The 288,358-nt window shown below is 35.6% G+C and overlaps 1 protein-coding gene across 2 annotated transcripts; it reads right to left on the bottom strand.

Annotated features, from left to right (window-relative positions):
• Positions 1-69,883: 69,883 nt before the first annotated feature.
• On the bottom strand, positions 69,884-255,661 carry EMB2773 (PHD finger family protein). Of its 2 annotated transcripts, none has more exons than XM_089832698.1 (28): positions 254,928-255,661; positions 231,594-231,706; positions 210,661-210,794; positions 210,109-210,208; positions 209,755-210,011; positions 205,561-205,668; positions 205,219-205,321; positions 192,254-192,353; positions 191,945-192,134; positions 191,402-191,824; positions 190,778-191,310; positions 190,474-190,684; positions 190,305-190,355; positions 190,053-190,211; positions 189,767-189,934; positions 168,196-168,495; positions 167,909-168,061; positions 167,355-167,524; positions 148,066-148,186; positions 97,585-97,740; positions 97,355-97,459; positions 97,032-97,268; positions 96,743-96,876; positions 96,358-96,642; positions 95,939-96,242; positions 91,679-91,771; positions 91,343-91,468; positions 69,884-70,866 (listed from the first exon to the last, which is right to left on the bottom strand). In XM_089832698.1, the coding sequence occupies exons 1-28, from the start codon at positions 255,137-255,139 to the stop codon at positions 70,555-70,557; spliced, it is 5,358 nt and encodes a 1,785-aa protein (XP_089688824.1). In that variant the 5' UTR covers positions 255,140-255,661; the 3' UTR covers positions 69,884-70,554. The 2 variants fall into 2 exon arrangements, with proteins under 2 accessions (XP_089688824.1, XP_089688825.1); XM_089832699.1 differs by having other exon boundaries at positions 210,661-210,801; positions 254,928-255,066.
• Between the last annotated feature and the right edge of the window lie 32,697 nt (positions 255,662-288,358).

Below are 288,358 nucleotides of genomic sequence, written 5' to 3'. Positions count from 1 at the left end.
AATATCAAGGAGACACGAAACACAATACACACCCCCACCCCCTTTTTACTCAATCAAAAAACCCTCCCAAATGAATGATTTTGGCACTTTATACTTAGTATGTTTACAATAGGCCACTTGTCAAAATAAAAAAAGTGGGCTTCTAATTTTGTTGTTACAACCTCATTTTGGAGTTCAAATCTGGAACTTTACAATGTAGCTCACAAATACAATAATTTTGAAGCAATAAAAAGCAAAATAGGACCTATTTTTGAAAGTGGTTTTTTTGTCCACACAAGCCTATAATTTGATTGCAGATCTAGAAAGTAGACAAAAAAAATGCACTTTCAAAAAAAAGAAACCTATTTTGGAGTCCAAATGAGCCCGTATGGAGCATTTGCAGTTGTAAAATGTAGGATTGAATAGGTATAGGTGCCAAAAAAAATGTTATTTCTGACAAATCCATGCACCAAAATTAGAAAAGAATAGCACCACTAAAAAATTCAAAAATTTTACCCAAAGTCAAAAAAATCACACCGAAGTTGGAGTCTAGATGACTGAGTTATGGCCTCTCAAAGTCAAACTATCAAATCAAAATTGAATCTAGAGAGAGGTCTAGAGAGGAAAACATGTAGTTAAATTTGACAGTCAAATGACCATCGTAGCAGTTTAATTTTGTCACTAGCTGACGATCAGATGATCATCAATTTTAACATAGAGAACTGCTAATGTCAGCAAAAAATTGCCTCCTTGGGATGACGTGGTAGCTAACTAGCTGTATCAGCCATATGGATAGAACACATGGATTGTAAAATGATTTTAAGTTGTCAATATGGTCTCTTACATGGCATAGGGGTGACTTCCAACTCAGTCAGTCCATGTGGAGGGGTGGCTTGCTGACTAGATAGTCTAAGCTAGCATAGATCACTATTAGAGTGTATATGATGAGTACGCGTGGCTAGGTGTTGTGTATGCCACTCCAGTCCTACATGGACATCTTGTGTGACTAAGGACTAGGTGTGATCAAGTCACATGTCACCAATGGATTATGAAATAGTGAGCCAAAAAACCTAAAAAGCTAGTGAATCTTTAGAAAAAATTGTTGCCAAAGTTCTGGTTTTACAAGAGACGGTATTCAACAGGCAGTGTCGGAGAAGACTGTGATGTTGGTGAAGATATTTTTGGTGTGTATATGATGTGGGAATTAATCCCACATGCAGCATGGAGTGGATGTCACAAGCCTTTATAAGGCACTATCAAAGATGTTTTAAGCAGCTTAAGGGACACCGTATTATAAGAAGCTGGTGTGATGTGTGCCTACCAATATCCGATGAGGTCTGTTAGAATTGTAATTTGGTTTTCGATAAATGTTTGAAGGAATATTTTGAGAATATTTTTTGTGGAGCTGGGGTTTCACTACCCAGTTCCTGCAAAAAAAATTCTCTACAGGTCGAATAGGTCTTTAAAAAATTCAAAAATATGTAGACAAAGTGCAGAGAAAATTAAAATGATAGATTTGAAACTCAAATGAATAGATCAATAATGACCATACCAAATTTGCAAATCGGGCCTTCAAGTGCCAATTTGCAAAGAAAAATTGCCTCAAATTTGACTATAGCCTAAGGTACGCATATTTTTAGTCAAATTTCATTGAATCGATGCTTTGGACATAATGGCAAGGTCCACTTTGGCTCTAGATGCTCCCAATGACTACAGATGCCCCAAATTTGAATCGAGTCCCTTCGAGAGATGAAGCAACAAGGTTGCCAATGGCTATGTGAAGAAAATCTTCCTTAGCTCTGATACCATGTAAGAATTTTCCTTAGGGAAAAATTACCCAAGATCAAGGAACTCAAGCATAAGCACAAAATAGACCAGAGTATGATCAAAATAATAATATAGTATTCAATTGATGTACAAGTACACTAGGAGTGTCTGTATATAAATGCCTTTGGAATGCTTCTAGAATGTCTAGGAGTCAACACACTGATAAGTCTTAAAACCAAGCACATGTCCACTAGGAGTAGATTATCCTCCATTAAGCATAAGAGTAAGTGCGATGATAAGAGGATAAGCCTACAAAGGTGTAGCACGAAAAATAATACTGTAGACACCTTGTGCTTATTTAAGAGTGCAAATAATTGTGTTGTCTACATGACAACTCAATTAATTACAAAAACTCCAGTGTTGTAGACACCATTTGCTGAATTAGAGTTGCTTACTTCTGTGTTGTCAACATGACAACTCATAAAAGTGTTTAAACTCCTAAGTGTCAACCTAATGAATAATAAAATAATGCATTGACCTAAGTAAACTTAAGTAAAGTGTAAATAGTGAATACTTATTTACACCAACACTAAGGATCAACTAAATCATATATTTAGCAAGGCTAAATCTTAGTTTTGGGCCAACATTAAAAGAGTCATCGATACTCACTTCGCTTTAGGCTCTATAGGGCCAAGGCGAGCAAACCTTAGGGATTGATCTTGCTAATTTGATACTCTTTTCTTTAAAACTTTACCCTATAGCAGAAATGGTCAATCTTCTTCTATGATTTTCTTATAAACTTCCAAATTAAAGTACCTAACTATAAATGAAGGGAAAGTAGATGCAAATAAGTAATGACCAACACTTCTAGTTCATCATTACATAAAATGGTCAATTGGTATTCAATTGATGATTGAATCAAAATAAGCCATGTATACAACATCAAAAAAATGTAACCTCTAAACTAACCAGTAATTTATCCATTGGACATTTAATAAGTCAAAAACACACACATGTGGATACCCAAAATATACTTGTATACTCAGATATCTTATCTATCTATCTACCTTGCAACTAGACATCAATCTTCAAACAAAGTTTGCAGTTATCAAATCCTCCTATGATTCCTACAATTCTATCAATGCAATATCAAGCAAATTACTTAGGTCCTTGACCCAACAGCAAGACACATAGCAACATACAACTTCAACACAAGTTGCAACTAGACAGTATGCACTTTGGGCATAGTCAATAGAAAACTACAAACCCACAGAAAAGGAGATAAACTTTAGCATGAAATTTCCAATAAAAATTTGTATTTATTCCTTGAAATCAATACATCATGTATATGCATAACTCAAAGAATATACAAGGGATGATTGTATAAGTTAAAATGCTTCAAACAACACTACACTACTGCTAATGATAATAGAGAAAATGTTGAGAAAAGGTATCATAGTCATGAGAAAATTCTCCATAATTGGAACAAATAATTTTGGTATCACAGCAATGACAAAAAGTTGAAGCAATACTGGAACCCTTACAAAGACAAAAAAAAAAAAGAGAAATATAGGCAAGAAGAAGAATCCTGGATTGGATATGCTACTACCAAGTGTACATCTAAAACTCTTCCTTCATCTACCGGAAATCAAAACTCATCAATTGTTGTTGAAATATCTTCTTTAGAAAAATCAAAGAAACTCTCCCCTAAAAGAAAAAAATCTTATATGCATCAAAGCTACGGTAGCTTCAATCAGATTTGGCTTGACTTCATCTGCCCTTGAAGTGAATTCCCAATTGCCTCTACCAACAAAACATGTCTTACTTGCAACTACCCATGAAATATTCATTTCTACCATTTTGGTCATGAATGAATCAAATCATATCATAAACTATTCATAACTTGATCTTATCTCATTCTGAAAACATCAAATCTACATTCATGTTCAGAATCCCCCGAAATCAAAAAAATCCCTATACCCTGTACCAGTGAACACTTGTGCAAATTTTGATTGTAGATTTGGAAATTTCATCTTCTACCAAGTCTGAAGGTATATCATACTACATATTTTTAACAAAAATTGCCCCTCCATCATGCATTTGAAAATAAGGCCCCCATTCCAAGTTTAGATATTGAAAATGAAAAATTTAAAAATTCTATACTTAAAACTATAGAAAAAACTTTTAAATCACAAAATTTTCCATTCTGGACTTTGAACGCTCAAAATTTGCATACATATAATAAAATATTGATTTTTCCATTTTTGTAATTTTTGACTTTTCCTTTCATCTGGGTCAACCCTCTATTGACCACATGAGTGCCATGTGGAAATTTCCTATTGGTCAGCTCCACACCATCATTGTTTCCACCTCAGTGACCATTGCCACATTTCACATCGGCGTGCACTTGCAGGCTTAACCCTAGGTTCCACCTTAACTCCTATGACTAGGCTTTGCACCTCAGAGGCTTTAGGCCTTAACCATGATTAAGCCATGTGAAACTACAAAATGGGCATTTTCGTATAGTTGGGGCCTTGAACTAGACTTAGCCTTTTTTATTGACAATCATGCAGTAGTGGTCATCTTCACAGTTTCACATTGTCATAGCCATTTTCGCTAACTGCAAGATCATCCTCATGAACTCACACTTGCATGACACCTATTCATTACTAACATCATCCTCTATTTGTGGTTGGTGGTTCAAAATTTTCCTCTAGTCATGAATTTGTGTCAATTGTCTACGATATGCAAGACCCCAACATAGGCCTTTTTCTTTAAAAGCACTTGTCTTAAAGACATTACATGAAGTGTGTGTTCATACTTTTAAACACTTTTAAAACCTCCTCACAAAGAATGTGGGATATTTCCAAATCCTTTTATTTTAGAAAATTGAACCATGGTGATCTGTATTTCACAGGCAAAAATCATCTAAAACAAAGGAAGTCGTATATACAAGGACATGGATCCTCCATCCACATGGTTTCATCTATACATCAATCGGTACTCCAAATTTATAGCATCATTTTATGTTAAAAACTTAAGTAGAAATGTTTTTAAAGATGTCTTCCTACTTTGGTCAAATTGAAGGAGTTCCTATTGCATGCATCAGATCACTCCAATGGGACTAGAGAAGACCTCTATGTTCAACCTAGCCTATTGCTCATACAATGCTAGCATCATTTCATAGCTCATGGCCTCCACACATGACTCTCTTGTTGCCACACTACCCCCAAGACTTCTTCGAATGCATCCTCTATTCACAGTTGGGGAACTGACTTTTCTTTGGGGATGAAAACTTTTACACTCATCAAAACATTTCTAACTGACACCTCAAGTTTCTAATGAACAATACTAGAAGTATCCTCACTGTTTCATGTGTGATCTATTGATGCCTTCATGAATTGCCAAATGTTCCCTCTGATGGCTTGCACAAACAAGGGTGGATACCATGAGGATCATAAAACATGCATTGTCTTCTTATTGGAGTTTCTTCCTCTATTTCTATCACTACTTGAAAGAAAGAGTAATAGCCTCCCTTTGTTGGGATTAATCGCATGTGGAAGGTTGGAAGCTCTATGTTAAAGGTGGTTCAATCATTCGCACATTTTCCTTTGCCTAGATAAGCTCCATCTGACTGATAAAGAATTCATTTGATGTTCATATTTCAATTGTGTGTCTCCATAATTATATCATGTTTATTTGTGTCTACCTCTTTAAAACCATGTGTACAATCTCCCATTAATCTACATGATTTACTCAAACGCTTTTCTCTTTACCGTGGATACACAAGCTTATTTTCTCTCAGATGACGATATTTTCCCATTCATATTGGACACCCATACATTCAATTCCATACTTTATTTCTCAATATATATGGAGAAACACAAGCTCAATCAATCTTAAAAGAGGTTATGTTTATAACAATTAATTTGAAAATGATGTTAAAAATCACCTTTGAAACATTGAAACCCATATTGACCAATTCCAGCTTTAAAGATGATCACAATGTTTTATGAAAATGGTATCTTTGATGATAAGTGCATATTCTAATGGCATCCATCAGACTCAAAAGATTCTTCCCCTTTAAGTAATTTGATGAATTTAATCGGGCCCCAAAGCAGGTTCGGCTAAAAAAAAATTGAACCGAAACACTTGATTCCTCAATTTGACCTTCTTGAATTCATTTCAATGATTGAAAACAATAGAAATAATTAATTGAAATTTTAAAACTCATTTTTACTTCTTTCTATAACTTGTGAACTTCGTGCCAAGGGGTCCACTAACTAGCCTTAAAAATTGACAAAAACACCTGACTAGCCTTATAAATTGACAAAAACACCTAACTAGCCTCTATGCTCTAACATATTGATTCTTTGGTCAAAAATCTATTACCCTATCAGATCTTGTGTCATGATGACACCTGGGTCAAAAGATATTATCCATCAAAGTTTCCTTCTTAGAACTATCTGCAAACAAACAAGTCAGAAAATGATAAAACACATTGAATTTTGGCTTTGAAAATAGGTTAAATTGATACTTGAAGGCTTGAAAACTGGGGTGCTAGTTCATTTCCATAAGGGGAATATAATTTTGTGATTTGAGCTCATGACAAATAATAGACACCTTTGGTGAGCAGGCAAGGTGGGGTACTTAGAGTTTACAAAACAATGAACATCAACAAAATTGTGGTTTTCGCAAATGGAATGGATCTAGGAAAGTATGTTGATTGATTGGTCAAGACTTGAAAACTAGCACACTTGAAGAATTTTTAGACTAGAAAATAATGGTATAATCCATTCAATCTCACCTATCATGGATTCAAAGATATGACATCCTAAATAGGGGAACTAATCAATTTGCATTTTATCACACTAATAAAAAGTTATAAATTGCATTTGGAATCTTGTTTGAAAACTGATCAAATGGATTCATCATAGGCTCAAATATAAAACATAGAAAGTGGCTGACCTCTAGAGTGCAATGCAAAAGTAACTTTCTTAGTATGGTCAACTAGCTCAAATTTATAATTGGTCAAATAGGGCCTCCAAGAATTGAGAGCAATTTGCATCAACATAACAATAGTAAATAGCCAACTTTGAGGGATTCAAAACCCAGTCAAACACATCAAAATGACATGAAAAATGAAGCATAGGTTCTCTAATATACATACTAAATATTCCCATAGAAGAAAGTCATGAAACATAACTAGGTGCAAGATATTCAAATGCAAATTGGGCCTTCTATTGTTGTTTGACACTAAGGCAAAAATGCAGATTTGGACATTGCTCTAAACGAAACTTCACGGAATGACTCAAAATGAAAATTTATCATTATGGAATGCATGAACATACTGAATGCAAGGTGTTAGAAATATTAAACAATGCTTAGGCCTCACAAGGATAATTGGGTACATATGCAAGAAATGTGTTTATAAGGCTCAAAATCAGGGATGTAATTTTGAGTCCCAACAGCAGCTCTATCTAGGGATGCATGCCCCTTGTAGGCATGGAAAAGATTTAGATCTCTAGAGGAAGCAGACTAACCTCAAAATTTTCTCAAACAACTTACAAAAAAGAAGGAAACTACTCTAACTGTACAATACAATGGCCATCAAAACTTCTCAAAGCTTATTATCTTTGTCAAACACTTGATTCTCATTTACATCTTCCTGAGGTAAGTTGGAAAAACTTTTCCATCAATTTCACCAAACACATATAATTCTCAGTTACCTTAGTCAGAAAAACAAAATAACTTTCCTGACTTTCATAGTGCATTCTAAGAACATCCTTAACATAATGCTCACTATGAAAATAGGGGTAAACATGCTCAAATATATTAGGGTCAAATAGATACTTCTCTTTGTTAGATAAATTATGTACGCTATCAACTTTGAATGTGAAAAAATCATACTCAACTTGGGGAAGAGGATTAGACACACCTTGAAATTGTGTATCTTTATGTATAACTGGTTTGTATTCAAATGAGTATTTAGATTTATACTCACAAATGTCATCTATGTCAATGATTGAAACTAATTTAGGGCTCTCCAGTGATTCTTCACAATCAAAAAATGGATTAGTTATCATATTAGAGCATTCATCATAAAATTCCTTGCAAGGTGTAGGCAAATCTTCAATAACAACTTCATCCAACACCTCATTGTCATCATCAAAGAATGTAACATCATAATTACAATCACTGTCATACCTAGAAGAAGAATAATCTGATCTATAACAGCAATAACACAATGCATCACCATCAAGCTTGGCCTTAACCAAATCTAAACATTACCTAAGCTCTTCAAAAAGTGGGTTGATAATTCCATGCAGAGCTCCCTTATAAACATTACAACAAGTGATGTGTTGATCAACATTAAACTCTTCACCATACAACAGATTAGTGAAAACCTTGAAACCATTTCCACCATCATTTTCATGAAAAAATTTAGCATGTGAAGAGGAAAAATCAGAATCATCAACATCATTACTTGAAGACACAATATCCACTTCATCAACTAAGCATGTGGAATATAAATCAATATTACTCACATTGTCTTCACTAAGATGATTCATATGACTTTCCCACCAATCATCTCTTATCCTATCACTAGGTGTTGATGTAGTAATCCTAGAATTACTTTTATGTTGTTGATTAGAACTACATATAGTCCCATGGCATTCATCTACGCAACTAGGTAGTTTATCTTTGTAAATAATTAATTTGTCCTCATATTGTGTAAATAATTCCTCTCTAAACATTTCAACTACATGTTGATTCATACAACTTAGAGATGGAATTTCATTTCCATTTTCAAATCTAGAAGAAAAAGCCATACCTTTACTTGAATAAGGATACTCACTTTCCTCATTGCCCTCTTCTTCTCAATTTGCATCGAACTCGTATATAGATGAACATGTAATATCATTGTCCCCACTTTGATTTGAGTAACCACTCTCATCATATTCTTCATATGACGCCTCTTCATAATACATTGGATCAGCAACATTGTTCACATCACTTGAAATAGAACTTTCAACCTCGTCACCCACATAAAACTAAGATGAATGCCTTGCAAACTCTTGATTTGTTACATTCTCAAAAAAAAGAAAATCATCAATAGGAGAATCAGCAACTAAAATTAAGTCTTACATATATAACTTATCAAGTGAATCAACCTTATCATCTACTACTGAAATACTACAAGCAAGTGCACTCTGTTTAGCAAGAATAGGATCATCTCTCCTTTGAAACAAAGAGACTTCAACTTCAACTTCACATTTTTTTTGTTATAAAATTTTAACAGATTATCTACAATAGTGGGGGAACCTATACGCTGATCTGTATTTGAAATATTGGTCTTTATTTTTAACTTCATTGCGTAGGAAAACATCCTTAGAGAAATGACTCCTAGTTAGTCTATACCTTTCATTTTTTTCAATCTCTATAGTTTTCATGAATGCCTAATACAAAGTCTTGGGCTCTTTATCCCTCAACCAATAACTCATTCTTTTATCAAATGCATCAAGATAAACTATTAGACACACTTGATCATCTGGTCTAAAGTTATCATGAATCTCATTCAAGGCTCTTGCAAATCTGATATAGAATGCAAAATAAGTTCACCATTCCTTACTTAAATTTTCAAAAACTTCTCAAATGAATTAGATTTGCTTACCCTTTCCCTAAATTTTTGCATGAAGGATGAACGTAACTCATCCCAAAATGAGATATAACATGCTAGCACAAAGGAAAACCAATCTCTAGCATCACCTTCTAAAGTTTGAACAAATAACTTTATATGTGCATCTTCATGAGCAATCTCAAAATCACCAACCAAATCATTGAACATCTAAATATGTTGATTATCTTAATCCAAATGGTTCCTAGTGAACTTAGGAAAATATTTTCTAAGATCATATGGAATGGCATTTGGGAAACCATGAATTGTTACAAGCTAGAGTTGACATTGCACCAAATAATTGACTTGTCAATGCCTGATACAACCACTAGACTTATAGAACATAGGAGGCAGTTAAGCCATGTCAAGAATCTCAAAGGGGAAAGTTGGCAGTTAGTCCAACATGAATACCATCAAAAATTAATGGCATGTACCTTTTGGCAGAGATAGATCTATGATTTTTTTCAATGGACTACATACTAGGCTAAATGAAATCTATCATCTCTTACAAACTTACAACTCACCAAAATAACTTTCAAAATTTAGAACATATAGTAGATCTGAGAACTCATCTACAAACTTATTCTCTAACATACTCCAAAGTGTAAACATTTGTGAAACTATCTTTCATAGAATATGGAGATGCATTAAACACTTCTCCTACTTAGTGCTGAAAATATCACTTGATGGAGAAACTTTTTGTATAACTTATCTTCATGGAAAAGAAATATCATGAAAGTGGAAAAAACCTTAAATGTGATGCTTGCAAACCTCTTCAATGTTGTGAACAACATTAGATTCAAATCTTTTCTTGATTTAGAAACACTTGCATAACATCCCACATTATCTTTACAACCATTGCCAAGGGCCTGAGATGACTTCTTTAAACCTACATTCCAACTGGTGTAACCTTCACAATACCCTCAATTTCACAATACATTGGTACAGAGATATAAATTTGAGTCACCATTCGCTAATGTGAGAAAAGATTTACCTAGCTTGACAAGACAACAAGCTAGTCCTAAATTTACAACAAGTACTTGAAAACTTACACAACAACCTTGGAATTTCACACCCTTAACAAAGTGAAAGAAATTCATATTCTTCACTCTTAAATTCATGGTAGCACTTCATGCTCACTTATCTATTTCTAATCTTCAAAGATACTACTATTAAGAATAAGGCACAGCTAAGAGACGCAAAATCCAACATGGATATGAGATACAACTTATAATTCCTTATTGTTGTAATCATTTCCTTGTGTCTCTCCCCAGAAGAGTTGTCATTTTGTTGGAGCTCTTACTAGTAAGGAACATATCAGGTGGGTTTAAAACCTAATACCTAGAAGCATAAGACAAGGACAAGCCTAAGGATCAACTAAATCCTATATTTAGTGGGGCTAAATCTTAGTTCTAGGACAACATTAATAGAGTCATCAAGACTCACTTCACTTTAGGCTCCGCAAGGCCAAGGTGGGCAAACCTTAGGGATTGATCTTGCTAATTTGATACTCTTTTCTTCAAAACTATCCCCTGTAGTAGAAATGGTCAATATTCTTGTATGATTTACTTATAAACTTCCAGAATATATTAGCTAACTATAACCAAAAGGAAAGTAGGTGAAAATAAGTAATTACGAACACTTCTAGTTCATCATTAGATAAAATGGTAAATTTATATTCAATTGATGATTAAATCAGCATAACCTAGATATGCAATAGCAAAAACATGTAACCTCTAAATTCAGAAGTCCCTAATCCATTGGGCATTCAATAAGTCAGAAAAACACACATGTGGATACCCAAAATATTCTCATTTAATCAGATATCTAATCTATCTATCTACCTTGCAAATAGACATCAATCTTCAAATGAAGGTCATACTCATCAAATCCTCCTATGATTCCCATAGTTTTTTCAATGCAATATCAAGAAAATTACTTAGGTCCTTGACCTAATAGCAAGACACATAGCAACATACAACTTCAACACAAGCTGCAACTGGATGGTATGCACTTTGGGTATAGTTAACAGAAAACTAAAAAACCATGGAAAAGGAGATAAACTTCAGCATGAAATTTCCAATAAAAAGATGTATTCATTCCTTGAAATCAATACATCATGTCTATGCACAATTTAGAGAATATACAAGGGATGACTATATAAGTTAAAATTCTTCAAAAAACACTACACTACTACTATTGATAATATAGAAAATACTAAGAAATGGTATCAAAATCATGAGAAAATTCTCCAAAACTAGAACCAACAATTTTGGTACCATAGCAATGAAAAAAATTTCAAACAATATTGGAACCCTTAAAAAGAGGAAGAGAGATAGAGACAGAGAGAGATATGTAAGAAGAAGAATCTCAGATTGGATCTCCTACTACCAAGTGTACAGCTGAAACTCTTCCTTCATCTAAGGCAATCAAAATTCATCAATTGCTATTGAAATATCTTCTTTATAAAAATCAAAGAAACTTTCCCCTAAAAGAAAAAATTTGGTATGCATCAAAGGTACAGGAACTTCAATTAGATTTGGCTTGATTTCATTTGCCCTTGCCATGAATTCCCAACTACCTCTGCTTAAAAAATACTTATTACTTGCAACTGCTCATAAAACACTCCATTCTTCCATTATGGTTGTGAATGAATCAAATCATATAAAAAATTGGTCATAATTTGATCTTATCTCATTCTAAAAACATCAATTCTACATTCATGCTAAGAATCCCTTCAAATCACAAAACTGCCTATAGCCTGTACTAGTGAATATCTATTCAAATTATGATTGTAGATTTAGAAAGTTCATCTTCTCTTAGTTTTGATGGTATATTGCACTGCATGTTTTTGACAAAATTGCCCCTCCATCATACATTTGAAAATCAAGCCCCCATTCTAAGTTTAGATATTAAAAATGAAAATTTTAAAATTTCTATAGTTAAAACTATAGAAAAAACTTTAAAATCATTAAATTTTCCATTGGGGACTTCGAATGCCCAAAATTTATAAAAATGTAATAAAATATTGATTTTTCTATTTTTATATTTTTTGCCTTTTCTTTTCATCTGGGTCAACCCTCTATTGACTACATAGGTGCCACATGGTGACTTCTTATTAGTTGGCTCTGCATTGTCACTATTGCCACCTCACTAACCCTCGCCACATGTCACATTAGTGCACAGTCATGGGTTTAACATCGGGTTCCACCTTAACTCCTATGATTGGGTGCCTAACTAGGCTTAGCACCCTCAGAGCCTTCAAGCCTTAACCACAGTTAAGCTATGTGAAACTGTGAAATGGGCATTTTTGCATGGTCAAGGCCTTGAACTAGACTTAGCATTTCTTTTTGGTGATCATACATTGGCATTCCTCTTCATGATTTCATGTCATCAGAGGCATTTCTGCTAACCGTGTAGTCATCCTCACAAGCTCACACCTACATGACACCTATATGTTGCTAGTAGCATCCTTTGTTTGCAGTTTGCGGTTAAAAATTTTCCTTTAGTCACAAATTTGTGCTAGTTGTCCACACCATGTGGACCCCCAACATAGGCCTTGTGCTTCAAAAGCACTTATCTTCAAGACATTACATGGAATGTGCATTCGTACTTTTAAACACTTTTAAAACCTCCTTACAAAGAATGTGGAATATTTCCAAATCCTTTTATTTTAGAAAACCGAGCCATGGTGATCTGTATTTCACAAGAAAAAATCCTCTAAAATAAAGGAATCCCTATATACAAGGACATGGATCCTCCATCCACACAATTTCATCTATCCATCAATCAGTACTCTAAATTTACAGCGTCATTTTATGTTAAAAACTTATGTGGAAATGTTTTAAAAAATCGTCTTCTTGCTTTGGTCAAATTGAAGGAGTTCCTGTTGCACATATTTGATCACTCTAATGGGACTAGAGAAGACCTCTATGTTCAATCTGACCTATTTCTCATACAATTCTAGCATCATTTCATAGCTCATGGCCTCCACACATGACTCTTTTGCTACCGCTCTACCCTTAAGGCTTCTTTGAATGCACACTATGTTCGCAACTGGGGATCCCTCTTTTCTTTGGGGATGTAAACTTTCACACTCATCAAAACATTTGTGACTGGCACCTCAAGTTTCTAATGGTCAATACTAGAATTATCCCCATCATTTCATGTGTGATCTATCAATGCCTTCCTAAATTGCCAAATGCTCCCTCTAATGGCTTGCACAAATAGGGGTGGATACCATGATGATCATAAAACATGCATTGCCTTCTCAATTGACTTTATGCCTCTATCATTGTCACTTCTTGATGTAATCACCTAAAAATGGTCATCTAGACTATTAGCCCCCTTTTCAACATTTTGGCTAAATTAATTTAATCATTTACCTAGACCAAATTGTTAATAATCAATTTATTTGATTATAACCTATAGTTTGACTATGCTATCCTAAGTTCATTATTTGATTAAAAGAACATGTCCCCTTTTAATTAAATAAAAGACCCCATTCTTCTAACCCACTTAAAGTGCACACATAAAGTCCTTTTTCTATTTTGCAATTAAAAGAAAAGGCTTTGTGACTTTTTTCTTATATGACAAGTCAACTTATATTCTATTGGTTGACTTGTGTGTGCACATGGATCACTCCTCTTTTTGAATTCCACCGTTGATCATCCACCATCTTCATCTTGATCTCTACCGTCCATACATCTTTAAAAGGGAGAGAGCTTTCCTCCTCAATCCAATCCTCATTTGAATATTGTCATGCTGCAGGTTTTCTAACAGGTTTCTTGAGAGCTTTGTGGAGAACTTCTCATTTCTTGTCTCATTCTCTCATTCCATCATATTAGCATAAGATCATATGGCATTCTTAGCATAGTTGCATGTTAGTTTAGCTTTCATTCTTGCAAATAATCTCACATAGCTTAATAATGGTATTGTAACATTCTCATACATTTTTTAGCATAGCTCCACTTTGCATCTCATTCTAGCTTAATCTTCATTTGCATTGCATTCTTGAGGAACTCCTTGGGATATTTGCATTCTTGCATCTTGTCTTTGGAACCTCTCATTGCATGGTTTACTAGCAAGAAGAGTATCTCTAAGGCTCATATGAGAGCCTTCTTATTCTTGAAATATACTCTCTTGCACTCCGTGCATAGGGAGCTCTAAGCCAGCATCCAAGCATTCCAAACTCATGAAATCATTTGGGTAGAAGGGTAAATTTAGAGTGGGACACTTTTCGAGTGTACATTTTTGGCGCCCACCGTGGGGCTTGAATCAAGTTTCTAGCTCCATTTGCTTTCATTTCTTATCTCTAGTTTTTTACAGCAGCATATTGGATCTAATCAAGTGCTTTTTTTAGAATTATCACTTTGGTTTTAAGGCCAACCCATAAGTAGATTGGTTTGAAGGCCAAAAATCTAGTTGGTTTAAAGATTTGATCATATCTTTTAAACTAGTTGGATTTTAGTTTTGAAATTTTTTTTTTAGGTTTAGTATGTTTCCAACATGTTGCAGACCGATTTTCAGAGCATTTTGATGTGATTTGCGCAATTTATGACTTTTTCTTTTTTTTTCATAAAAAGCCATTTTTGATCGCAAATCAGCGCATTTTTCAGAAAAAATTACATTTTAAAAAAAAAAATTGAATTCTAAGAGGGGTACTTTCTTTTTTTTTTGACTTTTGAGGTCGTATTAGGGATCAAAAACTAAATTTGATAAATATAGCCTGTTTTGACAAAATCGATCTCTAAGGAGCAAATGAAGAGATTTTTTTGAATTTCTTAAATTTTTGGAAAGCTCTTTGATTTTTAGTAGGGGTCTTTTCTTTTCATTTCTATTTTTGGATCTAAAATCATAGCAAACAAGTCCAATCTTGTTGACTAGGCCAAAATCAAAGAGTAAAAATGAGAGCATTTGTGATTAACTTGCACTTTCTTTGCATGCACTTAGTTGGAAGATAAATTGAATTTTTGAGGCAACTAACCACTTTTTATTGCATATTTTTATGTTATTTCACACTAACTTTTGGTGCTAACAAGTTGTGATTACAGGTTGCCATCCTTATTTAAAAAATTGAAACATTGCATAAAAAGAACGCATGTCAAAGCTTCAAATGCACAAGGGCTACTAACGATTGTTTGCAGGGCTGCCCAATGCATAAAAACCCAATTTTGTTTATTCTTTACTTTTACATGTGCGGCACATACTAGTTGTTCATCTTTTATAGGCACATAAAACTTGTGATTGGAGTCTTTTGGTAATAGGAGAGTATGCTCTTTACCCTTGTGGTGAATCAAAAATCTTGACTTGCCATTTGGTTTCAAGAGTAAGAGGCAACTAAATCTTCTTGACATTTTTTGGAGAAAATAATTGGAATAGGAGAGTGTGCTCTTCACCCTTGTGGTGAATCAAAAATCTTAACTTCCAAAAGTTGATCCACTCTTTGTGTAGTTTAGAATCCTTTAGAGGGCCTGTTCTCAGACAACCTGAGAGGAACGACCCAAGTGGGGACAAGCAAATTACCCGACTCTTCCAACCCACTATAAACTCAAGGCTATCAAGGACACAAAACTTTGGTAGACGTAGTGTTTATTTTCACCTAGTGTGATCACTTATGGGATTTTGAACATAGGGAGATCACTAGGCAAGAATGCTTAAGGTACTCTTGTGATCACGAGATCGATTACTCATCGCAAGGTGAGGTGTCCTGTAATTGGAAGCAAGAGGAACACTATGAACAAAAGCCCTATCTAAACACCCTAAGTTAGTAACTACCCTTTTTAGCTGCTCAACTTCTTGGTGCAAGGACCGATCCTAGTGGATTACCCAGATCACCTCAAGATTTACACTCACCATCTGTGTTCCCTTGGTTATGCTTATGGCATTTCCATGACAAAGCCAATATCTCTTGTGGGCAACCACTTGGTGTGAGGTGAAGGAGCATCAAGCATGGGCCAAGTTGTTGAGTAATGAACCATGTCCTTTAGGTAGATATTGCTTGATGTGTTCTCAAATGTGGTATACCAGTGAAAATCTTTTGAACATACACATTACGATAATTCTAGAGAATTCTTTTGAGACATCACATATGCTTGTATCATGCAAGGTTTCTTTGTCCCTTGCTTTATTGTTTGAAGAATACTCCATGTGTCACTATCTTTCTTGGAAAGAAATTGTTTTTGAACATCAAACTTGCTATGCTATCAACTATTGTCAAACTTTGTCAACCAAGTCAAAACATCAAATGCAAACATTTTCTTGTGTTGCTTGCTAAGGGGAGTCTCATCATTTGATTTTTATTTTTTATGTCTCTAGTTCTTGAACATGCTTAAAGTAACTCTTTGGTCTTGGTACTCTTGGTCTTTCTATCTTCATGGTCTATGTCCACTTGCTAGTTATATTTTTGCTGAAATGGTTGCCTTGATTTCTTGACTACACTCTTGGGTTGGAGAGTTGTTCACTTGTCACCCCGCTTGCTCTATTTATTTGGCTATTTGGGCATCTTGCCTAGCTATTGACTTGAGTCATTCATGTCATAAGTTTCTTGGACATATTGTTTGAAAAGTCGCTTTAATCTCTCTCTACTATCTTGGCAAGGGAACACTCTACCTCCTATAGTTTCAACATCAAGTTATCTTCTAGGCTCTTTTATGCTTGGCTTTGCATCTAAAACTATGGGATCTAAACCTTGTACTATCAAACCTTGGCCAAATCTAGATGATCATGATATCCTCCATGTCACTAAAGAGTTTCAAGATCTATATGCACAATACAAAGAACTAGAAGAGACAAATGATCTTTCTTACCTTCGTCTCTCTAAGCGCATGATGGAAATGAAGTATAAACTTGAGAAAAGGTTAGAGGAGAAGATTGTATAATTAAATGAATCTTCCTTAAGGTCTTTACATGCATGTGAGTCACCTTATTTGAGGTCATCCTCTTCTTTTAGGTCTACATGCTCTACTTCAAGACATCAAATGTCTTCATCTTCTAGATTTAAAGACCTTTGTAGAGAACAAGCACTTGAGGCTATGCCAAAATTTTATGATGGACCTATCTTTGACGAAGATAATGATGAAGACATGAACGCATGCTATTCACTTGAGAAACAACAAGAAGATCCTAGACATATTTTTGATAGAAATTTTGCTCCCTTGGAAGATTCTTATGATGACACTTTGCAAAAACTTCTTGGCAATAAGATCATCATGTTACCTAAGTCTAGCTCTTATGGAAACCCATTCTTGGATATCTATTGTGCTTATCATCAACATAATGAGCATAGTACTTCAGATTGCATTGAGCTAAAACATAAAATCCAAGATCTTATGGATAATGGAATTATTGGAACCTCTAGTGACTCATGTGCTGAGGATACTTCTCTTGAGCAAGATTACGTTGATGAACCTATGTCTAGTAGTGGCTCCATTACATCCTCCACTTCAACCAACACTCGTGCATCTCCCAACACTTCAAATCCTTCCAACATGCCTCCATCAAACAAAAAACCTAGTGCTTTCCATATGCAATATGCGTACCCTCAAGGGCTACCTCTAAAAGAAACTCAAGCTAACCTTCACTTGGCTGCAAACCTTTTCCATGTTACTAATCCTAAATATCCTCAACCTTCATGCACTACTATGCCTAATCCATGCACTACTCCATTCACTCTTCATTCTCCCTTGTCCTTAGAAGTGGTTCCATGTCAAGAGGACTCTCAAAAAAAAAAAGATATAAATTTCAAGAAAGATCAAGATCAAGCACCCTTTCATCTCTTTCAAGATTTTTCCCCTCCATATCCTATATCTTGTCCACCTCCTAAGTATGATGAAGATACCACTTCCATTATCTCCCTTGAGCTTACTGAAAATTATGAGAAAAGTTCTCTTCATATGCTATCCAAAGCTACTTGTCAAGATCAAATCATCCCCTCATGTTCTACTTCTCCACATCCACTTCAAAATTGTGCTCAAGCTTCAAGTGCTTCTATTAAAAATGCTGTTCCTATCAAAGGTACTTATGATTCTATTGATGGCTTTGACTATGTTTCTCAATCTAAAGATGTTGATATCCCTTCCCACTATCCCTTTGCATCTTCTAAATCTATCCTTGGTCCTTATCCATCTAAGCTAAAGCATTCAAACCTTTCATCCATATTGGGGCCTTATGTTCCTCCATCTCCTACATTCACTCCTAGCTCATTCCCTAACTCTCCTATAATACCTCAAGTTCAACAAAGACACTCATCCTTGATGACTTTTCACCCATCTATACATCTAAACCAGTCATATCATCCTTATTCCTCAAAAAATCCCAATTCCTTTGGAAGTGAGAATAAACATAAGAATCCATTGAAAAATGAAGATCACTATGTCCCATCTAATCGACATGTGAATGCTAAGAAGGAAAATGCACAAAAGAGACTACAAAGGTCCACTATTAAGAGAGCTAAATCAAAGAAAATGTGGGTTCCTAAATCCATCATTGAAGAAATGCACTCTCAAGCACCCAAAGAACAAGGAAAATCTAAAGCTATGTGGATTCCCAAGTCTCTTTTAAAAGACTTGAATATTGAAAATACTTCAAAGTTGACATTCAAGCTTCCAAAGGCTTCCATTCCATCTTCTTCCAAAAATCTTCCTAAAAATATTCCAAAGCTTTCCACTCCACTTTTTTCCAAATCTCTTCTACCACCTCATACATTTAAACCTCAAGCTACTTCATCCATGATTCCTCCATCATTATAATACCCTTCAAGGTGTGTGTCAATGTTGATCTTGTACAATATTTCAACTACCCTCATGAAATCCTCTAAAGCTTACACTAACTTTCTACACATGAACTATTATCCTCCATATATTCTTCCTACTACCATTTCCCTTTCATCACCCTATCAACATCTTTGAGCATACCTTTCTATGGTCTTGGATTATCATGACTTATCTTTCCTATAGGAACACTATCTACATTCAAAAAGCTTGAGCTCTTTCTAAAAATTCAAAAAAAGAAAAAAAAATAGAAAAAAAAAAAAAAGTGCCTTGGTGAAAACTACTTCTTGTGGCACCTTGGATAAGTACCATGATGAAAACTTGGCAAACAGGCGTCATGCGTAATTCTTCCATCATCCATCTATCCCCTCTTCTCTCTTTGATCTTGACAATGTTGAGCTATCTTTACATATTGGCTATCTTATCCACAAGATTTTCTATTGTGCTCTCCCATTCACTCATAGCCTCTATCTTGAACTTTATTCTTATTGCTCTATCCGATTGCTATACTATCTAGTTGACCCCTTGGTCTTGATCATAATAAATGAAACATGGTTCTCATAGGTCTCTTGACATGGCTACTCTTTTGGACTACACACTTCATGCTATCTCTCTCATTGGCTTCCACTGCTTATCCTACATGCTATCTTACTCATTGGCTTCCATCGCTTATCTTATATGCTATCTCACTTGTTGGCTTCACTGCTTATTCTACATGCTATCTTGCTCATTACTTCCATTGCTTATCCAAAACATGCTTCATATGACTATTTCACCTCTTTCCCTAGCTTGGGTACTCTTGAGGAGTCAGTCCTTGAGGATCACTTTCACTTGCTTTGTACTCTTTTTTCATCTATCTTTGCTTATCCACTGGCTCGTTGCTCCATCATATCCTATACCTTGCTAGACATTGGGAGAAAATGATATGATCTTGCTTGAGAACTAGTAATCTCTAAAACCTTCTAAAAAATTCCAAAAAAATCATATATGATCCTGAAAAAAAATCCAAAAAATCTTAAAAATTAGAAAATGTCCTGAAAAAAAAATCATCTTAGTGAAAACCTAGCAATAGGGGCTTTGATGTATCACCAAAAAAATTGAAAAAAGCCCTAAAAAAAAAATTTTTTTAAATATTTGTCAAGTGGTGAAAACCTAGAAACAGGCACTACTTGAAACCCTTGCACCTATGTCTATCAGTCTCAATCACCTACTTCGCTACACATTTCTTGGCTTGGAATTGTTTCTTGTCCTCATCTCGAGGGCATAGTTACTTAGCCTATTGAGGTATTCTTGTGCATTAGGGTTTCTTTGACAACTCACAAAATTGTGTTTCTCAACACTTCCCCCACTTTGACATCAAGTTTTTTTCAACACTTTTTAGATAGTTTACCTACGGTCTCGGATGTCGTGATATTTCTCAGTATCAAAATCAAGTCTTAAAGAAATGGCCAAGTGACTTACACACATGCACTTTAACACTTAAACGACTGAGCTATGCTGATCTTTATCTACTTTATGTGATGTCTATGATGATTTCTTTGCCATGTGTTCCCTCCCTAATAGTCTTTCGAGGATGTCATTGACTAGAAGACTGGGGGCATGGGACATATTTTCTTGATTTCTGCCTGTGGGTATACTTCTGTTTTTCTATAGTGTTGTAAGCATTTATGCTGGTCCTATTCAACACGTTAACTTACAAATGTATCATCCTTGACTGTTTTGCAAGACCGTACTCAGGGTTTATCCTAGCACTTATGCCTTGATACAGGTGTAATCTTGCTAAATTAAACTTAGGGAATCTCATCGCGTAGTTATCTTGACTTACATGTCTCTGATGCTTAGATTGGATTTCCACATACCTATCTAATATCGATCATATTCATATCCTCATAGTTATACTAGTGATGGTTGTATGATCTCATGATGTCCCTAATAAATGCTCAATGATGAATTAAGAGTCTAAATGCTATGCGCTTCTTGCTGGTAAACCACTTTTCATATTAGCTTGCATTTTAGGTTCATTTTCTAGCTTAGTCTTGCATTCTTGCATATGGAGAGAGCTCTCTCTTCATCTTTTCGTAGACATATTGGCTAACTCCTTTCATATATTTCTTTACTTTCTTCTTGTTCATGTCTTTTCACCTTCTTAATCTATCGCTTCATCTCTTTTCTATCTTATCATCACATTATATAAAGTTTTGACCTCTTAAATAATTTCAACATCCTAGATTCATTTTCAAGATCGAAATCCAAATTCGAGTTCATCTTGATGGTCAAAATTGTCTTTTAAAATTCTACTTTCTTCTGAGCAGTTAGCTGACCTTTTGAGGTCTAATCTCTGAATCATCACTGGGGCATCTTCATTTCTTCATGTCTTCATCATTTCCATACTTCATATCTACTTCAATTCACTATTTCATGTCTAAAATCACCTTTCTACTCATTTCAACCTAATTTTTATGCTATATCCTTCAAGGTCAACTCTAGTCAAACTGGGGCATTTTATCAATTTTTTTTATAGTCATTCTTGGGTTCTAATCATCTATCTGTCATCTTGGACATTGCTATATTCTAATTTTCTCATGTCTAGCCAATTTTTGCATCCCCTTACCTCATTTTAATTTTGATCCCGAGGGGGCAGAAATACTCTATTGCTGATTGTTACAACTATCTATTTCTTAGGAGCATTTGTTTGACCTTATCACTTGCTCTCGATCTATTTGCTTTGCTAGGTGTTAGAATTCTTTTCAGATCCTAACATCATCTTCCTAGTGTTCAGTACTACTGCTATCAGGCTGTACATTTAGGACTTGCTATCTTTTTCTACATTTCGCTCTTCAAAATCAGATATCTATATCTATCACCGCCTACTTGGCTTTCTATTTTCTTTGACATAATGTGTTCCCAAATCGATCACGCATTAGTCAAAGAGGGACAAATGTAATCACCTAAAAATGGTCATCTAGACTATTAGCCCCCTTCTCAACATTTTGGCTAAATTAATTTAATCATTTACCTAGACCAAATTGTTAATAATCAATTTATTTGATTATAACCTATAGTTTGACTATGCTATCCTAAGTTCATTATTTGATTAAAAGAACATGTACCCTTTTAATTAAATAAAATACCCCATTCTTCTAACCCACTTAAAGTGCACACATAAAGTCCTTTTTCTATTTTGCAATTAAAAGAAAAGGCTTTGTCACTTTTGTCTTATATGATAAGTCAACTTATATTCTATTGGTTGACTTGTGTGTGCACATGGATCACTCCTCTTTTTGAATTCCACCGTTGATCATCCACCATCTTCATCTTGATCTCTACCATCCATACATCTTTAAAAGGGAGAGAGCTTTCCCCCTCAATCCAATCCTCATTTGAATATTGTCATGATGCAGGTTTTCTAACATGTTTCTTGGGAGCTTTGTGGAGAACTTCTCATTTCTTGTCTCATTCTCTCATTCCATCATATTAGCATAAGATCATATGGCATTCTTAGCATAGTTGCATGTTAGTTTAGCTTTCATTCTTGCAAATAATCTCACATAGCTTAATAATGGTATTGTAACATTCTCATACTTGTTTTAGCATAGCTCCACTTTGCATCTCATTCTAGCTTAATCTTCATTTGCATTGCATTCTTGAGGAACTCCTTGGGAAATTTGCATTCTTGCATCTTGTCTTTGGAACCTCCCATTGCATGGTTTACTAGCAAGAAGAGTATCTCTAAGGCTCATCTGAGAGCCTTCTTATTCTTGAAATATACTCTCTTGCACTTCGTGGATAGGGAGCTCTAAGCCAGCATCCAAGCATTCCAAACTCATGGAATCATTTGGATAGAAGGGTTTAGAGTGGGACACTTTTCGAGTGTACACTTGAAAGATGGAGTAAGAGCCCCCCTTTCTTGGGATCAATCACATGTGTAGGGTTGGGAGCTCTGTGTTAAAGGTGGTCCAATCATTTACACATTTTTCCTTTGCCTGGATAAGCTCCATCTGACTAATAAAGAATTCATCTAATTCTCATCTTTTAGTTGTGTGTCTCCATAATTATATCAAGTTTATTTGTGTCTACCTCTTTAAAACTATGTGTATATTCTCCCATTAATCTACATGATTTACTCAAATGCTTTTCTCTTTTCCATGGATCTGCAAGCTTATGTTCTCTCAAATGATGATATTTTCCCATTCATATTGGACCCCCATATGTTCAACTCCATACTTTATTTCTCAATATATATGGAGAAACACAAGCGTGGTCAATCTTAAAAGAGGTTATGTATATAACAGTTAATTCCAAAATGATGTTAAAAATCACTTTTGAAACATTGGAGCCCATATTGACCTATTCAAGCTTTAAAGAAGACCACAATGTTTTACGAAAATAGTATCTTTGATGATAAGTGCATATTCTGATGACATCCATTAGACTCAAAAGATTCTTCCCCTTTAAGTAATTGGATGAATTTAGTCAGGCCCCAAAGCGAGTTCGGTTTTAAAAAAATCAAATTGAAACACCTGATTCCTCAATCTAGCCTTCTTGAATTCATTACAATGATTGAAAACAAAATAGGTCATTAATTGAACATTTAAAACTCATTTTTCACCTCTTTCTGCAACTTGTCAACTTAGTGCAAAGGGGTCTAGTGACTAGCCTTAAAAATTGACAAAAACACCTAACTAGCCTCTATGCTCTGACATATTGATTCTTTGCTCAATAATATCTTACCCTGTCAAATCTCGTGTCGTGATGACACTTCGATCAAAAGATATCGATCATCAAAGTTACCTTCTTAAAACTGCTAGCAAACAAAAAAAGTCAGAAAATGATAAAACACATTCAGTTTTTGCTATGAAAATAGGTTAAATTGATACTTAAAGGCTTGAAAAATTGGGGTGCTAGTTCATTGCCATGAGGGGAATATAATTTTGTGATTTGGGCTCATGAAAAATAACAGGACACATTTGGCAAGCGGGCCACGTGGGGTACTCAAAATTAGCAGAATAGTGAACATCAACAGAACTATGGTTTTCGCAAATTGAATGGACCTAGGAAAGTGTGTTGATGGATTGGTTAAGACTTGAAAAATAGCACACTTAAAGAATTTTCAGAGTAGAACACAATAGTACAATCTATTTGATCTCACCTATCATGGATTCAAAGATATGGCATCCCAAACAAGGGTACTAATCAATCTAGATTTTATGACACCAGTAAAAAGTTATAAATTGCATTTGGAATCTTGTTTGAAAACTGATCAAATGGATTCGTCATAGGCTCAAATATGAAGCATAGAAAGTGTCTGACCTCTAGAATGCAATGCAAAGAGAATTTTCTTAGTATGGTCAACTAGGTCAAAGTTATAATTGGTCAAATATGGCCTCCCAGAATTTAGGGCAATTTGCATCAACATGACAATAGTAAATAGTCAACTTTGAGGGATTCGAAACCCAGTCAAAACATATCAAAATGATATGAAAATTGAAAAATAGGTTCTATGATATGCATGCTAAATATTCTCAAATAAATGAGTCATGAAACATAACCAAGTGCAAGATATTAAAATTCAAACTAGGCCTTTTGTTGTTGTTTGACACTTAGACAAAAATGCAGATTTGGACATTGCTCAAAATGGAACTTCATAGAATGACTCAAAATGAAAATTTATCATTATGGAATGCATGAACATATATTGAATGCAAGGTGTTAGAAACATTAAACACCTCTTAGGCCTCACAAGGACAATCGAGTACATATGCAAGCTATGTGTTTATAGGGCTCAAAATTCAAGATGGTACTCAAAATTAGGGATACAATTTTGAGTCCCAATAGGAAGTACATAAATTTTTAGTAGAAATTTTTAGAAAATATATGTACCACCACGTAGAATAGGTGTGCATCTTTGCAAGATAGATGTGTAGAAAGACTGCCAAACACTAGTAAAAAAAAAATACAGGAATAATGGATGTATGTGTGTAATTAAAGGGTGTATAAGCTGAATAAACTTGTAGAATGAATTGCACACATAAAACTCAAAATGAAAATTAAACTTTGGGGGTTATGCCCCATGGAGGGTGCCAAAAATGTATGCAGAATTAGTTGTAAACATGGAATAGAATATTAAACATGTACTTCTAATCTAATCAAGCACAAATAAGGAAGAATTGCAAATGAAATAAACTAAAAGATGAAACTTTACCTTAACTTACCCAATGCTACATGCCTCCATTTGTAGTGTCCCCACTAATAAGGTTAGTTGGGGATATGCAATACCTGTAAACAAATATCAAAATTGAAACAATAATAAATCTAACTATACTATTCTACCCTCTATCCTAACCCCAACCTTAAAGACATCTATAGATTGGGGTTCATGTTCCATATTAATTTAGTCATCTTCTCTAGAGTTCATCCCTTAAGGTTCACATATGCATATGTTGACATCATCAAAATATTTTGTACATTATGTCAATCTCAAGAATGTCGGTCAGATGGATATTATATTAATCTCACATGCCAACAGTATAGAGATTACATCCATTTAAATAGTGTCAGCCAAATGGAAATCATTCCCATCTCTGATACCAAGATTACTTATCCATCTCTCTTTGTTAGCCAAATGGGTAATTTCACCCATCTTTGATACTAACACTAAGACTTTGTATTCCACCTTGGTTGTGTTAGCCAAATGACCATCACTTTCGTGTTGGCATAATTAAATTAGTTATGTTGTTTGTACACACACACACACACACACACACACACACACACACACACACACACACACACACACACACACACACACACACATACATACATGTATATATATACACATATGTGTACATATACATATAATATACATCCACATATAGATAAGCACACACACACATACATAGATATCTATGTATACGTATATGTTTATGTGTGTGTCTATATGTGTGTGTGTGTATTATCTAATAGTCAAACAATTTGTTATAGATGGAAAATATTGCAATTAATTTATATTCAAGAATCATTTCACTCTTTAATCAACTAGTTAGGGATATTGACTACTATGATTTAATATCAAGTTTCATTATTAGAGGGGGGGTATTACACCATTTCTCTCCTAGCATTGAGTGCTTGATGAATTGAGCTCTCAAATTCTTCAAAGATTTTCCTTCTTCAAGGTATGCTTCAAAGTGTTGGAGATTGATGAAACCAATACAATTCTATTAATATGCTCCTAGAATTCTTCTACAAAATAAATAAAATGATGGAAAGTGATGGATGAACTATGATAATAATGAGGTCATGATAACCTTGTTATTCAAATGATATGTTAAGGGATGCTCAAATATTGCTCAAGATTACTAGAATGCCAAAATACCCAAATGCTCAAGAATGCTTATGATTATTAATTAGTTGTTGAGCAGACATGATGGTTCCTTTTATAGAGTTTAGGGAGGCCCTAGCCTAGGTGGCACCATCCAATGGTGGAGAGAAAAAGGAAGACAAGTGCAAGAGTAAGATTGACTTGGTTAGGAGAGTTAAGATAAAGGAGATATGGTTGGGAAGTGAGAGGAAGAATAGGGACCATGTTCTTCTCACCTTGACATCAAGGTGTTTGATAGGGAGATGGAAGACACATGTCACTCATCTCACAAAGACCATTGAGAGAAGGGTAGTGAGACCATGCTCTCAATGAGAACTCTTTGGACAAGTGTCTTATGAGTCACATTTTACCTAGTGAAGTGGCTTGACCAACTACTAGAATGTAAGGGATGTGGCAATGACTTTTTCACAAAGAGGAAAGTGTCCCCAAGACCAAGTCATGTACGGGAAAATTTCCCTATGACTCACTCTTTGGAGGATAAATAGCCCTTTTTTACCCCTTAGGAATAGGACAGATTGGTGATGACAAATATGCTCAAATAATAATTAATTACTTGTACAAATGTGAGGTGTCATGTGACATGGCATAATGTGTGGATTAGGAGACTTGGTCACCTAAATGAGTATGTAAATTAGTCATTTAATAAATCACTACTTAGGATAGTGAAGATAGCCTAGGTGAATTAAGTTAATAAATTTAAAAAAATATTAAAGATTATAGAACAAGAATACTACTAAAATATTAAATTTTTTAATTAATTGACTTGACCACTTTTAAGTGTATACGTTAGGAAATGTGTTTGAGGAATATTCTTCAAGAAGTTTCTAGTTGGTCAAAATGGCTTATGGAGTTTTAAAAAAATTCCAATGTTTTAGAACAATTTTCAATGTACAGATTGAATGTGATCCAATGCAGTTAGGAGAAAAGAAATAATGAATGGTTATATGTGATTCATGATAAAATAATTAATTGGATGGTTAGATTTAGGTCTTTTTAAGTTTTTGTAATGGATTTTTACTTAAGGGAAAAATGGAGAAGAACCTAATTGTTCTTCGCAAGTAGGATGCAAAGCTGGAGAAGGTTGTGGTTGATTAGTGAGTGTTTGAATCAAGTGCAATCAAGCCATTTTTTTGGGCTTAATTAGATCTGATCAAGCATAAGTAGTGTAAATTATAGATCATTTTATATTTTCTACTCTAACAATTATGATAGTGAAATTCCCAATCAAGTGGGTTCTAAAATGTCCTATTGTAATGTACACTTACCCACCCCCCCTCTCGGTAATCATTCCTATATTAATGGATCCTAAGTCATGTATGCCAACTATGAATAAATTGATGATACCACTATGCTAACAAACAATATTCTCGCTATTGTTCACAGTCTCTCTTCTCACTCTTCTTATGATGAAGATGAAACCTTACGAGTTCCTCCTATGCAACTTCAAAAACTCTCCCATGATTTTGAAATATTTGAGCAATGGTTAGGTAAAGGGCATTCTAATGTGGTATTTATTTCCTTTGTGGAAGGAATGAGAATTTTATTCACAATGATGAGAATGGTGTTGATTTGTTGCAATCTATTATGCATCTTATTCATGACGATGTTAAACGTATCAAAGATTGTGCTCAAGATCTTGGTTTATCCTAGCCTAACACTATTGTTTGAGACATATTCCTATTTCTACTTAGTCACCTATTGCTTCTACATATACTCCACCTCTCATGACTACATCTATCATAAACACTAATCCTACACATATTAATCCTATATATGTTTCCATTTCTTAGCATTCCTTATCCTACAAGTGTTCTTGATGTAGGAGCATCCCTGGTTGGCTTGCAATCCTATAGGATGGTGTGGTTTAGATGTGGAGTTTGGGAACTCGGTCAAAGAATGAAGTATGATTCGATCAATATTGAGTTAGTTTGGTTGTTTTGTTAACTGAGTGACTCGGTTAATGAAGATGTTTGGAAAAGCTTGGGGCACTCAGTAAATATTGGCGGCTTGGTTTGCACTAGGAGCTCATCAATAGTGTAGCCCAAGTCAACTCGGTCATTGAAGGGAGCTCAAAAGATACTAGGAGCTTAGCATATACTATGGTGCTTGGCATGCACTAGGAGCTTAGTAAACACTGTCATGCTTGGCATGCACTGGGAGCTCAACAATGCTTGGGAATTTACTGATGCTCAACTTGGTCTTTCTGACACTTGGCTTGGTCGTGGTTCCTATTGGTGTTGATTTTTCTGTGAGCCAACTTTTGGTATTTAATTTGTGTTGTAGCTGACTTGTGGCTCAACATATATTTAATGTGAGGGATTTAATTTAATTTGTAATGAATTGGGCTGATGTGTGGCTTAGTTTGGTATAAGTAGGGGGTTTTGTGGAGTCTTTAGGCAATCATTATTATCATCTATTTTGGAGAAGAGGATCAAGGCTAGATGTAAACTTTGAAGAGCTAGTAGTTGTGGGTTGAGAACCAAAGGATTGCTTGGTGGACCTGAGTGTACAAGTGTGGATTCTTCTTGGAGTTCTTATCCAATTGTGGACCTAGACTAGCTAGGATTGGGTTTATAAGTTGGATTTTGCAGAACTACTATTGTAATTATTGTTGTATTTGGCCCTAATGTGGAAGGCCTTACAGCTAGGCATACTGCATGTAAACAGTTATATCTATGAATAAAGAGTGGTGATTTGGTATCAAATCTTGCATTTGTGTTGTTTTTGTGTTTCTATTATGTATTTATTTATTGGGGGCTAGGACATCTCCTTTGTGGATTCTCCTACCTTGCATTGCATCAAGTGGTATTAGAGTGAAGGTTTTCTAGAGCGTGTAGATAGATTGTCAAAGTTGAGGCAATTTGCACCAAGATCTTGGGTTGGATAAGGTTGATCATGTGGAGTTGATTGGGCTTCTGGATTGGTGGATCTATTGCTTTGGGTTTGCAAAAAAATTGGAAGATGTCTCCAAGAATATTGGACCCTAGGGAAATTGATGATCTTACTAATGTTGTGGAAGAAAGGATCTTAGAGAAGATTAGCACAGAATTCAAATCTAAGATTGCATTGATGAAGAGTGACATGATTGTTGAAATTGTGAGTGCTTTAGCTGGAGATACCTATTGGAACTAGGGTTGGTCATTTTTCTAGACATGGCTCTCAGGTACATTGACTCCTGAAGACCTAATTGATTGGATTGGCGAATTGGAAAAATACTTTGAGCTTGACGATATTGAGGATCCTCTCAAAGTGAGGTTGGCACAAACTAAGTTGAAAAGGCATGCTGCTCTTTGGTGGAAACAACTACAAAGAGATAGAGAGGAGGAAGTGAGACCAAAATCACTAGATGGAGGTTGATGGTGAGTGAATTGAAAGATAAGTTCACTCTTTTTGATTATGAACTTGATTTTTTTAAGAGATTTCAGAATCTAAAGCAAAAAGATATGACTATGAAGGATTATACCTAAGAGTTCTACAAGTTGACTATTCAGTTTGGGCACAGAGAATTGTCAAAGGAGAAGGTAGCTCGGTACATTAATGGTTTGAGATTCAATATTAAGGATGAGGTTGGTATGATGAATATTGAATCAGTTGAGGATGCTTATTAGTATGCTCTAAAGGAAGAAGGTAAGTTCAAGAGGAAAAGCTAAGGTAATTCTAAAGGGAAGGAGAGGCAGCATAACTTGGCAAAGGCTAAACCAAGTGTTGAAGGTGAACCAAAACCTATTGATCATAAGAGAAGCACAAGTGGAAGTGGATTTAGTGGTAATTGTTTTTGATGTGGTGAAGAAGGGCATAGATCTTTTGAATTTCCTCATGGTAGGAAAGATGTTGTTATGAATGTGGTTGCAGTCGAAGATAGTCAACCTAAGCAAGGGGAGAGTTTTCTAGTTTGGCAAGTACTGGTTGGTCAAAGGACATAAGATTCTTCTCAGAGGACTAGTTTGTTCAAGACTCATTGTAATTCTAGTGGTAAAGTCTGCAACATGATTGTGGATGGTGGTAGTATTGATAACAATGTTGCTAAAGAGGTGGCTTAGAAGCTTGGTTTGAAGAAAGTGAGACATCCTTACCTTATAGGATTGGCTAGTTGCAAGGTTAGCATGCTTTGGAAGTGAGTGAGAAATGCCTTGTTCATTTCTAGTTTGGGTAGTATAAGGATCGAGTGTCATGTGATATTGTGGACATGAATAGTTGTCATGTCACTAGTACATTAGGGCTCATTTTTTGACCTTTATTGGTCAAAATTTTGACCCATTTTTTGACCAAATTCGACCAATGAATTGGTCAATAATTTTTTGGTCAAAAATTTGATGAACCTACTGGATGGTCAAAATTTTGACCAATACATTGGTCAAAAAATGTTGAAGTTGTTAGGTCATTTTCTACCATTCATTGGTTGAACTTTCGACCAATGCTTGGTAGAAATTTGTAGGACATTGGTCGAAATTTTGACCAATGCATGGTAGAAAACTAGATGGCATTGGTTGAAAATTTTTTGGTGAAAATTTTGACCATCCAGTAGGTTGGTCAAAATTTTGACCAATACGGTGGTCAAAAAATGTTGGAATTGTCAGCACATTTTCTGCCATTCATTGGTCAAACTTTTGACCAATGCTTGGTAGAAATTTGCAGGGCCCATATCATGGACAGTGATATCATGGACCCACTTCCTGTGTACTAGGTATGAAGATTTCTAATCGTGAGATGAAGCCGAGGTCAAAGGGTGGCATTGAATCGCTATGAAGAAGTGCTTGAAAGTTAAGTATAGCGAGTTAGCGAGTGTGGCCCACCATTGTTGAAGTAAAATTGTTGTCCACAAGATCAAGTCTGGATCGACGACGCTCGTTGAGTCACTATAAAGAGATGTGCAAAAATTAAGTATAGAAAGTTAACGAGCAATGGACCCACCAACGTGTTCTTAAAGGTTGTTTCAATTGTCTACCACACGATTAAAGTAAGATCAATGATCATCGCTAGCTCGTTGTGGAAAGGTGCTCAAGAATTATGTATAACGAGTTAGCAAGTTGATGACACGTGTTCGTAGTCATCCATGGGCCTGGTTTGAAGCACCAAACTTGAAGGAAAGGTACAGGTGGAGGTGTTTTATTGGCTTGACTGCCAATGTGTTAAGAAGAAAGTTGAGTCAGCTTAGTTGTCATTCCCAAATCTTAGGATTTTTCGAGGATCAACGACACAAGTTTAAAAAAGAAAGTGTGACGACACTCTATTTTTTTGTTTGGCACATTTATGATAAGTGAAAGCTTCGCGTGTGGGAGAAACAGAGTATAACACAAAGATTTTCATTAATTATAGTCCCATGCGAACAGAGATTGCAAATTTTTTGAGCATAAGAGCCTGATTGATTATGTCGTGTTAAGCCTAGTAAAGACATGAAACTATTCTTCTATCATTCGAGAGATATTTTAGAAGTTCAGAGAAGAACAAGTTTAGCAAGTCAAGTAAGTACTCATATTATAACCTCTCTAGCATTCCAATTCTCTCAATACTGTTAGCCTCTTAAGAAACCATTCTCTGGGCAAATTAATTATATGGATAGGAATTTCCACGATGATTTATTGGAATTACTCCCAGAATCTACTGTACAACCTGCACAAGTTAAAAAGTTAATTTCCTTAAACCCTAGGCTTAAAATTGGTGATGGCCTATATGATAAGGGGAACTGGGTTAGGGATGCAACAACTACTCAAACTGGCCTTATCTTGTTTGAAAAGTGGTTTTCGAAAAGAAAGTTGTTTGCCCCGCATGCTAATGTCTGGAATTTTGATTTGGGAAAGTTAGTAGTCCCAAGTGTTTTCATGGATTATGGTTTTCTTGAAGCCATTGCTAAGAATTATGACCAAGCCATTAGGGTTGTAAGAAGAAAGGATGGTGTGCCTCTGGTCTCGATTACTCCTGAAGAAATTAGAGAGGTTTTTCACCTGGAACCATTATCAGACTACCATGTGCAAATCAATCTACTAGAATTAGAGAATGAATATAAAGAAAAGAAGTATGTAATTAGGGGAGGTGCACTAAGGGCACATATTGGTACATTAGTAACTTTACCAGTAATTATTGCAGCCTCTAGAGAGCCTTTTAAGAAGAGTCTTGTCACTTCTCGGGCTGTAGAGATATACAGGACCTTATGCCAAGTTTTTGGTGAAGATGAGCAAGAATTTATGCCTATTGGTTTCATGTACATGATGGTTCAGATTGCTTCCTTTGGTGTAGATGTTATTTTTGATTTTACTTCCTTTTTGGCTAAAGAAATTCACATTGCTTTAGTTGGGATTGCGAAGGGCAAGGTGGAAAAAACTTTTGGTCACTACTCTCTATTAATGCATATGTTTTTGTTCAAAGGAGTGATATATTTTGGTAATGAGATGGAACTAAATAGAGAGGAGAATGGGGAAATACTACCAGTCCAGTTGTGGAGTGCAGATATGACCTGGGATGCAAGTAGTGCTAGTTTTGTCAGATTTGATAGATATTTTGCTGCTAAATTGAGATGCTTCATATTGAGTGACAATCCCAGAATCCCTAGGGTACTAATGAGTCTCAACAGGCCTATGGATAACCCCCATGACTTGAAAGTTTCACATAATTGGGGAGATGTCATCCCCTACCCTGTTTCTACTATTTTTAGAAACTATGGTTTCAAGGGGAACCCTCATGTTTTGTCTTACCAAGTTCCTTTGAAGGTGGGAATGGCTAAAGTATTATGGAAGTTAGGGGGAGTGGAAGAAATTTTTTAAGGCAATTAGGGTCAATTTTCCCTACCCGCACAGTGGCCCATCAGTTTGTGATTACAAAAGGGGGATGGATCTTTTTGCATAAAATTTTGGAGCAGTATATGATGGTTGTCTCTCATCCCCATTTTTGTGATTATAAGGGATTTTTCAATTAGATGTTGAGGCATAGAATCAAGTTGGGACCGATCAAGCACGATTCTTATTATCCAAAGGATATTATAAGGAATGAATTCTCATTGTAGGAGCAGAAAACTAAAAAGGAAAAATGGAGAGTTTATTGCTGGGTCTTAGAATTCATTCATTGTTTTGATAATAAATATGATCCTTTGGATAATGCTATTACAGAGGCTGACAAAATAAGTAAGCTCATGAATACCTTCCCTAAAATAATGGAGGTCATGAATGAAAAGAAACATTTTTTATTCATTCATATCCTGATAAGGCCAGAGAGGTCACGAGGAGGTTGGCTTTCACTCCAAATGTGAGAACTAATAAAATAATTGTACAAAAGAGGCCCAAATATACTATAATTCAGAATAAAAGGGTTCCTATAGACGAGGGAAAACAAATAATAGGATCTACCAGTATAGCCCAAGAGGAGAGACTTGAAGAGCCTAGTCTTAAGAGGCAAAAGGTAATGACAAAAGAAATGCCTCAAGATGAGGAATATTCACCCACCCAGTCCCCTTTGAGGATTGGAGAAGAGCAGCTCACTGATGAATAGGTTGAACAAATGGGATCACAGGGAGATATTTTTATTACTCAAGCAAAATTAGATGAGGATAACCCTCCAGAACTTCCTCTCCCAAGTTTGGATCTAACAATAGCTAATTATAGAGGTAGGGAGTTGGACGCTATATTAGAGCAAGAAAGTCATCAATTTTTGACTGATGACAGTTTTGTGAAATCAAGGGATTTTTAGCAGTTTGCATGGAGGACAAACATGAACATTTTCAAGGAGAAATGTAAAAAGATGAAAACAGAGCATCCAAAAATGGATGAAACTTCCATGCAAAACCAAATTAAAAAGAAATGATGAAGGAATTGCAGAATATAAGCCCTGAGAAGGGGAGGAAAATGATAAAGGCATCTAACATTTTATTATTGCCCAATTGGGATATTGCAGATGCATTAATTTTCAATTTTGTTTTAAGTAGATTGGAGTTACAAGACCCAAATAGAAGAGACTTCCAAGGCACTTCATTCATTGAAGATCAAGCTGCATTGGTTAGTTGGTCATTGAGAAAGGGATCTAGAGCCACACCATCACAATCAGATGAGTCTGGGTTGATGGGAAATATACTTGTAAGAAGGGTTGTTGACACTTCACATGTACAGACAGCATATTGGAATGTGGATTCTTCTAAGTTTGTGTTGGCCACTGCTAAGAAGGAGGAACAGGTTATGTCTGAGTTATAGAATAAATATGAAACACTTCTTGAGGCCTATAATAGGGAGGTAAAAAGGAGAATTGAACTTGAAAACAAGGAAATGGGGAAATCCACAAGGCCAAGAATAACATACCCTCGTCCTCTAGTGGAACCTTTTGAATCCACCCCCCTTGTAGAGATACCAGACACACCTCAAAGGCCTGAATATTATACACCTGAGGAATTTGAAGAAGAGAAGAGCAAACTATGGGCCTTACATGTAGAGTTAAATACACAATATGAGGATAAGCTTAGAAAGGCTCTACTGTATTTAGTGGACAAAATTGAGTGGCCCTTATTGTTTGATCAGTTGGTAAAAGTAATAGATATATGGAAGGAATTGAAACTCATGGTGATACCCTAAAGCCTATTGTTAATAAATGGGGAAGAAGGGAAAAGGAAATCACCCTTCTATGTTATTCAGTTATAAAGTCTTCCAATGACCATGTTGAAAAATTGTATGATATTGCTAATGACCTATTAGATTTTGATAACAAGAGAGTTGCTCTGCAACTGAAAAATTGTTTGTTATTTGAATAATTACAAGAATAAAAATTTTGATCTATTTCCTTGTGCCTTGGAGAGTGGAGCAAAGAATTGGATGACCTTTTCTGCACAAGGATAAATAAAGTTATTAATGAAAAGGGGCATGCCTGGGGGGCCACCACGATAGACGAATTGGTTAAAGTCCAATTGTTTTTTTATTCTTTAAAGCAATAATTTGTTGGTTTTGAAAAGGAGTCTGGTTATATTTTAAAAAAACAAAATGATATCCTACAGTTCAGCTAGCGGGATGATATACAATTTGACACTTGGATGGTAGATCTTCTGTTGGACAAGCAGTTAGAGGAGGACAGTTCAGATGATGATGAGAAACAAGAAGGTGAGGTGTAGGTTATTGACACCTCTGCACCAGAGCTGAAAAAGAAGAAGGGGAAAGGGTAATAATGCCTGCTCAGGGTAAAAGCAATGAGAACTCGTAGGAGAAAACCAATTTGGAGGTATCACAAGATCATCCTTCTTTGGCTAGCTTGGTAGCCACATATTCTAAGGAGTCAGAATAACAAGAGACAAATTAGAAGTTGATGATTCACAACAGAAACTGGAAGGGGCCTAACTGAATGAATATTTGATACGCCTGGCATTCTGTTGTGATTGTTTTTGTCTTTTGTATGATGATTTGTTCCTTGGACACTTGTCAAATCACAATTTCCCTTTGCTTGTTGCAACTCATGCTATATAAATGAGTTTTCAAGGCATTGTCATGGTCCGAGACTTGTGCAATTTTTTGTTTCTTTCAAGAAGAGTACATATTCAGTCGGTCCAATAGTATGTAGAGTTTTTGAGTTTGCTTCCATTGTATTTTCTGATAAGCAAATTGAAATGACAAAAATGGCAATCTATTCTGGGCATTCAATTGGTTTTCTATTGCTTATTGTATTAGTCATATGAAAAGGATAATACAAAGGGGTATTTACACTATATATGTGTCATCAATTTATGTCTCCAGTTTATGGGTTTGTTTACTTTAAAGTCATTTAAATAAGGTTTATTTGGCTGAATGCAGTCTGGATGGGTTGTATGCTAGTTTTATTGTTGCTTTTAATTCAAGCAATTATATAAATGCTTCAGTAAATCAGTAGGGTTTATGAGTTCATAAAAGGGACATTGCATAAGAATGGAGATGGGTGATTGCATTTGATTAATTCTTATACAAGTTATTTGAATTAGATCTCAAGCCAATAGTCAATTTCTTGCCCAATGGATAAGGCACTGGTCCTATAAATCAGAAGTAAACAAGGATGAATTCTGTTGCCGCACATCAAATCATCTTACAAAATCAAAATTATTTTCAATCCTGTTCAAGAATTATAAATGCTGGTCTCAACTCATTTATATCTAATTCTTGAGTCTTAGGTAGCTGCTATTTCCAGGAATATTTGTAAATTTTAGGAGAATTATGACCAAATTTGCTAATAAGGGATGTGTATAAGTTTGAGAGCATTGAAGAATTGAAGTGAGTTGTGTATGTATGTGAGGGTAACAGATGAGAATCAGAATGAAACTAAGATAATTTCATTTTTGAATTCTACTACACCATGCACTTGTACAGATCCTTTCTTGTTCCTCTTTGTGCCCACCACTTAGCCCACATTATTGAGTGTCCTATACAAGAAAGCCTTATAGAAAGAAATTTACCCAAGATTCTTGGAGTTGTTCCACTATAAGATATGATGAAATCATGAACTAATTTCCTATTATTTAAGAAAATGAGAAACACTATAAGACACTTTGTAGTGCTGCAATAATAGCCAAATCACCAAAGTAAGCATGCTTTTTGGATCATATTCTCTCGCAGACACAGATGTAACATGCATGTTGGTTGCAAGTGATTTCTAGGAGCTTGGGGTTCACTATCAATTCCAACACCTTCGACTAAAATTTTTGAACAAGTCAAAAGTTGTTCCACTATAACAATTACTAATAAACTTTATCATTATTCAAGTCAAAAATTTATCATTAGCAAAAATGGTAGATAATTTTGTTCATGGTCTCAAGGAAAACGAAGACTGCTTGACAATACCAAGAAACAACACAGATGACTTAGAAATAGTCTATCACAATGAAAGACATATTTTGCCCATCATAACACTAGCACTGCTCTACTGTCTCATTTTTGGTAATAGAGACACCCCCCAAACATGAAGGATTCACCCCCAAAACATCTTCAAACATGAAATGATCCACTGTCTATTAGACTGGTGTCTAATCCAGGCTAAACCTCCATCAACAATTACCATCCAACACTGCACTTGCACCAAGTTTTCCCACTCTCCTGAATTTGGTTAATATAGTACAAATAAATTATCACCTCATTGTCTCCCACCAATAACAGTGACTACAGGTGGTAGGAGAGAATCTACATTGGAAACTTCAGAATAAGTATAGTTGACTGTGCCTAACCAGTCACTGGTTTGAATGCACCAGTCTATTATTCCTTACTCAACCTGCAATGAAAATTAAAGGAATGTGTGGACAAGATAACAAAAATAATAAAATTTTCTCACATTAAATATTAGTCAAAATGCATTTGATACATCATAGGAACTCACTGTTCCATGGGATAGAGACTGAATTGTAGACAACAGGATTATTTTATTGATTATAATTTTTTCACAATGCCTTGTCTCACCACCCCAACTCTACTTCTCCCCCAAACACTCGACAAATCCCTTCTAAATAACCAAACAACAGTAAACAACCACTGTTGTCTAACTATCTGACTGTTACTAGTTAGTTATAAACTAAAATTTATTGTCAAAGTTGACACAAAGTGTCAACTTCGACAACTTACAATCATATATGCCTTTAATATATTTCACTAACCTTTTTAAAGGTTTTATAACTTCACTAACCCTTCCAAAGACACCTAAAACCCTTACTAGTTGTACTAGGCCTAAAGACACCTAAAACCCTTACAAGCTTTTCTTTGCATTTTTTCTACATTTGATACTTTTCTTATAGGTGGACATGCCTATCACAAACATCCAACATGTTTGTCCTTAGACTTCATGGAAAAAACCCTACAAACAACACACAAAAAATAAGGACATGAACCATCCAAACATCTCTAATAGCTTGTGGATATCCCAAAGATGCATAAGTGCATGACTTGTGAAAACCAAAAAGATAAGACTAACTTATATAAAAAGCGAATAACCAAAATGATTTTATGTCTGTGTTATGTTTGACAATGAAAATGATATTTGGATTCAAGTATGAGGAAATTTGTATCAATCAATTCATTAAATATCATTTGAATACAAAGAAGATTTTAAGAGATTCAAGAGCATAATTATAAGCCAAATTTGTGGAAGACCTAAATTAGACCTAAGTGAACAAACATGTGAAGGCTTATTTTGAATATGATGAGCAGATATAAGGCAAAAAATTTATGAAGGTATATTCCAAGTTTAGAGCATTTATTGAAAAACACTATTTCAAATCTTGGTGGATTATTCATAAGTACAAGGCAGATTTTTTGAGGACCTCGAAGGAGATCTAAGGAAAATCTACCTACATTATAAACACTTTGCATTTCAAAGGTTAGTTCCTTCTGCATTGCATGATTTGAGGTTGGTGTCTCTTGCTAATTGAGTCTACACATTTGTTTGAAGTTATATACATACATACATATATATGTGTGTGTGTGTGTGTGTGTACATACACACATAATTCACCTACAAGAATTTCCATGCTAAATAGTATATGCATCTTGTCTTCTTTTGTTAGACATCAACTATGTGAATGCTTTCTGCATTGCTTTCAGTTGACTAAATATATATAATAAAATATGTAGGTTTCTATGCCAAACTAACTCCAATGTGGACAAATATCTAATAATTGAGATTTAAACTAAGCAAGAACTGTATGTTCAAGGAACCAAAAGATGACTGCAATGAGACTATTACAAGGGAAAAAACTTTAGTCTCGTTAAAGAGAATTGGGATGTGTGTTTGAAGACTTAACAAATTTGAGCTTCACTTGGTTTCAAGAATACTATAATATTCTCTACTTAACAAGGCCAACCACATGAAGGTGGAAGCTCATCTGGCCTCACCCCCCTCCCCCTAACATCAATCTAAAGTACCCATTCTCATCTTATTACATACTTCATTCATTCATTCATCCATTTATGAACTATAACATTCAATCAACACAATCACATAACATTCATTAATATGATATAAAATTCATTAATACACAATACTAATCAAAACTTCATTAACACATAACAATATTCATTAACATAAAATAAAAAAATTTATTAATACGCATCATTCATACATAATTACTTAAAACAAAGTTCTTTCATTATCCAACAAGGTTTATCAAAGAAGATTTTTAAAACATCATTTCTTTTTTTTGTTTTTATGAGCTCTCTTAAGAAAAGCACTCATAGGGACATCCAATAGAAAATTAATACCTCCACCACTATAATGCACATTATGGCCTTCATCAGGAGCAGGTTCTGTGGTAGGATATGAAGGCTGCAATAAAATGTTATGCACATTGTTATGTAGTCAATTTACGTTTAAAACTAATACCAAAAAAGAATTTTCTCAACCATTTAATTTCATTTACTTTTCATCTGACCAATTTACCTGTGAGATATCATTTGGTGCACTGGATTCTTGGGCAAGGCTTACAGATTCTTCATGTAGGCATGCAACCACAACTTTATAGCCTTCCTTCAAGGCAATTTTTCTATCTTCATCTGTGACCTCCACATTGAAATCTGTGCCCTGTGGTTTTTGCTTGATAATGTCAGTTTTCCATGTATGGTTTCATTAAACAAAATTGTTTGCAACATTATATTTAAAATATAAAAAAAATTCATTGCTCTACTTACAAGTCAAGACTGCAGATTCATATAGCCACCAGAGCCAAGTTTGTGCTGGCCAACCTTTTCTATTCTCACTTTTGTAGCCATGGATGTGTCCTGCAATCTATGAATAATTTCAAACATCTTAGATTATATATTTAAAAATATCAATAATTAGTGCATGATTACAATGTACTTAATACTATAATGACATACCCCTTTTTGCCATGTGTTGCTTCATTATCTCTATCTTCACATAGCCTTTTCTCCTTTGCATCTTCTATTATTTCATTCCACTCCATCGGTGGAATCATCGGAGAACAGTCATACTTTGGGTTATCCTTAAGAGCCCTTCTATATTGATCCCTCACAGTCTTTATATGCTTTGCTGCTCTTTCCAAAAGTAGGCCAGTGTCAAAAATGTTTTTCCCAAATTTCTCCTCAATGGATGCAATCAGCTAATTTTCTAATTCCCCAACTTGTAAATTCCACCTTTTTAAAAACAAATAAATTGTTAAATCAATAACTTTAATATATTAAAATAAATAGAAGAAAAGAAAAATTATGTCGCAATGATATGAAACTACGTACCTTTTATGTATGGTGGGTCCAAACAGTCTCAATGTCATATGAAAAAGATGTTCAAAGAAAGCATTATTACCTACAAAAACATAAAGGATTTATCAGTCCAAAATGAGTAATGTAAAAGTAAACTAAATTTACACTTTAAATAATATCAATTTTAAACCACCTGGAAGCTTTCGTTCTCTTAGTGGAAACATAGTTTTCTTATTCAGCAACAATGTCCCTTCATATGAACCAGTACTAATCACACGAACTGCTCCACGAAATGGATCAGTTTCAGTAGTACTACTCTCTATTGCTTTATCAACTGAAACATCATAATAATTAAATGACAATTTTAGTATTGCTCTCTGTTAGTCTACCTCCCTACCTATGTCCATGTCTCTCTATGTGTGACTATATGTGTGTGTGTGTGTGTGTGTGTGTGTGTGTGTGTGTGTGTGTGTGTGTGTGTGTGTGTGTGTGTGTTTGTATGTCTGAATGTATGTATGTATGTATGTATGTATGGGTGGGGTGTGTATGCATGTGTTTGTGCGTATGCAAGCTTCTGTAGACATCATTTAAGCACTAATGTGCTACTTCGTTGTTCATCAACTTGTAGAAAGACATTAAAAAATATAGCAAATCAAGGTTTTACCAGTGCTACTGGGCATAGACGACGATGTTTGCATGGTCCTTGTTGCCGACAATGCAGTAGACAATAGTGGATTTCCAACCAAAGGAGGAGTCTGCACTTCATCATGAGTTGAAGAATAGAATATTGTTAGCAAAGACATTTTCAATGGATAAAGATCAAATGGGATACTAGCAAGAAATTTTGACAAAAAAAAAAGGTAAGTGTTATAATGTTGATCAAAACAAACAAAGTGTTACTTACACGAAGGTACTATGAAACAACCCTGACCATGTTTAGCATGTGATGTCGCAACTAGCACATATGTCTATACAAGAACACATAAAATCAGAGATCATGATCCATAAGATACTATAAAATATTAATATCTATTGAACTTCTATTACTGCTTTAGTAGAATTACTGCTTACTTTCAAAGATTGGATTCTATGGTCCAATTCTATTCTCGATGCCTCTTTCTCCTCACTTCTGTCACCCTTGATGATAATTTGAACAAGCTCATAGTGTATCTTTGTGTAATTTTTTGGGTGATGAATACAGGGTCAGTACTAAGGCCAATGTCATGTAGATATGATGCTCGTATTTCAGATTGCATTTGATTAGCGATCATTGTAGCTTTTTCCTATCATTTGTGACATCAAATATTCGTATACTTTCATCAAAATAACTCCAAAGCCATAAAGAAGAGAACATAATAATAGGACATTCGTTTCTATATTAACATTAATATTTATAATAATTAATGTTTACCTCTATTGAAGGTGTCTGACATGGTGCATCCATATCGCCCTATGAAAAAAATTAGTAAGTCTTAGAAATCAGCAGCAAAATTAAAGTAATAGACTTACCAAAAAAAATATTAATAATAAAGTAGATTGTATATGTAAATCATTTGTCTTAAGTTAAAAATTTAGCGTAACTAATGTTTATATCTAAAAAAATATTTGACATGTTCTACTTAATGTTTATATGTGCACATATTGTTTGGAAAGAAATATTTGGTCATACAAGACCCCATCATAGTTGACATTGATCGTACCTAAAGATTTCATTGATCATCATGATTTTCATCCATTTCATCATCATCATCATCATCATCATCATCGTACTCATCACTTTGATCATCATCGTCACCGCCACCATCTTCATCACCATCATCATCCTCTTGATCACTATCATCATCATGACCATCATCCTCATGATCATCACCATCTTCGTCACCATGATCATGATCGTCATCAACATCATCATCATCATTATCACCATTATTGTTAGCATGACCAAAATCATCACCCTATTCTTCTTCTTCATCACTAGGCAACTGTCGTTCCTGATAATCATTTACTTCCTCTTGTGCTTCTTCAATATCTTCTTCTTCGATCACATTATACTTTACTGGCCTTCCTCTTGGGTCATGTCTAACAAAAAATGACCAACCTAGTTTGTCTGGAACACCAAAGTAAAACACTTGCTCGCATTGACTTGGAAGAACATAGGGCTCATCTCTGACTGGCTCAAATGACCTTGTATTAATCATAGTAAATCCACTGTCGTGTTCAATAATAGTCCAATCGAGATTATTTCGATTCAGTCATAACCTAAACCATTTGATGACAAATAGAACTATTTTGAATGAATTAAAGTCGCATTCAAGTATATCATCCAAAATGCCATAGGATCAATTTTCAGATTGTTGAGGATGTATGTCAGTTCTAGATGAAATATTGGTGACCACGAAGACAACACTTATCTCAGAATCACATGTTTTCTTCGTTTCATCTAACTTTTTGGGCAGAATTTATAGCCATGGTAGTACATAGCTTTGTGGTGTTTGACTTACAATTATTCAAACATGTCAAGAATCTTCTCATTGATTTGTGAGTTGATATTAAACTTATGTCTCATGATTAGTAATCTTATGCATACCTTTGTATCTTTTAAGCCATATATTGGATCAAGTACCATTAGCGTAACATTGGGATCTCCATTATGATGAGCTTCTTTAACCAATGATGCAACACCATCCCATGTTAATGAGCGACCATTTTCTTGAGACTGTTCAATCCACACTGTCATCCAATCAAGATTGTTTGCAATATACAAGTGTAGTGCATCCCACCCAAGACCAACTATAAAGAAGACAATTACACCCGTTAGAAACAACTTATATATATTGATGATGGATAAGAATTGTTAAATTACAAAAAACAACTTATAATTACATCTCACCCTCCTCAATCTACCTTTCCCCATCAAGTACTCCCCTTTGAATTTGTCATTACAGTTGGGATCCCAAATGCGATCTAGATGAATACATGTTGCAAACTTTGGAAGATATTCACTAATATACACCATGGTGTGGTATATCATATATCCCTCTATCATAGAACCCTCAAGATGTGCTCTTTGTCGAACCAAGCCCTTCATAAATTTCAAATGCCTCTCAACCATCCACATTGATCTAGCTTGTACAGGTCCACACAATTCAATCTCCTCAACTTGATGTATGAGGTAGTTTTCTTGAGCATTGAAAAACCTTGGAGGTAAACACTTTTACATTTCACACATAAGCTGTGGAATTTTTCTCTTCCAATATTTTATATCTTTTTTATCAGTTTCTTTAGATGATAACCACCTAAATGAGATTCAACATGCAAAAAGACATAGAGGAGATTTCAAATAAAATTATACAATAGATTTCAGATAAAAAGCTACAAATCTAAGAAAAAACACTCTTCTAACCTCATGTATTTTCCAAGATCATATATAACTTGTTTAATACTATTGTCAAACTGTTGTGGAAAGGATAGAGGTAAGACGAACTGCAATCATTAAAGAATGATCATTTCAATATATTATTAAATAATGCAACTAGTACTACATTCAATCTTACAAATATACTATAAATAGAAAACATGACTTACCTTGACGAAGGTATGCCAATCATGTGTCTTCAACCCTAGCACAAAATCACCTTTCTTTGATAGAAGAGTGCTTATATTTGTAGCAAATCTTGTTGGAAATTTTGTTTTTTTTATGACTTCTTTTAATGCATCACTTTGTTGCTCCATTAATAACCAAGGAAGGGCACTTGTATTTATGCGATCTCCATTCCTATTTGATTCAATGAAAACTTTTAGTGCATGATTAGATTCGTGAATTTTAGTACAAATTTTAGCAATTTGTTCTCTATCATGCCTTCCATCCAACATTTTCCATAGTGTCTCTATTACATTCTTTCCAATATGCATAGCATCAAACAAATGTGTGATTGGGAGATCCTTGTAGTATGGTAACCTACTAAATTGAGTAGGATAACTTTTCATTCCTCTAGGAAGTTGGTCATTAATTCCTTGACGACCTTAATGAGCATTAGTTATAGCATTAGTAAATATAAGACAATGTCAAAATACAAATTGTAAACTTCAGATGACATATTCGACATTACCTTGATGATTTAATCGATCGTATTCCAACTTCCATAAATGAGGTGTCATTCTTCGTGGCCTTGATGATGTCTCTTCTTTCCCATTGAAAAGATTTTTTTCGACAATTCAATACCTATGATTATTGTGGAGAAAGTGTCTAAACTCATCAAACACCTTCTTTCCTAAACTTCTCAAATGATGACATTTCATCTTCGCACCACAAACTGGACATGCAAATTTTCCCTTTGTCTGAAGACCTAAAAGATCATGTATAATTGGATCATGTACAATTATCATGCGCAACTTAAGCATTCGGTAGTAATGTGTAAGCACTATAACATATCAAAATATGTGATCTTAACAATATAACAATTAAAGTTGATGAGTATGGGTTTTTATGAACCACAACTCATGAAATATGCATTAAGTCCATACCTGTTGTTTACAATGAGTATGGGTTTTTTTTTCTAAGAACATACCTATTGTTTACGGTCAGTAAGTTTCTATATCCTCTAACAAATTTGAAGCAATGAGCCAAAGTCACACGGATGAAGATGATCATTGTCCCCTCAAAGCACCATCGTTTGATAAATTTTTGCATTGAAATATGATCTAGAAAGGGCCTTTCCACATAGTATGTTGGCACTATTTGGCAATCATCGATCATGTGGTTATTGCAAAGAGGCTAAGGACCAAACATGGAATCATGGAGATAGTGCACGGATGTACAAGGAAAATTTGTTGCTCTTTAGCTACTAATCTTGCTTTGTGCTTGTCAATTAAAACATTATTTTTAAACTTGATCTTAATACTTTTTATAATCAATTTTTCTTGCAGGTTTGCATATATAGTTTGACTGCTAGAACTGTAAGTATCTTCTTGAAATCACTTTCAATATTGTTTTCTGCATTTTCCAATCGGCAACGATCTTGATAGTATATATAAGATGCTATGTGGGTGAAGCCATGTAGGGACATGGCCCTACATGGGGCATGTCAAAAAGATATGATTATATTCTACTAAAATTTTGCAGTAAAAGAAGTCTTTAATGTCATGGAGTTTAAAGCACATCTGCAACATGAAGATTATGGTAAAGATGATTATGACAGAGAAATATCTCCATGTGTGAAATGAGTCTTACGTTGAAGGCAATATGTGGTGCATCAGATATGGATGAATGGAATCTGCTTGCCACATTCACGTGGAAGAGGAGTAAAGATTCTACACAGCAATGAAGACATCAAATATAAATATACAACATAGATATAAGATGGTTTTTAATCTGAGAAATGACATGGATTGAAAAGTAGGGTCCACTATTAGAGATGAAATATGCGGTGATAAAATAAGACAAATTGGTAAGCTAGAGATAAAATAATCATGTTGTACTATGATAGCATTTTTCATATAGCACAAGTTTATTAATAAGAAAATGATGCACCAAAATAGCAAGTCCTTCATGTCATAACATCACTAATAGTTATGTCATTAAAATTCTAGATCATACCTGAAGCGAAGTCGCAAGAAAAACTAACAAAATGCACTAATTTATTGGCACTATAATCTAGCTTTGTCAATGCCATTATTATCTCTTTCAAAGGTTTCAAAATTTTTGAATATCTTTAAGAAAAAGGACCCATGCCAGACCGTGAAACTCTAAGAGTCCCTGTATAATCCCTGTCTCTTACAAGTTTAAGAAACTCAACCTGTATATCATAACTAGTAGTCTAAAAATATCATGATTGTGAACATAGAAATAATTGACCATCCTTTTATATCAAATATACTAAAAATTATAATCAATGAGAACATCTCAATACTTTCTTTAGTTGAAATAGAAACACAAGATTTTCCTCAAAGAAGTTTGAATTCCACTGCTTGATATTTTTAACAACCATAACAAATATGCCTTTATTTACCAATTCTTGCATCTCCAATACAAATTCAATTTTATTAGCATAATTTTAATTCAAAATACCATAAATAAAAGATCAAAAAGAATTGAGGGTAAGTATCTAAGAAAACATGATCTCCTTAAGGGAAAATTGATCTTTTTTTGCTCACATGTACATGATAAAGAGTCTTACTACTCATTCTAGAATGAAGTTGATTATGATCTCTATTTGTTTGGTAGAATCCACCATTAAATTCCCTTGTGATTCACTCTCATTATGTCTCCCTTTCCACCTAGGATGATTTTCTAGATGTACTTCTAATTTATCAGTATGACAAGTCTTGTTGGAGCTGCAAGGTTCACTACCATGAACATGTTCGATTGGAGATCTCAATTCAACATCTTAATCATGATTATGTGAGAAATTTAATGGGAGTTCATACATCACCACGTCATTTGAAATGGTTTTAATAACTACCTACTCTTATCCACTCCTAATGTTAATAGTAGAAAATTCCTTTGAGCATGTATTATCTGGATTGGTATCATCTGTAATTAGCTTCAATGATCTACTTGTGAGAGAGATGTCTAAACTTGTCAACAAAAGTCACAAATTATGAAAATTTGAAGTAATATCTTGCTGAGGATAAATTATTTATTTCAATAATTATTGGTGTCTCAAAACTAACAAAAGACACCCTTTGAAAATGCATCTTGCATTTTCATGAATCCATAAGTGACCTTATATGAGGGAGAAATTATACTAGAACGTACAAGGCCTCTATATACACAATATTCTTGAATCGGGTCATCAAGCATTCACATGTTCAGCTTCATTCGGCTAAGTTCATTCTATGAGAAGAAATACACATAAGAAAATGAATTCATTCAAAAAACCTGTGACAACTTATCATGACAGACAAAATGGAGATGATACCTTCTATTTGGAAAATAAGTAAATATCTCCAAGGAAATACCAAATTCAAACTCATGCTCAGGTTGCATGTGTCAACATTCCCCATTGACCTTAGTCACAAGGCTAACTAACTTATCAAGACTATGTATCCCACAAATGAAATTGGTATAAATGTTACAACCACCAAATTTGGAGGGCATGGAAATTCAGTCATCACTATCCTATGTAGTACACTTAATTTCATATGTTGGAATCATTTTGTGACTTGTACACATGATAGTCCAATAGTTTTTAATGTCATCTTCATCACAATTTTTCTATGATAGTCTAATAGTTGCAGGTGGCATCTTTGTCACAATTTTTCCATGATAGTTTTGTTGGTCTGAATTTTTGCATAATCAAATTCCTTTGTCCAAGGTATAGAAGAATTAAAATTGGGATCCACCTATGGTGAATAGGGTTTCTAGCCAAGTCATATTTTTTAGGTCTTTGAATCAATTTTTTGTCGAAACCCTAGGTCTTGTTTTCTTTTAAATTTTTCAGGCGTGAAACTAAAAATATGCGAAGATTCCCATCCTTTTCAAACTATCTGCACCTTGAGTCGCATCTTTTCTTTTGTGTTTTTGATCACTCGATCCCTAAAAGATCTACGGCAATCGCTATCTCGCTATGAAAAGATACAAGTATTTTACCCTTAGTGACATAGTGACCACCACTAAGTTGAAAAGTGGTACCATCAAGTGGAAATATAGTGACTGGAGATTGTATTGTTTCAGAGATATTTCATCACATTTATAACAGACATGTCAGAACCTAAAAAGGAATTAAAACATTGAGGTACAAAAGGCATCAACAAAAATCTTAGCTTTTTCGATTAGTCTCTTTGTCGCTATCAGAGAAATTAGGCACTTTTCCGTTAGCGACATGACACCTTCACCAAAAATAATGGTTGGCAGTCACTTTTAAATTTTTCGATGATTGTAAGTTTTTTCAAGCTGCATGGTGCATGTGTTGTTTTATTATGTGTCAGATGCATTAATGAGGGTAGTTATGACTTCACTCGCCTTTATCTTTCTAACCCTAAATTTTGATGAGTCACCAGAAATCGCTATGTCGCTATCGGATAATTGGTGTCTCTTGCTGTTAGCGACATAGCGCCCAGACAGAAAGTTGTACTACAAAAACTTTTCAGAGTAAGTGGGTCCCAAAAATTACTCCATCAGATATCAATTATAAAGCTTTGGAACACACTAGCATCTAATGGGCTACACGTATATGCCGGGAAAAGCAAAGACACCGAGATTCGCTATGTCACTATCAGGAACTTGTTCTTCTCGTCGTTAGCGACATAGTGCTCGGTCGAGAAATAAATAAATATGGGCCTCAAGCAGCATGGTAATATAGCCAGGTCTTCAAAAATTTGAATCCAAATGCCAGTGGGGCAGGATTTCATCACGTCATCAATGATTGGACCCACACCCTATTCACAAAATATATGAAAGACTCTGATCTTCAGATCTATCTCAGATCCATGATTGTTGCTATTTTGCTATGGCGAGTTGCACGAAGGTTACAAGTAGCGACATGGTGACAAGGGGCCCACCATATTTCTTTTGACCAATGCATCAAATGTCATCCGTATGATCAAATCAGGATCAATGACGGGCGCTATCTCGCTATGGAAAGGTGCTCACTCTTTATGTATAGCGAGATAGTGCCTAAGTGACACATGTTCTTAGAGTTTTGTGGGTCCAGTTTAGAGGCACCAACAATGAAGGAAAGGTACACATGGAAAATTTTCATTGGGTTGACTACCATCTTGTCAAGAGGAGCATGAGTCGTCTTTGCTTGCATCCCTAGATTGTAGGATTTTTCGTAAATCCACGGTGTAAATTTGAATATAGAAGGTGATGCCACCCTATGCATTTATGAGAGATGAAAGCTTAATGTGTGAAGAAAAATAGAGTATAATAGAGAAGATTTTCTTAATTCCACCGTACTCGAACAAAGATTTAGAGCATTTCTAAGCAGAAATAGTTGTTGAGAAGATCGTGTTGGATTCGGTAAGATTGTGAAGCAATTTGTTCACAAAAATATTGCAGTAACACTGAGAAGAACTAGAGCGAAATTCAAAGTACTTGCATTATAATCCTTCAAGAGTTAATTAAAATGGCTCCAAAATAGAAAGCATTTTCTGATCAAGAGAACTATTTGGATAGGAATGTCCACAATGATTTGCTTGAACTGCTCCCTTCTTCCACTGTTGAAACTGTAGAAGTTAAGAGGCTAACTTCATTAAACCCTAGGCTGAAAATAGAAGATGGGTTGTATGACAAAGGAAACTGGGTTAGGGATGCAACAACTTCACAGACTGGTCTTGTTTTATTCAAAAAATGGTTTTCAGAGAGGAACCTTTTTGCCCCACATGCCAACATCTAGAATTTTGGTCTAGGGAAATCGGTGGTTCCCAGTGTTTTCATGGATTATGATCTTTTGGAAGCTGTAGCTAAGAATTACAACCAAGCCCTTAGGGTAGTGAGAAGAACTGATGGTGAAATCTTGATTACAATCAGCGCAGAGGAGATTAGGGAAGTTTTTAGTTTAGGGCATGTCACTGATTATCATGTGCCCATTGATTTGAAAGGGTTAGAAAATGAGTATATGTCTAAGAGAGATGCAGTTAGGCAAGGAGCGTTGAGCGCACACATAGGTAGAACTAGAACACTGCCAGCAATAATAGCATCCTCCAGGGAGCCTTTCAAAAGGGCATACTTCAATTCTAGGGCTATAGAAATATATAGGTCCTTGTGTAAATTTTTTGGGAGAGATGAAGAAGAGTTCATGCCTATGGATTTTATGTATATGATTACTCAGATTTCCTCTTTTGGTGTGGATATAATTTTTGATTTTGCTTCTTACTTAGCTGAGGAGATTCACATTGGACTGATTGGAATTGCTAAGGGTAAGGTGGAACAAACTTTTGGCCATTATTCTCTGTTAATGCACATGTTCTTATTCAAGGGAGTAACATATTTTAGTAAAGAAATGGAATTAGACAAAGAAGAGACTGGGGAAGCATTACCAGTTCAATTGTGGAGTGCAGATATGACTTGGGATGTAGAGAATGCCATTTTTTTCAAGTTTGATAGGTATTTCGCTTCAAAGCTGAGATGCCTCCTATTAAAGGACAATCCCAAAATCCCCAAAGCATTAATGAATCTCATTAGGCCTATGGACAACCCAAGTGGTTTGAAAGTATCACATAATTGGGGAGATGTCATTCCATATTCTGTTTCTACTGTATTTAGAATATATGGTTTTAAAGGAAGCCCTCATGTCCTACCCTACCAAGTGCCTTTGAAGGTAGGAGTTGCTGAGATATTGTGGCAGCTGGGAGGAGTGGAGGAAACCCTTCTATTGAAAAGACAAAAGGGGTCAATTTTTCCTACTTGCACAGTGGCTCATCATTTTGTAATCACAAAAGGAGGTTGGCTTTCTCTACACAAGATTTTGAATCCTTATAAGATGGCCACTTCCCATCCTCGTTTTTGTGATTCTAAAGGATTTTATCATTTGGCTCTGAGGCAGAGAATTAAGCTTGGTAAAATTGAGCATGAATTTTATTTTCCTGAAGACTTAATAAGGAATGAGTACTCCTTGCAGGAGCAAGAGACTAGGAAAGAAAAGTGGAAAGTCTTTTCTAAAATTTTGGATTTCATTCATTGTTTTGATCCAGATTATAGTCCTTTGGGTGATGCAGTTACAAATGTAGATAAGATGAGAAAAATTATGAATAATGTTCCTAAAATAATAGAGGCAATGAATGAAAAGAAGCAATTCTTTATCAGGTTCTACCCGGATAAGGCCAGGGAAGTAATGGGAAGATTGGGTTTTACTCCCAATATAAGGGCAGGTCAATTAATTGTCCAAAAAAGGTTGGGATATACTATTGTTCAAAATAAAAAGAATACAGTGCACAAAGGCAAACAAATAATTGAGTCCACTAGTAGGGTTTTGGAAGAGAGGCCTACTGAGCCCTCCCCTAAGAGGAGGAAAATAATAAGAGAGGAGGATTCTCATGTTGAGGAGTATTCACCTTCGCAAACCCCTTTGAGAATCGGGGAGGAGCAGCTCACTAATGAGAAAATTGAACAAATTGGATCACAAGGGGGAGTTTTTGTCACTCAAGCAGAGATCGATGAAGGGAACCCCCAGGAACCTCCTGTGCCAAGCCTCGAGTTGACTGTAGATGATTTTAAGGGAAGGGAATTGGACCCTATTTTGGAACAAGCCAGCTAGCAATTTTTGTCAGATGACAGTTTTGTAAGGTCTACGGCTTTCCATCAATTTGCTTGGAGGGAAAACATCCACAATTTTGAGGAAAGATGTAAGGACATGAAAACAGAGCATCTAGAAATGGATGAAGCCTCCATCCAAAACCAAATAAAGGAGAAAATGATGCAAGAATTCCATAACATTACCCCTGAGGATGGAAGGCAAATGGTAAAAACTTCTAACATACTATTGTTGCCTAATTGGGATATTGCAGATGCATTGATTTTCAACTCTGTTTCCAATAGACTGGAGTTACAAGACCCAAATAAAAAGGAATTTGCAAGAATTGCTTTTAGTGATGATCAAGCTGCTCTTGTTATGTGGTCATTAAGAAGAGGATCCAGGATTGTATCAGCATAGCCTGATGGTTCAGGACTGATAGGGAATATTATTGTGAGGAGAGTTGATGATACCTCACACGTAGAGGCAGCCCACATGAATGTGGATTATTCTCAATTTTCCTTCGCTACTGCTAAAAGGGAGGAAAAGGAAATGTTTGAATTACAAAGTAAATATGAGGCAGTTGTGGATGCCTACAATAAAGAGGTAAAAAGGAGAGTTGAGCTTGAAAACAAGCTACTGGGAAAATCCACCAGGCCTAATATAACATACCCTCACCCCCCTATTGAACCTTTCAAATCTACCCCCCTCATTGAAATACCAGACACACCCCAAGGGCCACAGTATTACACAGCTGAGGATTTTGAAGAAGAAAAGAGTAAATTGTGGGCCTTACATGTAGAGCTGGAATATAAATATGAAGATAGACTAAGAACAACTCTTACATATCTACGAGACAAGGTTGAATGGCCACTAATCCATGATCAATTGGTCAGGGTGATTAACATTTGGGAGGAGTTAAAGGCAAATGATGAGGCTCTAAAGCCTATTGTGAACGAATGGGTGAGAACGGAGAAAGAAATAACCTTCTTATGTCTATCTATTATAAATAATTCTCGTGATCAGATTGATAAAACCTTTGACATTGTTTCTGATCTTGCTGATTTTGATAGCAAAAGGATACATTTACAGAAGATAATAATAGGCTACTTAGACAAATATAAGAGCCAAAAATTCAATTTATTTCCTCATGCCCTAAATAAGAAAAATAGTTTGAAAAGTAAAGAGGAATTGGCAAAGGAACTTGATGATTTATTCTATTTAAGAATGAATCAATTCATAAATGAAATAGGGCATGCATGGTGGGCTACCACAACAGAAGAAATGGTGAAAGCCAAAATATTCTTTGATTCTTTAAAATAGGAATTTGTTGATATTGATAATGAGGTTGATTATATAATAAAGAAACCGAAGGATATTTTGTAATTCAATTGGCTAGATGACACATTATTTGATAGGTAGATGGTAGAAATGGCTTCTAGTGAACAGTTTGATGTAGATGAAAGTGACAGTGATGAGGTGCAGGCTGAGGAAGTCCAAATCATTAATACCATCACTACTCAAACCCAATCAGAAGAAGACGACAAGAAAAACCTGTCACTTTTAGTTGTAGAACCGGGACCAAAAGATGCCAATACAATTAAAGAAAAGGAAAAGGTAGAAGTTGTCCTTACCATGCAAAGTGAAGGTGGTGGAAGCCTACAGGTGGAGGTTAATGTGCCCTTGTCAGAACAAGCTTCATCGTTGGCTAATTTAATAGTTACATATGAAGATAAATCAGATCAATAGCCAACTCAGCAACATCAAAACATGTAACAGAAGTTGACCCACCAAAAGGAATGATTTGATTTCGATATTTTCTGTTACCCATAGTTTTGTCATTTTGTGATAGGTGTATGTAGATATTCCTTGTAAAAGACACCTGTCAGTTTCTCTTAGCATGAAGCTTGTTGCATTTCACACTATATAAGTGAAAGTCTAGGGCAAGAGAAAAGGTTTGAATTCTATTTGCTAAGTGATACACTTAGTATGTTTTTGGTCCACCATTTTTGAGCAAAAATTCGTGATGTATTTTCTCTGTCAGATCTTGAGAATACATGAATATAGAATGATCTATGTTTCTTTCTGAAGGTCATTCTGAGTCTATTGTAAATTGTATACAATTTTCAAGGAAAATGAGTACAAATTATGAACTATCCCCATATCAGTTCTTTCTGAACTTTGTCTCCTTTTGATTACTTGGTTATCTTGATGTTGTATAAGTAAAGGCTTGTGAAATTGAATGTAGTTCAATTAGGTTGTATATCTGTTTATCATGGCTATTAATTCAATGGATTAAGTAAAAGCTTTGATGAATTTGATAAGGTTGTTGCAGTAGTGGAAAGGATTTTGAATGACAATTTCTGATAAGAATTGCTGATAAAATTTGTTGTAAGGCAACAAATTAGATCTAGAGATTTGTAGTAGACTTTGAACCCCAATGGATTAGGCACTGATCAAATTTAATCCAATTGAAAGAGAAATGTGTCACACATGATTGTCAAAATGCAAAATTATAATCAACTTTACTTTTATTTCCTATAGATCTTCAAAGTGGGCCTCTGCTTGTTTGCATGGAATGTTTTAGCTTTAGTTAGCCATTGTTGTTGAGAACATCTGCAAACCTATAGAAGATTTTTGGCCATATCTATTGTATGGGATGTGTTTATTAAAGTATCAAGAATTGTACATGTATTGGAGAATTTGAGATGAGAATCAGAATGAAACTAAGATAATTCTCATACAGTTTTCCCAGTCTTGTATCATCCCTAGGTACACCCACCCTAGTTTTGCAGAGCCAAAAGAGTAGAAAACCACCCTTGGTTTTGTACAAGTTGGGCCCAAATGGTGTGCACATACAAATGATAATAAGAATTGGCTAGTCTTTAGACTGTGTGAGTATTGTCATCTTGGTATTAAGCATTTTGTTGCTTAGTAGTTTTAAAACACCAACAAGTTTGTTATTCATCCAAATGGAAACCCTTGTAGGAAGACCTAGTTGCAATGCAACAATTAAATGTAATGTTGAAATATAGGAGAGAGATTCTTTTGGTTGAACTACAAGATAAATCATCTTCTAACAAAATGACAAAGACTTTCGGTGAAGGATCCAAAGTACATCAATTCAATTATAGTCTATTAAATTTAGGTGCCATCTTCATCATAAGTTTTTGAAGATAGTTCAGTATTTGTAGGTGTCATCTTCATCAAAAAATTTCCATGATAGTCTATTAGTTTGAGGAGTCATCTCCATCACAAGTTTTCCATGGCATACTTGTAGTTAGAGGTGCATTGAAGACCTTTTATCACTACATGAGCTAGTAGTAGATGGTGATTATTCATTATCATCATCATCATCTAACATATAATCATATGAATATCATGTTTTATAGCCCACATGGCCTAGGTATTGAGGGTACAACTCCAAGCACTAAACACACCAAATTTCAAATTATTATCTTTATGTGTTGATGTTTAAGTTGAATGTTCTAGAGTTGAAGAGAGAAACACACTCAATTTTTTTTTCTTTTTGTTCTTTTTTTGAATATGAAACTGTTGTCTAAATGATACAATATAATTATGTATTATTAAAACAAAAATACAACAAAAATATGATACCAACACAACTATATTTATAAAACAAAAAATTTGTCATTATTATTTCTTCTAAGCTTTTACAACTACAGCTTCTACATATACATTTCCTTTATTTTCTTTCATTACTATAACAAAAAGTATAATAGTTGTTACAATAGACCAACATTCCAAATGATAAATCTGCATCTACACACTTTCAATAAAATGAAACAACAAGTGCATTACATTCTTTTTGCAACTAGACTCTTTTTAACACTTATCATCAAAACATCACTGAGAAAAAACACTTGAGCGGAGACTCTCCCATTTATATTACACAACAATGGCTAAACTTTGGCATAAAAAATAATAATGATAGTAATAGTATTCACTTCCATCTTCAATATTATCATAAAAACCTACAACAAAAATACACATGTACCTATGGAAATATGCTCGAAGAGAAATCTCTCTCCTCAACCACCGGAGATGCAGGTGTGATTGGAGGTCATGAATGGAAGAGCTTTTGAAGTCGAGCACATCAGAAAGAATGAAAGGAAGACAATATCAAGAGTTTCGAACTACTATTCCACCCCTCCTATATTGATGCAAATGTAGGGCCCCATTTCATATTATTCCCAAGGCTATCAGGCGTCATTAATCAAGTGGGTGGAGAAAACCTGAAACGAAACTGGGCTCAAAGAAAACCATGCAAAAATGCAAAGATAACCATGCGAAAATGCTCCAAAAACGTCAAATGAAATCGGGCGTGAAAGACGTAATGGGGAAAATGTTTTTTTAACATTCTGGATGTATAAACCCTGTGTTGGTCAAAATCTCGACCAACACAGGTCTTATATGTAAAAAAATGAAATTTTTGCCTTTACATTTTGACCACCCTAAATTTATTTAGTTGATGGTCAAAATTTTTGGTCGAAAAATGATGTTAAATGTAGTAGTGTGTGTTGCTTGGTAGACCTTAGCAGTATGATTATAGGATTGTACATGATTGTGTCAAGAATGTGTTTACTATTGAGAAAGGTGGTAGGAAGCATTCCTTGATTCATTTGTAGAATGAAGAGGTTGGTAGAAGGAACCTAAGTATTGGTAGCCGAGTCGAGTTGACAAATTTTGAAAGGGTTAGTTATCAGCATGAAAAGCAGACCTATAGCACATAGAGGATGGACATGAAGAAGTAGAAGAAGAACAAGGGAAAGAGTATAGAAGTTGAAGACTTGAAGGATATGTATGTAAAGAATCAGTTTGGGATTTATGTGTTGAATCCCATAAGATGTTCTTCCAGCTATTAAGAACATCTTTTTGAACCTGGGGTGTTTGATGAAGGAGCATCCCTGGTTGGCTTGCAATCCTACAAGATGGTGTGGTTTGGCTTTGGAGTTTGGGAACTTGTTCGAAGAATGAAGTATGACTCTATTGATACTGAGTTGGTTTGGTTGTTGTGTTAACCAAGTGACTCGGTTAATGAAGACATTTGGAAAAGCTTGGGGCGCTCGTTAGATACTGGGAACTCAGTTTGCACTATGAGCTCGTCAGTAGTATTGACCAAGTTAACTTAGTCATTGAAGGGAGCTCAAAAGATACTATGAGCTCACATACACTTTCGTGCTCAACATGCACTAGGAGCTTGGAAATGCTTGGGAATTTACTGATGCTCGGCTTGGTCTTTTCGACACTTGGCTTGGTATAGGTTGATGTTGGTGTCGAGTTTCTGTGAGCCAACTTTTGGTATTTAATTTGTGTTGTAGCCGACTTGTGGCTCAACATATATTTAATGGCAAGAATTTAATTTAGTTTGTAATGAACTAGGTCAACTTATGGCTTAGTTGGATATAAGTAGGGGGTTTTGTGGAGTCTTTAGGCAATCATTATTATCATCCAGTTTGGAGAAGAGGATCAAGGCTACATGCAAACTTTGAAGAGCTAGTAGTTATGGCTTGATAACCAAAGGATTGTTTGGGGGCCCTGAGGGTACAAGTGTGGATTCTTCTTGGTGTTCTTATCCAGTTGTGGACCTAGACTAGGTGGGATTGGGTTTGTAAGTTGGATCTTGTTGGATTTTGTAGAATTGTTATTGTAATTGTTGTTGTATTTGGCCTTAACTCGGAAGGCCTTACAGTTGGGCATATTTCATGTAAACAATTATATTTATGAATAAAGAGTAGTGATTTGGTATCAAATCTTGTATTTTTGTTGTTGTTGTTGTGTTTCCGTTGTGTGGTTATTTGTTGGGGGCTAGGACATCTCCTTTAGGGATTCTCTTGTCTTGCACTGCATCAGTTCCATGTATTTCCCAACCATCATCCATGCTTACTTACAATAATGTGTCATTTTTGTATTCTAATGCTCCTTCCACTTTCAAAAATGTTCCAAATAATTCACATGTTTCTAATACTTATCTTTTCATTGAATCTACTGTCAATAGTCTTGCCCAAACCATGTCTTACTTACAAAAAAAATCTTCATGATCAAAATTCAACATTTCCTCTCGTGATGATTCTAGCCCTCCATCTTTAGACATCATTTGCATTGTTATCACCCCACACCTGTAAATATCTCACTTGGAGACTATAAGAGGTGATTTGTTGACTCATTTGGAAATATTTCAAATGTTATGTAGTATTCTCTCATAATAATAAACTCATGGCTAAATTATTTACTAGAAAATTTAGATTTAAGGTCATACAATGGTATTGTTCTTTGCCTTCTTATTCTATTGACTCCTTTCAAAACTTGCTAATATTTTCATTCAACAATTTCAAATTAATATTGATCTTTTTTTTGTTTTAACTAATTTGATGCATTATAGAAAATGTGAATTGGCCTAGATTTAAGAATTTGCATGCTTAAACTTCTTATCATGTGTGTGACATTAATGTGCAACATAATTTTCATTTGTAATTTTCAAAAATACTTTAGAGATAAGATATTTAGTTTATGAACTTACTTTATTTACCTAATTGTGTGCAACGCTTCTTAATTATCGTCATCAAATGAGTCAATTTAAGAGCTCAACTCCATTGGCTCTAATTGATAACAATGATGTTGGCTCCCAACCATTTCAAAAGTTTTCAAAATCTAAATGCTTCATAAAGATCATACAACATTGATGTGTAAGTGGGAGTAGTATCCAAAGATATGCTTCCTTTGTCATCTATTTTCAATCCTTCTCATAATTTTATATATGTTTTGAATCCTTGATAGTGTGATGTTGAAGTTGATTAAATCTAATGTCTTAACAACCCCTCTCATTAAACAACTTTTTTTCCAAACAAACATCTAAATCATTTGATCCTAAATTGTTTTGAGAGTACCATCACCAATCTAGTTATTATACTAAATTTTTTTCATTTGAAGATCATCTTCTAAGACCTTATCTATTCTAATGCTATAACTATTGAGGGTGTAAGTGATATAGAAAACAAATTTGATTTTCCTCCCAATTAAAATTTGCAAATTTATACCAATCCCTTACATCCAATTATCCCAATACTATTAAATTTGTACATTATTTACCTTCCTCTTCAATCAATAGTGTTGAGTCTCCTAAACCCATGAATATTATAAATTTTGATCATGTGTACAAAGCTTAACAATATTGTCAACCTTAACAATGAATCTGAACCAAACCAAATCCAAAAACCTTGCACTATGTTATTTGTAATAAAACTCTTAGGGAACCTAATGATTCCTTTTACATTGTTGTGAATATTAATGCTCTCCCCTCTTGTGGGCTCCTTATTAATCCCTCTTGCATGGTGAGTCTTATAAGTGAAGAACATATTTTCATGAAACGCTTCCATCAAGGCTCTAATAGAAATCATAAATAATGATTAAGAAATTCAATGGTTTTACTTTTCCTACCCATGGTTTCATCACCTTTCTTATCGACGCTGGTAAGAAATTCTTAGATGTTACATTTTTTGTCATCGTGTCTTCTAATCAATTTTAAGTTGGACTTCCTTGGCTTACTTCCATGAAATTTATTCTCTTTTGTCCATAAGTGCTCAAACATTCCCCATCATGGATAAATCATTGCCATTAACCGTAGTTTATATTAGCCTTTAGCAATTTGTAGGAACAATCATCGAGACTTCTTTTGGTCTAATACGTCTCAACCGATTCAACCTTGCCAAGATCATTTATTATTATCCTATCAAACATTCAAAGCCTAAAAGACTTGTGAACTTAGAAGCGTCTAAGGATGGGCCATTTCATTGTCTTGAAACTAGTTACCTTCCCACATCTTTAACTCCTATTATTTATGCTTCAATGCCAGCTCCTATATGTTATAAATGTCCTACATCTCTTATCTCTCAACGTAGTATGGCTCCTCCTCTTCTTTCTTCTAAGAGATAAAAGGACCCAATGTTTATTAATCCTAAACTAATCCAAATTTTAAACAAAACCAATTGTATTTGTTGTGCTTGTAATCATGGTTGTAGACATCTTGCTAGGGCTTGTGAGCCTGCTTCCTAAATCATTTCCTCCCCTCGGATATCTTTTAAATTCTTGATTCCCTTTGAACAACCTATGGATAGCCCAATGGAGGAAGATAAATTAAAGAAAATCAAATTAAATAAACTTGATGATTTTTCTAATTTTATTTTAATTATTGATCCTCAACCAATCCAAATTTCAAACAAAACCAAATGTAACTATTGTGCTTGTAATCATAGTTGTAGACATCGTGCTAGAGCTTGTGAGCCTTCTTCCTAAATCATTTCCTCCCCTCAAATATCTTTTAAATTCTTGATTCCCTTTGAACAACCTATGCATAGCCTAATGGAGGAAATTAAAGAAAATCAAATTAAATAAACATGATGATTTTTCTAATTTTATTAGATATTATGTTGCAACTAATTTGGATACAGAAGATACTCTTGATGGTGATGATATTTCTAATGCAAATGATGTTAATGCTAATGATTTGATGATATGCATGAGCTTATTTATGTTTATCGTGATTTACTTGCTTCATTTGCACAAATTTTATCCTTGGCACCTAATGACCAATAAAGTGGCTCATCATTAGAGCATGGTCCTTGTTTCGGATTTGTGATGGCTTCATTTGTCATATTTGATGTTGCATCTCTCATGTGTTTTAGTGTTTGTTATATTCTACGGTTAGATTTATTTAGACAACCCTTGTTTCTATGTGGGTGTAAGTTGATAAAAGAATTGACTTACCATGGCATTCTTATATTTGTATCTCATTTTTTATATATGACATATAAATGTTATGTTGTGCATTTTCTTTTTTAGTAAATGTGTCTTGTGGTGTCTTTGGAGACATCGGAAATAGTAGCCACTATCTATTCTTTTTTGGTGTCTACAATGTCAACCCAAAAATAATTTTGTTTGTATCTTTTATGTGATCTTCCATTTGTCTTGTACTTTTTCTACCTTTGGGGGATATTTTAAATTCGTTTTCTTAATAATTCTTGAGATATTGAGTTATCATATGATCATACTAACCCCAAAGCTAGTGGATCCCTTTGTGTTCTCTTGTCTTTTGTCCTTTATTTTCCTTAGTGTGTCCCTTCTTAGGAGTATATCATAATGAAAACATTATGTGGGTAGATTATGCTCCATCAACTCTGCTCCTTGTTTCACATTTTGCACATATAATAATAATTCATTTCATTTCATTGGAGGAATATTTTCCTTGAGTTTATGATTTCGTTTCATTACATTATATTATATTATCATGTTTGCACATTATTCATTGAATTCCTTTGTAGTCATTGTTTGTTTAGGCTTGATCCTACTTTTGGCATTATGATATTTCTTTGCATGACCCATAGTAAGTCAAAATCTTACTAGGCCAGTTGGTCATGACTATTTTCTCTCTCCTTCAAGTGTCACTTATTTTTGTCTTGGTTTTGGGTTTTGAATTTCATAAGGATCGCCTAAGTCACTTGGGGGCTTGGTGTCTCCTTGTCATCTAATTTACCATAAGCATGATGTAGTCTCATGCTCCCACTAAAGTAGGCACAAAATGCATCATCCTAAATTGAAATCACTTATGATTAGATGTTCAAATAGGCCCCATTTTAGTGTTCTTGATCCTTCTTGTCTATTATGCTTGATCCATCTTTGTACCACTTCTCATTTCAATATTATCTCCACCTTCCCATGGACTAGATTTCAATGCATTTTGGGAGGAAGAAGTCGGCCCAACCAATCTCTTCCCCTTGATTTTTCCCAAAATTCAAATCAAGGGTCCATCTCATTGATTAAGTGAGAAATATAAAGTCATGTTAGCTTCCTTTGAATTTTCATATCTAAAATTTTGTGAGACGCAAACAACCTATATATCCACATTTTCAAATGAGACAAGTTGGAATTCAAGTGCTCTCCTAAAATTTTGCAACCAATCATTCTCAAAAAAAAAAATGATGTAAGATGTCCTTGGAAGGCAATCTAGTCCATTGTAGCACGCTTCTCCCCCTCATAAAGGTCGAGGGTACCTCAATAAATAAATAAACATTCTTCAAGGCAAGAGTCACTCAAGCATGACAACATTAAAGATTCAAGTACTTGCAGATCTATGCATTTATGAATGGAGTCCTTGATTCTTCTCTGCATTCCAAGATCCAACAACTACATGCAACAATGTACAATCAATTACAAACATCTTCATACTGCATTATAACCTCAAAGTCCATGTATAAAGGTACAACAATTACATTGTAGATCTAATATCCAAGGCAACTTTGTCCGTCCAAAACATCTTCAAACTAGTTTTACAAGTTAGTTACATCCTCTGGACTTTATTTTTAGCATTTTTATTGAGTTTGTCTAATTTATGTAAATTTGTGCATCCCAAAACTTGTATTTTATATTACAAGGTAATTGGTACATACTTGCTTATTAATAACAGAGAACGAAAGGTCAATTTATACAAAAGGAAGAGACGATGTTTCCTTAGGAAACGATCGTAAAGAATAGAAACATTCTATTTCAGAGAAAGCAAAAAACGAAAGCAAACTAAAGCTAAAGATATTTACAAGATAACCATTAACTAATAATAGACATCTTATCTATTATTGTAATACCCTCCCTTAATGGTTAATCTATCTAACACACCAAGCTGTCCTCTGAATTTGACAAACTTATCAGGACCAAGAGGCTTGGTGAGAATGTCTGCAGTCTGATTTGAGGTAGGAACATACTGCAGATCTATAGTCCCGTCTTCAACCAGCTGTCGTATGTAATGACATTGAACATCCACATGCTTGGTTCGTTCATGGAAGACTGGATTCCGTGCTAACTTGATAACGCCTTCGTTATCAACAAACAGAGTAGTCGGTCCTGCTGGTGACATCTGCATATCCCCAAGCATCCGAAGAAGCCAGACAGCTTCACATCCTGCCTTAACAGTCCCTCTATATTCAGCCTCTGTAGAAGAGAGAGAAACTGCCTGCTGCTTCTTGCTGGTCCATGTGACTGCACCGGATCCCAAACTGAACACATATCCAGATGTTGACTTTTTATCATCAACAGAGCCTGCCCAATCTGAATCTGTGAACCCACTGAGTTTAGGATTAGAACTTCGAGAATACAGAAGTCCATAATCAGAAGTGCCTTTCACATAACGAAGCACACGCTTTGCTGCCATCCAATGATCAGCCTTAGGAACTGTCATAAAGCGTGAAATATAGCTGACTGCGAAGCTGATATCAGGCCTAGTAGCAAATAGGTAGATGAGGTTGCCTACTAGTTGCCTATACGTAGTATCATCAACGGAAGGAGAATCAGACTTGGCTGATAACTTGAGACCTTTCTCCATAGGTGTAGATGCAGGTTTGCAATCCTGCATTCGGAATTTGTCTAACAAGGCTCTGGCATATTTGGACTGAGAGATGAATATACCAGAAGACTGTTGCCAAACTTCAACACCTAAGCAATAATGCATGAGCCCAAGGTCAGTCATATCAAAAGACTGGCATAAGTGTTGTTTGATTCCCTGAATCAAAGATGTCGAACTACCAGTGATGATCAGATCATCCACATAGATAATCAGAAGGATGATGTCACTGTCAGTAGTCTTGATGTACAGATTTGAGTCTGAAGAACTCCTCTTGAAGCCTTGATCACTGAGGTACGTATCAATCTTGATGTACCATGCCCGAGGGGCCTGCTTCAAACCATAGAGAGCTTTTACCAATCTGAGAACCTGATGGTCTTTACCAGCAACCTTGAAACCAGGAGGCTGCGTCATGTAGACCTCTTCATGGAGATCACCATTCAAGAAAGCACTCTTTACGTCCATCTGATGGACCTTCCAGCCAAACTGTGCTGCCATGGCTAGGACTAATCTGATGGTGCTCATCTTTGCAGTAGGAGCAAAGGTCTCCTCATAATCAATGCCCTGACGCTGAGAAAAGCCCTTTGCCAATAAACGAGCTTTGTACTTATCCAAAGTACCATCTGATTTGTATTTGATTTTGTAGACCCATTTGCAGCTAATGGGTTTCTTCCCTGGGGGAAGATCAGAAAGGACCCAAGTGTTGTTCTTCAGCAGGCTCTGGTGTTCAGATTGCATGGCATGTTCCCACTCTGGAATTACTTTAGCCTCGGAATATGTTTGAGGTTCAAACACACTGTGAATGTTGGCCATAAGAGCAAAGTTAACAGAATCTATAGTTTTGCTCTTTTTCCGAGTAGTTCTCCCATCAATGAGCTCATCATCATGAAGATCAGCAAGTGTCTTAGACCACCACTTAGGCCGGAGAGGAGAATGACCAACAGTGGTACTAGGAGATGCTTGATCAGCAGGATCCTGATCAGAAGAATCTGGATCAAACTCAGGTGAAGCATCTTCAAAACGAGGTGATCCTGCAAGAGAAGCCAGAGGTGGCTGTACAGGTATCACTGGTAGGACTGGAGCTGTAGGAGCTACTGGAGCCCTCCCATCAGGTGGACCTAATGGAAGCCGAACTCCCAAATCATGAACCTGCATAGGCTGGTCTGCTGGATCAGGAACAGGAGAAACAGGCATGAATGGTCCTCGCTGCTCATCAAAGACTACATCGCGGCTGTATATGAGACGAGATGTCTCAACATCAATAAGGCAGTAGGCTTTGTGAAGACTGCTATATCCAGCAAGCATCAGTTTCTGACTCTTGGCATCCAACTTGGTGCGTGAAGCATCAAGGATCCAAACAAAAGCAAGAGAGCCAAAAACCTTCAGGTGACTGATTCTGGGCTTGCGACCTAACCAGGCCTCTTCCGGAGTTTTACCTTTGACCGCCACTGTGGGTGACCGGTTCAACAGATAAACTGCAGTGTTAACTGCTTCTGCCCAAAAACGCTTCGGAACATGTCTGTGTTCGAGCATGGAACGAGCCATCTCAGTGATTGTCCTATTCCGACGTTCAACTATACTGTTCTGTTGTGGCGTGTGGGGTGTGGTGAACTGGCGTTGGATGCCATGTGTATCCAAGAAGCTGGAGAAAACATTAGAACAAAATTCCCCCCCATTGTCTGATCTAAGAGTAATAATAGATTTCCCAGACTCTTTTTCAACTAAGGGTTTAAACTTCTGAAATACAATAAATGCATCGAATTTCTTTTTAAGGAAATACACCCACATTTTTCTACTGAAATCATCTACAAACAACAGAAAATACCTGTACCCAAGAACAGAAGGAGTGGCCATAGGACCGCAGATATCAGCATGAACAAGCTGAAGTACTTGAGAAGCTCGCCAAGAATCGCCACTGGGGAAAGGTGTGCGATGTTGCTTCCCAGCCTGACATGCGTCACAAACTCCAAGGTGTTGGGTTTGAATCTCTGGCAAACCAAGAACAAGCTCATCCCGAGCAAGTTGTGAGAGATAATGCACATTTAAGTGCCCATATTGCTGATGCCAAAGTGAGCTGATGGAAGATCACCGAGCAGCCATAGCTAAGTCCTAAGAATCACCAGAATCAGTAAGTCTGAAAAGACCATGATCCTCAAGACCAACTGCAATAGTAGACTTAGTCGCCCGATCAGTGATGGTGCACTGATGTGAACTGAAGGTGACTGCCAAGTGTGGAGAATGTCGCAGCAACTGATTGACCGAGAGTAGATTTAGTTCCATCCCTGGAACGTAGTACACATCAAGGAATATGAGCTTCCTCCCAATAGACTGAATTTGAATGTTGCCTTTACCAACAACCGTGTACTCTTCTCCACCACCAAAGATAACAGAATCTGAATAAGGCTGGTAGTCAGTAAACCAGTCTCTGTGGTGAGTGAAATGTCGAGAGGCACCTGAATCAATGTACCAGGCAGATGATTGTACATGATCTGCGGGTCTTTTAGCCATAAAGGCATAAAAGGCAGATTCCACCTGCTCAGTGTGCTCTGCACTGTTCGCTTTGGGTTGCGAACCTGATTGCTTAGACTGGGCAGCTAAGCGTTTCCGACATGCAACCTTCATGTGACCATACTTGTAGCAATAGTTGCATTGAATGTTCTTCTTTTTGGTACCATCGGATGCTGGAGCAGAAGACTTCTGCTAAGATGGTTGCTGAAACTTGCCCTTATCCTTCTGAAAGGATTTCGCAGCAAAGGCTTGCTCAGTGGAGGTGGAACTGGAGCTGCTACCGAACTGTTGTTTCCACCGATCTTGCTGAAGTAGCAGGGTGCAGAGATCAGTGAACTTTAGATCAACACCAGTAGATGTGATGTTGAGAGTCTCGATAAAATGCTCATAGGAATTTGGTAAACTCCGAAGAGTGATTACCACAATATCCTCTTCCTCCATCTTGCGACCGATGGTGAGTAACTGATCACGGATTTCCTGAATCCGATTCAGGTGTGCCTGGAGCGAGGTGCGCTCATCCATGACAAGAAAACAGAGTGTTTTTTTAGAAAGAAGGCTCTACTCTTGTCAGAAGTCTCATGAAGACCTTTTAGATGTGTCCAGATTTCGGCCGCTGTCTTGCCGGATGGAATCTGAGAAAGCTGGTCATCAGCTACGGATAGTTTGAGAAGCATTACTACCTCTCGATTATTCAGATCTCATGTATCTTGATCAGGACCCGGAGAAGTCGGACGCTGCGTAACACCCAGAACAAGTTGATCAGTGTTTCGATATTCGAAGATTGCAATGATGCGTTGCTTCCAGGTTCCATAATTGCGACCATTGAATTTGGAATTATGCTCGAGCAGAATATTTGTCAGAGATGCCATGGCACGTTTTTCAATGAAAAACTATGAAAATTTGTGAAGGCACGTTCTTCGAGGCAAAAATACGGAAGACCCAGAGAATCAGAGAATGACCCAAAAGAGAGCTCGAAAAACCCAGAAGGAATCTGCTGTCATTTTTTGAATCCGCTAGCTCGAAAATCGAGGCACAAAAATCGAGGCACCCTGAAAAAATAGACAACAACCCAGTTGAGCTCTTGAAAAACCCACCAAGAATCTGCAAACAAAAAAAAATTTCGACCCCAAAAATTAGGGTTTCGAAAAAAAGCGGCCCTAGCTGAAAAATCTTTAAAAAACTTCAGATTTCTTGATGAAAAATGGTCGAATCTGCTTCCTAGAGCACGATGACAGACTGAGACGGCTAAGAGCATGAAGATTTGATATAGAAACATGCAAATTTTCACCCCAAAAATGCAAGTCTCCAAAAAATGGCCACGATTTCCATGCGATTTGCAGACCCGTAATTCGGGAATTTCTCCAAGCAGAAAAACCCTAGGTGGGTTTTGGAGAAATTAGCTGAAATAATTTTGGAAAAATTTAAACAAATAATTTCAAGAAGAAATTATAAATTTTTTCGAAAAAATTTAATTATTTAGCTCTGATACCATATTACAAGGTAATTGGTAAATACTTGCTTATTAATAACAGAGACCGAAAGGTCAATTTATACAAAAGGAAGAGACGATGTTTCCTTAAGAAACGATCGTAAAGAATAGAAACATTCTATTCCAGAGAAAGCAAAAAACGAAAGCAAACTAAAGCTAACGATATTTACAAGATAACCATTAACTAATAATAGACGTCTTATCTATTATTGTAATATTTTCCTCCTTTTTAGCCCTCTATCTTAAATCATTCGATTACATCCTCCTAATCAATTGCACATGTTTTTTATAGACAAAGGATCATTACACATCTTGTTCTTAAGTCAAAGTTGCAAGAGTGACATCATCTTACACCAAGTCTTGGGCTATTTGTTGAAGATAAATAGGATATTTATATATTAATATAAATCATTTCCCCTAGCCATATGTGTATGAATGGCAGGTGCAGTAACTAATGAGATGAACTTTGACTAGGTCATGTGATGACATGATACATAAACAATTTTAAGAAACTACTTAATTGTGTCTTAGAAGAAAAAAACAAGCTGAGATAATTAAATAAATTTAAAAAACTCGTGGAATAATAAAGGAATGACTAATAATTAAATAATTCATATTTAATTAATTTTTCCAAACCATTTTAAGATTTATACAAGAATTGTCAGTGTGTTTCCACAATCCGTAGTAGTAGTAGTAGTAGTAGTTTTGTTGCCTGATTAAGATTGTGTTCCTTTTGAGCCAATGTTTCAGGTCACACTCAGTCAACCATCATCAAGGCAAGAGAGCAACAAGGAGATGAAAAAACGTCATGTGCTAGCTTTAGGTGTGCTTTGCTTAGAACTAGTATCATTTGAGCAATGTGTTTAATGTAATAAGGAACGGGACAAAAAAGCAAAAGTCTATCATTCAAGAGGAGAATTTGTTGATCTTTGTTAGCTCTAGATCTCATGTGCAATTGGATTATTCTTCTGAAGAACTTTATCCTCTTAATGTGGGTTGATGTTGCATCTAAGATGCAATTTGAACAATCAAAAGAGGTTTAGAGTTCATGGCATTAATAAATTGCAATGTAACGATTTGGGTAATTGTCTCAAAAAAGTAAGCTAAGCAAAAGCCTGGAATTTCATTGTTAGTGGATTGTTGTTAGGAGTAATGTCAAACATGTAGAAGTCAAACTCAAATCCAACAATATAAAACTACTATTTATAATATCATGCTTTTGGATGTTCAACGATTAATCAGTCAAGGATACTCTAGTGAATCTTGCAACACTAAATAGTACTAACATGCAGAATTTGAATTGTCCCTTTTAGGCTAAATGCTTTGAACAAAAAGATCAATTTGACGACCCTTTTGGCTATTAATGCCAACATGGAGGATTTGGTAATCACTCCTAAGAAATGGCATGCCCCTCAGTGACATTATAAGCCTTGAAAAACACGTCCACCATTGCATGTCTTAAATATAAAGGTTAGGTCTTTTGTCGCAATTTTTTTGCAAATTATGATGATACATTTTAATGAAGGCTAAAGTAGCCTATGGGACCCACACGATCAGCCCCCTAAGGTAGGAGGGGAACTAATATAGCTGCAGAGTTTTGATTAACTAGTCTCTCCTTTACTAAAGTTTGATAATCAGATCTGATGTTCTCTTCACTTGATCCTCCTCGAAAAAGTAGTTCAAGTCCCTGTTCTGTAATATCTTTGTATAACCAGATCTGATGTCATTGTATACTAGGCAATATCTGACAAAGTGCTGCTCTGTCTCTACCACTCCCATATCACAGAATAAACACGTTCTATCTATCCACTCTTCCGAACTTGTCATCTACCAGTTTCACATCGCAGCCGGTGTTACCTAGTTATGATACAAAGTTCAGACATTTTCAAACAGTTGCTACTTTTTTTTAAATTAACATTTTTTTTAAATTAACTTTATATATCACAAAAGATGCTTCAATTTCACATAAACCAGGGGTATCATAGATTCATGTTGGTATTTAGATTTAACTTTTGGAACAAGTGTCACAAAGGGTAATTTTTTAAAAGAGATCACACGTGAAATTACAAGACTTCAATGTTGGAGCCGCGATTCAGAATAGAATTATCACGTGGACCGCTCAAAGATCCCACAAAAAAGGCAAAGAGAAAAACGTTGAAAGGTCGCATATCCAGCACTGAGTACACTACAACATGACTTTAATAATTTATCAGTTCAATAAAAAGTTAAAACCTTTCTAAATGTAATTTTCTAAGATTAAAATGTTCCGTCACAGTATTAAAGGTTCCTGTTCACCTAACATAACCAAAAATTGACGGTAATGACATTTTAGATCTAAGTTTGACTTATCTTCGAGCTCCTTTTATTTAAAATCATAAATAAATAAATATACAGCAAACATAAAACAAAAGCCTCTTGAATCCAGCGCATTATATTGGTCCATTTTATTGAATACCCAACCAAAATGGTCAGAGTCCAAAACGGCCAATTTAAAGAAATGATGAGAAATTTGCAAATTCGCCCATCATATGACCACAAATCCTTCCACAAAAGGCGAATGACCATCTTGCCCAAGAATTCTCAACCATACAAAAGCTCACTTGGTATTATGAATGGACTTTTATATTCATCAATATCCTCAGAAAATATATGATCAGATTACATGCACAACTGTCTGGAACAAATCAAGTAGTTATAGGCTGTCCATTTGAACTTCCATCAAGGACGTGGAAGTTGAAATAATATACATGCTTGAATCAACTTTGTAACGTGGCAAACTACATGGTTTGTTGTCCGTAAAGAATTGCTTTAGTTGACCTAAATTTCTTACACTAAGACAATCAAAGGAGAGCTTCCAATTGTAAGAACCGATGAGGATAGCTGGACAAGAAAGCCTCACATATCAGTTAACTGCTGCATTCATTTTAATGGCAATGGCAATAAAACGACTGCCTCTTATGGGAGACTATAAGTCATGCCTCTCTGAATTCTGAATGATACAGAGAAACAAGTAAAAGAGATGGTAACCAATATCATAAATGTATTTACACAAATCAGTGGTCCCCTACTGAAGTTGGGGACAGTCCCTGCAATCACTAACCTACGAATCCTTTCTAAAGATGGATTTGGTTAATTTTGAGACATTATACATGAGCCATAATGGTAACTACCATGAGAATAGTTGACTTGTGGCTCCTATATAGTATACAAGAGTCAAAATTGTGTTAGTTGCTCCATGTTGTTCAGAAGCAATATCTACGACAATTTGGACTATGTTACAAGGATTGCTTCCTCCCTTTTCCCCTTCCACCATTGCTAAATCTCCGGTGTTTCTGTCCTCGAGCATCCCAGTCTTCATCATCAAAGTCATCGTCCTCATTCTCACTTTCACCGGCACCAGCTTTGCTAATTCTACGTGAAGGGGTAACAATCTTTGCTCTGAGACTTCTTGCAGTTAGATGACCATTTGGCTGAACTCCTTTAGTAGTGTCTGTCTGTGAAGCTACAGCACGAGGACGTTTTTTGGGTATATGAGCTGTGTATGTAGAATAGTCTATAGAATCTTCCTTCAGCAGCCTTTTAAATTCCTGGTAAGACGGGCATCATACATGTAATCAATAATGAATTAGCTCAGTTTTAAACCCAATATAGAGAAGCTAGAGAAAATATACTTGTGAAAATAAATAATAATAAAATAATGTAAAGAAAGAAATCCAAAACAAGCAGATATATTTTCCGGTTTACTGTGAAAAAATAGATATAGACAAGCTGAAAATTTGCAATAATAGAACTACCGTCACATGACAAACCTTACTATAATAATATTCTCGCAGGTCTACCTTCCACACACACAAGGATACTGGTAGGTTAAATTTGATTTTGCAGTTATAATATAAATGACAGCTACAGATTTAGCTATAAAGTTTAAACATATATTCATGAAAGTATCATTTGCAAAGACAACGGGAAAATTTTAAGTATGAAAAAACACCTTGAATGCAAAATCTCTACTTATAAAGACACTTTATGCAAAAGCCTACACAGCATATTAAACAACTTTAGCAAAATAATGACATGATATATCCAGCCCATGATTATGAAATGTAATGCCCCTAGTGGAAAACAGTAAACACACTAGATTTTTAATCAACACTTTGGATCACTCCATTATCCATCATCAGGAAGAGGAGAATAAAATCAATTGCCCAGCTAAGTTCTTGAAAAGAAAGATAGGAAAGCCAGATAAAACAAAAGTTAATTTGGGAGAGGCATCAGAAATCAAAAGAAAACAGTAACACAAGTTATAACTTTGGAAGCTTATTACAGTTACAGCTATGATCATTACCATGAGTGTAATAAGAGTTTTTGAGATCTATTTCCTATCAATTATTAGAATTATTATTTATATAAAATTAAAATTAAAAAATTAATTCAAAAGACTACACAGTTTTCTATCAGAAGCTTTACAGTTCATTAACCAAAATAACTATAAAACTACAAAATGTGCAAATTATTTAAGTTTTAACCATAAACTTTATAATATAAGTCTCACGAAATAAAACCTTCAAAAACATTGAGAAAAAAAGCAGCAAAGGCTTAAGGTACAGCATTTCAAACAAACTCAAAGACAAAACTTTGGGTGCATGTTTGTACATCTACGCAAGAAGGAAACCAGAAACTTGAAACATCAGAAAATAATTCAGGTCCTGGAAATAAATATATTAAAAACTATTAACGGTACATGTAATAAATCATAAATAAGATTTATTACATCCATAATCCATAACACTAAATTAGGCAGATCCGTCAAAACCAAAGTTAATCGTGCAACTGTTTCATTTTGTTAAAGCATGAAACAAAAACTTAATTAAAATAGATACCTTAAGTACATCTGTCTAACAGATGCTGACGGATCAGTGTAAAGTGCCTACTTATAATATATTTATCTAAAAGACACCAAGAGATATGATATAATAACTCCATCCAAAAGATGTCAAGAGATATGAAAGCTGCCTTAAGACTGGCCACTAAATCAATAAAACCATATGACAATTCAAATGCTATGATTTTATTATCAAAAATATTTAATCGCTCTTGCTTTTTATTTTCACTTTGTTGTCCTTCGAATTTACATGATTTATATTTTCAGTAGTACTTTTCTTTGTAAAGAGTAGTGAATCTTATTTTGGATGAAAACCAAAAAGCACTTACTTGAAAAGCTACCATTCATTTATTCAGTTGTTGAGTGCCAAAGGTAATTTTGTTTTGTTTACTTGTTATTTTGTTGTCCGTGAGGAGTTTTAACTTTTTCTGAGCATTCCCATGCCATTATATCCTATACCATACTCCCACTCCTGGTTACACCTATGCAGTAGCACCAAGCACTCATGCAGTTAAGTCGATAAAGAAAAATATTCTCTTCTACTGTGCTTTAAGTTTGTTTCCACATCCACTCATTTTAGGGATCTCCAACATGGCATAAAATAAAGTTAACGAGACAGATTTGTGTTATGGTAAATCAATACTATATTGTTATATTAAACAAAGAAGGCAAAGGCTCCTTGAATAAATTTACACAGACAATGTTTCTAGTTCTAAATGAAACAATTGTGAACTGAAGACAGAAAAGGAGAGTTCTTAAACTAGCTAAGACAACTAAGATAGTCATTAAAGAAACATTTACAATTTTTTAATACTACCATAATGGTCATCATTCTAAATTTCTACCAAACCTACAAAAGACAATCTACAGGTTTTTTGGTCACAAATGCATAGAAGGCTACCCCCTTTTGGTCACGGATGCATAGAGAAGGTTGCACCCTTTGTGTCAAAACACTATAAAATAAGCTTGCTGCTGAGGCCCTCCCTGAATCTGCAGAACTTTTGGTAATGATCGTGATAACTTGCCAACTTGCCAGCCTGATGTTAGGAAACAAAGTTATCACTCCTTGTAGCCAAAGACATTGAGATAAAACTAAAAACAGGATTCGGAGAAAAAATCATCAAATCCATGTGCAGATCGTTGCCCTAGCAATTCTAGGTGCAAACCAAAACAGCTGGATTATAGAACAATTTTTGTGGAAAAAATCGCCAAAACCCTCCAATGATGTTTTAGAAAAACAATTAAAGAACCCAGAGACCAGCAACACCAATCATGATTTTTTTGAAAAAAATCAGAAATCCCAAAAATAGTTCTTGAAGATAAAATCGAGAAAACCAAACACAATTATTGACAAGAAAAATCAATCAAAACCAGACACTCAAACATCAGCAAGTAGCTGGCACAAAATTTGAGGCACAAATCAACATACAAAACGTTGTTAGGAAAAATGGTAAAACCCTTGTACAAAAGTATTATGAAGAAAAAAATTGTGCAAAACCACTATTTATTTATGAACAAAAATTATAGAGCCCTCCCAGAAATTTTTTGAAGGGAAAGACCTATAAAAACCCTACCAGAATGTTTAAAGGAAATTATGAAAATCCAACCAGAATTTTTAAGTGGAAAATAATATGGAAACCTATCCAGATTTTTTTTAATGGAAAAACCCATCCAAGTTTTTTGAAGGAAACAATTTTATATAAGCCATCACTGATGTTTATGGAGAAAAATTAGAAAACCAATCACTATATTTTTTCGAAAAAATGGACAACAAAATGCTAGTTCACATGGGTAAAAGATTACCAAAAAAGAGTGGAAAATTGAAACCCTAGGATGCATCATAGAAGTGCTAAACCAACCGCAACGTAAAACAAGCCCTTGACAGAATGACCTAAATCCTCCTGCAAAGAAAACTCGTCACTGATATGAAGAAAAAACGGTGCATCAAAATCATGGATAAGAGGATGTGAACAGTAGTCAAACACAGAAGAAAACCAAATGTGGCTTGACCAAAAAGAAGATACAAGCAAAAATGGACAAAAACAGAGCCCAAACAGATGAAAAGTAAAACAGTTCACAAACACAGTTCCCAAGTTTGAACGATGTCCTTTTTTAACAGGATTTAATAATAAATAGTAATTATAAATAGATAATAATATTGAAACATAAAAATAAATAAATATAACAGTAATAAATATAACCAGAAGTATAAATAAATAGGAATTGAACCGGAATAATAAATGAATAAATAATTACCAAAGGGCAAATATGAGGAGGACTTGAAGTCGCATTCTTATTCTCTATCAAATAAAATTATATAAGGATAGATGGATATTTCCAAAGGAAAGCACCTGCGATAGAATATGGATGTTGAGTATACTCCTAGGACACTTAGTGATTAATATATATGTCAAGGAGTAAGGACTAAACCAGATAAACAATCGTATATTCTAGCATATACAGAACTCGTATCCATAGAGATGCATTGCAAGGAAAGAATCTACAATAGACTTTGCATGGAATCATCCAGAATACAGATGCAGAGGGTTTGCACAATTCACAATTCACATACTCAAACGAAAATCTTTGTATCACAAACACACAAATATACCATGGGATCTATCCATCTATTGGGGGAGTATAAAGAAAGTTGAATGTAGACTGGAGAAGACAGGAAGAAGAAATAGAAATATCATTGATACATCATAATAGTTGATCCAGGCCTTCAGTCCATTGTTGTGGCTTACCGTGACAAGCAAAGATCAGAGCCTTCGATAATTCCACAGCATAATCTCACCAATTTGAGCATTTAAGTGTATCGTCAAAAGTCTATGTGCAAATCATATTCACAACACTAAACAGAAATAGGCAAGTGGAGGTCGCAAACTCCACCATCTTGGTAAATGACATAGAAGATTATACTCAAATTGTAAGACGATATGCTATAAGTGATTCAATAAATAAATATGATTCCACACTCATACACTTGATGGGAAGTCAACAAATTGTATATGGCTGTAGAAAAATTGAAGATGGTCCTTACAGGATCTCTAACAAATTGGTACAGCACCATTACCTTAACCTGTATTTTTATAGTGTGCATTCCTATTTTCTATTTCTCTGCCTTGGAGAAAGAATTTCAGTAGAAACTAATTTTGGTGGGCCAGAGATGACATAAGGAAATAAGGAGTTGAGCGATAGCGTCTAGATTTTCATCTTGCATGGCCCTGCATTGAACATGATCAATTTGACAAGCTAATAATTATAATATATAGAATTGGAGAATTAGAAAAGCTAAAGGAGTCATGAAATCACCAAAAGAGCTATATAGATGCAAGGAGAAGTTCAAGAGAATTTTGAGTATGAGACAAGGTGTTTTCCCCTAAATCAAAAGAGTTTGAAGTAGTAAGATATTTGTAACTACATATTATTGTATATAATCGATATCATTGTTCAAGACAACCTTCATATTGTGGCGAGGAATTCTAGCAGTGAATTAAAAGTCATTTTCAAATCATTGGCAATGCTATCCTCACATAACATCAAAATAGGCCCACATTTGCATTGATATGTCTTCTTTTTTAAACATTATCATCATATAAGATATTTGTTTGTGGCAAAATAAAGACTTTAGATAAGATATATGTAGAAGGAAGTCCCTTACAACTGGAATTATAAGAAATTAGTAAAAACCCCAAGGAACTTATAAGGAGGACATTACAGTTTCCCCCTCTCTCACCCCACCATAAAATCAAAATGCCAGTGAATGAAAAAAAACACAAATGCAGAAGTAAAACAGCCTTCGAGAAGGAGGCAAACCCCTCAAAAAAGTCCCTACAATCTGCAAATCAAAGAAACCCTCAAGACAAATTGCATCAAAAAGACCCAACAAAAACTTTAATAAAAAAATTGTCAAATTCTGAAAAACACCATTGATTAGCTCTAATACCGTGTTATAGTAAATCAATGTTGTGTTGTTATATTATATAGAGGAGACAAAGGCTCCTTAAATAGATTCACAAAGACTATGTTTCTGAACGGAATCATGAACTAAAAGACAGTAAAGGAAACATCCTAAACTAAGACATCTAAGATGACCATTAAAGAAATATTGTAATATTTTAATAATCTAACTATTTCTTAATGTGTGCTTTATGACCTTTTTCTATATAATTCTTGATAATATTATTGAAAAATTAGCTCAATCAGAGTAGCCAGATACTTTGTCCCTTTCTAGGTGCACAAATTCCCATATCCAAAACAGATACATATATGATACATCCCATATACACCAGTTATTGTACCTTTGTGTGCCCAAAAAACCTTGATTTCCCAACCATGCCAAATACATGCATTTAAAAACACTTTTTATTTTAATTACATTAATATTATTAAGTCAAAGACTCAAAACTAAGGTTAGAAATTACTAGGCCCAACTTAAAATATTTATTAATATTATTTATTATTCTAATACATAAAAAAGGACCTGCAACTAAACTGACATTTTGACAGCTTCACATAACACAGTTGCTCATGTAAAGTGCCAATACCTCTCAAGATGACAAAGGTAACCTTCCCATGATCAATGTATATCAAAATATCATCAGAAAAAACTCAAATCAATCTTTAAAGACGTTCCCAAAACACCCAACTCACAAAACAATGAAGACTAAACTGGCGTTAAAGCATCTGGGAGAAAAAATGAAATCACCAAAATGTCAAAATGCCCACATATACAATAGAAAACAATCTTACTCACCTCCTTGGGCCATACTTTGATTTGATGACCCCTCAATCTCAATCAATCTTCAAAAACTAGTTACCTCTCTGAAACTCGTCCAACAACTCATCTAAACAAAGAAGATTACATAATTTAAATATTTTTCTTGTTGAGTGCACAATAATATATGCACATCCTTATAATCCTGTCCTCGTCTACCAAAAAAACTAACAAAGCTAAAGAACTAGTACTTGTGCCCACCAACAATTGTATGACCCTCCAAATTTCCTCTTGTATACCCACGCATGCCTATGAAAAGAACTAATCACTCATTTTGAACATAGTTCCCAATCTATCACATTGTATAAATCCCTATCAAATGGCAAACCTATGGAACAGTCCCTAAATGGTAACTAATGTTGATTTCCAAACCCTCCATACAACTAGTTGATCACCTCTATCACTCAATGAAGGTGTCATAGGGCATTTAACTGCCCAACACTGTCTCCTACCATCTCAAATAGTTGTGATATTACACTCCTCATCATGGTGCTGGACCTAATGCCACTAATCACCCTGTCTTGTCCATCAAGCGTGTATTTGTAGATTCATGCTCTAAAAGTTCTATAAATTACCACTTAGAGCATGACCATTGAGCCACCAATATTATATCCACTACTCTTGTGGCAAGATATAGATATTTATGGCCACTAACAATTCTCCTATGAAACAATACATTGTCTAATCCTCTTCTCACTAAGGAGAAACCATCATCAACTATCATACCAAATCCACTAAAATCTGCCTATAACCAAAGTATTTACAAAAGAATACCATCTGTAAAATTAGAGACACCGCCACTTGCAATCAAGATGACAAACTTGTGACTTCGAATTCATCCTCTAGCCCAAAAATACAAGAATCCTTATAGACTGAAAGTGTTATCAATGATACCTACAAAAATGTATGAGTTGGAGTCTCAAAAGTTGCTTCATATGTCTCCTCTAAAAACTCATCACCATCTCCTACCTCCTATACATAGGTGTGAACAATATCACCATCTACATCAATCAATATAGTGCACATGCCCACACCATGGACTTTATGAGTTCCAACCCAAGGTAGCTTGTAAGTGAAATAATACTAGCATCCCCTCATCTCATTCCAAGTCCTAATCGAAAAACCACATTAATCTCCACCTACAACTCCAATGTCTCTCAAAACCTAAAAAGCTATTGTGCCTAAAACCATAGACCTCTTAATTCCATGCTATGGTTGAGAAACTAATGAATGTTAAATGATGGGTCATGATGGTGGTCCAACTTTTCCAATTTATATGGCAATCTACCAAGGTGTTGTTGGTAGTAGGTAAGGCCTAGCACCCTCCTATTCCCCCCAATGGCTACTCTTCAGTGCCTTGTCACAATTGAGATTCATTTAATGAACAACATTAGCCATCATATGCTCCCTCAATCCACAAGCAAATATTTAAACTAAATTCATGCGACATATTTGGAATTTTAAATGACATATCCTGACATATCCTATAATGTCCCCATTTTTGGCAGGTCTACGCAGTTGATGGAGTTAGCTCATCATAGCAACCCTCGTGAGCTGACAAGGAGTTTTGGGGGTCCTAGCTGTAGATTTACTATTTTTATTAGGTCTATTTTTGGCAGTTGCTAATTTTGGCAATGCAGTGGGTGGCTTTGGTAGTTGGTCATCACCTTCGGTAAATTAAGTTAATAATTGCATTAGCTCTTATTTATTATTAAGTTGCATTATTATAATAATGTATATATTATTATAACAATGACATTAAGTGATATTTCTAAAAAATGTGTTGGAAAGTTTCTAGTGTTGAGTTCTTTTGGGAAACTTCCACAATTTCTGAAATGGAGTTTTTTAGGAAACTTTGGGCCAATGTAAGATTATAAATGAGAGCTCATTTCATGGGGAAAAGCACGCTTGATTATATATTTGATTTTGTGTCTTTGTGGCTTTTTCCTGGGTTCTTAACTGTATGCCCTTGCTGATGTATAAGGGTGGAAAATCTTTTTTGCAATTTAGCTGCTGAGGTATCGCTAAGTTTACCCAACTTCTCTACTATTCATCACTGTATCTGAGAATTGTTTTCATTCCACTGCTGAAGTATAGTGGATTTGATATTTGTTTGGATTCTCCTATTGTGCTCACTATGGCTAAGGAGACGAACATCATAGAGGTTAATTAATTGTTGTTGTTTGACAATTAAGGAGGGATCGAGCTGGTTATTGTGATAGCTGGAACTGTTGTTTTGGAAATATGTGTGGTATTGGCGAATTTCAGTTTGGACATTACTGAGGTTTTGCAGGTGATTGGCAACATTGAAATATGGCTAGCAAGTGGCCAAGTAAATCTTCTGCAATCCCGTGGGTAACTCGTGAAGTGACATTGACATCAGACGTCCTTTATAATTTTGCTGCTGTTGTAATTGGGATCTGAATTCACCATTCAGGTATTGGGCGTGAAGTCTGGTTGCATTTGAAATTGGAGGTGGCAAACACCAAATATTGAAGCCACGTGAATGCACTCTAGACGTCCTTGCTAATTGGAGGCAATTGCAAACATATTCAGCAAACAGGTTCTTGCAAAATATTGTAATTTGATAATAAGTTTGCTCATAAAAACTTGTCTTTTCATTTCAATAAATTTAAATAATTCTGGAGTTGTTTTTAAGGTCATTGTGTTCTCCACTATGTTAATATGCAAACTGAAGAATTCAAAGAAAGAGTTTAAATAAAATAAAATAGTGGAATTAGTTCATTGGCTGCCTAAGATTTGTAGAGGAAAAGCCAAGGGTTTTTTTTACGATGGTATCAGACCGGTTTCCTACCAGCCTATAGGAATTGAGCTTAGTTATTATTGATGCTGACTTTGAAAAGTTTCAGATTGATTTTGTGATTTGGTTACCAGCATTATGGATGGCGACAAAAGATCCATTCCAAGTAGATATTACACACGCAGGGGGCACACTTCTTCACCTAGGGATGCAATGGTAATGGGGGTTAAGTGTGTGCGATGATATATCTACAACTACTTATGTGATAAATGAGTCATCTAGTGAGGCACTTAGCAGTAGTACCTTGGATGTTTAGGTGTGTGTTGTTGATAGTACGCATGTTATTGATTTTGAGGTTGACAATGGTTAGTAACCTAAGTGGAGTTGGGCTCAATTTACACCATCTTCAGATACAATTTAGTTTCCTATAGTGGTAATTGGTGGTGTTTCTATATTTGTCGTTTCTGATGATGTGGGTACAATGGAGGTGACAGCATTTGCGGAGAGCAACAAAGAACCACATATTGCACCTAGTTCTCTCGTGGCTTCATCTTTTGTAAGGGTTACTAGAGATTATCAGAATTCTAGTGAGGTTTGTAGTGAGGTATATTTTATGGGGAGTTCATACTACTTCAGATTTGTACAGTGTCGTCGGTAGAAATTGTCACCCGACTGGATTGTCGTCAGTGTTTCTGTAGCCGACGGAGTGATTGTCGTCGGTGTTTCTGTAGCCAACGGGATGATTGTCGTCAGTATTCTGTAGCCGACGGGTAAATAGTTTGTAGCAGACATAATGTTTGTGGCCAACGGACTCCTTCGGGAAGGTTCGGCAGATAGTATTTATATCCCATTTGGGATCATTGTAATTGATCTATAATTCATCATATGAAGCATAATGTATGTCTGGCATATGCAAATATAGTAAGGAGTTCTGCTATTCTTATCTACTATTCATATCTATTGTTTATATGCGTTGGTTTCTTTACCCAGTACGAAACATTTGGCACCATTGCCCGATGGACCTGGTACGATGACAAGCAAATGAAGATTAAATGCCAAATCAATTGAACAAGAATAAGAATAAGTTGAAGGAAAAGGATGAATTACGCGCAGCACAGGAAAATTTAATTTTGGCACAACAGGTTGAACGCAAACAGAGATTTCCGCAAGTTACCGACGGACACAAAAGCACTGAAAAATTATTGGAATAGACTCGACAACGGCTCAATTTGGTGGAAGAAGCAAGGGAGGAGTTTCTGAACCTGCATACGCCACGGGAAGAGAATCCTAACGAAAGGAGATCGACTCGCACGGCTCGAAGTGCCGAAGGAGCGCGAACGTGGAGTGACCTCTTCGTCCAAGGTATACTTCCGAAACGAACAGCTTCGGTTGACAAAACCTCTTCTTCACCAAACAGCGCAGAAGTCGAAAACAGTGCGGGTGTTGAAAACAACGCAAAAGTCAAAAATAGCGCGAGTGTAGAAAACAGCACAGGTGTGCAGAACAGCGCGGGTGTGCAGAACAGCGCAGGTGTTCAAAACAGCGCGAGAGCTCAGAACAGCGCGGGTGTTCAAAACAACACAGGTACACAACAAAACCCTCACTCTACAGTGATAATGGCAGGTCGAAAAGAAAAGTTGCCTAAATTTGATGGTGAAGGAGCCGCCGATCAGATTCGACATTATAAAACATGTGAAATGATCTAGAGAGCAAATGGCATAACGAATACGAACGAATGGGTCCGACAGTTTCCAGCCACCCTACAGGGTGTTGCGATTGATTGGTTTACTGATACAGATCCGCAGAAGTTAAACACTTGGGATAATATTAAGGAGTTTTGCGCAGAATTTCAAATATTGCACGACGATAATGAAATCGTCGCCGAGATATTCAATACCAAGCAAAAGAAGAATGAAACAATACGGGTCTTCACTAGGAGGTCGAAAGACTTAATCAGTAAAATGGAGAATAAGCCGGCAGATGGGCTCCAAAAACAATGGTTCATTGAAGGCCTTCACCCGAAGCTACGGAAAAAGATGAAGATCGTGCCACCATCAACATATACTGAAGCATACAATCCGGCATTGAACCTCGAAAGTGAACAGAAGACAAAGAAGAAGAAGAAGACCAGCTCATCCGATTCAAATGACAATGAGCCTTCACGAGAAGATAGCAGCAACAATGAAGGCAACAACAAGAAAGTCTGTTCTCTTCAGAAGGACATGCTTCAGATGATGAAAGAGTTCAAAAACATGAACAAGGAGACTAAGGGCAATGACCTATGGTGTACATAGTGCAAGAAAGAAGGCCATACGAAGGGATCCTGCCCAAAAGATCAATTTTGTGAGATTTGCCAAATTATGGGACACTCGGTAAAGGAATGCCCTTTCAATTCGAAAACAAGAACACCACAGCAAGTGTTCCTGACACAGGAGGCATCCCTGTCAAGAGGGAACGGGAACGCCAGTACGAAAAGTGCCACATCGGGAGGATATAGAAACAATCAGCGCAGTCAAAACAACAATAATGGCGGCAAGAGTTGAATCCAGTACGATGCCAATGGCCAGCCGATAGTTCAATGTCGCACATGCAATCTGTGGGGTCACTTTGCCCGAGAGTGCACAACAGCGAACACACCGAAGTTGCTATGTCGATGGTGTGGACCTAGAGATCATGACGATGCTAAGTGCCCGAAGTCCGGAGTAAACTTGATTACTGTCGAGATGGATGAGGAAGAAGTTTTGGCAATCACTCGAAAACAGGCGAAGCTCTACCCTGATCCGAAGGAGGAAAAGAAGAGACTGGAGGAAGCCCGCGCAGAGATCCAGAGAGCAACTCAGGTAGAAACGGCACACCTGAAGGACATGCCGAGTACCCCCGTATGGAACTGCGCAGAACACAACATTGTACGACAAATATTGCAAGTCGAGATACCCGTCAAAATAAATGATTTATTGCTCACTATGCCTCAACTCCGTACGGCACTCACGAATATAGTTCCGATTGCTAAGCAACCAGTAGAGCACGAAAAGGAGAAATAAGGGGGCCCAAGTGCAGAAGACCCAATGCTGTTAGCTCTTTCATCCAGACGCTATCTGGCAGTTGTCGAAATGGGCATTCTAGGGACTATACTAACAGACACGATCGTGGACGGAGGGTCTAGTGTCAATGTGCTGCCAGAGGATACTTGGAAAAAGTTGGGACAGCCCACATTGTGGCCACCTACCTTCCAGTTCTTAACAATTGATCAACATGGAATCAAGCCATTGGGAATACTCATAGCGCAACCAGTAATGATTGGAACACAACCATTCCTATTGGACTTCGTCGTGATCCCACTGAAGCAGAGGGGATATGATGCCATTCTAGGCTGAGGGTGGCTGATACAAGCCAAGGCAAAACACGATTGGAAGAAAAATACTTTCACTTGAAAGCAAAGGCCGAAAGTATGTCATCGATCTACACACTCAGATGGTTGGAGACGAAGCTCTATCGTCGGATTCCGAAGGAGAAGAGGATGAGAGGCAGAGTATGGAACCCGATCAGGGGGGAGTCCTACAGTTGGAAGGAGGATCGACAAACGACGATCTGGATTCGGTGAACGGTCTTTATCACTGGCAGATAGAGGATTACGAGCTCTTTCCGAGTTGTAATATGCTAAGGATCGACGAAGGTAAGAAAGAAGGAAATGAATGTCCGAAGGAACACAGAGAAGCCGAAAAAGGAAATGAATGTCCGAAGGAACACAGAGAAGTCAATGAAGGAAATGAATGTCCAAAGGAACAAACAGAAGCCGAAGAAGGAAATGAATGTCTAAAGCAACACAGACAAGCCAAAGAAGGAAAGGCGGGTATGACTAAAGCTAAAGGAAAGAACATACAGTACAAACGCAAAAGAAGGAAAGATTCCACTGTACGACCGAGCAGGAAGAAAGTATTATGTCGAACCACAGATATAGCGGAAAGGTACCGGCAACAAGGAAGACACACGATACGGTCTGCACAGGCAACAAAGAGGAAGGGTTCAATAAAAGTTGTAGCAGTACAGAGTGAATGTGTTAGTGACGGGCAGAAGGGGTAGCTGACGGAGTCCATGGTAGCAAGCTTCGGGAACAAACTGGGCAACGAAGGTGACATAGAACAGACGTAAGGCCTGGCATGACAAACATCTCAAACTCAACAGGTTTTTGCCGGGGCAGTTGGTACTCAAGTACGATAGTCGGAATGAAGTCAAATCGAAAAAGTTTAAGGCCAAATGGGTTGGACCGTATCAAATCCAGAAGGTCGGTGACAATGGAGCGATAAAGTTTGTGACGTTGGACGGGCAAGAGGTACCTCACGCAATGAATGGATCTAATTTGAAAAAAACGGTGCCAGGAAGACTGTGTTACTGTCGCAGAATGGCCAGCTGACTCCCTCGTCGTTGCAGAATGGCGATGCCTAGAGGCAACATTGAGGTGTTGTTTATTTGTTTTATTTTTGGCAAAAAAAAAAGTGGGCCGCGGGAGATGCCCCATGGGCACATGTCCACGGGAGATTGTTCCGCAGATAACTCTCCGCGGGAGATTGCTCCGCGGCCAACTCTCTGTCGCATCTGTCCGCGGTAGATGACCGCGAGCGCTTGTCCGCGGATTGGGTCCGGCGGGCAGACTGTCCGCAGGGTCTCCCTTCTTGCCTTCCCACGGAGTTCTTTTAGTCTGCGGAGTCTTATTTTCCCCAAGGTCTTCTACGTTTCTGCGGAGTTTTCCCACACTTCCGCAGACCCTTTTTTCTACTTGTCTGGGCCGCGGATTGTTTTGTTCGCTAGAGTTATCAAATTCGCACTTTCCCACGGACTCTCTTTTCCACGCGTGGAAATCATTTCCGACTGCTGAGCGTGTGATTTGTAGGGAAGTTGAGTCGCCTTCATTTGTGCTTCGCCCGCGGCCTGTAGCTGGTGGAATATTGAAGAACTCGGACAAGATTTCGGGAGCCAGTCATGAGAGCAGTCCATGAATTTGCGAGGTTAACTTGGAAGCTGCATCACATATCGAAGATGTGGGATTTGTACCTATCGCGCCTGTGTGATTGAAAAGTAGATTTGGGGAAGCTTTTGATTTGTGACCCAATTGGTTGTAGTCGTGAGATTGGATGGGATTCTGAGGAGCTTCTTATTGTAGTTGGGAACTCTGTGGATTTTTGTTTTGGATCGATTGGAGGCAGACAGGCATCTGGATATCTCATGCGGATTGGTTTTTCTATCGTTGCCATTCTCAGTCAGAAGTGAAGGAGTTAAAAATAAATAAATAAATAAATTTTAAAAAAAACGACGATAGATTAAGGCAGTTCAAAATGAGTAGCAGATGATGCCAAAGGGAAGGGGAAGTCTCAGTGATTGCCAGAAAGAGTGTAGAATCGGCAAAAAATGATAGAAATAGTGTGTTTCATGCATTTTTGTATGAGGTTCGGAGTGCAGATTTGGTCTTCGCAGCGACCCCACCCTATACTGTGATAGGCAGCGCACCTACGGCAGCACCCCAGGACCCCACGAGGGCGCTGCCCCTCGACCCCGCCGGGGGCGTTGCCCCCTAGACCCCCAGTCGTTGCGGATATCAGTCATGAAGTGTGACCAATTGCGAAGACTTGAAGCTGTTGCAGGCATGGAGTGTCTGTGTACCAGAAGCACTGGGAGTAGGTGTTGGCCGAGAGGCTGTCTTGGTGGATGCATAGAGAGCTCGGGAGGAGTGGGTCATCCAAAAGGCAGTACAACGACACTTAGCTCAGTGGACCTAGTGTTAGAAGCAGAGAAAGCAGCACGGGTGGCTATCAAGGTTAGCTTGAGGAGACAGTATTGTGTTAGCAAAGGCTACAGATGTAACGGGATGAATGTGGAAGTGATGTGACAAGAAAATTTTTTGTTGTGGTCACTCTGTTAATGTATTTTGTTTGTTAATTTATCTCAAATATTTTGTAATTGTCATCCGAAGACAATTTTTTCTTTTGGGGGGGATGATGTCATCGGTAGAAATTGTCACCCGACTGGATTGTCGTCGGTGTTTCTATAGCCGACGGAGTGATTGTCGTCGATGTTTCTGTAGCCGACGGGATGATTGTCGTCAGTATTCTGTAGCCGACGGGTAAATAGTTTGTAGCAGACATAATGTTTGTGGCCGACGGACTCCTTCGGGAAGGTTCGGCGGATAGTATTTATATCCCGTCTGGGATCATTGTAATTGATCTTCTATCATTCATCTTATGAAGCATAATGTATGTCTGGCATATGCGAATATAATTCGGCTATTCTGTTCCATTGTACAACGACACTTGGTTCAGTGTACTCGAAATTGGAAGCAGAGAAAGCGGCACAAGTGGCTATCAGGGTCAGATGTTAGATTGGCTAAGGTGACAGTGTTGAAGACCAGTCAGTCAGTCAATGTATTTTGGTTGTTGATTTGTCTCAGATATTTTGTAATAGTCATCAGGAGACAACTTTTCTTTTTGGGGGGGATGATGTCGTCAGTAGAAATTGTATATCAGTCGACGGGTCCCTTCGGAAAGGTTCTTGTTATGTAGCCGACAGGTCCCTTCGGGAAAGTTCTTGTATGTAGCCGACAGGTCCCTTCGGGAAAGTTCTTGTATGTAGCCGACGGGTCCCTTCGAAAAGGTTCTTGTTATGTAGCCGACGGACCCCTTCGAGAAGGTTCTTCGAAAAGTATTTATACACCCTTCGGATTATTGTAAATCATATGAGAGCACAATGTAATATCTTGGCATATGCGAATATAATAAGGAGTTCTACTATTCTTATCTGCTATTCATATCTATTGTCTGTATGCGTTGGTTTCTTTACCCAGTACGATAAAAAATACAGGATTCGTATGTTGTGCAGAGATTGTTTACACCTAAGTCCGATGATTGGTGAAATGATTGGGTTAGTGCAGAGGACATACTAGGACCTTCTATGGATCTAACTACAAGTGACGCTTGGGCACAAGTGTTCGGTGTTATATTGCAGGCCATGTTATTGGTTCTGTTCATGGTATTGGCATTCTGTTGGTTCAGTGAGAACAAGGACATCACTTGCTTCTTATGGGATCCCGATGGAAGTTTTTGTATGATGTCAAATTGCTCGAGGACAAGCAATCTTGGGGAGGGAGGATTGTAATGTCCCCATTTTTGGCAGGTCTATGCAGTTGGAGTTAGCTCATCATAGCAACCCTTGTGCGCTAACAAAATGTTTTGGGGGTCCCAGCTGTAGATTTGCTATTTTTAGTTGGTCTATTTTTGGCAGTGTAGTGGGTGGCTTCGATAGTTGGTCATCACCTACGGTAAATTAAGTTAATAATTGCATGAGCTCTTATTTATTATTAAGTTGCATTATTATAATAATGTTTATATTATTATAATAATGACATTAAGTGATATTTCTAAAAAGTGTGTTGGAAAGTTTCTAGTGTTGAGTTCTTTTCGGAAACTTCCACAATTTATGAAGTGGAGTTTTTTAGGAAACTTTGGGCCAACAGAAGATTATAAATGAGAGCTCATTTCATGGGGAAAAGCACGCTTGATTATATATTTGATTATGTGCCTTTGTGGCTTTTTCCTAGGTTCATAACTGTATGCCCTTGTAGATGTATAAGGATGGAAAATCTTTTCTGCACTTTAGCTGCTCAGGTATACCTAAGTTTGCCCAACTTCTCTACTATTCATCACTGTATCTGAGAAGTGTTTTCATTCCACTGCTGAAGTATAGTGGATTTGATATTTGTTAGATTCTCCTGTTGTGTTCATTGTGGCTAAGAAGACGAACATCCTGGAGGTTAAGTAATTGCTGCTGTTTGGCAAATAAGGAGGGATCAAGCTGGTTATTGTGATAGCGGGAAGTGTCATTCTAGAAATATGTGAGGGGGTTTCAGTTTGGACATTGCTGAGGTATTGCAAGTGACTGGCGACATTGAAATATGGCTAGCAAGTGGCCAAGTAAATCTTCTGCAATCACGTGGGTACCCCGTGAAGTGACATTGACATCAGACGTCCTTTATAATTTTGCTGCTGTTGTAATTGGGATCTGAATTCACCATTCGGATATTGGGCGTGAAGTCTAGTTGCATTTGAAATTGGAGGTGGCAGACACCAAATATTGAAGCCACGTGAATGCATCCTGGACGTCCTTGCTAATTGAAGCCAATTGCAAACATATTCAGCAAACAGGTTCTTGCAAAATATTATAATATGATAATAAAATTGCTCAAAAAAACTTGACTTTCCAATTTCAATAAATTTAAATAATTCTGGAGTTGTTTTTATGGTCATTGTGTTAATATGCAATCTGAAAAATTCAAAGAGATATAGTTTAAATAAAATAAAACAGTGGAATTAGTTCATTGGCTGTAAGATTTGCTGAGGAAAAACCAAGGGTTTTTACATATCCTTAACATTTTGTCACTCAAACAAAGGACAAAGATAGATTGTTTGGTGTTTGTGATGAGCATTACTTGCTATGCCAATCGAGGTCTTTAGCACTTCCCAATAGCCACATTTTTCCTTTTTGTCTAATGCAACAAAACCCAAGGGTAAATGTAGGGTGACACACTTTTTTCCCAACCCAGTGAGAAAGATGTTGATGTTTCAAATGAAAGATGAGGAAAATAATGTTACTAGTGAATTTTTTCCACCAATGGCATTCCATTGCACCTTAATATAAGAAGATTGCAGTAAAGAGTATAAGAGTGAGCTCTTCATATCTGCCACTAGAGGAGATGAAAGTGAGGACCATTATCTTGGATAATAATTGTTCTAGAAAAAAATGAAGGCAACACAGGTCACGAGCAAATACAAAACTGGCATAAAGTAATGAAGAGGGCCTTAATTTCTTAGGACAATTGATTGTTCAAGGCACCACAAGGATGTAGAGTTGCAATATCACATCCTTGGATATATTATTCAGGAGATTCACCTTGAGAATGTGGTGTCAGTTGGGAAAAATGCATCCTATCTAAAGTAATGCAGAAATTGGTCAAAGCAGCCTACATATGTACATGGGGGCCTCCTTGTGTGGATGCCATACACAACGCACTCAAGCACATTGCGAAAATAGAACAAGCCAGACAAATAGTTCTTGATGCTGGAGATGTGTAGATGTTTATCTACAATCGCCACATATCACATGCACTTTTATGGACATTCTTCAAGAAAAAAAATTCAAATCTACAGAGAATAAATTTGTGTAGTACGTAATAAAGTAATGTCGTAATTAGAACGAGTTAGGCTTTTTTGGGTTTGAGTAGTTAGGAAGAGAGGGGATGAATTGCAATTTGCCTCATACTTCATTCTCATGGAAAAGATAATTGAGTTGCAAAAGCCATTGCAACAAGAAGTCATGAAACAAAGAATTGGTAATAATCATTAGAGGAATGGAATTGATGACCCTGTATATTTTCTGCTAATTCTGTACCTTTTAGTTCAGACTTGTATTCTATCCTTGGTTGCTGAAAGTGAACTTCTTAATAATCTGAAGTATGAAGGAGTTGTTTGCTTTTATCTTGAACTGAAAGTTATTTATCTCTGCAATAAGTTCGACTGGGTATTATTGCTTGAGGGAGCAGACGAGTTGTACTTGTGTGTCCTCAAACTACAATAACACCCTCCCTAAATATCATGACTAAAGGGCATGTCCCTCAAAGGAATATGACCCTTCCTAAGTCGGTTCAAACCCCTCTCCCAGAAATCAGCGACTTAGCAAGGATGGATTACAATAATCAGTAACTAACACCACGTGTTAACATTAATATTAAACTATCTCAAAAACCACCGCCTATCACAAGAGGTGTTTGTTGTATATTTAATGTCTTCAAATGATATTAAGGAGGAGGAAGATTAGGTGCAGTCTGCACTCTCAGACCAGTAGATTATCATAGTTATAAACTTAACAGGCCTAACTTGAGCCCATCATTGGGGATATGTTAAAAAGCCAGAGGAAGTAGTAAAGAGCAACATCTTTTTTTATTCCAAACACATTGCCTCCATCATATATCCAATTTTCACAATAATCAAATATGGGAACGCTAATGCCCCAAACCTTCATGTAAGAACCCCTGCTGGATCTACTTTATATTTTTAGATTTGTGTTAAATGCATTTCGTCAAATAGTTGGTCTGCAACATTAAAAGTGAATTTTCTAATCTTTCTTGTGCCAAATCTTGTTATAAAACATGAACCCTTTGCAAAGTGATTTTGTCAAACACTGTCACTCTAAATAAAGGACATTACTTCATTATGCTGTCATTAAAAGAAACATACTGACAACATTTATATAGGGTAAATTGTTAAACATGATTCATACACATTAAACCAGGTAGATGACACGCAAAACTTTATTAAATCAAAGTATTCATAATGCATACAAATACCAATTTTGATATTCTGAAATTTTAGTACAAAATTAGAGAGAGGCTGGTAATGTAATATAGCGCATGTGTTATGCCACAAAACTCTCCAATGTATACGTCACAGATCTCTGTAAACCCTCAAGTTGGTTGTATGAAGAAAACATGGCTGCTAGAGACTCCAACACAGCCTATAAAGCGCTGTGAATAGTGTGTACAAATAACATCCAGCTGAGACCAATCTGCAGTACATAAAAATGGATGCCTAGCGCTAGCAATTTACAGCTTCAAACAAGATCGATCACTCAGAAATTTTCCTCCAATATCTTCAGTTTCAGCAGTGTATCAGAACACAACTCATGGGCAGATATTAACCCACTCAATGTGCATTGAATCTGAGAGAAATTCACAATTTCTCCAGCTATGAAACCTTCAAACCCTTAAACTCACAATTCACCAAATATCAAATGCAATTGGAATGAATTGATCAATGTCTACAGGCTTTCTTTTATAACAAATTGAGCAAAGAGGCTTCTTCCTTACACCAACAGCTAGTAGCTTCTTCCATACGCGTTTCACTTAAATGCAAACTTTCCTTCTGGTTGCATATTTGAATTTGAAATGATATAAAACAATAATCATTTAGTCAAATACTCTACTTAATTCCTTGGCACAGAAATAAATGGCCCCTTCCAATGATGACTCAACCCTCAACTTCAGTAAAATTATAACTTATCCAGGTAACTTCCACCATTACCAAAATCAAAAGAACTTGTGTTACTGGATTATTCATCTTCATAATTAGTGTAAGGTACAATCTATGTCCAAAATCAAGTATACTATAAACTTAATATAGTCACAAGCTCAGACGCATGTTTTCACATTGCCACAACCTAAAGAATTAATCAAGTTTCACATTGTCAAAAAAGACAAAATCTAATCTGTAAATTAACATCTAAAATAGACAAGCATAAACCAAACCTGCACCAACCATCCAGTGCATTTTCTCTGTAAGGTACAAACTATAGAAGCTATTCTGACTAAAACTCAACTAAATTATAAATATGAGGCTAAAAAAATAATTAGAAAGAGATGCACTTAAGTAATCCCTGCTGTTTAAAACATATTTATTAATGGCAAAATCCCTCAAAATAAGATTTCAGAAGGTAAAAAGTTAACCAACTATTGTGGAATCTATTCATTTGAAAATTAAGAACACATAATGCTACCTATTGTGTGTCAAAAAAATTTGCTTAAGCAAAAAAAATAAGACTTGCCTGATACTGTGCAAGCATTTTAGAGACTGTTTTTGGAACCTCAACAGGCGTTTCCTTGATGCTAAATGGTATGTTTTGTTTTGAGAAAGCTTCTCCACTCTTAATTGGCTCAGAAGGGGAGAAAGCCTGAAATTAAAGAATGGAAAGGAGATAATGAATACCAAAATGAATTCCAAAATAAACAATTGCTCCAAAAAGTCATCAATGCTAAGAATGTCAAAAAAGCAATGTGTGCATGTGCTATATAGATGGTGAACATGTTTGTATGCACAGACATGTGAATACTTCAATAATCTAAAAGCACTTTATAGAGATTACAAAAACATATCAGGTTACCTGGCAACGGGCATCATTTAAGCCATAGACAACTTTCAAGTGCCTTTTCAACTTTAACAGTAATGCCAAAGTAATGGCACCATAGCAATCACCCTGGATGAAATTCAAAACGGAAACAAAACCATCTTTTCAGAATTATTTTTGACAGAAATAACACCTATGTACAAATGTTATGTTGCCAGCATAAATATAATCCTATTCATGTTTATTGGACAAATCACCACTTTTTTCCATTAGCATGTGTGATTGCCAATACCAGGTATGATTAGCATAAGAGATGTTAAAATACAACCAAAAAAAGTGTGTGCCCACATATCCGATTCTCCCATTAGTGAAGAGGGAAAAATTAAAAACGAGTACATATAAGAAGAGTGAATTGAAATCTCGCAAAATTCATATGAAACAAGTTAAAAACGAGTACTAAGCACTGTAAAATACTCAATGACCACAACCTTGTGTCTCCTAGCATTTCCTTTGACTACAAAATGACACAATAGAGAAATATTCTATCTACCTGAAAGGGATTAACTATTTAGGGATGTTATAGTTATAGGAATTGAGGACCAAGGTTAAAAGTCACAACAAAACAGTCAACTAAGTGGTTAAATTTAATTTTATACGTAAAGAAGCAACAAATAATTATGAAAGCCACAAGATCATACACAAAACAAATAACACCAATGTATGTGGAAAAAACATTTCTGGTATAAAACTCACAACCAAAGAGAGCACAACTTGTTTTAATCTCAAATACATGAGCACATACCAGACTAACTTCTCCCTTCAATAGATATGTCCTCCTACTTGCAACGCTCCCTTGATCCAATTTCAAACTATAATGTGAAAGTGGTATCTCATGCCCTCATTTTATAGCAACATGGGCAAGTTCAAAACCACTGGGATGGTAAACCAACAAAGAAAACACCAAGGATATGTCATAACATGTGCCAAAGAGTTACAAGAATCTTTATAAAAGATTCTTGATATTTCACACCAACCTGACTGTCTAATTTCACCAGCAGCAGTACAAATAGGCCACTAAAGCAAAAAGAAGCAACCAACCAGGTCCAAATAAGGCAATGAACTTCTAACATCATCATAGATATTTTCTTACACATCTTAGAGCATCACAAGTTACCATAAACTCTCTACCACTTCATGAAAAGCAGCCAGAGAAGCCTGCACAATGGAGCCCCCTCTTCAATACCTTTTACAATAATTGTTGCTAAGTGTCAAGAGAAATAATCTAATTCACATGCCTCCAACCCCACACATACATCCCATTTGATTCATTCCATAATCTTCGGAAATAAATACATATAACAATAATTATGTAAGGACTTCTGAGGCTAATAGCACACTTACTCCCAACAGTGGGTTCAAGGTAGCATTCATGGGTTAATAGCACACTAAGGTAGCAACCTTAGTGTGCCAGCTTGTATGTTTACATTTTCTGACTTTCTGTGGTCTCTTTGGAGGATGAGGATGCTCCCATACAAGACTTGCATTGTGCAGCTAGTGGACATGGCATTGTATTTTCTTGTGGTTCTAATGAAATAACTGATAACAATGATGCACTCATTGAAGAACGATATGATAATTATTGATTGTAAGTTTCTTTTAATTAGACATCTGGGAGTGAACTATCAAATGTCTTAATCAATATTGGTTGTGTTTTCAATTCAATTTGTATTTTTTTGCAAATTATGTATTTTTTATATATTGTGCAGCTGAATCCAGCCATACCAAACTTAAAGAGGGAAAAATCACAATACTGTTGGAATAATCTTACATCGTCTTTTATTAGTTTATGATTTACATATAAATATACTGGACTTTTAGTTAATAGTTAGTTGACAGCAATAGTTTCCCATAGGGAGGTTTTTAGAAAAATACTCTATGAAGCCATGACAAAATGTTACACCAAATATTTGAATGAATTCTCAACTCTTCAAAATAAATATCTTATTTTGTTTCTATATTCCTCTATGATAATGGTGTGATATTCTGCAATTACATGTTGACCATTTGACACATCAGTAACACAAAGCCCAGACCCAAAATAAGCAACCTACGTGTGGAGAGAGGCCTACTATTGTCATCCAAAATCGTGTCATTTTGAGTTCAAGGCATTAATTAACATCCACATCAAAAGATGTGTATAACTCATTTTATCTGGTATGTATTGGGACTCTATCAAAGGGTATAAAGTTTGATCCCTAATGTTTTTCAGGTTCTGATCATCACATATATCTCTCATCCTACAACAATTACATCTGCAATTTGGATCATCAAATAAATGGACTGATTAAAATCAACCACAATTTCACATCATCCAAAAACTGATCATCAAGCATCAAACACCTCATCTCAAATGTAGGCTTCAACGAATATCACCTCCAAACTACTCATGCAAAACCTATTAAATGGAACACAATGCCCCCTTTTGACTCAAAAAGAAGGTTAAGAATTTAGGCAAACAAAAGATGAATCAAAGTTAGAAGAAGCTGGATTGAGCAAATCTACCCAAGTACATTTCTAAGAAATGACATCATTGTGGAGATGATTGAATTGGAATAAAAAAACATTATTCAATTTTCAATGAGCTGTACAGCCAAAATCAAATTTACAGATCTGATTTATTACATGCACATTATACACTTCCAAAAAATATCAATATTTTTTGTAAACCATAAACCAGCCAGCACTGCAAATTGGAGCAGCTGCCACAATAATACAAACAATTGATTTCAAAACCTAATCCATGCCATCATATAGCCAGTTCTTGAAAAACTGTGTGTCCTCCTCCTCCCTAAAATAAACAATTTCTCATAGGAAAAATTATCTGTGGTAGACATTGTCATGCATCACAAACTTTAGAATCAGATGTATATCTTATTATTAACTGCCAATCACGATATTAGATCTATCGACGGATCATGTTAGCCTCATTAATGTCAATGCTATCTCAAGATGTGAATTGTCCTTATCATTGAGAAAATCAAAGAGCTTCTTGCACAAGCACCTCTTATAATAAGTCTCCAATTCACATTAAAAACCTTGCAAAGGCTCCATCAGCTGTTTCTTGACCATCACAACCAGCATGCCTACAACAGAATTGGTTTGTCAGTGAATGGTCTCTTACAAGGCAATTCCTCGCAACATTTACTTCGTTTCCTGTTTCTACTCAAACTTTATTTGTGCCCAAGGCATAACTGATAAGAGGTTTTCTTTTTCGTTTCTTTCTTGCTTTATATAATTCGGAACCATTGCTCTTCATCACCAACATGAACTTCTAGTTCTCCTTTGTCTTTGCATCAAATGTATCTTCACCCCTCTTAACATCCCATTGTAGGATTTTTCCCACAGCTTGACCATGGGCAGCCTCCCTCATACTGGTTGGCTTTCCGAACTAATCTGAAGAACTTTCACCAGTTATAGTCCATATTTGCTTTCTGCTCAAATTGTGACACTTCCACAGTTTTAAAATTATCCAAATTTCTGTGCAGCTGCTATATCTTTAACAAACATCTTAACTTTTGAACATACCCATCATACTTGAGCCTGAAATTTCTCAACCTCAGTCAGCTAAATACCAGGAACCAAGAAATGTCTGCCATTTTGACTTTCTAGCAATCGTTCTATTTTATTTCATTAGTTCAGGAGCTGCTATACATACTAACAATTTATTACCAAGAAATTTGTTTAGCAAGAAACTACAGAAGAAATGTTTGCGAATTTCATTTATGAGCAAATTTGAAAAGTTGTTTCACAAGAAAGATGCACTAGAATGCAAGAACAGAACAACACGCAGCTGAAATCAGGATCTGCATGTAAATCTTACCATAGTTTCTCATGGCATTGCACTGATGATACCTTGTAGAAAGAAATCTAGGTTTAGCTAAAATGTTTAGAGTTCAAATTTGTCTACTCTTTTTATTTTCACTTTCAAAGGCATTCTGGAGATTCCTGGGGATGCAAGCAGATCTCAGGGCATATTGAGGTGTCCCCAACCCCTTCTCACAAGAAAAGTGTTCTTGTCACTGAGACACATATCAAAGAAATGGAGAAATGTGCCCCTGTTTCAATGACATTTTGCCATCACTCTTGCTAACTGAGTTATTCTATAGGCAGCATATCAAGTTGATAAAAAACAGGATATTTATACAACCTTTTCAATTAAGAAGACACATATGATGCCATCAAAATTACATTTTACATCCTCGCCAAAATTTAAGCCAATATTAGAGATCAAATTACCTTCAGTTTTTGTATATATACATCTGGAATGCCTTGAGTATCGTCTTCATCAATAGACGAACTGTTGATTGTCTCAATACATTCAATATTATATTCTTCTACACCTTCCTTGTCTTTCTCAGCCTCCTTCGCTTCAATAGTGACCTTTACTAGCGCTCCTAAAGGACTATTCGAAATCAAAGCCTTCATGTCAGACTCTAAGCTTCCTGCTCTTACTTGCATGATTCTATTGATTGCATAAACAAGGTAGAGAGGTTCATCGGGTAGAGTGAAAGGGAGTGAAGCAAGAACTTCAGCACAGTATCTGAAAAACAATCAATTCGGGTTCTTTTTAGAAAAGCAATTTTATAAAAAAAACTGACATCTAATCAGACTGAGAATACATACATTAAAAATGAGTCTCTTTCCCTTTATCTTACATTAGAAATGGAAGTGGTGAATAGCTCCAGTTTCCAAAATCAAATTTACGAATCACAGATGACAGAAACTTATTTCTTGAAATACGGCTGCTGCGTATAAGCTTATATATACGAGAAACGCCCACTTTTGCAGCCGCAGATGTGCTCCCATCATGCTTAATTTTTATATTTGCTGATCCTTTGCTTGAATTAGGTGCTTGAATGGAACTAAAAGCACCTGATTGGATAAATTGGAAAGACAATTGAAGACCATCACCCAATCGACTTTCAAAAAAAGATGGGTACCTGATAGACAGACTCTGTTAGAAAATAAATGAAAATTATTCAACCTATTTGAAGACAATAATAGCAATCGGATAACAAAATCTACAAAAAAACATTATACTTCTCATTCATATGCGTTAGCAAGCGATGTGCCAGCTTTGAGTTTGACTCTTGTTGATCAACTTCTAAAGCTATCAGATATGGTACACATGTAATTGGATGGACCAGACCTTGCCGAAGGACAATCTCCACAAGCTGAGAAAAGACAAGGAACCAATAATTCAATTGCAGTGTTTGTATTTGTTTAAAACAGGAAAAATGAAGTGTACAACTTTTAAGAAGCTAAGTAATTTCCAATAACCAATACACCTAGAAAAACAAAAAAATCAAATAGTTGTTTGGCATTACACCTTCAGGGCAGATTGGCGAACTTGATCACTCAAATCCAAGCATCTGTTCAATATGTTATTCCAATGTAACTGAATTATTCCTCCACAAATGTTACTATCACCAGCTCCAGCAGCAACAGGTACTGCACGACCCGCCTCAGGCTGGTTACCTTGCTTATTACAGTTTCCAGAATCATCTATCCCCATTTGCTCCTCAGTGTCAACTAGATAGTCATAGAGGTTGCGTAGCGCTTGAATCTACTCGAGTGAAATTATCCAAAGAATTAGCTCATACGGTAACCGATTTGCAAGGCATATCAAAAGGTAATGAAACCCCACATTACCTTTATGTGTGTATCAGCATTAGATGACAAGGCAGCCTCTAGAATTCTCCCAATATCTTTCTCCATCATGAATTCAGGTCTAGCAATAAAAAAGAAACCTAAAGCCTGCACAGTATATAAAGCAAAATATATTGAAGATAAAGTGTAATTACAGTGAAGACTTATAATTATAAACAAACAGAAAACATATAAGAAAACAAATTAATGCAGAATCAGAAACAGTCAATTACCTGTAGAGATCGAACCTTAATATTAAAATCATCTGCACACAGGTAATGCTTGTACAGAGAGAGAATTCGAACTATGTTGACTTCACTGTTATTCGGAATCATATTTGCTCCATAGCGAACAAGAAGGCCGAGACAAAAAAGACAGCGCAGGACATGCTAGAAAAAGAACATATTAAAAATCAATCTTCACTCTCCACATTTAGAGTTTTATAATCAAATTCATACTTTAGCTATGCTTCATAAACTAGTCCGAATTTATGTGTTTTGGATTCCGGGATTACAATTTTAATTCCTTTTTACAAATTTGACTCTCTTATAAATCTTATTTGGGATAATAGTTCAGTCGCTAATAAATTAATAATTGGCATATACTTTGTAAGTGTGGTAACATTGTGCACATACATTCATTAATCACATTAATCAAACACAATAAGGATATGCGTATGAATTTTTGAGCTAGAGAAGAAAGAGGAATCAGCAACAAGAAACTTAGAAGAAATATTTGGAGTTTGAGTGCATTATATAAGAGTTCTGCCACTCTCTCACATGACTAGTCCTCCAAGATTGTTTTCAGGCTAACAGAGTAAAGCAGGATCTCACAGGTCCTTGTAGTGAAAACAGGGAGAGCAAGAAAATATATATCTTACCATATGCCTTGCAAATTAAATTAAATTACTTGACTTGGGTCATTAAAGGAAAGAGGGTCAGTCATTAAATTGGTAGACTAATAATGAGATGTCCAGAAATTGAGATAAATATCTACAAAAGCAACAATCATGGCAACTGATGCCTGAAAAAGATCTGAAAAAGAGCATAACTAATATGCTCAGTTGCTGAATCATCAATTTATCTGTCTGTCCTCTAAGGTTGTAGATTTGATGTGGAAGTCCATCCTTGTGCACAGCTTCTAAAATCGAATAACACCAATTATGTCTTCAAATTTACCATACGTAAATGTTGTGAAGGTAGTACTCCACTTGGGAATTTGCAATGAACTCTTCAAGAACAGTACCTCAGTCAAAGTGAATAAACCTTCAGTCCTGCACCTCTAATAAACAAGTTGAGAAGAACCAAGCAAAGAGAGATGCAGAGTAGGTACGCAACTAGAAGGTTCATCCTACAATGGCACCAAAACACTAGATTTTTTAATTTCACTAACAACCTGTGAAACAATAGAAAATTCAAAACTTGTAGTGACTTTATTAATAGAAATATCAATGAGTCCACATGCCTTAGAACGTACGTCCACTACAGCTTGCCAAGAAATCTCTGATACTTTTAAAATCTTGCTTATTGTGATGTCCCACATTTTGATCCTCTCGATTTTGTATATATATTTTATGTTCATCTTCCTATCTGAGAAAATGCATTTGATATCCCTTATATACTTGTCATGTCTGAAGGGATGTGACTCTTCTAATGTCCTTTGTTTAATTATTATTTAGTAATGTAAAATTAATTTACACTAAATCCTTTCCAATATATTATTAGTTATTAGAATTTTCATAATTGCTATTCTTTATTTGATTATTAATTATCATTTATCATTTATTATTTTTAATCTAATAACTATACATTTCAATCATAATATTTGAAGTATTACTATTTTATATAATATTATTATATCAATATAATACAATTATCATATCAATGTATTGATATATAGATTATGTTACATTATATTGATATATAATATTATATCATACTTTATTAATATATTATATAATTTTATTCAATTATCATTACATCAATAGTTAATAATAATGTATATTGACTTTATTTTATATGACATCTATTTATCTTTATTGTTTATTACACCTTGTTAATGTGTTAGTTCTTTAAGATAAAATATATATATATATATATTTGTGAAATATATTATTATAAGGTTTTATTATATTGTTATTTGGTATATATATACTAGAGTGTAATATATATATATGTATATATATTTATATATATTACTACTAAATAACATTATATACCTTATATCAAATCAAATACCATTAGCTATTGGTGGTTTGACCAGCTGATTAATCAGTGCGTTGGAGTTTGATCAAAGTTTTAAGGAGTCTGTTTATACCGGGAGCCACGTACCCAATGGGACATGACTCCACGGTGGAGTCACTCTGTTACATCCCAATTTTTTACCTAACTTAAAATGTTCATATAGCTGTTGAGGTTCGCATGAAATCAATTGACAGTTAAATTTGTTATAATCTTGCGAAATGGTAAGATGATTAATCGTTATAATTTCACGTGAAGGTAACATGCTAGTTGATTATTTATCACAAATTCATAGAATTGAAAAGGCAGTTAGCCGTTATAATTATTTATGATTAAATAACTTGTTATGATAATATGATTTAACTGCGAAGAATTTCCTTGTAGGAAGCACTTTGAAGGGGTGGAAGCATTATTAGAAAAGAATTTGGCACAGGAGCATCACCATCACTGGGCAAATGGGTATCAATCATGAATCATCATGGTTGAGGACCTAGTGACTTGAACATCAGGATACAATCGATGGAACTGCATGAGCTATTTATTAAAAAAATTTAAAATGTAAATTAACTTTATTAAAATATTATGGGTACCTCAAAGGATTTTGATTCACCTTTCCATCACATTATTATAATAAATACCTATGTACATACACATAGATATAAGAATAAAATGACACCATAATATTATTGTTTATTTTATAATAGTATGATGTCATCCCATAATTATATCTACATGCATATAGATAGATATAAACCATAATCGCTTTCGATTTATAACCTTCAAATCTTTTTCTATCTTTTTATTCATTTTCTTACTTGAAATCAATTGAAACACTTGGCACATTTATTTGGCGTCCAAGAGCCAAGATATTCCTTTTATGTTTCGGCTTCTTGGAAGCCAAGGAGACGCATTACCCTTTTATTATGAAGTAGAGAGAGAGGTGGATGAGATACACTCATTTTTCCCATCACCCAACTTCCCTGTTCAAGCATCCAACTTCTTTGTTTTTTCACCCGACTCCATATTACCCGACTACATTCTTCTTAGCATTCGATACCTCTACAATTACCATCTAGTAACCATTGCATTGCTTTTCCTTCCACGATTTCCTTGTTATACTTAAGTTCTGCTGAAATCGTGAGCAATATTTATACTAGAGATTAGCGTTCAAGATCTATCCTATTAAGAGTGAGACAGGTTGTTGAGCATCCAGCAATGCTCCATTCTTTCCTACAGATTTTACCAGGTTATGTGATTAACCCAAAAATCAAACAATGCATTATAAATTCTTAATCAGTTATAACTGCAGTCTGATTTTTATAGCAGTAAGATACAATTCTGGATTATGAAGCAAATCATCCTTGTTTATAATATCATCAGTTAAGATGAATAAAAGCCAAGTATCCATAACATGATTTCATATTTATTTATGTCATTGGAAGTTAGAATTAAATGATATTATTTTGCAATGCTAATAACTACCTTTCTTAGAGCACAAAAAATGTGATAAGCTGGAAATATATAATATTCTTTTATCAGTTAAGGATCAACCAAAAGAGCAGGTTGCTCTGAGATTCAAACACCTGGGACTCACTCGGTTGTATAGCCAAGGAAAAGGGTGAAGAGGTGCGAGAAAGGAATCTACAATAACATGAAACAGAATTAGATGTGACATAACAATGTTTATCATTTTTAAAAAGAAATCATTTATTAGCTCATGCATGATCATGTTTATTATTTTCTCCTCTGTCAAGTCAAGTGGTGTGATTAGATACCAGGATGCTCAGTGGCTGACAAAGTGTTCCATGTCTATTCCGATTAGGGAGGGCCTTTTTAGTTAAAGAAAGTGTGGGGATAAGTTTAAGGTCCGCGGTTGGGAGGTTAAGCCCCTAATGTTTCCCCTCTCCACAAGATATTAGGACGTGCATCTGATAAAGATAAGTTGAGCATTCAAACAATTATCAGTAACAGGTATTTTTACTTTTATGATATTTATACAAGTAGAAGATATGATGGATTAATTTATATTGTTGAATTCAGTTATCTCCTTTGATGTAAGCAATATTTCTCGTCAATGTAATTGGTAACCAGTTATGATCTTCCAAGTAAATATGGAATATATCTATAGGATTGTTCTTTCAGTCTTTCATTTATATGAATAATGATTATGAGTGTATTTTCTAATCTTGTGTTTTTGCCATAGCTAGCAATGGGAAGAAAAGAAATGATCTAGTGGTATCTGATGCCCTAAGTGATACAATGGTATCTGACGCCCTAAATGATCCAGTGGTATATGATGCCCAAATGATCCAATGGTAATCGATGCCCTAATTGATACAGTGGTATCCGACACCCTAATTGATACAGTGGTATCTGACGCCCTAAATGATACAATGGTATCTGACGCCCTAAATGATCCATTGGTAATCGATGCCCTAATTAATGCAATGGTATCTGATGCCCTAAATGATACAATAGTACCTAATGCCCTAATTGATACAGTGGTATTCGATGCCCTAAATGATCCATTGGTAATCGATGCCCTAATTGATATAAGTGGTATTTAATGGAATCATCATTTGATTTTGATATAGTGGTATTTGATGGTAATCATCATTTGATCCTAAGTGGTATTTATGGACTAACATGGGTGTTTGCAAAAGCATCCCTAGAGTGATTTCATTTTCAAATACCATGGTATGTAAATTTTAATTTCCATAGTAAATTCATTGATGGTGTTTTCAATTCTTAGTTATGAAATTTTGTTTAATTGATTGTAACTGTTAATCTCATTCACATGAACGTAACTAATATAACTGTCTTCCTATGAAAATGAAGTAATAACTATACTTCTTTGATATGTTAGTTTTTAGTTAAGACCCGAGAAAAGTGGTTGTTACACACTCCCCATCAGGGACACGGCTCACTGTGTCCTTATTTATTGTGCCTCCCAAGCACTTGCAAACTATTGATATATTCTATCATATCATAATTTATTAATATATTATATAATTATATTCATTTTATAATAATAATGTCTATTAACTTTATTTTATATCATCTATTTATCTTCATTGATTATTACACCTTGTTAATGTGTTAGTTCTTCAAATAAATTTTTATTATTAATATATATTTGTGAAATATATTATTATAAGGTTTTATTATATTGTTATTTGGTATATATATTATATATACTAGAGCGTAATATATATATATATATATATGTATTGCTACTAAATAATATTATATACCTTATATCAAATCAAATCAAATACATTGGTTATCGGTGGTTTGACCGGCTGATTAATCCTTGCGGTGGAGTTTGATCAAAGTTTTAAGGAGTCTGTTTATACCAAGAGCCACGTACTCGATGGAACGTGACTCCACGATGGAGTCACTCCCCATCAAGGACATGGCCTCCTGTGTCCTCATTTATTTTGCCTCTTGAGCACTTGTAAACTATTGATATATAATATTATATCATACATTAGTAATATGTTATATAATTATATTTAATTATTAGTATATCAATAGTTAATAATAATGTATATTAACTTTATTTTATATAATCTATTTATCTTTATTGTTTATTACACCTTACCCTCAGGACTATAATTAGGATTCTATGTGGGGACATGACACTTATGTATATCTTGTCATGAACTAAGGTGTAGATGGCTGAACCAAAAACACAAAAGGATGTAGAAGTTTAGGAAAAATGTTAGTGTTCACAACTTATCCCTAGAACAAGTAGAGAACACTTCCATTTGTCATCCCATCTCCATGATACTCATGTTATAGCTTCCAACCACTACAATCTACTATGTCGTGTATAATTTTAGTGCCATCACCGTGGTAGTCATGTTATAACATTTAACCATTATAGTATACAACAAAATGTACGGTACAGTCAATTAAAATTGAATAATTTCTTGCTCATAAAATTCTTGGAATTGAGTGGATGTGAATTCGTCCTTGCATCAAATCATAGTCCCATGAAAGTTCCTGCCATACCTTAAACCTCGAAACTACACCAAAGCAATCAAATTTCTTCATGAAGTAAATCCACATCTTGAAAAATCATCCACCAACAATAGAAAATAAATCAAACTTAAGGCAATGGAAGACTTCCGCAATAGCTCAAATAGATTTGCATTACAAGATATCTAATGGCGATCAACATACCGCACACCTTCACTAAACCTCTTTGCTCACCAAACAAATGCCTAATTACATGGTGCAATCAATTGCAATTGAATAATTTCTTGCTCATGAAATTCTTGGAATTGAGTGGATGTGAATTCCTCCTATCAGCAAATAAATTGTAATAGAGTCTTGATTTGTTGCCCCATGAAAGTTTCCGCCAACACCTTAAACCTCAAAATTGCACCAAAGTAATCAATATTTTTCATGAAGTAAACCCACATCTTGAAAATCATCCACCAACATTAGAAAATAAATTAAAACTAAGGCAATAGTCAATATTTTTCATGAAGTAAACCCACATCTTGAAAATCATCCACCAACATTAGAAAATAAATTAAAATTAAGGCAATAGAAGGCTTCCACAATAGCTCACATAGATTTGCATTACAAGAGATCTAATGGCCAGCAACATGTCGCACACCTTCGCTAGGAATAGCTTCCTTCTTTGCTCACCAAACAAATACCTAATTACAAATTTTGTTTTTTTTTTTGTATAAGAGGCAGCTCTACTGAGCTTGGCCAAATATTGAAAGTTAAAATGTCCGCATCCTTCTGAAGGAAAAAAAAAACCAACATTTTGCAACAATTTTATCTTATTCATCCAAATCGATGTGCTTCTTCCCACTAAACTTGACTTGAATGTCAGGAATTTCAACAAGCTGACTAATAGACCATAAGTTTTGTTTATTCCCTAGTAACATGGGGATGCATCCCGCCCCTTTTTGCCCCACGTCTCGAAGACTTCAACGCACCGGGGACTTGGGGACTCTGTCCCCCCATCCCCAGCAAGGCCACCAAATTCCACCACCTCCACCGAGGATGGGGACATCCCGATGTTGACTATTTGCAAATTCGACTATTTATGTTTAATGTTAGATGTTCCAATTCGATGCAATGTTCAAGTATTTACTCTTTTACATCTTTATATCTTATATTGCAATACATATTTTCATAACTAGCATTTTAAGTACCATATGCATATATATACCCCCCCTCCTGTCCCCCGTCATCGTCCCCCATCCAACCCCCCACCATCCCCAAATTAAGGCCACTTTGTCCCCCCGTCTCGGAAAATTGTCCCACCGTTTCGCCGTCCCCCCGTCCCCCAAGGCTGTGTAACTGGTTTATTCCAAAAATGCAAAAATATGTACTAAAAAAATCAGTCATTTATTGCAATTCTTACATTATCTATCACTTCAACCATATTTATTAAGGAATTATTTTGTTTACAAAATAATTACTTGACCAATTAGGGACGACGTCCTAGATGTTAACCCTAAGTGAGCAAGAGTTAGTTTTTTATTTTCCTAAGCGTGTGCCCAAGTGAACCTGAATCCATATGACTAGAACCAGTAATGAACCTCACATACCCTAATAGTTTTGATGTGTGAAGCATCTGGTTGCTCTAGAATCAAAAAACAACACTTGCTTTTAAAACTGTCTTTAGAAGATGGAATTAAAATAGACTTCTCAACTAAAATGTGCTTGTTCTCAAGAGCAGCCACATCAGCTCCACCAAGAGGCTTACAAGATAATTGATACTATCTTCTCATGCATTCATTCTTACCATACCAAAAATTGACATAATAAAACAGTCTATCTTTTTCTTTGACTGTGAAGTATGGGAAGAAGTTTGACCCTTATAGCACACAGCAAGTACACTCTCTAAGCTTCCTGATGTAAACTCTCTTAGTTGTGTTTCTCTGCATTCCTTCTGAAATAACTATGCACTGACTTTACTAAAAAGTTTCAAACTTTTGAGTTTTGGCAAACAAGTTTAGACACTACACGAATTTCACAAATGGAGGCAAGTTGTTGATTGTAAAAGTCACAATATCATCTTCATCAACTGGTTCGTTCACAGCAGATAATTAACCCTTGAGACCATTAATTTTCAGATGGTGCTCAGAGAAAATAATTTTTTTTTTTAAATATAAAACCCAATCTTTTCCTTAAGTTTGATGCATATTTTTCAGAATATCCTATATGACACTTGCAGAAGTAGAATAGAAAACTTCAAAGATAAGGTCATCAAACAGTTTCAAAAATAGCATAGCTTCCTGGTGATATTTATCCTTATCTTCAGAATTGGTTGGAGGCTTGGTTTCAGTGCCTGAAAGGAATCTGATCACATCTTCTATAGGCAAAAAGAAAAATAAATTTTATTACTTCATGCATCAATTAGCTTATGTGCATCAGACAAAATGAGGTTTTGAGTATTGGCCATTGCACAACAAAGATACATAAATGCAAACCCTATGGGTTCTGCTCGCCTAGGGTTCTTTTTTTATATGTTGTTGACACATATTGTATATCAAAATCCTTTCAGGGCAACCACCTTTATCAAATATTAGTTTATTTAGTGGCACAGCACAATCAAAAGTGCTCATTAGGCACAAGTAGGTGAAATCTTGATTGGATTGGAACCATTCTCCTTATCTTGCAAATAGCATCCTATAACAATCAAACTTCTGCATGGGCACCTGATCTCCTTTTAATGCTAGGATGCTAGCCCATACCAATGAGATTTTGCACTTATTAGCTCTACACACCAAATAGGCACCATTTTCCTCATCAATCCTTCCAGAAACCACCTCAATATAAAATTATAAACCAATTAGGAATGTCGCATCACTTCTACCACCACCTACAAACCTACACTTAGCCACCACTGCATTTTGACAACGACACTGGGGCACCCATTTTGGGAAAGTGACTTTGATACACGTTTTATGAGAAACAATTGGTGGTCTCTAGCATCTTGTGGCCTATACATTGAGGTCTTCGGATAGAAACAATACATCATGTTTTTAGCACTATTATGCTGTCCGCAGTCCTCTTCAGTGTTGATCTCCTGTAAAAATCTGAGCTTGAGAGTATATTGTAACTGATATTGTTGTTGTTGTTGTTCTGAATCATCACTTTGGAGGTTAGATTATTCCCTGAGGGTTCTCACAAGGTTTATCAGTGTAAACTTTTATGTGGTCAACTCATTCTTGTTCTACTTCAAACCTCTATTCTTGTTGTTGTTTAAAGTGTTGTTGTACATTCTACTCCTGAAATTTGTGTAGATCAAAGACTTTTCTACCCTCTCCTCATAAGATTATGTAGGAAGTTATTCAACGTTTCCTTTTACAAAAAGGCTCATGAAAAAGTTGTGGACCCTTATCCTAGCCACGATATCACATGGCATTTGACCAAGTCAAACAAGGCTTTGTAAGGAAACTAAGTAAAAGTGGAAATTATGAGAGAAGAAGGGGGTAAAGGCTCTTTCAAATGAAATTGTAAGATGATTTCCTGTAACAATTAGCAAAATACAAAACAACCTAAGCTACTGTGGTACCTCCCCCCCACCATACCAGGAAAAGTTTGGTTCGGACTTGGTTTGGACTTGGTTCAGGCAGGGTACAATTTTTGCCCTGCGGATTTGAATACGAGTGAACAAACACCAGAAAGTTCAAACCCAGTTTGAACCTGCAGCGAACTGGGCCCTGTGGACAGCAAAAAAGTGCTTTTTTGTGCAAAAATGAAATTTTTTCTGGCATCCACAACCCTAAAAGTTGTTATGAATTGCTTTTGGTCGCTTCTCATTGTCATTTTATGTTTCCAAACAGGTTATTTTGTCTTAAGGAAGAGCACATAAGTTTTTGAGCAAGCATCCAATTGTGTAAGGAGTTTGAATATTAATAGTTTTTCTGATTTTCATTCCATTAGTTGAACAATGAACGTGACACAATGATACTTGATATTTATAATGTTTTGAATCTTTGATGTTGAAGTTGATTGAACAATATGATGGTATGATCACTATGATTACAAGTTAACTGTTTATGGTGTTTTTGTTGTTTAAATGTGTTTATGCTACTATGCTACATTATAATTTTTACATGTTTTTGTACTAACGAACCCAAACGAATCCAAACCCCTTTCCAAAATTTTGATAAACTTGCGAACCGGTTCTCAAACTTCGAACTTGTAACCGAACCCAAACCAGCAACTTAGAAAACAACAAATTTTCTTAGCCTTTACTCATACCAAGAAGCATGTTAGCATATTTTCTTCTTTATGATGCTTCATGCATCCAATAAAGTCCTTAAGAATTCACGTCGTTGTCAAAATGTTTCATTTGGTCAAGGCTACACGAATATGTGAAAGATGGGATTGTTTAAGGTATTTAATACTTTGATATAGTCAAAACCCACATGCATGTGATTTGGATGGAAGTCTTTAATGAAAAGAGTTTTAAATTTAACAAATCTGAATCAATTTCTACAGCTTCTTCACGTTACTGTCTCTTTCATAATGGTCTGCAAGCTCTTCAATGCAGCCAATGGTTTCTACAGATTTAAATGAGAAGTATTTAAGAGGCTATGACAGCTGAAACTATCCTACAAATAGATTCCATCCAGGAAGAGTGCTTGTAATATCTATTTTTGCCGTTTTAGTTTCTTTCCATGATTATCCTGGTGTGGGTTTGTTTTATGAAAAGATGCATCCATGTCAAGTAAAAGAGATATTAAAATGTTTTTGTAAGTCCCTATCACTCACTATTTTCATTGCATGTAAATTCAATCATGTGGAAATCAAGGATCAATGCAGGTTTGTATCTCTGCCTGAAAACACTCTAATGCTCTCATCAACATATTTGCTATTGTCAAGTTTGAAAGAAATCTCCACAAGACCATGTTAGAGATTTGTCCAGGGAGTAGCTATCAAAGTACCTACATCATTACTGAGAACAACAGTAAGATTCAAAATGGACATATGACAGCAGAGAGAACAGTGCTCACTGGTAAACGGGCACAATCATTTCTGCCATTCAGGAATAAAAAGACAACACTCAAAAATATTCTAAAAGCTTGCATTACATGGTAATGAATACTAAAGGTAAGCTTCATGTCGGAGATATGCATGGGATTGGGGGTCAAAACCAACATAAAGGGTCAATAGGTCATTTTCAATAAAGTGATGAACTAAGGTGAGTACTGTTTGAGTCTAAAAATGCCAATAATGATTTTAAGGAGATTGGTGACTGTGCAAATGCAACTGTTAAAAGATCAGTAAGGCTTGTCACAGATACCCCTGAATATATAAGGGATATCAGAGATTATCCTTTAGTGGTTGGTTGTACTTTTTGATAAAGAAACACAGAACAGGGATGACATGAAAAAAGTGAATAAACATCTTTATTTAATCACAGAAACTCAATCATTGATTAAACATCATGATGAAGGAATAAAGCAAGATGAAGTAGATGGTTGCTGATCAGATAACGGATAGAAATATGCTGATTTTGGCAAATTAAAGAAAGAAAGAGAAATACTTATTGCAGAGAATCAGAAAGGAACAAATGGAGTTCGGTCCCAAAGGTCCATGAAATGTTCTATAAAGAGACAGAGCAGTTCTTATGATGATAAGCACACATTAGATGGATGTCCAAAGACAGCTTACCATATTAAGGAGAGCTTGGCAGTCACTAAACACAGAAATCCACAAGATATGGCATATGGAGCAGAGGTGGAATGAGTGATATTCCAAGCCAGGTGAACTGAAGACATGATGGGGTTATAGAGAGTTAATAATGAGGTCAAATGGCCAAGAGATCAACCCTGAAAGTTTATGACAGTAGAGAAATCTGTGAAGATGGCAACCATCATGTGAGATGGCCAACGTGGATGTTAAGGGGCAATTCTTTAACAGTGCAAGTGATTGGTGACTTGAAGTATAGAGCTCTTCATTATTTCTGTATTGTTTACAAACTGTCCAACCCTCCTTGCATATACTCTTGCATGATTAAGTTTAGATGACTTGTCAGTCATGTAATTCAACTCTCTGCCATGGCTGACCTAAAGATTTGATGCACACTAAATAGGATAGTAAAGAAGGAATTCAGTCCTTGTGATGAGGGTGATAATAAACGAGAAGACTGTGACAAACATACAAGAGGAAGAGTGTGTTAAGTAAGATTGGATGATAAAGCACAATGCTAAGCAAAAAGGGCATCACAGTCCAAGTGAGGTCCACATTAGAATGCAGCACAGTCACAGGTTAATGATAATGAAGATAACAGGTCTGTTGTGACAGCCATTGCCATATGATAAGGATGCCTAATTAAGAAGGTTATAATGAGCTTGAGAGATAGACTTTTAATGGTAGAAATATTCAAGGGCAATAATACATAGGGATGAAGTAAAAGGGATACTCAGGAGAAGAATATAAGGAGCTGACAGACACACATAAAGGAAGCATTATGTCTTCGGCAAGAAAATTGCATTCATTATGAGATAAAGGCGAGCTGGAAACAAGACTATAAGGAAAAAGTCAAGAGCTATAAGTACACTTTTCCATAAAAGTTGTGAAAGTAGTGCCTATTTGATGAATGGCAATGATCATACAGCAGCATGGAGATTTAATAGTGACCTGCAGTGAAAATGAATAGGACTGAAATGCATAAGAGATTGCTAGGGGTTATGAATATGGGCATTTATGATAAAAGGCTTGCTGTTGCATTATGAGATCTACAAAGAAAAAGTAAATGAAATACAAATACTCTGTTGAAATTGCCTTAATTGAGTTCCATTGGTCTAAATAGCAAGTATGCCACTAAAAATAGCAAAGAGGGGGCAAAATATTGAAGTGATAAGAAACAAAATCCTGGAAATGAACAATGCTAATGATGTAACATCTCAAAGGAATTCAGAGCATCCATATATCAGATATAGTTGTTGCATTGAAAGCAGAAGTGTAACAGGCCTCATGGAATATGACATGACTATTTGTTGGAACAAGTGTGAGGAGTGCAAAAATGAAAGCATATCCTCAAAAGAACATTGCAGAGACTACATAAGTGAAAGGGGAGAATTCTGGTAACTGGGTTTGGGAATAAGGGTTTACTTTTATAAGATAGTCTTGGCCCTAAACCTGCAAGGAGTGAAATAGCGGTCATATACCCATAGCAAAGCTAGGACAAGCAGCATGGTAGCAGGCAGCCAACAGAGTCTGGATGACAGTTCTTGAAGAATAAGGAAAGATACGGACAAATGATCAATCATTAATATGGTCATTAAAAGAAAACCAAGAAAATCAATGTTTTGTCGATGGTTGAAAGAAGCAATCACGATGATATCAAAGATCTTGTAACAAACATAAATGGCAGAATACTTCACTGATTAATCAGAGATCAAATGATCTATATATACAAAGAGGAGAGTCGAATAGAATAGAAACATTCTATTCTAGACTACACCTAAATATTAGAAACATTCTAATATTAACAGAGATACAATAAGATACAATAGTGAGCATTAAAAAGAAACATAAACATTATTCTAATGACCCCCCTTAATGCTCAATCTATTTACTACACCAATAGATCCCCTGAATTTAACGAACTTGTCAAGACCAAGGGGTTTTGTGAAAATATCTGCTAGTTGCTCTGAGGTAGGGACATAGAGTAACTGAATAGATCCATCTTCTACTAACTGTCGGATGTAATGGCAATGAAGCTCTATGTGCTTGGCTCGTTCATGAAACACTGGGTTCTTGGCAAGTTTGAGGACTCCCTGATTGTCTGAAAACAAAGAAGTCGGACCTACTTGAGGAATATGCATATCTGCAAGCATCTGACACAGCCGAACTACTTCACAAGTTGCCTTGACAGCTCCTCAATATTCTGATTCTATAGAGGAGAGTGCCCATGCCTGTTGCTTCTAACTGGTCTAGGTAACTGCTACAGATCCGATACTGAACACATAGCCAGACGTAGATTTCTTGTCATCAACCAAGCCGGACCAATAGGAATTGGTGAATCCACTGAACTGAGGAGTAGCACTCCTTGTGTAAAGAAGACCATAATCTAAAGTACCATGTACATAGCGCAACACACATTTCGCTGCAATCCAATGATCAATCTTGGGGTTTTTCATGAACCGTGAGATGTAGCTAACTGCAAAACTGAGATCAAGTCTAGTAGTAGCAAGATAGATGAGACTACCTACTAGTTGCCTGAAGAGTGTTTCATCTATAGGAGGAGAATCAGATTGTGCGAACAATTTCAAACCAATCTCCATAGGAGTGGAGGCAAGTTTGCAATCTTGCATTCGAAACTTGTCAAGAAAATTTCTAGCATACTTGGATTGAGACAAAAAAATATTGTTGTCAGTCTACCAAACCTCAATACGTAAACAATAATAAAGCAATCCAAGATCTATCATATCAAAAGTTCTGCATTGATCCTGTTTGATTTCTGAAATCAAATGTTCTAAAATCCCAATAATGATCAAATCATCCACATAGACAACAATAAAAAAATATCATTACAAAAGTTTAATATACAGATTACTATCTGACGGGCTACGCTGAAATCCCTAAGCAACCAAGTACTGATCAATCTTTATGTACCAAGCCTGAGGGGCCTGTTTAAGACCACAGAGGGCCTTTTGGAGTCTACATACTTTTGGTTCTAAACTGGCAACCTTGAAACCTGGGGGTTGCGTCATGTAGACTTCTTCCTATAATTCACCATTGAGGAAAGCACTCTTCACATCCATTTGATGAACTTTCCAACCATACTGAGCTCCAATGGCAAGAAGCAGGCGAATAGTGCTCATCTTGGTTGTTGGGGCAAAGGTCTCCTCATAGTCAATGCCTTCGTGCTAGGTGAATCCTCGAGCAACAAGTCTAGCTTTGTATTTGTCCAAGGTACCATCTACATGGTACTTGACCTTATAGACCCATTTATAGCTAATGGGTTTCTTCCCAAGAGGGAGATCTGAAAGAATCCAAGTGTGATTCTTTTGAAGACTTTGAAGCTCAACTTCCATTGCCTGTTTCCATTCTGGAATTCCTTTGGCCTCTGCATATGTCTAGGGCTCAAGGATATTGTAGATGTTGGCCATAAGAGCAACATTAACTGTGTTGTGCTGAATGCTCTTATTTTTGGAGATTCTTCCCTCAATGAGTTCATCAGGACGAAGATCACTAATTGTTTGAGCCCACCATTTTGACCGAAGAGTCGAGGATCCAATATCAGATGCTGTATGAGGAGCAAGAGCAGGAGCTAAAAAATCTAGAGGTGGCTGAGGTGGTGTATTAGTAGCATCAGATGACTCATATAAAATAGAAGGACCCAAGTCAGAGATTGCTAAAGACTGAATCTCAAAATGTGGCAAGGAGGCAAAGAGTTGAAATGTTTCGAGCTCCTCATCAAACACAACATTACGACTGAAGATTAAACGATCAGTATTTACATCAATCAGTCTCTAGGCCTTATGTGTGTGACTGTATCCTGTAAACATGAGTTTCTGGCTTTTAGAATCCAACTTAGTGCGTTTGGCATCAGGAATCCCTACATACGCTAGAGAGCTAAAAACTTTCAAATGGTTGATCCTAGGTTTACGAGAAGACCAGGCTTCCTCAAGAGTTTTATAGTTAACTACAAGGGTGGGTGACCAGTTAAGAAGATAGACAGTTGTGGATACTGCTTTTGCCCAATATTTTTTGGGAACATTTCTATGTTCTAACATAGCCCTAGCCATTTTTGTGATGGTACAGTTTCGACGCTCTACAAAACCGTTTTGCTGAGGGGTGCAAGGTGTGGTGAACTGATGTCGAATGCCATGAGTAGTACAGAAGGCAAAGAAAACAGAAGAACAGAATTCCCCCCATTATCAGTCCTAAGAGTACGGATGGGGGAACCAGACTCTTTTTCTACTAGGGCTTTAAACTAATGAAATACAAGAAAAGCATCTAATTTTTGCTTAACAAAATATACCCAAGACTGAAATCATCCACAAAGAGTAAGAAGTACCTGTTCCCAGTAACAGGAGGAGTATTCATAGGACCGCATACATCAGCATGGACCAACTGGAGTACTTTAGATGCCCGCCATGATTCACCATCCTTAAATGGTGTCCTATGTTGCTTCCCTAATTGGCAAGCTCCGCAAACACGATGGTTCTGGGTCTAGATATCAGGAAGGCCATGGACTAAATTATCCCGAGCAAGTTATGCTAGATATTGAATGTTCAAGTGACCGTATCGTTGATGCCAAAGGCTGCTGAGAGAAAATGATTTGGCAATGAAGGTGCGCTCAAGGGAATCACCTGAATCTACAAGCCTATAAATAACATGATCCTCAAGACCAACAGCAAGTGTAGTGCGAGAAGCACAATCAATAATCGAACACTTGTTTCCACTAAAAACAACATCCAACTAAGGGGAGTGCTTTATAATCTGACTAATAGACAGAAGATTACGTTTCATGCCAGGAACATAACATACATTGAGGAACATGAGTCTCCTTCCTCCAGACTGAATCTGAACATTGTCCTTGCCAACAATGTTGTATTCTTCGCCACCTCCAAAGATTACTGAGTCAGAATAGGGAGTGAATTCAACAAACCAATCACGCTTGTGAGTGAAATGTCGAGAGGCACCGGAATCTATATACCAGGCAAAAGATTTCACATGATCTGCTGGTATACTGGCCATAAAGGCATGGTAGATAGATTCTTTCTACTCTGAGTGTTGGGCAGCATTGGCTTGCTTTATAATCGAGTCTGACTTCTCATGCTGCTGATACAGATGCTCATAATATGTGAATATCTCAAATGGCACAAACTTTGAGGTGAGAAAATGAAAGACCTAGAGAAATCAGAGTACCCAAACAATAGCTCGAAAAACCCAGAAATAATACGTTGTTGGAATCCGGATCCGCTGGCTCGAAAATTGAGGCACAAAAAACGAGGCACCCACAAAAATCCAATGAAGACCCATTTGAGATCTCGAAAAGCCCACCAAGAATATGGAATAAAACAAAAATTCTGAGCTCAAAAATTAGGGTTTTGAAGACAACCCTTGTCGGAAGCCATTGAAGGTCAAATTTGCAAAAAAAATGGCGATTGGAGGTAGAAAATAGTCGATTTTTCCACAAAGAATGTCCTTGCTAGCAAAGACGTCACTGGATCTGCACACATTCAAATAGAATGTTATTCAAGCGCACGTTTTTTAATGACTGATTGCAAAAAGAGACATCTGCAAAAAACGGCGCGATTTGCAGAGACAATCACAAGCACTGCCACAAATTTGATGCAGCAATTTGCAGAGAAATCATCAATGGAAGACGTGAGTTGCAGATAATATTAGATAAGAGCAACCATTAGACGCATTTGTTCTCAGTACATGGAAATCGCAGGCTGCCAGAGACCAAGTCGCGATTTTCAGATGTTCGTTCTTAAAACCCTAGCCGAGACTAGCGCATATGCGATTTATTTGTTTTGCTAATCTCCAAGGTTCGAAAAGATGAAAGTCTCATAAAAATGGAAACCCTAGAGAGGTGTTTGTGAAAAAATCTCAAAAATAATTTTGAAAAATTTTAACAAATAATTTTAAAAGAAATCATTAAAAAAAAAAAATCGAAAAAATTTTAAGTATTGGCTCTAATACCATGTTGCAAACGTAAATGGCAAAATACTTGACTGATTAATCAGAGATCAAATGATCTATATACAAAGAGGAGAGACGAATAGGATAGAAACATTCTATTATAGACTACACCTAAATATTAGAAACATTCTAATATTTACAGAGATACAATAAGATACAATAGTGAGCATTGAAAAGAAACATAAAGATTATTCTAATAGATCTTCAAGAGAAATTAAAGAAATTAAAATGCCCAAATCTGAGGGTGAAGACAGCTTTAAGATAATTCTATGACAACATAATTATTGGATGAATATCCCATCCATAACAAGATAACAGTCCTACGTAGGACAGTATTAATGATGTAGATATAAGTCCTAACGATGATTAAGAGGAAGCTTTGAGCATGCTTGAGATAACAGAGGTAATGGAAGGAAGGGATTCTTGACCATATCTAACAACACAGTGTTGAAAGACAAAACTCAATTGTGATTGTCATCTAGAATTTAAGGGATGCAAGTTCAATTTTATAAAACCAAAGGTGCCTTTTCCACATGCTTAAACCCTCCCTAGCTATAATTAATTTGCCAAGGTGCAGTTTCAAGCCTTCATGACTTAGTCTCAAGTAATTTAAGGGGTCTTTAATAATCTGTATAGTTTTAATCCAAAAGACATTTTCAACTCAAGGTAAGGCATCAAGTCACACATCCTGTAACTTCAGAAGCTGATAGAGCAATTTTGGAAGGCTTTTGACTCAGTGCAAGCATCTCAGGGCAGTTTGATGAGTTGGGCAGCAAACGGAGAACAACTGGGAGGACTTAAGCAAGTGGTAGAGCAGATCTAGGACCAATTTTTACCTTATTCAACGCAGCATCAAACATCTAGGAGTTGATTGAGGAGCCTTATCAATAAACGGTCAAAATGGGAGACTTTATTCATTTTTCCACCTTTTTTGGACGCTTTTGAAGCCTCAAAATAGCCACTTGCCAGCTGGACACCTAAAGGTGTTTGACTCGGCAAGTAATGCAACAACTACCATTTACTTCTCAGCACATGTTTTCTTGTAGTTGCACTCTATTAAGCAGAGTCTTGGGCTCATTTATAAGTTGGTTCTTTCAATTTTTAGGCTTGCTCTGTAATCTGAAAGACAGTTCTTTTTGTCCTTGTAATGGCATTGCAACTCAAGAGTTACTTTCAGATTTGTACAAAGCTGTTGTAACACCCTCAATCAATAAAAGATATGCTTATTGCTTTCATAAGAACCTATTTTACTACTGTCTTATCATATCATTGATGTATCTTCTTGTCATTTGTATGAAAACCCCTGGATATGTCTAATTATCAGCACCTTTGGGTAGAGAATATGTGTTGTGTGCAAGTTATAGGTGTTTACCGTATAGGGTAAATGGTTTATTAATGCATTCAAACAATAGACAAGAACATGTAACACAGAAGTATGCCTTTTATTATTCACATGTATACAGAAGATACCACAATATTCGATATGATTGATACAATGATTCTAATGATGTTTTCAAAGTCCCTTCCGGAGGGTGTACATAAACTTTCCCAAAGGGGTGACTCAACCATCACATGCCCATTCCAATACAATTCTACTCGTTGGCTACAATATAGATATTCCCAACAACATCATCCGCCCAACAGAAAAGTCATCTCCGAATGACAATTAACAAAATGGAATACATTAACTGACTAACTATAGATCTATTTCCGTCACACTACTTTCACATTCGTCCCGTGCCTGCACCAAACTGGTCTCCAAAACATGTTGCATATGTAGCCTCTTGCTAACACAACACTGTCACCTTAGCCAATCTGACCTTGATAGCCACCCATGCCGCCTTCTCTGCTTCCAACACCTGGGTACGCTGAGCCAAGTGTCACTAGATGGTCAGCTCCTCCCGAGCTCTCTATGCATCCACCAAGACACCCTCACGTCCAACACCTACTCCAAGTGCCTCAAAGCATAGCACTCTTCTCGAAAGGCTTGCTCTAGTGCTCTCTCCACCTCTGGCACAAAGACACTCTATGCTTGTAGCAGCTCCAGGTCTCATCAACTAGTCACACTTCTCATGACTGATAACTATACTGACTGGGGGTCTAGGGGCATCGCCCCCATCGGGGTCAAGGGGCAGCACCCTCGCGGGAAATTAGCACTCTCAAACCCACATAAAAGTCCATGGCACACATCATTTTTGTGATTTTCTTCCAATCCCACACTCTTTTTGTCAATTGCTTATGTTTTATTCATTACCTGTTTATGTTGATCCCTCCAGTACCATACGTTTTCCATTCTCAACTGTTTTGATTTGTTGTCATTTTTTATTTTTTTAAAGAACCTCCTATCAACCTTCTTCTGTGTTTACCGGTGTACTACAATCTCCTTCTCTTCAAGAGAGTCTATATAGTGATCTCAGACTTCTATGTTTTATAGCTGACTATGCCTATGTCGTACGGTTCTTCTTCTTTCTCCAATTCCTATCGTACGGAATGGCTCTAAGTTCTTTCATAATTTTCCAATGTATATATCTCCTTGCTGCCATACGGCCCTCCTGATACCGTACAGGCTTCCTACTCTGGTTACTGATTCTTTACGAACGGTACAACTTAGTTCTCCGACACCAATGTCATATAAGTTTGTTGTATGGTCTCTTCTTCAAGCTGAGCGTACGATACACCTCCAGTTCCTGTGAATCCCCAACCGTACGGTACACCTCCAAGTCTCTTTCTGCAATTTTCCAGCCGTACGGTGTATTCTAGTATGCTCTTTCTACGCTTTCCTCTGCAACATTCCTCTCTCTGCCCTCAAGTGACCGTACGGTCCTCTTTGCGTACACGTTTAGCACTTTATTGATGCCATTTCCTTGTTGCCATATGGATAGCTACAAGAATGTCGTACAGTTAGCCTTCTACTGCTACGATATGGTCCTTCACAATGACATACGGTCCTCCAAATTGTCTCTATGTTTCCGTACAGGCTGTATTGAGTGTCTTCATTATTTTCACTTCCATATGGCCGTAAGGTTATTGGTTTGCTTTATATAGTTGGTCGAGCCTACACAACTTCTCTATTCCTTCCCTAATGGTTGTACGATTTCCAATTTGTTTCTTTTCAAGCCGTACAATCTTTAAATTCACTAATAATTTTCGTACTCTTTTAATAATCTTTCCTTTTACCACTCTATTATTGTCCTTATTTATTATATTACTTCCATACCAGCACTTCAAGAATTATGTTCACTTTATATTTTATTTGCATTTACTTATCTTACATATATACATTATTTACTACTTTTATACTGTCTCTCAATTGTTCGTCCACGAAGGTGCGTTATTTCTTTCATGATAGACTTTCAGCTTCGACCCATTCATTGCATCGGCTACTTCCTTCCTGTCAAGCGTCCATGATTTTATTGCTCTATTATCGCCCACTTCATTGATTTTATATGGCCCGACCCACTTTATTTTAAATCTACATGGTCCAATCTTGTTGCACCTCTTATACTTCAAAACTAATTGTCCCAATTGGAATTTGTTCAACTTCAAGTGCTTGTCATGCCATGCCTTATGCTTGTTCTATGTAATCTTCATGACCCGTTGTGCCTACAATCATCGCTCATCGAGTATATTTAAATTATACAATCTCTCCCTCAAAATATCCATATCGCCCAGTTTGTTCTCGAAACTCGGTACCATGAATTCCATCCACAACCACTCCTTGCGGCCAATAACTATATTCTTGATTCTAAAGCCTTCACTCCGTACAACTGCAGCTTTTATTAAGCCCTTCCTTTTTGTTTCTAGTGTAGACCATACAATGTGTTTTCCTTGCTGTTGGCACCTTTCTACTATATCACTAAATTAATTATTAAATTATAATGGTGCTTAATCATTTTGTATTTAAATGTACGTTTATAAATAATTATTAAAACTTCATAACAAAAGATAAATTAAAATCTTTTAAGATACATTTAATTATTTTAATTAAATTATTTATTAAATAACTCAATTATTTTAATTAAACTATTTAAATAAATAACTCATGCGGTTCCACAGATGTATCCTGTTTCAAATTGCTAGGTCCTCTTCCTGTCTGCCCAATGATGGTGATGCCCTGGCGAAGTCTTTTATGACAATGCTTCCACCCCTTCGACAAGCTCCCTGCAAGGAATTTCTCTGTAATTAAACTATAAATTATAAATAATCATATCAATTAACCTTTCATCTTAATCCCATGAATTCGCGATTAACGATTAACTAGCCTTCACTTGAAATCATGACGACTATCTTACCATTTCGTCAAATTATATCAAATTAAACTGCCAACTGACCTCATGTGAACCTCAACATCTATATTTCAAGCTAGGTCAAAAATTGGGATGTAACATACCATTCCCCTTGAGGTTCATCATCCTCGATGAACTGGAAATTGCAATGAACAATATAAAGGAGTATTTTAAAATTGTAATGTAATGTACCATTCCCCTTGTGATTCATCGTCCTCAATGACCTCTACAGTTTAGATACTAAAAGAATATTCCACATACAAGATATATATATAACATTGTGATATCTTTTCTTTTCTCAATTAGTCAGAATGAAAATCATAATCGAAACTCAAGATCCATGTTTACTTTAAAGTTTCTAGGAAGATACTTGCATGGTAACATAAAATTGAACACGTACTCACTTGAGTCCACTTTATCGTAATGGTGGTCATCTCAGCATCGATTGAGTTGATTCTATTTCATTTTCCTGTCATACTCATGTAGACACTCACCATATCATTAGTTTGATTCCATATTGATATGTTCATTTAAGAGGATTTTCCAAGGTTCAATTACTGAAAGTAAGATAGGTATTCAAAAATTGAAATTCTTCAATCAGCAAGTTCTAGATCATAACTTGATCATAATTTAAATTACTCATACATACCATCTAGCGTATGGCCCTCATTAATGGATAGATCATCCTTGGAAACTTACAAATTACCTATAAAAGCTTAGTGAATCCATGTCTTTCCATTGTAACCTTGGCCTTCAAGCCCAATATTTCATTACAACAATCATTTCATGATAGGATATCTCCAAAACAATATACAACGGCTCAATAAGTAAAGTCAACATCGCATGTGTATTATACACGTATAACCATGTGTGAAAGGGTAAAGCATGATATACTATGCAAGATCAGCCTCTGAAACAATTCATAAGATTCTCTTCATTCATTTGTAAATACTTGGAAATTCATCTTTTCCATTTCTGTGATTCAGGCTTCCATGCCCATTTCATCAAAAGTTTACATTTGTAAACAAGCATTGATAGTTCCAGCTCCTTACTAGAGCACATAATGATTTTGTCATTCAATCATCATCAGAAGAGATCATGGTTCACAGTTTTGTTTTCATTCAGTTCAAGTTCAAATAGGTAACAATTTATTTCTGACATTAATTTGGGTCGACAAACCCGATCATGATAGATTTAGATAACATTTTATCAAGATTATAAACTATCTCTATTGCGCAAGTCTAGGCATCAAACCCTTTTTAATCTTTTCATTTTGGTCCTGCCCTTGAGTAATCAGGTGGGTTGAAGTCCCAACAGTTATTCGACAAAATAACTTAAATGTCTGGACAATCAACAAGATCAATTGTTTCGGCAAATCTGCCTAATTAAAGTCCCAACAGTTATTCGACAAAATAACTGAAGCGTCTGAACAATCCACCCTGGCCAAGGATTTCAAAATTTGGGTCGTCAAACCCAATCTCCACCACTCAACTTGCCAATCCTTTTATCTTTTTATTTAGGTTTCAACTTTATGATATCATAGTTTATACATTTGTCCATTTCATATCATTTCAGCCTTCCTAGCTATTCTAAATGATTTTCCATTGTGTTTTTCCAATTTTGATTGCAATATCTGGATATGCAAAATAGATCTTTTTCAACATTTACATTTTCAGTTTCTCAAAAACAATGTTGGACCCAAGGTTTCAGTGTTGAAACCAACGCTCTGATACCATATGTAACATCCAGTTTTTTCTCAAAGAATACAGTTATTACTTCGTTTCATAGGAAGACAGTTATATTATTCAGGTTCATGTGAATAAGATTTATCGTTAAAAATAGTAATACAAAAATTTTTAACTAAAAACTTGAATTACCATCAAAGAAATTCTTACAAAAATTGAAAACCACATACCTCGGAAAACTGAGTTCGAATCAAACTATGGATGCTTCTGCAACCACATGAGTTAGTCCACAAATACACTATAACAATTTCAAATGACAACTATCATCTAAAAACTGTTATCTTAAAATCAATTTAAATACTTCTATTATTTTAAATTAGGGCATCACATACCACTATATCAATTAGGGCATTGTTTACCTTTGGTTCAATTAGGGCTTCTAATACCACTATCTTGCATAGGGCTTCCAATACCACGAATTCATTTTAGGGCTTTTGCGACCATGGATTTAATTTAGGGCTTCCGTGACCACGAATTTCAATTTAGGGCTTCCGTGACCACGGATTTCAATTTAGGGCTTCCGCGACGACGGATTCAATTTAGGGCTTCCGCAACCACAGATTCAACTAGGGCTTCCAATACCACTATATCATTTAAGGTTCCAGCTGTCACCCAATCAATTAGGGCTTCGGATTTCTTTTCCTTCCGATTACTTATCTGTGACAGTTTCTCAAGATTAGATAAATACTTATATTCACTATTCATATAAATGAAAGTACAATGATGATAACAATGAAATACTTCAATTTAATCTTACCTCCTCATAAATAAAAATAATAATACCTATTTCCGATAAACAATTGAATGCATGGCTTATCTCTATCTGACGCATATCTGACATCTTGAGAGAGGTGAAACATTGTCAAGGGCTTAACCACCCAACCTTGGACCACAATATATATCCCCACACGATCTCTAACGAGAAAGGCCCTCCCTACCCGGAATAGAGAGGGGTCATCTTGCCATCCACTGGACTTCCTAATAATTAAGGACTTGGCAGTAGGAGATCACAATAATAGGGAAGTGCATGAGTATTATTTAATTTATATTAAATGATAAATATTGATATGACATAACTGATACTAAATCTTATTATTACAAATTCCTCTCTTTCACCTTGTCACCCTTCTTCTTGGCTACACAATCGGGTGAGTCTAGGAGTTAGGAATTCTCAAATTAACCAGTTCTGCCAATTACACATGCATCCAGCCTTTCACAAACTATGATCTCATAATTATCTTCTTTAAAGATCTCAAATTGAATATCTAATTAATTAACTCCACCTCTTCACCATATTGCCTAGTGAGTTTTCAATGGTATTCGGATTTATGATAATATTTTCATCTTAGTATGGTTGAATGAATGTATAACATTCTAAGCTAAGTTTAATTACTCACAACTTTTATTGCATTTCAATCTCATGCATGCATGGTTTGATTCACTCTTATGAATTAAGAAAGCATCTATGATAGAAGATCAGTTTTCCATTAACTAGAAAATCTATTACTGTCCATTATGATTTCAGCCTGTGATTATATTAGTTCCAGTTCATTGGATGTTTGTTTTTTCATTGAATTCTTATTCATTTCAGTTTGAGTATTAAATGGAAGAATTTAAACTCTAAACTTCATAGCTTTTCCATTCATCATTGAGACAGTTTATGTTTAAATGGTCAATCAGCGATATGAACATATTTGGATTTTTATATAATTAAAAGAAAAATGTCAGACTTATATGCATAAAATAGTGCATAATAAAACCAAGGAAGGCAGACAACTGGAAATGAAACACGATGGGTTACATGTACAGTATGATGATACAAAGAACAAAGTAATTGCCAAGACACATGAGAAATCCTGCACGTCTACCTATAGGAATGACTGCATATTTTTAATCAAGAAAGAAAAAAAGAGGTAAAACATATCTTTCATGGAATTCTAAAGCTATCATACGTGACTTTATTCTGTATTGAATGTGACTCGGGTTCTTGAGAGAACTCTCCAACCAGTGGCAATATTCCAGCCATAAGCTCCTTATGTACTTATTGCTTCCTCTGCGACTCCTATAAGCTTAGTTGAAGGTTTAAAAACAAAAATATGGTTTGCAGGCTGAAAGTAACAATGAACGCCAAGACTTGGAAAAGGACGAAGTGCCAAGTTATGCTTGAATTTCTTATAATATAGACGTGAGCTTGTCTATACGGCTTCCATCAGTTACAAGATTATATTCGGATATCTAAAAACAAATTGAATAAAAAGAAAGGAGACGGAAAAGAAAGAAAGAAGGAAGATAAAAGATTTTTTAAAAGTTATTTTAATTATTAAAAATCTAATAAGCAACATTACTAAATTAATTATTAAATTATAATGGTGCTTAATCATTTTGTATTTAAATGTACGTTTATAAATAATTATCAAAACATCATAACAAAAGATAGCTTAAAATCTTTTAAGATACATTTAATTATTTTAATTAAATTATTTATTAAATAACTCAATTATTTTAATTAAACTATTTAAATAAATAACTCATGCAGTTCCACAGATGTATCCTGTTTCAAATTGCTAGGTCCTCTTCCCGTCTGCCCAGTGATGGTGATGCCCTACCTAATTCTTTTCTGACAATGCTTCCACCCCTTCGACAAGCTCCCTGCAGGAATTTCTCTATAATTAAATTATAAATTATAAATAATCAATATCAGTTAACCTTTCATCTTAATTCCATGAATTTGCGATTAACAATTAACCAGCATGTCATCTTCACTTGAAATTGTAACAACTAACCATCTTACCATTTCACCAGATTACATCAAATTAAACTACCAACTGACCTCATGTGAACCCCAACGTCTATTTCAAGCTAGGTCAAAATTGGGATGTAACAGCAGCATTGGGTCTACTACGCTTGTTCCACTTCCCTTCTCCTTCCTAGGTTCTTCTACTAGTTTAGCGGCTAGAGCCATGCTTGTGAGTGTCATTCGTAGTTGGGGTCTTGTGAGGATCAAATCATTTAATTTTACAAGCACTTCAATTTGTAATATCTACCTTATGATATTTTGTTCTGCGTAGTTCCTCATTGAGGTACCTGCAATGTCCCCCTTCTCCATTTGTGATTTCTCTGTCTGCATACCCTTCTCAATTTCTGCCAGTGCTTCTTCCAGTCTCTTCTTTTCTTCTGTTAGGTCTGGGTATAGCTTTGCCTATTTATGTGTAATTGCCAAGACTTCCTCTTCGTCCGTTCCCGATACGATGCTGATCAAATTCACTCTTGATTTCGATTTTGGGCACTTGGCATCTTCATGGTCTCCAGGACCACACCATCTGCATAACAACTGCGGTGTGTTCGTTGTTGTATAGTTTCGTGCAAAGTGGCCCTACAAGTTGCATGCCCGACATTGAACTATCGATCGGTCATTCACATCATACTGAATTTGACTACGGCCCCCATTATTATTGTTATTATTGTTGTTTTTGGTCTTGTTTTTTTATCCCCTTCTGTTGTTTCTGTACCCACCCAAGGTGTCACCGTCATTGTTTGTGTTTCTGTTCCCTCCTGACGTAGATGCTTCCTGTGTCAGGAGCACATGTTGATGCTCTCTTGTTTTCATATTGAACGAGCATTCTTTTGTGGAATGTCCCACGATTTGGCAGCTATCACAAAACTGATTCTTCGGATAGGATCCCTTAGTGTGACCTTCTGTCTTGCATTCTATGCACCATAGCTCATTTTCTTTGGTCCGGATATTCCCTTTCTGCATATTCTTAAACTCTTTCATCATCCTGATCATATCCTTCTGGAGGGCTTGGATCTTCTTACTGCCCTTTTCATCACTACTGCTATCGTCAGAGGAGGATTCATCCGAGGCAGATGCTCTGCTTTTCTTCTTCTGTTTTGTTTTCTATTCACTTTCTAAGTCCATCACTTGATTGTACACTTCAGTGTACGATGATGGAGGTACAATCTTCATTTTCCTTTTTAACTTCAGGCCTAATCCTTCTATGAACCTTCTCTTTTTCAGCCCGTTTGTTGGTTTCCTTTCCATTTTATTTACTAATTCTTTTAGTTTTCTAGCATATACACAGACTTTCATTTCTTCATTGTTTTGTGGTGTGGATTTCTACTAATATCTCATTGTCGTCTCGTAGCAGTTGAAACTCTGTAATAAATTCCTTCTTTATGTTTTCCCATGTGGTTAGCTTTGTCGGATCGGTGTCAGAAAACCAATCGATTGCTACACCTTGCAAGGTGGCTAGGAATAGCCTTGCCCATTCATCCTGGTCATTTTCTCCATTCGCTGTCCAAATCGTCTCACAAGTTTTGCAATGTCTGATCAGGTTAGCCGTGCCATCCCCGTCGAACTTTGGTAACTTTTCCTTTGGACCGGCCATCGGTACCCTTTCTTTCTTTTGTTGTGTCTATACCTGTCGTTGATCTATACTCTCGTACCGCTCTAAACACCCGCATAACGGACACCTACATTCTCAAGTGGTGTGAAGGCTTCCTCAAGGACTTGGTTGTTTCAACCAAATTGTATTTGCTCGTCAGGTGTATCAAGGATGAAGAGTTCACCCCACGCTCGTGTTCCTTTGACATTCTGAGCCGCGCTGGTCCTTTCCCTTCCTTCTAGATTCCCCCTTGGTGTATACCAGTTTGCCATTTCTTCCTTTGTTCCCTCAATCACCCTTCACCTTTCTCGGGCTTCTTCTATCAACCTCTCCCTTGATCAACTTGGTGACTGCACTCCATTCGTCATGCTCCCGTGGTACCGCGGTCACCTCCTGTGTCACCACTACCATACCCTTCAGCAAGTTGTTGGAGTTTGTGCCTCCAGTCGCTTTGTTGTGTCTAGTTTAATACTTCCCATGCCACACTTTTGCCATCATCTTCTGGATTCTTATTTCTATCTTTATTCAATGTGTTTGGCATTCATAACACCCGGTCCTTATAGGCAACGGCGCCAAATGTTTACCGTACAGGGTAAATGGCTTATTAATGCATTCAAACAATAGACAAGAACATGTAACACAAAGTATTCCTTTTATTATTCGCATGTATACAGAAGATACCACAATATTCGATATGATTGATTACAATGATTCTCATGATGTTTTCAAAGTCCCTTTCGGACGGTGTACATCTACTTTCCCGAAGGGGTGACTCAATTGTCACGCGCCCGTTCGGATACAATTCTACACGTCGGCTACAATATAGATTTTCCCAACAACAATAGGCAATGTGCATTTCCTTCTAAGATAACAAATATCATGACCTCCCTGAAGAATCAAAGCATGGGTATATGAAATTTCTGAATTGTCCACAGGACAATTGAGTATTGTTTGTCTAAAACAGCCGTATACGTTTGAAAAACAGGTTGTTGCATCACCCTAAATAGAAGTTCGTTCATTTTATGTCATTTGCTTTGGTTTCAACAAATCAAGTAGAATATGTGAAGCTCCAAGGCAGTCAGCCTACTTTGAAGGTTAGTCTCAAGAATCAAGGCTCTTACTTTATGAAACCATCCCATGTTTCCATAAGTAGTCGAGTTGAGAGCTCAACAAGGGTGCACATTTTGTTGACATCAAGGCTCAACACTAATGATACATACTAGATTCCATTTTTTAAATGAAATTATTTACTAATATGGCCATTTAATATACAAACGTAATCATCAAAAATTGTAAAATGAGGATACGGTCACAATCCATATTCTTATTATTGAGTTCCCTAATAGCTGTTGAATTTTCAGATATTAAACTCTGAAATTAATGCAGTAATAATTCTTACTAAATCACCTTTCTCTTTGGCAATGTCCTATTCTTCTTGGCATTAAGAACCCTTTGGTTAAGGAATGTCATTTCTCAACTTCTAAGACTTTGCATAAAAGAATAAACACCAGCAGGAAATTGTTTGGGTGGCCCAAGCTGCAGGTGTGTCCCTGGGTTACCCCAGGTACTGCCCAAGCAGTCTAGGCAATACCCTAGCCAAACTAGGGATGTTCTAAGACCAAGTCAGAACCCAGGCTTGCAGGGTACAACCTGGTAACATAGATTACTTCAAAAGAAACCTTGGTACAATGCTCCAATAAAAGAGCACATAGCACAGTGTTCCACCACCTACTGGGGACAGGGACTGGGGACCGTCAAGACGAGTTTCGAGGATGGGAAGATAAGAGCCTAAATTTTGGGCAGATGGGGATGTGGCGGTAGGATGATGTTGCATATGCTATATACAGTATATTTATACTAATTAAAATGCTAGTTATGTAAAGATGTATAAGTAGTAAAATGGCATAATTGCAAATGCCAAATACTAAATACCTAAACAATGAATTGTAAGACAGGAAAATGAGTGAATATGCATGCTAAGGCAACTGCTAAACCTCTAAAGCATAAAAGATATAACCTATCCTAACATTAAAGCAATCGAAAAAGAGTAATAAAAAGATAAAATGGCATAATTGCAAATGCCAAATACTAAATACCTAAACAATGAATTGTAAGACAGGAAAATGAGTGAATATGCATGCTAAGGCAACTGCTAAACCTCTAAAGCATTAAAGATATAACCTATCCTGACATTAAAGCAATCGAAAAAGAGTAATAAAAAGATAGGCAAAATACAATAAAAAACACCCTCAATTGGACTCCAATGTCTTTTCTTGCCATGTAGATAGAGATGTAGCCCCTGTGATGACTCTATGCACTCAAGTAAAGCAAATGGGCATGACAACGAAATGATTCAAAAGACGGTGGTTAGGAAATCAATTGGCATTGAGCCCAATTTATAGAGTTGCTATCAAAACTGCAAAATTGACAAAGATTGCCCAAATTGGGCAAGAATCATAATTATGACAAATTATGCATGATTGATTCATAATTTGAAAGGCATAAATTAATGCACAAATTGAGGGAACGTGGGTAGGCTAAATTAGTGGACAAGAATAGGGAAGGTGTAGGCAATGAGGAGGCTTATAGGTTAGATGGGGGCAAACTAATAGGGATTGATTCCCATATGGGAAAGAGAAAAAGTTTGGAGTTGAAAATTTATTTATTCCCACAAATTAGAAATTAGGATTTAAGAATTTTGAAAATCTAATAAACCATGAAATAACTAATAAGTCAACTGATTAACATAGAATTAAGTTACCCATAAGAAGGGAAAATTAGAGAATGTTAATTGATTTTCATTATGTTAAGGCAACAAAGGATTGGTTTTGATAATTATGATAGGGTTTCTGAATCAATTTTGATGCTTCTGAACTGATTTTGAGAGGGATTGATTAGGTCAAATATGAGACAAATCAAAGAAAAATATTAGTAATTAAATAAACAAATTTCAATGTCTAACCAAGGCAGAATGACATGATGTAGACATATGATAAAGACCATATGCACAAGATAGGAGAATAATAAGAGTGTGCAGAATGACATTTCAATCACAATGCAAAATGTTAACAAAATACGTCGTAGATGTGAACCATTTTTGAGTGTCTACATGAATATCAATTTCCAAATTAGAGATTAGAAATTAGAATACTAAATAAAATATCAATTTGACAAATGAAATGGTTGAATCAGCAAATGGAAGATTTCTATGATATCAAAAATATCATAAAGATGATTACAATGAATAGCATGATGTTGCTGTTAATGTTATTGTAGCTATGGTCGGATTCCTTCAGACCAGCATAGATAACATAAAGGTTGTGATAATATGATTATATTGATTACATAATTAATAATTTTTAATGGGTAATGGGTCGAAGTTGAGATTACTTGTTATTATTTGTTGAGATTAATTATTATTATTTGTTAAGATTGCATAGACTCTAACCCAGGGCCTCCCAAATAAGAGGTTCACAACTTACGGTTGTGTTGCAAACTCTTGCCTAGTTATTATATTGGTAGTCTTATATTATATATTATTATATTATGTTGATAATATAATTTTTATATTGATAATAATTATTTTATATAAAATGTAATAATTATTACATTACATTATAATTGTTACATTAATAATAATTATATTATATCAACATATGGTGTTCCCTTGGTGAAAGGGTACCACCAATATCTATAAAGAAAGAGTAATTCTTCCTTTTTTGGATATAATACAACACACATAATCTGCAAAATCATATAAATTCACTACCAATATGTATAAAGGAAAAGTAATTCTTCCTTTCTTGGATATCATACAACACACATAATCTGCAAAAGTAATATACAAATAATTTAGAAAACAACATGGTATTAAAGCGGGTAATTTACAAATAATTTAGTAATTTTTCAAGCATATCCACATTGATGGGATTATCTACATTTGATGGTGGAGTTCTCGGATCAGTCTTTCTTCATTCCTGAGAAGTCTTCGATTTTGACTACCTAGACAAAAGAGCACGGTGTTGTTGGAGGTAAAGAAGTTCGAAGGCATGTGATTTTATTGGGTGTACATTTCTAGTGCTATAAAATTGCTATCAACCTCCAACAAAGACTCAGATATATGTTATATTGTAAGTGTTCGGGAGATGGGACGCCAACTAGCTATCAATAATTCTTGTTAACCAAATATTGAGAGTTATTAAGAAGCATGCTATATCGCCACCAACTCCCTGGAGATCCACAACCATGATGTAGCTCCTCTAAATACATATTGGAATTCAGTATTTGTCGATGTATTAAAGTTTCAATGGCCCAGATAGATTTTAATCATATTAGCATTAATAAGTAGGAGATAATTTAAACAGCAAGTCAAATTGTGATATTGCTATCAAGATTTAACTGTGTGATTTTGAGTCAAACTCATTGGCCCATGTTTCATGAGTAGTGATTCAACATGAATCCATCTCTCATGAAAATAAATGGAACACTTAGCACTCATTGGATCTAGGTGACGCTCACAGGGGTGAAGCACCAGGACTTCCCGGGAGATCACCCATCCCAGTACTACTCCAGCCTGAGTGCGCTTAATTATGGAGTTTCCTCCATGGTTAAACCCAAAGCTTGCAACCCCATTTGCAAAACCTTCACCAAGTGTTGTGCCTTATGAACCATTCATTAGAAAGCCCCTTAAGCTCATCAACTGATAAGTAGGAGATAATTTCTACAGCAAGTCAAATTGTGATATTGCTATCAAGATTTAACTGTGTGATTTTGAGTCAAACTCATTGACCCATGTTTCATGAGTAGTGATTCAACATGAATCCATCTCTCATGAGAATAAATGGAGCTCTTAGCACTCATATTAGCATTTCCATATGCTGAATAATATCTCCAACATTAATAACACAGGTATACAATCTCTAAAGTGGCTTGCGCAGACATGGGAAGAGTAGTCAGGTATCGCAAACTCTCCAATTACATTAAACAAGTGGATAACTAGATGAATGTCATGGTATTAGTGACACATCTTAACAACATCGGTATCATGTCAAATTTGGTAATGCCTAGCATCTTTTAGCAAACACGAATCTAATTCAGTAATACAGAAAAGATGACATTTGAGGATTTGTCTAGCATTTGTGGGTAAACTTGGGTGTCGCGTCCTTCTCACTAGAGGCATTTTTAATAGACATGTCGGGAAGAGAAAGCCGATCTAACAAACATTTGTGAGTCGGATATAAAATATTGAGAGTAATACCATCTCACATGATATGGTATCAAATATTAAGTTGGATATTAAAAATTTAGTGTGATACCAATTCAGCAATAGCAAAGAATGTCCAATGTGAATGATCTTATAGGGTTAGTTGGCAAATGATTGAGGAAGAGATAAATCTGCAACAACATGCTTTGGCAGGTAGTCATTTGTCATCTATCCTACTCTAAAACTATCACACATTGACTTAAACACCACCCCTCTATGGGAAGCAATAGAATGCTTAGTTCTGAAGACACTTATTTGGATCGGGAGAGGGCAGATACTAGAGAAGGTATTTGACATATTCCACCAGAAGAGCTGTCCCTATTTTATAAGGATCCTCACGGTGATATGGAAGGTCAATTCCCCAAGGCTGAAATGATTGGCTAGTATGAAGCTGGATATTTTGGTATAGAATTGTCAATTCATCTGCAAAGCACTCCAGTTGATAAGCCTTTAAAATGCTTGGGGGATGTTATGCCACACATATAGATAAAAGAAAAAGTTCCTCCTAGGTTTGACATCCCTAAACAAGTGGATGCTACTACTATAACAATTACCAGTAAATCTGGCATCCATGCAAAGGGAAAAGGCAATATTATTGGCAGTGACTTTGAGCTTTGTCAAAATGAATACAAAAGCAAAATAGATATGTTAGAAGATGAGAAAAAATTTATGGAGTCACTAATGAACATAACTTTCAAAATTCTCAAGCTAGTTGAACATGTGGAAGGAGCTTTGCTTGGTTTCCAAGGACTTAGTTTTGGGGGAATATCATCAAAAATGGATTGGACTTGAATTATAGAGTTGGTTGAAGGTTGTCTTCGTACCATTTTTGTGGACTAGCAGAAATCTCTCCCAAACTTTTTTTCCTTATGTTTGGTCGCCAAGAGATACACCATCTTTGGCAGCTAACAGTGAAACTATCACTAATATTGGAAATCACTGCCTCAATTCACTAATATGACATAAGATGTTTCTCAGAACATGTCTGATGTCAATCCACATGGAGACATTATGTCTATTATGAAGGGTGTTTCAAATATTGTTGTCATTTCACCTATGAACAAAGCAATCATCTATGGGAAAATCATGGACAATCACAATCTTGGGGAACTCTTAGTTAAGGTGGCTTAGTTATTCCTCATAAAGATCAAAGCATTCTGAGCAACAATTAAGTTTGTCTGAGAGCTTGATCTTATGACAGTAGGTCCAAGCTAGTCTTGGATCTAGAACTTTCAGACGTATATGGTTCATGCTAAATGATGAGTCTTGGAGAAAAATATCTTCGATGAGTAGGGTATGCTTATGTGACAGAGGAAGCAACTAAACGATCTGCTTCAATTGACAACCGAGGCTAATTGTCATGTTGATTTAGAGGAAGTGGACCATATAAAGATGATTTCTCCACTAATCAGGGAACTATAATAAGTCAAAGGACTATGATTCATGGGATGAAGTTCCATATGTATAGGTTGAAAGGCCTTTATGGGGAAATCTAGGTTGTGATAATCCTAGATAGATGGATACTTATTGGATTGAGGAGCATTCAAGAGAAGAGCTCGATGCATCCTATGTGGAAGTCATGTGAGCTAAAAAATGAAGCCACGGCTTGCTACCATGAGGTTGACTTGGCAACACATATATAGATCAGTTTCTTTGAAGCGGAAGAATTAACATTCAAAGGGAGTCTAACAATCAATCACAAAAGCAACCTTGGACGAGGAGGTCACAAGGTTAATATCAAATTCAAAGGGACTCTGACATTTCATTAGAAGAAACCCTAGACAAGGAGGTCAAAAGGCTGATATCTATTTCAAAAAGAGCCTACTTAATTATTTTTCCTCTGAAAGGGAAAATTTTGTAGTGTAATCCCTTGTATCCATTTTTTCTCTGAGATAGAGAAATTTGAGGTGTCAACACTTATAATGCATCTTTTTCTGATGGCATGCGTGTGACACCATGACAACACCATGCAAGAGAATTTGTGGTGACTTTCTTGTACTTGTCTGTTCATCCTCTAGATGAGCCATGGTTAATATCATTGTAAGGTGACAATGTCACAATGATGGACACTCATGCATCTTACCATCATTGTGAGGTGACAATCTCACAACAATGGTTGACATCTTGTGAATTAATATCTATGGATAGCCATAATCGATGGACATCATGTGAGGTGATATCTATGGATAAGCCATATTGGTGGATATTACGCGTAGAGGTATCTATTGTTTAGGTGGAAAATGAAAGCCAATGAATGTAAACTATGTGGAGATGAGTTCATTAACCAACCACTTTCACATTAAGTCATTCAATACAAGAGAAAGAGGGGCTTCCAAACATAACTCTCAATATAACCCAAGTTAGATTAGCAAAACCCAAGTAGAATGAAGGGATGCTAATGCTAAGCCCAAATTACATCAAGGAGGTACACAAGCAAGTCCTCTTTCATGCAGTATTGATTAAGATGTGCAATGTGAATGTAAACTGAACCAATTGATTAAATGACAAGAGTAAAATAAAACTGGGTGTTATATGTATACAATCGGCCCGATTACGATATGGAAATAGGTCTATATTAAGAGATAAAAGAAAGGGTAGAAAACTTACCTTGAAATATGCAAGAGAAGATGCTTTTTCACTCTAAAAACCACGGATCTGCAGCTATGACTGCGATTTTGACTACGACTCTACAATCATGACAAAAAACCCAAAAAACTATGAGAAGCCCAAGTCTTCAAGTACAGGTCAACCAAAATAAAACCTACTATAGGTTTATGGAAAGTTAGACATATTCCCAGGGCACTATAACAAAATTGACCCAAATTCTCCTAAAAGCCCTTAGCGAGCAGTTTTCATGTCCAGAGTCACAATTTTGATATCCTACTTCTGCATACAAGAAAAATTGATTTTGCTTGTTACAGGAGGGCTTGCCTTGGTCAAGCATTAGATTGAGGAATCAACCTTGAAATGAAATGGAATGGAAACATGTAATGAAGCAAGACAAATGTTAATATTCACCTTGCTTGATGAAACCCTTGCCAATAAGGATTTTGCAATGATTGAATGTTATAGATGTTGGATCTTTAATGAAGGATGTTGGAAAACTCCACAAATGCAATGGATCTACCAAAACCAAATCGTGATGTCATGGATGTAAATGTGCACCAAAGAAGAAGAAGAAGATGATGATGAATATCACAATGTAAATCTCCTCCCTTGATGGCCAACAAAATGCTATATTTTGAAGAGGAAATGCTCTCAAAGGATCCTTTAATCTTGAAAAGATCTTGAGAATTTCCTTGAAAACTCCTTGAATTCTTCAATGAATGCTTGAACTAACGTGTGATTGCTTAGGTATGCTTGTGATTGTCTTGTGATGTAAAATTGAGGTGCCTAGGGTTCCTTTTATACTAGTTTTCCAACGCGAAAACAAAGTAAGTTGATAGGGTCACCTAATTTCCAAATTTGAATCCTCGAGACAAAACTAGCCCCTGGACCCAAAATGCTTGGGGTACAAGTAGGCTTATACTAGGGTTATCCCAAGAAGGGGTAACCCTGCGGTCTCAAAAACTACACAGATGAAAACAAAAGAAAAGGTACTGAGTGGGAAAAAGAGTTGATTGAGCAGAAATTCGTCCATGGTCTACAAATTCACTACAAAGTGGGAGTTAAAAGATCTTAAATGATTAGTGCTTCTATTTTAAGAAAGTACATTTATAAGCGATAATCGTAGATATTACATGAGGTGATATCTATGAATAGCCATAGTGGTAGATATCATCTGAGGTCATACCTATGGATAACCATAATGGTGGATATCACGTAAAGTGATATCTATGGATAGCGATAATGGTGGATATCACATTAGATGATATTTGCGGATAAGCTATAATGGTTGATATTACAGGGAGTAATATCTTTCCACATATGGATGCAACCATTAAGGTTAATCATCACAATAAAATAATGTAACTTGTAAATGATAAGAAGGATTCATCCATTGCTAAGAGTGAGTGTTGATATTAGTGTCGGGAGAACAAACCAAAAGATACTCAGAATAATTCCTCCCTAGCTAAGAGGGAATGTTAATGTTATTATAGTTATGGTCGGATTCCTTCAAGCCAATATAGATAACATAAAAGTTGTGATTATATAATTATATTGATTATAAAGTATTATATTGATAATAATAATATTATATAGTATTATATTATGTTTATAATATAATACAATTATATTCGTTATATAATTATATTATATTAACATGGTGTCCCGCAATGAAAGGGCAATACTAATATGTACAAAGAAAGAGTAATTCTTCCTTTCTTGGAGATCATACAACACATTCGATCTGCAAAAATAATATACAAGTAATTCAGAAAACAACACATGATACCAAAGAAAGTACAAATTTTCAAAATTTAATCAATTGAGGCCTCTAATCATCCCCAAAGGCAAACTACTCATCACTAGAACTATTGTACTCTTCATGGTCAAGAATTGTCAAACGAACAAACCTTGGTATGAAGGCACTACATCATCATTCTCATCTATTTGTGATGGCTCCTCTAACTCCACAGTCCATCATGTTTTGCACTCTCTTGGTACACGTGTCTTGCAGTCAATGATATGCAAGGCACAATGTACAACCACTAGCTTTTCTATTCTCCTAGAGGCAAGGTTGTCCCTCTTAGTAGAATGCATGAAGTTACAAGTAAACCCTTTCCTCTCTACAACTAATCAAGGAGAAAATTGAGAGAGCAATGAATGGTTAGTGTGATAACTTTGAATTTTTGTCCCGATGAATGGTTAGTTTAATAATTTTGAATTTTTGTCCATGATAGTTCCACCACAAACTCAGGTCCTCTTGTGATATAATTCTCATATCCATCTTTGCTACATATGAATAACCCTTAAGAATGGCAAATTGAATGGCAAATTTTGTCCACTCAATGTGAATCTTGCCAACAATTTCAGCATCATACATCTTGCCAATGCACCTACAAAACCCTACTTTCACCTCATTATCTTGAATCAGTATAACTCTATTAGACCTAGGCATGTACCACTTTGGATTCAATGCATAATCAGCCATGTGCAAAAGAGAGTGTTTAGTGTGTCCCATTTGAGTTGAATGATCGAACAAATGTGCTTATTGTAGAATGCTAAAGTGGGGTCCTCTCTCACAACAACCCTCATGTAGTCAAGCATGTAATTAATGTACCTATACATCTCTTCAAGGGTGGGTGCATCCCCATCCCAATATATGATAACCTTATAAAAAAGATCAATGATAGAGACTATCTATTTTGCATCACTTCAAAATACATCATATTCTAGTCTAAACTATCACCTTCACCCTCCTCCCCTACTTTGTCTTGGCCTTAGTCCACCGATTCATTCGCCATAACCGTGAGTCGTAGTGCCTCTTGCAACTCAAGCATTCCCTCCAAGAGAATGAAATAGAATGCATACCTAGTCTCAACTGGTACCAAGAACTACTTCACGAAGCTCCTGATGATTGCATGTGAATTGTGGTGGTTACAAATAAACATTTGCACATTCTTGCACCGTTGATGGCTCCTCTAATCCAATCAAATTTTCCCATGTCCTTGCATATATTGTTCATGACAAGTGCACAACATAGAGTCCACCAAATATGTTTACAAGTTGCCTCAAAAAGCTTACCTTCAACTTTGCATTATGTTGCATCTATCACTACTTAGATCACATTTTGTGGCTCAACTTCCTCAATGGCCTCTATAATGACCTCAAACTAGAAATCAACATCTTTGGAATACCCTAAACAATCAACCATCCTGAGTATGCTCCCTCTACAAATGTAACTATTGATGGGAGCTTGGTGCCTCTGTTCCCTATAAGTGAAGGTATCATTCAGCATAGATCAATACATTTGTGACATGTACTTAAACACCTCTCGTGGATCCTTGTCTCAGGTTGTTGTGGCATTCATTGATAACTCCAGCTTTTGGTGTAACAGCAATAGTGATTCCAACAAGTGGTATCAAAGCACTAGGATACAAGTTCAAATCCTTCGAGAGATGCTAAGGGTGGATTGTTGGGAGGTCGGTGCCTCTAACTCCTCAAGGTGAAGGTATCATTCAACATAGACCAATGGATTTGTGACATGTGCTTTACAGCCTCTTGTGGATCCTTCTCTCAAGTTGTGACGTTCATTGACAACATGAAATTTTGGTGTAACAACGTGATTCCAACAACCATGATGTTGATGAGTAGATGATGGCTACTGTTCATCCACCCATTCATAACTATGTTGCATCCAAGCTCCACCCAACATGCCTTCACCTTCTCCATCAAAAGATTAATCTTGGCATAGGGTTAGTCCAAGATCATGGCCCTCAATTTGTGCTCACTAAGTGGCACATATGATAGTCCTCCCCTCCCTATCATCTCCTTATAATGAGATTGAGTTACATGAAATGGGATGTCATTGGCAAAGAAGAACTTGTAATGGCATCATTTATCTGATCTTTGACCTACACATTGAACCAATCATCTATAGGGTTACTTTGCATCTTGCATTTCCCCTTTCCCTGTGATTCGCCCTCGGCAATCTAATTGGATGAAGATCCTAAGGTTAACCTTGACACCATTCCTGCTCTTCGATGCAATGTACGAGTAAAAAATAAGGTTGGCCCTACATCCATTTAATAGTCTAAACCTGAATCCTACTAGACAAAGTAGTAGGCATTGCAACTATACTATCTTCGAGAAGACCCTAAAGCTTGATGAACTCAATTTTGTACTCAACATTTTTAGGCTCTTCCACAAATTTCAATGGATCCACACTAATTTCATTTATAAACAAGGAAGTGTGTGTTAACTCTAGAAAAGCTCCAAAACCATTCCTTACTAAAAATGTTGCATTTCCATTTCCTTGTGCCACCACCTCTTCGCATTGGGGTTGTTATTTTCGTTGAAGATTTTTTGAGAGGAGACTTGGGCTCATAAGAATCCCTAACGAACTTTGTCAAAAGCTTGAAGCGGACAATCTATAGCAATTGGTGCACTGGCCATAGAACTAATCTGGCACCCCAAATCAGCCCCATTTCATCCCCCTCACTGTCATGCTCGAGTTCATATCTTGATTGACTTAGCACCATCAAAATGAATTTCCATCTCGTCCTCATTCAGATAATGACTATAATAGGGGCTCATTGTGACACTATATTTCACAAGATGAAAGTCAATTCGATAAGCACCTAAATATCAGCCTACTTTAAAATATTAAAACTCTAAATTTTGGTTTTAACAAATTTCAAATTCTAAGGCAAATTTTTTTTTTAAATCAATCTTTCTTAAGGGCAAAATGAAATGAAGGATCATTTGCCCTCAAGATTCAACATAAAGTCTAATTTAGAAAATGAAACAAAACATGTAAAAACATTGAAACAAGAAAAAGAATTACAATGAAAATCAGAAAATAAAACAAAAGCACCCTACTTTGTGCAAGAAAAATCTCTTTAAGGTGTAGAATCTTCCGGTTCTTCTTCTTGCTCCTTGTCACTCCTCTTTCACTTGCACTAACTCCTTTGGCTTCAATCACTCTTTTCTTTCCTTTTCCACTCTTTTCTATTTGTTGTAGCAAACAATGAGAAATGCAATTGTGAGTAAAAATGAAGCTTGGAGGGGTTTTTGTAAGCTTGAAGGGTACTAGATGGGACCCACCACCAATTAGGATTCGAATGGAACCAAAAAAAAGTAACTATATACTTTATGGGTTGTTTGTCGACAAGGAATGCGCAAACATCCTTGCAATGGCCGGGGGATGCCAAGGCATCCCTGATGGAGTCTCCATTTGAAAGTTAATGATGGAGAAACAAGAATTATTCAGGTTATTGATGTGAAGAGTAGGATGGTCCTACAACAATTAAAGGACCATGGCGGACCTGTTAGATTGGTGAAATATGCACCTCAAGACAAACTCCATCTGCTTTCTGAAAGTGATGGTCAAGTAGTGGGATGCCACAACAGCTAATACAAATAACATGATTTGGTGAAGTTCCGTATACATCAGTAATAGTAAAAGAATGAAAGCAATGAGGAAGGGCTGAGATATGAAAATCAGTGATATCACTGAAGGCAAACACTTGGCAACATATATCTACCTCGGCATTTCATCATTTATATTTACAAGGATGTAAAGGATGTAAAGGACAGTAACGTCCAGAATTGTCATAACAGAAGTATGTGTTGTAGCTTTGCTGTTTCATTATCTAACTAGCTCCTATGCCCTTTTAGAACTTTCTCTATGTCATGCAGCCCACTTCCAACCTATGAGACTTGTCAGGGAACACACCCAACATTGTCACAATGGCCTCCAAGCATACCCAGCACACAACTAATCTGGAACAGCAGAAAGAGGCAAATGAAACAAGAACAATGGGAAATCACCTATTCGCAGAATAATTACAGTATTGACAAATGTTGGAGCATGAATGGATGCAAATAGGTCTATCAGAAATGGCAATCAGAATGAGAACCACATCACAATCTTACAGTCGTCATATTAACTGATATTGAGGCTGAGTACAAATTTTGATTCAATGGCATCGGTAGATCATTCAATGAATTCTAAAAATGATATATTAATGGAGTAAATTCATAAAGAATCTAAACATATACTAATTCATGACAGCTCACAACTAGTGGATACATGGAATCAGATGACGAAAGAGTACATTCTGAAATTGTTTAATGGATAAGCAAAGATTCGGTTCCTAAAAACACAACAGACATCCATGAGGCATGAAATGGCATTTGTAACAATCTTTTCAAACATGGACATCAATAACGCTGAAGTGTGATCACAGATTATACATGGAAAACTACCTACAGGTCATGGGGGCTCCAAATCCACATTCTCAAATGAAGAGTCACAGTGATCAAAGGCAGAATAAATCATCAAAGATGGTGATATATCCAGACTTCCACATTTAATTTTTATCATGTTTGGAAGATGCTTAAAATAAAATAGTGGATGAGTTTGATACGATGCACACTATACAGAAATGGAATTAATAACATAATGATTGACAATCTGATAGCAACTAAATAATAATTTGAATAACACAATAAGTCAGTGGCATCCTATAAAAGATTTGTAGGAGAGAGGCCACTGAATATTGGACATAGAGACCAGCTGTAGAGACGCCGGAATTAACTTCCCAGAGCATATTTCACTTGCCACATCACCATGTATGAACCGAACTTGACAACAAGGGTGGTGAATTACAAGCGCACTGAAAACGTAAATGGCAATTCAGTATAAGCACGAAAGAAGATTGGGGCAGAGCCATATTGAATCGGAGACTATTGAGATCGAACAATACCATTTAGTTATTGAATATAAATAATGGAACGTTCTAACAATGTAATGAGCACCTGGACAGCATACACTCATATTTGAAGTCTATGATGCCTTCAATATATTCAGTGACAGGGTCTGATAAGGTCATCCAATCATTGCAAGAAGAGAGCATCGATTGAAATCAGAATACATAAATTCATCCCCCAAACACGAACAACGGGAATCCATTTCATCAGAGGAGCAAATAATCAGAAGTCGAGCAGTGACGTTGAAGGAAATGGTGTTGAATTTGTTGATTTTGAGATATCATTATTTTCCTAGGCAGGTGTGAATGTTTAATATTCATAGGCAATACAAGTTGTGTCCAAAGGATCTAGTCACATGTGCAGGAAAGTGAGAGAAATCCGCCAGGCAGGTTTGAAGCGACAAGAATTCTTATCGCAGGAGCCTCCCACGCAAGGATTTTGAATTACCTATTAATACCAACTATTATTTAATAATTTAAGTCTAATGTTCTTGTGTTTTTTGTGGCAGGTTACTGGAGTCACAAATACTGGAAAATGAGGCAAAACTGTTTCCCACTGCTGCATACGATTCCTTAATAAAATATAAATGGCGTGAAGCAAAATTCCCAAATTACAAATAGATGTTAATGATTTGTTATGTGAAGAGATATGTTGTTTAAAGTGTAACTTTTCATAGAGTCACAACTGTTTGGTTCGTGCCTCTTCACATTTATAAATATATGATCTAAAATCAGACAAAGACACAATTCATATACAATTTTCACAAATTTTACATACTCAATATACATGCACATTTCAAATATTATATTCTTTTGTTGGCAAATGAATGAATTTTTTAACTAAGCTCGTGAATTCCAGATTATTGAATAAATATATTCATATACGATTCTGGAGTCAAACTGCATTGGACGGATCATCCGTAAGGAGTTTCTACAATGCAATTTTATTTTTGGCATGATCAGTAAGAAATATTTATTTTATTTCATTTGCATGAAGCTTTAGAGTTAAAATATTATATAGTTTCGTCCTTTATGTTAAATTCTGGAATCGTTGCAAATGTAGTAACAATTGTCATTGTATTGATTGTCTTCCAAATGCAAATGTAAGGCTTATAAATATGAGAGGAGATGAAGAGACATGTCTCTACAGTTAAACATCACTAGTTAACATACTAATATAATAGTATAAATAACCATAAATGTAACTCATCTTAAGCATATATGTAATATTAATATGTTAACCATATATGTAATATATTATTATATTATTATATAATAATATGTAATATATATTATTATATTATTATATATAATGTATAATATATAATATATATTATATTACATATATAATATACATTATATATTATATATATAAAATGTTTATCTTAAAGATGATTTACCATCAACAAGGTATCTCATGTTAAAATCAATCTGACAGAAGCTACAACCTTAACACTCCCTCTTAGCTAGGGAGGATTTATAGAACACATTATGCTCTCAAGAATATGAAGAGATATCATCTCAATATGATATTCAATTCACTATGAATATAAATTTCTCACTTTTCATAACACACAATTGAAACAATTTCTGTAACTTTAAAACACCACCTTAAGTGTGGTCTATAGTAGTAACTATGTCATGGTGTCTAGCAAGATCCGATCCAAAGAACCATGACAAGTTGATTATCATGGTGTCCGGCAAAATCCGGCCCAAAGAACCATGATAACAGGTCTACCATTTATAAGTTCGCCACCTTACAATGGTTAGCTTATGTCTATTCATTATCATGATTTCTAGCACTCTAGGACAACAATTTAATGAAGTCTATCATGATAACAGGTCAACCGTTTATAAGATTGTCACCTTATAATGGTTACCTCCTGTTTATATACGTCAATGAAAGAATGTCACCTTTCATTACATATCATAACATCATCGTGTAGTAAACTACATGATATCCACCATGAACCACCATAGTTGCTACTGAAGGGTGGAACAAGGATTTTAACCTCAGACTTCTCTCTCATAGAGAAGACCACATTACAAGGAATTTCACTTAGAACTTCTCCTCATAGAAAAGATATCCACAAAGGATTTCATCTCAAAATTTCTCCTTCTGGACAATGATCCTGGGAAGTCAGTCCTATAGTTACTTCATCAAAAACTCTCTTCACCCAAGGATGCCTATTGAACTCACTCTGAACCTTATATCAATCTTTTGATTTTCTAGTGATAAGTCAATACTTTCTCATGATGCACTCAAGAGTAGGCCCATCAAAATCATGCAATCACACACATGTATTTCTAGACTCCCTCTAAGTATTAATCTTCTAAGCTCCTGCGTTGCCTTCGAAGAAATGTCATACTCCCTCTTAATGTAGAAGGATACTCATAATCTCAATCATTAAAGATATTCATTTCAAGATCCTCGCTTGATTATGATCATCAAATGACTAATGAATTCTTGTCTACACTATATTTGATAGCATGTCTAAAGTACCAACCTTCTTTTCCTGCAAGAATTTCCTCAACCATAAAGGAAAAGATCAAGGCAAATGATTTTTTACAATACATATAGAAATTGAATTTAAGAGAGAATACAATGAGTAGATAAATGTAATACTCAAGGACAACAAATACTTATCTACACATGAATGGAACATCTTCCCTTTAAAGATAGTTCAAGAGAGAATAGAACATTGTTTATCATTTCCCCCCCACATGTGAAGTTCCCACTTTTATATTGTCGAACAATTTTGCATCATATTCAATTATGGAAAACTTCTTTCTGTTCTTCTTTGCAAAGAATCATCATTGGGAATCAAGGGAAAGAACAAAAGCACATTTTGATGATCCATTTTCATCCTTTCTTATTTCATATCTTTTATAGATCATTCCTATTATTATGTTCTCTCTTACTGAAATTTATTTTCAAGTCACTCTTTAACATAGGGTTTTGTCTTAAATGTTATTTGCGTTTTTTTTTTAAATATATATAGATATATAAAAGTTGATACCGCAACAATTTCTCTCTAACTCATCTGGTAGAGATAAGATGCTAGTGGCATTGAAGATCACGTCATCAAGTAATTCAATCTATTAAATTGATATTGGCTCCAAATATTATAAGTTCAAGTGACATAACCCATCACTATTAATGAACAAAATATATTTTTGGAGTGTAATTTGTCTTTAGTAGACCCCACCATGTTGCTAACGTAGGGAAGTCTCGTATGTAATGTCAATCATCACTGTTATGATCACTCTAACTTTCCACCAATCTTATTTGGAGGTCTTAGACTCCAGAGAGGTCATTTGCTTTGGTGACATGGTATTTCAATAATCTACATTATATGTGTTGAGTGCCTTAGTATGCGCACCAAGTCATTTGCCCTTATTATTAAACATGTTTCAATGATTCCATTGCTTATCAACAAGACTTAAATATTGATTCCCGCCATCTGTAATCCTAATGACATCCTCGTTATGTCTTTAAACATCGTATTGTCACTCATTTTATTGTTATCGTACTTCCCTTCTGATCTCACTTATTTCATAGTTCCATAAGCTCGAAAATATATTTAAATAATCAATGATCATGTTTCCTTATCAATTTTTGTACACACTATTAGCATGTTTTTCTATGATGACTCGGGGTTTGGAATCGAGCAGCATTGTATATTTGTATCACTGGTCAAGGGAACTATTAATAGTATGATATGAATATTTGTTTATAGAAATAACCACCATAGACATGGAGTATTGACAAAGACTTTCCACTATATTATTGAAGAATTAGTGATCTCTAGTTATTTCTTCCTTTGTGTCGTCAAACATAATCCTTCGTATTCATTTGGTGGTTCATATTATAAACTTGGTGCCATGTCAGATACCATGTTAGATTTTCTCATTGAGAAGTTTTATTCCCCCTTTGTACAATCTAGATGGGATTATATTCATAGTATATGCAATGCTCAACAAACTTCCTTGTTCATGCTCATTGATTCTAGTCATTGTTCCCTTATCCAATGCATAGTCTCCACGTACAACCCAATGAGACTCATTATGGTTCCTAGTCCTTTGACAAGCCGCTCCTCAAATGTTGGTCGCTGATGTGGAGTTTGATTGCTCCAAAATCACGATGTCAAAATGTCTTATTTATTTGAAATTGAATTCCTTCTACAAAGTATGTAATAATATTACACCTCTCCTTTCATTCAACTCAAATCTTATTTTCAAATCTTAATGTCATTGAAGTTATTTTATTTGTTTCGAAATTTAGCACATATTTGCGGCATAATATGGACTTAGCAATTTATTGTTGGGATTTATCATGCTCTTGTAATAGTATTCTAATATTTTGATCTCTTTATTATCCAATGTCCTTTCTATTTAAGATTTGGTTACTTTCTATTCAAATGCAAATGTGTGGTCTTGACACAATTCTCTTTTCATGATTCTTATTTCCTTATACAGGTCACATGTCAATTAGGGTCAAAGCTTCCTGCTACATTGGTCATCTGACGTTTTACTTAGCTTCTACCCCTTTCTTGCCATATCTTCCTTTCACTGTCAATCCCTTATTGTAGTTTTCCACCTAGATTTACTAGGATGCTATGTCTTGTGAGGTTCTTTTGTTTTGTTTTGTTTTAATTTCCACCTCCATTTCATCTATCTGCTAAATTGGGTGTGAAAATATCCCATGTCCAACTATCTTATAGTACGTACGAAGCTATCCAAATAGTTGTGTAGACTATTACTTTGTCTCTCCTTCTATGGAATATGCCATGTAAGATAGTACAAGTGATTATCCTTATATTGTATAGGTCTTAGGATCTTCCTTTAAGAAATAAAGCTTTCTTCAAAGGAACTTGGCTCTGATACCATGTTAAATTCTAATATCACTGCAAATGTAATAACAATTGCCATTGTATTGATTGTGTTCCAAATGCAAATGAGGGCTTATAAATATCAAGAGATGAAGAGACATGTCTCTACGGTTAAACATCACTAGTTAGCATATTAATATAATAGTATAAATAACCATATATGTAACTCATCTTAAGCATATATATAATATTTGTATGTTAACAATATATGTAATATATTATTATATTATTATATAATAATATAAATGTATATTATTATATAATAATATAAATGTATATTATTACATTATTATATAATAATATATAATGTATAATATATAATATATATTATATTACATAAATAATATATTATATATATATAAGATATTTATCTTTAAAATGGTTTACCATCAACAAGGTATCTCATGTTAAAATCAATCCGATAGAAGCTACAAGCTTAACACCTTATAATTATTATTTTTAATTTATAAATAATTTATATGATAGATAAGTGGACAGGATCAATTATAGCATTTTAAAATCAAACATCATAGATATTGAGAAACATTTAATTGTTTCTGAATCTATGTCTAGTTTGTCTCCAAACCACAGGAGTTAAAATACATTCTAGACTAATTTAAAATTGCGTCCATATATTTGATTTGTCGCATCTTGATTACTAAATTGTTTATAATTGATGTGTGTAGAATTTTATAAAGTTGAATGCTTTAAAGTAACGAAACTCACTATGAGTCACCCAAGTCACCCGAGTTGCAGAGTCAGGTTACCCCTACGACGTCAAAATGACCTGTCAGCCTAACCCGCCAAGTCATCAAATATTTTATATTTCTCTAAGGTATTTCTATTAATATACGTTGACTTGTCGAGTCACTGACGAGTCATGACCAAGTCCGAGTCGGGTCACGAGTAGAATTGCCATTGCCGAGTCAAAGCCGAGTCCAAGTCTCATTACTTTGTTTTAAACTTATAATACTGTATTGACTATCACCCTTCGGCACTGGTCTTTATATTTTTCATAATTTGCAATCCATACACTGTCTATTATTTCATATCTTTCCTTTAAAGAATTAACATATTCATTTATTGCAATCATCTATAATAATTACTTTTATTTAAAACACTCATATTCATTATTCTTAATCCGTAATGTGCAAGTTAAAAGCTTTATATAATTCTTGCCATTTGAAAAACTTCCATTGCATTCGTATTCTAACCAATTTTCTATAAGCATCCTGGGCTTAAGTCTTTTGTTCAAGATTAGGTACAACTACCTAGGTTTTGCAGAGCCAAAAGTGCAGGGAACTCAGACTACACCGTTCAGTTCCGTCAAGTTGGCCATAGCCGGTTGGATATCCAGCATCAAGTTGGCAAGACTCATAGGGTTCCAATCTACGGTTTTGGGAACCAACAATCCCCACATTCCAGCAACACATGGATGGCGAATGGTTAGTGGTGGACGAATGCCCCATCCTTGTCCCTTCGACATCTTTGTCCCAAGAATGCAAGAGTCAAGGGGTTGAGATGCAACCCCATGTTTCAATAATATAATATGACTCAGTTCCTTGTTTTTATGCTCATTTTCTACTCCCTTAAAATGCTCATTTCATGGATGACTTTCCATTATGTAGCCATGCATCTTCCATCCACTTCCAACAAAGTTGTTTCTCTCTTCAATTTCAAATTCGACCATTAAATGTTCTTTAAGCCAAAAGCAATATCTAAATTTCTTCATTCCAATATTTTTCCATTCACTCCTTATGTTTGTCCACAACCAAACAAAATGTGGATAAGAAGATATTTCACTTCCTCGTCTAATTTTTTACCATCAATCTTCACTCGAGCAACTCCAATTTTCAATTGTTACTAGAATCATTCTACTCTCCTCCAAATGTGATTCCTCTTTTCATATTTTCATCTACTCATCCTTTGATTGGTTGTTACCAAATGCAATGGAATTTGCCCTGTTACCACTAACTCAATGCATTTGCCTTTCTCTCCTTATTGCACTGCTATTTTTGTCTCCATTTTTTCATCCAAGCTAGGATTTCATTGAATTTTCACATAATTCAACAAAAAAAGATCAATGTTTGGCAAGTATAAAACCTCTTTCATCCTGTATTTCACATCAAGTCAACCCATTTCGACAAGTGTCAATATATCTAATTAACATTCTTAAAAAGGGCATTTATAATGGTTCAAAAAGCATGGACACAAAAGATAACAAGCAGGCTGCTATGAGGCCAGACATGCATCCAAGATGTGTACATACACCATATGTAGCAAAGGTAAATGCACATCCACAAAGAAATGTCAAAGTGAATATGCAATAACACCTTTTTTATACATCATTTATAATGCCCCATTCAGAAATTACCTAAGAATATGCCCTAGAATAAAATGCATCTTCACACCAGACAAATGCAATATAGTTTTATGGTTTTTATACTTAACACCAAACAAATGAAATATAATTTATAAAGTATTACCGATTCAATGCCCATATTATACACTGCATGCTACAACAATATGTACAAATCATCCTATAAATTCAAAATAACAAAGATATTCCTAAGAGTGAATGAACCTAAATAGAACAGAAGGTCAGAGAATAAGCATTAAAAAATATAAGGAAACACAATGGTGCAGTAAAAACTCTGCCATTACAATGCAACAACAAAAACTTGTGCAGTACAATCCCTTGCATTTCAATGCAACAGTGAAAACTATGTACTTAAGATGCATGTTAGAGTGCATACTTCCTAAATTTTAATGATGTCTATCTGATATAATTTACTTTTGTTATCAAAGAAATCAAGCAAATACATGCATATCTATAAACATGCTTCAACTTCATAGTTCATAATAAACTCACCAACTTGTCTTTAGCCTCTAACCGTGCTTTGTAAATTTCTAAATGCTTATAAAACCATCTCACTAGATGCTCAAATGACTTCACACCATCAATAAGAACTTTACCAAGGGAACAAAGACACCTGTAAAATAAATGTGTTTTGGTTATATAATTTATGAAATAAGATAAATGCGAACTGCAAAACCCAAGTCAAACTCAAAATATCATGTACATATCTGACACAAAACTGCTATTTTCTCAATGTTGACAGCTGAATTTCCAATCTGAAAGCATGAGATAACTAGAATTTCCACTGAAATTTTGCTGAAAATTCATTTGAAGAAAAAATAATATTATATCTTTAAAAATTGAACAGAGAATGCATTTTAAAATATTATACCCTTATTCAAGATACCATAAGATACATTCATTTGCCCATGAGATGTACTAATTAATTACAATACGTAACAATGGCATGCTTTAGTGTTAGCCATGGTCATTTTGTGCGGGTCAGGAGGGACTTCGATAATCATCAATATATTTTGTGAGTTAATGACTAATGTTTTGATTTAATCAAAAATATTTTGTGTTAACTCACAAAAACTTCACTGTACTGTAATTGTCTCTCATACAAAATGGCAAACAGGTAAAGTAGAACATTAGCTAGCTCTAACTAGCATCTTAGATGCTAAAGCAGGATGTAACTTTGTGGAAGTGGTTCTGTACAGAGGTTTATGGAGACTCTTCACCAACTATAGTATTTAGAGTGTTTCTTGACCTAAATTGGGAAATACGCCTCCTCACAAATTTCACTTTACTTCTGCATAATTCTTGAGCTGATATTTTAACAATTCCGAATACTGCAATTCTTTTTCTTTTTCCTTCCGTTTTTGCAACTAGTATCAATATTAACAATCTGGATTTCAGTCTTTAATATTAAATTCATTTTGAAAGCTTCTGAAACAAAGCTTTCTGCTTTCTCTTTCCAAACTCATTTTTTCATATCTAAGAATCTTTTTCCCTATTTCTTGCAGTTACAAAAAAAAATTACTATTGGTTAATGGGTTTCCTCTCAGGGCATTAGAGTGACAATCTATCTTGGGGAGAAACTCTCAGTCATCGTATACAGAGCTGCCTTTGGATTTATTGTGCCTGGGGTGATTTCCATATCTTCACTGCACGTTGATTTATGCCCATTACAATAGCATTCCAATATTTGATGATGCATTTGATGACCTCAGCAGTATTAATCAGTTTTCGCATTATACATAGAAAATATTAATATCCCATAGGTATTTTCCGAATGTCATGCATTTTATTTCACTTGCCAAATGTGGATGTCTCTTCTTTAAATTTCTCAACAACTGTCTTCTCTAAGGGCAACAAAAATGAAAATTCTCCCCCATAAACCAAAAAGAATCTTGGGTACCACCAGGGAAGGGATTGGTTTAGAATATATTTTTAATTAACTTTACCGTTGAAGAAACAAACTCTTTTTATAATCCTAAAAATTTATAATAAAATTCTAACATTCTATCATTTTGCTTGTATTATGTTATGAAAAAAATTAAAGTTGAACATGGATGATTAAATTTAAGGTGCAGTACATTTTTGGATTAGGAAAGGGGCAGTACATTTACAGCATCATAACCTTTAGGATAAGAAAATTTCAAGCATCAAGCTTTTCAAGTGACTTCCAATGTCAGCAGATTGGTTCTATCCTTCCTGCATTATATTTCAGCCCCAAGGAATGTGAAATGCCCATTTTTTGCAAGAGTCACTCATCAAGATAATGACATATATCTACCATTGTGTTCCTTCGACTGGTCCATTATGGAAGCTCAAACCTCTTATTCTTGCTCAAAATGTAGGGGTAAACTACCCTTTACCGTGCATAATCTAGACAAAATGGGATTGCATGCACTATCAATTTCAGTCCGTGTCTAGAGGATTGTCGACAAAGGAAACTAGGAAAAGAGCTGGTAGGAATATTAAAATAATGTAATGTTTTTAATGGTCATCTGAGTTTAGGTTGTTTCTTTTTCGGACTTTTGTTTACATTCAATTGTTTTAGAAACACGTAATGTAATTGCCTATATAATATAACCTTCATGTTCATTATTTAATATACCTTTACCATTACATGGTATCAGTGCAGATCAATGGGGTTTTATAAAGTTTACTAAATTCTTTTTAAAAAATAGAACCCTCCACCTGTAATATTTTCCAGAAGTTTTTAAATATTTTTCAGTGGAAAAAACCGTGATGTGAAATTTCTGCAATTATCGAGGCATACAAGATTGAGGAATCTAGTCTCCTACAATTTTGTGGGCTCCAACACTGCTGTTTGTTCATGTTTTTTTTGGAGTCTGCTAGAGCGTCTCTGTGCCTGTGAGAAATATATTCACTCACATTTGAACCTTTGATTTTGCAACATTCAACTTCATTTAAGTGTTGTTTTCTATGTTCTGGTGTTGTCACCTCCAGCTTGAGGTTTTCTCCCCCATATCTGTATTTTTCGAAGCATGCAGCAAACAGGGTTCTCCCGCACAGCCTATGATTTTGACATTCTTTTGCAGGATTTCTTGGTTGTCCTTGGCAATCCCTTTGACCATTTGGGGTCTCTTGTTGAACATTAGCAAATTTATCTTATCATATCCTATCTGTTTTCCTTTTGGGTCTGTCCATTATAGCCAGCATTCATTCTTCAAGCCTTGTTTTTCGGTATTTAGTGGCCAGGCAATTGCATTTTTGCTGCTCAGAATAAAGGATTCATTTGTTGCCCATCTTTAAGTACCCAGCGCTAGCAATTCATTGATATTCTCTGCAGCTAGAGTTTTTAGAGTTGTGGGTTTTTGACATTTTTAGAAAAAAATGTGGAAAAAAGTGGTGTCTTTTCTGGGGCTTTATAAAAAAAAATCCAAAATAATTATTCTAGAGTTTTATAACCTTTTTCAAAATAAATTATTCTGTTTTTTTATATCTAGGTTTCGCTTGATTTTTCCCCAAAACTTGTGATACTGCATTTTCATTTTTACCTGATTTTTGTATTCAAAGTCGTGGGTTCTTTCTCTGCTAGACGGTTTTCTATTTTTATTTTTTTTCCCACAAATAATCATGACTAATAGTTTCAATGTCTTGGTTTTGACTGATTTTCCTCCTTAAAAATCATGTTTGTGCTTTACCGATTTTTTGCTTAATAATCGTTTATGGGTTTTGATAAACTTTTCTTCTTAAAAATCATGTCTCGTTTTTTCATTTTTCTCTTCAAAAATCAATCATAGGTTATCTAATTTTTCCCCAATAAGATATGATTGTTATTGTTGGTCTCAAGGTTTGTAATGTCCCCTTCTCTAGGCTAGGCCATAGGGCACCTTGGTGGTCTATCTTGCCATCCGGATACACTAATGGCATTTATTTTGAGGATGCCAGCCAGTCACAGAATTCTATTTGGTTTCGTAAGGGAGATAACTAAGTGTCAAACTTTCTATAGTTAAGTCACTTTATTTTATAAAGTTTCTTTATTATTTAAAGTCACTTTCCAACAAAAGTAACTTAGGTGACTAGAAGACAAAATTGTTTTTTTATCCCACATTGCCTAGTTCTTGTATTTCCCCTCACATCAAGGTTATAAAGGCAAGGAGCTACATGGGGATTCACACAATGAAATGTGATATTATTCAGAATACGAGAAGGTTGCTTAAATGTGACTAATTATCTCTCAAGGACAAAAACCCTTAATGAGATTTGTCGAGACTGGACCTAGCCCCAGAATCCCTTCTAGCACTGCCAGAATCAGGTATGATTTGTAGATTAATGTATTGTTGCAGTCGGGTTTTCAGTAGTGAATAGACTATTGGTGAAGATTACATATCACTCCCTTGTACTAGCCAGATGGCCGTATGAGCATGTTTCAGTGCAGTCGCATGTGCAGAAGCAAGTGATACCTAAGCATAGCAGACATTTTCCTCACAGGATAGGGGATGGAAACAGTGGCAGCAAGAAATAGTGCCAGGGCAGAACGCAAAGGAAGACTGGGAGGCTGAGCTTTAACTGCGGGAGATTGGGAGTAGGGAGCAGACATAAGCACATTGCTACAGCAGTGAACAGTCACGGCATTACAGGATCAGACGGGGGAAGTACTGTCAGCACCGTAAATACTCCAGTATGGGGTGGACGTGTTACAGCCCAGTCCTGTTGGGGCATGAAAATGTGGAGGCAGACCTCGGCAAGTTGAACCAAGCAGCCAGTAACAGTCCCTATCCCATGATACGGGCTGTCTGAGGAGGTAGTCTCTTCTCTGCAACACCAGGTGCCTTGCATTTGTTTGATATTGTTCTTTTGTAAATCGTCTAATTCCTAGGACAGTCCCGTTTGTGTATTTATTTAACATTGTGCTGAACGATTATATTGAGTATATTTCGGGTGCATGAATGTCTGGTTGAATGTATTCGAAAAAACATACTGTAAACTGTGAGATTCTTAGGCACAATCAGAAGTGCTGAACTAGAACAGTGACCAGCATTTATAACCATAATTTAAGCCTCTTTAGAAGTTATTGCTTTTGCTTTTTGGTTTGGGTTATTTCAGGGATTTTTGTTTTCTTATGCAAAACCAAAAAAAACATTGAAGGGCATGGTTGGTTTCTTCTTTGAAAAGCAGGAAGCTTTTTGTGGGTGATCTCAGCTGCACATCAAGGGTTTGCCGATTTTCTCCATAATAATTGTGGCTTCTTGCAATCTATTTTGGGACATAGTACTCATCTGCAAAAAAAATTGACTTTATTAACAAAATAGCATCTGCTTTTTTCTCAACGACTAGAAGAATCAACGATTTTGTTCTCAAAATTATGGTTTGAATTTGAAAAGATGAACTCAGTGTTTCTAACTACAGGGAAGGGCAGTTTTGCTTCCTGACGTCAGGATGAAAGAATTTTGGTTATCTTGATCATTTCCAAAAGTTTTTAAACAGCGGGGAGGGTTTCAGCAGCAAACTCATAACCCAGAGAGAAGGCAAAAGCCTTCCATGCATTCGGGACTACAAGGGGTTAACCTTCTATGCATTTGAAACCAAAAGAACTGCAGATTGTCTTCTGCAGGGTTCTTAGAATGATGACCATAGAGGGAGGGCGTTCAAATGATGTAATGTTTCTTTAACAGTCATCATACATAGCTTAGGCAGTTTTTCTTTCCAATTTGTGTTTACGTTGTTTCTTTAGAAACATCATGTAATTGCCTATATAATATAACCTTTGTCTTCCTTCAATATACAGTTACCATTGAAAAGAATGCCTTGCTTCATTCTTGGATTGCAATGAAGCCCTTGGTGTAGGAGCACCTAGGTTTTAGGTCCTCCAGTTTGATAGTAAGCAAATAAGAGTCTTTGAGAGACTTAGGAGTAGTCCTTCCTTAGTTTTGGGGTCCTTATGCATGTGGGGAAACAATGGAATGCATTTTAGACAACTTGGTGTAAGAATGTTGTACTGGCTAGAATTTTGTCATTTAGATCTATTCTTGCTAAAATTTGTCTTCGAGGACCAGTTTAGTGTAGGAGAGTAGCTAGGAGTGGAAATGGCCTAATAATGGTCTAAATAACTTCCATATTTGATTTGGAGTCAAGATGTTTAGCTTTATAAAGTTTAAGGTGTAAAAATGCAAAAATTGTCAATTTTTGCAAAAGTTGCACAGTGACAATTTTGCACCTTTCTTGTCCAAGAAGTTGCAAAAGTGGTTGGAGAGCACAAGAAGGTTATCCACAAGCAGGAGGTGGTTTAGTTGGTTGCAAAAAGAAATGTTAAAGCCCTCCAAATCACAATGAAAGAGGTTGGAAGTTTGAGGAGTACAGATGCTAACAGTAAATGGCAAAATGCTGACAGTTTGAATAGAAAAGAATGGATTTGATATCAATGTAATTCACCTGATCTTTTGTGTTTGGATTTAGTTTCTGCATTCTTTTCACTTGTTTTTTGTTTTAGTTTCAAGGTTCTATCAATCTGTTGGTGGTTGTAATAAATGTTTTTGTGATCCGTCTGTTTGTTGGCCAGTACTGGGGCAGACAAATTGGTGTCTACCAGCATTCCCCATGGTTGGAAAACTCTAAAACCTTGAGAAATGCTAGTAGACACTCTGTTCTTTGTATCATAGAAGGGATGGAGCATGAAACACAAGGCAATGCACTTTCCTTGGAAGCCCTAGGTGAGACTGGGCAGTTCTCGGCTAGAATTGAAACAAGGAATGCTGATTTCTTGCAAGGCTTAGCTATTTTGATGGAAAGGGTGTAACGTCAGGTAAGAGCATAGAATGAAGTTACTATGGGCACAAGGAGAGGTGTTACAAGTCACTGGTGAGTGAGAAAAGACAGATTTACCTTTGATTGTCCTTAAATACTGTCAAACCCAAGTAAACCCTGGAAATTTGGGTTAGGGCATCTGGTGTACCTTGGGAAATCAAGACCTCGGGAATCTTGAAGGTCTTTGAAAAGGGTATCCTGAACTGTGATTAGTTTAGAGCTTTGTTAAGGAAAGTTTGGCCCAAATCAAGTATTAGTCCATTAGGTGGGCTAATTAAGGGCTACTAGCCCTCTAAGGAGTTTTCTCTTGTTTTGAAGAGATCGTATAGGAGTTAATGGATGAAACTTTGAAGATGGATGTAATCCTATCCAAAACACCCTAGGAAGAGCCTCCAACCCTTGCAAGACAAGAAAAGCCAGTAGGGAGGCATAGAAAGAAGTTGCAAACTACTAAAGTAAGCTTAAATGGGTAGGTTGGTCTATTGGTAAGTTATCTCTAAATGATTACGGTTATCTCTAAATGATTACAGCATCATCTAACTCCACTACCATAGATTCCTCCTATCAAATTGGTATCAGAGCCCAAAATTTGATTTTGAGAGACATAAGTGTATGTCTGACTATGAAGGAGAATCCTCCATAGGATCCACCATGGTAACAAATGCAAAGTTAGCTAAGAAGGTTCAAGAACAGGATGAGGAAAAACCTAGAGTTAAAGGCAAAGATAACAGCCTTGGAAACAATGCTTGAGAAAACAACTCTCAAGATTGAAGCAGTGACCAACAAGGTCACCCAGCAAGAGGAGCATGGCAGGCAAACGCAGCCAGTGTCTGATGAAGATGAGACACCCACACCTGATCCTGAAATAGCTGAGGAACCATTTCTTAGAGCAATCAAGGCCCTAAACCAAAAAGCCTTGGAAGGAGTGCCATTGTTTAGGGGAAAGTTAGATACCGATCATGTCTTAGAATGGTTGGAAGGCATGGAAAACTATTTGAGAGTGAAAATGTGACAGAAGCCCAAAAGGTTAAGGTAGTAAAAGCAAGAATGAGAGCAACAGCTCTCACATGGTGGAAATTCACTCAAGATGAAAGAGTAAAAGAGGGAAAGAAATCCTTTGCAAATGGGAAGAGTATGGTGAGTCAGATTCAACAAACCTATCTTCCTGAAGGCTTTGAAGTGCAGTTGCATACTAAGAGATAGAATCTCAAACAAATAGATAATGATGTGGCAAGTTATACTGAGGAGTTTCAGAAACTTTATCTAAGTTCCAAAGTGCAAGAGGATGAAAGCATTAAAATTGCAGGTTACATTAATGGATTAAGGTCGAATATCCAAGAGGAAATTCAGTTGTGGAGTCCTAATTTAGTGCAGAAGTATTACCAACTAGCTCTTAAGGTAGAGGAGAAATTGAAGAAGAAGCAAGATTTTAATAATAGGAACGAAGGCAAAGAGAGAGAGTAGAGCAATCAGAGAGGCAATTTTGGTGGTGGAAGAGGCTAAGTAACTAGACCCAAAGGGGATAATAAGCCAAGTGAACAAAGTGGTTCAAGCAGTCCAAAGGGGATAATAAGCCAAGTGAACAAAGTGGTTCAACAGGTGGTTTCAATCAAAGGGGCAGAGGTAATGGCAGTTTCAAGGGCAGAACTAGAAGCCAAGGTAGAGGTCCCTCATACTTTTCCACAATAAAGTGTTGCAATTGTAACCAACTAGGACATCCATCATATAGATGTCCAGAGAAGGCTTCTACCTCAGGAGAAATGAAAGTGACCTATGCTCAAGAAGACAGCAGTAGCAAGAAAGCAGTTGATCACCCATTGGATTCAGATGAAGGTGAGAACTTAATGTTCAGAAGAACACTCATTAGACAGCCCATGAAGGAGGAGCCAAGCCAAAGACGAGCCCTGTTTAGGGTCAAATGCAAGGTGCAAAACAAGGTATGTAAAGTTATCATTGACTCTGGGTCTATTCATAACATAGTTTCAGAAGAAGCAGTAGGAAAATTAAAGCTTAAAAGACTTCCTCATAACAGTCCTTATAGAGTCACATGGCTAAATAAGGGTCAGCATGTAGAGGTAAAGGAACAAGCATGGGTTGACTTCAATATTGGTAGGTATAAGGACAGGGATCTCCGAGATATACTGTCAATGGATGCATGCCATCTCCTTTTAGGGAGGCCATGGCAATAGGATAGGGAAGCCCAGTATGATGGCAGGCAAAATGTTTATAAGTTTAAGAAAGGAGAGAAGTCTTATACCATTCAGTCCTTGTTACAAAGGAAAGGCACACAATTGGTGGGACCTAATGTCCCAATGGTGGGTGAAAAGGAATCCTAAACATAATGAAAGAAGGAGAGGGCACAAGGTATGCCATCATTGTAAAGCCACAGAATGCACAAAGCACATTCAGATCACAGTTGCCTAAGGAAGTACAAAAATTGTTGGATCGGTTTGAAGATATTGTGAGTGATGGGAAACCTGCATTGCCACCTAGGAGGGCTATTATCCATCATATAGATTTCATCCCTGGAGCAGCTTTGCCTATAAGGCAGCATGTAAGATGACAACTAGTCGGCATGAGGAGATAGCCAAGCAAGTGCAAGAAATGCTAGATCATGAGTTCATAAGGAAGAGAGTGAGCCCATGTGCAATTCTAACTATCCTAGTGCCAAAGAAGGAAGGTACTTGGAGAATGTGTACAGATTCAAGGGAAATCAATAAGATAACAATTAGGTACAGATTCCCAATCCCAAGAATTGAAGATTTGCTTGATTGTTTGGGAAATGCCAAGTACTTCACAAAAATTGACTTAAAAAGTGGATATCATCAAATAAGAATTAAAAAGGGAGATGAGTGGAAGACAGCTCTTAAGACCACTGAAGGGTTGTATGAGTGGCTAGTGATGCCCTTTGGTTTGTCAAATGCACCCTCCACATTCATGAGGCTCAAAAATGAAGTTTTTGCTGATTATTTGGTTAAGTTTGTTGTCATTGATGATATCTTAATTTTCAATAGCACTTAAGACATTTGAGTCTTGTCTTGAAAAGATTGTCTGACGACAAGCTCACCATAAACCTCGAAAATGTGATTTTATGAAGGAAGAGTTGATCTACTTGGGTTTTGTCATCTTACAGGAACAGCTCAAGATGGATCCTAGCAAGGTGCAGGCCATACTTAGCTGACCAACACCCAAGATTACCTCAAAGATAAGGAGCTTCAATGGCTTAGCCCAATTTTACAAAAAGTTCATCAAGAAATTCAGTCCTATATGTGCACTCTTGTTGGAAACCATTAGAGGTGGGATTAGAGCAAAGTTCAAATGGACTAAACAAGCTATTAGGATTTTTGAATTGTTGAAGCAGCAGATTGCCACTCAACCAATCGTGGTCTTACCTAGCTTTGCGAAATTGTTTGCTGTTGAATGTGATGCCAGTAACCTTGCCATTGGAGCAGTCCTTAGCCAAGAGGTGTAAACCAGTTGCCTTCCATAGTGAGAAGTTAAATGAAGCAAAGAGGAAGTATTCCTCCTATGACCTTGAAATGTATGCCTTGGTCCAAGCCTTGAGAAAGCGGAGGCACTATTTATTGCCTAAAGAATTCATTGTTTATTCAGACAATCAGGCTTTAAGTTTTCTTAAATCCCAAGAAAAACTAAGCCACAAGCATATGAAGTGGGTGGAGTATATCCAGGCCTATACATTCACCATAAAGCATAAAAAAGGTATTGCAAACAAAGTTGCAGTGCACTTACCCGTAGGTTGTTGACTGTTCAAGAAGTACAAATTAAGAGTGTGGGAATTGAAAATTTCACGGAGTTATACCCTGATGATCCAGATTTTGCCAAGCCATTTCAAGTTTGTACTGAGTTTACTAACCATTTCCATCATGAGTTTTCTGATTTTACCTTGCAAGAAGGCCTCCTGTTCAAAAGCAATCAGTTATGTGTCCCAAGGGGATCTATCTAAGAGAATCTAATCGAAGAGAACCACAATGGTGCTTTAAGTGGTCACTTTGGAGTGCATAAGACAGTGGATCTGGTTCAGAGGTCTTATTACTTGCCTACTTTGAGCAGAGATGTTAAAAGGTATGTAGAATGTTGCATGGTTTGTCAGAAAGCCAAGGCAGTTGCCACCAATGCAAGGCTATACCAAACATTGCCTATTCCCCAAAGGCCTTGGGAATATCTAAGCATGGACTTTGTGGTGGGGCTGCCTAAAACCAAGCAGGGTTTTGATAGTGACTATGTCATTGTTGACAGGTTCGACAAAACAGCTCACTTTGTGCCATGTAAAACCACTAATGATGCATGTGCTATTGCAAATTTAATCTTTAGGGAGGTAGTAAGGATACATGGACTTCCTCTCAGCATTGTGTCTAATAGAGACACTAAGTTTATGAGTCACTTCTAAGTTTATGAGTCACTTCTAGAAAACTCTGTGGCACAAGTTAGGTACAGACCTATCATTTGGATCTGCCTACCATCCTCAAACGGATGGGCAGACAGAAGTGGTTATTAGGAGCTTAAGAAACCTCTTGAGATGCTTGACCAAGGAGTATGGTCAGAGTTGGGATCACATTATTGCTCAAGCAAAGTATGCCTACACTGATACTGTAAATAGGACTACTAGGAAAAGTCCTTTTGAAATGGTCTATGGAGTGCATCCTAGAGGAATTCTTGAACTAAGAGACATGAAGGCAGGTGCAGAGATCAATGGAGTAGCTGAAGATTTTGCTCTTTCCATGAAGGAAATTCATGACATGGTAAAGCAGACCTTGGAGCAGAATACAGTGAAGATGACGCAATGGGCTGATGCAAGGAAGAGAGATGTTCAATTTGCAGTTGGAGACTGTCATGGTTCACCTTAACAAGCACAGGTTGTCCAAAAGGGAGTCTCACAAGTTGCAGATGAGGAAGGTAGGCCCACGCAAGATTTTGGCGAAGTAGGGAGCCAATGCATATCAAGTTTACTTACCTGCAAATATGGGTTTATCCACTACTTTCAATGTTGTAGACTTGGTAGCTTATAAAGGGCCTATTAAAACTTCCATTCCAGCAGGGGATACAAACTTGCAAGACCTTGTAGCTACCTTGCCAAAGCCATCTACAAACAAGTTCCAAGCTGAGAACATTTTGACCTCTAAAGTGCATAAGGTGACTAGGAACAAAACCTACATGAAACATCTTGTGAAATGGATTGGAAAGCCAAATAGTGAGGCCACTTGGATTGCAGAAGGAGACTTCAAGAAGCATGGCGTTGATCCTTCTTTAATTCCCTCTTAAAGTCCTAAAAGGATTTTTAGCTCATTGGGGGAGTATGGTGCAGGAGCACCTAGGTTTTAGGTCCTCTAGTTTGATAGTAAGCAAATAAGAGTCTTTGAGAGACTTAGGAGTAGTCCTTCCTTAGTTTTGGGGTCCCTATGCATGTGGGGAAACAATGGAATGCATTCTAGACAACTTGGTGTAAACATATTGTATTGGCAAAAAATGTTGTCAATTAGGTCTATTCTTGCTAAAAGTTGTCTTAGAGGGCCAGTTTAGTGTAGGAGGGTAGCTAGAAGTGGAAATGGCCTAACAATGGTCTAAATAACTTCCATGTTTGATTTGAAATCAAGATGTTTAGCTTTATAAAGTTTAAGGTGTAAAAATGCAAAAATTGTCAATTTTTGCAAAAGTTGCACAATGACAATTTTGCAATTTTGCAACTTTCTTGTCCAAGAAGTTGCAAAAGTGGTTGGAGAGCACAAGGATGTTATCCATGAGCAGGAGTTGGTTTAGTTTGTTGCAAATGGAAATGTTAAAGCCCTCCAAATCACAATGGAAGAGATTGCAAGTTTGAGGAGTACGGATGCTAACTATAAATGGCTAAATGCTGACAATTTGAATAGAAAAGAATGGATTTGATATCAACGTGATTCACCTAATCTTTTGTGTTTGAATTTACTTTTTGAATTCTTTTCACTTGTTTTTGTTTTGGTTTAAAGGTTCTATCAATCTCTTGGTAGTTGTAATAAATATTTTTGTGATCTGCCTGTTTGCTGGCTAGTACTGGGGCAGATTTCACAAAATGGTGTCTACCAGCATTCCCCATGGTTGGAAAACTCTGAACCCTTGAGAAATGCTAGTAGACACTCTGTTCTCTATATCACATCTACCAGCATTCCCCATGATTGGAAAACTCTAAACCCTTGAGAAATGCTAGTAGACACTATGTTCTTTGTATCATAGAAGGGATAGAGAATGAAACACAAGGCAATGTACTTTCCTTGGAAGCCCTAGGCGAGACCGGGCAGTTCTCGGCTAGAATTTGAAACAAGGAATGTTGATTTCTTGCAAGTGCTAGCTATTTTGATGGAAAGGGTGTAATGGAAGGTAAGAGCATAGAATGAAGTTACTATGGGCGAAAGGAGAGGTGTTACAAGTCACTGGTGAGTGAGAAAAGACAGATTTACCTTTGATTGTCCTTAAATGCTATCAAACCCTAGTAAACCCTTGAAATCTGGGTTAGGGTCTTTGGTGTACCTTGGGAAATCAAGACCTTAGGAATCTTGAATGTCTTTGAAAAGGGTATCCTAAACTGGGATTGGTTTAGAGCTTTGTTAAGGAAAGTTTGGCCCAAATCAAGTATTAGTCCATTAGGAGGTCTAATTGAGGGCTACTGGGCCTTAAAGGAATTTTCACTTGTTTTGAAGAGATCGTATAGGAGTTAATGGATGAAACTTTGAGGATGGATGTAATCCTACCCAAAACACCCTAGCAAGAGCCTCCAAACCTTGCAAGACAAGAAAAGTCAGTAGGGGGGCCTAGAAAGAAGTTGCAAACTAGCAAAGTAAGCTTCAATGGGTAGGTTGGTCTATTGGTAAGTTATCTCTAAATGATTAGGGTTAACCTATGTGTAAGTAGAGCATTCCAAGGAGTGGGCATCATCTAACTACACCACAACAGATTCTTCCTATCAACCGTCCTAGAGAGGATAGAGATCAAAGAACTGCTTATTTTTAGGTGCTTTGTCTATAGATATCATGTTTGAAAAGACATCAAGACCATGGAGATGATGAAACATTCTTGTAGGAATACCTAGCTTCCTACTTGGATTTCAACCAAGACCTCTTGGAGCGGATAGAGGTCAAATAACCACTTCAAGTGTCATGTGGATAATAGATCAAAGCAAGCTATCATTTTTAAAAGACATCAAGGAGATCCCTTGAACATTTTCACTATCTAGATCAAAGTCATTTGCACTTGACCTACATGATTAGCTTCCATTGAAACATTGGACAATTCAAGAGACTTTTCAAGCCAAACAAGTAACCCAATCATTCTTTCCACAAATTTCAGCCACCTTTTGTATTACACATAGATTAGCAATGATAGATGCATGATGCCATATCCCCTCTGCGAGTGGCCAATACGATACTTGAAACAACTTATTCTTGCAGACAATGTCAAGGATAAACTACTCTCCACCATTCACAATTTAGTTTCCAAGAGAAAAAAAAATAATACCTATGATATTGGATTCCTCTTAAAATCTCGGGATTCTAGTTTTGAATCCTTTCGTGTTCCTCCTAGATTACTCTAGGGCTTTAAAATGAAATTCATGTTTTTTGTAGGTTCCGAAATGAGGAAACCATAGGGCACCTGGATTTGCTTTCTAGAACCCATAAGGAACCTGGAGTTCGTTTTGGAACCCAAGGGAGCTCTGGGAATCCAAAGGAACCCATGAGTTTGGGCATCCAAAAATGAGACAACTTTGTTATTTATTTATTTTTTTAAAATTGAACTGAAAGTAAACGCTAATATGACTCTTTTAAACCCCAATTTGTCTAATTAGGGTTGCCGAAAGTCATTTGATAGTCATTCATTCCTCTCTCAAACATTTTTCACCATTTTGGTTTTGTTCTAATACCGTAGCATTTTTCTTTAGAAGTTAACAGTCTGGAGGACTAAGACCTGCATCAAAGACTGAGTAATCATTAGGAAGGCAGATTTAATTGGCAAAGGTAAGTAAATCTTCATCCTGTTTAAGTTTTTAATGAATTTTTCAAGTTTGTTTTAAGTTTTGAAAGAAGTTTTAAATACTTTTTTTATAAATGATAATGCTAATTTCTTTTTAATAAGTTGTTTGGCAATGATGTATTGTGTTTTCTTTTCCATTTTAGTTTTTTTATTCAAAGTTAGACAAATGGCTAGAAGTGGAACTGGAAGCTCTATTTCAGTTGTTGGGGCAAACCCTTTTAAATTGATGCAAATTCACTTGGCGGTACACAACAATTATTATGGTAATGCCTGGTGATGAGAGTTAAATTTGGCAGTGTAACCATTGCAATGTAGACTATTCTAGCTCATACTATCAAGTGAAAGCTCACTTCATTGATAGATATGGAAAAGGAATGAACCCTTGTAAAGGGAAAAGTGGGAACGGGCTACCAGCTCATTTAATCTTGCAATATGCTAGAGAACGAAATGAAGCAGATAGGAGATCCAACAAAGAAAGCAGTGACTACCCCATCCCATGCCCGGCCAAGCTCAAGGAGACCTCGTAGTGGCTCACTAAAATCTGCTGGCCCTCCTTTCTTGCCAATGCCACCACCTTTTGAGCCAAATATTGTTCCACCAAAAAAAGATGCCCATTTGATGTGGCTTTCAAAAATGAAATGAGAGATTTGTGATGAAAGTATTGGTCATTTATTATATGAGAATGGGCTTCCATTCAACCTTTTTAGATCACCTTTTCGGTGAGATATGGTGAGTAGCCTTTACAAGGGCCCTGCTGATTATGTTAATCATAGGTATGAAAAGGTATGAACCACCTTATTGTCAACGGAGAAAACCTTGGTGGAGACACAATTGAAAGTGATCAAGGATACATTGGTGAAAATAGGTGTCTATCATTTATTTGGAAGGAAGATTGCAAGAATAGTCCTTCGATCAATGTTATAGCAGTGCTACCTAGAGGGAAGATGTTCTTGCAGCCACTAGATTGTGAGGGTCAGGTGAAAGATCCAATTTTCATTGTCAATATCCTCATGAAATCATTTGAGATTGTTGAAGCTGCAAATGTTATCCAAGGCATAACAAACAATGCCAAAAATTGAAGAGCAATTGGGACTTTAGTAGAGGCCACATATAATCATATTTTGTTGACACAGTGCACAATCCACCCACTCGATTTAATCATGCAAAAGATTGGCACTCAAAATGAATGGATCAATAAAATCTACATGAAGGCTAAGGAGATACAAATGTTTGTGACTGATCACATGACAAAAGTCATACTCAAGACCATTGCAAAGTTTGAGGGTAGTTTAATTTTGTTTTTATTTTTTATTTTTTACTTTTAAATTTTATAGATAAACTTAATATGCCATGTATGTTTTGACCTTATGTCATCATAGGTTGTTCAAACAAGATTTGTATTGCACACAATCACCTTAAGACGACTTCTAAAGGTGCGAGAGGCCTCGAGTGATATGGTTATCAACACTTTGTGGAGTGTATAGAGACAATCAAACATAGAAAAAGCCCAAAAAGTAAAAGCATTGATCCTTGATGATGAATGGTGGGTACTTGTGTAATGTCCCCTTTTTCTAGGACATTATAATCCTGTGTGTTGGCTCGCTTCGCCTAGGTTTCAGGGGAGGAAAGGTTCTTTGCAAGGTTCAGTTCGAGGTTTGGCCTAGGCATTTCTAGTTTCAGACCCATCAGAGCAGTTTGGCACGTTGTCCAGATACTTACTATTTTTAGTAAGTGAACAAAGCGCAATATTTTCGGTACCTCAGTGTTGGTTTGGAAGCGTCTCGTCAAGAGCTTTCCAACGAACTATTGCATGTGATTATCTAAGTTCATTTGGTCAGCTATTTTAATGCCTGATGATTATATGGTTTCCTAACTAAGTGACTATTAAAGTCATTTAACTTGTCACTTTATTTTAAAAAGTTACTATGTTCACTTAAGTGACTAAAGGACGAAAAAGGTGCTTTATCCCACATTGCTTAAAAGAGCGTGCATCACTTTGGAAAAAATTATAAAGGGACAACAAGCTCCACACATGAGGATATGAAGATTATAACATTGAAGACAAATATTAATCTGAGAGCTGGAAACAGTTGCTGGTTATTTCTTCTAGGACGCAAACCCTTGAAGAAACATTTAAAGGTTGGACGCAAACCTAGCCTTCTTACAAGTTTTATCTATATTGCCAATCTGACTGTTATTTCTGTTTGTAAGATTGGATATTCTGAATTATTGCATGTTATTGTATTGCTGATGTATAATATAGTAACGTTATTGGGCAACTACTTGTGTTAATTGCTGGATTAAATGTGTACTTCCAAACATTGGAGGAAATAAACATATTTTTCTGAGTTTTCTCGTATGTATATCTGCTGGTTATAAATTGGTTAAAGTTCTGAAATTGGTATCAAATACTGGTTTACTGTTTGGATTTAAATTTGTAAGTTTATATCAAGGGTTTTAGTATAATATCCGTAAAGGGATATTACAACTTGCGGAATATCTTTTGGAAGTCACTAAGCCCATCATGAGCATGATTAGATTTGTTGATACTGATCGCCCATGTTTGCGTGATATTTATGATGGCATGGGCACCATGGTGGAGCACATGAGACAATAATGGTGGGCAAGGAACTTAATGATACTTATTTTAAAGAAGCATAAAAAATAATTCTCGACTGTTGGAACAAGATGACCACCCCCTTACATCTTTTGGCATATGCTTGCTTGCCAAGGATTTATAGCCAAAAGATTATTTCACAACGAATAGGGTGGCACCATATAGAAATCCAGAGGTTCTCGCTGGTTACAAGACTACATTTTCAAAGATGTATCAGGATGATGATGATGAAAGTCAAAACATTGTCCTCACCAAGTTTGCCCAATTTGCATCTACTAAATATTATGACATTAGTGGTATGCTCATGTTCAACGCTTCATTTTCTTGCAGCCTCTTGCAATTGAACTTTGCTCCCAAGTATGTATCCATTTTCCAAAAAAAACTGAAACTAAATACTAAATTTAAATGTTGTTTGCTAACTCGAACAAGTTGCAAATTCTTCACCTGGGCAAAATTGGAGTACATACTCCTTTATCCACTCGGTTGAGCGCAATCACTTGATCTCCAAACAAGAAGAGGATTTGGTCTTCATACACTACAACATTTGCCTATTGGCACATAAGAACAAGGACTACAATGAGGGTGGGACAAAGAATTCAGATCTAGTACCTAATTGTACTGATTTAGAGGCCACAACTGCACAACTTGGCCAAGTCTTCCTAGATGACCAAGAGACAAATAGTTCACATCACATGGTGAGTGCCACAGCTGATGGTTCAAATGAAATTGAAGAGGAACCAAATTTTGACTTCAATTCAGATGAAGATGATGAAGAAGAATATGGAATTCAATATTAAGTTTACAATTTTACTTTTTAAATATGAAATATGGCTCATGATTTGAATTTTCAGCATGCAATGCCATTTTGAGAATTGCAGAGTAAGAATATGATATAATCATATATTGACAGTTATGGATCTATCATTTTATGAGAATCACACTTCTAACTTCTGATTATTATCATTATATGTTTGAACTTTAAAGTTTTGAACTAATGATAAATAAGCATTGACATGTTACATGTATGGAATCTATGAATATTCATACATACATATATATATTCACAAATATATAGAGATATATATATATACACACACCCGCAAAACCAGAATCCAGCCCAAAAAAAATTGCTGAATCCCCAAACCCAAATCTGAACCCTAACCAGGATCAGCTACTTAGCATAATACCTAATATTCAATGTTTAAAAGAGAATTGACCACGGAAGTTGGGAATGAGTTTATAAAGAATATCTTGCTGTTGTCTCAAAAAATTCAATCAAACCCTCTTAACTTAAAGCCATCTTCATAAACACTTCATCAAGGCATACATAAATGTTTTCATCGTGATTGAAAAATAAACAAAACTACAGACTATCTCAATAAGTTTTCACCTCTTGGATCTTAGAAACAATTAGCTTCGGAGCATGAGACCTTTATTTCTTAGGATTGTTTTAGAATACACAATTTTGTTTATATTAATTGAACTTGGCAACTATTAGGATTTTCACCTTTTATTTGATTGTCTTGCCTCCTGGTTTAAGACCAAGTTTTAACCTTAGGCTTTAAAATATAGTTCTTAGAAACACTTTAGCAGCACTTCTCATCAGTTATTGAAACATGTGTTTTCCTTTTCCATTGACCTTGGTCATTCAAGGACATCAATGTTTTTTTTCCTCCTCTTTCTTCCCCACTTCTAGATATAGCTCTTTATTAGTTATTGGAACGTGTGTTCTCCAGTTCCATTAACCTTAATAATACTGATATCTTTAATGATAAACTTTTTCTCCTCTTTCTTCCCCCTTCTATATCTAGCTCTTCATAAGTGAGGAAAACAGTTTACATTTTCATTTTCTAAGGTAATACTTTTTTAGGTCCAATCAATTGCTTTCAAGCTGTAACCAAGAAGTTAGCAATACTAAGCTGATAATGGTCCTCACTTGCTGCTTTTCAGACAGCACAAACAAAGTTCTAGATAATCAGTCTAAAATCTGAGCTAATACCTTTTGACACGGAATTGTACAGCATTTTCTTGTTGGTGAATCCATCGATAATTTTATGAGTCCCAAAAATCAACCTCATTTTTACATCTTATCCAGAACATAATACATCATGACCATCTTCTCTTCGAATTTGAAAATTGTCTCAAACTTAAGCTAAAGAGTTTATAGCTACACATCAATGGAATTGCAACTAAAAATATGCAAAGAAAAGGACAACAATGTGACCATGAACAAAAATCAAAGAGAAAAAGATTATATCCAAGCAATTTTTCTCACTTATAAACAAACCATATCTAATCCAAAGATAAATGTAAGTAACAAAATGTCGCATATCACTAAGAACAAATTCTATATATATACATATATTTATTAAAAAGAAAACTGACTGACTTGATGCAAGCATGCACGACTGTCAGGAAAGAATAGCGAACTATCATTTGTTTCAAGTCCCGTTCCAATTCTTCAACAAAATTTTGAGGAGGTCTCCGAAGCAAAGGGAGGACTGTATCAATTACAAAAAGAATACTCTGAAGCAGCTGAGCAACATCTCGATTATCAGCCTGTTGAATAATACAAGACAAAAGGATGATTATGACACTAATATAAACCAAGGTATCTAAGGAGAGAAGAAAAACCCATCATATGGTAGAGCATAGTAATCTTTGAATGAAGGATAACTGATCGAAAAGAAAACAATTTAAATGACTTTTCTTCAGAAACATTTGGTAACATGTCTAGATTGAACCCCATTGAGTCTTAGTCATCCAGTTATACATGAAACCTTATGCATTGCAACAATGTATTATCCAACTCATGGTTGACATCTGTGTAAGCAATCTATATCTTCCCTAAGTCACATTTTGCATGGGATAACATTTGTAGATACGAATGAGCCCAAAAAATATCAATTTGTATCAGCATTGAATTGGCCTTTAAAAATATACCTGGGTCTTCAGATATGGCTGAAGAGTTATTACAAAACGTGAAGGATCAGATGAAGGAGAACATAATGTTGGGTCCACCATACAAAATGCATGTAATGCCAATACATACGGGAGAGCCCGAACTTCTGATTCTTCACTGTTTGTTTCTTCTGCCTGACAAAATTATAGAAGTTTAAATACTTGTGAGATAAAAGGCTTCCCTTGAAAGCAGCTGCATTGCATTTAACTCATGGCATTGCATTTAACTCATGTTAGATTTAGACAAATACTGTCATTTAACCTGCTACCTGCAAAATCCGTTCTAATAAACACTGGCACATCAGTTCACAGCGCTTCCGGACAATGGCCTGTTGAACTGCATTTGTACCAATACTTTTTGCAGTCTGAGGGCAGAAGTCTAAAGCCAAACTGCGTCTAATGATGGTAACCAATGCCTGATGACCGTGCAACCTTCTCAGCACATCAACTAACTGTTCTGTTCGCTCTGCTATTTCTAGTGGTATACTACTTCCATCCCCAACATATTGACTTTGTGTATCAAAAGACTCTTCAAACCACAGCTCATAAAAGGTTCTGCAAACAAGGTCCTGCAACAGTTGCCAAACAGTTAGCAGAGCTCTATTCCAATAAACAAAAGCTTGAACATGGAAAGGCAACAGCCCCTCAACATGAAATCAAAATACACTGTACAGCCAGTAGTACCCTCTTAGAGACAACAGTGCTAAATTCCACAAAGACTAGCACAGTACAATGAAATTGGAAAGTTTTCAAACATCATCTATAAGGTTGGGGAAGGCTAGTATTTAGACAAAAGAACTATTATATATAGAAATTGGTAGAACAACGAAAAAATCCCTAGAAACTTAAACAAAGTTAAAAAAACATTTAAAATTTAATTTTCCGGTTCATGTTTGGATTCAGATACAGGTTAGAAGTTTGAATTGGTAATACAGTAAATATGTTCCCCCCAATTCTAATACAGTTGGTTACAGCCATTGCTCAATTATACTCACATTTTCAGATACAGTTAACACTCAAGAACATTCCATTTACAATCATATTAACATTTAAAATTAATAATAAATTATTATTAGTAGACATACATAAGAAATACAATTAACAATAAATAATATTAAGAGCCTGAGCTTACAGCGCAACAGTAGTTGTGATCATGTGATAAGAGGAGTGTCTCAAGTTCAAGACCTTGGAGGAGATATTGGGAGATTGGTGTGTAGTGTCAATACAGTGAGCATGATGATCGAGGTATAAAGGGGTATCTGCTGGACAAAGAAATGAGTCACAGGGGAGATGTAAAGGAAGATACACAGTCCAGCAGACAGAGTGGTCTCCATGTAGGCAGAGTGGGGACGGAAGAATGGGCAGGTGAGCCAAGAAGGAAGATTAGTGGTGCACAAGAGTTGTGGCCGTGGGAGGTTGTCCGCTGTACAGGGTGGAGGCAATGACTGGTGTATGGGAGGAGGCTAGGTGGTGAGGCAGCAGGAGTCAAGGTGATAGATGCCAACAACAGTGAGGAGGGAAGGTTTGCAGGTGGGGCAGGATGGCAGATGCCGGCAGTATAGAATGTGAATCTAGGAGACATTAATGCCTTAGCTGCCATAAAGATTACCACGGAGATGGGATCCCCCAAATGTACCCCACTAAATCAAGCTCCAGTAAAAAAAGGTTACCAATCAATAAATAATAGTAATGTTAATTAAAAATAAACTCAAATTACTAAATAAAAGATACTATATAAATATAAACTTGCAATTAATTATAAAACATGCTGAAATTTTCAAAACTAAATGAGTATATTAAAATTTCAAATATTCAAAATAAAATGAAACTTATTAAAAAATTTGAATGTCAATATTTCGACTTTTAAGTTTTAACTCTTAAACATAATGATAACCTTCTTTTTAATACAAACCTAAAGCTTTAACCCTAAAGTTAAAGTTTAATGATAGGCCCTAGCCTCAAATGTATGAAGCCTCAGCCAATCGGCAAGGCCAAAATTCAACACGTGTGGACCTAATTTGTAAAATCTAGGCCCAAGATCAAACAAGTCCTAAATTTGGCCCTAACATTGACATGTGGCTCAAAGTTCAAGAAAGGGGCTTAAAATTAATTCATGCCAGCCCCATGATAAACATGTGGCCCTGATCTAATCAGACCAGGCCTAAATTCGATGAACAAGAGGGGCTAAATATGACCTAATCAAGCGTGTGGGTCTCAAAACGCTAGCACATGGACTCAAGGATATAGGTCTGCCCCAAACCAGGTGCTGGTGAAACATATGAACCTAATTGGATCAAATTAAGCATAATGTTTGATGCGGATATGGCTCTTAAATTCAACAATGTAAACTTGGGCCTTAAATTAAATCTATGATCTCCATTGAAAAACAAAAAATGTGCGGGCCCATTGTAGTTAAATCAGGCCTAAATTCAAATTGGAAGAGACCTAAATCAGATCGAAATTCAAGAGTGCGAGTGCAATTTTAAAGACATAACCCTAAATTCAAAGAGGAACAAGACCTAAATCAGATCCTGATGAGTAACATATAGGCCTAATCAGGCCGACAAACTCAATGACACAAGGTCCTTTAGCCAAAACATGTGGGCTCAAAATTCAAACCATAGGCCCGAAACATGTAGTATGTTACCCAAGTCCTAATTCTGGCCCTAAATGCAAAGAAGACAAGGCCTAAATTAGGTCTACAAGGAAAAGTGTGGACCCAATTTTAAATAAATTAGGCTTGAGCTCCAGTGTGGTGTCTCAATCAACCAAATGTGTGGCCCTAAATCTTGGTGCAAGACAGTGTGACCAGGCCCTCTAATGAAATGGGCAGCATTAGCAATATAGGGCAGACCTTATTAAGCAGTGTGGTCCAAAATCTAGGCATAAATTCAGCGAAAAATAGCCTCTAACAACAAACATATGGCTACAAATTAGAATACATGGCCCCTAAATACAAGACGCATGGCCTAGAATTTACAACCTGGCCTAAAAGCAAATGACAAGAAGCCCAAACCTGGCCCTAAATCTGACATAAGCATCATCTAAGCGCGCACACCCCCCCCCCCCCCCCGCCCCACACACACACACAATGAAACATGGGGGCCCCAAGCATCAAAATGAGTGGGCCCTAAGTGCAATGGAAACTTCAAATGTATATGTAAATTCAAATCGCCAACCTCGAATAAATAATGGTGGGACCAAACTCAATGCAATGCTGCCATCAAAGCAACGAAAAGCCCTTTATTTAATGCAACGTCTTGTGAAATTTAATGTTGGGCATCAAATCAGGCCTTGACATGCCTCAAACTTAATTAAATGAGACACAAATTTAACAAAAATTAGAGGACCAAAATTTGAAATTTGAAATGGCGAAGGCTTAGTTGCCGATTCAGGTTTAGGTCCGAGAATCCAATTCATGGATTCGTGATTTTTTTTATTTTTCCCATTCTGACTCGTAAGGATTTGTGAGCACATATACAAATATATATATATATATATATATATATACACATTTATTTATTTATGTGTGCATTATATATATGGATTCGTGTGTACTTGTTCCAAGTTTGGCCTGCGGGTCCTTGGGGATTGGGATTCGTGATGGATTCATGCACGATTTGTGCAGGCTCGCATGGATTCATGACAGATTCGTGCAGCGTCACATGGATTTGTGACGGATTCGTACTGAATTCATGCAAGGTTCGGGTTTGACCCTATGGATTTGTTTGAATTGTTAATTTTATAAAAAGTAACTCTGATATCGTACCGATCTGAATCTGCACATCAAACAGATCCAATATGCATGAAATATCCCTGAATGAATAGGCCTCTATAATTGGTTATTGTCTTCATTATGATTGGCATCTCCTTGGGGCACTTTTGTTAAAGTCTAAATGCATAAACATAGTTAGCTTAATTACTAACTAATTGCCATCCATAAGAGACGTTGATCTTATGAATACACTTTGTATAGGGCCAACCTAGAGAGGGACATGTCCTTTCTAAGGACATGCCCCTTGGGTGTTATATATATATATATATATATATATATATATATATATATATATATATATATATATATATATGGAGTGTGAATGTGGATAAAGGACACACATCGAAATACAAGTCTGCTCCTTTAGCATTTACTGCCTTATACGATTTATAGCAGAGATAAACATTTTATTGCAGAACTATACATCATAGCAAGAACACTTAATATATTGTCCAGTATATATAAGGACGATCTCCAGCAAGAGTAAACGTATTATATCAGTATTGATTAATCAAAGTTTGCAGAAATCTTACATGGTATCAGAGCCAAGTTGTTGAACCTAGGCTCTGCAAATTGACAATCAGATTTGAAAATATCTAAGCAACATCCTTCTACCTTCAATGGCCAACGCTATCAGACCTGATGACGGGTTTGATGGAAAGGAACACTTTGTTGCATGGAAATTTAGAATTATGATGACTCTTGAAGACAATGATGTAATATAGTTTGTTGATAAGGAATCCAAGCAACCTGATGCCGATCCTAATAAAACTATCTGGATTAAAGGAAATAGGAAAGCCATGAGAATCATATTAGATGGACTTAAAATGAAATAGTACCTATGCTAATGAAACATCAAACAGCATTTAATATGATGAGTGCATTACTAAATGCATATGAGGTTAACAATGCAACTAGAACCCTTGCACTTAAAAGGCAACTAAATCATATAAAAATAAAGAAGGGAGAATCTATGAATTCATACTTCCTAAGGGTGGCTAGTCTAAGAGATGAACTTACAAGTATAGGGACCATAATTGAAGACAAAGAGTTGTCACTTATGGCTATAGATGGGTTACCAGATTCATGGGAAACATTCTCACAAGGAGTAAGTGCTAGAGACAAACTTCCAAACTTCAATAGACTTAAAGGAGATTGCCTTCAAGAAGAATATAGGCAACTCAAGAAAGGACGAAAATTGAAAATTGAAGATGTAGAACTTCATGCTCTCAACACAAATTCCTACAAAGGTAAGAAAAAGCACTTCAAGAAGAAGGAGGCTCAAGAGATTTATCCAAAGTAAAATGCTTTAAATGATAGAAATTTGGACACTATAAAGAAAATTGCCCAGAGAATACAAAGCAACAAGTAAATTGTACAAACGTTACTAGAAAAGAGGAAAACTATGATCTTGAGAAACAAGTATTGTATTCAGCACTATCAAATGAAGTATCAAGCAAAGCATGGGTAATTGATAGTGCATCATCTCGACACATTACAGGATACAAAGAAGTACTAGACTCAATATCAAAAGAAGTTAATGACGAAGTTACCATAGGTGATAATTCCACTCATTCTGTCAAAGGAATTAGGAACTGCACCTTGAAATTGAAGTCGAGTATTTCTCTTCATCTCAAAAGAGTACTCTATGTACCAGGAATCAAGAGGAATCTAATCTCTATTACAACACTTGAAGATGATGGACATAAGGTTGCATTCATGGACGGTAAAGTAATGACCTGGTCTAAGAACTCTTCATTTAAGAAATTAAAGTTGACCGATCAAAGAAAGGGATACTTGTATGAATTAAATATAGAACCTATTCAAGCCTTAATACATGAAATTGTTGATATAAACGAAGTGTGGCATAGAAAGTTAGGGCACCTAAACTTCAAAGCCTTATCCACTATGGAGAACAAAGATCATTCAAGCATATGCAAAGGATGCGCACTAGGTAAGAACTTCAAAAGTCCATTTCCAAATAGCACTAGAAAAACTAACAATGTTTTAAAATTAGTCCACTCAAATTTATGTGGACCTATGTCTGTCCCTTCTCTCGAAGGATTTTTGTACTACGTACTCTTTATGGATGATTTCTCTAGGCAGACATGGAATTACTTCGTAAAATGTAAAGAATTAGAAGAAATTCTTAAAAGATTTAAAAAATTAAAAACCTTAACTGAAAATCTATCAAGACATAAAATTAAAACTCTTAGGTCCGATAATGGAGAGGAAAATACTTCAAATTTGTTTAAAGATTTTTGTAAAGAAGTAGGAATTAAGAGGGAGAATATTGTTCCTTATAATCCTTAGCAAAATGGGGTAGCAAGAAGGAAGAATAGGGCAATTATAGAAGCAGCAAAAGCTATGATACTTGATCTAAACTTAGAATTTTATCTTTGGCCAGAAGCCTCATGTACTGTTGTCTATATTCAAAACAGAAGTCCTCACTCCCACCTTAGAGTTAAAACTCTTGAAGAAGTCTTTTCTAAGGTTAAACCAAATATAAGTCATCTTAGGATATTTGGATCCCCTGTATGCATACATGTTCCAAAAGAAAAGACAACTAAGTTAGAACCTTCCAGAAGGAAAGGCATTTTTGTCGGGTATAGTGAAACCTCCAAAGTATATAGAGATTACAAACCTGGTCAGGAAAACATTAAACTTAGTAGGGATGTAATATTTGAAGAAGATTTAGCATTCAAAAGAGCCCTATGTTTTGAAGATCCTTCACATATACCTAGTTCTGAAGAAAATCATGAAATTGAGTGTTAGGGGAAGAACAATGAAGAAATTGAAGGTGATATTCAAAATCTTAATCTTGAGGAAACTCTAAATCCTAAGAAAATACTACTTTGGGCCTCTAAGACTATAGAAGAAGCACAAGACTTCTCTACACCAAAAGGAACCTTCAGAGAAAGCAAAAGACACAAAAGATTCTCTAGCTATGCTGCAAACACGAGTGATTTATCTAAATCTGAACCAACCAATGTTTCAAATACTATTAAACATACAACTTGGAAGGATGCTATGACAGAAGAATACCAATCCATTATTAAGAATGATGTTTAGGAAATTGTTCCAAGGCCTGAGGGAAAGTTTGTTGTTTCTTCTAAATAGATATTTAAAATCAAGCATGCCGCTGACGGTAGCATTGAAAAATACACCTTTGTAAGAGCAGTCCTAGCTAATGCAGCATCGAAGGGATGGAAAGTACATCAAATGGATGTGAAAACAACATTTCTGAATGGAAAGATTACAAAAGAGGTATATTTGGAAGAATATGAAGGATTTGAAACTCATAATCCTAAAATCTTTGTTTGCAAACTCGAGAAAACTCTTTATGGGCTTAAACAGGCTCGCAAGGCATGATATGAAAGAATCAATACATATCTCACCAGTTTAGGATTCTCTAAGAATGAAGCTGATCCAAATCTCTATTCTAAAAGGGACAAAGATGATATGATAATTTTGATACTATATGTTGATGATTTACTAATAACAACAAATGATGGTCATCTTATAGATCAATGCAGGAAAGATCTAATCAGAGAATTTGATATGAAAGATTTAAGACTCCTTCATTACTTCCTAGGTTGCAAGTATGGCAGAACTCCGACAGCATCATACTTAATCAAGGAAAGTATACATTACACCTTGAAGAGCTTTAGAATGTGGAACTGCAAACCCATGTCTTCTCTGATGGAGACTAATCTACACAAACTTAAGGAAGCGGCAAGGTAATCACCCTCCATAGATTCTACTATTTACAGACAAATGATTGGGTCTCTTATGTACTTGGTAAATACAAGACCTGATATTTGCTATGTTGTTAATGCCTTAAGTCAATTTATGTGTGAGCCAAAGGAGATTCACCTAGTTGTAGTCAAACACATTATGAGATACTTACAAGGCACTCTTAACCTTGGGTTTAAGTATAAGAAAGTTGACTTAAACTTACATGGATTCACAGTCTCGGATTGGGGTGAAGTGTAATTGATAGGAAAAGCACTTCAAGATGTTGTTTCAGTTTAGGCTCAACAATGATATCATGAATAAGCAGAAAGCAATTATCAGTAGCACAAAGTTCCACAGAAATTTAATAGATTGAAACAGCAATGGCTTCTCGAGCAGCAATTTGGCTTAGAAAGTTACTTGTGGGATTATTTGACCAACCCATGAATCCCACTATCATTCATTGTGATGATCAGAGTTTCATCAAGCTTTCTGTCAATCCAATTTTTTATGACAGATCCAAGCATATTGAAATTCCTTACCATTATGTAAGAAATATGGTAGACAAAAAAACTATCAAGTTAGAATACATTTGCACTGCAGATCAAACAACAGATATTCTTACCAAACCTCTCTCTCAAGTGAAGATAGATCACTTCAGAAAAAGACTTGGTATGGTTGAATTATAATACATTTGTATTCTTTAATTATTAATGAAATAATTGTGATAAAATTATTATGTCGAGCTATTGACTGTTATGGGCTTCACCATTTGTGTTCATTATCTAAGAGGTGACAGTCTCCGAGATAATAAACACTTGTATAAAAGACATTATGAGAGATGACGATCTCTAAGATAATGTACTGAACAGTAGAGAACTACTATCAGATCTGGATGAGTTCAAGATCACATTGTGATGTAAAATTTCTATGCCTATGAGTCACAACTTGGATAAAGGAAGAATTTATTCATTCTCCAAATTTTATCCTATGTACTGGCAGATCTTAACTCAAGATCATAGTGTGATAAAGGCTTGTCAGTACCTATGAGTCACAACTTGGATAAAGGAAGAATTTAATCACTCTCCGGATTTTATCCTGTATATTGCATCATATGCAATACTGTTATCACAAGTATAAGTGATAAGTCGTATCACAGGTATAGTAATATGACATAGTATCATGTGTTCAATGATACCACATGCTTAGAAGATTCAGATAGATATAGAATATCAATCTATGCTTATTCTTCATAATTGATGGTGCTAGATATGTTATCTCTCAGTATGATTATCAAGTTAAGAGGGAGTGTTAATTTTATAAAAGGTAACTATGATATCATACCGATCTGAATATGCCAATTGAACAGATCCAATATATGGATGAAATATCCCTGAATGAACATGCCTATATAATTGGTTATTGTCTTCATTATGATCGGCATCTCCTTGGGGCACTTTTGTTAAAGTCTAAATGCATAAACATAGTTAGTTAATTACTAACTAATTGTCATCCATAAGAGACGCCGATCTTATGAATACAATTTGTATAGGGCTTTCCTAGAGAGGGACATATCTACCTAGAAAGGGACATGTCTTTTCTATGGGCATGCCCCTTGGGTGTTATATCCATATGGGGTGTGAATGTGAATAAAGGACACACATCAAAATAGAAGTCTGCTCCTTTAGCATTTACTGCCTTATACAATTTATAGCAGAGATAAACATTTTATTTCAGAACTATACATCATAGCAAGAACACATAATATATTGTCTGGTATATATAAGTCTCCTTGGGGCACTTTTGTTAAAGTCTAAATGCATAAACATAGTTAGTTAATTACTAACTAATTGTCATCCATAAGAGACGCCGATCTTATGAATACAATTTGTATAGGGCTTTCCTAGAGAGGGACATATCTACCTAGAAAGGGACATGTCTTTTCTATGGACATGCCCCTTGGGTGTTACATCTATATGGGGTGTGAATGTGAATAAAGGAGACACATCAAAATAGAAGTCTGCTCCTTTAGCATTTACTGCCTTATACAATTTATAGCAGAGATAAACATTTTATTTCAGAACTATACATCATAGCAAGAACACATAATATATTGTCTAGTATATATAAGGACCATATCCAGCAAGAGTAAAGGTATTATATCAGCATTGATTAATCAGAGTTTGCCGAAATCTTACACGAATCAGAACAAATCCACAGGGTCACATCCAGACCTGATATGGACCCGGATCCGGTTTGGGGCCTGTATGCTGAATCCGGCAACTACGCACAAAGGAAATAAAATTTAATGAGTGACCAATCATTCAATGTAATTGGAGATCAATTGTCAATTGGGCATCTAATATTTGATTGTGGAAATTCAAATTTGATCGCTTTGCATGGGGGAAATCAATCCAAAACATTACCTATATAAGCAAACCTATTTAATCTTCTATCATTGCAGGGCTACATATAGATATTGATGAAAACCAATCTTCATCAAATTTCTTCAAATTCTCATATGAAGCAATGACTTGTGACAAAAATTTCCAGTAAAAGAGACTCTGATTTTAATCATTTACCAGCAAATTAAAGTCTGACTTCACTCATCTCTTGTAACTTCCCCATTCTAATGCTCATATAGCAAAATCTTGTTGTTAGCCTATTTCCCGTCAGTCCTGTATGCTAACCAAGACACAGAAGGGACTCAAAGGCCAATTTTCCTAGGCAGTTTTGGTTGCAATTCATTCAGAGGTAATCTGAGGCAGTTTTAAGGACATTGTTTATAGAAAGTCATTATGGGCATGTTGGACTTCTAGTGGCAATGCCATGTGGATGGTAAGTTGGTAATATTGACAAGATCATTTATTTATCATTGATATAATTTATTATGTGTTAACAAAGTTATTTTATAAAGTTAGATATAATTATTTAACTTGCTAGTGCATAGTTAACAGTTTGTGGGAAATATTTAATTAAATGGCATCCTTTATTCTACAATATAGAAACATTGGAAGCATAAATAAAAGTTGTTGGGAACTTAAGTGAAGGAAATGCATGTTACATACCATTGAAATATTTTAGAAAATCAATCGTGATAAAATAAGGGCCAGAAAAGCAGATGCGAGAAAATATGTTTAAAAAGCAAAAAATCTCAAAATCATAGGAAAAGGCAAAAAAGTCATTTTGTTTAGCCCATATTGTCAAGGTGAGCGATTGAGCTCTTAGAAAGTGTAATAAAACAGATAGAAAAGATATCTTTCAGCATGCTTGGAAATACATGAAATTTATGAAATTGTTTAGAGGATTGATATTCTTAAGCTTGAAGGACGGAAACCCTCTTCACTACTATTCTCTTCATTATTGAAAGACACAGTCAAGAGGATTTGGTTGAGCTTAAAGGTAAATCTGATTGTATTATTGAAGTTCATTTCATTTCATTTACAAAGTTTAGACCATTCAAGGTTATTGCTTGAGCTGCTGGAGGTTGAATTGAACTGCTAAGCGTTGTATTTCATCTTCTATAAGTTTTGTTGTGCATACTATGGGGTTATATACAGAGCTTTGAAGCATAAATAAAAATTTTGGAGGATTTAAGAGAAGGAAAATTATGTTAAATGACATGGAAATATTAAAGAAAAAGCAATCATGATAAAATAGGGTCTGGCAAGCAGCCGTGAGAAAATACGGGATAAAGGGCAAAAAATCCTGAAATTATAGGACAGGGCAAAAATATGCTTTTGTTTATCCCACGTTGTCAAGGTGAGTGATTGGGCTCTTAGAAAGTGTTCTAAAAGAAATTGAAGAGCTTTCTTTCAGCATGCTTGGAAATACTGTAATACGTGAAATTTTATAAAATTGTCTGAAGGATTGATACTCTTGGGCTTGGAGGACAGAAATGTTTTTTGTTGTTGAAATAAACAGTCAAGAGGAGTTGGTTGAGCTTAAAGAAAAATCTGATTACATTTTTCATCTTGTTAATTTCATCTAAGAAGTTTAGACGATTCAAGGTGATTGTTTCAGCTGGTGGAGGTTGAGTTTGAACTACTAAGTGTTGCATTTCATCTTCTATAAGTTGGTTGTACATATTAAGGGGTTATATACAGAGTATATTGGCTGTAGCAAGTCTGAAAACGAATTTTTAGGCACCGTATCAGGTCTGGGACATAATTTGGGACTCCTCTGTGGTATGCAATCCTTGTCATCTTACTTATGCAGCCATAAGCATTATGTGTATAATCTAAAACTGAGCTTCATAGAATATACTATATTGGCATTCTAAATCGGAATACTGAAAATTAATATCAGGCTTCGAGTTTGAGTGAGTTGCTATTAAGATAATATTTTTAATATATTTATTAAGATATTATCTCCTTAGTTAAATACTTTCTATAATGGTCAACTACTTGTTTGTAGTCCGTCTTTCAGTCTAGATAGGAATGTTTCCTATCTTGTCCCTTTTGTCTTCAATCCAGATAGGAATGTTTCCTATCCTGTCTTTAGTTTTGTTTCTAATTTTGTCATCAATCTACGTTGTTTCTTTTAGAAACAACGTCCAACGTCCTTGTAATTCTTTATAAGGAACACATTTGTTACTCTATTAATAAATCAATCATCCGGAAATCCGTTAATCTACAAATTCTTGAATCTTGTAACATGGTACCAAAGCCATTATAAGGAATTTTTTGAAAAATTTATAATTTCTTTCGAAATTATCTGCTAAATTTTTTTAAATTATTTCTAAGGATTTCTCTATAGCCCGTCCAGGATTTCTTCTTTGAGAAATTTATCTGTGAACTCCTCGTTTTTGGCTAGGGCTTTTGAGACCAGTAAAAGGTGTTTTCTACAAATTGTGACTTGCAAATCGCGTCTGATATCCTGTGGAAACGCGCAATCTCTACTACGTTTCTCTGCAAATCGCATGTCATTGTTGGGGTTTTGTTCCTGGCTTGCGTTTGGTGTTCTGCGACCCAACCTCTGCTCGCATCCACAATTTTTTTGGCTCAATTTTTATGCAAATCGCAGCGTCACTCTGGTTTGGTCCCGTTTTAAAGGTCTGAAACTCCGCTCGCGTTTCAACAGAGCAAGCTGTCATGTTTTTTTTTTGGCTGTTGTTTCCTTCATTTGGAGTCGTTTTTGCATAGAAGTCATTTTTGCTTCATAGAAGCTTTGATCTGCTACAAAAACGACCTATTTTGGCCTGCAAACTCCATTATTTTTTGCCATTTTGACCTCCTTGGCTGCCCACTGTTATTCTGTTCAAAACCCTAGATTTTTTACCTCAGAAAAAAAATTTGTTTTCAGATTCTTGGTGGGTTTTTCGAGACCTCATCTGGGTCTTCATCAGATTTTTGGGTACCTTGTTTTCCGTGCCTCAATTTTTGGGCCGACGGATTTGAAATCCAACTTCAGATTCCTTCTCGGTTTTCCGTCTACTCTTCTGGGCACTTGTCATTTTTTTCTAGGTCAACCTCAACATTGCCTCGAACTTCGTGCAAATGGCATCTTTGACTAATCTGATGTTGGAGGGCAGTCTACGATTCAATGGCCACAATTATAATCACTAGAAGCAACGCATGTTAACCATATTCGAGTATCGTCATTTGGATGAGCTTGTTCTAAGCACAAAGACTCGTCCGACCTCCGACCAAGCAAAACAAGACAAGTTTGATGATCGCAATCGAGAGGCTGTTATGCTTCTTAAGTTTTTTGTTATTGATGATCAGCTACCACAAATTCCTTCCGGCAAGTCAGTTGTAGAAATCTGGAAATATCTGAAGAAGCTACATGAAACATCAGACAAAAGTCGAGCATTCTTTCTGAAGAATCAATTGTTCTCCATTATGATGGATGAACGTATGTCCTTCCAAGAGCATCTGACAAAGATTAAGGACATCCACGATCAGCTCAAAACTATTGGTCGGAAAATGGAGGAAGAGGATATGGTAGTCATCACTCTGAAAAGTCTACCATCGTCCTATGAGCACTTCATAGAAACACTCAACATTATGCCAACTAATGTTGATCTGAAGTTTCCAGAATTATGCACCAAACTTCTGCAGCAAGATTGTTGGAAACAGCAGTTTGGCAGCAGTGCTTCTACAACCTCCTCAAAGCAGGCATTTGTTGCAAAATCTTTTCAACAGAACATCGGCAACCATCAGTCTTCTCAGCCTTCCCAGCATCAACCTTCTGCTCAATCCTTGGATGGCTCTATGAAGCAAATGTACAGTGTAATTACTGTCACAAGTTTGGCCATATGAAGTTCGAGTGCCGGAAACGTTTGGCTGCTCAAGCAAGGCAAAATGCTTCCCAGCCAACAGCACAAGTTGTCGAGCTTCCTGATCAAGGCGAAGCTGCATTTTTCACCTTTTGAATCTGTTTCTGTTTTTTTGGGTTTGTTGATTTTCTCCTCAAAAATCATTTCATGTTGTTTGTAATATGCAAGGTTGCGTGGGATTTTGGGTTTTACTATTTTTTCCACAAAAACGAAGTTTTGTAATTGCAATCTGTTTTGAGTCATAGCACTCTTCTAGCAAAGCTTCTTGGTTTCAACATTTTGTAGATCCAAGGAGGGTCTCAATTATCACAGAATGTTCTAACATCCGTACGCTGACCATTAAGGGAGGGTATTAAGATAATATTTTTAATATCTTTATTAAGATATTACTCCTTAGTTAAATACTTTCTATAATGGTCAACTACTTGTCTGTAGTCCGTCTTTCAGTCTAGATAGGAATGTTTCCTATCTTGTCTCTTTTGTCCTCAGTCCAAATAGGAATGTTTCCTATCCTGTCTTCAGTTTTGTTTCTAATTTCGTCTTCAATCTACATTGTTTCTTTTAGAAACAACGTCCTTGTAATTCTTTATAAGGAACAGATTTGTTCCTCTGTTAATAAATCAATCATCCGGAAATCCGTTAATCTGCCAATTCTTGAATCTTGTAACAGTTGCACATAATATTGTTTATAGTATAATGGTTGCAAATTAGTAATTAGTTTTCAGTTATGTATATGCTACTATAGTATCATTGTTATTGGCTCAGTATATTGGTTGGTTCCAAATATCTTCATTATGCTCAAAACAAATTACAATTAAAAAGAAAAACAGAGCAAGAGCAACCATTACATCCCTTGCAAATTCAAGACCGGAAATCAAGAGAAATCAGTCCTAGACATTAATTTTGGTCTTCTTATAATAATGGTGCTATTGCGGACAGAGATCTACAATCATTTACTATATAGTTCTGTACCAGGCTTTATTTTTCAGATCTCAGTCACCATTTTTTATCAATAACAAAGTGATATTGAATTGGGAGAAATGGTATGATGTGTAGAACAAAAAATGATTAAAATTTGAAGTCTTTCATGCAATTTTAGACCTAGATTCACTAGTTTTAAAGTCTGATGTAAAACTTTAGAAGTCTGATTTTAGTACACCACCAACTGGCAACTTAAGTATTGAATTTGTCCGATAAAATGAAGTTAAAATCTGATTCAGGGATGATGTTACAGGTTGAAACATGGAGTAAGGTTGTGAAAATTCAAAATGTAAAGCCAAGGCCAAAGAGAAGAAAGATCCAACAGCAAAAGATACAGGAAGAAATGATCAAATAGTGAAGACTGTTAAAGCATGTAGCTTCAGTCTGACAATAACTGTGATATGCACAGTTAAAACCGATGACATATATTTTCTGAGATCATTAAGGCATGATCGAAACTACTTATTGATTCCTTTGATATTTAGATCCAGAGCGATCCATCCTTCATATTGGGCAGCAGATTTAATGATTGGTAATACATTGATTAATTTGGTTTATGTCCATAACAAATCATGAAGATTAGTTACCACCGAATGGGTGTGAGCATGAATGTCCATGTCTCTATTCGATGACATGACCATTCATCCCCACACCCTTTCCACTTGATATATATCCAGTCTGCCCGAAGTAAACAAGGCATCGAAATCTATTAATGCAAGCACATCAGAGGATCGAAGGAACTTCTGTGTTCTATAATATTGTTTTATCTCTGTTGTTGCTGCACTAACTTCTACAGACTCTAGAAGAGAATCAGTCCATTGGCATTAGTGTTCATAGTCATACCTGCAACAAAACTGTGCATCAGTCTGCAATCGAATTAAAATCTGGTAATAAACTTCACAAAGACTAAAGGAGCCAAAAAAAGTGAAAGCACTGAGTCACTTAGATTTTGGTCATCGGCACACAAGTTTGAAGATGCTTACAGAAGGGCTACAGTAAGATTAGGTTGAAGGCCTTCACACAGAAACCAACAAAGTACAAGGTCAAACACAAGTTTGAAAGCATGTAATGAGGTGATTTCAGGATCAAGATCAAGCCAACAAGATGCAAATCCAAACCCAAAGCTCAAGAAAATACAAATCGAGAAAAGTCAAGAATGCGAGAACAAGCCAATGTGATGAGAAGATTTCCAGGGATAATGAAAGCATATGAAGAGGGCAAAAAACATTTTTTTAGACTATAAGATGAGCATGCTTAGGTGGTGCCCATATCTTCAACCATTCGGAACGTGCCAAGTGTCTTAATGGAGGGACTTCATCATATTATGTCCAGATTCATTGAATGTGCCAAAACAGGGAAAGTCAAAGAAAATTACCTTTTAAAAGAAGATTTTTTGTAAGCCCATGTGGCATTTATTATTGGTTCATTGGGTGTCTTCTTTTGCAAGCTTCCACCTAATATCTCTCTTCTCACAAGCCCACAAAGCAATGTAATTTTTCTATTGGCCCACATGGTGGTGCTCTTTTGTAATTGGATGGACATGTAATAATTGTAAGTAGAGGTCATGAAACCCTAATTAGGGTTGTGTCAGATTAATCTTGACCTTTGATTTCAAATTGATCTTGACCACTCATTGTACTGGGGTCTACTATAAAAGGCCAAGGCCAAGGCCTTCTCATTTGTAAATTATTAAAGATTAGACTAGATTAGCTAAGCGGGAAACTTGTTGAGATTGTTGCTATTATAATGCCAAATTGTTCTTAATTCATTATTGGTCTTCATTGTGTTAATTTTAGGAAAAAGAAATATAAAGTTGCAACAATGAAATGCAAGTTAATCAAAACAATTAGAGAACACCAGAAATTATCCTGGGAAAAACCCTCCCCACCGAGGGAAACGACCCAGCCCACAAAATTGATGCCTTTTATTCAAATCTCATAAGAACAATACAAAGATGCTTGCATTTGAAAAGATGTCTTCAATTAGAGAGTCAAACAACTACCTTAATTTTAATAGAAGGAAAATGCCTCAAACTCCTAGACTTCAAAAATAACTTACAGGAACCAAGAACCTCAAGAATATTTCAATGATCACACATAGATTGTATACAAACAATCCAAAATTATTTGAGTCTCTGCACATATATCATAGAATCAGAGAACTAATAGTATGTTGAATACATATATCAGAGAATACGATCACTAAACAAAATGTTTTCTAACATAAAAATTACAAATGCTTCACCCAATAACAACAACACCAGGTTCTTTTGATTTATATGATGTTGAAAACAACAGGGAGATGAGAAACACCATTCAGAATACCAACAATCACCAACCCAAGGCAACATGGCTACAGTTAGGAAAGAAAACGGGTTCATAAATTAGTTGCAATGTCATGTCCCCTCTTTAGCTCCTTCTGGTAGTGATATGTGAGTTAGCCTATCAAGAAGTTTCTTAGGCTGGCAAGAGTGTTTAGAGGCTCAATCAGGGTTACAGTGTTCGGATTTGAAGTTTCTGATAGTGAGGGCACGATTCAGAGGAGTTCCTTAATTATAGAAGGAGACTCCTACTTTCTAGGAGGTGGAGGTATCCAGCATTGAGGTTATAGGAGACCGTCCCCTGGTTTCAATTTCGGGAGACTCAGAGGTCTTCCTACTTTTGAGGGTTATCCCTAGATTTGAGGGATGAGACTGTCGATTATTTCTTGATATCCGGCATCAGTCACAGGTGGTGGCAAGTTCAGTTTCACCTTCTGATGGTGATCTGGCTATTAGTTGGCTCTTGGGGAAATATTTAAATATATTTAAATATTTCCGTAAGTTAGTAATTAAATATTTAAATAAGGCTAATTTATTAGCCACTAGGTTGAAATAAGGAGATTTTTGGCTCCAGTTGGTCAATTGTGTTGGGGTGTGATAGTCCATTGGAAAGTGCCAGACCTCTACTATTTGATTTTCAGCTACAGGAGCTTCGATGACGCTTGATACTTTTACCATGATTGAAATAATGTTTTTTCCTCTATGTTGGACGCCAATAATGAAAATAAACATTATAACCCAAAGTTTCCACTAAAGTCATATGAGGTCATTTTTAGGGTTTGAATGCCTAGTAGGGAGCTATAAGGAGAAGCAAAGGAAGGAAAGATTATCTTTTACATTATTCATCCATCATTTTGGGCACTTGGCTCTGGTAGAGCATTCCTCCAACTAGGACGCCAACCCTAAGTTGAGAGAGTAAATTGTTTGGGACGTAACCCTCAAGCAGCTGTGATTCACCAATCTTCAGTACTATTTTCAGGCAGAAAGCAAGCAGTTTCCGCAGCAGCCGCCATCTCAAATCTGATCTTCAGCATTGGGCCGCCTTTTTTGCACACCTGGGCGTTGGAATAAGAACAGATCTGCTGCAGACCTGTAGCTGGCTGCCTATCCATAGCTGGCGTTGACTATAGCTAAGGTACTGGGTTGCTTTTATTTTTGTAACAGTTATTATTAAGTTCGTTTGGGTATTCCCAGCTTTCAAGTGCTGTGGTTTTGGATTACTACTATGCTATTTAAATATTGTTGTTACTAGTAGATATTGTAACACATCTATTTTGAAGAGAAAATATCAAAAATCAAACACCAAACTTCTGCACTTCTGTCTACTCTGTAAGAACACTTAAAAATTGCAGGAGAATTCTATTTATTTAAATAAAATTACAGCAGATCAGTGAATCGGTCTGCTAGGGATATTTCATTCAACGACACCATAAATGAGAACAAAGCTTGACGCTAAGGAGTGAACACCTACGAATGAACTGCTAGAAAGGAGGGAGCACACACATGATGCTAATTGGACACCACATTGGAAAAGAGACAATAAGGCATGAAGACTCATCCCATATCATACAGACAAGATGCCGAGACAAAATACTTCTAGCGAACACGAGAAATAGAATGAAGGAGAACCTTCAAACCTAAGTTACCGATGCGTCCGGGCTGGAGGGGGATGCAGGTGCGGATGCAGACTGGTGCACGGATGCAAGAGGATGCATGGGGGGTGCTGTTAGGAAGCACCATCTTCCCCTGTGGATCCCATCTAAGCTCGAACTAACCAATATGTCCCTTTGGCAAATTATGAACTTCTGCACATATGATGACCTTCTACTGAATTGCATTCCTCCTTTGGCAAAATAGTTCCTCCATCTGTTCTACCCATCTTCGTTTTTTCGTGAGCTGCTAGAGTGAGTGCTGGGTTATTTAATTTTTAAATTTTTATGACTTTTCTATATTTATAGATTATAGTTTATTAAATTATTATCTTATTGTTATAATATATAGTTATTAATAATTTTATAATAGAATTTAAAATCTATGAATCAATAGTTGAAAATCTTATAATATTTTATTAATAATAGAATAATAAGATTTAGATAGATAATAATATTATGAAGTTAAAGAGTATTATATTATTATTATAAGTAAATATAATAAAAATATTTTATATGGTGATTTTAAAGATTTTAATAATATAATTAAATTAATCAATTACTATTCAAAAATTATATTTTATATTTAAAAGTAAATAAAATTTGTATAAGGCGAATTTAATTTAAATTTGTACAAGGTTGAATGACACAAAAATGGAAGGGTTTCTCTTTTTCTATTTAAGAACTGACACTATATTTTTCCTTCCTTTTCTCTCTTTCTTTCTGATATTATATCAGATATTTAATATTTTGTGTATTTCTTTGCATACATAAATTATAGTTGACAACTATACACACACACACACACACACTTGTGTATAGACGCACCCAAACGCATCCAAAATCCCCTAAAAAAAAATCGCACATCCACGCATCAGCACCCCACACCTGCATCAGCGTCAGAACCAGAATCGGTAACCTAGCTTCAAACACAGAAATGAACACGCGCAGTTTCCAGCTGAACGGAGCATCAATCACAGAACAGCTACAAGCATCATAAAGGCTCAGGGAACTTCTGGGATTGTTTACAGCAGGTTGCAGCAGGTATGAAGATCTGTATTGCAGCTATACTTTCAAGTTTCAACACATGGTGAAATGCTTGAATCATTTTGGAGTATTGCATGCTTTCCACATTTCCTCATTTAATGTAGGATTTCAATTCATGTTAATTAGAAGTAGTGTTTTGTTGAATGGAAGCAATTTTGGATGTATCTTTGGCAAACTCACTTAGAAGAAACCATTAGCTGCTTGTTGATTATAAGCTAAGTCACAAGGTTCGAGTTCGAGTTCAGGTTTGACAACTATAAAATTCAGTTAAAATTCGACAATAAATTCGCCTATATAAATTAGTTTTTTAAAATATAAATAATAAATTATATATATATATTATCGAACAATATTGCAATTGAAATATGTTAAAAATCTTATTTTATATATTAATATATAATTTTTTTGATTGGTATTATTAGTATTAATTGATAAATGCATTATAATTTTATATTTAGCATTTTAAAATTAAAAGAATCCAATCATTTCTAAACCACTATTTAAGATGTTTAATATCATTTAAATAAAAAATTTAAGACGAGGTTAATCCGAAACATTTTTTATGTTTTCCGTTGAAATATTGAGTATCACTTCACGCGAAATGCAGTTGCAAGACGGAAGTCTGGGCATGCAGCCAAAGTTGAGACTGCAAAGCAAAATATGACTCAAAACAACAGACATCCGTAAGCCGTTTAAATCCAACATTTAAGAAGCCGCAGCTCCTAATCATGGCGGAACTGTTACGGCTGAGCACTGTGAGCACAGGATTGGAATATGTCTGCATGTGTATTGTGTTTGAAACAACATGACAACAGCACCAGTGTCGTGTCTGAAATGACATCACAGCGATAACCAAACTTGCGTGAATCACATCTTGTCTGCTGCGGTATACACATTGGCATAATTTTTTATTTTTAACCTAAAATCGAAATCTTCCGAATTTACTGGCGAATAACAACAATTTTTAAGATTTTTTTAAAGCTCGCCGATTTTCGAATCTCGTGGCCGAAATCCGGCGAACCCTGTGACACAGATTTTAAGTACACCTTGCATGGTTGAATGGCATAAATCATAAGCTTATCTTCAATTATTGCTTGCACATTGATATGCATCGATGGACATTGTTAATGGGATGGTGATAGTTTGAACATCAACATCTAACTTAGGAGATTGCACTAGCTTGGTTGATGTTGATCGCTAAACTAAGTCTAGTAGAGTCCTCTCTTACATTCTAGGAGTAGATTAGATTTCTGAACCCCTAGCCCTCCACAATTGTTTGGTTGCGAGAAGTTAAAGTCATCTTGGTATCCGTCGAATGAACAGTGTAAGTCCCTTTGTAATAACTAGCATAGCACATCACAAAATTGAGTGGAAGTCCACAATAAGAAGGAACCTTGAGGTTGTCTCGTTTGATCATCGTCTACATTGTTTAGCATATGAGCTTCCTTATTCAAGAGAGACTTGGAGATTCAGTGTTTCATCTTGAAATATTAAGTATTCAGTTCTGCATTTTGTTGTGGAACAAAACTCACATCAACAGCTCCCTATGGGTCTATCATTATACTGGACCCATACAGAACCAAGGCCACATTCTGCAATACACAGAGCTTCAAAGAAGAACCCAGTAACATATTTTCAAATAAATCTCTTCTGGTCAATTATTTACACTAAAAACAGTGGATTCTTGTCAAATGTGTGCTACAAGAATACATATCTTTTAGATTTTATAATCATGATGATTAGGAACAACAACTACAACTATTCAGAAAAACTGTAATACTTCGATTTGTTTCACTACCACTGCTAAAAATTACACACAAGCTTGTGTAATGTAAATAAATATCTACTGAAAAACGTCAACATTAGCATCACCGTAAAAAAAATAGACACCAAGAAATAAATCCTTTGATATCTTCAATTCTAAACGTGCATCTTAACAAAATTTCTAGCTGCTTGATTCAACTGTGTTTGATTAAACTATCTAAATGGTTGACTTTATATTTTTTTTAGTCTCTTTAATCTATAAACTCAATTAACTGAAATGGGGATATACCTGTATACTTGTTTCTTCATCATTGATGCGGGAGATCATACGGACACAAGCATTTGCTGCTTGCTTGAACTCACACTTGGACATGCACATGTCCCGAATAATCTTCACAACTCGCTTACGAACACTTACTCCTGTGTCCATAATTCTCTCTGAAACTTTATCGAAATACTGACAAAATTGCAGCAGGAAAGCACATTATTACTTAAACCAGATTCCTTCCCACCAAGAAAAACAAAAGCAATAAATTGTTTTTTAAATTGGTGGAGATGCTAAGTTTAATGTTTACCTGTACAGCTACATCAGGATGAGAGGCTATATGTCGACCAACAAGCTCCATGGCTGCTTCTCGTACAGAAATTGCAGAATCAAGAAATCTGCCCTCCACTGCAGACTTAACGCGTTTATCACCTAATACTCCAGGATCTGCTTCCACAATTGCACTAACCTAAGACATCCAAAGTGAATCAAATCAAGCACGGTCGAGTATCATAAAGGATATATATAGTCACTTTACCAGTTTCACAGTAAATTAACTTACCGCGCGTAATGCCTTGGCACGAGGAGTTGGGGAATTCTCTTTTAAGCTGGCCTGTGACAAATTGAAATGATAGATTATGTCCAAAGGGAAGTTGCATCGAAAAACTATAAAAAATAATTCTGAAAAATCAAATTAAAACTTATAAAGAAAAATATATCAAGGTATATACCAGCAATATATCAAGTATTTTATCAAATCCACGAGCAAGCGGTCTCTGTTGGCCTAATGCTGCTGAGATTTTTGTTATGGCACTCCTAGACAAAGGCAAAGGAGCAACTCCAAAATCTTGTACAGGAGCTTTTGAGGTCCACCTTCCATGGTAGTAGGGAAGCAGCTGTGTTGCATTTGGATCATCTCTATACCACTGACATAGATAAAACCTGCATCGCCCTTGTCCATCTTCCTTTTAATATCGAAGAGGGAAAAAATGAAAATCCACCAAAGAAAAAAGGTGTTACAAAAAATTAACATACCTTCGAGCAAAAGTAGATGTATCATCTGTGGATCCAGCTTCCTGCAGATAGTTTAAAAGAATTTGCTGAAGGATATCAAACCCTGAAATAAGAGGTGAAACTTCAGCTGTTTGCTTTGTACTGTTTTTTGAATTGCCTTCTTTATTTTTTATCGCTCCTTTTAAGTTGGAACTAAGCATAGAAAGCTGCTTCCTGCAGAGGCAACAGTGGCAAAGCCAGCCACGACTCAGCATATCCAATCCCGTCACACCAATGCACTCACCATGAAATGATCGCTTACATCCATCACAATGAATCATAAGCTTTGCAGCTTTTCCTTCTGAACAAATAGCACACTTCTGTTTTTGTGTGCTAGGACCTTCAGACTTATCTTCTACTAATTCTTGCAAAATCCAGAACTTCTCATTACTGCAAGCTACAGCATCATGCTTTAGTCTTGCAGCAATCTGCCCAAGAAGGTCAATTGCCATTCCACGTACAACAACATCTTTACACTTCAATCCCACACTTCCAAAAAGTAAAACACAAAGAACCTGAAGAAAATAAACATATTATCCAATTTGTTGACAAAAAATCATAATGTAAAGTAGCCTGTGCAAGGCATGCAGGTTTGCAATCCATTACCTGCAGTAAAAGTCCAGCAGCTGGATATTCTGGTATATTCAATGTTGTCAGTAAATCTACAACAAGATTCTCAACAACTCCTTTAATGTCTGATCCATCCTGAGCTTTTGGAGAATTCCACCGCTGGAGTACAGTTCCCCAAAAAAGCTTGCAAGCATCAGCTGCAGGTTCAAAACATTTAGCTGCACTATTAGTGTGTTCGGCTGTGTCAGGTTCAGCACTAGCTGTCTCACGTAGTTCAGGTAGAGCACTACTACATTGAACCACCTGAATCAACAAGGCCGTTATCATCTGGATTTGCTTCTGGTCTTCATCTGGTAAATGATAAGCTCTAAGACTACGTTTGGATGACGGCAATTTCCAAAGCAGTTGAAAGATTTCATCCATTATGATGGTTCGGTGCTGGACATATGAGCTGAAAATCTATATTTCCATAATAACTCTCAGTATAAGCAATCCATGTGTAGTTTAGAAAATCAAAATCAAAACAAACACGTCACTCTGCTTTACTCATTACATGCCTAAACAGAGGAAATGCATTACCGCACATACTACGCCAATAGCCTTTAATTGCAATAGCTGTATATTATCAATGGCAAATGTAGCAATGCTTGTTTTGATCAGTTGGAGAACAGAACTGTCAAGCAGGCGCTCAATTAACAGCAGTTCTTTCAAAAGCCCAAGAATACTGCACAATTTCTGAAGCATGGAGGATACTGTACCAGAAGTCCTGCTGAGAAATAGTAATAATACAGACTTCAGTAATATGATTTTTATTAGCAATAGTTTGGTAGGCTAGGACTATAAAATGAATAGCAGGTCTTGGAAGTCAAGAATTTCAAAATCACTTACTTCAAGGAGCTCAACTTCCTATTCAAAACTTTATTCTTGCGACGGCTTCTTTTCCCTGGTCCATACTCAGTATCGTCATCGTCATCATCATCTTCATCAACTTCACAAGAAACCAAAAAGTAACAAAAATCAATTTCAGTATCGGCAAATATCCTTACAATAACTCCACCCCACAGAAATACATGGAAATCATTGAACAAATACAGAAAACTCGAAAAGGACCCAATAAAATGATTATTATAATGACTACACAGATAACCAAGAAAAAATACTTCACTAGCTTAAAATCAGGTGTTATCATATTGATGTATGAACATCAAATATTTTCTGATTCATGGTTAAAGCTAAAACACTTTGTCCTGGAACTGACATCTCATGGAAAATGCCACATTTAAAAAATGTAGATCATGACAAGGAAACGTTTTCTCAAGTAAATTGAGTCATGCCATACAATACATTTAAGAACCAAAGAAAGGAAATTCAAAAGGTGCAAGGAAACAGAAATTTGAACACATCATGCCCTGGTGGAACTGGAATTTGTTAAGATATGGATAAAAAAGTTAGAAACCTAAGTTGTCAATTCTGGTGTGGATCCTGATTTGGTTTTGTCTGTTCCATCCAGAAAGTAGATTTGGTTAAAAAATGAAAAAAATGGATTGTGTTTGACAATATTAAAAAACGTGTAAGAATATAAATAAATATATTAATAATATAAACATTAATAACTTAACATAAAAACAATATTATTGAAGTGCTCCTGCAGTTCTTTCCCCAAACCTCTATTTGTCAACCACTGTTTGCCCAGACATGAAACTTGTGCACTGTATGTTTCTTTCTTTGCAGCAAGAATTCAATGGACTCCTACCCCACCAAACCAGATCCCAAATCCAGTTCGAAACAGACCCAGGTCTGATGGCTTAGCCCATGGATCTAGTATCATAGGTAAAAACCTATGATACTTTGCAACAAGCATTTGGAGGTAAAAACCTACGAATTCTTTGCAGAAAGAATTCATCAGATCCCTAACCCACCAAACCAGATCCCAAATCCAGTTCAAAACAGACCTAGGTCTAATGGCTTCCGCCATGGATTCAGTGTCATAGATAAAAACCTAAGTTGTGCACTCAATTTTTTTTTTTTTTTTTTTTGGGGGGGGGGGTGTGTGTGTGGTGGGGGGGCTTGGTTTGGGTTCATTTTGGTTTCATCCGTAAAAGAAAAAAAATATTTAAATATTTAAAAATATGCTGCAGCAAATAAGTTCATACGCCACTATGCTAATATTAAAGCCACTTAACAAAATACACCACCATATCAATGTTTCAGTTCAAAAACAATAATGTCAACATTACTAATCAGTCATACGTGATCAAATATCATTAAAAATCATCATCCTTGTGCAGTTGCAGATTAGAAGCACAAGTCAGTGCCACTAGCATCAGTACTCTCAGGCCCAGCCTCAAGATCAACTTCAATATCATTAAACATCTCGCGATCACCATCATCAATTACAAGTGCATCAAAGCGGGCTTCCAAGTCCGCAAACTCTGATTCAACATCCCAGGGTTTTGCCTCCCTTTTTTTGTAAGTATGCTCTTTGTCAGTTGTGAACCTCAAGCTTGAATGAACAAAGACCAAGTTATTTGCCTTCTTGGAGTTTGGTCGGCTGTGTTTTATTGAGGTGGATGAAGGAGTATATGTTCCACTTCCTCTCAAATGATGAACTAGCAATCTATCAAGAATTACAAATTTTGAATTATAGAACGAAGATTTTGGATATTTATCAAAAAGAATTTAGAGATTAGAATCTTAAGATTAAAGAACTTACTTGTGATAAAATTTTGATAGGAATGGGTTGCACGTGATGGTACATTTGTCCGTGGAAGTACCACCATTCATGAGCATCAGCATTGTTCTTGTCTTCAAGAGCTTCAAGACCACAATTATCTATGCTTATTAAACTCATAAAATCAAACCTCACTGAAAGTCGTATGTGCTCAGGAAAGAGTCTCTGAAAGGCTTCCTTGTACACTTGAGCACCTTCAAGTTCTCTATATGGGCCAACTCTAGTGGTAATCCCCCTGATGATCGATTGGCTACAGAACCTAGGGCTCAATGCAAAGGCAAGTAGATGAAAAGGGGTAGTCATTTTGTACCATCTCTCTACCATGATTACATGTAGCTCCTTGAAGAACTTTTCATCAAGGTCTTCCTCTCCGATTTATGAAATTTCTAATATCCTCAATCATGGAGTTGATGCCCATCATATACCTCACCCAAGCAAAGCCTATCCATGTCATTGTATAGGATCATGCTTAATATAGGCTCAATGAACTTTAGAAAACAATCAACACAATCCCACCAAGAGTCATCTAGTATCAATGTCTTAATGGTAGCTGCATTGGCACTATTGGATTGCCTCCATATGCTCCAATTAGCACTAATTACCATTCTAGACAATGCCTCTTTAACCTTGACATGGCATCTCAAAACAATAGTGTCGAGGAAAAGCAGGTCTCAGCAATCTATTTTAAGATCGAAACAATAATAAATTTAAATTTAAATTTAAATACATAGAAAGTTTACTAAAGTAAAGTGACTCGATTTCTAAAACGTGCTTAAGTTTTTAACAATTGAACTTACCTTCAAGAGCTCCAATTTTGAGAATTGTCTAAATATGGCTTGCATCATATGGTGGTTCATGACAAACATTTGGATCTCCTATGCCTCTTCATACATTTTTTATCCATTAGTGCCAATTTTTTGCAAAATTAGGTTGGGTGAGTGCAAAGCACAAGGTGTTCAAAAAATGTGTTTGATCCTCAACCAATAAGTCAGCAGCCCTACAATTCTTGTCATTGTGGGTTACTACCTAAATAACATTCTGAGGGGCAACTTGCTCAATGGCTTGAATGATAAAATTTGCAACGAAAAATCGTCAACAATCCACAACTTTCAAAAACATCACACCTCTTGTGGACACTACTCATTAAAGGGCAATTTCTCGCATCTTTCCATCCATCAGATACTATTGCCACAACTGTTCGATCCATGAATCGTTGATGGGCTGCATGGAAGCCTCTACACTACACAACTCTTTATCCAATAAAATGGTGTGTATGTTCTCATCACCAAGGCTCTTGAACTCCTTCAAAGCCTCATTAATTGCTCTCACCATTTGTTCTCAATATGGTCAGCAAACAACATTAAATGACAATCCATTTGCATAAACGGATCTTAGTATGGCTTGATCGACAATGTCTCTAGCTTCATTTTGAAAAAACGTTTCCAAGGGCCTCATCGCTCTCTTAGTTACAACCAGTTGTTGAGGAGAACACATGAACAGATGACTCTTTGTGGGTGGTTCATTGAGAGTGGTAGTTGAAGACATGATGCAGGAGCAATCCTGACTGTAAGAGAAATCTTGCATCACCCAAAAATATTTCCTTTTTGTTTCTTGAATAAGGATTGTCTCAGTGCAGAGTTGTTTCTTTTGGAGGCTTGCTACTTAGTAAGTTGAACATACGAGCTCGAAATGTCCTAATTTCAAAGGTGCATGTTCATCTTGGATATATCAACCTACATGTTCAGGCTCAATGCCTTATAATGAATATTTGTGGAGTTATTACGGATTTTTTATGTGCAAGTTTGCTATAAAAACTTTAGGCTCAGCGTTGAAGGCCTCAAAGGCCCCGAATAGGCTCCGAAATGGGGTCAACTAGAGCTTACGCAAGTTCAGGCTCTGTAGATCACAAGCTAAGGATTCTAAAAAGTGATTATAATAGCCAATTGGAGCAACGACTCAAAAGTTACGGGCTTCCAAAGTTGGGCCGACCAAAATTTTCAAAATTAGTGTCAAATATGTATCAAGCAACTCTATATGTAATTGTAGAGTTTGTCAATCTCATGGGTTAGAGCTTGATGTCTAGAAACTTCCTAGGTGGTGTAAAAATGCCTATATAAGGAATTTTGTACATTGTCTAGGACAGCTCTGGGCGATAGTTTGCAGCTTTATATTGCAAATTATTTTAAGGAAGGCGTCCATTTGTGTTTGCATATTGTATTTCAAAATTCTATAATTTTGCATTTGTGGGGATAATAAGAAGCTTATATTTTGTTATTGCAAATTGTCATTATTTCTTTGTTTCTGTTATGTGTTTGTGGTATTAAGGGGAGCACCCTTCATCAAGACATAGGTGATGTTTTTCCTTCTAGCACTAGGCAACGAATGAGAGAATTTTCCCACCTAGCAACTTTGTTTACTTGCTTTTGTTCATAAATGTATTTGTTCACAATGTGGTTTTTAAGGAGGGCTTTAGGTAGCAATCTGTTTACTCTTGGCTTACCTGTACAAGATTTAAAGCCTTTTTGAGGAATAAAGCACAAATGTGCCTTCACTCTACTATAAGAGCTACTAGATTCCTCTTTGCAATGGCTATAAATCCATGCAAAACCTCCTCCACATAACAATGGTCGAATCATTTTCACATATTTCCATAATGGGGAGCATCTATCAATTTTGAAGTGGGGGTTTCCGACACTAGAACTACTTGCAACCATTCCTTGAAAGTTAAATCTACAAACAAACAAAGCAACAAAATAACAATCAACAAAGATATAAAACTAAAAAAATCATTTAATTTTATAAAAAATGCAAAGAAAAAAAAAACTTTCAGTCACAAACAACAAACAAAATGCATTTTCAATCATATCATTTTGTAAAAATTATTAAAACAAAATGTTACAAACAATAAACAAACAAACAAGGTACCTATAGCTACCCAAAAGACCTCACAATTGCTCCTTTTGATGCCCATGTTTTTGAGTTCTCTATTTATTGACTACCTAGATGCCTACATTTTTGCGGCCTGTGTTTTTGCTTGCCTATGCCTTTAATGCCCTTGTATGTTATGTTTTTGTATGCCTATGTCGTGTATGCCCGCGTTTTTCAATTGAGCCTGTATTTTTCTGTAGATGTCATTTTTTTGTTGAGCCATGTTTTACTGTCGATGTCATTTTTCCTTGCATGAAGGTATTGTATGTTGTGTATTGTAGAATCTCGTGGATATGCAAGTGACTTTAGGTTTAGAAAAGACAAAAACAATATTAAAAAAACTTTAATAAAAGCAAAACCCATGTCACATGAAAGTCGGTCAAACTCATCCAAATTTGTCGAAAATCAAGCAATTTTGTCTCCAACTCGCTTGGACATGTTCAAAGTTGATCAAAGTTGCCTCTCATTCGACCAAGGTCCTACGTGGTGCTTTTACAACAACTTTGCCAGGAAATTAACGATTTTGATTTAAATTCAAACCAAAAGTGAATGTCCAACAAATTGTTACATCCCAATTTTCGACATAATTTAAAATATAGCTATTGAGGTTCACATGAAGTCAGTTGATAGTTAATTTGGTTATAATCCTATGAAATGGTAAGATAGTCGTTATAATTTCAAAATGAAGATAGTCGTTATAATTTCAAAATGAAGATAACAAGCTATTTGATCATTTGTCACGAATTCATGGAATTGAGAAGATGGTTAACGGTTATGATTAATTATGATTAAATAATTTATTATGATAATATAATTTAACTGCAGAGAACTTCCTTGTGGGAAACACATCGAAGGGGTGGAAGCATTGTCAGAAAAGAATTAGGCACAGGAGCATCACCATCGCTAGGTAGATGGGTTGAGAACCTAGCGACTTGAAACAAGATACATCTATGGGACCCACATGAGCTATTTAGATAAATAAATTGAGAAACATAAAATAATTGAGTTAAAATATAATACATACCTTTAGAGATTGTTTATTAATTTTTATCTTATCATTATAATAAACACTTACATACGAACACATAAATATAAAAATGAAATGGCACCAATAAATTATAATAATATAATCTAATGATGTCACCTCATCAATAGACTTATGTGAACGTATATAAGAACGTATTATAATAATAAAAATAAAGTCTATAACTCTTCAACTTCTCCTTAATTATTTTCCCTCTTTATTTCTCTTCTTTTCAAATCGAATTAATGTTTGAATTCAAATGGATTTCTTTCTTTCAAACCGATGGAAGCCGAGAAGTCAGGGCTTGTTCCTTTTATGTGAACCTAGAAAGAAGTCGGATTCATTCTTTTTCCCACTTGGCCACGATTCTATCTTTGCCACCTTATTATATTATAAGGAATCAAAATAGGAGTAGAGGGTATTCGTTTTTTCTTAGAACCCGACTTCCTCTCATTAGTCTCGGCAATAATCTTTTAACCGGCAGGAGCCAAGATATCACGAGTTGTTGATGAAAGCCGTGAGGAGAGAGGGAATCATTATTCTGCAACATCCAATTTCCTGTTGCAGCGATTTACACCCTTACCAATGGATACTTCCGCCTTTGTTACACCAATCCGTGAGCTGAGAGTTCCCTCTAATTATCAAATTTAAACATCCAATACAAGCGGCAGCTTTGCCATTTATATCAGCCATCGAGGAGTAGGCCATCTGCAATTGATATGTCTGCTATTAATGCAATTAGATTATTACTCTACAAGTAACGTCTCAACATAACTCAAGAGGACAAATCTGAGTACGGGATCATCAAATCAATACCAAATACACATCAGGTCATGTTATTTCAATATCATTTTATAACAGCCAGTTAGACTCACAAGATTCTTCTTTCCAAATTACAACATGAGTTTGTTGCATATTTCATGTCCTTTGTTATCAGTCCTCTTCTTTAGACTTTCATAATTAATTAGATACAATCCTTATGGAAGCGTTTTTCCAATTGCAAAAAAATCTGGAATGAAATATACTATCCAATGATATTTTTCAAGTAGTCTTAGAAACATAATCTTTCTGGTCACAGTTGTGTTAAGCATACTAAGCAACGAATCTATGCAGCAAGTTTCAGTATTTATCATAATGATATCTTGTTGAATTTACAGATTGAACTTCTTTATTTTAGCCTTGTTCATGGCAGGTGATAACCAAGTGACCAAAATATGGATTCATAAATCATTACGCCACTGGGTATTAGAATTAAACAATCAATTCTGAAACCTTTAAAGAACATAATCAGGTAACCACGGGTTGTTAAATGCTGGATGCATGTAATCTTCTTGTATAATTGACAGAACCAGTTGTTCTGAGAATTCTGAAAAGCCTGGGACTCACTCGGCTGTGTAGCCAAAGAAATGGGTGATGAGGTGAGAGAAAGGAATCTGCAATAACATGAAATAGTATCAGTTATGACATATCAATGTTTATCATTTTTAATAAGAATTATTTAATAACTCATGCATGATCCTATTAATGTAACTCCTATTGTCGAGTCTAGTGGTGTGATTAGATACCAGGATGCTCAGTAGATGACAGATGATCCAAGTCTAGTTCTGGGTAGGGAGGGCCTTTCTCATTGGAGATTGTGTGGAGAATAAGTTAAAGTCCGAAGTTGGGTGTTAAGCCCCTGACAATGTTTCACCTCTCCCCAAGTTGTCGAACGAACAATAGACAAAGATAAGCTATGCATTCAATTGTTGTCGAAAAACAGGTATTATTACTTTTATGATGTATATGCAAGAAGGTAAGATTGATTGAGTTATATTATCATTGCAATTATTTTTACACCTAGATGCGAAAGATAGATATATGGATTGTTTTCATTTATATGAATATTAAATATGAGCATATTTTCTAATCTTGAGTTATTGCCACAATTAAGCAATCAGAAGGAAAGAAATGATACAATGGTATCTGAAGCCCTAATTGATTCAGTAGTATTTGATGCCCTTAATAATCTAGTGGTAACTAAAGCCCTAATTCATACAATGGTATCTGATGCCCTAAATGATCCAATGGTAATCGATGCCCTAATTAATACCATGGTATGTGATGCCCTAATTTTTATATAGTGTTATTTAATGATAATTGTTATTTGATTTTGATTTAGTAGTATGGGATGGAAGTCGTTATATGATATTGTTATAGTGGTATTTGTGGACTAATCTGGGTGAATGCAGAAGCATCCCTACAATGGTTCTCGATTCAAATTCTGAGGTATGTGGATTTTAATTTCTATAGTAAATTCATTGATGGGGTTTTAAGTTCTTAGTTAAGAAATTTTGTTTAACTATTTTTAACTGTAAATCTCTTTCACATGAACATGACTGATATAACTGTCTTCCTATGAAATGAAGTAATAATTGATTTCCTTGAGTATGTTAGTTGTTAGATTAGACCCTAGAAAAGTGGTTGTTACACAAATCAACTTTTAAATTCAATGCTTGACCAACAATTATGGTAACATAGCCTAAGTTGTTGGTTCAAATTCTAAATCAGATGTCGGTTCATCATTCGGATTTGAAATTCGTCCAAAAGTTTTTGGGGTTGGGTTTGGGTTTGTTTTGGGTTCATTCGTACAAGAAAAAAAAAATTTAATATATATAGGTATGTAATATCCCCCTTTAATAATAAAATTTGCTATTAAATCACAAAAGTGACATCCCTAACTAAAATAGAATGATTATTAATATCTAAATTAGATATAAATTGAAACATTTCCCATCTAAAAATTAATTAGTAAATATGTCATTATAGAATAGGTTAAATAAATACATAGTTAATTGATTATATATAAAAAATTATTATTATTCATTAAGAAATGAATATATATAAACTAAATGAATTATTCTAGTTCCAATGCCAAATCAACATTTAGGTTCAAGATTCGTCCAAACGTTTTTGGGTTGGGTTTGGGTTTGTTTTGGGTTCATTCATACAAGAATTATATATATATATATACATCCCCCTTTAATAATAAAATTTGATATTAAATCACAATAGTGACATAACTAAAATAGAATGATTATTAATATCTCAATTAGATATAAGAACATTTCCCATCTAAAAATAAATTAGTCAATACTTTATTATAGAATAGGTTAATGAATAGTTAATTAATTATATATAACAATAATAATTATTCATTAATAAATGAATATATAAACTAACAAATAAGCAGTTATATACTATCATTATAAATTTATAATCCTTAGACGGTCAACTAACTAGTGGAAGCAATATTAAACTAAGAAAATAATCAATATGCGAACTCCCCATGAAGGGCATCACCAAAGGTCATGAGCCTTAATAAATCGGGGTGGCATATATAAGACACGAAGATCACAAACACAAGGTACCATGATAACTATCGAATGAAAATATATAAACCAAAGATCAATTTGAAAGAGGAGACTCACAACATAATATATTAAATGCAAGGAAGGATATGCTGGAGTATGAAACAACACACATGTATGCGTACAAAAGTGATGACGTGGAGAAAGTCAAACAACATTACTAACCCCTAGAATGAATGTAGCAAACAGGGAGAAGGCATGCATAAGAAGAGTTGATGAAGGATAAAGAGAAATAAAGGAGGTTACGAGTCCAAAGTCAATCCATGTGGATCATTTCTCGGCCACTCAAAAGGAAGCATGATCATACCTGCAACAAGCATAACGTACACAGACCAAGTGACCTTAAGGCAGAGACATGGCAAATAAAAGAGTACTCATTTATGAACGTAAAGCAACAGTTTCCAAGCCAATAAAGGTAAAAACAGTATTATTATGAATGCTGTCATAATTCATATAGAATGTATTATGTATTGGAATTGGATTTATAATTGTGTGATACAAAATATACATTTTCTATTATAATTCATGTAGAATGTTCATATATTGGAATTGCATTTGAGTAATGCAAATATATATTTTTTATTTATGAGATAATTAATATGGTTCCTTATGAGAGGAATGATCAATGATAAATTTAATTGTGTCAGTACATGGGATTAACCCCATGGAGATTGATGGGATCCCTGTCATAGTGGTATGTGAGATGCTATGATCTCCATCTGACCACCATGGCTAGGATTAGTATATAATCTCCATGTGCTAGAATATTCTGATGATGTCAACATATGCATATGTGATTGACCTTGGATAGAGAATGTCCCATCCAGGAGGAATCTTAAGGGGAGCACTCCAGAGAAGACGGTGAAATATCTAAGGGTTATGAAGCCCGATCTAGAGACATCCTTAAGGTTGGGTTAGGATAGAGGGTAGAATAGTATAGTTAGAATTATTATTGTTTAAATTCTAACATCTACATATCCCAAGCTAACCCTATTAGTGGGCACATTACAACATATGCATGTAAAAATATGCTGCAGCAAAGAAGTTGAAACTGTAGTTTCCAGTGCTAGAAACACTTTCACTTGCAGCCATTCTGTGACTTTGAATCTACAAACAAGTTACAAGTGATATTCAATATTACATAATTATCATGGTTCATGCAGAATACCATATACAGTTATACAGATACATATTGCAAAAACAGAAATAGTCTCCTAACCATATTCTAGTTCCTACAAAAATGGTTAACTATTTAATGCAGACATTAAGCAGAATTATAGGAATATGAACAAAAGACATGTAAAGAAGACATATCTTATGAGGTATTTCAAAGTCCAGAATTATGAAAATAAGTTATACACTCACAGGATATATATGTATGTATATGTGTGTGTGTGTGTGTGTGTGTGAGAGAGAGAGAGAGAGAGAAAGAGAGAGAAAGAGAGCATCAAAGATGATTGAAAATGAAATTGTCAGGTCTTGCAAAGGACTGGGCAAGTACTATACGATTTTAATGATTGCATTGGAGTATAGGTGAAAACAGAAAGATATTAAGTTTGCACATGTCAAACATCCGAATTAAAGAAATATTCTTATAGATTGTATAAACTTTATAACCTGCCATCTTCAGAAAACCATCAAGTTTGCTTTGACAATATGTATCAATAAATTTCTAGACAGTATCTATGGACATCAACTCACAGTAAGAAATAGCAATAAACTTTATGTAAAATAGAAGTGCAGAGATCATCTGGGCAGCATGAAGAATGATGTGTAAGTTTGTCTTCAGTGGAAGAAAAATGTTCATTGACCATCACTTCAAAGGCTCATGTAACAGCGCCTTTATTAAGAAATGATGAGTCAGCAATTAGTAAGAACAGAGTTTTATATTAAAAGATGTGTTTTAATGTTATCGTGTGTGCATAACAAACCTGGAAGAATGGTAATCACGCACGTAACCTAGAAGCAAAAAAGACAAAAAACAGTATTAAAAAAAAAATTTAAACCATTTAATGAGGTCAACATTTGCAGGTCATTAACATGACATTCGTTTTGGCACATCATCACCAGCGAATGCCTGGCAAAAATCACTGCAAATTTGACCAGGGTCCATTTTGGCAAATTTGCAGCGAATTCCTCAGGCTCAGACACGAAATGAATTTTCAACAATTTTCATTTGAACGTGACATTGACACAAATCGAATTTTGCATTCCAGTGGGCATGAGCGAATATGGCAACTTAGTATTATAAGCAACATATTTGATGTCTTCATAAATGATTAGTCCTCTTAGCTGATTGTTATCTCCCCTATAATCAATATTCCAAATATAGTTAGCACACAGGAGAAAGTGATATTAATATTAATGTTATATAAATTACTTTTGAGTCAATCCTGACTTCTTAAATCAATTATTATGTCATGAGCAATGTATTTGCTGCCTTCGTACACAATTAGTCCTCATTACTGATCGTTATCTCCACATTAATAAATATTCCAATATGTAATTAGCACACAGGAGAAAGTGATACTAATATAAATGTTATATAAATTACTTTTGAGTCAAGTTGTATAAGGAATTAAATAACTATTTTCATATTTTGAGCAAATTGTATGTATTAAAATATATTTTTATTCTACTTAGCTCAGATCCGTCTTGTGACAACAGTAAGCTACATATTTTATATTTTGAGCAAATTATATTTATTAAGATGTATATATTGCATGTGGATTTGCAGTATGGTTGATTACATCCCTGTTATGCAATGCAGGGTTAATTTATTCTGAGATGTACTAGGTGTTTTTCATTTGGATAAAGTCTTTGTTGGGTGAAGCTGAGTTGAGTACTATGATGCATTTTTGTTTCAAGTTTTGAAGGAAAATAAGGAATGGTATCATTATTACAGAAGATCGTATGAAATGTGTTCTTTTCTTCTCTTGGCTTTGGTACAAAGCTATAGATTCAAAAAAAGGAACCAATGATATGGTATGAAGCAGCCTGATGTATCTATGCGTAGGCAATGAAGGATTAGTGTGAAAGGTGTTTTTCATCTGGTGTTATTGTCGCACTTGGGTTGGTACTCGAATTGAACCTGGTGACTCAGCTGATTGGAGTTAGTGCTTTAGTTGTTTGGAGTTGGTACCTCAAAGAGGGTTGGTGCTCACTTTTGTAATCTGGGTTGGTGCCCACTTCTGTTAAGAAAAGCAATTGTCTGCCATTTTTTTTTACCTGTAAGGGTCTTCCGTGACAAATCTGATGTAGAAGTTTTTATGATTGCTCTCATGATGTTTTGTGGTTTCATGCAATTAGTAGTTTCAAAAGTTCTGCCCACCCTCCCTCAATCTCAAAATTTCACGTGTGCTCTTCGCAATTACTGTGAATACAAATCAAACAGACCACAATTTTCTGAAAAGTAATGTAACAATTCACCCTACTAAAAAGACCAATGTACTCGTCAACATCTCCTTCCCATAAAATGCCACAAGGTCCTTTCCACAGCAGGTGCACCTCAAAAATATAACTCACGACAATGTACCAAAGCTCATATAGATCACATTCCTACTTTTAAAAATTTTGTTCATCAAATCTCATCTACATCATATTCCTCTTTTGAATTTTGTGTACTAAAATTGATTTGGCATTAAAAATTTCATTTAAATTGAAATTGAAAACCAACCAACAGGTGAAATCCAAGTTATGAGTAGAAGCAATATTCCAAAATCCATTGAACTGAACATTTTTTCAATCCCAATGTACTCACCCCTGTAAACATCTGTGTCTCTACCCTTATGTAGCATTCGATAAGAAGGATCATATGCTTTTAATATTTGTTGTCTTGAGAAGTTGATGATCCTGTCAATGATCTGAGAACAAAATCAAAATACAGTCAATATTTATAAATTAAGCTGTACATTTCGCACCTGAACATCATAATTCTTCTGAACTTAATAACGAAAAAAAAAAACTTTAAGGTAATATGATACACCAATTTTCGTTTGTCAACACATAAAAATCCATAATATGTTAAATTGACACTAACAATACATTTTAAAATATCTTATAAATAAAACAAACAACTAGATTTTTTTTTTAAAAAGCATACCTCTTCATTATAAACTTGCTTAGGCATGTGCCTATGCGTCATTATCGCAAGAGCTATGTGAACTGACTCTAATGCAGTCAAGACAATACAAAAGTTATCTGAATCAACCTGCAAAAAAAAATCAACAGCATAAGGCATGTATATAAAAGTGTCTCTATCAAGCCCAAAAACTCTTACCAATATATAACTTTTCCTGATAAAATTTGATGTTTACTAAAATCAAAAAAAGTAAAAATTGCAGCCAGGTTTGGCATATTCAAAATCTTCACCCCTCTCTCCATTTTAAGTGTGCATTCAATCGAGTATCTATTTGTCTTGCCGTGTTATAGTAACAAATACATTGTAACCAGACTTGTTCTCCTTTTTATCAATTTTTAAAAAGAAACTGTTAGTACATCTACAATATCACATGGCTCTAACAAATAAAAGGCGTAATACTCAACTATTTAACATTGACAAAAACAGTTAATGCCTGTATGATATTCATATAACATTGCAACAAAATACAACCATCCTTTCTTTCTTTCTAAGATGCAAATTTGGCATCCAACCTGGTTTCAAAAACCTCTCAGAACATATATGCAGAAACAATTCCAAAAAACTCATATCAATGTTTCATAGGACTTACCAACGAGAAGATGCAACAGCATTTTTTCAAATTTCCAAGAAAAAGGGATGCAAGGGTAATAAAAATTTCCCTAACTGCAGACAGCAGGGGAAGAACTTAAAAAGCAGTTGCTTTTAGCATTTCTCCTTCAAAATTATTCCAAAGTCAAAATAATTTTTGTCCTGGTGATGTTGCATATAAAAACAAAACCTAATTTTGCATCTCAAGAATACTAAACTACCAACTTACAGCATCAGAACCAATTTTCGATGCATTATCACAAATGAGGACAATTTAAAGTTCAATGCCCACACGTGGGTGACATTTGTTACATAATAGCACCAGATATTACAGTAACCATGTACCATGCTACAACTATAAGATTTAATTTGGATTTTACTCTAGACAAGAAAACACAAAGATATCAATGCGGAATGTAGCCATGACCTTCAATCTTGTCTCAAGAGAAAACAAGGCCTGACCAATCCCACCCTATAATTATGTGAGAAATAATCTGATCACAATGCATTATGTGCATGTAATTGCTAAGTTTACATAGTGATGTATATTAATGGTTTGTATCTAGCATATAAATGTGTGGCTTCTAGTACAAAATAAGCAAATAATCAAGTGATAGCCAACCGTTCCCAGCTGAGCTGTCCACAGATTATAGAGAAACTCTAGAATCAGCAAGTATGATGCAACCTATGACGTTTTGTTTCTTCATTAACATTATGTTGCTCATTAGCATCAAAATTCTAGGAGTTCTAGGTCTACCTCTGTTAGTAAGTGTGCAGTATATCCCCTCGGGATTCATCACATGGTTAAACAGCCTCCTGTGAGATCCTTTACTGAGATGGTAACAGTTTCCTATATAGATGCATCTTTTGAGAGCAACAGCCAGCTCAACTTCTCAAAGGGGGTATTGGAGCAGGGTCATAGTTTTGAATCCCCTCAGTTAATGCTGAAAGGGAGATTGTTGGTCAGTGTTCAGCATATCCTCTCGGGATTCGTGGCATGGTTCAACAACCTTCTGTGAGATCCTTAACTAGTATAATATCAGTTTCCTGAATAGCTGCATCTTTGGAGAAACAGCCAGCTCAACCTCTAATTTGGGTCAGCAATGGTCTAGCCTTCTTCATATTTAGGATGCCCACAGAAGCCATTTGATATCCATACTAGGACTGCTACTATAAGAAACAAAATATATTGCATACAGTCTTGTAGTAGTGAATAACAAGAATTTATTGACAATAATAAAGATAAGGATCCTTTCCCATGAGCTAATTAGCAGCATCCAATGGACCTGTTCACAACAACTACAGAGAGCACTGATGGGCATGAATGGATATAGCACATGGCCATATCCCAGACTCGAGCCCTTCCTCATCCACTTCAAGCTTCTACCTTAAGGTATACCATAAAACCTTTTGACAGGCAGATTGTACTTTAAAGATTAAATCAACGAGATTGTAAGCCTTTGCCCAGCTTAAAATCCTCAAAAAACAAATACAATAATATACCCCAGAATGCGATGCCAAAAAGACACTAGGTAAGATAATAGTTGAGATACAAAAGTACATGCAAACCAGGACACTGTTTGAGAGACAAAATCAGATACCCCTTGTCGAGAATGGTAGCTACAATAGAGAGCTGAGTACCTGTTTTTCTGCATATATATAGTTTTTGTCTTTACCATTTTTCCTTCCTGTGAAATCTTCTTTGTTGCTGTTCGAGCCCTCATATTAGAGATGTCATCTCATATTTGTGCTCATGCGTTCTGAGTATATTGCTCAAGATTATATTGTTTGTGCTACCTTATTGGTTGGTGTCTTCTTCGTTTTCACTCATATTCCCGTGACCTTGGTGCATGGCTGTATTGTCGTGAAGTCCATCTCAGCTTATGACATGGTACTATTATTAATCTGGCATCCTCATTACTTTCCGCCTCTCCAGTGGCATCGGCTTTATTTCTGGCATTAGATCAGTTCATTTTGGTCTTCCCCGTCACTATCAATTATTATATGTAGCAGTTCACCTTGGCCTTCACCATCAACATTCATGAAGCCACATCACTTATTCTGTAACTGGCAAGAGAGTAAAGCAGTTTATCTTTATGAGTCTCCCAGCGTACATGGATGATAATTATTCTTTATTGAGTATGTGATATGTTAGTACTGCATATAGATTTTCTGGATCATATTTGATCAGAAAAATGATTATCTTTACGTTTAAGCAGCTTTAGTAATATTCAGAACAGTCCAAATTGGTAGTTTTGGAGTGATTCTTATTGTCTACAGTTTTCAGATTGTTGTTGGATCTGCAAACTTTTATTGTCTATACTTTTCAGATTGTTGTCGGCTCTGCATATAAAGATCAGAGTTATATTTATTCATGTGTATTAAGATTATTATGTTTTATATATATCTGCATTTTGTAATACTGTTGATCAATGTATGATCACCATGTCTGTAGAGGCCGAAAGGAGCTCAGATATTGTAATTTTGTTTTGAAAAACTAAATAAAGGATCTATTTTTGGTGGGCTGGGTTGTTTCCCTCGGTGAGAAGGGATTTTCACAGGGTAATCTCAGGTGTTATAAGTTTGTTCTGCATTATTGTAGTCTCTTCCTTAATTCTGGTTAAAAAATTTGCACCCCTGACAAGGAATATATATTCCACGATTTTGATACACAGTGCAGAAATGTTAGTATTTATTGACACATTGCAGACTTCATTTTACAATATTTTATGACAATCAATGTAAAGTTATTAAGACATGGAATGGGACTTAAATAAATTGATTATAAGGAATCCAGACCTAGTTTTCCTTAGTACAATTTTGTACTCTTCATTAATATCAACTCCCTAGCAGGCTAGTAACATATGATAAATTTATCTCTGTGCCAAACAAGTTTTGAAATCTTTATTTCCTTAAAAACTGAATTGAGATTATAAGTATCAATTCATCTTTAGAGCTAATGGAGGCAATTTTAGAGCAAAGAAACTCTGTTAAATTAAGCATTCTAATTGATTTCATTTCTAGCTTAACTTTGCTTTGTTTCATAGCTTGATTGTACTCCATCCTAGCTTAATTTCACTTCAATTATTAGTTTGAATTTTGCATTCATGCTAGCTTGAATCTCTCATTCTAGGGGTGTTATTGTCACTGATTTGGTCTTAATTCTGAGAGCAATTAATTCCATTTACATACTCATTCCTTAGTTAGAGAGCAATAAGACAGTTTCATGGGTTTTATGCTTAATTTTAATTCATTATATGTGCTAACCCTATGATATAATGTCTTATTGAAGTGTGTTGGTTTTGCAGATACAGGATCCACATTTCACACACACAATTATTGATGAACTTGATGCCAGTGCTACTACAAGAAAGCAAAGAGAAATGTGAGCAACATTGTTTACAACATTAAGCATTATTTGTATCATCCCAATAAGGACTTTCATTTATAAGTAGAAGTCTCTCAAAAAAAATTACAACAGAAATACTTAAGGGAGTTTGGATACAATATTGCTAAGTTAATCATGATACCAATAGAACTAAACTAAATACCTAAAAGCACACTCACATCATCCTCTTCGTCAACAGCTATGTCACGAGCATGCTGTATATGTCGATCAAGCAGATTTAGAAGCCTCACTATACTGTCAACTGGAATCAGATGAAGAATATTTTTTGAATGTGCAGACATAATTTCATTTGAGAGAATTTTGATCTCTGATAGAGGCAACAATGCACCCTCTTCTTCACCTTCATTTTCCCCTGGCATTTCTGTTCTTTCAAAATGACTGTCCAACAGTTCGCAAAGTCCTTCAATGCCACCATCTGCAAATAACATATTGCAAACCTAGAAAGTAATGTAACAAGCAAGAACATAAATAAGAGAAGCATCACTTTTTTTAGTAAAAAAAAATTAGCAAACCTTGAATATCAGTAACTCCCGACTTGCTATCTGCTACATCTCTGCTAGCCTCTTTTCTTCTTATTCTGGATTTCCTTAGAGGTGTAGGTTCTTGCACATCCTGATATGCATGATCATTCTTAATTATAGAAGAAAAGCAGCATTCAACAATTATAATTAATCTTACCATAAGGAAGGCTAAGTAAAATTCCTATAGAATTGCCAAAAGTGTATCTTATTATTCTTTCAGCATCTTTTATTTCAAGAATAGTTTTGAAGCCTCAAACATATTTAAGACCAACGCTATTTTTTGCCCTTAACTTCTTTCTGGTGATAAAAGAAAGAAACGAATGAAGATGTTTTAGTTCTCTTGTCACTTCCTCAAGACTCAAACTATACCACAATAAATATGATCAAAATCTAATGTAGACACTCGAAGATATAATAACAACAATACTAAATTTGGCAAGGTAAACAATAGAGAAGCCTAATACATGCCTGCGATGCTGTAGTGTCTGAAAACATTATAATAGTAGCTATCAATTACCAAATACTGAGCTTTAAAAATCATACCGGGGTAACTCCTCCTGGAGTATTTGATGAAGCCCCCTTAGAAGCACTTTGTGATAGAATTCCACCATGTATATTCTGTGCAGAAGACCTTTTTTCAGAAGACAAATTTCGGAAACCACGCTCCTTAACAGGACCTGTAAACTTGAACAAGTGTGATATTAAATAAGCAAGATATAATAATAAAGAGGAAAAACTGCTCAACTAAGCATATTTTTCATTCAATGATTCCTGCATAAGGCCTTGTATTAGTTTTCTGCAAAATAAACAGTAACAGTACATATTTTCTGAAAAACTAAACTCATAGACAGAATCCATAGAAGTAAGAAGAAATTAAAAAATAGCATCACAAAGCAGTGCTTGGTGCAGTAGCACCTAGGAAATGATCCATGAAGATCCTAGGGTATGTTGTAGGTCTTTTCCATGTTTTCAAATACAGGCCGTAAGCCCTTCTAATATAAGACCTTGATGTAAGTTAACTAAGTCCTAAAGGCCTAATGGAATGCCTAAGGCTTAGCAGTCAAATGTGGTCAAACTGTCAAACATTCCCAAAGTTTGGGGAATAGGTTGTTTTCTTTGCTCTTAGACTTGGGTACCCTTTGCGTCCCTAACTGGCCTGGAGGCAGAGGCGGAGGCGGAGGCAAAGGTGGAGTCTGGTGGGAGTGGAGGTGGTGGCGCGTGGAAGCTGGCCGGAAGCCTTTCGCAGCCAGCCGAATGCGTGCGGAAGCCAAACAATGGCTTCCTGTCACATCCGGCTGACCGAGAATGGTTTCTGGCCAGCTTTTGGACACATCCAAAAGCCTCCAAAGGCATCTGCAAGCAAAAACACACGTAAATGCACTTTTTTCTTTTTTCACTTAAAGCACCAAAAACGCACATGGGTAAAAAGGTTTTTTAACCTCTTTTTTCCTTGAAAACCCTAAAACGGCCCTAAAAGAGGCCACTCAACCACTATTTGTTGCATTTTGTTTGCAGCTCCTCTCTTTTCTCATTTGCTATGAATTTTGGCATTTTGAAGGCAAGGTGATTATTTTCGAAGAGGATCATTCATAGAGCAAGAGATAGCTTCCAAAAATGAGTTTTAAGCAACTAAGGTAAGCATTTAATCACATTCTTGAGTTCTTTTGAAATTTTGGATGAACTTTTAAGTTTTTTTTGTTTTGTTTTTTTTAAAGTAAAGCAAAATGTTTAGCTATCTATTTTAGTAGTTTTCTATCTTTTTTTGCACTTATATGCATGATGTTCATAGTTTTTTTTAGATTAAATCTATTTCGTTTCTTATTATAGGCATATCAAGAAATTTTATTGTATTGTGGAAAAATGGCCACCACCAATAGTCAAAGTTCAATGGGCCAAGCAGCTGATAGTTTTAAAATTGATGTAGCATCTCCTTTATGGAGACACACCACAAGAATCTCACAAGTTTCTGTAGGTGGCTCCTATATTTGGAAGTGTAATTATTGTCAAAGAAACAAAGGCAAACCATTTAATAGTTCTTAACCGAGTCAAACTTCATTTTATGGGCCCTGCTCGTAAAGAATTTTCAATGTGCAAAGGCACACAGATGGGAAGCAGTTGTCTAATGCACAAATAGCTTCATTTGTAAAAGAACAAGATGTTGTTGATAAATTGATAAAAGATCAAAACAAAGTTTTTATCAACCTCCATCTTCAAAAAAAAAATGCAATTACCCTGGGAGCCAATTGTATCCTTCAAACACCCATTCTTGCAAGTACCTATACCACAAGTGGAAAAGGAAGAAGTAGAAACTATTGGCCACAAAAAAGGTCCATTGGACACTGCATTCTAAATGAACGCAAGAGAGCTCGTTGATCAAGTCATTGCACGATCTCTCTATGCCAAAGGTCTTCCTTTGAATTTGGTGAGATCACCATATTGGAAGGAAATGGCGGCAGCCATAAATAAAGCACTGGCTGATTACACAAGTCTTGGATATTGAAAGGTGCATGCTACTTAATTGACAAAAGAGAGGGTTTGGGTAGAGAGAGCTATTCAGCCAATTAGAAATTCATGCAAAACTTCAGGTGTTTCTATTGTTTCGGATGGATGGAAAGATATGAGAAATTGGCTATTGATTAATGTGATTGTAGTGTCATCCAAAGGGGCAATATTCTTTAAGGCAGATGATTGTGAAAGGGAAGTGAGAGATTCACAATTCATTTCCAAAATTCTCATTGAAGCCATAGAGATCGTGGGTAGTGAGAATGCAGTTAAAGTAATTATAGATAATGCAAAAAATTGCTGGGGTGTAGGTGCTTTTGTTGAGGGTCGGTATGACCATTGTTTTTGGACACCATATACCATACACTCCCTAAACTTGGTCATGCAACAAATTGGTACCCAACAAGATTGGGTGAAGCATATATACCAAGAGGAAAAGGAGATAAAAAAAAGTTTGTGACGAATCACCACATGTCACAATCCATATTTGGATCATTCTCCAATTTGGAGTTGTTAGAGGTAAATTGGAATTGCAAATTTGTAATTAGTAAATAGTAAATACTAAGTTTATTTTATTTATTTAATTAAATTATTTGAATATATTTTATGTCATGTTCAATATTTATTGACATAATGTTATGATTATTTTACTTAGTTGTTTGAAACCCAATTTGCATCTCATACTATTGTTATGAGACGACTTGTCAAGGTGCAAGACGCATTAAGCCAAATGATTGCTTCAAGCCAATGGGGTATATAGAGAGGCTTCAAATTCAAAGAGGACAGAAAAGGTCAAGGCATTGATCTTGGGTGACAGTGGGCTCGTGTGCAATTTGTATTAGATTTCACGGTCCCCATCATGACTATGCTCTGCTTTGCTGATTCAAATTAGCCTTGTTTGGGGGAAGTATATGATGGCATGGACGCAATGGTTGAGAAGGTAAAACATTCAATACAAGCACATGAGGATGACCCCACAAAATGTATATTACGAAAGTAATTGGTAAATACTTGCCTAATATTAACAAAGACCGAAAGGTCAATTTATACAAAAGAATGAGACGATGTTTCCTTAGGAAATGATTGTAAAAAATAGAAACATTCTATTCTAGAGAAAGCCAAAAACGAAAGCAAACTAACGCTTATTAGATATTTACAATGGATAACCATTAACTAATAATAGACGACTTATGTATTATTGTAATACCCTCCCTTAATGGTTAATCTATCTAGCACACCAAGTTGTCCTCTGAATTTGACAAACTTATCAAGACCAAGAGGCTTGGTGAGAATGTCTACAGTTTGATCTATGGTAGGAACATACTGCAAATCAATAGTCTCGTCTTCAACCAGTGGTCATATGTAATGACAGTGAACATCCACATGTTTGGTTCATTCATGGAAGCCTGGATTTCGTGATAACTTGATAACGCCTTCGTTATCAACAAATAGAGTAGCCGATCCTGCTGGTGACATCTGCATATCCCCAAGCATCTGACAAAGCCAAACAGCTTCACATCCTACCTTAATAGTCCCTTTGTACTCAGCCTCTCTAGAAGAGAGAGAAAATGCCTGCTACTTCTTATTGGTCCATGTGACTGAACCAAATCCCAAACTGAACACATATCCAAATGTTGACTTTTTATCATCAACAGAGCCTACCCAATATGAATCTGTGAACCCACTGAGTTTAGGATTAGAACTTCGAGAGTACAAAAGTCCATAATTTGAAGTGCCCTTCACATAACGAAGCACGCGTTGCTGCCATCCAATAATCAGCCTTAGGAGCTATCATAAAGCATGAAATATAGCTAATTGCGAAGCTGATATCAGGCCTAGTAGCAGAGAGGTAGATGAGGTTGCCTACTAGTTGCTTGTATGTAGTATCATCAACAGAAGGAGAATCAGACTTTTCTAATAACTTGAGACCTTTCTTCATAGGTGTAGATGCAGGTTTGCGATCCTGCATTCAGAATTTGTCTAATAGAGCCCTGGCATATTTGGACTGATAGATGGATATACCAGAAGACTGTTGCCAAACTTCAACACCTAGGCAATAATGCATGAGCCCAAAGTCAATTATATAAAAACACTGGCATAAATTATGTTTGATTCCCTCAATCAAAGATGTCGAACTGCCAATGATGATCAAATCGTCCACATAGATAACCAAAAGGATGATCTCACTGTCAGTAGTCTTGATGTATAGATTTGAGTTTGAAGAACTCCTCTTGAAGCCTTGATCACTGAGGTACTTATCAATCTTTATGTACCATGCCCGAGGGGCCTACTTCAAGCCATAGAGAGCTTTTACCAATCTGAGAACCTGATGGTCTTTACCAACAACCTTGAAACCAGGAGGCTACATCATGTAGATCTCTTCATGGAGATTACCATTCAGGAAAGCACTCTTGATGTCCATCTGATGGACCTTCTAGCCAAACTGTGCTGCCATGGCTAGGACTAATCTGGTGGTGCTCATCTTTGCAGTAGGAGCAAAGGTCTCCTCATAATCAATGCCCTGACGCTAAGAAAAGCCCTTCGCCACTAAACGAGCTTTGTACTTATCCAAAGTACCATCCGATTTGTATTTGATTTTGTAGACCCATTTGCAGCCAATGGGTTTCTTCCTTGGTGGAAGCAGGCTCTAGTGTTCAGATGTCATGGCCTGCTCCCACTCTGGAATTCCTTTAGCCTCGAAATATGTTTGAGGTTCAAAAACACTGTGAATGTTGGCCATAAGAGCAAAGTTAACAGTATCTGTAGTTTTGCTCTTTTTTCAAGCAGTTCTCCCATTAATGAGCTCATCATCACGAAGATCAGCGTCTTAGCCCACCACGTAGGTCGAATAGGAGAATGACCAACAGTAGTACTAGGAGATGCTTGATCAGCATGATCCTCATCAGAAGAATCTGGATCAAACTCAGATGAAGCATCTACAAAGCGAGGTGATCCTGCAAGAGTAGCCGGAGGTGTCTGTATAGGTATCACTGGAATAACTAGAGTTGCAAGAGCTACTGGAGCCCTCCCATCAGGTGGACCTAATAGAAGCCGAACTCTCAAATCATGACCCATTAGAGGCTGATCTATTGGATCGGGAACAACAGAAACAAGCATGAATGGTTCTTGTTGCTCATCAAAGACTACATCACGACTGTAGATGAGACGAAACATCGATCAGGCTATAGGCTTTGTGAAGACTGCTATATCCAGCAAGCATGAGTTTCTGACTCTTGGCATCCACTTGGTGCGTGATGCATCAGGGATTCAAACAAAAGCAAGGGAGCCAAAAACCTTCAGGTGACTGATTCTAGGCTTGCGACCTAACCAGGCCTCTTTCGAAGTTTTACCTTTGACCACCACTGTGGGTGACTGGTTCAATATATAAACTGCAGTGTTAACTGCTTTTTCCCAAAACTGCTTCGGAACATGTCTATGTTCGAGCATGGAATGAGCCATCTAGGTGATTGTCTTGTTCCGATGTTCAACTACACTATTTTGTTGTGGCATGTACGGTGTTATTAACTGGCGTTTGATGCCATGTGTATCCAAGAAGCTGGAGAAAGCATTAGAACAAAATTCCCCCCCCATTATCTAATCTAAGAGTAATAATAGATTTCCCAGACTCTTTTTCAACTAAAGGTTTAAACTTCTGAAATACAGGAAATGCATCTGATTTCTTTTAAGGAAATACACCCACATTTTTCTACTGAAATCATCAACAAACAACACAAAATATCTAGACCCAAGAACAGAAGGAGTGGCCATAGGGCCACAGATATCGTCATGAACAAGCTGAAGTACCTGAGAAGCTTGCCAAGAATCGCAACTGGTGAAAGGTGTGCGATGTTGCTTCCAACCTGGCATGCGTCACAAACTCCAAGGTGTTGAGTCTGAATCTCTGGCAATCCAAGAACAAGCTCATCCCAAGCAAGCTGTGAGAGATAATGCACATTTAAATGCCCATATCGCTGATGCCAAAGTGTGCTGACAGAAGATCGCCGAGCAGCCATAGCTAAGTCCTGAGAATCACTAGAATCAGTAAGTCTGGAAAGACCATGATCCTAAAGACCCACCGCAACAGTAGACTTAGTCGCGCAATCAGTGATGGTGTACTGACATGAACTGAAGGTGACTGCCAAGTGTGGAGAATGTCGCAACAGCTGACTGACTGAGAGTAGATTTAGTTTCATCCCTGGAACATAGTACACATCAAGGAATATGAGATTCCTCCCAACAGACTGAATCTGAATGTTGCCTTTACCGACAACCATTTACTCTTCTCCACCACCAAAAATAACAGTCTGAACAAGGCTGGTAGTCAGTAGATCAGTCTCTGTGGTGAGTGAAATGACATGAGGCACCTGAATCATTATACCAGGTAGACGACTTCACATGATCTGTAGGTCTTTTGGCCATGAAGGCGCAAAAGGTAGACTCTACCTGCTCAGTATGCTCTGCATTGTTCGCTTTAGGCTGCGAACCTGATTGCTTAGACTGTGTTGCTAAGCATTTCCGATATTCAACCTTCATGTGACCAAACTTGTGGCAGTAGTTGCATTGAATGTTCTTCTTTCTGGAACCATCTAATGCTGGAGCAGAAGACTTCTGCTAAGATGGTTGCTGAAACTTGCCCTTATCCTTCTGAAAGGATTTCGCAGGCTTGCTTTGTGGAGGTGGAACTGGAGCTGCTACCGAACTGTTGTTTCCACCAATCTTGCTGAAGCAGCAATGTGCAGAGATCAGTGAACTTCAAACCAACACCAGAATATGTGATGTTGAGAGTCTTGATAAAATGCTCATAGAATTTTGGTAAACTCCGAAGAGTGATAACCACTATATCCTCTTCCTCCATCTTGCGACTGATGGCAACTAATCACGGATTTCCTGAATCTGATTCAGGTATGCCAGGAGCGAAGTGCACTCATCCATGACAATAGAAAACAGAGTGTTTTTCAGAAAAAAGGCTCTGCTTTTGTCAGAAGTCTCATGAAGACCTTTAAGATATGCCCAGATCTCGACAGCTGTCTTACCGAATGGAATCTGAGAAAGCTAATCATCAGCTATGGATAATTTGAGAAGCATCACCGCCTCTCGATTATTCACATCCCATGTGTGTTGATCAGGACTCAAAGAAGTCGGAAGCTTCGTAACACCCAGAACAAGTTGATCGGTGTTTCGATATTCAAAAATTGCAATGATCCGCTGCTTCCAGGTGCCATAATTTCGACCATTGAATTTGGAGTTATGCTCGTGCAGAATATTTGTCAAAGATGCCATGGCACGTTTTTCAGTGAAAAACTGTAAAAATCTGTGAAGGCACATTCGTCGAGACAAAAAAATGGAACACTCAAAAAAATTAGAGGGACCCAGAAGAGAGCTTGAAAAATCTAGAAGGAATATGCTATCGTTTTCTAGATCCGCTGGCTCGAAAATCAAGGCACGAAAAATCGAGGCACCTAGAAAAAACGGACAACCTAGTTGAGCTCTCAAAAAACCCACCAAGAATCTGAAATCAAAAAAAAATCGACCCCAAAAAAGTAGGGTTTCGGGCAAAAAATCAATGGGCGGCCATGGACGTCAAATCTGCAAAAAAATGGCAGATTTGTGCTAAATGAACACCCAAAACAGGTAGATTTTGCTGGCAAAGAAAGTCGTGAGAGTTAAATATATAAAAACGACCTTCAAAAGTTCGAAATACAAGTGTTTTAGCCGGTGTTTTGTAGCTCCTGTCGGTTTTGTTGCAGACATTTTTGGAAACATTGCATCAATGATCCATGAACCAAGTAGCTTTCAAGTTGCAAACAAATTTGGGAGATGAAAAAACGCCGAAAACTATTACAAGTGCAATTTTTGGTTACAAATCTCCATAATTTGAACAAAAAAAAGAAACCCTAGACGGGTTTTTTGTGAAACATAAGAAATAATTTTGAAAAATCTTAACAAATAATTTCAATAGAAATTATAAATTTTCCGAAAAAAATTTAAGTGTTTGCTCTGATACCATATTATGGAAGTAATTGGTAAATACTTGCTTGATATTAACAAAGACCGAAAGGTCAATTTATACAAAAGAATGAGGGGATGTTTACTTAGGAAACGATCGAAAGGAATAGAAACATTCTATTCTAGAGAAAGCAAAAAACAAAAGCAAACTAATGCTTATTAGATATTTACAATAGATGACTTATCTATTATAGTAATAATGTAAAGTTGTCATAACCCTGCATTGACATGCAATAACTATAAATTTCTGTACACTCGAATCATTATCTTGTTATCAATATTTTCATTACTAGTAATGATTACTAATAATATTATACATCTTCATATTATTCAAGTGACAATAATTAACAAATAAATTAAGGAAACATAATAGTTAACAAGTCTAACATAGATAAACCAACATATTGATATATTAATTTAGTAATAATAATATTAATCATTAGAGATAAGGAGCAATATTTATATTAAAGTAATGTGGTCTCACATAAACAAAACATATTAATCAATCTCGACCCTTCTAAGGGTCGCATGGGGGCAGGCCCACCATGTACTAAATTACTAATAGACACTCGCGGACCCACTGTAAAGATCGACACAAGGCCATCCACACAAATGCTTTCACAAAACTAAGAGGCATACTGTGGGTGAATATTTAAATGAGGCAGCAATATCAGAGTCCCTTAAAACTTAATATCTGAAGGTACGAGCAGGCAAAAGGAAAGTTGGAGACCAACACCAAGTCAGTGGATAAGGACGAAAGGATAAGCATCGATACAAAGGGCATTGAAAACACTGGACAAGAACAAACAAAAACTTGGACGGATTAAGAGTGGTCAAATTCGACGCTAACAAGCCCACCCAAGTGGTATCCCCACATCGTCTAATGAGATTGAGTGACAAGGAGTAAGAGGGGAATACCTTATAAAAATACCGAAGGGAGATATACGTATACTTGACGGGTGCTATGTCCAAGGCGGACCTAAGATAGTAAACATACCAATCCACCCGAGCCCATAAAGGTAAGTTGGTAATATATTATGTCCTTTGATATTTATATATTCTAATTCCCTTGCACTATCAATATGTTAATATATATGATAGGCATTTAAAATATGATAACATAAGTATATGACAATCTATTACGATAATATTTTAATAATGAGATTTGATAATTGACTACTATTAAATGTAAGGATTAATTGATGGTAGCAAGATAGTAATATAATTTCTTTTGGATTTAGATCACAAAGAAATAAAAGATAAAATAGATGAATATAATCACTACATATACGATCCAAGTATGACTTGGTGGAGGGCATTCGTTGTGAATGCCATGATATGGTCCAAGTATAACTTGGTAGAGTGCATTTGCTGTGAATGTCATAGCACGATCCAAGTATAAGTTGCTGGAGGACTTTTTGTATGAATATCATAATATGATCCAAGCATTCTTGGTGGAGGACATTCTTTATGAATGTTATAATATGATCCAAGCATTCTTGGTGGAGGCCATTTATATGAATGTCGTAGACTGATCTAAGCCATGCTCAATGGAGAACATTTGTTTCGAATGTTAATTATTTCAATTTAGATTATTAAAGATGTGAAATATTTAGTTACGATTTCTTGTTATCTTATCAATCCTTTGTAGTTATCATCTAACCCTATTAGTGGGAATATTACAGAAGCCTTATATAGCCAACTTGAACTATCATTCATCATTGTTGGGAAAAGATGACTACACCCTTGCACCTCCTTGCATATGCCCTATCTCAAAGGTACTATAGTGAGGAATTACTTTGTATGCCTAATAAAGTAGCATCATATGCGGATGAAGAAGTTGCTAGTGGGCGCTACAAAGCTTTTGCAAGACTCTTCCTAGATGATGACACTCACAAAAAAGTTAGGACTGAATTTGGATTATTTTCTTTAGGAACAAGACTTAGTCCTCTTGCAATAAAGGACCAATGTGACATTAGAGCTATCACACGACAGTGCCTCTATGGTCAACTGTTCAAACATCTATAACCTCTCGCAATCAAAATCCTCTCCCACGTAAGTTTTATTTGTTTTGAACTTTTTTTACCACATGTATTCTACAATTCTTTAAATTGGTTTTCATTTTTACGTTTAAGCTTAACAATTAATTTTGAAATTGTAAACATTGTCCAGGTTGCAAGTTCTTTTGTTGCTGAAAGAAAATGAGTACATACTCCTTTATTCACTCAATAAAGTGTAACCTATTGGGCTCTAAAAAATCTAAAGACTTGGTTTCCATTCATACCAATTTGCATCTTTTGTCAAGTAAGGAGGATCACTACAAGGAAGGGGCAACCATGATTTGGGATGTAGAACCTGAGTGTGCAAACTTGGATGCAACGATTCAAGATCTTACCACAATCACAAATGATGATGCTAATAACATCATGGCACATGGTGTATCTAGCACAAGTGGAAGCATTTTCGGTTCAAATGATCTTGAACTTGCAGCTGTTGGAGAAGATGGAGATGATGATTAGTTTTTTGTGAATCCATATGATTCGGATTCGGATTGATAAACATTGAATGATGAATTATATTTTGATTTTGTGGTTGTGATGATTTGTTGATTTGCACTAGAATCATGAACATAGAGGTAAATGATATTCAAATCATTGATATGGTTTATATTTTATTATCTTATTAAGTATTTGAATATGTATTGGTGAAGTTACCAGCTATCAAATGTTTAATTTGGTATATTTCTTTCATTTCTTTGCACATACATAGTATAACTGTGTGTATATAAATATTGGAAAATACATATATATATATTGGAAAATATATATATATATATATATGAAAAAAATATATATATATATATATATGCATCTGCATCCCCCCAAAATACTACTAGGATAGGCTAGTGGTCATTTGGGTCACTCAAAGTGACAAATGCAAAAAATTGCTAACTTGCAACAAAAAGTGCAAAGTTGCTTAGCAACTCTTAACAACTTTTTGAATTTGTATCCAATGGTTGGGAAATTGGTTCTTGAATAACTCTACTCGAAAACAACTACTCCCCCATAGGAGAAGCATCAAGCATCCAGTTTAGAATGAATAGTGCTCTGATTGTATTGGACTGATGCAATCTTGCATCAATTTCTCTAAATCAAGTGGGAACATTATCCCAAGCATACCTCTAAGGTACTCAAAAGTATCCTTATCCAAAGGTTTAGTAAAGATATTTGTTTTTTGTTTCTTTGTACTAACATACTCCAATCTGATTTCCTTTTCTGCAACCTTCTCTCTCAAAAAATGATATTTTATAGCAATGTGTTTTGTCTTTGAAAGTAAAACTAGATTCTTTGAAATGCTTATTGTAGTTGTATTATCACAATGAATAATAAAAGGTTTTGGAAACTCAATACCTACATCCTTCAGCATTTGCTTCATCCATATGATCTGATTACAATTATTTGTTGGTGCCACATACTCTGCTTCTGATATAGATCGTGAAATGCAATCTTGTTTCTTGTTTTGCCATGAAACCAATCTTACTCTCAAGAAAAATGCACCACCAATAGTACTCTTCCAATCATCAATGTATACGCAAAGAGTAAAATCATTTGATCTGTCATACCATAACCCAAAATCTCCTTCAAATATTTGAACATCTTTTTTACTAATACTAAGTATGTCTCTTTAAGGTCTACCTAAATCTTGCAACAATACCAACTGCATTTGCTATATCCGGTCTTGTGCGACTTAGATATTGCAATCCTCCTATCATTGATTTGTACCTTGTTTGCATTGCACTACAAGACTGATCCTTACTTGATAATTTGCATCCACTAACCATAAGTGTTCTTACTGGGTTACAGTTCTCCAATCCAAATCATGTCAATGGATCCTTATGATAATTGGTCTTTGATATGAAAAATCCATCCTTATTCTAATTTAGTTGCAATCCCAAGAAATATTTCATTTCACCAATCATAGACATTTCAAATTCATTATTCATTTCCTCATAAAATTTCTCACTGGCCTCATCATTGTCTCCCAAGATAATATCATCAACATAAACTACAATGATTGGTTAACCATCAAAATTCTTCCTTAAGTATATGTTACTATATGCATTACCTTTCTTGAATCCCAAGCTTAACAAGTGCTTGTACAATCTCACATACCAAATCTAGGAGTCTATTTCAGTTCATATAGTGCCTTCTTCAGTCTACAAACCATATTTTCCCTTTAGTGAGCGTAAAACCATCAGGTTGTTCAATGTAGACTTCTTCCTCAAGTTTGCCATTCAAAAATGTTGACTTAACATCCATCTGATATACCTTGAAATTTTTGTTTGATGCATATGTTAAGAACATTCTTACTGCTTCCAATCTAGCAACAAGGGCAAAGGTTTCCTCAAAATCAATTCCTTCTTGATGTGAGTATGCTTTCCATACTAACCTTGATGTGTTTCTTACCACTTCTCTATCTGATCAAGTTATTCTCTCATACACTTTATCTAGTATTCATCTTTGTGTGCCTCATTTATTGTCCTAGGTTCAATTTGTGATATCAAACAGACTTCTTCTCTTACCTGGTTTCTTGTCAATACTCCTCCGTTTGTGCTTCCAATTATCTGCTTCTCAGGGCAATTCCTTGCAACATACTTTGGTGTACTCGGTTCTAGTGTACTTTGTTCTTCTTTGTGCTCTTTTCCAAGTTCATCTCTAGGTTCTTCAATCTGTATCTGTAAATCATTATCTGTCTCATAAAATAGTTCTTTTGCATTCTAATTATTAGACCTTTGACTTGTGCTAGCTTCATTATCAACTATTCTTTTTTGTATCATGAATTTCTCATTAACTTTTACTTTTGCACTCTCAACTATTGTTCTTAATCTCTGATTATAAGATCTAAATGCCTTTCTCTTCAAAGAATAACCAAAAAATATATCTTCATCACTTCTAGGATTAAACTTTCCTATGCCATCATTTCTTTTGATATAACATTTGCTTCCAAAGATTCTACAGTATTTCACAATAGGTGTATGTCCGAACCAAAGTTCATAGGCATCTAACCAGTACCTTGTTTGTTATGAACTTTGTTCATAGTATACACTGCAGTAGTAACTGCTTCTTTACAATAGATGTGTGCCACATTTCCTTCAAGCATCATCACTCTAACTGCTTCACTCACTGACTTGATCCTTCTTCCTACTATCCCATTTTGTTATGGTGTTTTAGGAGCTGAAAGTTGTGTTTTAATTCCATTGTCTTTACAAAAATAATTGAACTGATTTTATGTAAACTCTCCTCCTCTATTAGATCTTAAAAACTTAAATCTCAATCCTGATTCATTCTCAACTTTAGCCTTGAATATCTTGAACTTCTCAAATGCTTCAAATTTCCCTCTAAGAAATGCCCCACATCATTCTTGTGAAGTCACAAATGAAAAGAATGAAATACCTTTCACCATAGAATGCTCGTCTTTGTAGGTCCATACAAATTTGTATGAACAATCTACAATTTCTCTGATGTAGTGAATAACTTGCTTGGAAATGAACTCTTCTTCTGTTTAGCCATCACACATTCCTTGCATACCATGATAGAGGGTTTCACAATCTTAGGCGAATCTCTTATTACATTACTGCTACTTATCTATGTTTTGCATTAGAGATTGCAAGGCTGCATTGAGGTTTATGATACACATGTTTGACAGATTCTCAAGGACTGGTACATTCGAGTACCTCGGCCATGACCTAAAGGTCACATTTACAGCCATGGAGTTCACAAGGGTCAAAGCATACCTAGCAAGCATAGTATAAAAATTGATTTGAAGGCTAAGAGAATGACAAGGAAGAAAAATGAGTTCTAGATAAAGTTGGTATCTTAGGACCTTAAACCTGCGGAGTTCAGCACAAGCATCGAAGGAACAAGGAATGAATAAGGTATTCATACTCAAAGAGTCTTGGTGTTGCCTGATGAATGCAATGAAGAGCAGATTGGCAGGGTCGAGCAAAGCATTTGTATTGCTTTACCCCAAATAATCCTCATGAACAGGCTGCAAAATGGCCTTGTCTACAATTGGGCATCACACCAGGCCAAAAGGATATATGAATTCATGACATTGCAACACAGGACCTTTTATATGCCACGTTATGCAATAAGTGTTTACTTGGGTGCTACATTGGTCCAAATTCCCCATGCTAACCTTGAAGTGAAGTCAAAGGGTACCCTCGCTCACAATGAGCCACCAATACTTCATTGGAGGCATTCGGATGTAAGACAGCACCTGTGTGTCAAAAGTAGTGGAGGCAAGTTGCTTCAGAGTCTAAGCTAGAGGATAGTGAAAGAGAAGATACATTAGAGAGCTCAGACGGGGACTCAAGAGACAAAGGTAGTCATGCGCTAGAGGATGCCATAGAGTCTAGAGTTGTTAGTGTAGCATCCACAGTCATGGCCACACAAGTGCAAGTTACCCCACCTCTCTTGTCAAGGACGACAAATTTGACCCCATCAGCATCACTTGGATTGGTGACCACGGCACACATCCCTGCCTCTAGACAAATTCAAACGCCTGCCAACATAGTACCGATGGCATTGCAAGCAGTCGAGTTCTATGCAGCACCCATGGCATCATTACCTTTTGTGGAGTTGGCTTCAACTTTGGCACCACTACCTTCAGCAGAATTGGCCCTACTGCAGCACCATAAGAGGATGTTAGATAGAAAAGAATAGAGGTGGAGATACTTGGAGATTTATCGGTTGAGCATAAGGAGAGAGCGTTACGCCAAGCAAAGACAAAGGGGAGAGAGCCACATGGAGAGATGGAGATGCTAGGTGATGGCACAATGCCAAAAGAGGAGACGAAAGCGGTGAACTCATGGTTATGTGAGTACAATACAAGAGTGATGAGGTTGATTGGAGTCACTCTCACCTCTTTACGACGGGAACTATCAACCACACAAGAGATCATTAATTTAGATGTTGAGAGCTCACTAGTTGAACTGATGCCAATGGAGCTAGAGGGGATAGACTTTGAGCACACATGAGAGCCAGGGACTCTATTGGAATTAGTTGAGCATCCCTAGGAGAGTTAGCCCAAGAGCATACCCAGGAGATGCCTACGACAAAGATGAGTAGGAAGGAGTTTAGAGAGGGTAGGAGAGGGTCATAGGAGCTAGGAGGGGCTCTATCACGAGCTCAGGAGGAGGTGATAGAGGAGTTGGAGAGGCTATTGATGTTTATGAAAGTGGGATGGATCAAGGAGCTTAAAGCTTGCTACGAGTTTAGGGTTGAAGGTAGATGTTATCCATAGACTCGTAGCAAGTTTTGAACTCCTCAAAGCATCCCACTCTCACAAACGTCAAGAGCCTCTACAACTCCTCTATTACCTCCTCCTGAGCCCGTGACTGAGCAGAGGCTATCACCCTCCTGGCTCTTGTAGCCATCTCCTGCAAGTAGTGCTCTAAGTCACCCTCTTTAAACTCCCTCCTAAAAAACACCTATGGGGGGCTCTACTCCACACTCACTATCACAAGCATCTCCTAGGTATGCTCCTCAGCTAATGTCTCTTGGGCATGCTCCTCAACTAACTCCAATAGATTCTCTGGCTCTCAGGTGTGCTCAAATCTATTTGCTCAAGTGCCCGTCATGGAGAGGAAAGGGTGTTTCCAATCGGCCTCATCATTATCATGTCTATCTTTGTCTATCCTAACTCTCTCCCCTGGGGCTCAACAGGTAAGTCTCTAGGTAACTCCATCTCTATTCTACTCTCTCCAAGATCCTCTTATTGTGTTGCAGGTAGGGCCAATTCTATTGAAGGTAGTGGTGTTGTAACTAAAGCTAATTTTGTCGAAGGTACTCATGCCATGGGTGTCACATGCAACTCTGTTGAGGGTAGAGTTGCAGCTGGTAGTGTCATCGGTACCATGCTCACAGGTATGTGAACCTACATGAAGGCAAGGATGGGTGTTGTGGCCACCAATCCAATAGATATATATGGGGTCAAATGTGCGATCTCCGACAAAGAGGTGAAGTAAATTACACGTGTAGTTGCAGGTGTGGGTGTGGACGCCACTACAACAGCAAACTTTGTAACGTCGTCCTTGGCCACATAATTGTCACCCTCTTCTAAGGCACTAGAGCTCTCTATTGTCTCCTCTCTCTCTCTCATTGTCTACTCATGCCATAGGTGTCGTAAGGAACTTGATTGAGGGTAGTGGTGAAGCTATTCGCAATGTCATCGATACCATGCTCACAGGCATATGAACCTACCTAAAGGCAAGGATGGGTGTCGTGATCACCAATCCAATAGATACTGATGGGGTCAAGTGTGCAGTCTCCAACAAGAGGTAAGGTAAACTACACCTGTATGGGTGCGAGTGTGGTTGTGGATGCCACTACAATAACAAACTTTGTAGCGTCATCCTTGGCCACATAAAAATCCCCCTCTCCTAAGGCACTGGATCTCTCTGATGTCTTCTCTTTCCCATTGTCTGCATCCTCTGACTCGGACTCTAAAACAACTTCCGTCTGTCGCTTCTGACTCGTTGGTCTCATCTGAATGTCTAAGTGACTCCAATACATAATCAACAGCTTGCCATGTGCTAGGGGGCTAGGCTATACCTTGAATTGGTCAACTAGTATCTGCATCTGTATGGCATACAAGAACATCCCTATGGCGTAATGTAGCATGTAAAATGTCTTATACTGCAACGTCATGAACTCGTACATCCTCTCCGTTAATAGTGATGCCTAGTCATACACAATGCTATTCGAGAGTCCATTCATCAATACTATCTAAGGTAAGGATATGTTTGAGACCCAATTCAACCCCATCAAACTACTCTTCACGATGTCCTTAATACATCGCCAATGCCCTTCTACCATGAAAGACTTCTTCATCCCTTGCCCTTTGGATGCCTTTTCCACTGAGTCTAACTTTGCAGGTGTAAGGCCTCTAGATGCCATTTTAATCCAGTGCTCCTTTGCTTCCTTTGTCTTCTTTCTCGCTTTCACATCAATTTTTTTCCTATTGTGCCTAGGTGTACTAGAGAGTCAGGTGAACTTTTCAGTGGTGTATGAAACCTTCTAGGTGTGTCCCAAATATGGAAAAGTGATTGTCCATGAACACTTGTAGAAGGTGTCTACCATGACTTTTAGTAGTCCCTCATAACCTCAGATGCAAAAGAAGGGCATCTGAATGGCCCACTAGACTTGTGCTCTCTTGAGGCTAAATTTTATCATATCACCCTTCGATGTATCTTGCCACCACTTTCTATATTCAAGTCTATTTAAGCCCTCTAATATTACAGAATGTGTTGTTGTTGCATCCTTCTGATGAGCAGCCACATGTACCCTTGGCTTGATTTTTTTCTTTCTGCTGGCACTCGTACTGGCTCCCGCATCCACCTTGCCTAAAACTTTCATACTAGATGGCAAAATGCATGCACTCTTATCCAAGTTTGGAGCTTCTTGATAAGGACTGTAACTTGGCTTTCCAGGTTCTCTTTTGCCTACTGAATCCATCAATAACTATCACTTTCTTGTTGTTTTGAGCAAGAAAGAAAAAGAATGGTTGGGGCATATGCCCTTCGTAACTAACTAATGCCACCAACACTCTCTCACTCTTGTAGCTTATTTGTGTACTTCAACACTGTCTTGTCGTCATCTTCATGCCTCTTTGTATGTTGTGGAGCTTGAGCAACCGTTGGAAATGAATATCCTTTTGTGTTTCACTCATCTTCTAAATCTAGCCCATACCCTTGTCATGTGTGTCACTCACGCCTTGCCAATGGTGGAAGATACACAGTACTTAGTGTTGATCTCAAAGCCTAAGTTGCCTACTGTGTCTAACACTTAATCGTTTCCAAGACAGCATTGAGCGGTCATCACTGCGACCGAGCCATCCAAACAAGACCAAGCTATAAAGGATGTGTTTATTTGTCATCACATGCTGAGCAAGTCAAAGGTTTCCGAGCACCCGAGTTGAGACCGAGCAAGCATATAAGCTGAGTAATTCAATTGAGACCAAGCAAGTAGAAAATTAGTGATTGCCAAGTGAACAAAATATGTTGAGCAAGTAGAAGCCGAGTGACAGCATGAATGTTAGTTATGACCGAGCGTCAAAACATTCAAGTATCTAGTAAACCAATATTGACATATGAGTTTGTAATTGCACAAACACTTATGTAAACCATTCTAACTAACCTCTACACGACATTTAAAGATCAAAGAGACAATTAAGGAGGAAATTACGCATTTTGTCGAACGGTATTAATCCCTAGACAAGCAGATTAACCAATCAAAAAATTAGAATGGAAAACGGCAAAAGGATGAAATACGGATCGTCGATCCTAATCTAGAACTTTCTAAGATTATCTATTTCAAAAAGGTTCCTACCCTAGGATAAAAAACGAGGAGCGTGTATGTGAATGGAAGTGAAGTGAATGAGCGAACAAGCTAAGTATCGAGCGAAGGAAGGTTAAGTCTAAAAGGAGTTCAAACAATACAACCAAAGCAATGAAGGACAAAACAGAGATATTAGATAAGGAGATCAGATTGAGATTTTGAAGAGAGGAGATCTGTAATAAGCTTTCAGAGAAAACCGAAGGGTCAAGTACTGAATCAGTTTTAACTGATTGAGTCAGGGCAAATCTCTTAACAGAGTGGTTCTAACAGACCTATTTCAAATCTCCTAACAAAATCCTTACTTTATTGTAAGTGTAAAATCCTTTAACAAGGTAAGACCTAACAGTCTTACACACTTTTAACAGGGCAGACACCTCACAAGGTAGATCATCTGATATGATCAAATTGTACCCCTAACAGGTTAACTTTGTTGTTGCAATAGTGAAGATCTGTGTGTTTCATCCCCACCCCAGTTTTATCTTCAAATTGAAGTGTTTCAAGGTAGCCAAAATCATTGTGTTATGTGTTGATGATTTTCATGGATGTTATGCTTAGATAGATTTCATTTCAACATTACATGTTTATGTTTTATGGTATAAGATCTAAGATATGAGATGGATTAGGTGTGAATTGTTTGATAAGAGAAATGTATTATAGATCCTAATTCACCGCCCACCCCCCCCCCCCCCCCAACTCTCAGTATCTTGTTTCCCATTAAGATTTCCAACACTTAGTTGTTGGTTGTTTGTTGTATGGCCCACGTGTGGCTCCTTTTTTTCTATTTCTATCCTTTGCTACTACGGCTTGAACCTTTGTGGTTTGGTTTCATATTGCTTTGGTTGGTAGGCCTTGTGTTGTGGGAGTTCCTCCTAAACCTCCTCTACATTAATGAGCACTCGCAATCTGTCTATGTAGCTTCCTAAATTGCGCTAGGCGATCTCCAATCCTTAGTTGTCATATCAAGTGATCTATAACATGGCTTTTATTCAGCTTCCCTCAATGTCTCTTCTCTCATCTACTTTGTTTGCAATCTGGTTACTTTCTTGCATGTTAATATGAGACTTATCCTAATGGTGCTCCAATAGTCTCTCAAGCTCTCTCTGATGGCATTATACATCTGGGCCACTGCACAATTTGTGTAACATTCTCGATGACATTTGGTTGTGTTTCCTACGACGGCATTTGGTCTTACGGTCATCAATGTTCTTAGCACCGTATGGCAGGTAGTATGCTTCTGTTCCCCTGATTGTCCTGCCTTCAACGGTGGCAACCTTCTTTGATGGCAAAGGTTTTAATGCTTGACATCACCGTATGCTTTGCTAAAGTTGTTTTGTGTCTTTTGAAGCTGATTCTTGGTGTCTAAAGCTGTCTTTGCCCCTTGTTAGAGGCGCCTAGGCATATAATTGCCAATCTACAAGGAATTGGTGACTATAAGAAGGTGTTGACATAAATAAGAATTTTTCAAGCTATTTGCCCTGGTTGTTTTAAGCGTTCAGAAATTGCTGCTGTGATATATGTGACTCTTTATATGTGCATTTAGTAATACAATTTTTTTCAGGGAAGGAATCAGTAATTTCTTACAACTCACATTCACAAAATGAAAAAGTTAGCAGCAGCATTCTTAGTGAAACTGAAAGAAGACTTGAATGTTAAATTACTTCCATGGAGAGGCTAAACAATGATCTTAAGTGGACTCTTGCTGCTAATTACAATTTGCTTTGACAGAGACCGTTTCCAGCAAAGTTTAAGTTTCTTGAATTTGTGAAAAAGTATTGCAGGTTGACAAGTTTTGTGCATTAACTGCTTTGTAGTTTCTAATCATCTCCTGGAAGTATATAGCTGATTGGTTGTGCAGAGGAGTTTAGTCAGACTCCTTCTAGAATATTTTGGTAATTGCAAATCTGCTATTCAAATCAGAAAATCAGGAACCTTTGTATTCAATTCATAGAATCTGTTGTAGATGATAATTCCAGATGTACATTGTAACCAGACTTGCAATTTTTCTTGGAAGCTTTAAACAAGGTATTTCTGATTTGGAATTTAGCTGTATGTTAGTTCCCAATTTGCACATTGAAAATCATTGTGCTAATTTTATGCATTTGAATGGCACATTGAATGATCATTGTCTCTTAATGCATTTAACAGTTAAAAAAACATGGCAAGAAATATTTACACATTGGAAAACAAATCAGAAAAAATTATTGGGGTTGAACATTACATTTGCCAAGAACTATGATAATTCTATAATATCATATAGAGAAGGAGAGACAGAATGGATATGTGCTGGCAGGACTTCTCTTGGTAAATGGTTTATAGTTTCTAGAGAACAAGGTGCATGCATATTTTGCATGTGAATAAATATTGAGCTATTACTCTATTATGTATAGCGTCTGCCCAAAAAGCCTGGTTTGGATATCTATATCTGTTCATGATCATTGTATTAGGTAGTTCTGATTTTGACAACAATCTTACAAATGAGTCTAATAACAAAATACACATTTATTAGTAAGAAAGTAATCAGATTCTAGATCAAAATGCACAAAATAGAATCCAGCTCCGGTTTTATACCTGGTGTGGAATAGTCAAATGCCTCAAAATCATGTTGAAGAACAGCAGAGAGAACAGGTCCTGGCTCAGCCAAAACTGAATCTTTGCCATTTCTAACCTCTTCCCTTAGAGATCTGGTCAATTGTTTGTGTTAGAATGCAGTATAAGTCATAAACCAGAACACAATAAGCTCTAAAAGAACTGGAGATGGGCACAGATTACATATTAAAAAATCTAATCACAAAAAAATTAATGCAACTTATTGCAACAAATGATTAATGAGGTCTAGAATTGCAAAATACTTGAACATCATAATTCGTATTTTTTAAATGGCAATGAAATTCAACTTGAGTGAATCCAAAACAGAGATTTCAGAAAACTACAAAATAAAGATTTATGAGGACAGTGCTTATTTTTTTAACTATGTACTTGAATTTACAAAAATAAAATATAAATGTGCTATCTCAAAGTCAGTTCATGGCATTTATATACAATAAACCATCAAAAGATTATATTGCATATTGAGCATCCCAACAAATGATTGACAAAAGAGAAGAATTATCAAATTATTTAAATTCATGAATAGGGAGAAAGGAAAGCATTTCCCAAGCATACTGAATAAATATGTGACAAATACCAGGGCTTCTACTAAGTTTGGTTATAATATAGTTGTAAAACATGTTTGTCTCTAATATTGTAAGAGCCTGGCATAGTGTTCAAGTTAAATTTGAAGGGTTCTGGAGTAGAGGATGTGATTCCAATATTTTAATAAAATGTAAATAGGAAGGCAAGGAGAGAAGAATATACCTTGTTTTTTAAATAATCTGCATTCTCATATAGTTTACAATTGATCTAGTGGTAGATAGAGCTTGGCACTCACCAAGACATCCGTCCACCATGTACACACCTTAGCTATGATGATATGTACAAGAGACCTCAGGCTTATCACTTGAATACACCACCACAGCTAGTGAACTACATGATGGATGGAGTCGGATGGACAATGGCTTGATGATCATATTTTACAACCATCATCATGTGATCACCATCATGTTGTGCACTACATTGAGATTTCATATGCAATGCCATCAACAAACATGCATCCATCCATGACATGCCATACATAACATTTATTGTCATACATACATATATGATGGATGTATATCCATGTCAAACATGGATACATCCATCCCAATGTAAGTGCATAATCGTCATTTTAATATCATTGCGCCATATCATAATCATTATAACTGCATCTATATTGCCTCATTTTACATGACAGCCAATCCATATATCATAGCATCAACCTTCATAACATAAGCCTTGAATCATAACACACAGCCAATTTGTACAAGTTGAATAATATTTAATCACATATGATTATTAGCGTTTCACCCCAATAATCATATAATATATTGATTATTACAGTGAAAAATAATACTCTTTCAATTGTTCGTTACGATGTGAGGAACCCATTTCATCGCGCCCCTTCACAAAGCTGGCAATGAATATAAATATGAACATCAAGACATGGCTAGAAGCAGATCAGAATATTGAATTAAATATATGTCTTCCCTTAAAGATCACTGGTTGAACAAACCCAATTGCTTGTAGCAATCAAAAGGTGCAAGCAATCATAATCGATATCAGAGATGGCAGCATCCAGAGGCACATTCAATTAAGGTAAAGATCGGACAGCTTCATTATCAGTGCATATAAGATAAAAAAAGATCAGACACAGCCTGTGTATCGATATCTCTGCCATTGAGATATACTTCAGCCTGTATATAAAGCATGGGTAAACAGTGTATATCGGAGACAGCCATTCAGATTATAAAAGCATAGTTTATATTGTCACATTAGAAACAGCATTTATGTTATTTGTATGCAACCTTCTTATTACTTTTGAAAGCATATGCATTTGGAGCTAAATATATTCAGCATTTACATTAGGGATTATACATTACATTCAGCATTTGCATTTGGAATCATCAGTCATTTGCATTGTAACTCTGTGTATGCATTTGGAATTATCATTCAATTGCATCATTATTCGGTATAAGCATTATTCATTTCATTGTATAAGTCTACAACTTGGAATCATAAGTCAAAATTATATAATTGCTCAAGTTAGAATTGTGGAAGTTTTGTAATGTCTCAAGCTAGTAAAAAGGGACATTACAGAGGAGCTCAGAGATGTATTCCACTCAAAGGAGCTAAGAACTAAGTATGGAAAACTTCCACAGCCAAAAATTGAATCGCCCATCTATCTAGACCTACAAATGTAGAAAGCAAGCCGAAAGATACTCTCAAGATAGAGCAAATTGTTTTAATCTAGTAACTCAGACTTTAAACCTAGATAAAACTACATGCTTGTTGATTGTATCAAAAGGCATATCTTTTGAAAGGATAACTTGAAAGTGGATTGGAAACACTAACAATCCGATCCGAGAGAGGCATATTCCTTGTACAGATATGTTTAAGAGGAAAGCTTCACACTAAGAAATGACTAAAACATTGGACTCTCAATCAGGCGTAAGTCAATGTGATCTCTAAAGCTGCCCCGTTGTAGAAGTATGTTTAAAGATACTGGAAATCATGACCTTAGTTTTACCAATGTCGATCACAATTGGTCAGAATTCCTAGATTCAAGCAAGCACATCATGTCGCTGTTGCAAGCCTTCAAAGAATGAGAAAGGTGAATATCATCATCAACAAAAAGTAGCATGACTAAAACCACCTCGTCTCAAATACAATCATCATTCATAAGAGTGTAATTGCACTGGAAAAAAGCCTCCAGCTTATCAATATAAAAGCTGAAGAGATTTATTTGGAAAGGGCGCCCTTGTTTGAGCCCAATGCTTGTAATGTCCCTAGTCATTTTGGCTAAACTTCACGTTCTCCTGGCTAATGAACCTGAAATGTATGTTAGTACTCCAGAATATAAATAAAGAAACAGGATAGCATCAACTTTTATGCAAGAATAAAATATCGAATCCTAATGCCCATTTAATACCCTTCTTAAAAAGACGTCGTGATCAGACACTTAGCTCCTGGGGGAGTGCTTCCTGGGGCTCTAGTATTAGAACAGCTCTCCACTAGGTGCCATCTCCTCACATTATATCCTCTCAATTAAACCCTATGGATAATCATATTGATGTATATACATCCTTCTTAAGAGATTCTACTCGTCCTAAGCCTTATGAATAACCACATAGGTATATTCATCCTTTCACATGCATATGGTTTAGTACTTTCAGTATAATGACCTTCAGAGATATTTTAGTTTCTACCTTGCTTCGCTATTGAAGCCCTCTAGAGATTCTTGGATCTCTATTTTAATTCACCAAGGACTGTAATGGGTTTTAATTGCCCCCTTGTCATAGAACTGGTGTCTACTATGCAGACAAAGCCTTTCTCTTTCTGTTATCTTTATATCTTTGGATTGTCTCAGTGTACGAGATTCCAACTTAATACTAAATGTACAGGGGCTGGGACTGTCTTCAGTTTACTATATTTTTAAGCTTCTATAATTGTTGTCCTAGTTCTGAATGTCGTCTCTCTTTGCAGATTGTGATATTTGACTTGCTGGATGTATCTGTGGTTGCTACTTAAGTTTTCTTAGTGACTGTCAATGATATATATATCTATAGGTGACATGGTTCTCTGCTATCGCTGTTGGGATGGCTTGAGTGGAGTTTGACTTAAGTCTTTACTGCGGATGGTGAGGTTCTTTGACCAGCCTTCCTTCCTGTCAGACTGCGTTCTTTCCTTGACCCCAAACTGACACTTCCTTGTCTGAGATGACCTGGGAATCTATTTTGTTGTGCAGCATAACGCTGAGTCAGATATTACCGTCGAGCTGGATAATGCTATGTTGGGTTTAGATGTCTTTTACGCTGGGAGAAAATATTAATCTATGCCAAGTGATATCCTTGGTCTGCCATGGTATGCTTATAATATATGGGAATGTCTTGAGAGGTCGCAGCCAGTGTATTCGGTCAGGACCCCCTCTTTTTGTTTTTATTTCATTTACTTATTATAGATATTGGGATGGCTTGAGTGGAGTTTGACTTAAGTCTTTACTGCGGATGGTGAGGTTCTTTGACCAGCCTTCCTTCCTGTCAGACTGCGTTCTTTCCTTGACCCCAAACTGACACTTCCTTGTCTGAGATGACCTGGGAATATATCTTGTTGTGCAGCATAGCGCTGAGTCAGATATTACCGTCGAGCTGGATAATGCTATGTCGGGTTTAGATGTCTTTTACGCTGGGAGAAAATATTAATCTATGCCAAGTGATATCCTTGGTCTGCCGTGGTATGCTTATAATATATGGGAATGTCTTGAGAGGTCGCGGCCAGTGTATTTGGTCAGGACCCCCTCTTTTTGTTTTTATTTCATTTACTTATTATAGATAACAATAATAAGTATTAATAATGATAAATTATAGCAATTACAGTATGGCTATAAGCATGATTATTTATTACTTGATTTATAAATAATAAAGTAAATTATTATAACAATTTATTATGTTGATTTTATAATAATCAATTATAATGTTGATTACAAAACATTGTTATATTTAGTAAATAGGTAATAATCAAATTATTGTGTTGATTAATATTTGATAAATAAGTAAGATCGTTATATGGAAATGGATTTATTATTTATTCATTTCATAATTACCATCTAGGTCTATGGAATATAATGGCTAGAAGGATCTTCGATAATTTTATCAATTTTTCTCAGTCAAGTGTTTCCCCTATATCGCAAGGATCATTACAATGCTATTACATACAAAATCAAAAACATATGAGAAATACGTAATTGTCCAATAAATATGTCATAAAGCATCGAAGTTGCATAAAAGGGAATTAAGAATATCAACTTCATGCATCTTGTATAAGAGTAGATGTCTAGAAACTGAGTTAGAGGAGAACTTCTTGGAGTTTATAAACCAACAAATGACTAAGGAACACCAATCGTGAGCCTCCTCAATAATAGCCATAAGTCTAAACGTGACCAATCGCTTGATAAGTTTTCCTTACACTGACCTACCCTTCAATTCCAAGATTACCTCTCTTGAAGCACTAAAAAAACTACATGTCTAACACTATGGCTTTAAGTATGGAAAATGTATGCAAATCATGATGGATTAGTAGTTGTTTAAGGTTGAAGAGATCTTTGACTTTCTGTTTTATAAATCATTTTATTATGCTTGGATTTGTGTCACATTTACCACCTTTCAAATAAATTTAGGGTTAAAAGATAAGCATCTTTATTAGCAGTGCGTAATTTAACTATATTGGAATTTATACTACATCTACCACCTTTCAAATTAATATGCCAATCTCCAATTCTTTAGGCTACTATGATATATGGTAATGTTTCCGTAGCCCTAAGACAAAATCCTATCATTATCAAAAAGTTTTGTTTCAATTCATGTATAATTCAAATACAAAAAACTATTATAGCATAACACTAGACAGGGTAGAAAGAGAGACGAAACACAAAGTCATAAATCATTTTACCATACTCAAGTCAATATTGCGTTTACATTGTTATTCATCAACTCGATTTTAGGAATAGGTATTGAAAGTTTGACCCCAATATAATCACTACAAAACCTTAGGATTATGCAATCCAAATAACAGATATGTTGCTACAACTCAAATAGAAAAAAATCATGAAAGACCGTGAAATCATACATAATCCACATATGCATAGATTCAAGGATTTACCTCGCAAACCCCTTCACGAAAACTATCCACCAACAAAGAGAATTAAGTCCAAATATAATAAATCCCTTACAATCCTTACAAATAATCGTGTAGAACCTTATTAACGCATTACATAACATCATTACATCATCAAGCGCAACCTCGACATTAGCCTATTCTATCTACACCATGGGCCATATGTACCCTTAAATCATTAGTCTAGACTTCCATTTGACTAAACGCTTTAACCACTAATGTAATATTGTCACACAACTATAGCATGATACCGTGAGGTGACTGCCCCATGATGTCATCATGCCACACATCCCTCTAACAAGACATCTCCAAACAAACAATCCACTCATTGAATTCAATCCTCTTGCAATAATTTAGTCACAATTGTTGATCCAACATGCCTGATAGTATGCATGTCTTCCTACAATGCCACAACCAAAATCAAACCATGGCTTGTGGTAATAGAGACAAAACCTCTAATAAACTGCAATAATATGAAACATCTCCTAGAAAATATACATATGATCCACCTTTTGCCAGATGTATCTAGTAATACGACAATCACACCTTCATTGCCATACATCCTCTGATGACATATTCTATTGATAAGTAGGAGATAATTTTCACAGCAAGTCAAATTGTGATATTTCAGGATTTAACTGTGTGATTTTGAGTCAAACTCATTGACCCATGTTTCATGAGCAGTGATTCAACATGAATCCATCTCTCATGAGAATAAATGGAATACTTAGCACTCATTGGATCGAGGTGATGCTCACAAGGGTGAAGCATCGGGACTTCCCGAGAGGTCACCCATCCCAGTACTACTCTAGCCTGAGCGCGCTTAACTACAGAGTTTCCTCCATGGTTAAACTTCCTTTGAAATTCCTTTCAAATATCTGAATCTCCTAAGGTTTCAAACTTGCAATGCATGTAAGATTGCACATTTTCTACAATTATCACTCCGTCCGGAATTTGCGAGAATGCCCTAGCAGGGTCATTATGCAAATTGGCAGTTGCACTTCTTTTGAACTTATACCTTGGTTTCTCCATTATATCATGAAGCAAAGAGGGGTTCATTTTACAAATTTCAAATGACTTCAGAGTTTAGCTTCAACAACGTAGATAAATACCTTAAATTCGTAGAATTGGGGCTTTTGTGTACCTTTGCTTGAATTCACTTTCTGAATGCTTCAATTCACCTTCAATTTGCTCTCAAATCTCCTCCATGAGTTTCTCTAGGCTTCAAACGCTCAAATGGTGATTAATTACTTTGATTTATGTCCTTTTATTTACCACAAGTTCAATCTGCATTAATTGTGGCAGTACGCAAACTAAAAAAGCTGATTCAATAACCAGTAGGCTAAATTCCTTTCTCAAACTCACATATTACCTCATATCTTTATGCGCACTTAACTGTAGCTTCTAAACATCATTTCAATGCTTCACCTAAGTGCACAAAACTTTATGTCATCATGTCAAGTTCTAATAAATTTCTGGTGTGTTATGCCTTGTTTTCTCTAATGAATTGATTGCTGAAATTGATAAGGGGTTATCTACTAGTACAATTGATTTCAGCTCCTTCTCAGACGTGTCATTTGTCTTCTCAGCCCATACTTGTGTACTTGTAAGAGTCTTTGCTTTAACAAATGTTTCATTGAAGTTTTCTACTTGCTCTTTCACTTTTTCTTTCTGTCTTTCATTACTATTTTTATTCCTTCTTACATTGTTGTTTGCATTTCATTCTATAGTTCATGCTATAGTTCATGTTTTGTGATCTCATATTTGGTGTTCTCATGTTGTTCACTCTACGAAACCTTGTTGTATGTCCCAAAGTGTTGCAAATCTGACATGCAATTACATTATTTCTATATTATAGGTCCAAATTAATTTGTCATGTTGTTCACTCTACAAAACCTTCTTGTATGTCCCAAAGTGTTGCAAATCTGACATGCAATTACATTATTTCTATATTATAGCTCCAAATTAATTTGTCTCCAATCTGCAATTTCTAGCAATATGTCCAATATTGTTGCACTTATAACACAACTCCATTTCTTATGATATTTGCGGCTCCCAATGGTCTACTAGATACAGGGTTAGTAGTTTCACATATTCCATTATTATTATTACCTCTAGGTTTCCTACATTCATTAGAATTATGTCCATAAGCAAAGCAATTATGACAATAACCAAAAAAGGGTTTCGTATACTTACCTGTGCAGTCCTTCTTTATGTGTCCAAGCTGATTATATGCGAAGCATCTTCCATTAAATTGTTTATTACTTCTTCACGTTGTTCAAGTGGTTTAGATACTTCTTTGTTCAGATCTTCTTGTTGTTCAGGTTGTTGGTTCACTAGATCTGGTTCCTCGGTAATTTCAGATTCTTTAAATGATTCTCCTTCAGCATATCCAATCCCTGTCTTGTCATAAGCATGTCTTTGTGTCATTATTTGCTCATCAAGCTTCTCTATGTTGGAATACAACTTCTCAAGATGATGCTTTGTTTGTGTAAGTTCTCCTTTAACAATAGTGTTGTACTTCTCAAGTTTTGTATGCTCAAGCTCAGATCTACAATCTCAATTCTCATTCTCTTTCTTAAGCTTAGAAACTATATCACTATCCTTGATCTGATCATTTGACTCTTTCTTCTTGGATTTAGTTGATTCAATTTGCTCTTTCAACTTTTGAATGAAATCTTGTGCATCTCCAAGTTTAATCTTACATTTTTTTGTTTCTTTCTTTTGTCACTACATCAAGTTCTTCAAGAGCTTCCTCCAAGTTCTTCTATAACTGATCCATATCCATAGAGATCTTACTCAAGATGTTAGGCCTCCTTTGAGTAACTGTGCTCTGATGCCAATTGTTAGAAATAGGGAATACTAAGGGGGGGTGAATCTATGTTCCACATACTTTTGCCCAACTATGGATATCATTAACACTCTTTAAGCATGCATATATGATCAAACTGAAAAGTAAACATACCCATAACACAATGCAATTCCTAACACCATTATTTGTTAACTAGGGGAACCCTGGCCAAGGGAAAACTCTAGTGGGGATGGTACTCACAAAATGATCCACTAACCAAAAGTATCTTGTGAATAATAGTGACCCTGTTAGGAGTCTATTACATCCCTATAGTGTATCTATCCTTGTTAGAGGACTAGGCCTTGTTAGAAGCCTCAACCATGTTAGCAGTTGTAATTACAATACAGAAGTAGCGAGTTATGCCCACTGCCCAAACATGCATATACAATAGTATAATCTGTATACAAAAGTTATCTTTATACAAAAACCTTTCTAGCAATAATGATATCTTCAATATCTGAATTGTCCTTTGTAGCTTTTTTCACAAAACTAATCATACATTTGTACAATACCGTGCTATCATCAAGTTCACATCAATACTGAATTTACAAAGTGTGCATCACAATATTATAACATTACATTACAATGTCACACTTATTACAAACAAAAAGTGTCTTCCTTTATACCAAACTGCATAACCAATTAGCCTTCAATACCTTGCGCGTTTCCCAAAACTTAAAATTACTTTTTTCTAAGGGTTAACATCTAGGATGTCGTCCCAACCTTGTTAAGTCATTGTTTTGGTAAATCAAACCAATCCCTTAACCAAAATGCCTTTACTCTGTCATCTACTTTGTTCAGCCTGTTATGACGTATGCCTAAAAGTTGTCCATAGCTCTATCTGTATAGTAAATATTCTTGAGCGCTTTTACCCATGTGCTCATTACATTATGTACTTCCTTCCCTCAACCACGCAGTCTCAAGTGCTTCCAGCAAACCGCGCTAATGCAAAATGTATAATTGTTCCTTGTTTTCCTGAATGATACTTAAACAATTTTCTAAGTCCAAGCATCCAAAACTTAATATCTTGTTTTTCTTCTTCATAATAGGTATATGTTGCCATAAATGACAACCCTATATCATCCTTACATATCCTCCTAACCAAATTGCCAACAAATAGCCCACCAAAAATTAAAAATAAGAAGCTTCCTAGTAACTCTCAACTAAAATTATTACCATCAATAAACACATTTCTATGATAACTACATTTACTATGACCATTTCATTAATTTTAAAACTCACTTGATCATCACATAAGAGACTACAAAAACCTGATCAAGTTGGTATTCAAATAAAGAGAAAGCATACTTTGACATGATTTGTGCAAGTCTTTTATTATCGATAACACACTTTGATCTCTCAAAGGAACAATTGTTTTCTCTTGACATGCGCTATTAAACAAGTTACTATAATGGACTAAAGAGAAGATATCTAAAACCTACGATTGCCCAACACACTAACACATTCTCCTAAACTATGAGTGTGTCCTATAGTTGACTTTTATCACCTTTGTATCTTGCACAACAAGAATCAATAAATCTAGACATTCGAAAGTCACTATAAATGCCATATCAAATGCCCCAACAAATGCACCCTATACATAAGTCAAAGTTCACTTTGCCAACTTTCCAATTAGCAACCTTAGGTTCATTTGTGAATAAAGAAAAGTAGTTGAAAGCCACACAAAGACCAAACCGTGTAGTTGTTGGATACATTAGGTTGTGTACCAAATTCTATAAGAATGATTCATCAAAGCTAAATTGATTATGATTCATCAAAGCTAAATTGATTAACTTTTGGCCAATATATTCACAACAATATTTATTGGTGTGGAATCTTCTTCTTAATCATCCACAAAAATTTCATTTGAAAAATTGAAGCTTCACCATTAGCCAACTAAATTGCTACTGCTAATCAATGATACAAAATCCCTCCATTTTTTAGGTTGAAAGTGCAAAAAACCTAAAACTAATGAAATATGTAATCACATTACTCGTAATATTCAAATTGTCTAGACTCCATATTACCTATTACATAACCTAATCGTTTAGAATCTTCTTAATCATCCACAAAAATTTCAATTGAGAAATTGAAGCTTCACCATTAGTCAACTAAATTGTTACTACTAATCAATGATACAAAATCCCTCCATTTTTCAGGTCAAAAGTGCAAAAAAACTATGAACTAATGAGTCATGTAATCACATTACTTGTAATATTCAAGTTGTCCATATTACCTATTACATAATCTAATCGTTTGACATGTATATTAAAAATGATAGTACCCCTTTCAATCAAGGGTCTAAAAAGACAAGTATCTATTTTAATGTATTCAATTTGTGAACCCTACTTGAAATTGTGAAGTAATTTCCCTAGATTGCAAAAACAATAGCCTCCTACTACCATCCATGTCTTTGTGCCTATTAGCAGTTAGCACATTTAGAAATTCATTTCATTTGAGAGGACTCGAAAAATTAGAAATTGTAAGAGAATAGTGATTATTGTTAAACATGATAAATAAACTAGCATAAAAATCTTAAATACACCCATCAAAAAAAAAAATTAAGAGATGTCAATATAGTGTTTTTCTATTTCACTCAAAATATAGTTTATTTTACTTTAAAACTATTTTATTTACCTATTACATAATCAAATTGTTTGGCATGTATATTAAGAATGATAGTACCCCTTTCAATCAAGGGTCTAAAAAGACACGTATCTATTTTAATGTATCAAGTTTGTGAAGCCCACTTGAAATTGTGAAGTGCTTTCCCTAGATTGCAAAAACAATAGCCCCTACTACCATCCATATCTTTGGGCCTATTAATAGTTAGAACATTTAGAAATTCATTTCATTTGAAAGGACTAGAAAAATTAGAAATTGCAAGAGAATAGTTAACAATGATTATTGTTAAGCATGATAAATAAACTAGCATAGATATCTTAAATACATTCATCAAAAAAAAGTTAAGAGATGTCAATTTAGTGTTTTTTTATTTCACTCAAAATTTAGTTTATTTTACTTTAAAACTATTTTATTTACAACTTTAACACAATAATATCTAAAATTAAAAATCATTCATCAAAGCACTGCTTATTTTGAAAATACTACATTTATAATTAAATATTAATATTTTTCATAGTTCCACAAAGTTTCCTAAGAGGGGGACACATGGACGTAGTGACAGGTTTCAAGGATGGTTGGACCACAAGCCAATATTAGGGGTCAACGAGGGGGTGGTGTGAGGATGGCAACAGAGCACCAATGTGGGGGGTGGTGTTGATATACAAATTAAGTACAATGCATGAGATAAAGGAGTGAACAAAATTGAGACAAAAAACAAGCATTGATTTCCAGAGTGAACAACATTTTTTTTAGCGCATGGCCTAATGCAAGAATTTTGACAAACCTAGAGAATTTGAGATAAACCTAGTAAAGCTCTTGGACAAACCCATCAAAAAAGTACAATCAAAATTGAATCCGACTAAAAATTCTAAGGGTTTTGGAGAAACCTTAGTCAACAAGACAAAAAAATCCAAAAATGCTTCCAAAAACAAAGCATAAGTCTTAAGAGAAAAATTGAGGGTTCGTAAAACCCTAGGCGGTAGAAACAAGTACTTTGTTCACCATAGACGACAACAAGAATGATCACAAAATGCAGTCATGAGTCGTAGATTTACAAAGAGTCACAAATGAAGAATAGATGTCTGTGAAAACCATGCACAAACCCATCATGAGCAGACAGAGTATTACAGAGAACTAACTGGTAAATTATTTGTTATATTAACAAAAGATCAAAACAATCATTATAAAGAATTTGCAAATGTACAAAATAGAAAGTTTCTAGTGAGAAACTAAAAAAGATCATAGAAACAATCTTATCTATCCAATGTATATAATATACAAAAGATGACAACTAAAGTAATATAATAATATTCTAGCACCCTCTCGTAATGGTCAATCTGTCAACACCAAGTTGCCCCCTGAATTTAGAGAGCTTATCTGGACAAAGACGCTTGGTGAGAATGTCTAAAATCTAATCCATTGTTGGAACATATTGCAACTAAACTGTCCCATCTTCAGCCCACTATTGAACGTCATGACAATGAATGTCTACATGTTTGGTTCTTTCATGGAAGACCCAATTCTTGATAAGTTTGAGAACTCCCTAATTATCAAACAACAAGGGAGTCAGACTTACTTGACTTATACAAATCTACAAGCATCCAATGAAGCCAAACTGCCTCACAAGCTACCTTAGCAACTCCTCAATATTCTAATCCTATGAAGGAGAGTGAGACTACATATTGCTTTTTACTAGTCCAAATGACTACACCAGATCCCAAACTAAACACATATCCAAAGGTTGTCATCTTATCATCAACAGAAACCTACCCAATCTGAATTTGTGAACCCGTTGAATCTAAAACCATGACTCCTAGTGTAAAGAAGTCCATAATCAAGGGTGCCCTTCACATAACACAACACATGCTTTGTTGCTACCCAATGATCAACCTTGGGGGTTGTCATTTAGCGTGAAATGTAGTTCACTGCAAAACTAACATAGAGTCTAGTGGAGGTGAGATAGATGAGAGTGCCCACTAGTTGCTTATAAGTGGTTTCATCAATGAGAGGAGAATCAAACTTGGCTAAGAACTTTAGTTCCTTCTCCATAGGCATGGAAGCAAGTTTACAATCTTGCATTCAAAATCTATCAAGCAAGTTCCTAGATACTTAGACTGAGAAATAAAGATGCTACCATCCGTCTACCAAACCTCAACAACTAAACACTAATGGAGAAGCCACAAATCTGTCATATCAAAATCCTTGCACAACTCTTGTTTGATTATTGTAATCAAATGTGTTAAACTACCAGTAATGATCAAGTCATCCACATAGACAATGAGAAAGAGAACGTCATCACCAGAGAATTTGATATACAGATTGCTATCAAAAGGGCAACATTGAAAACCAAGAGCAACCAAGCACTAATCAATCGTGATGTACCATACTCAAGGGGCATGTTTGAGTCCTTAGAGTGCTTTCTTGAGTCGACATACTTAGTGGTCTTTGCCAACAACCTTGAAACCAAGAGGTTGCATCATGTAGACTTCTTCCTGCAACTCACCATTAAGGAAGGCACTCTTAACATCCATCTAATGGACTTTCAATCCAAAATTAGTTGCAATGGCGAGAAGAAGACAAATTGTACTTACCATGGCAACGGGAGCAAAAGTCTCCTCATAGTCAATGCCCTCCTACTGTGTGAATCCTCGAGCAACTAATCTAGCCTCGTATTTATCCAAGGTACCATCTACATGATACTTGACCTTATACACCCATTTGCAGCTAATGGGTTCCTTCCCTGTAGGAAGATCAGAAAAAACCCAGGTGTTGTTCTTTATAAGAATATGTATTCTGCATCCATGGTTTGTTGACAGTCTTGAATCCCTTTTGCTCTTCAAATGTCTAAGGCTCATAAATACTATGAAGGTTGGCCATGCGAGCAAAGGTACTTGTATTTTGTTGCTTGCCCTGATTTCTACAAGACCTGCCCTCAATGACCTCATCAAGATGAAGCTCACTGATGTTCTTAGCGGGATAACTTTGAGAAACCCCCCTTTGGAAAAATGTACAAAATTTTGGTGAACCCAACATTATTTAAAGGGAACAAAATTAAATTTATTAGCAATTTTTTTCAATTGTATGAAAATTCTATAAAATCTAGGCGAATTTTTCCTTATTAAAGAAAATTGTAAACCAAAAGTACACATACCTAGCAACCATCATTTCACTATTATTATTATATGGAGCCTAATTAATTATCAAAATTGAAGGTTAAATTTAGCCCACTTTTTATTGCTGTAGTTTCCCTCCAAATTATTATATGGGGGTTTGGGGGCAGCACTCCTTGTCGCAATACTAAGCGAGGTTGAAGGGAAGTTTTCCCGAAAGCTCGAACAACTTAAATATTTTATTAAGGCACCCTGGGTTAATACTTTAATATCTTATTCTATCATCTAACATCTACCAACCCTGACTTTTATAACCGTTCAATGATCCTACGTCAATGGTCGAAGTCCTATTTGGGCCAAACTTTTAAAGGACACCAAGTTTTAGAGAAAGTCCCCAAAATAAGGATGTGTCTGAAATCAAATCTATTTCAAGCCAAGTGAAAGAATAAAAAGTTCCATGTAAAGTATTCGGAATAGAGAAAACTGTCAAATATTTGTACTTAACCTATAACCTAACTTTAAGTTTTACCACATATTGGCGAATATGACCATCGAATAAGACAAGCCTTGGAAATCATTGGTGAAAATATTTAATTTACCATATAGAAAGATTAGATTCTATTGGCGAAGACATCACTAAAATACAAATAATTTTGTATCATTATTAGTGATTGGCCTAATGTATCATTATTAGTAATTGGCCTAAGCATGGGACCCAATTGTCATAAATGTGGGCAATATGACCACCTCGAAAGTGCTTTTTTTTGGCCAAATTCGAGGTACCCGATGAGTGAAATTCGTCAATTGGCAAATATTGGCCACTAGAGTTATCCTTGGTTTGGGGCCCACCATTTAGGTCAAAGAGTAGATGTCCCAACATCAAATGGAGGAATAACTCGAAATGGAGATGAAAGAGGTTCTGCAAGTGGAAGATAAGCATCATCTGGAGGAAAGTCAGGTACTGCATCATCAAATTCAAAATCTGCGTCATCCCTCCCATCAAGGGAACCCAATGGAAGATGGACACCCCAATCAAAAGCCTTCAAAGGTTGATCCTCAAAATTCTGCTCAGACGAGGAAAGATGAAATGGTCCTCATTCTTCATCAAGGACAACATCGTGATTGAAGAGAAGACGATCAATGTCTACATCCATCAGTCAATAAGCCTTATGGTTGTCATTGTATCCTATAAACATAAGCTTATGACTCTTGGAATCAAACTTGGAGCGCTAGGCATCTAGAATCCATACATATGCTAAAGAGAAAAAAGCTTTCAGAGGACTAATCTTGGGTTTACAACCAATCCAAGCTTCCTCAAGAGCCTTCCCCTTGACTGCATGTGTGAGAGCCCAATTAAGGAGATAGACAGTAGTAAACATTGCTTTTGCCCAATATTTTTTGGAAGCATTTTTTCGTTCCATCACAAACCTAGCCATTTTTGTAATGGCACGGTTGCGGCGTTCTACAATGTCGTGGGGTGTATGGTGTGGTTAACTAATGTTTTACACCATGTGTATCACATAAAGTGGATAAATCAATAGAACAAAACTCCCTCCCATTATTAGACCTATCAAACATAGTAGAACATCTAGACTCTTTTTCTACTAAGGCATTAAATTTTTGAAATACAATTAAGCCATCTAAGAAGGTATACCCACATTTTCCAACTGAAATCACCAATTAAAAGTAAGAAATAAATGCACCCAATACCAAGAGGAGTATTCATCAGATCACATACATCACCATGGACCAACTATAGTACCTTAGAGGCTCGTCATGAGTCACCATCCTTGAATAGCCTCTTATGTTGTTTTCTAGCCTAACAAGTTCTACAAACTTGTTGATCTAAGGTTGAACTTCAGGTAGGCCATGTATTAAATCTTACCAAATAAGTTGGGCAAGAGAGTGAATGTTTGAGTGACCATATAATTGATGTTAGAGACTATTGATAGAAGTTGATTTTGTTGTGAAGACTTGCTCAAAAGAATCACCCGTATCCACAAATTTGTATAGACCATGATCCTCAATGCCAACAACTATAGTAGTGCAAGTCACATGATTATCAATCGAACACCTATGTGCATTGAATACAACATCAAGCAAAGGAGAATATCACATGGTCTTACTCATCAAGAGTAGGTTTAGCTCCATGCTAGGAAAGTAACATACATTGAAGAATATGAGATTCCTCCCACCAGGTTGTATCTACACATTTCCCTTGCCGACAACGGTATACTATTTACCTCCTCCAAATATAAGTGAATTGGTAAAGGGAGAAAATTTTGTAAACCAATTGCACCTATGAGTGAAATGTCAAGTAGCACCAAAATCTATATACCAAGTAGAAGATTTCACATGGTCTATGGGTTTTTAGCCATGAAGGAGTAAATGGCAGATGCGTTCGGCTCTACATGTTGAGGTAATAGCATGGTATCTAAAACATGAATTCCGATGCAAAAAACAGAGGCAAATGCAAAATAACAAACTTCAATAAAATAAAATATGGCTAATTCAGATTTCAAGAAAAAAATTAGCTAACACAGAAAAATCCGACAAAGACCTAGAAGAGATTTCAAAAAACCCGCAAAGAATCTATAATCAAAATAAAATTCTCATTGGTAAGGAACTTGAAGCATAGAAAACGAGACACCTAAAAAAAATTGAAAACGACCCAACTGAGATCTAGAAAAAACCCACTAAGAATTTGGAATTAGATTTTGAAGCATTCAAGAAAGTAGGGAGTTTCGAATAAAACCCAAGTCTAAAAAATGGTAGGGTGCTTGTTCGAGACTGCAAAAAAATGACAAATAACCTTTGTGGAAGCAGAAAAACGATGACATAAGGGGTCGTTGAGCTCATACAACTGTAAAACAACTACTCGTTGAAGGAGAAAATCACACAGAAATTATGTCAAAATACTCAAAACTTATGTGAGAGAGAAAGAAGATGGCAGAACAGAATCTGTAGTCCCACACACAGGAATAAACTGGAAAAGAGCTTAAAACAATTTGCGAACGAAATTGTGGGTGGAAGAATTGTTGGCTGCAAAAAACACGGGTCAATTTAATCAAAAAACACTTGCAAAGCAGTCATTTTTTGGGCATAGAAAAATTTCAGACTAGAAGCACGGGTCAAAACGACCAAACAAGTCATCTTCGAACAACAAAAGCTTACAGTTTGAAAAAACAATGAAGCACAGAATGCACAAGAAATAAAGCCATGAACAAATACCTTTGACCCCAAACATAATTGCAAAAATGGCGTCAACTATAATGCAAAAACCCTGGGCAAGTTTAGAAAAATGAATCTCTGCAAAAAGAAATTGAAGTAATTTTGAAAAAATTGAGCAAATAACTATAGTGAAGACATTATAATTTTATGTAAAAAATCTAGGCGTCAACTATGACACCAAAACCCTTAATAGGTTCTAAAAATGAATCTCTAGAAAAGTAAGTTAGAGTAATTTCAAAAAAGTTTGAGAGAATAATTTCAGTAAAGAAATTATAAATTTTCATAAAATGACTAGCTCTGATACCATATTACTAAGGTAATTGGTAAATTATTTGATGTATTAACAAACGATCAAAACCAACATTATTAAAAAATTACAAATGTTACAAAATAGAAAGTTTCTAATAAGAAATTGAAGATCACAGAAACGATCTTATCTACCAAATTTACATAAAATATGAAAGATGACCATTAAAGTAATATAATAATATTCTAATACAAAGAGGGCCCTATGAATAGAAATCAATGTCGAGGCCAAACACGTTGCAGAGAAAGCCATGCACATTGTCATACAAAGGCCAAGAAAATCATGTCCATCTACAGATAAACAACCGCAAACCAAATCAATGAGGTTTCTCAAAACAAAAAGGCCTTGTGTGGAAGCAAATAGGACAGAAAATCTTGATGAGCATTAGAAACATGGAATAAAACGTGAGTTTTCAAGAAAAAAGCAAGTCACAAACAAAAACCCCTAACCCAAAATAGTTGCAAAAATGGCATCAATAGTGATGCAACAACCCTACTCAAGTTTACCATGTGAAGTCTCATGGTTTGCCGCATGAAGATTTTTCTGATGGGTTTTCATAATTTTTTCCCTTCAAAAAAATATGATGGGTTTTCTTAATTTGTTTCCTCAAAAAATTTCTGATTCCGTAATTCACAAAGTTGCATGGGATTCATTTGTAGGTTTATAATTTTTTCCTCACAAATTATCCACTGGGTTTGTCATTTTTCCTCAGAAAACAAGCTTTCTATTGTCTAATACATGCATCTGATTCTGTTGTCTGGTTTTGATAAATTTTTCACCTCAAAGATCATGTCTAATTTTCCAATTTTTCTCTTAAAAAATCATGGCTTTTTGTAGTCTTCTTTATAGGGTATCATGTTCACTTGCAATGTTTCAAGGGTTTGCTGATTTTTCCTCAAAATCATGTTAGTTGTTCTCAATGTTTGTCTTTGTCTCTAGGGAAGAGCAGATCCATTATCCAACATCAGGTTGGATGTTTTGTGATCATTTCTGTTCAGAAGTTTTGCTGATTCTAGAAGGGTTAGCGGTAGACTCATCTCAGTGGCAGTCTCTTGTCTCTTGTTGCAAAGCATTCTGGAGAAGGGGATACCCTTCTCTATTCTTTTTTGAATGGATTTTGGCTTGTTGCTCATTAACATTTTGTAGATCCAGGGAGGGTCTTAGCAGCAGCCAAATGTTTTGCAGAATTTGTGACCAAAAGACAACAGTTAGATGATGTCCATTTGGGAGGGTATTAGAATATTATTATGTTTCTTTAATAGTCATCTTACTTAGTCTTTAGTTTATCTAGTAGTTTCTATTTCTGTCTTCAGTTCACAATTGTTTGTTTTAGAGACATTGTCTTTGTAAATCTAAACAAGGAGTTTTCATCTCTTTTGTTTAATACGACTACAACAACATCGATTTACCATAACAATGATAACATCTATCACAAAACAATTATGGTTACTAGAAACATTCTAATAACAAAAGAATAATAACAATATTAGAAACATTCTAATATTACAAGAATTACAATATTAACCATTGAAATAATAAAAAACAAGATATTGCAGAGATAATTTCCTAAGAGTCACTACCTATCTCTAATATATGCAATTATATATATGTTGAAGTGAATTGGTGCGTCTTGCACTTAGTGCAATGATCCTTGCTATGTCAAATATGGCATTTAACTATGTAATTGAGATCTAATGATATTACTTATAGCAAAACAAATTGTTCTCTCTGGTATAATTCTTATAGCATGCAATGTATAGTCCTTAATTATCACTTATAGCAATACCATTGTTGTTTTTAATGAATACTTCAATCCTTGCAACCAATTCTTCTTATTGCCTAAAGCAATATTTGCTACGTCTGATATGCTGATATGTTGAGCAATTTTGAAGATATTGCTATATCTGATATGGTCAACTAATTCTTGCAAAAAGTTAGTGTCTTCAATCTGACTTTATGTGTATGCAACCAATAATGTCCATACTCAGTCAATATAGAGCAGATCCAGAATGAATAGAAGAAGAGATAAATGTCCAAATCGATGTTGAAATAAGTGAGATCGAAGCCTCTTTGATATGCGTTGAGGAGTCATGGATATGAAGAGTTGCATACTTTAACCCTTTAAGAAGCATACATTACCCTAAACACACCTCTTCATAATAAATCAATTTATTTCAGTGTTACAGGTGGATGGCCCCAGTATGTTTCCAGCCATCCCCGTCTCCAAAACGTCCCAAGTACAAGAGATGCCTAGAAGACTTTAACTTGGCATATGAATTCTACTAATTCTTATATTTTAAGGTTCTATATGTATAAGTGCATGTTATATCCATGTTTTCAAATTAATATTTTATTTCTTTACATATTTTAATTTTCCCTACTGCTATAAAGCTGCCCCCTTTGTCGTCACCTATACACCCCCAAAATTGGCAAAAAAAATTGCCATCCTAAAAACTCGACCCCATCCCGAAAACTTGAGGTAACACTGATTTATTTATTTAAATCGCACCTCTTGACTTCACTCTGCTAATTGTCACAAATTAGATAACTAATAAACTTGTTGCTTTTAACATTGTTTATCATTCCCCTTTATGAAGTACAAAGCCACCTTAGTGGGAGATTGTAGCCTTCTTTCTGTTAATCATTTTGTCTTGCTAATTGTTGCTGTTTGTATTTCTTCTCAAAATTGCATTGTGTTATCTAAACTGATTGCTGTTTTACGATTATTCATATTTATTACCAAGTAAAGCAGATTGCTGTATTATTAATTATAACTATTCCTTGCTGCTACATGAAGGTGCTCTATCTCTGCATTTTACTCTCTTATGATCACCGTTTACTTGAATATCCTCGATATTCTTAGTCACCATTAGAGGTAGTTTGAATGATCTAATTGACAATTCTTAGAGGCTATGAAGGATAATTGATATATTGATGCACAATGTGTCTGAATGGTTTATCCTTGGTAATTTGGGGTTGTGAATCACTGCTAGCCATTATTTACTGATTGAAGTATCATATTTGTTGAACTTATCCTCCTTCCATGATGATGATCTCTTCATTTTTGGTATGGTCGAGATATTGGAAAGACTTGCCCTTGTGATCGATAATACCATGAGCATGTTACTCACTATCTTCATCTTCTTATCATCATATGATGATTGTTGTCATGATGGATACATCATGATGATGTTGCTATGAATACTAATTGTTCCCCTTTATGAGAAGCCACCTTAATGGGAGATTGCTAATTCTTGCTGTGCATTTCTTCTCATTATTATTTGTCTTCCTAATTCCTGTTGTTTGCATTTCTTCTCAAAATCACATTGTGTAATCTACATTGATTGCCTCTTTATAAGTATTCATCTTTATTATTTGATCGTAATTATTTGTCTTGCTAATTCTTGCTGTTTGCATTTCTTCTCAAAATCAAATTGTGTTATCTACACTGATTGCCTCTTTATAAGTATTCATCTTTATTACATCGATGTATTACTAATTACAAATTATTCCTTGCTGCTATATGTAGGCGCTCTACCTCTGCATTTTATTCTCTTATGAGCACCACTTACTTGAGTATCCTTAGTCTTCTTAGTCACCGAAAGAGGTAGTTTGATTGATCTAATTGTTTTTTCTTACAGACTGAGAAGGATTATCAATATATTGATGCACAGTATGTCTAATAGATGTTTATCCTTTGATTAGTAATTTGGGGTTGTGAGGCACTGCCAACCATTATTTACTGTTTGAAGTTTTCCTCCTTTCTCTGTCCTATGTCTTTGAGCCCTTTGGCAGATTGCTTCAACTACCTTTGACACAATGGCAGGAAAGGGAAAGGGGGGAACTTATTTCCTCCTTGGATACCAATTGCAATATCCAATATCCCCTACAGGACCTTACTCTAATTTGCCCAAGAAATTCCCGGATAAGCTATGGATGATGTTAGGAAATGTCATTGTCAACTTATTCCAGATTCAAAATACATGAGATTATTCCCCCAAAAAAGCAATTACAGATGTGAAATCCAACAAAATGATCATATTACTTAACAAACACAACAAACAAAATGAAATTCACCAAATGAGGCATGTTTTTCTAATAAAGAAAACAAATTTGTGCACTATGAAGCAAGGTATATTCAATGAAACATCCCCTACAAATTCAAAAAGAAATTGGGTAATTACTCATCAACAAACATAATTCTATTCCCAAATCAGTAGTGAATCAACATCGAAATTTAAAATTTCGTAATAAGTTTCAAAGCATATGGCTAATTTAATGGCATTTTTCACAGCAATTTATATTTATTGATAATTGTGTTAAAACTGGCCCCCAAATTTTTTTTATAGTGGTAAAAACCACAAACTTAAAACTATTTAATTAACCTTTTCTCTTCTCTTTTTCTAGATCTGAGTAAGCTATCACAAGTCACATATGCCTTGACACTTTCTAAAAACATTTTATAGAGTCAATTGACAAAATATGAAGTGAAGAATAACTAAGAGACACTTAAAGCATTATTTAGATTGTTCATTAAATATTTATTGGTTGTCTGTTTTTCCTTCAGGACCAAACCACACTTATCTATAAATGGGGAGCATTATTTAGATTGTTCATTAAATATTTATTGGTTGTCTGTTTTTCCTTCAGGCCCAAATCACACTTATCCATAAATGGGGACGACTTGTAGTCAAGTTAAACTACAACTATCAATTCATTCCTATTTAACCATCTTTGTTTTCTTTCAGGACTCAAATAAGGCTCACTCGTATACGGTAATAAACTCGGGCAGTGAAGAACAGGGACCAGTAACATATTCTTCGTTAGGCCCAAAGATATGTACTGAACTGATAAAAGGTAAGAAATTCTCACCACAGAATCAAGATGATTTGAGCACATAAACACCTAGCAAACATGCCAATTCTTACACATTTTGTTTTGAACCAGTTTAGCACTAATATAGGCGAGAATAGATAAGGAGTGGAAAAAAAATAAAGTAAATAGAACCCTTACAAAAAAAATCACATTAGCCAATTCTAACTTCTAAGGCTAATAATGCAAAAAGAACATGTCCAATTCTCCGTTAAAAACATCCATGTTGTGAAGTTTTCTTGGTTTCACGTTACATGATCTCTGTCGTTAACATGAACGCGTCCAAAGCAGGTGATCTAAGCCATAAATAATTCTATTACATAAAAACTTTAAATTTATCCATATTTTAAAATTTTGGGAAATACTCTACAAATGAAAATCATTTGCCAAACAAAAAAATACAAATATCCACCATACTAAGGTTTTTCAGTTCCATTTACATGATATGTCTATTCGTTATTAAAATAGTTCGTTCATTCATTCATTCATTCTCAATTCTGATAACATTAACGTAGCGAACTACGAAAAGATAAGTAAAAGTTTCAACACTTGTCAAAACAATAAACTACATTTTTAACAATTACTTCGACAAAAACACTTACAAGTAACTGATATCCGTGGATTTTAGCAGCTCCGCTATTTTTCCAGCCTGCGCTAAAACAGCTGAGCCTTTGGCCGCACGGCCATCTCCATTCTCGAACAAAGCAAGCTCCTCGCTGTCAGCTCCGAAGCATATAGGCAAATTCGGCAAGGGCAAAGACAGCGCAACCTCCGAATACGTAGTATTCGACAGGCTATACGTATTCGTATTCATGATCACAACTTTTTCTCCCTCTTAAACCCTCCGCGCGAATTTCATCGTATATTGTACACCAACATACCGTATAATACACCTCTACTTTGAGGGTTTGAAAAAAAAAATACAAAGAAATCTCCTCTGAAATTGAAGCCCTAAAGTTCACTAAATTTCGCTCCGCAGCCACCAATTAACTGTAAATTTCACCAAATCTGACAAAATTGGAATCGTTCTGTAGAGATTTTGGTGGCTTTCGTAAGTAATTTGCGGGAACTGTAAAGTCCCGCCATTGATGGAGCGGAAAAATGGAGCTAGGGTATGAATTTTGACTGCTGCTCTGGATGAGTTTCAAGTCATTCCCTACTTAGTGTGTGATTTGCCGAAAGGTAGAGTCTGCGCGAAGGGGGCTTTTCTTTTTGTTTCGATCTCGTATTACTTTTTAACTATTGTTCTATCGTTGAGCCTCTTGAGTTCGAAAGTTTTATTATATTCTCTCTTCTTCGAGTATTTTAATTTGTATGCGTAAAGTCAAATGAAGATGAGCTTAAATCATTATGTTTCGTTTATTTATTGTTTTTTTTTTTTTAAAACCTGTCCTCTGCATATATTTTTTCAAAGATTTTGGCGACTAAGTTTACTCTTTTTCCCCAGCAAAGGAACCTATACCAGTATCGAGTATAAATGTATTGTGTTCAAAGCTTATGAGTACGATGTTGTTTTGGGGATTAAAGAATATATTTTGTTTTTTGTTTTTTTTTTTTTTTAAACATGGTATTGTTGATTTTTCTAATTAAGATTTTTTTTTAACTTTTAAAACAAGTATCTTGAAATCTAGTTTAAATGTATAATCATGGAGTATTCATTTGTTAAAATTATTAATTCATAATATTAGATTTTATATAATAATTGTTAATAGATGTATAATTGAAATATTAATTATAGATTACTAGTTTATTAAATAATAAGAAGGATAAGATTGTCACAACTTATTTGAATCAATGAACTAATTCAATAGCGTTGTGATATTATGTTATTGTTAGAACATCTTAAAAGAATAATAATAAATTGATATTAATAATAATTTTATGGAGCTTTGTGAACATGGTATACCAAATACATTCTAACAAAATAGACAAAAGAACGAAAAGCATACTAGAAGTAAGCATAAGTAATGTCATATATCATGTAGAGACAACTTTGTGATAATAATAACTACTTAGCACTAAGAATGTTCTTATACTAAGGTCATTAATGCCATCATTGAATAATAGAGTGCAAGGGGATAATTGCAAGCTTAAATGCATCGTAAAAGTGGGTTTATGTGTATTAAATTCATGATAGTGTTCATAAATGTTATAGTGGCAACATAAAGCATCAATTGTTAGGATTAGTGCGACAGAAATAATAATTACATTCAAATATGACCAATATCAAAAAATAATAAATCACATGGAAGAGAACACAAGACACAAAGATTTAGCATGGTTCACCCAAGCCCTGGGCTACATCCATCAAACAGGGAGTCCAATATTCTTGTTATCTAGTGATTACAACCTAATTATAATCTGCAATATCTTACAACACAATATTGTTGCAAGAAGCTACAATCTCATCATACATTGTGAAATCCCTAAACCTGAGTCATTTTATACAAGTTTTTTTTCGCTTAGAAAATTAAGGCTAGAATAAGTCATCTAATAAATAAAACAGCCAGCGTATTTTACAATAATAAAGTCAGTTGAGCTTTCGGGTTTGCTGCCTTCAAAAACCCCTATAGGGGTGTTGTCCTTCAACCCCATACAGTACTACGGCAGGGAGCGCATCTAGGGCTCTGCCTCAAAACCCTGCAAGGGGCACTGACACTTGACATGTCTTGGGGACGCTGCGCCCAAATCCTTGTCATAAAATATGGAGAAAACCCCATCAAATAAAGTGGTAAAAAATTAACATCCAAGTTTGATTAGGCTCCACATCACAACATCGATCAATATCTAAATGTTCTAACTACAAAGATAACTTTCAAAAAGATCAAGTGATAAGCTCACAATTATAATCATTAATCACAAAAAGATGGAACATCTCACGCTCTACTTCTAACATTTTTTTAAAAACTTGTTATTGATTTACATGGGCCTTTGAATTTCTAATGCACAAATGGTTGTATTGTTAGTATATCATGTTATACATGAAGAAAATAAGAACAATGGATATAAGGGATTTGTCCACCTTTTCCTAATGCACAATCAAGAAGAAGATGACCCAATAGGCTCAAGTGAGACTTACGCACCGAGTGAGTGCAATGGTCATTCATTGTTATGATTAACAATGTAATGGGTTTGGAGATTTAGTCTATTGATGGAAGATAAATTACTAAAATAAGCTAAATTAAGCAATTTAGAGAAAGTACATGCTAACAAAAATAGACAAGAACCTATAATTATCAAAGATGAAAAGCTTGAAATTGTACTAACCTGCACAATGAATCTAAAGTTGTTCTAACAGGAACAAGATCTAGGAACAAGAAGCCTAGGATGTTATGTTCAATATAATTCAGACCAAAATTTTGGCTTATAGTCTCATAGATCTTGACTTATACTCTCGTAGATCTCGATCTTGACATAAAAGCTCTAACCATTGCACTGCCTACACTTGTGCATTAAAAATACGAAAAAATATTATGGGACTTAGGGGTTTACCTTGGTCAAACCCTTGCGTAGGAATCAACCTTGAAAATGAAATAAGGTTGCATAAAATGAAAGTAAATACTAAAGGTAAATATGAGATCTATCTTTTCAATACCTTCGTGAATCAATATACTAGATCATGCATATTCATGAAGAGGCTTAAACGTTGCTTTGTTGACCTTTGAATGTAGAGAGGAATTGAGGATGCCTTCACAAATGCATGGATCTATAAATGTCACTCTTAGATATTCATTGTTGTTATTCTTGATTGAACACGTTCTATGGTGGAAGTATGCATGAGGATGAACAAAAGATCTTCTTGTTTTCTTGGTAGCTCCTTGACTTGGACACCATGGGAAAGAGGCTTTATAGAATGGAAAATATTGCCTTCAAATTGCCTTAGATTCTTGAAGAGAGCCTAGATCTTGGAAAATTTCCTTCAAATCTTGAATGTTCTTGATTACTTGGTTGCTTTTTTATAATATTGGTCTTCAATTATAGATTGTGAAAAGATATTTCTTTTTTACCAAAATGAAGAAAGATAAGGCATTTATATATATCATCACACATTTTGGGATTTAAAATTAAGCCAAGCCAACCATGGAGTTTAATTTCCTATCAAGAAACTACAACAGGGTTCTAATTCAAATTTGTATCTAATCCTCGAAAATAAAATACCCTGGGCATTTTGTTCCTAGGAAAAAGCATGAGGATTAAATTGGAAGCTGGGAAGATAAGGAAGAAGTCATGTTAGGGGGAATTGGTAGTTGGGTCAAGCATAACGGACATGAATTTAAGAAATTTTCAAAATAGGGCCTAGCTAAGAATTTAATTATGGGTTTGACTTTAAGGATGGTATACATGCGTAATTTGGAATTAACATATGATAGGATATATGTTGATGGAAGCCCAAGGCCCAATTGTCACAAAGTTGGGTGCCTTGATAAATAGCCCAACACTAAACTATAACATCAAGATTTACCCTATAGGAGTGAGTAGGTTCTACAATTAGATAGCATGGTTTTCATCTAATGATTGATGTGTCAATATTGAAATGAAGCGATAATACATTCGCTGGATGATTATTACCCAAGAAATGGGACATATTACAAACAAAAGGAGATTAACAACCAATAGTATGTACTTGAAAATTTCTACAAGCTCAACAACTTTGAGGAAATATAGGAAGATGTTATATGCTAACTACTTACATCATACATAATTAAGCTCATACTCATTCAAAGTAAGCCTACTAATTCCTACATAAATTGTTACACCTAATAACATTATATTGAACTACTAGATCTCAGTAATTTAATTTGACGTTGTGTTAACAAGAGGACCATGCCGTAATGTAGAAATAATCAATAAAAATTTGGCCAGGTACTTTAATAACTCATAGGGTTTCATAATCCACAAAATGAAGTAATATCAATGGCCTTGATAGCTTCACTAACTCCAAATAGCAATGAATAAAATAATATAAGCAATCAAAATACCAACATTGTCCAAACTTTAACAAAATGATAGATTCTCATGTTAAGATAATATGATATATCAAGAAATTATTCAATGTGATGAGATTTGAGGTAGCCCAATCACTAGGATCTCTATGATGTCTTCCAAGAGCATAACTTCAACAAACACAATCAATACAAGATATCTAAGGTAGACCAATCACTAGCTCATGTGTACAAATCTACTATAGATATTTGTAATTAACATGGCCAAAATGCTCATGACAATTCTTGCTCATTGTATTTGCATGAGGAAAAAGAGAAACACATGTAGAATCAAAGCTCTCAAAGCCATCAAACCTATATAAGTGAGTCTTTGAATCAACACTCCCTTTAGAAATAACCAAATTAGAATATAAAGGTCTCAAATAACTACACCATGTGGTGAGAACTCAATTGTTTTACCAAAGCCAAAAGGACAATCTGATAAACAAACATGAGGTTCATAGAAATAGAAGGAACTAAAAGAACATCCTATAGAGAACCACCATCCACTAAAATAGTGCTAAACATTGTAACTAAAAGTTGTGTTGAGTCATCATTTGTAATATGTAAAGTGTCACTATGAGCAACTGAGGCAACCAAATCATGCGAGTGTGTCATATGGTATGAAACACTTGAATCAATCATCCATGTGGCAGTAGAAGGAAAATATTATGTAAAACAAGCATGGCCTTTCCTTGTGGGAGAAGGTGGTGGCTTCATAGAATCAATACTATATTGTTGTATGGCTTCCTCTAGAGTTGATGCAAACCCTAGCAAAATTGTATGAAAAGCTCTCTGCTTCAAACAAGGTATTTCTTATGAAGTGTTTATTCAAAATGAAGATGACAGAAGGTGGACTTGTTACAGAAAATTTAAACAAGTTTAATACAACTACTAGTCAGTTATCTTCTATGAATGTTAATTTTGATGAAGAAATTAGGGCTCTCTTGTTTTTGTGTTATTTTCTTGAAAGTTGGAATGACTTGGTCATGGAAGTGAGTAATTATGTTTCTGGGTCTAATACCTAAAATTTGATGATGTGTGTAACAAATGAATTTTCTTAACTAAAAGAAAATAATTAATATCTGATTTCAAGTAGAAATGAAAGTAATTATTCAACTAATTTCTGGAACATAAAATTCATTTCATGAGATATTAATTGAAATAACGATTAACTGAAATAATGAATAACTAAAATAACAATTTCCTAACATTCTTTGTATATGAGTAAAATAAATTGCTACCATTTTACTATGATGCAAGAGGAAATAAATGCATAGCAGGGATATAGAAAGAACATACAAAAAAGTAACTGGTGAGTCTTTAAATGGTTGTGCAAGCCTTGGCTTGCAAATAAGAGGAGAAGCATTGACTTAGGCTCAACCTCCCAACCATAGACCTGTTAAGATAAAACCACGGATAGAAATAACAATTACATGCAAATATAACCAATAACAAAAAATAATAGATCACACAGAAAAGAATACAAGGCACCAAGATTTAATGTGGTTCACCCAATCCTTGGGTTACGTCCACCAAACAACAAGTCTGATCTTATTACAATCCAATGATTATAACCTGATTACAATCTGTAATCCCTTATAGCTCAATACCGCTGCAAGAACCAATTTTGCATAACAACTTAATGAAAATGCCTAACCCAAAGCCCTTTTATTCAAGTATTTTATGCTGCTTTAGGGTTACAACATGTCGGCCATATATCGGCCACAACGTTGGCCACGACCCAAAAAAAAATTTTGATTAGTCACCACAAACTAACAATCTCCCACTTGGGGACTGATCAGAATCCACACTAAACAATAAGACCATATCCATCCCCACACATTCATTTGAAAAGAAAGACCTTCCCTACCCCGGGGTTAGGATTGGGGTACTACTAGTCCAGCCATCCAAACAATATCAATGTTTAGAATGTCTGCATAGTGATGGATGGGCATGTCTAAATAATTGGTAGTACCGACATCATGCGATATTTAGAAGGAAAATATGCTTTTAACGACTTCGGCCAAGGTTTTTAGATGGTTTTTAATACCTGATCACCACCACTCGACTTGACCACAGGAAAACAATATAAATGGACATGCATGAGCTATTAAATAATTTTTTTTTAAATAATATATTTATTGTATCACATCTAATTTGGTTTCATGTTCTTGCAGATTTCTTGATGAAGGGTGCTCCTCTTAATACCATAAACCATAACAGAAACAAAGAAATAACAAAAAATGTGAGAACAAAATATGGAATTCTTATTTGCATCACAAATGTGGAATTACAAAATTCACAAGTACAATATGCTAACCCACATGGGTGCCTTCATTATTGTAATCTACAAGAGAAGCTATGAATCATCACCTAGAGCTGTCTTAGACAATGTGCGAACCTTTCTTAAATAGGTAATTTTATGCTACCTGGGAAGGTTCTAGACATTGAAACTTAATACCTAGGGCTGACAGACCCTAACAATACATATAGAGTCAGCCAAATACATCTTTGACAATTATTTTAGATATTTCGGGTAGCCCAACTTTGAAAGCCCATAAATCACAAACTGTTGCTCTGATTGGCTATTATAACCACTTTTCGAAAACACTAGCTTCTGATCTACAACCTAAGAATTGCATTAGCACCCTTCCATCAAGTTTTAAGACCTCATTTAGGCACTCTAAGGCCTCCAACAGTGAACCTGAAGACTTTTCTACAAATCTTTCCACCGAAATTCTACAATAACTTCTCTAATACTTAAGCTAGAGCAATGAGTTTTTTATGGTAGGCTTACACTCTCAAATGAACCTTTTATGTACAAAATGAGAACATTTTGAGCTCATATGACAAACTTACCAAAAATAACAAGTTACCGTAAATAGTAATAACCCTATCTACTAGTCTTTATTAAAATAAAAAACACTAAAAATAAATTAATTTTTTTGGGGTGATGCAAGATTTCTCTTACACCCAGGATGATCCTACATGATTTTCTCTCACTTACCAAAAATAACGAGTTACCATAAATAGTAATAACCCTGTCTACTAGTCTTTATTTTAAAAAAAAAACACTAAAAATAAATTAATTTTTTGGGGGTGATGCAAGATTGCTCTTACACCCAGGATGCTCCTGAATCAGCTTCTTCCTTGGCCATATAGCCAAGTGAGTCCCAAGTGTTTAAATCTTAGAGTAATCCAACTCTTTTTGCTAAACCTGAACTGGTGTAAAGAATATTACAAATTTCAGTATGTCATATCACAGTCTTTAAGACTTGAGGACTGATCTTTAATGAACTTTCAAGGAATATAATTTGATTCAAAAATCCTTAATTAAATAGAGACATATGAACATATCATGAACATTTGATCTTGACTCATGAGCATGGAAAGAATAGACTCATCGGATATCTATTCAATATTGCACTACAATAGTAAAGCATGAATTTTCGTGCACTCATTTCTTACTATTGTAAATTTGAACATAACTAAAAATATATAGCAATTCATGTCTGGAAAAGCTGACCACATAACCTGTCTGGTAAACATAGGCTTGGCTTGACTATGTGCAGTCGGTTCTTCTTGATGTGAGAAACTAGAATGCAAGCTCAAGGAAAAAGTGAATACGACTTGTCCTTGATCATATGCAGCAAAATAGAATGAGGAAAACATAGGAGAGCAGAGGTAAAAACATGCAAAAGAATGATGTTTTGGTTCTCTCGACTTGCATAATTAAAGGAGGCATTAGAAAATAACAAAGGCTTCCAAGAAGCCGTAACTTTTGAGCAGTTAAAGTAAAGAAGAAAAATTATCTTCTTGAGTCACTGATAACATATGCCAAGTGTACATTTCCACCTCTTACAAGGAAATAAATAAATATGGAAGAGAATTCAAAGGTTACAAATCAAAAGGATAATTTATAAACATATACATTTACTTATACATATATATTTTTATTAAGATGGAATCATATTTTATGTTTATCCAAGGTTGTACCTATTAAGTATGTACATCTAAATACATGTTTCACCTAAAAGATTATTTTATTTGCTTATCCACTCATGGTGTACATGCATTAATTTTGTGTATTTTAATAGATATAATCTTTTATAAAATAATACTATGGCATCACCTTATTTTTACATCTATGTGCACGTACATAAATATGTATTATATTGAAGAAATGAAAATATCAACCATAAGCTATTAGAGGTATGTACTTTAATTAAGTTAAAATCATTAATGTTTTTAATGTTTATCTAATAGCTCATGTGTGTCCAATGATTGTATCATGTTATTCAAGTCGCTGGGTCCTTACCAAGATAGTTAGAAGTCATACCTGTCGATCAAATAAATGGACTAACATAGTATCCCATTCCGTAGATCCTATTGAGCAATGCTTCTCCCCTTCGTATGCTCCTGTAATCACTTGTGCAACATTTTCTACAATAATAACAAGTTCCATGATAATTTCATAGTAACATTTAACATAGATATTAGCAAGGAATTTAATTAATAACCATAATTTTGAAATAAAGCAACTGCTAACTACTATCATCATCATATGACAAATAATGGATAACAACCACCATCATTAAACAGTTAGACAAAATAATTGATGACAAACAATTTCATAAGATACAATGGTTATGTTTAACTACCCTTTTCACATGAATAGGAAAGAGAAATCCATTCAACTCAACAACTATAATAATTTAAATTAGGTCAAAAATTTGGATGTAACAATGTGATTGGTGTTATTCTAAGTAAAGATACTCGTAGAAAAAGCTCAAGTGGATCCACATTAGGAAGTGTTTTGAATGCACAAAGCAGAGGCAGAATGACTAAAAGAGGAAACAATTATGGAAATCATGGTAAATCAAAGGGGAAGAGGTCAAAATCAAGAGAACCAAATGACTACTGATGCTTTGGAAAACAAGGACACAAGAAGAAGGATTGTTGGACTCGAAAGAACAATGAAGGAGACAAACAATAAGGGGACAAGGAGGCAAATGTGGTAAGTAGTAAATCCAAAGAGGATGCTTTGCTTCTTTCTTTAGAAAATGTTGATGGTTCATGGGTTTCAGATTCAAGGGCTTCATTTCATGCTACTCCCCATAGAAGTTATTTCTCAAACTATGTCCAAGGGGATTTTGGGCTTGTTTATTTGGGGGATAACCAAAGCTGAGTAGGAATTTAATTCCAGTAGGAGGGTTGTGTGGTTACTTTTAATGACAAAAATTGGAAGGTTTCAAAAGCTTCACTTGTAGTAGAAAAATGTGTGAAAGTAGGCACCTTATCTTTGTATCGGTCATGTTTTTCCTTCTACCTTAATTATTTCAGAGAAAAATGAATGTTCATAAATAGTTGTTGTAGTTGAGCAGGAAGAATAAATAGTTCTTATAGATTACGATACACTGTTATGGCACAACATACTTGGTCACATGAGTGAGAAAGGTATGAAATTACTTCATTCAAAGAAAGTTTTACTAGGTCTTAAATGTGTTAGTATGGATTTCTATGAAAGTTGCGTGTATGGAAAACAAAAGAGAGTGAGTTTTGTGAATAGTGAGAACAAAAATAAAAATGAGAAATTAGATTGTATGCATACAGAGGTATGGGGACCAAGTTAGGTATCTTCTCTTGGTGGCTCTCATTATTATGTTACATTCATTTATGATGCAACTAGAAAAGTATGGGTTTATTTTCTTAGACAAGAATCTGATGTATTTTAAACTTATAAGAAATGGATATGCTTGGTTGAAAATGAGACTGGTAAAAAATTTAAATGTTTCAGATATAATAATGGTGGTGAATTATTGCAGTTATGAATTTTAAGATTATTGCTCCACTAATGATATTCATAGACATAAAACTATTCCAAGAATGCCACAGGAACATGGAGTGGTTGAATGCATGAACACGACAATAATTGAGTGTGCAAGGAGCATGAGGTTGCATGTTGGGTTTCCCTTAAACATGTGAGTGGATGCTATCAATACCAATGTATATTTGATTAATAGAGGTCCTTTGGGTTGTGGTATTTTAGAGGAAGCATGGACTGGTAAGAAAGTGAGTCATTCTTTTCTTAAAACCTTTGGGTGTGAAGCTTTTGCACTTATAGATTATGAAAATAGAACCAAGTTGGAAGCTGAGTCAAAGAAATGTGTATTTGTTGACTATGACCTTGATAAATTTGATTATATGCCTCAAGATTTTGAAAATCATAAAATTGTAAGAAGTAGGGATGTCATATTCAATAAGAAAGTGGTGTACAAAGATTTGTTGCAACAATAAGAGGAGAAAGAAAATAATTATGTAGTGTTGGATGATACTCAAAACGATGATGCTGTAGCAGTCCCTCATGCTCCACAACAACCATAACAACAAATATCACACACCCTAGTGAATGGTATATGATCAACAAGGCTAAGCAGATCTCTGGACAAATTTTCTCACTCTTGGTATTCTATTTTATTGATAGATGTTGGTGAACTTGAATGTTATAATGAAGTCATGTAGGTGGATACAATGATTTAGTCAGAGTCAACAATGATGAAAGAAATGGACTTCTTGTTAAAAAATAATATTTGGAATTTATGTAAGTTGCCTACAAGTAAAAGGGCTTTACATAATAAATGGGTTTATATGTTGAAAGAAGAGGATGGAGGTAAGAAAAGATTTAAAGGCAGATTAGTTGTAAAAGGATTTGCACAGAAAAAGAGCATTGATTTTGATGAGATATTTTCTCTTCTTATTAAAATGACTTCTATTCACACTATTTTAAATATTGTGGCTACTAAATATTTTCATTTGGAGAAGCTTGATGTTAAAATACCCTTTCTCCATGGTGATTTTGATAAAGAGATGTACATGGAACAACCATAGGAATTTGAGGTCAAAGGTAAGGAGAATTTAGTGAGCAGATTGAAGAAAAGTTTATATGGCTTGAAGCAAGCACCTCAACAATGGTATTTGAAATTTGATAGTTCTATGCATGAGCATGGTTACACTCAGTGTCATTTAGACCATTGTGCTTATTTCAAGAGGTTGGATGATGATAGCTACATTAGTTTATGTTTATATGTTGATGATATTCTTGTAGCCCAGTCTAACATGGATCACATTACAGGGCTGAAATGACAGTTAGCACATTCATTTGCTACGAAGGATTTGGGGGCAGCAAAACAAATCCTTGGTATGAAGATTTGCAGAGATAGGAAAAATAGAAAATTGACTTTATCTTGGATTGATTATATTGAGAAGGTGTTGCAACATTTATCTATGGAGAATGCTAAAGTTGTCAGCACACCTTTACCTGTTCATTTAAAATTGACTAAGGAGACATGTCCAAAGATACATGAAGAGGATGACAAAATATCTAAGGTACCATATGTTTCAACTTTAGGAAGTTTGATGTATGTCATGGTATGTACTAGGCTAGATACTGCACATGCAGTAGGAATTGTTAGCAGGTATATGGGTCATCCTATAATTGAGCATTAGAATATAGTCAAATGGCTTCTTAGATATTTGAGAGGAACATCGAGTAAATGTTTACATTTTGGGGTCTCTACTATTGATTTACAAGACTATGTCAACTCATATTTGGCAGGGGATCTTGATACCAGGCAAAGTACTACAGATTATGTATTTACTATTGGTCGGGCAGCAGTGAGTTGGGTTTCTTGGCTATAGAAAGTGAATGCTTTATCTACTATAGCAGCAGAGTATATTGCTGCTATAGAGGCGTCTAAGGAGATGATACGGCTTCAATTATTCTTGAAAGAATTGGGGCACCCACAAAGGGATAATTATTTGTTTACAAATAGTTAGAATGTCATTCATCTAGCCAAAAATCATGCTCTTTATTTGAAGACAAAACACATTCAGTTGTAGGACCATTTTATTGGGTTAGATTTGGATGTTGGATAGTTAAAGTTGGACAAGAAACATATAGATAATAGTCCAACATATATGTTTATAAAGGTAGTGGCAAGGGAGAAGTTGAACTCTTCAACTTTGGTTGGTCTTCTCGACTAAATAGAATAAAGGTACAACTGAGTCTAGGGTGGTTTAATCTAGTGGGAGCCTCATGGAGTAGCGGCATTGTTATAGGATCAGTCTCCAAGTGGGAGATTGTTGTCTAGTGTGGAGCCTGATCAGTCCCCAAGTGGGAGATTGTTTGTTTGTGGTGAGTGATCATGAAAGTACCGTACATACTCCATAATTCCATAAAAAAATTTAGGCTATTTTATTGATATTTTTTGGTCAACATGTTGCAACTAATTTTAACCCTAAAGCGGTAAAAATACATGTACAAAATAGCTTAGGGTTAGGGATTTTAGTGTGTGTGATGTGATAGTAGCTTCTTGTGATGTTGTTGAGCTATAAGGTACTATGGATTGTAATCAAGATGAAATCACTGGATAGTAAAATATTGGACTCGTTGTTGGTAGATGTAGCCTAGGAATTAGGTGAACCATGTTAAATCTTTGTGTCTTGTGTTCTCTTCTATGTGCATTATTATTTTGTGATATTGGTTATATTTTCATGTAATTGTTATGTATGTCTCTTTAATTCCTAAACACATATTCATTGATTGACAAATATGAGAGTTGAAGTCCTTGGATTTGAAGATTTCAAGAACTTGTATGAAACTGACCCTAATTTGTAGAACCTTGGAAAGCTTGTAAGAAATACATGATAGATGAGCAAGAAAAGTGTATTGATTATTTAATTTAAGAAGATATACTATTTAAGGGAATTCAGTTATATGTACCAAGAGGATCTATGTGGGATAATATCATTAAGGAGAAACATAGTGGTGGACTTGCAAGACATTTGGGATTGATAAGATAATGAAGTTGATTGCAAAGAGACACTTTTCCCACATATGTATAAAGATTTTTTGAGAATGGTGAAGAATTGTTGAATTTGTCAAGTATCCAAAGGAAGTAGTTAAAATTTTGAATTATATACACCTTTTCACATTCCTTGTAGGCCTTAGGAATATATTAATATGGATTGTGTTCTTCGACTACCTAGAACAGAAAGAGGTGATAATTCTATCTTTGTAGTGGTTGATAGTGATGCAAGAGCATCGAGCTTGAATTTTGGTGGAGTTATGCTTTTCATGGTTAGTAATGTGTTGAAGACACATTGGAGAACCTTTCCTCATGATTTCATAGAAATTGGATGGATTGAGTTGAAGTTTGAGCATTTTTACCTTACTGCTAGAACTTTTTTTTATGGTTTCTAGGTGCCTATTGTGGGCCATATAACTAATTTTTTACAATGAGTTAGAGTATGAAAATTTTAGGGGTTGTAGAGGACCTAGAATAATACCTACAGTTCGAAGCACAAGTTCTAATTCAATCAAAGTTGGGAGATATCACGAGTTTACTCGTGTATTGATTTTTGGATATTTAATTGTTGTTGGAGGCTGACTTTTGGCATTTAATTTATGTATGGGTATTTAATTTGTGTTGTGGCCGACTTATGGCTTAGTTGGGTATAAGTTGGGGGTCTTATGGAGTCTTTTATTCATTCATTTCAGAGGAGTGAATCTAGAGAGCAGCTAAAGGGTGAGTTTTCTTGAGTCTGTGGATAGAGCATCGAATGTGAGGCAGTTTAGAGTAGGATTTTGATGGAGTTGTGAAGGTGTGGACAGAGCGTCGAATGTGAGGCAGTTTACACTTGGATCTTGGATAAAGTTGGAGTAGAGCTAGGGCTGCAACATGAAAACAAGGAGATTGCTTGGTGGGCTTGCGAGCACAAGTTGAGATCTTCCTTGGAGGTTTCTACTAGAGTGTGGAACTAGACTAGCTAGGGTTTGGATTGGATCTTGAGGGATCTTGTAAAACTATTACTTGCTTTGTATTTGGTTGTAATTGAGAAGGCCTAATACCCTAGCACATTTCATGTAATCATTTATATTTTATAAACAAAGAGTTGTGAATTGGTATTAGATATGGAGTTATTGCTTCATTATTATGGTGTTTTTGTTGTGTGGCTATTTGTTGGGGGCTAGGACATCTCCTTTGGGGATTCTCCTAACTTGTACTACATCAAGTTGTATCAGAGCATAGTTGTTCCTAAGTGTATAAGAAGATCATTGAAGTGTGAGGCAGTTTGTACCAGGACCTTGGTTAGGCGAAGTGAAGGTTGTTCCTGAGTGTGTAGATAGATCATCGAAGTTAAGGCAGTTTGGACCAGGACTTGGGTTGGAGAAGTAGATCTGAGTTGATCTTGATTTGGTGGTGGATTTTCTTTTTGGAGTCCTAAATCTCTTGGTTGTGAGGTGGAAAATCATGGTTCTGACTTGCAATTGCAGAGGGCTTATGGATGGATCAATGGATGCGAAGATGAAAGTTTGATCTTGTTAAGGCATGATTGTAGAGAGTTTGTGTATTGTAGATCTGTGGTCTTGGACTTGTGATGTGGTCCCTGATTTTTCATGCAAGGTGGCAGGTTGTGATCTGACTTGCAAACAATTTAGTTTTGTCACAAGGAGCATGGGAAGAATTTGTTGTAGAGGGTTTACAAAGATCTTGGGAGATGGCTCCAAGAGGATTGGACCCTGAGATGATGTGAATCTTTATTATGTGGTGGAGAGGAAGTTTTCTGAGATGTCTACTCAGGTTGAAGCTAGTTTGGCTAATCGGGTTAAGGAGGTGGGTTGCTCAGTTTGAAACTAGTTTGGTTGATCAAGATAAGGATAGGATGAGGAAGTTATTCCATAGATGTTTGTGGAGCTAGAGCCTACCGATCCAGAAGAGAGTTGTTTGGTCAGTTAAGAGACTTGTTCATAAGAGAAGATGACATAGCAAGGTTGAGGTGGAAGAGGTTGGTTTTGCTAATCAGTTTATGGAGTCTGATGCAAAACTTGTAGAGCAACTAGAGGTTGTTGTTGAGGATATTCCTAACCTTTTTGATGTTGGGATGGAGATTGGTTTTCATGATCAGTTGGTTGAGTCTGACATGGAGATTGTAGAGCACTTGGTTGTGGATGATCTAGTTGTTGTTGGCGGTCAATTATGTGTTGCAAAGCATCTTTTTGTGAGAAATGAGATTGTTGGTGTTGAGATTTTGGCATGTGATGATAGAGATCTACATATTGTTGGTGATATGGAGTTTGTTGCTACTAGTGTGGATTCACTAGTTGCTGATGTGGATGAGGGTTCGTTGATGACATATTATGTTCAATTTGTTCTTAAGAGTGAGCATGCTAATTGGATAGTTGAGATTCTAGTGTTTGATAGTGTGATGTAGATATGGATGATGTGCAGATTGGTTCTATTGACTTTGATGAAGTGAAAGCCTTTGGTAAAGATGAAGTTGGTTGTAGATCTTTCTTTGGGCATCAAAGTATGGGACATACTTTTTTATTTACCTGGGGAGTCTAATGTAGGAGCATTGAGCTTGGATTTTGGTGGAGTTATAATTTTCATTGTTAAGGATGTGTTGAAGAAACATTGGAGAACCTTTCCTCATGATTTCATAGAGATTGGATGGATTGAGTTGAAGTTTGAGCATTTTTACCTTGTTGCTAGAACTATGTTTTCTGGTTTCTAGGTGCCTATTGTGGGCCATGTAACTAATTTTGCACAATGAGTTAGAGGATGCAAATTTCAAGGGTTGTAGAATACCTAGAATGCTACCTATAGTTTGAAGCATGAGTTCTAATTCAATTGAAGCTGGGAGATATCATGATTTTACTTGGGTATCAATTTTTGGATATTTAATTATTGTTGGAGGCCAACTTTTGGCATTTAATTTATGTATGGGTATTTAATTTGTATTGTGGCTAACTTGTGGCTTAGTTGGGTATAAGTAGGGGGTCTTGTGGAGTCTTTATTCATTCATTCATGGAGTGATTCATTCATTTCAGAGGAGTGATTCTGGAGAGTAGCTGAAGGGCGAGTTTTTCTGAGTCTATGGATAGAGTGTTGAATGTGAGGCAGTTTACAACAAGATTGCGATGGAGTTGTGAAGGTGTGGACAGAGTATTGAATGTGAGGTAGTTTACACTTGGATCTTAGATGAAGTTGGAGCAAAGCTAAGGCTGGGGTTGGAAAACAAGGAGATTTCTTGGTGGGCTTGCAAGGACAAGTTGAGATCTTCCTTGAAGGTTTCTACTAGAATGTGGATCTGGACTAGCTTGGGTTTGGATTGGATCTTGAGGGATCTTGTAGAACTATTACTTGCTTTGTATTTGGTCATAACCGAGAAGGCCTTATAGCCTAGCACATTGCATGTAATTAGTTATGTTTTATAAACAAAGAGTTTTGATTTGGTATTAGATCTAGTTATTGCTTCATTGTTATGGTGTTTCCACTACATGGTTATTTGCTAGGGGCTAGGACATCTCCTTTGGGGATTCTCTTGCCTTGCATTAGACAGATTTTCTAAAATGACACATTTCATACCTTGTAAGAAGACATCAGATGCATTATAGATGAAAAACTTATTTTTCAGATAGATTGTGAGATTGCATGGATTACCTAAGACTATTGTTTCTAATAGAGATACTAATTTTACTAATTCTTTTTTGAAAGAACTTTAGAAGAAGTTGAATACCAAGCTTAAGTTTAGTTCTGCCTTTCATCCACAGACTGACGGACAAACTAAAGTTGTAAACATAAGTTTGCATATCCTTTGTATATTTGGGACTTCATTTTGGGACAAGTTGAATTTTCATATAATAATTTTATAAATAGAAGCACTAAGAAGGCTCCTTTTTAGATTATAAATGATGTGAGTCCTAGAGGAACTAAAAACTTGAGAAACTTAAATAAGGAGTTGAAGCATAGTGTTGAAGCCGAGGAATTTGTAGACTTTATAAAGTGTTTGCATGAAGAAGTAAGTAAGAAGTAATCTAAATAAAAATGACTGAGAGTATAAGGAAAGAGAAGACATAAGACTTTTGAAGTTGGAGATGAAGTAATGATACATTTGAAGAAGAACATGTTTCTAGTTAGGACATACAGTAAGCTAAAAATGAGGAAGTTTGGGTCTTGTATGATCTTGAAGAAACATGATAATGGTAATGATTTTGAAGTTGAATCTCCTAAGGATATGGATATTTCACCTATGTTAAATACTTTAGAAATATTTTAGTATTTTGAATCTGATGAAGAGATATTTAATAAACATGATTATCCTAAGAAGAAGGTAGAGGAAATTGATAGAGTTTTAGATACAATAGTTAGTAAAAGCACCAAAGGAAAGGATTACAAAGAGTACTTGGTTCAATGGTAGAATAAATCTATTGAAGATAGTTGTTAGATATCTCAAGCTGAGTTGGATCTTTATGACACTTTTCAGATCATTAGGGCTTCCTAATGTGGACATTAGTCCTTATTTACCCCAGATGTCTGATGCAACTTCAACAATCTTGCATCAACCAAAAAGAATTCCTTTTAATGTTCCTATTTGTTGTTTGAGGAATGACCTTTGCTATTTGTGTTTTATCTTTCTATGCAATTGGTTCCTTAATCAAACATATTGAGGATCCTTGTCCTATGCTCACAAAAACTACTTCATTCATCTATTGGAATTGTCCTTTCTATTTGCTTGCAGTGTGTTCTTTCATGAAACTGAAGTAACATGTGGATTTGTCTTAAGAAAGGCCCCATATTTGTCCTTGTATAAGTTAATGTGCTAGATTGTAAGGTCATTGATTCCTCCTTCGGGGAAAAACCTATATTTTGTAATAATTTACCTAGCAGGTTGACTTGTGGTCTTGTTGGCTATATATTTAGAGATCTAGGATTAGGAAAATTAGAATGAAGTTAGATAAAAGGAAATAATAAAGATTTGGATCTGTAAGCTCGAGCTTCTAAGCTCACAGATTTTATTTCAATTGTAAATAATTACAACTAGGTAGGCCTTATGCTACGCATGTTGAATGAAGATTGTCTCATCATATCTACATCCAATTCTTTATAATTTCTTTTGGTTTCACCTATATTGTGTTGGCTTCTATGTGTAATTCTAGCGAGGGTATCTTGGGAGTGATTCTTTTTGTCCAAGCCTTGCATCGATTACATCATAAAGATGAAACTAAAAGCTATCTGAAACATGCAAAGAAATCAAACCCATGGCATCATCCATCTTATTATTATGTTGCACTACCTCAAAGGGTGTGTGTAGAATTGGTTGCATTCTATCTAAATAAAACCACAAACCTTTTGAATGGATAAGTCATGTCATGATGGCTTGCCATGTATAATAGTATTGTGGGGTTAGAGGGTCTAGACAGGAAGAGGTTTGGGCCATTTTTTTAGAAGGGTTTGTTTTTTAGTAATTTCTTATGTAAATGTCAAAAACAAGAAATACAAAATTCCCCGCACAATGCGAAAATTGAACACTATAAGGTATCAAGGATTTCTATGGCCTTGGGGGTTGCTTCTTGGATCATGTGTGGACCTGTATTTATCCCTGTGTAAGTTAATTTGCTAGATCATAAGGTCATTGATTCCTCCTTTGGGGAAAAACCTATATTTTGTAATAATTTACCTAACAAGTCAACTTGTGGTCTTGTTGGCCATATATTTAGAGATCCAGGATTAGGAAAATTAGTATGAAGTTAGATAAAAGGAAATAATAAATATTTGGATATGTAAGCCTGATCTTCTAAGCTCGTAGATTGTATTTCATTTGTAAATGATTGCAACTAGGTAGGCCTTATGCTATACATGTTGAATGAAAATTGCCTCACCATATCTGCATTCAATTCTTTATAATTTCTTGTGGTTTCTCCTATATTATGTTGGTTTCTATGTGTAATTCTAGCGAGGGTATCTTGGGAGTGATTATTTCTTCCCAAGCCTTGCATCAATTACACCCATAAAGATGAAACTACAAGTTATCTTAAACATACAAAGAAATCAAACCCATGGCATCATCCATCTTATTCCAATGTTGCATGACCTAAAAGGGCCTTTATAAAATTGGTTGCACTCCATCTAAATGAGACGATAACCTTTTTGAATGGATAAGTCATGTCATGATGGCTTGCCATGTATAATAATAATGTGGGGTTAGACGGTCTAGACAAGAAGAGGTTTGGGCCATTTTTTTAGAAGGTTTTTTTAAAAGTAATTTCTTATGTAAATATCAGAAACAAGAAAAAAAATTGCCCCCACAATGCAAAAATTGAACTCTAAAAGTAATGTAGATAGAGGATATAGGAAAAGAAAAAAAATACTTTAGATTGAATAATGTGTACCTTTGAAAATTTATGATGAAAACTAGTAAAGAATATGATAGAGCTTAGTAAGAGCTTTCTAATGCTTATTTCGTATAAAAAAATTGGAGCTATTTTGAGAAAGTTAGGCCATTTGGAATGCATAAAAGATTAACTAGCTTCAATAGCATAAACATACACCAAGATGGAGACCACTTCTAGAATAAACCCCATTAGAGTGTTGGGCTTAGAATGATATTTTCCATGGTATCTCGTTTGCCCATTTTTGACATCTTATGCTCAAGATATGGTTATTTTTGAGTAAGTACATCCAAAATGCAAGCATAGGGCTTTAAAAAACCCTTAAGGGCTAAAACAATAAGCCCCTCGATGCCATATGACTGCATAAGGGGTTGGAGATGGGTCAATGACACATGAGTGTTGTGATGGTGGTAGAATTCAATGAAGGTAGTGTGAAAGCCTCGTGCTAGTGGCGACTGAGCACTAGTCATGTGAAAATGGCTGGTGATTATTTGGTGGTTGTATGGTGGCTACTGGGCTACACTTAATTAAAATATGACAATGCTTTACAAAAAGTACTTTAAAAAATTGCATCGTAATGTATGTCAAGGGTCATATGACCTATTAGAAAAAAAAAATTGTTTCTCTAGGCAAATGTGTCCAAATTAGACAAGTTGTATATCAAAATACGGGTTTTGGTTGTGAGCTCAATAGTGACATCTATTTTTGTTCAAAGTGCACCAAAATTTAATAACCCCCATATTGCAACAAAAGAAAAACTTAAAATCACATATATGATCCACTCAATCCCTCATCTCTCCAATTCCTTCAAAGCTAAAGAAGTTAAAGCACATCCACCTCTAATACCATGTAGAATTTGGGCAATATAAATTCATAGAACCTAAAGAACACTTGCATGCAATAACCTATCATAGAGAAGTAGAGAGAAGAAAAAGACAAGGCTTTGAATTTGACAATATGCAAGATTATATTATCAGACTAAAAAGAATAAGTAAAATATACAATGTATCAATCCTTATAGAAGGAGATCAAAACCCAAGAGGGAAACCCTAAAAGGTAAAAACATATAATAATTAATATAATTATTAAATTTAACTAATGCAAGAGCATGAAAGTGAAATCTTAAGATGGTAGTAAAGTAAATTTAATTAATATAATTAAATTAATATAATTAAATTAATACTTTAAACAATTTTTGTGAATGCTTGCTATTGGTTTCTCTCTCAAATCTAAAACATGTACTCAAAAGATGCAATAAACATAGAAACATAAACATACATAGTAACACTAGATTTGTTAATTAGGGAAACCCTTGATCATAGGAAAAACCCTTCTGAGAATGATGCCCACAATATGATGTACTAATATAAAAGTTCCTCAAGAAAGAATGGGCTTTGTTAGTAGCCAATGAAGTATAATCATTACATATGAGTCCTTATTAGTAGGCTTTGAATTCCTATTAGGAGATTCCAACCCTGTTAGGAGCTCTTCCAACCCTAATAGGAGTTGACAAGAAGACAATTGAACCCATTGTCCAAATTGATTCTATAATGTCTTCACTAAACAATCTTGAGGATAACATATCCAAGTTCATAAACTAAGTAAACAATAAATTCTTTTCCAATACTATTCCTTTGAAGCTCATAATACATCCTCAACATTAATCACTACGCTTATCTCATCAAATTTGCATCCAAAGCTTGCATACATTCATAGTTATACAATGCTACACTTACAACCAAGGAAACAAAATGTCCTTCATACTAAGTCCTAAAAATAGTATTGAGTAAGTCTTGAGGATTTCTCAATTTACAATGAATAATATAGGACCACAATAATATATCACATTACATGTTACATTACAATATACACTTCCCATAATGATATTAACAATAGTTGACCTCTTAGGAACAATGCACTAAACAATCTTCTTAGAATGAACATTTGATTCTGCCATGTTAACCATAGCATCATGAACATATCTTCTACCATAATCCATGCTCACAGAATGATCTTTGGCCTCACCAAAAAGATAGAACACAATTACTAGAATTTGTTTACCAGAAATTCGCTCTGAGAATAGTCTCCACAAAATCTTCTACAACTCATGTTAATCTAAATATCTCTTTCTGCAAACATAAACATAACATCAAAACACATTCTTGAATTGTCTTCTAACTGTGTAGAACACAACTATCTGACCACGAACCTTTTAGAATGAATCATCCTTTACAACTATGACTGAACTACCTAGAGAACTGATATGTTGACATTAATGACAAACATGGTCATGAATGTAACACATAAGAACTCAATCATTTCTTTGAAGTATTAACAATCTCCCCCTTTGGCATTGTTGACAACATATGATGGAAAACATCAAAGTACCATGAATACCAAAATAGATTTCTTCCTCATCCACCTTTTCTCCCCCATTCATACCACTCATTAATGTATAAACATATATCTCTCTTATAGATAGGTTTTAAAGAGTTTTTTCATGTTCTAATCTCCCCCATTGATCAAATCTTAATGTTTTTCATGTATAATTCCCCCTCCCCCCAATTGGTATCAATAAAAAAGGTGTTATTATGCCAACTCAATCATTTCCACCATAATCTTTAAAAGCTCTCAGAGTATCCAAAGACACTATTTCAATACCATTACCAAGAGTCCTTAATGACTCAACTCAAACATAGATACTCCCCCATAGAAGAAGCGTCAAGCATCTAGTCACAATAAAAGAATAGTGCTCTGATTCATATTGGACTGATGCAATCTTTCCTTCAACTACTTTAAAGAAGGTTGTGGCATAACCCCAAGCATACCTCTCAAATATATCCTTAGCCAAAGGTTTTGTGTGTATGTGTTATATCTTCTCCTTTGTGCTAATATACTCCAATATGATCTCTTTCTTTGCTTCCTTTTCTCTCAAAAAATGATACTTAATTGAAATGTGTTTTCTCTTTGAATGTAACGATGAATCATTTGACATGCTAACTATACTAGTATCATCATAATGTATGGTAACAAGATCAGTAAAATCTATTCCAATATCCTTCAACATTTGCCTCATCCAATTTATCTTATTATAATTGTTTGTTGCTACTACATATTCTACCTCTACTGTACTCTGCAAAATATAATCCTATTTCCTACTTAGCCAAGAAACCAATCTACCTCCCAAGAAAAATGCTCTACCACTTGTGCTCTTCCTATCATTGACATTTCCTGCCCAGTCACCATTAATGTATCCACATAATGTGAAATCATGTGATAACCCATAATATGAAATTCCTTCCTAAGTTTCTAAAAATTCTTTTTATTGCTGCAAGATGTTTCTATTTAGGATCTGCTTAGAATCTTTCCATAATTCCAACTGCATTAGCTATATCAAGTCTAGTATGTGTCAAATATTACAATCCTTTAATTTTTTATATGTACCTTTTTTGTAATGCACTAGGAGATTAATCTTTGCTTGATAACTTACATCTTGTCACCATAGGTATTCTAACATGTTTACAGATTTTCAATCCAGCTCTTGCCAGCAAGTCCTTAAGATACTTACTTAGTGATATGAAAATGACATCCTTATTCTAAAAAATTTGTAATTCCAAGAAATATTTCATCTCATTAATCATTATCATCTCAAATTCATTCTTAATATCTTCATAAAATGTCTTTCTAGCTTCGTCGTTATCTCCAAAAATGATGTCATCCACAAATACTACAATGATCAGTAAACCGTCTTCATTCTTCCTTAAATATAAATTATTTCTTCTTTACCTTTTAAATTCCTTAACTGGTCAGATGTTTGTCCAACCTTGCATACCAAGTTCTAGGTGTTTTCTTTAGTACATACAATACTTTCTTCAATCTCCAAACCATATCCTTTCCTTTTGTCAAAGGATAGACATCAAGTTGTTCAATGTATACCTCTTCTTCAAGTTCTCTATTAAGAAAGGTTGACTTAACATCTATCTAATAAACCTCGAAATTATTGTTAGGTTGTATATACCAAAAACATTCTAGCTATCTCCAATCTAGCAACAGGTGCAAAAGTTATCTCAAAATCAATTCCTTCTTGTTGTGAATAATCTTTGCATACTAACCTTGTTTATTTTCTCAGTTCTTCACCTTGCTCATCTATCTTATTTTTGAATACCCACTTTGTTCCAATTATGTTCTTGTCTTTAGGTTTAGGAAATAATTCCCAAGTTTTGTTCTTTTCTATCTTCTCAAGTTGTTCTTTCATAGCCTTCATCCAAAATTTATCTTTACAACATTCACTGATATTCTTAGGTTCAAGTTGAGATATTAAACATAATTATTCACTAACCTTGTTTCTTGTCATAACTCTTTCGTTTGCACTCCCAATGATTTGGTTTACAATGTGAATTTTTGCAACATATTTAGGTGTTCCTTGCTCTACTTTGACTTCTATTCTATGTTATTATCTTGGTTCAGTTCCTAGTTCTCCTCTCTATTCTTTTCTTTGTAACTCATTTTGTAAATTTGTGTTAATTATAGAAAAAAATTCCTCCTCAACATTCTAATTGTTAGTCCTTTAATTAGTCTCTCCACCATAAGCATAATCAAGTATCATCTCTTGAATTGTAAACTTTTCATCAACTCTCACATTAGCACTTTCAATAATAGTCTTCAATCTTTGATTAAAACATCTATATGATTTACTCTTTAATGAATATCCAAGAAACATATCTTCATCGATTCTAGAATCAAACTTCCCAATATCATCACTTGTTTTGATATAAGACTTACTTCCAAAGATTCTAAAGTATTTCAATGTAGGTTTCTATCCAAACCAAAGTTCATAAGGTTTCTTACCAATGCCTTGTTTAATATGCACTCAGTTTATTGTGTATATTATAATGTTCATTGCTTCTCTCCAAAATATATGTGATGCATTATTCTCAAACATCATTGCTCTAGCTGTTTCACTTACTAATTTGTTTCTTCCTTTTGCTATTCCATTTTGTTGTGGTATTTTAGGAGCTGAAAGTCATCTCTTTATACCATTATCCTCACAAAAGATGTCAAATTATTTTGAAATAAGTTCTCCTCCTCTATCTGATCTCAAACACATGTTCTTCAAACTAGAGTCATTCTCAACTCTACTACTGAACACCTTGAATTTATCAAAACCTTAAAATTTCTCTCTAAGAAATGCTACCCACACCATCCTAGTAAAATCGTCAATAACAAGAATAAATTACATTTCACCATAAAATTCTCTTATTCTTGTAGGACCACTCAAATTTGTGTGTACAATCTCCAACTTTGTTGTAGTAATAAATATTTTTCTTGGAAAAAAACTTTTCTTCTACTTTGACATCACATATTCTTTGCAAACCATGTTAGAAGGTTTCACAATCTTAGGAAAATATATTACTGCATGTGATGTACTGATCTTCACAATGTTATCAAAGTTGATGTGACAAATATTTTATACCATAACAACTATCTATTGGAATTCTTTAGAATAATTGAGAGGGAGGGTCGGGGGGGTGAATCAGTTATCCAAGGTCCAGATGTACAAATAAAATTGAAAAATACCATAAACAACTATCTATTGGAATTCTTTAGAATAATTGAGAGGGAAGGGGGGGGGGGGGAGGAGGGGGGGCCAAATCAGTTATCCAAGATCCAGATGTACAAATAAAACATTTCAATTCCTAGAAGACCCATATCCATAAAACCTTATCACTCATGCATCTATTAGATCATACAATGCTTAAACTTGGTAGGTTCCTGTCCTAAGTCAAAACAATTTTGCAAAAATGTAAACATGAAACACCATAAGAACATTCACATAATTTGACATAAGGATTTTACGTGTAAAACCAATTTTGGAAATACCACTAGTAATATGTTAATAATTCTCACTCTTCTGAAGTGATTCTCTATGAAAGGCCAACCTTGTTAAAGATTACAATATATATTGTTAAATGTGACCCAAATAAAGGATTTCAATCACCTTGTTAGGAGTGAGCCTTGTCAGAGGTCTTTAGACCATTCCATTAGAATGTTACCTGATTAAAGGATTTACAAATGATTTTTAGGTCAACTTTAATCCAAAGGATTTAACCTAGACTGATGCAATGATTAGAAAGTAACAATAAGGCTTGATTTGATAACAAATTACAACTCACTTTCATATTATAGATCTTTATTTCAATCCTCCATTCTACTTGGCATTCAAACACTTCATCTCTAATAGCTTGTTCACCCTTCAAGAATTCATACTCTCAAGTCTTCTTACTTTGCATGCCAACAACAATCACCTTTGTTCGACCACTGAATGAAGGAGTACCCTAGAATCCTTGTCTTCCTTAGGTTCTCGCACATCAAAATCTTTGCTTCTAACCAACAATCTCTATAAATAGTGAATTTAGATCTTTTTTCACTTAACCATAATCATCCATTTTAGGGTTGGGTAGGATTAGGTAGGATACAATGAATCTACCCACTTTTCCATTTGATTCTTCTAGAAACTTCTTCTACAATCTTCCTTATATTCACCTCAAAATGGTTTACCTTGAATTATGTGCCACTAGCTCATCATAGTTATCTTCCATGCACTTCACATAATTGAAGAAAATAAAATAGTTGGCTTAGTTTTGTCAAATCTTTGATTTAAAATTGTTTGTTGTCACTCGACATCTATGTTTTCCTGTCACTCGTCCAACACTAGTTCGCTCGGCAAACACTAAAGTTTACTAATGCTCGACACCAACTAAATTGTACTTGACATATACTAACAATCACTCGGCTTGCACTATTTTTCATCTTTACTCAACACCTCTTATTTTCCACTCAGCTTCAACTAATTTTTGCTCGGCTTGCACTGATTGCTCGATAAAACTTAGCAGACACATTTCTTATTTCATCTTCTTCCAGTCTTAACTTAAGTAATCTTTCATTTTAGACTTTAAGTAGATAAACAATACACTATAGTATCAATGTCTTACTTGGTCTCAATGCTTCTTTTACATACCAAATAACTCAACCTTTCTCTAGGTGCTATTTACATACCACATTTGTACAATTTATTTCAACAACCACATATTCAACTTCAACGATAGATTAAGGTATATAATTTTGTTTCTTGTTGGTCCAAGAGACCAACCTCTTTCCTAAGAAGAATGCTCCACCACTTGTGCTCTTTCTATCATCAATATTCCCAGCCCAATCAACATCTGTATAGGTTCTTAACTAAAAATTTTCATTTTTCTTGTAGTATAGACCATAGTCTTCTATTCCTTTTAGATATCTCATAATTCTCTTAACAACCATTAAATGATTCTCCTTAGGATTGTAGATAATCTTGCAACAATCCCAACAAATAATGTAATGTCAAGTTTGCTATGTACTACGTATTGCAACTTGTCAATCATAGACCTGTATAATGTTTGATTCACATTAGTAGAATCATCATTCTTTAACACCTTGTGTCCTCTCACCATATGTGTACTAACTAGTTTTGAAACCTTTAATCCAAAAGTTTTCAATATTTCCTTCAAATACTTAGATTAAGTGATGTATATATCATATTTCATCTGATATACTTGCAAACCAACAAAGAACTTGATCTCTCCAAACATAGACATCTAAAATTCTTTCTTCATTTCATTTGCAATGCCTTACATAATCCATCTTGACCTCCAAATATGATATCATCAACAAAAATTTCAGCTAGTAATATACCTTTACCTCCTTTTGTCTTCAAGTATACATTTTTGTCATCATCAGTCTTCTCAAAACCAATCTTCACAAGATAATTGTGAATCCTTTGATACCATTCTCTTGGGGCTTACTTTAGACCATATAAAGCTTTGTGTAGTCTACATACCATGTTCTTGTTGTTAGCATCAAACAATCCTTCTAGTTGTTTTATGTAAACCTCTTCTTCTAATATGCTATTCAAAAATGTTGACTTCACATCCATTTGATAAAATTTGAAACCTTTGTATGCAGAGTAAGCAAGCAGAGTTCTTACTCCTTCCAACCTTGTAGCAAGGGCAAATGTTTCTCCATAGTCTATTCCTTCATCTTATGCATACCCTTTGCTAACTAATCTTGTCTTATTCCTTGTGACTTCACCATTTTCATCTAACTTGTTTCTGTACACCCACTTGGTTCCAATCACATTCTTGTCCTCTGGTCTGGGAAGTCCATGTCTTGTTCTTCTCAATATGATCATCTCACGGCTTTACTCTAGTCCTCATTTTCTAAGACATCTTTTACTCTCTTAGGCTCATGCATACTCAAAAAACATGTATCACTTCTTAGCCTATTTCTTTTCATTAGGGTGATTTCTTTTGACATACTTTGACAATCTTAGTTTTGGTTTTCTTTCTCCATAGGTTTGTCAACTTCAGAATCACTATGTACTTCTCTATTAGGTAAATCAACATCTCTTTCATGTACACTTTTCTTAGAATCAAAATGTACCTCAACTTCTATCTACAAGTCAACTCTTGAATGCAATTCAGTTCTTGAATGCAACTTGACATTCATTGATGTGATTCGATAGTCACTAAAACTTCTTGTTGATTTACAACTTGTTTTACAACATCTTCATCAGCATAAATACCCTCATAAAATTATACAAATTATTCCTAGTCCTTAGATTCCTTCATAGGTTAAACTTCATGTACCTTTGTATATTCATCAAATTTAACATTTGCACTTTCCACAACCTTGTTAGTATTAGTATAAACACTTGTAATCTTTACTTCTTGTGGAATAGCCAAGGAATATACCTTCTTCACTTTCTTCATCTAATTTACCATTGCTAAAATCCTTAAGAATGTAGCACTTGCTCCCAAATACCTTAAAATATTTTACATACAGTGAGTATCCATACCATAATTCAAAAGGTGTTGAATGAGTATTATTGGGACTCAAAATTGAAGCCTTGATTTTGAGTACCATTTAGAAAATCAAGCCCTATAAACACTTTTAATGCATGTGTACTTAACTGTGTGTTTGATGTCTAAGAGGTATTTAATGTTTCTAACACCTTGCATTTAGTACATCTATATTTCCCATGATGATAAAATGTCATTCTGAGTCATTCTGTGAAGTCCCGTTTTGAGCAATGTCCAATTCTACATTTTTTCTCAAGTGTCAAACGATGATAGGAGGCCATGTTTGCAATTGAATATCTTCACATAGTAACATTTCATGACTCACCACTTTGGGAGTGTTTAGCATATGTACTAGAGAACTTATGTTTTAGATTTTTTGAATTTGTTTGGCTAGGTTTTGAATCCCTCAAAGTTGGTCATTTATTACTATCATGTTGATGCAAATTGTTCAAAATTCTAGGAGGCCCTGTTTGACTTGTTATAACTTTGACCCAGTTGACCAAAATGATAAAATTCCTTTTTCATTGTATTTTAGAAGTCACATACTTTCTAAGCTCTAGATTTGAGCTTATGAAGAATCTGTTTGATTAGCTTTCAAATGCGATTCTGAATGCAATTTATAACCTTTTACTGGTGTCAAGAAGTGCAAAGTTGTTAGTACCCCTGTTCGTGGTGTCATATCTTCGAATCTGTGATAGGTGAGATTGAAAAGATTGTACCATTATGTTGTACTCTAAAAATTCTTTAAATGTGCTAGTTTGCAAGTCTTCACAAATCTATCTGCACACTTTCCTCGGTCCATTCCATTGTAAAAACTACTTTTTTGCTAGTGTTTCGAAACCTGTAAATCTGAGTAGCCCACTTTGACCGCTTGCTATTTGCGTCCTATTATTTCTTATAGGCCTTGATCATAGATTCATATTGTTATCATGAAAATGAACTAACGACCCAGTTTTCATTTCCCCAAGTATTAGTTTGCCCAGTTTTCAAAGCCAAATCCAAACATGTTTTATGGTTTTCTAACATGTTTTCTTGCAAGCAGTTTTGAGAGGGCAACTTTGACAGTCAATATCTTTTGACTAAGAATTCATCGTGAGACAAGTTTTGGCAAGGTGTAAGAATGTGGAACAAAGAATCAACGTGTTTGATATTAGAGCCTAGTTAGGTGTTTTTGTTAGTTTTTAAGGGCAATCAAAGGACCTCCTAGCATAAAGTTGACTAGGCATTGGTTTTAAAAGGAATGTGTAGTGATCTTATTATTATTTCTTGACATGCAATCTGTGTTTGAAGACTAAATGGCGTCTAAGCAATGAACATACAAAATCTTTTTTCTTCAAGCTCGTATTAGGCTTATATCTTTTATGTAATGAAATGATTGAGGGCAGTGATCATCAAATAAAGAATGTTCAACAAGAGGTTAGCATGATTAAAGTGCATTTAGGAACGTGGTTTGTTGCTACTGATTCATCCATAGAGCTATTTGATGGGGCTCCCTTAGACAAGAAGATTTGAAGAAATTATTTGGTGAAGTTGGTGAGATTGTAGAGATACGAATGTCAAGGAAACCTACAACTCAGAAGAACAAAGGTTTTTCTTTCATCCAATATGTGACTATTGAGCAAGCAAAGAAAGCCTTAGCTGAACTAAAGAACCTTGAGGTGAGAGAGAAGCGATGTGGAGTCTCTCTAAGTCAAGATAATGATACATTGTATGTAGGAAATATTTGTGAGACATGGACAAAGGAAGTTGTTATAGAAAAGCTAAAGGAGTACACAATTGAGAGAAGCAAATGTGAAGATGGATGAAGTGATTTCACAAGCGGTCAGGGAAAATATCTTCAAGAAAACCATTGATGAAATATTTTCTTCGGGGACTGGAGATTTCAATGAAAAGTGGGAGTAGCAATGGAAATGGCAAGGTAGATGAGCACATAAAGGGACCCTAGTCGCCAGAGCAGGATGTCATTCTCAACAGGCTGGTCAAGAAATTTGGAGCCTCCTAGCTAGGGGCATTCTTGGCCGCTCTGGGAAGTCATGTTTCCTTCGTTGGTGTAATCAACTCAACCTAGGGGTCAAGCGCAAGCCTTTCTTTGATGAAGAAGCTTGAGCAATCATAGCTACCCATGCAATCCATGGAAATAAATGGGTATCCATTACAAAATGCTACAAGGAAGAACTGACAATGCAATCAAGAACCACTGGAATTCCACTCTAAGACACACATATCTTGGAATTGATAAGTGGAAGAAGGAATTGTCTTCAAGTGGGTCTAAAATGGAGAAAGAAGAATACAATGATATGGAAAAGAATAAGCTAATTAGAGATGACAACAATGTGGATTGGGGTGTTAGTTCTCCTCTAGAAGACAGAGGTGAAGTTGGAAGTCCTAACTTAACTTATCCAACAAGGGTACTTGAGAAAATGCTAGATAAGGTATATGAAATAAATATGGAATGGGTTAATCTAGATAATAATGACCAATCACAGGCTGCCGAACATAAGTCTGAAGCAAAATTAAATGATAAACTCATCCACACAACTCTCGAAACCAAACATCAAAATATAAAAACACTGATAGCTCCTACTATTCCCAATAATTTTGTTAGAATGTAGAATGGTTTCTCCCTCTTACAGTGTTGTGGTTTCCATATTGACGTTTGGGGTCGGGTACTTTCATATTGAATTTTTTGCAACCAAAGAAATCACCCTCCACTTGGCGCGCACGGGGGCAAAACTAGTGATCAATTACGTTGGAAATATAGAGAAAGCAAAGAAAATTTCCCTAAAAATCAACAAGGGCCATGAAAAAGTGAGAGTTGTGATCTGCGAGGTTGATGTTTCCAAAGCGATCGAAGTAACCAAGCTCTTCGATGTGGCTGAGGAGGCATTCGATGCAGTGCACATTCTGGTTAAATGGGCAAGCATTCTTGACCCAAGATATCCTCCCTTGGTGGAAATCCCTAAAGAATCATGGGAGTCAACCTTCAATGTTAACTACAAAGGAGCCTTCCTCTGCTCGACAGAAGCCACCGGAAGGAGAGCAGGGCATTTGGAGAGTTTATCCCATATTGCCTATACTAGGAGACTTCAAATGTTTAAATATAACTTTATTCAATATGATTAATGTCTTTAAGACATGGGTTTTTGTAAGCCACACAGTGTATGAGGAGGCCCACTTGGCCAGCTAGTGGATGACAACTGGATGACAAAGTCAATATTTTGACCAGAGAAGAGCCTGTTAGAAAACATGCCAGATTCTAATGGTCGGCATGTTGCCACTAGAAAATGGGAGGTTTCATTAGTAATGACATGGAAACCTCCCAAAAAACCATAGAAACTTAGTGGAGTTGTGAAGCCTAGCGGAGATCAAGGGTGCCACTCACAATTCAACACATGGCATTGTCTGAGTGGTGGAGGGAGGTATAAGAGAAAAATTTAAAATAATATGTTATTCCAATTTTGAGTGTTCAGTTTGAGCAAATTGAAAATTTTGTTTTAAACAGTGAATTTCCTATAGTTCAAACTATAAAGATTTTTAAAAAATTCAAATTCATTTTTTTAAATTGCTCTGTTTATAGTGCTAGGCAAGTTTTTCAAATGGTTGCCACAGGGGCAAAATTGAACCAAAATATGTACTCCAATATACCGTTGGAATCAGGAGGAGATGAATTTTTTGAATATGAGGTCATAATTTGCATAGATGTTCAGTAGTTCACTCTATAAGCATATTTGTATTTTTCAAGGTATTCTTAGAAAAATGGGTATAATTCATCATTGAGCATCAAAATCGATTAGAGGGTAGATATTGAAGTTTGTTAAAGCCAAAATGATTCTAAAAAAGTTTATCTTGCCTATTGAGGTTATTTAATTTATTTTTTCCTTTATCTTGATCTCAAATCTAGCAATAAACTTAGTTATGTTTTCCATAAAATATTTGAGATATTTTATGCTTTTGGGAGCCAAAATGATTGAGGATTTGATATACAGTTATAGAAAGAGATTAGAGAGATGTTTTGCATCTAGAAATGGAAGTTTTCCAAGTGGACACGTGTTAGACACAGAACAAATTTGGGAGTTTATTCCTCCTATATCTTTCTTTCTTTCATTCTTTGTGGTGATTGGCAGTTTTCTCTGTGATACTAGCAGGGTTGGCAGTTTTCTCTGTGATACCAATAGGGTTGGCAGTTTTCTCTATGATACCAGTAGGATTCTAATTTTGGAGATGTTTCCTCATTGTTGTGAGACTAGGTTGTTGTTGGTTTTACTTCCTGTCTAATTGAGCAAAGCTCTAATAGTGAAGGCCACACATCAACTCTTGTGCAGATTTCTAGTTTCATTTCATGTGTTGTTTCTCTGAGATTATGAAAATTGATGACAGCTAATGTGACATATCTTGAGTTGCATTTAGTGTTACCAGTTTAATGTATTTGGTCTTTCCAAGGATAAATACAAAAGGGGATCTACAATGAATTATCTATGTTCTCTTTATTCTGTCTCCTAATTCTTCATATGTTATTGATTTTGTGATTGAATGAATAAGGTTCACTGAGTCTAAGGCAAATTGGATGAGTTGTGTGTCAAATATGTTGTTGCTTTTAATTCAGGGAATTAAGTAAATGCTTTAATGATTTGATAGGGTTTTTGGGTGTATGGAGGGGATGCTAGTAAGAATGAGATTCAAGGATTTCAGATGACAAACTTAATTGCAAGGAAATCAAGTTAGGTCATCCTGCTGGTAGTGACTCTATGTTGCAATGGATAAGGCACTGATCACTAAATCAAATGCAAGCTGATATGAAGGTTATTTATACAAATCTTTTTAATTAAAATCAATTTAGTTCTTCATGTTTTGGAGTGGGCTGAAAGGAATTAACTCTCACTTAGCTTATGGTTTCATAGGTTATGATTTGTAGCTATCTC

Source organism: Cupressus sempervirens, chromosome 5 (genome assembly GCF_028749045.1).
Source record: "Cupressus sempervirens isolate cs-2001-9-10 chromosome 5, ASM2874904v1, whole genome shotgun sequence".
NCBI classification, from domain to species: Eukaryota; Viridiplantae; Streptophyta; class Pinopsida; order Cupressales; family Cupressaceae; genus Cupressus; species Cupressus sempervirens.
The sequence above is the reverse complement of the archived record's forward strand: the minus strand, read 5'-3'. Positions and strand labels throughout refer to the sequence as shown.

What these genes read in the sequence shown, in the direction of transcription:
- EMB2773 (XM_089832698.1), bottom strand. Translation starts at nt 255,139, where the DNA reads ATGAATACGAATACGTATAGCCTGTCGAATACTACGTATTCGGAGGTT. An exon ending in AGACACAGATGTTTACAGGG is followed by an intron (nt 192,354 to 205,218) that starts GTGAGTACATTG and finishes TTTCTTGTGAAG; the next exon opens with TTGATGAAGATGATGATGAC. An exon ending in TATATATACAAAAACTGAAG is followed by an intron (nt 91,772 to 95,938) that starts GTAATTTGATCT and finishes AATTTCATCCAG; the next exon opens with GGTGATTGCTATGGTGCCAT.